General features: G+C 42.9%; 23 protein-coding genes across 30 annotated transcripts; 11 read left to right on the top strand and 12 right to left on the bottom strand.

Moving 5' to 3' along the window:
• Positions 1 to 46,963: 46,963 nt before the first annotated feature.
• On the bottom strand, positions 46,964 to 47,634 carry LOC131284745 (uncharacterized). Its single transcript, XM_058313606.1, has 3 exons — positions 47,335 to 47,634; positions 47,128 to 47,272; positions 46,964 to 47,064 (listed from the first exon to the last, which is right to left on the bottom strand). Exons 1-3 carry the CDS (start codon positions 47,632 to 47,634, stop codon positions 46,964 to 46,966), a joined length of 546 nt encoding a protein of 181 aa, XP_058169589.1.
• A 74,559-nt stretch (positions 47,635 to 122,193) lies between these two features.
• LOC131286787 (nucleolin) lies at positions 122,194 to 123,857 on the top strand. The gene is made up of 3 exons (XM_058315786.1): positions 122,194 to 122,462; positions 122,524 to 122,625; positions 122,781 to 123,857. The coding sequence occupies exons 2-3, from the start codon at positions 122,580 to 122,582 to the stop codon at positions 123,614 to 123,616; spliced, it is 882 nt and encodes a 293-aa protein (XP_058171769.1). The 5' UTR covers positions 122,194 to 122,462; positions 122,524 to 122,579; the 3' UTR covers positions 123,617 to 123,857.
• A 1,084-nt stretch (positions 123,858 to 124,941) lies between these two features.
• On the bottom strand, positions 124,942 to 127,549 carry LOC131284744 (exonuclease 1). Its single transcript, XM_058313605.1, has 2 exons — positions 125,048 to 127,549; positions 124,942 to 124,968 (listed from the first exon to the last, which is right to left on the bottom strand). The coding sequence occupies exons 1-2, from the start codon at positions 127,535 to 127,537 to the stop codon at positions 124,942 to 124,944; spliced, it is 2,517 nt and encodes an 838-aa protein (XP_058169588.1). The 5' UTR covers positions 127,538 to 127,549.
• A 387-nt stretch (positions 127,550 to 127,936) lies between these two features.
• LOC131287011 (G patch domain-containing protein 4) lies at positions 127,937 to 129,755 on the bottom strand. Its single transcript, XM_058316025.1, has 3 exons — positions 129,710 to 129,755; positions 129,199 to 129,637; positions 127,937 to 129,127 (listed from the first exon to the last, which is right to left on the bottom strand). Exons 1-3 carry the CDS (start codon positions 129,753 to 129,755, stop codon positions 128,173 to 128,175), a joined length of 1,440 nt encoding a protein of 479 aa, XP_058172008.1. The 3' UTR covers positions 127,937 to 128,172.
• Positions 129,756 to 130,471: 716 nt separating this feature from the next.
• Positions 130,472 to 134,388, bottom strand: LOC131286591 (acyl-CoA-binding domain-containing protein 5). The gene is made up of 4 exons (XM_058315569.1): positions 134,048 to 134,388; positions 132,652 to 132,763; positions 132,395 to 132,476; positions 130,472 to 132,326 (listed from the first exon to the last, which is right to left on the bottom strand). Exons 1-4 carry the CDS (start codon positions 134,106 to 134,108, stop codon positions 131,460 to 131,462), a joined length of 1,122 nt encoding a protein of 373 aa, XP_058171552.1. The 5' UTR covers positions 134,109 to 134,388; the 3' UTR covers positions 130,472 to 131,459.
• Positions 134,389 to 135,770: 1,382 nt separating this feature from the next.
• LOC131287122 (actin-related protein 5) lies at positions 135,771 to 137,753 on the bottom strand. The gene has a single exon (XM_058316141.1). The coding sequence runs from the start codon at positions 137,751 to 137,753 to the stop codon at positions 135,789 to 135,791; it is 1,965 nt and encodes a 654-aa protein (XP_058172124.1). The 3' UTR covers positions 135,771 to 135,788.
• Positions 137,754 to 138,168: 415 nt separating this feature from the next.
• On the top strand, positions 138,169 to 141,248 carry LOC131286234 (sorting nexin-6). 2 transcript variants are annotated; one of them, XM_058315162.1, is made up of 7 exons: positions 138,169 to 138,534; positions 138,680 to 138,823; positions 138,923 to 139,660; positions 139,836 to 140,018; positions 140,592 to 140,609; positions 140,720 to 140,829; positions 140,898 to 141,248. In XM_058315162.1, exons 1-7 carry the CDS (start codon positions 138,529 to 138,531, stop codon positions 140,989 to 140,991), a joined length of 1,293 nt encoding a protein of 430 aa, XP_058171145.1. In that variant the 5' UTR covers positions 138,169 to 138,528; the 3' UTR covers positions 140,992 to 141,248. The 2 variants fall into 2 exon arrangements, with proteins under 2 accessions (XP_058171145.1, XP_058171144.1); XM_058315161.1 differs by lacking the exon at positions 140,592 to 140,609.
• A 1,712-nt stretch (positions 141,249 to 142,960) lies between these two features.
• LOC131283987 (adiponectin receptor protein) lies at positions 142,961 to 146,469 on the bottom strand. The gene is made up of 5 exons (XM_058312837.1): positions 146,320 to 146,469; positions 143,944 to 144,711; positions 143,685 to 143,872; positions 143,410 to 143,603; positions 142,961 to 143,340 (listed from the first exon to the last, which is right to left on the bottom strand). Exons 2-5 carry the CDS (start codon positions 144,693 to 144,695, stop codon positions 143,200 to 143,202), a joined length of 1,275 nt encoding a protein of 424 aa, XP_058168820.1. The 5' UTR covers positions 144,696 to 144,711; positions 146,320 to 146,469; the 3' UTR covers positions 142,961 to 143,199.
• A 935-nt stretch (positions 146,470 to 147,404) lies between these two features.
• On the top strand, positions 147,405 to 151,666 carry LOC131288260 (leucine-rich repeat protein soc-2 homolog). 2 transcript variants are annotated; one of them, XM_058317379.1, is made up of 2 exons: positions 147,405 to 147,544; positions 149,201 to 151,666. In XM_058317379.1, exon 2 carries the CDS (start codon positions 149,447 to 149,449, stop codon positions 151,202 to 151,204), a length of 1,758 nt encoding a protein of 585 aa, XP_058173362.1. In that variant the 5' UTR covers positions 147,405 to 147,544; positions 149,201 to 149,446; the 3' UTR covers positions 151,205 to 151,666. The 2 variants fall into 2 exon arrangements, with proteins under 2 accessions (XP_058173362.1, XP_058173361.1); XM_058317378.1 differs by lacking the exon at positions 147,405 to 147,544 and adding an exon at positions 148,069 to 148,192.
• Positions 151,667 to 152,908: 1,242 nt separating this feature from the next.
• On the bottom strand, positions 152,909 to 154,399 carry LOC131288261 (CDGSH iron-sulfur domain-containing protein 2 homolog). 3 transcript variants are annotated; one of them, XM_058317381.1, is made up of 4 exons: positions 154,254 to 154,396; positions 154,050 to 154,172; positions 153,330 to 153,541; positions 152,909 to 153,228 (listed from the first exon to the last, which is right to left on the bottom strand). In XM_058317381.1, exons 2-4 carry the CDS (start codon positions 154,144 to 154,146, stop codon positions 153,139 to 153,141), a joined length of 399 nt encoding a protein of 132 aa, XP_058173364.1. In that variant the 5' UTR covers positions 154,147 to 154,172; positions 154,254 to 154,396; the 3' UTR covers positions 152,909 to 153,138. The 3 variants fall into 3 exon arrangements, with proteins under 3 accessions (XP_058173364.1, XP_058173365.1, XP_058173363.1); XM_058317382.1 differs by having other exon boundaries at positions 154,278 to 154,389; XM_058317380.1 differs by having other exon boundaries at positions 154,050 to 154,399.
• Positions 154,400 to 160,401: 6,002 nt separating this feature from the next.
• Positions 160,402 to 172,450, bottom strand: LOC131288952 (lethal(2) giant larvae protein). Of its 3 annotated transcripts, none has more exons than XM_058318136.1 (8): positions 171,768 to 172,450; positions 163,057 to 164,902; positions 162,466 to 162,959; positions 161,631 to 162,106; positions 161,405 to 161,546; positions 161,059 to 161,359; positions 160,875 to 160,983; positions 160,402 to 160,658 (listed from the first exon to the last, which is right to left on the bottom strand). In XM_058318136.1, exons 1-8 carry the CDS (start codon positions 171,849 to 171,851, stop codon positions 160,415 to 160,417), a joined length of 3,696 nt encoding a protein of 1,231 aa, XP_058174119.1. In that variant the 5' UTR covers positions 171,852 to 172,450; the 3' UTR covers positions 160,402 to 160,414. The 3 variants fall into 3 exon arrangements, with proteins under 3 accessions (XP_058174119.1, XP_058174118.1, XP_058174116.1); XM_058318135.1 differs by adding an exon at positions 170,198 to 170,201 and having other exon boundaries at positions 161,059 to 161,546; positions 171,796 to 172,450; XM_058318133.1 differs by having other exon boundaries at positions 161,059 to 161,546.
• Positions 172,451 to 178,877: 6,427 nt separating this feature from the next.
• On the top strand, positions 178,878 to 180,567 carry LOC131289227 (elongin-B). Its single transcript, XM_058318439.1, has 3 exons — positions 178,878 to 178,982; positions 179,138 to 179,426; positions 179,846 to 180,567. Exons 2-3 carry the CDS (start codon positions 179,424 to 179,426, stop codon positions 180,191 to 180,193), a joined length of 351 nt encoding a protein of 116 aa, XP_058174422.1. The 5' UTR covers positions 178,878 to 178,982; positions 179,138 to 179,423; the 3' UTR covers positions 180,194 to 180,567.
• A 128-nt stretch (positions 180,568 to 180,695) lies between these two features.
• LOC131289226 (esterase AGAP003155) lies at positions 180,696 to 181,796 on the bottom strand. The gene is made up of 2 exons (XM_058318437.1): positions 181,190 to 181,796; positions 180,696 to 181,087 (listed from the first exon to the last, which is right to left on the bottom strand). The coding sequence occupies exons 1-2, from the start codon at positions 181,716 to 181,718 to the stop codon at positions 180,840 to 180,842; spliced, it is 777 nt and encodes a 258-aa protein (XP_058174420.1). The 5' UTR covers positions 181,719 to 181,796; the 3' UTR covers positions 180,696 to 180,839.
• A 150-nt stretch (positions 181,797 to 181,946) lies between these two features.
• On the top strand, positions 181,947 to 185,255 carry LOC131284743 (isoleucine--tRNA ligase, mitochondrial). Its single transcript, XM_058313604.1, has 4 exons — positions 181,947 to 182,126; positions 182,200 to 184,498; positions 184,570 to 185,002; positions 185,132 to 185,255. Exons 1-4 carry the CDS (start codon positions 181,947 to 181,949, stop codon positions 185,139 to 185,141), a joined length of 2,922 nt encoding a protein of 973 aa, XP_058169587.1. The 3' UTR covers positions 185,142 to 185,255.
• Positions 185,070 to 187,969, bottom strand: LOC131289225 (DNA polymerase iota). The gene is made up of 2 exons (XM_058318436.1): positions 186,085 to 187,969; positions 185,070 to 186,048 (listed from the first exon to the last, which is right to left on the bottom strand). The coding sequence occupies exons 1-2, from the start codon at positions 187,953 to 187,955 to the stop codon at positions 185,706 to 185,708; spliced, it is 2,214 nt and encodes a 737-aa protein (XP_058174419.1). The 5' UTR covers positions 187,956 to 187,969; the 3' UTR covers positions 185,070 to 185,705.
• Positions 187,970 to 191,232: 3,263 nt separating this feature from the next.
• LOC131288971 (nucleolysin TIAR) lies at positions 191,233 to 193,828 on the top strand. Its single transcript, XM_058318155.1, has 4 exons — positions 191,233 to 191,903; positions 191,977 to 192,524; positions 192,596 to 192,686; positions 193,656 to 193,828. Exons 1-4 carry the CDS (start codon positions 191,351 to 191,353, stop codon positions 193,826 to 193,828), a joined length of 1,365 nt encoding a protein of 454 aa, XP_058174138.1. The 5' UTR covers positions 191,233 to 191,350.
• Positions 193,829 to 193,903: 75 nt separating this feature from the next.
• LOC131284742 (uncharacterized protein DDB_G0271670-like) lies at positions 193,904 to 195,577 on the top strand. The gene has a single exon (XM_058313603.1). It carries the CDS (start codon positions 193,904 to 193,906, stop codon positions 195,575 to 195,577), a length of 1,674 nt encoding a protein of 557 aa, XP_058169586.1.
• A 7,138-nt stretch (positions 195,578 to 202,715) lies between these two features.
• Positions 202,716 to 225,035, bottom strand: LOC131288956 (spastin). Its single transcript, XM_058318140.1, has 6 exons — positions 224,294 to 225,035; positions 208,773 to 208,943; positions 207,807 to 208,403; positions 204,729 to 204,976; positions 203,675 to 204,551; positions 202,716 to 203,596 (listed from the first exon to the last, which is right to left on the bottom strand). The coding sequence occupies exons 1-6, from the start codon at positions 225,033 to 225,035 to the stop codon at positions 203,433 to 203,435; spliced, it is 2,799 nt and encodes a 932-aa protein (XP_058174123.1). The 3' UTR covers positions 202,716 to 203,432.
• Positions 225,036 to 227,404: 2,369 nt separating this feature from the next.
• On the top strand, positions 227,405 to 228,407 carry LOC131287923 (ribosomal RNA processing protein 36 homolog). 2 transcript variants are annotated; one of them, XM_058317018.1, is made up of 3 exons: positions 227,449 to 227,527; positions 227,612 to 227,631; positions 227,697 to 228,407. In XM_058317018.1, the coding sequence occupies exons 1-3, from the start codon at positions 227,449 to 227,451 to the stop codon at positions 228,405 to 228,407; spliced, it is 810 nt and encodes a 269-aa protein (XP_058173001.1). The 2 variants fall into 2 exon arrangements, with proteins under 2 accessions (XP_058173000.1, XP_058173001.1); XM_058317017.1 differs by lacking the exon at positions 227,612 to 227,631 and having other exon boundaries at positions 227,405 to 227,551; positions 227,695 to 228,407.
• Positions 228,408 to 228,452: 45 nt separating this feature from the next.
• LOC131287932 (large ribosomal subunit protein uL11m) lies at positions 228,453 to 229,195 on the bottom strand. Its single transcript, XM_058317027.1, has 2 exons — positions 229,110 to 229,195; positions 228,453 to 229,048 (listed from the first exon to the last, which is right to left on the bottom strand). The coding sequence occupies exon 2, from the start codon at positions 229,041 to 229,043 to the stop codon at positions 228,453 to 228,455; it is 591 nt and encodes a 196-aa protein (XP_058173010.1). The 5' UTR covers positions 229,044 to 229,048; positions 229,110 to 229,195.
• Positions 229,196 to 246,525: 17,330 nt separating this feature from the next.
• LOC131287354 (sodium-independent sulfate anion transporter) lies at positions 246,526 to 249,237 on the top strand (the record flags this gene model as incomplete). Its single annotated transcript, XM_058316396.1, has 8 exons — positions 246,526 to 246,700; positions 246,788 to 246,926; positions 247,023 to 247,131; positions 247,225 to 247,638; positions 247,721 to 248,075; positions 248,163 to 248,465; positions 248,547 to 248,692; positions 248,763 to 249,237. Coding segments are annotated over 8 exons (1,998 nt in total), but the record flags the coding sequence as incomplete, so codon positions are not given.
• Positions 249,238 to 250,512: 1,275 nt separating this feature from the next.
• LOC131287921 (60S ribosome subunit biogenesis protein NIP7 homolog) lies at positions 250,513 to 251,163 on the top strand. Its single transcript, XM_058317015.1, has 2 exons — positions 250,513 to 250,568; positions 250,639 to 251,163. Exons 1-2 carry the CDS (start codon positions 250,513 to 250,515, stop codon positions 251,123 to 251,125), a joined length of 543 nt encoding a protein of 180 aa, XP_058172998.1. The 3' UTR covers positions 251,126 to 251,163.
• Positions 251,164 to 251,367: 204 nt separating this feature from the next.
• On the top strand, positions 251,368 to 255,968 carry LOC131286920 (peroxisomal carnitine O-octanoyltransferase). The gene is made up of 3 exons (XM_058315931.1): positions 251,368 to 252,021; positions 254,181 to 255,107; positions 255,170 to 255,968. The coding sequence occupies exons 1-3, from the start codon at positions 251,770 to 251,772 to the stop codon at positions 255,848 to 255,850; spliced, it is 1,860 nt and encodes a 619-aa protein (XP_058171914.1). The 5' UTR covers positions 251,368 to 251,769; the 3' UTR covers positions 255,851 to 255,968.
• Positions 255,969 to 258,631: the final 2,663 nt, after the last annotated feature.

The raw sequence follows: 258,631 nt of genomic DNA, 5'->3' as shown, positions 1-258,631 counted from the left end.
TTGGATGAAAAACTAAAATCTATTATCGAATGTTGGACGGAACGTTTTCAATGTTTAGGATTCATTATCAACCACGGATATCCTAAACAAAGATTTTCAAATATTACTGATATTCTAGTATTAATATGAACCAAAACTGGTAAAAAAGTCCTTTTCACTGAAACGATTATTTGATGAGTCTTAGCTCAAATGTTACAGGCTGATGAAAATATTATTTATGTTTATAAATATGTTTTTCGAAACAAGAGAGCTATTCTGCACTATTTTTGCACTTAATAACTATTGTGCACTTTCTTATCTTTCCAAATTTCCTTCTACTTATATAAATATCAACTATATAAGAATTGAAGCAACGAGCCTACGAGTTCTTCAAACCTACTGAATGATTCGAACCATGTGGAAAAGATTTAATTCGTCAAAACATGCTTAAAAAGTAAAAAATCTCATTGGTGAATTGATTACTTTAAAAAAATATATAATACATAACGAATAACATTTTATTTTTGTTGAACAGGATGAAAAGTCCCAAAGCCATGACTTTTATTTATTTAAGTTTATACTAAAACCCTAATAAACTTTTCTTTTACCTTACCTTACCGAACTGACCTTTGAAAAAACAACAAATTTTCGCATTCAAATCCTTTTTCTTGTTACCCGAAAAAGATTCTGCAAGTTCATAAATAAAAACTGATGTCATGATCCTGAAACGTGATAAGGGTTATATTGTAGTGCAAAATTGAATTGTCTTTAGTTCGAATTCAAACTGATTCTTTGTATTTGAACTTTCGAAAGACTAATCTATTTTCTCGATATTCGCTTGATTTTCTATCTCTTTAAAATAATGGAAAAATCTAGAATATTCTCTTAACCTGTATACATGATGCGAACGTAATCCGCTTGGTGTATCTCAGTTTCAACCTATTAAACCTTCACGATAGGATTTCTTTCCCCCAACTCCCACCCGGGAGGAACCACTCGTATCACATTATTATTATATAAACACGAAATTAAACTTTCAGCCACATGCGAGTGCAAAACCATACAATTATCAAAAGTGTGTCGTCACGTTGATTTCAGGCCGAGGGGTCGGCAGGAGGGAAGCAAAGGGAAAAGGCTTCACTAGCTTGCAAACACACGGCGGGAACTACATTATAAAACACACAACTTTATTAACATGCAACAGGTTGACGGAGCCGACAGCCGATGGAGCTCTACCGTACTTTGGGGCCATTCAAAAGTTGGCTACCGAATGTGCGGGTCCGCGGGAACGGAAGGGCGACGGGAATCTGCCGCCGTGCCTGGATGCGGGAGGATGGAATGCAAGCGTTCTAGGAGCTTTTATCGTGACGCTGCCGGGGTTTTTCCGAGGGCAACCGTTTCCGGTGGAGCGGCGGTATTTGGGGGCGAATTTATTTGGAACAGTTTATCTTACGCTAACCGGAGCAGGTCGGGAGTATTCGGATGCTTTGGGAGGCAGTCAACACTGGTGCACTACGGGCAAGTAGTGTGTAGCTACATGGAAATGAATTATATTGTATAGCCTTTTACTAAATTTAGACGTTTGATTTCGTAGAATAGTTCGTTGCAAAGGAAATAACAAACAATTCATCGTCGCATGTTTTAACATGTTTAATAAAAAATATTGTCCACCAAACAATCTTACCCACTGTGCGGTAGCACTAGTCCAAATATGCAAAGTTTCCTGCACGACAATCCCCCTGACAGTCGATCCTCGACTCGAGAGCTGTTGGGGAAGCAACACTTCAACGAAAAACACTGGCCGGACGATTTCGGGGGAGGCAAAAGGCGAGCGCTCACGTGTTGCATTGGCTTTTGCAAAAGCACACCGCAGGGATCCGATCCTCACGTGTAAAATGCCGAAAATTTACACGTTACCCAAACCGAGACCGAGCGTTCGTAGTACGGTTTGTTTTGGGGGCAGAGAAGTTAAACGATTTGAGACCGAGCTTATGGAGTGCACCCGGCTTTTCCCGGGAGGGTTTAACGGGAACGGAACGCCAAATTTAACGAGGATGCAAAGAACGTTAGTTTACATAACACCCAACCGGGTGGGGAGGGAGGATGGGGTTCGGAACCCGAGGGTTTGTAGAGATTTTAGATTTCCAACAATCAGGACATTCCCCCGCTCGCCAAAGAGAAGGCCACCCGGCGAGTCTTCTAATGGCAGACTGGTAGGGCTTTTAAATTCATATTAATTTTCGATCCAAATGCGACCCCCGCACCCAAATGGGGCCGATCAAGCCGAGATATAGCCCCATACCCTGGGCAATGGCAAGCGAAAAGTCAAACGACACCTGTGGCTCTCCTGGCTGTATCGGGTTTTCGGAATCGTTTTTGCCAACGTGAAGTGAAACGTAATTCGTACGCCAAACTGACTGCACTGAGAGTCGTACGGGATGATTCGCGCACAGGATGGTTCGAATCTTGCCCTCGGAACGCATCGTTTGGGAATGCATCCAGCATGCACGTCGTTCGGAACGGAAAGGATCCCGAAAAGGATTTCCACCCGCTCCATGATGGGATGGGTTCGCCGCATCCAAACGGGGTTGGCTTTCCGAAAATGAATGAATTGATGGTGAGCTGGCGTGCTGGGTGGGTGGTTTGAACACATACACACACGGACATCCAATGTCCTAGCGACCGTTCGGCAACGTTGACGCCGGGACTTCCGACGAACGATGCTACCAGCAACAGATTGCATAATTAGCAATTTAGCCAACCCCTTTGGTGAAGCTGCTTCACCTTTCTTCCGTTCCGTCCGACGGAACCGAACCGTCGCGGCTGGCTGTCTTTAATTGGTCCAGCACCAGCTCCCGTGGAATCCGAAATTCCAACCTCGGAAATGGCATCAGCAGGACGACGATTATTTTCGGGCCGTGGTAGCTTAATCCAATAATCGCCCCGGCAATACAAATAGGTCGCTAGAGCTGTCAGAATCGACAGGACGCATCGCGTTCCGATCGGTTCCACGAGCGAACTCGACCGAAGTGACGTGGTTTTTCCACACCACACCAACGGCAACTCGTTAATGGTGACGCACCGGTTAAGCGCTCAATCAACAGTTGTTAATGAACGTCTCCTGGTACCTGTTGCCAAGTCCTGAAAACTCCAACCAAAGGCCGTTCGCAAAATGGTGATGTACAGTATTGCGATTAGTCTCACTGTTCGGCAGCAAAGCTCGAGTGAGTATGTTGCATTAGAGGACTAATTAAGGGTACCGGCATTGGGACTTCCCCACAGGACGCGAATTCCGACAGCAAATGGTTGGCAATTAAAATGAATGCTGTATGTCACTTTCGGGTGACTCTCTTTCTCTCCGCAAAGTGCAGCTGTCGGCTAAGCTGTAATGTGATTTGATTGAATTATAACACGCTCTCCCGGACGTGTACGATATTTGTGGACACATTGCACTCATCTATTCGAGGCCTACATTTTTATCAAACAACAGCATAGTGAGCAAGAATGCTGACAGACCTTGGTGGGTGCACGTGCGCAAAAACTGCAACAGTAGAACTATCTGCCAAAGTACAGAACTGCGTTTGCTTGTCTCAAAAAGGCGCTTACCTTGTCCAGTTTGGATAGCTGGACAGATGCATATGTTTGCGCACCGCAAATAATGTCAAACAAGCCACAAAGATAAGCACCCCGCGTATCTAAATAAGGGAATGAACTATCAAAACCGACCATTTCCGTCAAAGTTCTGCCGGGCACGTTTTGGGGTCGGGGTGACCCGTGTTTGCTGATAGTTCGGCGACGAGCTTTCGCATGCCATAAAGTAAGGTCTATCTGGTTCAGTCGAATGTTGTTGCTTGGACTGTCAAAAGATACTATAATTTCATTGTATTGTCTTGTGGAACTAAAGTATCTACACTTAGTAATGATTTTATTTATTTGACAAGCATTACAGGTTTAACATAACTTATTCACATCTTGCTGTTAAAGCCAGCAATATATGTACCGTCTTACTGCAAATATTTGGATAAATTAGCTCAATTAGTTAGTAATAAGTTAACCCAAATTAAAGGCGAGAAAGCTTTAGTTCTTGAAAACTATAGATTTGTCTTTCAAAACACGACCAGTATGGTATTTCGTTTGATTTCTTTTTTTTTATAATTTAGATAATCCTGTTGTAATACCACCTTCCAGTATATAGTTACTTAGAACTTGTTTTATTTAGATTTTATGTTGAAGGCCCGATGTGCGCTACCTCTTCCTTATTTGCGCTCATGTATTCTATTCAAAGTATGTATTCAATTTTTTAACTTCTCGTTGAAAAACATGAGCATATAACGTTCCAATTTCATATGATCAAAGATGTTTATGTCTTTGAAACTTCCATTACTTTATTGTGTGTATGAAAAACGGTTATCTCGTAGGCGTTTACTCCTGGTTTCCGGAAAGTACGTCATTCTTTATACCATTTTTTCTGCACGAAAAATTATTCGTTACGGAATTCTCGGAAGCCATGCGATTTCAACAAAAACCAAACTTTTGCTAAACACGCTTATTGCTGTCGAATAAGTTTTCAATTCGTACCAGGCAAAAACAAGTGGCACGTGGGAAAACCGGCACGTGTATTGTGCCAGCTAAGAAAAGGTTCACCTTTAACGCTGTTGTTTTCTTCAAGACGCCCTTTATCCAGCGCTACCGCAAGCGACTGCTGCATGCGCCTGATCTTCGGCTCTCCCCGACGGTGCCGGTCCCCGTCCCCAAGCGCCTTTGCTCGCAACAGGTGTGTCCGGCGGTGATGTTGTCGGCGAGCCACACACTGGCTTATCTCGGTCACATACCGAGCGTTTTGGATGTTTGGAGCGGACGGCTTCGCCGACGACGGAGTGGCATGCGGAGTTGGTCGCGTTTGCGTCGGTGGACGATGTTTACGGTTGCAGTCACGGAGCACGTCGCGGGCTATCTGTGCGACTGCCCCGAGGAGTTTGTGAGAAAACAGGTGTTTTTGCCCCCCCATCCGCGCTACCGTCTCGTGCAGTATGGGTGGACAAGCAATCAGACCCCACCCTGCCTACAATCAATGTTGTACGTAGCATGGAACCATCAGTAGGAAATGGCTCTTCGTGAGTCCGGCACGTGTTGGATTCGTTTCTTTTTTCTTGCGACGAATTGGCTGATTCTTTGTCAGCCAGTGGGTCAAAGTACAAATGCATTCAAATCGCTTAGGTTAGTTTGATATTTATACATTGAATCACCAACATTATTGTTTCAAAATACAATCATGCATGTTCTCAAATACAGAAATGGGGCAGTCAAGCGAATCACTTCATTGTTACCCAAAACTATGACAAACTCGAGAACTCATGATTTTTAAAAAATATTTCTAAATCTGATCTTGTGATTATTTATTACTACCAGAAATGAAACTTGAACATAGAGTCTAGTAGGTTATGTTCTCATACATAAAACAACGGTATTGAAGTTAAGTAAAAATCGAATGTCGTATCTTTGAAATGATACGAATCGTTAATCGAACAAGAGTATGAAAAAGGTAAAATAACCCATGGAGAAGAGCCGCATTGAACTTCCAAAACGGGTAAGAAGTACTAAAGCCGCTTATATCAACGACTTCTGCGAATGGTTCCAGAGAAAGAAGAAAATTAGTAAACCTGCCAACGTATAGAATTTGTACAGCCCAAAAAATGTTTGTAAACTGAGCTAGAAAAAAATAAGAGGCATGTCATTAAATGATTTCGATGACTAAATTTTCAAGCATATCCTTTGGCTACTCTAGTCCTCTTTATGTAATCTTGCTCTCCACATTTATGATAACAAAAAATGATCAAATTATAAAAACGCCAAACCATTTAAAACTCAACACAAAATCCAAACAATTTGAACAAACTTTTACCTTCAAAAACTGTAAAACATTTCCAACGACAAACACGAACCGTAACGGATCGTTTCCGTCCCCTTTTCGAGACGGATTTTCTTTTCATCATTTCGTTTCTTTTGGGTTCCGCCGGTCCAGTCGGGCATGGTCGATTCATTCATCAGAACGAATTAAGGGTTCTCCTTCCGGTCGATTGCCCCATCCCATACCGAGGCCGCTTGCCTGACGTCAAAAAACATGCCAATCCGTTTCAAATTATAGCATCGATTTCGTCTAGGATGGCGGTTAGGAACGACCAGCAACAACGGCCCACAAGTGTCGGCCACTCGATTGGCCACCGGAGGTCGATAATAAGAGTGCCGGACGAAACGGAGTGCATGAAAAAAGGCCTACACAAACACACAAACACGCACCCGCTACTGGAACGGGTTTCTCGAGCAAAAACTCTAATCATACACACTGACCACGGTCAACTCGACCATCGTCTGTCGCTGGCCGGGGGAGGAAACGACGGCCGACTAACTGAATCCGGTGCTCATCCCTCCGTCGTACAGTTAGCCGGGCGATGGACGCGATACTCCGATGAATGAATCGAACGGACCCAACCACAACCGACGATGATGGACGAGCCGCACGCGAGACGGAGAACAAAAACGAGAACTTCGGACTACGCCGAGTCCTTCCAGTTTGTGCGTATGGAGATGATTGAAATTGGATTGAAATTAAGTGGCAATGGGAGACTGCATACCCCACGGTTTGCTGCACGGAGCGCACGGCCGCGTGTTGTTCGGTTCAGGTAACACGCTGCAAGACCGACTAAGAACCGATTGATTCCGGTGATCGGGTTATCAAGGACGGCGAAAAGCAGCAGGGGATGAAGAAAGAAAAGCAATTGAATGGAGGCAAGTAAAAAAAAGGAACACTGAAGACGTTCAATGAATGAGATAACGAAGGTGCCCACCCCACCCTGTTCGCGATCGACACGCACTCCTGTGAGCCTTCATCCAGTTTGGAAAATTCTAACCGTTGTTCTTAACGACGCTCCATAACGGGAGAAGATCCTGAAAGAGATGACCACGGACGCAAAGATGCGAACCTACGGGCTACCTACCCCCCCCCCCCCAACGAAGGAGGAGACTTGTTTTTCTTTTGTCTGGACGCCTGCTCCTACATCATTTCTTTGCTCCTCCTCCTCCTCGCCCGTTTCGCTGGAATTAATGCCAACGCTCCGGCCAACGTCTTCTGCAGCCCTTCGCCTATGATTATCGATTCCAGCGGCGGTAATAGTGATTTCATTTACATGAGCTAACTACATCCTGTCGTTAATACAGGTGAGGTTGATTGTACCCTAATAACAAGTCCATGTCCCTACCACGGCCGCGCGTGTGCGTTTGCCTTCCCGGTAGAACGGAGTATGAATTATTTCGGTGATTGATGCCAGGAACTACCGACCGGGGAAAAGGCCGGGGGCAAAAATGGCCGCTATGTTTTCCTCGCAGTGTATTCCACGCCGAAAGAGTTGTTAGATCAATGGCAAACTGAAAGTTGGCGCACATGCGTGTCGTTTTTAAGAATAACATTTGAATATGAACAATTTATTTGGGTACTAAACAACTTTAACAATAAACCGACATGGCATTTGATAACGCTTTAATTACTTCAAACCAATTTTTGATAACCAGATATTCTTATTGTTGAAGATATTCTTATTGTTCTTTTCAAATTATCACGAAAAAAATTCAACAAATTACCTTGGAGTAGTTAGATGCCTTTGAATTGAGTCCAGAAACACACTTTAGTTTTTTAAAATAGATCTAAAACCGAAACTGATTAATGGGTTGGCGATTATCGTCTTACGAAGCGCGATTATGTTCATTTTACGTAATCCCAAACGAACCTATTAAAAACCTCTATCCCTTAATCGTTTATTTTCTTTATATTTTTATTGACAAGTTTGACAAGTTTTATTAACAATCTATGTTTATTTCTGACCTTTTCTTAATATTTTTTTCATATAAATCGTTATAATACAAAAAAAATAAATATCTTGTATTGTTTCAAGACGCAAAGTACTCCTTAATAAAAGCGTATTATTATTTTTTATTAATTCTGGCTCAAACTGAAACATGATTTACTATTCATAAAATTGTTTTTTGTTTCTTATTGAGAACGAAACTTAACATGAACAATCATACCATATTTTTCAATGAAAAAAACTGCGACTTCAGATATTATTTAATGATTTAATGAACATGAATACATTTAATGAATATGTATAGACATTTTCCGTAACTGATGATTTTTTACAGTTATCAGTAATATTTCGTAAATGTATAAATATGTACTTGGAGGGAAGTGAAAACCTTATTTAAGGGGAACTTGAAGACCAAACTCAAGATGCAATTCACGCTTCAAATTATGTAGGGTTTGAAACGAAAACACTGTATGGTTTAAAATGACCGTATTTTATGTCATTAATCGGAAAATAAAAAAGCTACCCCACTCAAAAGAAACGTACGCCATTAACGACCAACTCCAATGCTTCTAAGCCTTTTGAAAGGCAATCCGTGTACTACCAGGCACGGTGAACGATTTGAACAGCAAAAGCCATTAGCCCTCCGAATCGGAGCCATCTTAAGCTGTAAAGACTTCTCACGATCGAAATATCATGAAGGTCACCACCACCACCACCACCACCACCGACCCACCACCGACATAAATCGCGTCATTCCGCGATCGTACATAATTCGTGCGCAATCTCCGAACGCGATCGGCCTCCCCGAACGCTGGGACAAGTGTATGCTAATTTATTGGTCACCTTATGGATCGCGGTGCCGTTCCTAACGTCGCTGCCAACACCGGGTCCACCGTTTTGTCTATTTGCCCACCCTTCCCCACTACGCCCCCAGGTTTCCTTCCACTCCCAACCTAAGCGGGCCAGTGCGGGAAACGAATTCATTCTTTCCACTGACAGCAACCTCAACTCGCCCGTCGGTGCCATCCGCTCCTTCCCATACCCATACGTAGCTGTTCAAAGCTCGAGCTCGAGGCTTGTGACGCTGTAGATCGACAGAAAAATTGCGAAAAACTGGTGGAAAACATGCCAGATCAACGGTACGGTCAGGGGGACTGAGGAGATCGGGTGAGGATCGTGCGGATGGCAGGGAAGCCATGCAAAGGCGCACGCTCTGGAGGGTTCGGGGCTGCAGATGGTAGATAAAAGAGCGCAATTTAATAATAGATATATTGTATATCGATCAAATTATACACAATCGCCTTCGGAGCGGCAGCTGCTCGATGCTGGTGACTTCGATGCGCGTCCGCTGCTTCTCCCTCTTCGTTCCAATACCTTCGCAACGATGTTATCTCTGGCGTCTTCGACAACTGCAACATTAGGCTACCAGTTGAGCGTAACGCATGCGAAAGTGGGCGCTCTTTAGTCGCTAAAGTTAATGACAAATTCAACAACAATCTAGTCCTCAATAGAAGTATTTTCTAAAATCGTAATACCAGTCGATGATAGTATATGTTTCCAAATAAAATAGATGTAAGAACTTTAAGTGACTTGAACATATATGACCCTTTAAGTTTATTTAAAAAACCAACTACTGAATTTACTACCTGATTCGTTAGGTGACCGTTAGTTTTATTCTGAAAAATTCAAGAAACCAATCCTTGCGCATATTATGTCCATGCAAGAGCGAGTGCATGTCTCACCGTGTTTGACCTTGACTACGATATAAAAGCCCTCCAGTAAGGGGTAAAGGGCTGCCAGCGAACTGAAGACCGGAGAACAAACCGACAGTTTCAATCCGATTCGGTTAAGACCAGTTTTCCTCCCGCAGCCCACGCCTCATTTCCTCTCCCGGGGAACGAACGTGATCATAGGAGCAGGCAACGATTAAACCATCCAATCCTTCCCCCCCATTCCGTCCAGCGAGTTCGGTGCAGGCGGGGGTTGGAAAAACGCGAATCTAGCGCAGGAGAGAAACAAAACACACATACAAGTGCAGCTCTGGCCGGCGGGAAGCTGGTAACAGTTCGGTAGCAGTTTGGCTCCAGAAATGCCTGGAAGCTGCAGCTAGAATGCAAGTGTCTTGCTGCAAGTGGCCGAAGTCTGCAGCCCGAATGGGGTCGGCGGATGGGGGAGGAGTAAGTGGGGCGCCCTCGCCCATTAATGATGAAAGATGGTATCAACGTGCCGACGACCGCCATCAGCGTCGCCGGCAAAATGTACGATGATCGAAAGAGACGCTCCGTTATCCGGCGTCGTCGTCGTCGGTTTGGCGACCTGGCGAGAGAAGAGTGCTCGAGACCGCCTTTCGGGATCCTCGGATCCATTCAACCGACAGAAGCGACAGAAGCAGGCGACGGAAATTAGTCCCGATAGGTGTCGTACGCGATCGATGACTTCTGCCCGCCCCCTTCGCCTTCAGGCGCGCTCGCTATGCTTTTCGTTTTCCCATTTTCCCCATTTTCGTCCACGATAGACTCCTTCGTGGCAGATGTCTTAATCGAGTGCAAGATACTGGAGCCGGGCTTTCGAGCGGGAGATCTATAAACTGTTTTGTGTAAACAATGTATCTCTTAACATTATAGTCTTTTCTTTATCACTACATTTCCTAGAATACATACTTTAACATTCTTAGAAAACATTAGTTCATGAACTCTATAAAGTATGTGAAGTCTGTAAGACATACTTAAAGCTTAATATCTGGATTGTTACCAATCCAACGAAGCAACATTTTAGCTGTATTTTACACAAGTTGAGACTAATAAAAATAATATCTATTAAAATCAATCAATTTACTGTAGATGTGTGAATTCTGAGGTCATAGCCATAAGCCTAATTAGTTTCTCATAATAAATAGGTATGGTATGTTAACGATAAACATAAATTCAAAATTAGCCATAAAATTAGGAAATATAAAGGTTAACCATCCTTTCCAGTTGCAAAATAAATATTCTGAAACATGCTTTACAATATCGAGCTTTATTGAAAAAGTATTTTTCTAAATTCTTTTGTTATCGACATTTTGATAACCATTTGGTTACAAGCATCCACGCATATTATCTACGTTATATATTTTTCTCTTTTCAGTAATTTTGACGAAACCAAATTTATGCACGTACCAGATCGTGAATTGAAGCTTCATTTTTCTTTTAGGAGTGTTTTAGGTCTGGCAGTGCGATTGTTGAGAACCGTATCTGTCAATATCAACAACATTTTGCTGTTTTTTGCAATAAATTTGGAAGACAAGGCCACACACTTTTCTCTTTTCTGGCCATTTTCTTTATGAGGTTGCTAGTACCATTCCTCTCATACGTATACATCCGATCATGACATTTTACACATTTTTATCTCCTTCAACACTCAAGTAAAATCTCTGTATTTATTCAAAAAGTCCAGGCATCGTTTATGCTCAAATAAATTATTTCGACTACAACATGTTTCCAAAAACAAAAACGCTTTACATAAAAAAACTAAATGCTGCCAAAAAAAAGTTGAAACGATGATGCCATGCTTCATCTTATTTTGTATCTTAACCGTTTATGTCGTTGACATCCTGAATGAGATAGCACGATGGTGGGTTGGATAGTGCCATCGAGCAAAGTGCTGAAGAGACCTCAATGAGTGTACGTACACAAACACATAGCTAGTATCTGTCATCGTTTGGGTAAAAACAAGAAAACGAGAATAAAAATCTCCCATCACTCCAGAAGGGAAAAGGGATCTGGAAGAACAACACATTTTCGCTATGGCCCGGGTCCACTCCGGTCAACTTAGCTCGGAGTCCTCGGAGAGCTTCAGTCCGAAACTGGCAGTCAAGCTTTGCAAGTATAGGTGTAAGTATGTGTGTGTATGCGATTGTTGTGTGAGCGTATTTGTGCACCCTAATGCACCGAAGGATGGGAAGAATTGTGAAAGACAAAAGAATACGAGCATAAGACGAGTCCGACGTACTACTGGCACGTACACTACACTCGAGCTACTCAAACCGAGACAGATTTCCGGTCGGACCAAACGTATATTCATGGTGGAATGGTTGGCAGACGGGTTGGTGTTGCTAAAATAAATAATTCGCCCGTTTTTAATTGGAAAAAGTCACTTCTCCAAAGGGGATCTCATTTTTTTTTTCTTCATTCGCTTTTTGGGTTTTTCTGCAGGTTTCCCATTCTACTAGCGCCCTTTCGGTCAGATGCTTCGGAAGGGTTTCCACCAAATCTGGCGAACGAGCTGTCAGGAGGCATTTGCATTTAACCGGATAGGGAAAAAAGAAGATAAAAGATGAAATCATAGTGCTCAGGAGAAAAGAGAAAAAGAACAGTTTTTTCCGGTGTTGACTATTCCATCGTTTCCTGATATTCAATTAGAGCTTTCAGCGAAGTGTAAATTAAAGTGACATTTTTCTGCACTACTAAATTAAGACCATTTGACTAAGTGGTCACTGATTTCCCACGAGGTAACACTCAGAAACATAAAATAAATTGCATTGAACAAGTTTTTTTTCAGTCTACTGTTTATGGTATCTATAAAAACACACTCATCATTTTCTACTTAATTTATGCTTTTCACAAGAACACGGATATGAATAGTTTATATTTTTTCTGAAAACAATATCTACTGAGTTCAATTTGATAATAATTGGTTTGTTACTGACATAATGTGGTTCATTTTGTTTGCTCAGTTTCCTCAGATTTGTTTAGTTTGCTCTGTTTAATAAATTAACTTCACATGACACTATTCTTAGCTTCGTTGTGTTTTACGCACGATTCGTTAAAAAGCACTTTCCATTGGTTGGTTTAGTTTTAAGCAGCACTTCTCGGACGAAGTTATACTTCATAGTCATTACAAATAAACCTAAACGCAATATTTCTCGATAAATATAATATTTTTTAGATTTTATGAATTAATTTATTCAAAAAAAAAACATAAATTAGGAATCTTGTTAATGACAAACTTTGAGTTTCCATGTAACACCAGTAGAAATAAACCCAAATCTTATTCGAGTCCATCGAGCCTCGAAAGAATGAATAAAATTGCCGTATGTGAACCATGTGAAGCCCCGGATAACCCTTCCACCCGGAGTTGACCTAAATAACCAGCCATGGCTAGCCGTGCCACGTACGCGACACATATCGCGTCGTAATTCGCGTAGAAAATTCGTACCATAAAGCTTCTAAGCCCTTGTTGACTGATAGTTGATACGAGCGCAAAAATCGCGCACTATTCGTGGACCGCTTGCAACTTTGGTCGCCCCTGTCCCTTGCCGACCATTATGTGTGTGTATGTGTGCATGTGTGTGTGGTCCCGCGCCGGGCACCGAAACTAAACCCCAACAATAACACTGATAATTGCAAACATTGACGCAATCTGCCTGCACAAACGGTTGGCCACTTTCTTCTGCGCCGGAGCAATCGGCCCTCGGGAAGATAAGATTATAGTTGCAGTTGCCTTATTGCACTGAAATGGCGCGAGTGAAAATATGTAATCAAATAAAATATGTGCCCTGACTGGCTGACTGACAGTCGGCTCGCCCTTACACGACCCCGACACGTCCCCGCTCCCACGGGTTCTCTGTTTGTTTTAGAGCTCGACGATTTGATCTAAATTTTGTTGTTTAAATGTTCCAGCCACTTCCGGCACTTGCGGCGACCGATAAAAACGGCCTGATTGTTGCCAATTGGTGAGAATGCACGCATGCATACACACAGTGCATTTCGGTATGCAATGGATGCGAAGTTTTTGATGTATTTGGCTAGTTTGAAAACCAGACTTAACAAATGTATGCTGAATTATCGAAAAAATAAAATTAAAATGGACATCATCACTTTTGTTTGATGCATGTGGAAAATTTCAAGCAGATTAAATGATTTCATGGTGATGATGAATAGCATAAAATTGAAAAGCGTTAATTTGGTGATCAAACTGATTGTACTGGCTGGTAGCAACAAGTGTTCAAGCACAATTTGACTTTTCATTTAGTTACCAACTGAAGGCATTTTGCTTCGAGGCGCAATATGCAGGCAGTAAATTCGCCGTTCAGTAAGTACTATCAAAATATTTACACAAAACCCCCTGAAGTGCATTCTTCGCAGTGGAAAAATACCAAAAACTACCCGTCAACAAACGCCATCAGCACAAAACAACAAAAAAAACCCACTATCTCTCCGAAACCACGTCAACCGGAGCGGAATCTAAGTCACGTTGCACACTGCAACGTGCTGTTCCAAAAACGAACCAAAAAGACGCCGTTGCATCAGTGCAGCACGCACACTGGCGCGATTCCTTCGCCGCACAAAACTAGTGCCACCAGCCAGTGCACCGATGCACCATCGTCCAATCGGGCCCGCCTTGTACGTGTGCCTAATAAGTGAAGCCCCCACCGCCTCGCGCCACCCATGGACGCCGCCGCTGCACCGAACTGCACCGAAAACAACCGAATCGCGGCCAACACCACCAGCATGCAGCGAACGAGTGATGCACATCTGAAGCCGCGGGGACGTGGCAAGGGCGTGCTTTGTGACAAAGATATCGCACTAAGTACTAGCTTAGCAGAAGGAAACGCACGGGTACAACGAAAAAAGAACAAGTAACACGCGAATCAAATTAAATCAAACCCGACGCGCAAACGGACGGCGAGTCCGGGTGGAACTTTCGGAGAAGTGTCCGATGAGTCATTGAAAAAGCTGCACCGCTGCGCTGCTTCACGCGGAAGTGGAAGCACGATCGGAACGCATGTCATTGAAGTGACATCTGAATTTCGTCCCACTGCTGGAAAGCCCCAAACGGAGTGCATCTAAATACCGAAAAGTCAACATCTCGTCGTGCGGTTAGATAGTGAATTGCGCATTCGATTTGCGGTAGTCTCGCATGGCCTTGCCACCAATTGTCGTCATTGAAACTGAAACTGATTAGAAATCCAAATAAATTTGCCCATCACACCATACCGGATGTTTGTTTTCCGAGCAGCTTTTTTGTTATAAGTTTTAGTTTCATGCTTTCTAGTCAAGTTAGACTGATATTATTAATACAAACGAACCTTTAAATTGTTTTACGTAGCAAGACGTCTGAAATAACAATTATTCGATCCCCAAAATGAGGTATGTGCCAATCTAGTTGGCTTAGAGATGTTTTGAAATTCTTAACAACGGCATCTGATCCTCGCCTGATAAATTAATAACATTTAAGTGAATTTTCCAATGAACGAATTATGAGTTTTTGGATGTGTTCCTTCGTGATCTATGTTTATCTATTTGAAAGCCGTTTATTGCTTTTTGACTGGAAAATGCAAATTAAAGAAAGGTTTAATTAAAGGTACCTTTTATGCCTCTCGTTTTGCACAAGTTGTAATTAACAGCAACGCTGAAACGAACAAAATGTGATAAAACAATGAACTCTACTATTTGTGCAAGAAAATCTATCAAAGAACAACAAAGTATAAGCTATGAATCTACTGCACCGTAGCATAATCTTCTTACTCTATGAAAATAACTTACTTATACAATATACTTTCAAAATCTAAAAGAAACGTCAAGACTTTTTCCTTTTCCTTCATTATCGATCACAATATAATATATTTACAATGCCGTATGCATATATCAACCCTAGTGTGTAGAGGTCATTGAATGTAAACAAATTCGCCATAGATAGTGCATTGTTGTTACTATCACTTCTTCTTACTACTTCTAAGACAGGCTTCATAACTCTTAGTGTAAATTTCTTAGAAAAAGAATAGAATCTTGTTCGCGAATGATTCTCATGATTGAATTCACATTACACCTTTCTACAATCGCAATCGTAATTGTTTTTACGGTTACGTTCCATTTTATTTGCATGCAACACGGTTGACCTCCATGGCATGGCCTTACATCATAAACCTAGGCCTTCCTACTTTTATGCGTTTTTGAAAACGCAAACGAAACATTTTATACTGAACAAAACTGTAAGCCGGCTCTACTCATTTTAGCAGCACAAATGATTTGTTTACAGTATCGTGAGGATCATTATTGTGATGATCATTAAATATGATATTTATTTCTCAGTTTATCAGGATGCACCAAAGAAAAAAATCAAATGTTAGGCTTTCAGAATAATAATCTAATTCCAACTGAACGTTGATTACCAGGCATTGATTTGTAAAACTTTATTAGAAATAAAAAACAACTTTATTAGAAAATTAGTGCGCGTGTGCGCTTGCTTACGCGAGTTCGACAAAAACAGACCTCAAAAGCTCGCTGCCCAGGTATCGAGTATGATTTGCGAATGTTCGGTAGAAAAACAAACCAGTTTCCTCTCGCCCAACCATTCCAGCTAAGCTCCGGGGCGAAACCAGCTAGAACAAATGTCAGAGAAGATCATTAACATTCAAGGTACGAATCTCACGTGTGCATATCAAGTTTTCAACTGATTGCCCACCGAAAAAAGAGCGGCAAAAAACGGCAAGACAACATCACCACCACCACCACCAACGCCGCTGGCCTCCACCCTGAGCAAAAACACTCACACACACCTAACACAATAAAACAAAACCGGCCTGCAAACCAATCTGGCCGAATGGGGCTGCTCCCCGGCGCACCGTCAGGGTAAATTAAATGTTGCCACCGTGCACCGACCGAGATGCACCGCACCCTGCATCGGATGCAGCACATGCATCCCGCTCCCGCCGCAAATGAGCGGCATTTGTTCAATCCTAATTCGTGCCCCGGCCGCACCGAGCGGCGACACTGGTGGCAGGGAAAGGTGCATCCATGCACCTTTTTTTTGACGATACGTATGCGGTCTGATTATTTTCTATTCTATCGACACCATCACCATCGGGCTGTGGGCCTTCACCACGGTCTGCCTTTCCCTTCCGACGAGCGCGCGATTAGTTGGTTCTAGCTTTTATTCTCGTTTTGATTGGCCCCAAACGCGGCATTCGGCATGAGCTATGCTGCTGCGAGTTATGTTGGGTGCAGGTGGAGGCTGTTGCTTTTGTCTAGTTTTATGCATCCTAATTTTCGCACTTTCTTCCCCGTTCTATTCCGCTCCAAACGTGGAACGTGAAAACGAAGCTTGCGTGCCATAACGCCGCTTTGTGCGGCCGGTCGCATGTTGCGTTATGAAAGAAAAAACGCTCCGACACGCGGCATTGCGTACGCTGCATTGTAGTGTTATTGTTTACTGTTATTGTTTTACTTTTCCTTATTTACAATTTGTAATCTCCATTCTCAAACGAAAGGCAAACATGAAACGCAAATCGAGTTCATCCTTGCCTACTCGCGAACAATGTCAATCGGGTTGGAATGGCAATGATTAGTTTGCGTACTACTGTGCAAGAATTTTGTAACACGGATGATGAGATAAGAGCTGGTAACTTTTTACAATTCTACGTATTAAATGATTTCAGATTTTTAAATTCAGATTTTTAAATCACATTTCAAATCTCAAGCTCTATTATGAATGCTAAATACTTTCACAACTAAAACAATACGAGAACAAACTGAAATTTTTCGATTTCTCTTTATATAGCCCTTAAAAATACATTTACTATTAGAAATTTACAAATCGACGGTTGCTAGCCAAACACATCACTGTAAAAATAAAAATAGGGTAAAGTTTTACAGTAAACCCTCTTACAGTTCTTTTTAATTAAGATACAGGTTGAAGATCGGAATGGCAATGTTATGCTATCTGTTATCTTTTATTTTCTGATGAATAAACCTTATTGGGTAAACTTATTATTAAAAAGATAACCAGTTAAAAGAACAAACTCAAGCTGAAACAAGTCACAAAACTTTGCAACTAGAATCTTTCAGAATCTCTGTTGTATTTTGTTTTCAAATGCATCACCATCTGCTCAAGTGATAATCACCACCTTCGAGTAATAACAGAGTACAGGTTTACAGTTTCATGAAACTAGGGCCCAATGATCACATGCAAGTATGTTTTTAGACAAATTTTAACGTATTTTGCATACCGACAATGATTAACGTTTGAGGCAATTGAAAATACGGACCATGGAAAACATTAAGATGTCGTTCATCAAATAAAGTTGTGATAAATCTAAAATCTTAAGCAAAGCGAGGGAAGTTTTTGACTGCTAGAAAGTAAAAGTTATTATGTAGCTATGACTATTGAAATGAAATAATCATTCGTGTGTTAAATATGAAAAGATAAATAAAGAATTTTTATTAATGAAAATATAATAGTAAATCTCAACTAAAAACTAATACTTTGAACATTATACCAGAAAAGAGTCTATTTTTCGAGAATCAAACAGAATCGTTACCATGGATGGACACATACCAAACCGCACAGTGTAAAGCACTATTCCTGATTACAGATTTTCAGCATTCCGGTTTTCCCCCGCTCCAGCACAACAAACTGCCCCAGCCGAGCTATTATTTTGTGCAAATTGATCGCAGATATGTTTCCCCCATCAATCCTAGCTGCCGGCGATGCCCATGTGCACCCCACCAACCTTTCCCACCTACCCGATCGTTTCCTTCGTTCTTCACGTTCTTCTTCTTCTTCTTGTCCATCTACACATAATCTGCCTCACGATCGCCACTTGACTCGTGGTACGTGCGCGTACGTGTTTGTGCAACTGAACTATTAACGAAAAAATGCCTACCAACTAACGCGACCGCAGCTGTCGAGGGAACCAGGAGAAAAGGAGATAGGGGGAAGGAGGAAGCATTGCCTTGGACCGATGCCTTCACGACGTTTTGGAGCCTCGCGATAACGGGATCCGCGAAAGTACACGCTCGCCAACGGCTTGTGATTGAGATGATCGTGGCGCCGATGATGAAATTGCTGACGAGCTGGTTTGACCGGAGTGAGAGGAAGCCATCAAAGCCACTTCAAAGCACCACATCTTGGCCCTTTTGTTGGCGCAAGCGTTGATTTCACCAGTCTTTGTCAAACGGTACATTGGGAAGATTTAACGCGACGGGTTAGCGGCGCAATAGATTTTGGCTGTTCACTATTCCACAATTGCTTGCAAATTAACCAAACATTAGTAAGCTTTACATTACATGAAATAATATCTCATATTCTCTTTTTGCATAGAATACGTTAATTTCTTTATTTCCGACATTCTTTGAACCAACTTTCATAAGGTAATTGAGGATTATTAGATTTCAAATATAGAACGAAATATTTGACAAATTCACATATTTTCATCATATATGATAATAGAACTTTATGTAAGTCCCTAACCCCAACTTCAGAAAACCATAACAAAAACGCTGTCTGAAATTCCAATAAAAACAAATGAAAACGGAGAAAAAGTGTCAAAAACGGATGAAACTGTCTGTCATAATCATATCCTCTTGTTCCCATTTTCCTTTCGGAGATATATTGAGTGACAAAAACTATCCTCGCATAAGAACTCTTTCATCTAGCGAGCTTTTCTTTTCCATTTTTGTGAGAAAGCAACGGGCGACGTGTTTTTTTGTGAACAGTGGATCAGAAAACTTTTCAGCTCCTTAGGGATGCAAATGCACGGAATGCGGTGAGACCGACAGAGAAAAAAATGGTCACGAAGCACCGGTTATACACCAACAGACGAGAACGGATAAAGAATTTTTTCATCACTTCACCCCACCCCCTACAACTCCCACCCCACCGCACAACGTCACTCACCCTTTTTTTGCCGTCAACCAGATGAAGGTGCAAATGGGAATTTATCCAATCGATGGACGAAGCGAAGAAGCAGGACCCTTCGTGTGCGGAGGACTTTTTGGGAGTGGTGCTGGAAAATGGCGGGTAGACGAAAACAAATTGAAAATTAAAATGCACCACCACTAGCGGAGTCGGAACCGCACCGGCACGATGCTCCTAGTGTGCACCGGGGAAATGAGAGAAATGAAGAATATCGCCAACGAAAGAACTCACTCCGGGGCTGCGACTCCCCGGACTTGCAGAAAGTGGTCCTTGAGCCAACGGGGAATTGAAGAACGGCGACGCTGGCAGCGGAAAGAGGGAGGAAAATTCCTGAATCCCGAAAAAAATCCCGCTCAAAGAATGGCAAAAATATCATGCGACGGCGGAAATATTTCGACGAAAAAACAAGATTACTTTTCGTCCACCATTCTTTTCTCCTGCAACTCTGTCCAGCTTTCAGCACTTTCCCGACACCCACGGCTTGGTGGAGACGGCGAGAGAATGGAGGGAAATTTTCGCTGGAAAATGGGCACAGACGTGACGAGGGAAAGTAAACCCGTGAACGGGAGGGAAAATTCGGGTTTGCAAATGGTAAAAAAAAGCGCCGAAGACAGCAATGAGGAAGTCTTTGTTCTAATGGGTTTTGTTTCGATGATGGCTCAGGTTGATGGTTTGGGGGTTTTTTGTTCATGCTCTACACTATTCCTCTTACGCTGTTTCGTTTCATCAGGACAACGCTTTTTGCAAACACAAGCGTTGCTTCCCGGGGAGCGCTCACGGAAGAAAGGAAAAAATTAAGTGAACTTTGTAAAATTCGATCGATAACGGCGTCTGGAGAAGTAATGAAAAATATCGATCATGGTTCAAATTTCGGTTCAGCCAATCGGAAGGATCCTGTGATGATTGATGGTTTCTTCAAAAACAGTCTCTTCTCAACAGTCGTTGATGCTTAAATATAGAATAAGTTTAGAGAAAAACTACTCACGGTTTGAATATAATGAGGGTTATCGAGAAATTGTAAGTGACAAATACTGTATTTCAAACATAAAAGTTCAGCACCATAAAGTGCAACATGCATTAAAAGCAGTAAAGTATAAAATAAATTTCAGAGAATAACTTCAAAATTCATCTTCATTATGTCATGTTGCTTATCGCTTTTTATAGCAAATTGAATAGGAAACATTGAAAATCAAATGTAATAATGATTTCCTGTTAAATACCTTTTATTATCTTCCAACGGGAATTTTGAATTTCTTTTCGTTTTTTTGTGAAAACTTACATATCTGGTCCTAAAAATGGCACAAATGTAAATTTTACTCTTCATTGTCCATTTAACAAGACCATTTTCAATACATTTTTTTCATAGTTCTGTTGAAATTCAATCCCGTTTAGTAGACACCCAAATGCATCGCGCATTTCGATCGAATTGCAAATTTCCTGCGTCTTTCAGATTCAGCTGACTTTTTCGGCCGATACTTAACGGCCTGCCAAAGACGTCAGCATTGCATTATCAGACAATCGAAACCACGCTCAGGAATGTAACTGGGACAAGCAGATGCAGAGGCCGGCTGAAGAGGTGTACAGCGAAACACTTAAACCTAAGCGCCAAATGTGTCGCATGTTTGACACAAAATCCACCGAAACAGTGGACAAACATGGCTCAATGGCGAAGCGCATGTAGTTGGAAAGAACACACCAGAGCAGGATGCATTTCAGCGATGTTTGCTCTTGCGTTTTTTTCAGACGACCAAGAAACAAAAAAGGTACAGTATTTTGCTGCTGCTCCGTGCCAAAGTTGTGCTCGCCAGTCAACCAAAAAGGAGGCAAAAAAAAAAACAAATGCATGATGTGGCCGCAAACATTCCCAGCCCCATCGTCTAGCCACTGCACTACGTGAAACCAGGGACAACCCAAAAGGTGTTCCAAACTCGTGTGAATTATTCATCAATTTTTGGCGCTACTCGTCGTGTCCGCCGATGGTCGCATTAGTTTCGTTCGTTCGTTTTAAGTGGTGTGTGTGTCTCCCTTCTCAATGCCCGGGTTATTTCATTCTTTCTTTTCGGGTCCCAGTCAGCAAAGCGCGGTTGCATATGTGAATTTCATTGCAGGATAATATGCATGCGATGGTATCGATTTTTTCGTGCCCTTCGTGAAACACGCACGCCGCTGACTATATTTATGTCATGAAGAATTCAGACAGTTCTTTGTAAAGTAAGAACTTCAAACTATTTTTCCATACATGGCACGTTCACTGAATAATAATTATCGATCGATAAGAAAATTAAAAATGTTTTAAAACATGTTAAGAAACATTTTTATAGCAAACACCAGGCGTCCCCATTGCATTACCAAAAAGTAATAAACGCATCACGATCAGTAAAAATGTAACTGTTTCACAAAGTAAATCAATTTTTTACAATGAATTAAAAATCGGCCTCGGCTACTTCTTTGTTCTCCCTCTTTGATCTCCCTCGGCTACTTATTTGTTTGAGTGAAGATCCCCAAAAAAAGAGATCTTTCCACCCTCAAATCATAAGTATAGGTGTATGGGAAGAAAACTGTGCATACATCTTAACCCGAGGTGACCGAAACCGAACTGGCTTCCGACTCGATTCCTCTATCGCATTATTTATCTAGCTTTCTCTCACTTCTCATTTCATCTCTCAAGTACCAATCAAATTCAGACTGGCCTCTAGTACGAGAACTGATTTAAATCCCGGAACACCACCAGCAGAAGGTGACGTAGCTCGAGGGTGCGATGTATCTTTTTTTTTTATTACAACTATTTTACCACCCTTTCGTCAACCTCACCGCACAAACGCAATCATTCTCCGAACGTGTGAAGGGGATGGACACCGAGTCTGAAAAATTTTAACCCGCCGGAGGAAGAGTTTCCGGCTACAACGCGGCTGGACTCCTCCGGATTTTATCATCCAACGGAAAAGGGAAAAAATCGAGCCCTACCCTCGTTCCGATAAGCGCACACAGACACCGAGGCTACCGAAATATTACTGGCAAGGCAACTCGCGCAAAAGACACCCACGAGATGCACCGCGAGAGGAAATTAATTCTTTCTTTTCGCCGTGTCGTTTTTGCTTCATTTTAGATTGCGTTCTTTTCTCCTCCCTCCTCCCCCACGGTTCATACCTCGACCTCTGTTGGCTTTTTCTTCCCATAGCGCTTCCGGTCATCGCGCTAGAGATTAGGGCGCTCCTGTTCGGTTTTCTCTTTTTTGTTATCATATTTTCAACGCACACGCAAAAAAAACCGACCCGATAGTGTCCCCGCCGCTGCTCATCACCATGAGGGAGCCCGCAAATAGCAGCGGAACGAAAATGGAAAACAGCATTAAAGTGGAGGCTAAATGAAAAAGGAAAAAACACCAACTTCCAAAGAAACGACCATTACGTTGCATCTTGCCAAGCCGGTTTTTGCTTCGTTCCCGCCACCGCGTTCCTAGATCGAGTGACCATTACAGTGGAGAACCGCTGGGGTGCAGAACGGATCGGGTGGAGCGACGGGGAGGAAAATGAAAAGTGTTCTCCGAGGCAAAAAAAATAACCACTCGCAAGATGAGACGAGAATTTTTAATATAATTTAAGTTCATTTTTTCACGCCCTCGCCTTGCACCCGGTTCCTGTCTACCATTCCACCTTCCCAATCCCCTCCACTACTTCACCCATCCACCCGCACGGGCCACTACTTTCCACAAAGTTTGTGCACTGTAGCGCTCCTTTCTCAACGGATGCGCCTCGTTCGCTTCCTTCGCGTGCAATTTGGGGTGTTGTTTCATTTTTATTTCCTGTTTTCGATAAAATCCTTCGGAGTTTTTATTCCCTTTTATTTTTTATTGCGTTTAGTTTTTCTTTTTATAAATCATAAAGAATGTTTCTCTGTTCAACCTGCGCCATCCAACCTTCAAACTGGTGCAACTATCAGTTTGCTTTTATCTCTTCTTCCTCGGTTGCCTTTTACTCCTGTTCCCTGTTTTTCATACTTCTCCATTCCCACCCGCTTCACCCACCACATCTCGGGATGATTTTTATATTTTGACGTTGTTTGCATCGTTTTTCATAATTTTAATTTTTCATCTCCACCTCCGACCGGCCCACGGTTTTGTCTTTCTTATAAAAAGTGCATTTTTTTTGTACATGATGTCTTCCCATTCGTCACCTCATTCCTCCGAATGCGAACATCGTCCGACAGCACCATCCATCCCATTATTATCCTCCCGAGGAAGTTAAAAGTACAAAAATGGAATCCATTAGGATTAACGGAAGGTTGCATTTTTTTTTTTTTTTTTGTAGTTTACGTGTCATTCACGTTACTAGTCGTGAAGGGGTACCTTAATTAAATCACTCTAAGATACTGAACTCTAAGGCTTATGCTGAGTATAAAATGTAGGTGTCCAGTAGTGGTCATATAATTTATTGGATATGTAATAAGAGTAAATAATAATGAGACAAAAAAAATAAAAATAAGATGTTTTCCTCAACTAATTGTCGAATCATGCATATTTGATAAATTAAAATAAAATGGTTCTTAACTGCACGATACAAATGTCCGGATTTATATCCAGTGTACTTCAAAATTTTGGAGTTCTAAATTATTATCGCAGAACACAAGCATTGACCCCTTCGACCATTTACGAGTGTCGATTGCAAAATGTGATACGAAAATTGGTAAAAGCAAAATAAAGTATTTAAAAACATGGATCAGTTAAAGCTTTTGTATCATTACACTAGATTCTGTTCCCGATTCTCGAAGGCTTCGAGCACAAAGAATTTAAAAGAGTAGCTTACGAAATCAATGCCATTTTTTCTATAAAATTATTATGACCTCTTGACAGCTCTTTTAATCATCTTTGTATGTTCCGCCAAATCTAACTGATAAGATCCACCACGTTGCATTGAAACAACTGCAAGTCCAGCGGAATGCCCAAATAAGCTTTGAGAAGACAAAAGAACATATAATTAGTATGCATGCACATAAAATAAAAATCATTTTTTGAGCGTGTCATCGATAGTGTAATTCAAAAAGGGTCTGAAATGTTAATTAGATCCGTTTGAATTGAAATTAAAGTACCCCAAGTAGCTTTAAGTGATTATATTCACGCCAACTACCGGAAAAGCGACCCAAACCCAATTCAAAAAGGATCGGTAAAAAACATTCAAGCGGTTGTCGTTTGTTGTTTACATGTTATACTCCACAACATTTGCTTCCCTGCACGGATGTGGTAAACTGATTACTCACTGGCACTCTGTAGCATAATGCGAGCCACGCCGCTCTTATTTACCAGCAAAGGCTGTCAAAAAAAGGGCACCAAACGATACGAAGAAAGTACTCAAATTTCAGCCCACTGGAACGTAATGAAGCGGGGTGGTTTGTGTGGGTTTTTGTTTATCCCGTAACGAGGATAAAATACCGATAGTAATAACATTTACGCCACTCAAAGTGAGCTGCTCATCAGCCGAGCCGCACAACACGTTCGCTTCGTCGCGCTGCCGAAAGGTTGGTGAGGAAATTTCGGCACCGAAGCCAAGGGGAAAACTCGAACGGAAACGGGCACAAAAACGTGCTCATCGGACTTCCAGCGGGGTGGTAACGAAGCGATTAACTCCGATTTGGCTCGAACGTTAATACTGCTGATCCATTGATTACCGATAATAAAATTAAGCTTTTTCTCCGATCATCATTTTCCACCGGTCCCGCATCCCTGCAACGGGTGCGCTCTAGTTACATCCCTAGCCGATGGGTGGGCCGTGCGGGTTGGACCGCGCGAAGCGGGAAAAACTGCAGCACAGAGCAACGGGTAGAGCCTAGCCTTGCAGTGTTGGGGGAGAAATTCAATTACCCCGACTTGACCCCCGGCACGGACCACGACTGCAATTAAGCTGTTTGTGTTGGATCATTGGTTTTTGATAGCAACAATTTGGACGAAAATTTCACCATTTTCTATTACGGCACAAACGGCCAATGAAACGGGACTGATTTATGGGAATTGATATCGGTCGACAATTACAATATGCGTTTTCCTTTTGACATTTATGCATTGTACTTTTTGTGCAACTTGATGTAAAATTTAATTTTCTCGATTTTTTTAAAAATCGAGAATTCAATTTTCTAATCAAATCAGTAGATTATCACTAACGAGAAAGTAAACATTGAGATATTCTAAACCGATTTGACAATTTGAAATATGTCCAACTTTGAATAAACATTTCACGTTCAACTGAATGCGTGAGACCGAACCAAATATATGCCAAAAGTTTACTAAACATTTGCCCCAGTCCACCTGCTAAGTTTATAGATGCAAGGTTGATTAAGTTCTGTCCATTAAATTACGAGAAGTTCTGTTGCATACGGTTTAGTATGTACACTAGAAAATTCTGTTATTATCACAATGTTATTGATGAAATTTGTGTAAAACGAAAGTAATTCCACAATGAGCTCTCGGACTAGTGGTTTTTCAGGCGTGAAGAAACTGCTTCGAATATGGCTACAGTAAAAAACTATAATGTGATTTCCGATTATATAGCATCTCATTTTACAAAAATAAATTTGCTGCAAAAGTTCTAAGTAAGCATTATTCTCCTATATTTTGCTTTCCACCAGATATCATCGTAATAAACGAACCCAGTAGTATAAAAACTCGTTTAAGTTAGAGGTGGCAAATGTTTAGCATCGTTTGGGATATACAAATGTATTTTCTTTGGTCTCACGAATTCAGTTAAACGTCAATTATTTACTTACGGTTGGCGGTTGTTTAGAGGACAGTGACAGTTGTTTAGGTCGAAAACGGTGTAATTGTTCAAGAGAATGAGTTATCTTAAGCCCTGTATTTAGAATCTCGTGTTCGTGTTTAGTGTTCTGGTACCTTCTTGAAATAATTATTTTCTGAATGTATTGTTTGAATGTCATATAACGAATATATGCTACGATTGTTAATCTTTTTCCACATATTTAAAATTTGACTAATTTCCAACTGTCACCATTAAATGAAACATTTCAATAAAACGGGTTGTCATTTCCGGATTCTCAGCTAAACAATGGACCGCAAGGAACGGGTTGTTTGATAGGAGCATCGCGAAAGAACGGAACTATCGATGAATAATCATCGATGGCCGCTTTCGAGATAACCTTCAGTGATGCGCTGCCGATCGACGAATACGCATCAGTTGAGGTTCGCGATAAAAATAATCCATTTTGCGATTAATCTTTCTGCGACAACCCGAAGCCCGAACTGACGCAACCGAGCGACTCGTGCGCAACCGATTGACCGAGGCGGCTAGCAAAGTGCAAACTGTGCCCGAAGAAGCAGGAAGAAAAACTTGAATGGAAAAAACGCCACCACTTCCCTCAGCCTCCCGGCCCAGCTCCACGAAGCCACCACGGAACACGGTGCGCGCCAAAAAACCGGTTCGGTGCCTTTTTGCTCTTTCTTCGTTTTTTTTTTATTTCGAGATCAAGTGCACAACCGTCTCACAGCCGTCATTTTGTTACATGGTCTACCTTCAATTGCACCCCAACCAAGTACCCCGACCTGCCCCCCATGTTCACCCGCACCGACCAGAAATCCAGTAGTCGCTCGAAAATTCCCATCGTGCGTCACAGCCTCACCATTCCTCCCCGTTCTCAAATACGAGTTCCCCTAACCACCGCGACCACGACCAAATAACGAGCGATCGACTAATTGCCATCGACTCGAAAAACTAGTCCCCAACCCCTCGAACCCCCCCGCCCGCCGGTGTCACCCTTCACCCCTGTACTTTAATGTCTTACAACGGGGCGTTCTCTATTATTTCCCTCCGGTTTGGTTCCCCCACGAGCCCTGTCGTTTCAGTTTGTCTTTCCCGGGCTCTGGAAAGTTCCTAAAAATCCCCATTCGAAACCCAAAGGGCCCGTTTGGCGGCAAAGACAACGACGACGACGACAACGGCGACGACGACTTTAGGGACTCAACAGCAACAACGAGAGCCGCAGTTTTGGAGTATTCGTCTATGGGCCAGTGATAATCCAATCGCCACACTCCCCACCGTTGGCCTCCATGGACGTACAGCGAACCCTCTGTGACCCTTCTGACATGCCCTGGAGTGCACCTCCACCGGCTCGCTGACCACTTCACGGTCGGCTCGCGCTGCACCGACGATGCATGACATGAGCGACTTGCAATCGATGCATGCACACTTTGTGTGTGTGAGAGAGTGTGTGTCTATGTCTATGCCACCGAGGGGGTTGGGGATATTTTGTGTGCCACGAGTATGGAAAGAAAAATAACAACTCTAATGTTTGATTTTTGATAACAAACGAACCGAACGAACGAATGCACCGAGGCCAGCACGAACCTCAAACACTCCGGTGGATGGGGGGGGGATGGTAGAGGGGAGGGTCAGGAGAGTGCTATGTCCACGGTGGTGCTGGAAAGGATCAGCAAATTATTCTCCCGCCCCCCCCCTATGACCCACCGGCCAGGGGCTCCTAGCATTCGTTAGTTTGTCCCAAATAGGATAACGTACGGGGGGAATCGAGAGGAGGCTTTGCGGGTAGTAGGAGGGGGGGTCGTGAAACATCAACAAAGAAAACTGTACATCAACAACTACACGATGCCACTCGAAAAGCGATAGGGGAGAAGAGTTTGGACTAGCAACAAATAAATTTCAACAAAAACAAAATTATAAAAACCAACCCCTCCTGGGGGTGGGTAGGGTTTGAGTTCCGGTGGTGCTGCAGGAGAACTATTTTTACATCGTCAAACGTTACCATCGGGCAGGGTTTGGTCGAACCATCACCAAACCTCGACAAAACCACGCCATATTTGTGTGTGACAATCGATGTCCAGTTTTGCTGCCCATTTTCTGATGGAAAAGGATGTCGACCTAGGGCGAAGGGGAGGGAGTGCCGGATAGGATAGGTACGTGAAACGGGGACAGGGAAGGTGGATTTGGTGTAACGTGTGCATGAAATGGGAGGTGGTGCGGCGGATTGATGCTAGGAAGAGCAGGAGGTTTCGACGATCGAAAGAACCCGATTGTATAAGCGCCTACAAGGAAGGCGCACCAACACCACCACCAACTTCCGAACCGAACTATCGCGCAACCGGTTTTTTGTAGCCGTTTTTTTCCACCCTCACTATCCCGCTCACACCCTCTCCCGCTTCATCTCTTCCGTTCCGTTCTTTCTCCTTCCGTGCATGCTCTTTCGGTTGAGGTTCGGACGCTTTGCCTATCGTCACCATCGAGCAGAACCGTCCAAGGTCTGTCTTTGCCCAAGGCCTGGTCAAAGGGTGTGTAAATGACAGTGAAAAAACAACCCGTTGAGGACCCCGCCGGTGGCGAAGGGTGGGAGGTAGCGGATCGTGACTGACGGAGTTGCGGGTTTGCGGGGAAACCGACCGAACTGAAAGGGGTTTTTCGGTTATTCGAAAATATGGCGGCAAACATACCCTATCCGGAATAACGACTTCTATGAAGCTTCTCTTGATAGTTCAAGTATGGAAATTCGATCATCATTCATCGGTAAGATAGTTAATGCATAAAATTGCAATAAATAATTTAATAAAAACATAAACAAGTGTTGTCACCGGTTGTCCCTTTGGATGTTCATCACCACCTAACGTGAACACATGAGGACCTTTAAGTTTCTGGTAATCTGGCATATGGTACGATTGTTTACACCGGGTAGGTCCAGAAGTTCATATCATTCCAACGGTCAGAATGTAAAGTGAAGGATTTTATTAGTCAACGTCCAACTATTGCCATCCTCAGCTTTGCAATTCGGAATGGTGGTTGGCTGTAATGATTTGTGCACGCCGCAATGTCACCCCTAATGCCGATGATCATTGCTGTTGTAAGCACTAAAAACTCCTCTCAAAATGCATTTGAAAAACGTCATCCAAGCGCAGCACGAATTGATTTGTAATGAATCGGCGGTATTTATTGCGCCCGCGCGGAATCCAACTCACCCTTTACCCTTACCACTCAATAGGTCAATCGGCAAAATCGACACCTCTCGGGTGGTAGCTGGCTCTGGACCGCAAGAGCGATTTAACTTCACATCGTTCGACGGCAAGCGTTTGAGGGCAGCCGCAAAGGGAGAGAACTGTTAAAGGTGCGCTCAAGGCTAACCGCATTAATCGGTAGTCGTGTACAGCAGCGGTTTACTTCTTGTTGTAAGGCGCGATAAAACGAATCAATTCGGTGTTCGTACGTAGGACAGCTCACACGTTGAGCCATTGATTCAATTACAACTTTTGTTTCTGCAAACCGTCAGCAAGTGTGGTTCACTATTTTTTCTAAGAATTTAAAAGTCGACATTCAGTGAACAAACCATGTCGTGAACAGGATATTTTTCATTTTTATCTACTTCTTATGTGATATTCAAATTCCAACCATCGTCCATCTTTGATCAAGGTTTGAAAAAAGTTTGATCCCAGATAGATAGATGTTGACTGACTTATTTTTTCAACGCCACGGAATACCTGGTCCGAATGGGCATCCTAATTTAGTTTAAAAATATAAAAAAAATTAAATACTTAGTTTGCAGTAATAGTCGACCTTCCGCAAATGTATAAATATATTATGTTACTAAATTAGAGACAAATAAGATATATTAAAATTGGAGTTTGATATTTGAGATTCCCATTCATGGACCTGAATGTCTGTTTATTTAGATTTTGATATTAATAAATCTTTGAAGCAAAAATACGTTGCACCCCAAAGATTCATGAAGTTTGAAGAACAAATTCATGAAAAATAAGAAAACTGAAAAATACGAAATTTCCCTTTTTCCGCTCGCACGATCCATGTAATGAAAGATCAATTTTTATTTTGGGATTCGAATTCTCAAAGATTCATGACTCAATCGGAACGAATCTTGTATGAAAGATTCATATGAATAATGTATTCCCTCAAAAGGTTGATATGGATCAACATTAAATAAAATTGATCATTAAAAGCACAACGCACTTTAAAGTAAACTGTAGAAATGAGTTCTCATGTATCTGCTGTTCGAGTTGTCCAAAGTAGTTCAATATTTATAATCTAAATTTTCGAAATAATTCAAAATATACTAACAAACAATCCATTAAACGGGGCAAAATTGATAGTTGAAATCGTCAACTTTAAAGAAATCCTAAAGTAATCGCGGGTGAGTAATAACAATTCACAGACTTAACTAGAAGTGCATTTTACTTTCGATTTAATTAAATCAAATTACATCAGCAAGCATTCTCCCTCCCGTCTCTCGCTTATTCAAAAAGTACAACTTTGTGGCTAGCTCCGTTCCCACGATAGATAGTCCCATTGTGCATCTAGCGCACACGCTTGGCCATTTTGACTCGAAGCACGAAAAGCTCAAGTTCGATCGGATACGCACCGCTCTCCCTTCCGCCGAAAAATTAGCCGGCAACAAAAATGGACGCTGTCTAATCGCCGCCGCCATCATCATCGTCATCATAATCATGCCTTATGCTTTCGGTTCCATTTTCGTCGATTTGCCGCAAGCGCCGGAACGGGACGGCACGCTTATTAGATAGTTTTTCGGTTGAATTCGGCCAGGGTAATGTGTGCGCGAGTGTGGGTGCAGTGGTGCCCTCGAGCAAACAACAAACAACACCAACAACGCCTAACGATGACGACGCACCATCGTGCGTTGGTTGGTTGGTTGGTTGGGGCTCGCATTTTAGAACGTTTTTTGTACTTTTTTTTCGCTCGCCGCTTTTCGGAACTAGCCCGTAAGCCACGCCCCACGAAAACTAACCTAACGATGGACCTCTCGCATCGTCGTCGTCGTTGTCGGCAGTCAAGGAGCGTTCCGTGGAGTGGCCTCTTTTCGGTCGGCAAGCTTTTTTGCGTTTTAACGCTCTCTGCCCGTGCGCGATCGCCTCCTGCGGTCTCTACGATGTTGGCTTTTCGGACACCTTTCATTTTACCGTTTGTTGTTTTTTTTTGTTTTGTTCGCGGTGCGTTTTTATTATAATTCTTTCCTTCCGAGTCATTAGGACTCGCGCCATTCCGGTGGGTTGGGCTTGCGTGGTTTAATGTGGGCGAGCCACAAAGCCCACCTATAGGCGCCAAGGAAAAAGAGGCCCCAGCTGTTCGGATCGAGGATGAAATCAAATGACTCCTCGGGAGGCTGGATTGGAGATTGGAAGATTGGTAAAAAAGAGGAAGAACGAGAAAATTCTTACCTTTAGTGAACCCGTCGAAAGTCACGCACGCCGACCTGGCTTCCTTGGACCGGACGCAGCTGTTCGCCTCACACGCCCCGGTACGGTGCGAAGGACACCTGTTCGCCAAACGCCAAAGATCATCACCGATAAAGGCCACCCATGCGGCTTGCAGCTCGCGGATGCTGCCCTGGTGTTGGTCCGGTTTTTGTTCCGCTGGCGCGGGCTTTTCCGAGCGACCGTCTTTTGCGGTGTGCGTCTTATGAAACGGTGTGGTTCGGCCAGAGCATCACGGCTACTAACACAGCAGTGCACTGCGTCGTTGTGCAGCTGCACCGGAGCACACCCTTCGGCACCGCCGACACTGGAACCGGGTGGGTTTGGAGGGTGACGTTCGCGCCTGCCATTGGCGCCGGGCCGAGGTCAAGGGAGCGCAAGGCGTCCACCCGTCAACGCACTTCGAACACGCACGCCTAGCACATACACTGCACACCGCTCGACGTATGAAAATTCACCAAAGGCACCAAAAACACTCGAAATTCACCTTCGAAACAACTTCGATCATCGTTTCCCTTCCAGCTATCGAATGTACTTCAATTAAACAGTTTGGGACTCAACTGGCAGTCATAACAAAATTAACACAACATAACCTCAATTCTCCTGCGGTGGAGATGTGCCGCCTTTAAGCTCGACCGCAGTCACTATTTAACACTTTTTTTTTCTCCTCGCCTCCCTTTCTCGCACACTCCAGGCAGCTATGTGGGGTTCTCTTTTCACTAGTTTGATCATGGCACACTACGCACGCACACTACACACGCAATGATCAGCAAGCGGCGGTAAAGATCTGCGAAAACACTTGACAATAGGCGAATATACGATGTGAGCGAATGGGGGACACTCGGAAGATGCTCTGCACTAAAAACAGGCAAGGAAGAAAAGAAAAACAAAATTAAATGAAACAACACAAAGCCTTCCTTCAAGGAGAGATCCACCAGCTCCGCCATCAGTCCTCCCGCTTAGAGTCTATTTCTTAGATTTAGGTCAGTGTTGGTGTACACTGGTCGAATAGATCGCCACTCACAAAGCTAGTCTATATGTGAGTGTGTGTGTGTGTATTTGTATGTGAATAAGGATGGATGGAAGCATCTCCAAGGACCGTCCCCAAAGGCAAAGGAATGGAGGATGTGGTAGTCTCGAAGAAAACCAGTAACTTTAGAAAAAACAACGGAAACGGATCCGGAAACGGAAAACAAAACAAACAATACAGCCAAAGACACACACACATCACAAAAACCGTGAGCACACTGCACCGGCCGGATGAGATGAGGTAACAATACAACCAACAAACGGGGCGCGCACACATGCGCGCAGGGCACACACATACCGACACGGGGCACGACCGAACAACAGGTTGGTGGAGTTGGAATCGGCCAAAGCGGACACGAACGTACGCCGTCTGTGACAATATATCGACTGTCAACCGGTACGGGCAAGCGAATGCAGCACACTAATCGAACCACGATTGCACCAAACTGCACGCAGGACTTTGGTGGTTAAGATGGAGCTTTTCTTGTTTCTTGGACCACTCGTTTTTCGTTTTGCTTTTGCTGTTTTTTGGCCTGTTTCCACCTTCGCACCCGACTGTGACCTTCTACGGGGAACTATTTTTGCTTAAAACACATGCCTTGTGTAAATTTGTTATCGTTGTAATGTAAATTTGGTATCGTTGGAGGAAATGGTCCATTTTCTTAGTTTATTATGTCACTACCATCTCTTCAGCTTCACGGAATTGTACGGTTGCCTTCGATATTTCTCTCCCTCTCTCTCTCCTCTTCACTTATATTCCCATTCGTTGTCCCTCTTGCACACACTCACACACATTCACGCTCACGCACACACACGGGCGGATGTTGCTTAGGGAACATTCTATTGCTTTCTTTGTGATCGATCGTTTCTTTGTGCGGCGGGTGAAAGTGAGACGGAGCACGGTGTGCGAAAGAGGCCGAAAGAGCGGAAGAGCGGCCGAGTGGTAATCTTCATCCCCGACGGAGGAAGTGCTGGGCAGGGGGGGCAGGACAACGGGGAGCACGAGGTGCGAAATCGACCTGGCAGCACCAAACGACCGAAGACGACGCACCGAAACGGCAACAAAATTGGCGGCGCGCACGACAAAACGAAACTCACTCTCACTGCACTTCTCGGCGTTTCGGAAACTTCGCCACAACTGTTTTAGTGCAGGCTGCGGCAGCTTCGTACAACCGAAACAACAACCTTTTCCACCAGCCCCGAGCCCCTGCCTTCACCGCTGCAGCGCGCTCTCCGCCGTGGCGTGTACACGCCACCGGTCACGGTCACCCCTTCCGGCGCTTCCTCACCCCGCGCTCGGGGGAGGGGGTGGGGTAAAGGGTGGACACTTCACCGAGTCGCGGGCTAGTGAGACGGCTTCTTTTTCCTCCCCAGAAAGCGAGAAAAAAAACACACAAAAACCACACACAAAGATACCGACGACAACAAACACTACCTCCTCACATCGGTGCACTAACGACTCGGGAGTCGAACACGCAGAAAAGAGACAGAAAAGCGAGATAAAGAGAGAGAAAGGGAACAAAGATCTCCAACACATGCACAAGACTGCAACTGCATTTGGCCCGGTAGCGCTAGCTCACAGCGAGCACTTCCGAGAAGCAGAAGTGCATCCGCTGGCGGCCCCATTTCGGAACGAGATGAACAACCGGCCCTGAGATGGGGACGCCTGGTCGCGCGAAAGAGCCCACCGTCTGTGACCGACCGGAGCGGTTCCGGAGCGGAGCTTTCTCGCTGAGTGCCGGTCCTGCGGCGCTGAGTGCCAACGAAGCACTACGACAACGGGGTGTCCGATATTGGTTTGCTTTGCGGTGCGGCGGCTCCAAACGGACGGACCTACTGTGCGAGCGATAGTGCCACACACTATATACTTCTCCACGCAGCTGTGCGGCCGCTACTGATGCACCGAGCGCAAGCTGCCACAACAACGCGCGGGACCCCAAACTTTGGCCACCCTTCGGTGTGTGTGTGTGTGTGTGTTGGGACATGCACACGCCCGCACGCAAAACCGGCGGGCCGCCATATGGCAACCGCTGCAACCTTCAAACTCGAAGCAGAACGATGGTTGTTGTCGTCGTTGTCGTCTCCTTGATAGTCATCAAACCCTTTGAAAGAACGGAAGGGAAGGTGTGGGAGGATGGAGGGTGTGCCACTTGAAGGGTTTCCACCCCGGAGGCCACGTGTGGATTACTCAGTGCCCGTCCTGCCGGTTGCTGCCAGTGACCGAGAAGAACACTGACGTCACGTGGTCGCACTACAGTAGAGGTTGCTATGAGTCCCAGTAGCCATTTTCCATCTTCACTCATTACTTGTGGATTTTTTTTCCGGCACGATTCGACAATTCGCTTGTACAATTTAAAATTTGGCGGAATACATAAGCTCTTTTTCGGCCACCCCTAACATTCGACGAGCGACGAACTGACCAAGTCAACAATCGTACGCGTTTCCTACGGGGACGCACACACGCGCATTTGCGGCGGCTACGATCACTGTTGAACAATACTCGCGATCACGTTGAGATCGCGTCGAGAAAACTCACCCGCGTGAGAAAGAGTTCCGTGTGGCGCGAGTGCGATAATTTCCCCACGCTCACCGAACGCATCCGTGTGGGCCGCTTCGGTGGGAAATGGGGGGAACAGGGTGGAGATGAGCACGCACACACACAGCATTACAGTCCTGGCGGCCGTTTGGGGCCGCTCACATCAGAACCGGCGCGCTGATCTGTCGAGAGGAGCGTCTACACGTGCAAGGGCGCAAAGCATCCCGCCGAATACACACACATACACATACACGAGCCCCAACTGGGGAGCCTTTCGGTGACTACGATGATCTCCCTCTAACGGCGTCGTTCTGTTTGTTTGTTTTTTTTTCTTTGTTGATTTCTTGTTCGGAAAAATGCTAGTGAGTGCTCGGAAAGTGCGGTACCCGCGGCTGGAGGATTGAATCCGGAAGACAATGGGGTTTGAGGCAGCGATGATTTGAATGCGTCCCGGCAGATCTGCTAGCTGGCGGCCCCAAAACCGGCTTTCAGTTTCGATTGGCACGTAATCGGCACGAATGCCGAAAGCGATTCTCAAATGGCAAATTGTACCTTTTATTATATGTAAGTACTCAGAAAAATAAAAATAAAAATTTCAACATTAATACTTAACTTAAAAAATCGGCTGTTGACTCCATCATTCTTAACACAACTCAAAACATAACATCATTTGGAAAATAACCTAATGAAACATTAGAAATTGCAATTATGTTTGACGAATGATTTGTGATATTTGATTATAGTCGAACGAATAGTCGAAATTTTAAAAAACAACAAATCATTATTTTGGATCGGAAGTCTTTTATTGCGCTAGAAATTAGTTGCACTGTTGTTGAAATGTTACTTAATTGATTGTTTTGACTTAAACAGTAAAATTTAGCATTGCGATGAAACAAATTTTTGGGGAAAGTGTGGCAAAACGACTCAGAACAAGATTGCCCGCATAAAAATGGAAAGTGTTGACACAAAATGTTGCAAACAAACTGGCATACACCAAGCACCTTATTATGTTACATAACGAATACTGAAAAGAATTAAATTCATAATTGTTACATTGTGGTTTGTAGAATTGTAGAAACAAAAATGAAAACATTCTCACCCGGGGGCAAGATGATCCGGTTTATGTGACGCAGCATACACTGCTGTAAATGTTAGGCAAAACACTCAATTGTTACTCAATATGGCACTGTCCTAACTAAATTAACTCAAGAGATACTCAAAAAAAAATCTCATCAGGATATAATAATAATAAAAAATAAATAACTCAAATAAAATACTTATTAACGGACGAGTGTTCTGCCTTTCTGGGCCCTTTTGGTACATAATTTGAAATTACGTGCTTTCTTTGAAGTGCTTTCAACCATTGTCATTTTGATAATAATTTAAGATTTTTTATATCGTTTTAATATTTTTGAGCAGTAGAAGAGGAGCTGGAAAATAAATCTGTGAAATAAATTAGGGTATTTTCCGAAAAAGATCATCGAAAAAATATTTTGCATAAGGAAACCGCATCCCGTCAACCCGACGACAGCAAGTTTGGATTAACGATGGTTTTCACTACCTTTTGCCTTATGCCAAATAGATACATAAACAGACTTGCATTACTTTTATGATGGTTATCTTTTGTAACCCAGTAGAAAGGTACGTAACTCAAGAAAAAGTGTTGAGTTAAAGCTCCTTCTAAATGCTATTGTAAGCAATTGTTAGTGTATTCGTACTTTAAATTAAACAAACCAATTAAGAAAGACATATCACTATGTTTACATTGAAACACATACAAGGACAGAAAATGCTTCATGCATTGAATTACATCTTCGTCGAGTGCTTAATCAATTCCAAATGCACCGATTTGAATCAGTTCCGGGAAATAAAAACGGCCGTTTTGCATCTAGTTAGAATAACGTATTTTATTTATTGATTGTTGGTTGGCTGGTTGGCACAGGAAAATCCTAGGATATTCCCACAACCGGCAGTATGTATTAAGTACCACTAATTTATATTGATGCCGTTCAAAGATAGCTAGCGACGGGTTTCGACAGGTTGTTTATTTCATTTACTCAAGATAGGTGACTCAAAGCTGCTCAAGCAGAACCGGGCAGACGGTTCAGGAGACATGAACACACCAACAGCAACACACCCGCCCAAAAGTCCTTGGATGAAGTGCGGAAGTGATGCTACTCCCGCGTAAACTAGCAAGTGACTTATCAACAGTGGCTTTCAGTCACATCCTGACCGTTGAAGGGAGTTCATAATTCATGGACTTTAGCCCAATCGCCGGACTGTTGGTTGTTTTCTTTCGTTCCTGTCGACTCATTAAACCAGTTTTTAAAGGTCTTAAGATTCTCAGAATAATTAATCGGAGATACGATTCGTGTTGCGATCGACGTTCGTGAGAAGATCTGATCGGTTCACCTCTAACTTTATGAGTCACACCAAACAACGAGCAAGTAAATCGATGTCACATCACAAGTACCATTAAACAACATTTGACAAATCTAATCTTTCCAACAGCACCTCTCAGTGTCTCGGACGTCCCGTTTCGTCCCTCTCCCCGGTATGGGAGGACTTTCTCGACAGATTGAACTTCGTCTTCAAAACCCCCTTGGGGAGGGGGGTAATGTGGCGCATAGACACAGCGAACCAATATTGCGTGCAGACCGGGCACTTCGTTTCGTTCCCTGCCATTTCTGCATCCCACTTCCCCTCCCGTCCCCAGACACTGGCGCCGCGCAACAGCACGATCTTCGACGTTGCCGAGTGTCGTCTTTTATTTTGTCGATTGCTGGTGAAAATATTAAACATCGCTCAGCTTCCTCGACGTCGCGGACAGTCGCCGCCAGCAAGGGGTTGACCGGCCTCGAAGTGAGGATCACTAAACAGACACACACAGACATATAGGAAACCATAGACGGCGCTCGGTGCGGGAAGTTAAACAACTCAAAAAATGATATTATAATGGAAAAAACAACAGCACACACATACAGAGAGCGCCTCGACGAACCGAACCGAAACGAGCAAGTCGAAGGAACGGAGGTTGTCCGAACAACTGGGCAGATAATAGGAAAGCGCGGCTCCGCGAGGGGCTGCACACGAAAAAAGACAGTGGAGGGGACAAAGTGAGCGCGATGCACTCGGAAAGGGGCGATTGAGGGAGCGGGAATGGTGGGAAGGGGAGGGACGGTACTCATTCAACTGCATCTCAAGGTCTCGGGTCGCCGCAGCACGATGCAGTTGCAGCAATTGCAGCCACCACTCGTGGCCAAGGGGAAAGGGGGTAAGAGGCTGAGTGGAAGGGGACTGCATTTCGGTGCAGCGACGGCAGACATTCGCACTGCCGGAACTGCAGCGACTACAACAAAAACGGCAACCACTAAAAATTCGCCATCCTCCAGCCATCCGGGATGGAGTCGGAGATGGTGCGAGAGTGTGTGTGAGAGAGAGAGAGAGAGAGAGCGCGCAAAATATTCGGGTCTATTCAGGTTTGGTGTGCAATTTATAAAACTTGCGGCTGCTCCTACGGAGCTAGGTAAAGGCGAAGGGTGAGCCGGAGGGAGACGCGAGGGAATGCACGCGAGCGAGATGCAATTGTTGGGCTATTTTTCTTTTTCACTCTTTTTTTGTTTTTTATTTCGCTCAATTTTCCATCTATGCTCATTCCCCACTCGCGAGCCGATGCACCGAGCGTCGTTGGACAGTTTTTCGTCCCCTTTTCGGACAATGCGTCTGCTTTCGGAGCGTGTGTTCGGTTGGAACTTGCATATTCGGGCAGTGTGAAAGCGGAGGGACGGAAGGGACAAGATTGGGCACTGGAGCGGGCGAGACGGCGGGCACTTGAAGGATAGGATCGTTGCATTGCACTTCGGTAACCCTGAGAAAGCGGTTTGGCCGCGACAGCACCAACAACAACAAAAACAACACACTGCGAACCCAACAACGCGCTCTGCTGCACGTGTCTGTGTGTGTATGATTCGATGTAGAATAAAAGGGTTTTTTTTTTTGGTTCGAGCATAGCGTGAGCGTTGAACGAACCTAAATTGAACCGACGATCTCGATCGTATTCGGTAACTTTGTGCTGGTTCAGGTTGATTAGTACAAGACATATTAAACAATATCTTAGGAGGCAGTGTGTCCAGGACCACATGCGAAACAAAACCTTGTGTGAAACATCTCGAAGCCTCGCATACTTAAATTTCATCTGTTAGGTATCAATAATGGAAAATCATCTTCTTACAAAGCCATGCCAAAACATCTATACAAAAACATGCAAGATAAAAACGTTTTTTCTGTATTCAAGTCCACTAAGTTGGTCCGAGTTCTGTTACTAAAAAGCAATACTCAAGTTAGAATAAATAACATAGTAAATTGAACGACGAAATAGAAATTTAACATTTTGATCACATCTTCGTTTTTGATTAATTAAAAACGGAAATTTCAAGAAAAGATACATTTTCTTCGTTTCCATGATATCGGCGATCACTATAACTTTACATTTACGAGGCTCAATAGATTTGGAGACTTATAACTTTAGGACCAACAATGCATATTGTGCCCCTTTCTAGACATTTGCTCGTATAATCGTTTTTGAATAACGTACATTTTATTTGAAATTTAGAACATGTCCTCGTAAAGAGAAGGGTTTAGGTGTGTTGCGGCACACCTTTAATTTACCCTTAATTTACAGCATTTTTAACAATAATTTAGAATAATACATAAGTTGTGAACTGACCTATTGACTATTCAGGTTAAGTTGCGCTTAATCGTGCACTATTCTGTTTTGTTCGTCTAAGACAGGTAGGATTTGGTTAGTTCAAGATTTCATTCTAATTTGCCCATTTCTGCGTAGAGAGTTTTTCTAGTTCCAGTTAAAATTTTTCCCCACAAAAATATAGCTTGAAAACGGCGAAAGCTTAGTTCAAACACACAATTATTTACATAATTGGTTATAAAACAAAACATTTAACGAGAAAAAAAGTGAAGTCGAATCGATTAACTTTAAAATCAATATCCACAGCTATAAGTGAATGATTTAATTCAGAAATAAAAATACAAATATAATACTATTACTAAATGAACAAGAAAGCTTGGGAGATTTGCTGTTTAATCTTGTATAATATTGTTATCCTTTTGATTCAGATTATAGTGTGAGCAAATTAACCAACTGCTTGAAACCCCGAACTTTGAAGGGTACCATACTTATAATATGGCTAATAAATTTTAATGTTGGAATTATTTTTAATATTTTGCAACAAAGTTACTTGTTTAATAAAATGAGTTTGGAAATCTACTTTTATATGAAAGTAAATGAAGAATGTTAAAATGTGAGAATGATCCAACTTATCTGAATTGCACGAAAGATGCCGTATGTTTTGGATAAAAATTTGAGAATGATGGTTAAAAAGATAAAACAAAAAAATTCTTGTCAATTTAGTTCATAGAAAAGGATATTCGTTGAAAATCTTTCTCTTGAAAAGTTATTGATGGTTTCGAATGAAATAAGGCTTTGAAATCAGGCTTTTGCCAATGAACACTTTTCAATGAAATAACCATAAGGAATATAGCATTTTAATTCAAATTGGATTTCTTTTGAAAATTGTGTGGTTTAACAAAAATTGAAATTTTATTTATTTTTAAATAAAAAATTGTATAGTGCATGTATCGCATGTTTTTAAGCATCAACTTAGAGCTGGCTAGGCCGTCTCTGGTTTTGAGTTTAAAATGGTTTTAAAATATCACAGTTTTTGGAATTAAATGATGTAAACATGGGGCATTAATACAAATCACTAGGTTTCCTTCTAAATGTCCTAGCCTATTGTTTTAGTAAAATTCAATCTACAATATTGTTGGACTTATAAGTAACTGGCAAATTAATCTTCGTTTGAAAATAAATTATTTGATTAGCTTTCTTTGATACCTAAATTAACTTACATCGATAATTTGTTTTTCTAAACCGATTACACCCTGGCTCCCAGCTTTTGGGACGATGAACATAAATTACTATGCTTCCACCTCAATGAGTACCCAGTTCTCGTGCATGGGTGAATGTACATTTTCAGATATTATACATCCTCCGATGAACAGCTCTTCGCCCCCATTCCCACGATGCCGAGGGACGTGTTATCAAAGCACTGCTCAACCACAACACTCCTAATCGCTGTGCAAACATCGATTATCCGCACCTTCAAACACACTCCACGCGCTTCCCTCGGATATCCTAGGCCCTCTCCTCCCCATCATCCGAAGCTTATCGTGGAACCCAAATCGCTCGCTTCATTTGCACCGTTTAATGCAATTAGGTGCATACCCGACCCAGCTCGATAGCTGGGACGATAACCGATCGCTTCCCAAAACCGAAACGACACCTAAAAATAACCCCGACCCGAGCCCGGCTCCTTTTCCATCCGCTCTCGACGGAACCCGCGCGTGCTTGCGTATGCTGTGCGACGTGCATGTGTGTGTCAGCTGGCCGAGTGGATCCTTCCGAGCAGCAAGCTTTCCCAGTCTTGTATCGAACCACGGCACGGCACATTTGATTACACTTCAAACCAGAACCTCGCCCCGGCGGCAGCATCATCCGATGCATGGATGCTTCACACGGATGCATGCTCGAAATTTTCCTACCACCAGCCCTTCCTTCGCCTGCACTCGCATCTCAACCACCCCCGAGGACCTGCCTACATCCTCGGGGCGCTCGAACCATGCGGATGCGAGACGTTTTCCGCACGCTCGTACCTGTCGAATCTTTTCCTGCGGAAAAGCAAGAAAACGCCTCGCGTCGACCTTGCAGTTCCCCGGGTGTGGTGGCCGCCACCGGCAAACCGTCCCGAACCGTTTCACTGGACCGAAAACAAGTATACACACGTAATTTTCTGTCACTTTTTTCCGATTATGCTCCTTTTATCTTGCGCACCGAGCATCGGCGGCATCATCGCCGTTGTCGCAGACGTTATCGTCATAATCACCGTTCCTCGTCGACTTTGGCACTGACGGCCCAAAGGACCGCAGAAGGATTTCTCACAGCACAGTGTGGCTAACGATATTCGGCCGTTCTCGTAGATATTATCGCACACATTTATTATACCAATTACTAAAATTTTTATGTTGCATTGTCAACTAGTAACAGCTGACTATAAAAATGATACCCATGGCAGTCAACGAGTAAACGGAAACAACATCGTGTACATTCTTCTCGTTTGAATTTTCAGTGGTTGATATGAAGGTGTTCTTCAAACTATAACAAAGTTTGTTTGTTTTATCATCCAGCCAATGGCCATTAACCGTTTTATATTCCGTTTTGCTTCTTTGGTTTCCATGCCGTGTAGGTTTACAATAATACATTCAGTGCTTCAATTGGAAGATTTTTTTGATTGAGCAAAGTAGTCTGAAGCAGAAAACCTGTACCACTTGTTTATGAGTCCATGTTCGGATCTTCTGTCATACAAAATGCATTGAATCATATGAGTAAAGAACAAAGCACGCTACTATAAACCAGCTTCGAACGGTATTAGTCATTATATATTTAGACTTTTTAGACGAAACAAAAAACCCGTAAAGCCACTTTGAATACTCGACAGCTAGCTTACACATTTGTGTGGGTTTGCGGATCATGTATATAAAATAACTTAACAAGCATATTAAAAAGGTCATGGAAAACCACTTGCTTTTTACCGGTTAAAATATACTATGTGAAAATCACAGCAGGAAAAAGATTTATTGCAAGTTAATGCGATTCTCGGAGACATCACTGTCATCACCAATCACAAACACGTACATTTGGAGCTACAGCATGTCAAAAAGGACTCCGATCTGAAAGACGAGCAAACCTCTTGCGAGCCAAACGCAGGATGGGTACGACATCAGGTCACCGTGTGGTGTAACACCAACATGCTGTTCGCATGCACGATTCGATACAACGCGTTCGGGCTCCGATCATCAAAGCAGAATCGAGTGTTTGAATCGCTGCACGGATGCTGGAGCCAGAAAAAAGGGGTTCGAGTGTCGTGCAAGAAGCTTTTCACACTATTTCACGGTGTACGGTTAGAGTTTATCGTACGTGGCGATACTTCCGCAGATAGTTCGCATTAATTGTATTACGTTGCCCTAATTGAAGGCGCTCGTTATGGGCTGCCTTTGGCGAGAAACTAAATGAGAACGTAAACTCTGATAGATGCCTGGGATTATTACAGCAAGAATGTACATTGAGAGGGTCCTTGTCACAAACTGTGGCTTCTCAGATGAGGACTTTACACACATGAAAAATTAATGATAAAACTTACCAACATGCTATTCATATCGCAAATAATTAAACCGCTTCTTCGACATGCTACCACAATGAGCGTCTGGCACAAAGCCGTCGTGGACTGGTTAGCGTCATTTTTTTTCTTTCTATATTTTTTTCTAAAGGGCAGACGAATTTCCCCAACTGCGCCGGCAGCGACGATAATTAGTTCACGCCACTGGCATCGACCACCACGGACCGGATGGATTACTATCTTTGGCAATTAAAGCACGATAAACGCGACCCGAGAAGATGGCACGGCAGGCCAGAACGAACCGAACCGGGCGTCCGAGAAAACGTGCGGAAGGGACGCGAGCTGGGCAAAAAAAAAGTTGAATTCCCGTTTTCGCAAACGAGCCGCAGGCCAAAGATGTGGCGCGTTCTCGTCTTGTCCAAATGCAGCCTGCCCTTCCCGGCACACGGCGGTTCGCGGGTCGTGGAACCGAAATCCGGTTGATGACAAAGTCACCAAATGGCACATCAGAAATGGTACCTCCTTCCCCCCCATCGAGTCCCCTCCCGCCGTGTGTATGTGTGTGTGTGTGCATGTGTGCGACCGCTCGAGTGCCCACATGGAAGAAATCATCCATCAGAACGGATGGAAGAAATTAATATATGGAAAATGCGGCGACGGCGATGCAAAAAAAATAGTCAAACTCACACCACTCCACAGAACCCTTGGGGGAACGTCCCGGGGGGCTGGGGTACTGGGGAAGGTAGGGCAGGCAGGAGCAAGGGGAAGGCGAGAAGAGGGCCATCAAATGGACGAAAGCAGCCACCAAAGTGCATCGTACGGACGCCCCGACGACGAAGACGCTGGACTTTTGGGGAACAGAGCAGCAGCAGCAGCAATAAACGAAGAAAACTGTACGCGGACGCAAAGAAACGGCGCAAAATATTGCAACAGAGCAAAAAAACCACACACACACACACATTCGTAAGGAACTCCCCTCCGTTGTTCGTCAAGGCAGCGCAGCAACTGCAGTTGCCTCCAGCGCTAACGAATTATGCCTTGTGCTAGGTTAGTTTTGTTTGGTGTTTTATTCGCCTTCACACTCTCCTTCGCTCTTGCCGCTCTGGCCGTGCCGCTCGCATATATTTCAGTCTTACGTTTTCTTTTTCTCCCGTTTTTTTTTTTTTGGTTTCTAATACTGCCCTTTTACACACTTTGGCTTTCAGATGTTTTCCACTTCCCTGCCTAGAGTGGCTTCCCGCCGTTGCACAGTTTGCCGTTCATTGTCGGATTTTGAAGTTTTTTGCCAACATCCACCGAACTGCTCGAAGAGATGCCGGCACCGAGATGGGGGTTTATTTTTTGGTCCAGTTTTGCACCACTACGGACGTTTACACTGTCTTCAAAATGGTTTACCACCATTTTGTAGAGTGCCATTTTTCGCATCAACATGTACAGTGCTCGAAACGGAAGTGAAGTAGTGAAAGGAAAACAATAAGGGAAGTTTCATAAAAATTACTGAAAACGGTAAGTCCAAATATGTTGTGAGCATTGAAGTATTTCGAGGACAAAACAAGGTTGCGCACATGTTACGAAAAATGGAAAGAATTTTTTATCTTTATCGTTAAATTGTTACCAGCATAAGTTCTTAGATTTATATTTTTAGTTTCTAGAACGCAATACGTTAAATACTTAAAGCACAATCGCAATCGAAACAAAAGTGTCAGAAGTATGGTTTTTTAAATGCCTGCAAAACACAAACAAAAGCACCAAACTAAGAACAACCCTTCGCTCGAGTGGATCGCAAACACGCATACAACCACGTAACGCTTGTTGGGATGGTTTATTTTTATTTTTTGCGTAGAACCAACATCACCCCAAACATCCACTTTCGACCACCCTTCACCCCGTTCCCCCGACATTGCACCGATCGCGATCGCTCCGCGATCAAATACGAACACGATGGCGTCGGAGATGATGATGCTGATGATGATGATGATGATGATGAAGATGATGGTAATTCGCAAAAAAATGCATATGATTGCACATTGGTGTGCGTGTTCCGGCACGAAGTCGAGCGCGCCGCGCATCGCGTTCTTGTGCGTTCGTTTTTGAGTTTCCCTTTTTTTTTCGCCGCATTTTTCGTGGACGCGCGGATACGCCTCTGTGTGCATTCTAATAATTCGCTTCCTTTCCCCGTTGCGCCGTTGTTCTTCTCCTTCAGCTTCCCATCTGCGCGCCGCATCCAATTAGTTTTCGACCCCATGTGCTCTATAGGGTTTTTCGCTTCATGGCCTGCTACTTTCCAGAATGTTTGTGCCGTTGTGTTTTTGTTATTTTTTCGAACGATCGTTTTCGTACGTTTCGTTTCGGCCGCATATTCTGCTCATATTCGCGTTTCGGCGAAACGGTTCTATCGGTTATCTTTGTTTCGTTTTGCATTTCCCCTTGAGTGCTAGCGCGTGTGGGTGCCCGGGTTGGCGGAGAGTGGAAGGGGTTCACTGCAAGCGAAGGGGATGTTTTTATTTTTCATATCACCCCTTGCATCCTACCCTCCCTTCCCCATTTGCCAACCCCATTCCAAATGCGTTTCAATGCCGCCATCGGAGGCATCGCCATTTGTGTTCGGTTTTACGCACACGACGCCAGCTTTCTGGTTTGGTATGGTCGCGCATTCAGCCCGCATCATCATGCAGATCGTTCCCGAAATGAATGCGCAATTTTTCAGCGCCGAATGCATTGACTGCAGACATTGACCCCGCGCGCCGATCTGGCCGGGTTTGGGTTGTTGGTGTAGGTCGGGGACACAATCGCAACGTTTCGGAGGCACGATGGGGATCGTGCGTTTACATGCGGCTGCTCTTCACTTTGAACCGGTTTTTTTCGTGAGTCAGAAATTCTGTTGGAAATGTGTTTTATATTGATTGAACTTAGGTGAAACGTAACAAAATATTTAGAAACAAGTATATACTAAATAATTCTGACGATAAAGTCAATAAAGGTTAAACTATAAATTGGTTATTATTTAAAATAAAAATAGATTACAAACGAACCAAACCAATCAAATTCTTCAAGTATACCAAAAACCAACAAACAAATAACAAGCGTGTATCAATTAAATCTGAAAAATCCCGCATGCAAAAGCATGAATTATTCGATATAATTTTCCAGTTATTTACAAACCTAATTAAATTTAGCTTCATGAAGAATCATTCATCACCACAAATTTTATCTTATCCGTTTTTAACACATCATGGTTCAGTTTCCAATAAGTAATGTTGAGTTGATGAACAGTTGACCTTCTTGATTGATTATTACTATCAATTGATTATACAATCGCAATCGCATTTCTAATCATCATCAATTAAGGGAACACACTATATTAAATTTTCAACAAATTAACCGTAACCTGCAATCTCATGCGACATCTTCAGACGTTCGTTCGAGTCCTTCGACTTGTAGTTTGGATTTGAAATGGTTGAACCGCTGCATAAACTCCAAGTAGAATCCAAACGGATGCAAAAAGTTTCACTGGAAAACGAAACAACAGGTTTGGGTGTTTACATAATAGAACGAACCGTGGCGTGTACTTACCGGAAAATATAACTATAATCCAGTAGATCCAGATACTTTTCGAGCCCACTTCCATGATGGCGAAGATTTTCGAGAAAACAATCACGAAAAAACATTCTTCTAGGAAACCGTACACCGCAAAGACAACGACCAGGGTCGCATTGTTCTGCAATAGCAGGATTGCATTATGCTACCCAAATACTTCCCTCCAGCAAAGTAAAAACTCACCTTGTATATTCCAAGCACCAAAAGGAATCCTGGTGTCATCTTGATGATGGTCGTTATCACATGGTAAGGCCAAAAGACATCCAGATGGGCGTAGAAACTGCAGGCCTTTTGGGTCAACTCCTCGTCGAACTGCATCCGGGCTGTTACACCGCCTGGCCCTTGCGATGTCGATCCGGTTTCGCATCGCAACTTCATCAGCTTCAGCAGCTCAATCGTTTCAGCCGTGTAGTACACCGCACTGACCATCCAGAGAAAACCGAGAAAGTATCCAGACACCCGGTAGCAATTGCGACTGCACATCTTGCCTGTTGACGCGTCGATTCTTCTGGTTTCTAGATTTAATTGTTTGTATACCGGCGCTAAGCAACCAATTCAAGCTACAGCTTGGATCTGTGTGAACTAAGATTTTTACAATCAATGAAAAATAGAAACGCATTTTACTCTTATAAAACGGAAATCAATTACTTTTTATTAAATCATCAATCATCTTTATATCATAAATTGCATTTTATCAAAAGGTATTTTTATGGACTTCTTGTCATGTATGTAAAACAGAGACAATATCCGGATTATAACAAAAACTTGGTATTGCGCACTTTTCAAAATATTCAACTATTAGTGACACTCAAAATAAGAATAGAATGTTTTTAGTTATAAGTGAGAATGTTATAAGAATAGAATTGGATAAAGGTCTTTGGAAGTGCATACTTCACAATGTAACAGTCGGTGAAAAACTTAAACTCAATTAAAAAGAAAAAGTTTTGTTTCGAAAATCGTCACTAATCGTGATTACAGTGTTTCAAGCTTTAAAGCAACAACCAGTTCATAACACAATCTTGAAACATCTCGTCAAGAGATGTAACCAAACTCTTAGTAGCTGCCATCCTGTGAAGGAAAAACTCTACACATGTAAATATTCTTTATATAATAAAGCTTCAATTTCCTTTAAAAAAAAAAAAAAAAAAAAATCGTGATTACGGTACGATTCTGCCGAATATTCACTTCAATCCTACCTTGATGGATAAAGTCGAGAAAAAACACACACATACTCAACAAAGGGTTGAAAAGGCTCATCTGTCAATTATTGCACGCCGAAGCGTCTGGTGAAACAAATTCATTACAAATTCAGGAAACGTTGGTTACGTATTGTAAATTCCAAATAATGGAAATATCGACGTAAATAAATATTTAAAATTAACGTAATTTTGCACGATAATAAACTCCAACACGAATAAGCTCAATACGAATTAGTGCTCTATGCTAAAATGTTCAATCATGGAATTGTTCTATTTAAGCATTTGAAATACCAACTATCTTCTCTAGCCGACTGAAAAAACACTGCAAATAAAAGTATTGCATTGCAAAATAGGTATGTTCTCTGATTATATTTCAATCACCTCCAAGGAAGCCATGAAATGTTTTGCGTACGTCAAACGTTGGCATCGAGACTGATTCATCTCCGGAAATGTTCGTGAATGTGAAGAAAGAATGGTTCAAGAAACATTCGCGTAAAACCACTCTGCCACGATGGGTGTGTGTAAAAATTGGCCTGCGGTTCGTGAAAATTGAAAGCGAAAGCTATTTTCGTCCACATTCATTTCGGTGTAGCATGTGTTCGTACTTGAGTGGAAGAACATATTGGAGGCATTATAAAAAAAATTCCCTCAACTATCCTGACCCTGCTCAAGGTTGTCGTTCGTGGCTTTGCGATTGAAGATCACGTTCTGTTTTTACTCAAATATTAAATCTTCTTTAATTTTGTCTTTGTGGTGTTTTTGACAGGGTTTCCATTTTGTAAAAAATGGGTAATTTATATCGGTAGGATGCTATTAAAATTTGTTTGTTTTCCTTATATATTAACCCTTCCGCTGCCACATCTTCACTTAAAATATCATGGACAGACAGGACAACTCCACTGCTTGTCCGTGTTTCTCCATCACGCAATCACGCACACCGAAACGCATCGGAAGGGACACGAGAAAATGATCAATTTCGATCGCAGTTTCGCTTCCACCCCGGAGCTCATATTTCATGTTTATCTTTATTTTGTGCAAATCAACTGCGAAAAAAGCAACTGCGGCAGGGCAACTCCCTGAAGGAGTCCCTTCGCCACCCGATCCCCTGCGCCGCCATTCACCTTCTTGGTGGAGTTCCGATTTTCCATACCTCCCTTTTCGTGAAGCCCCACCCCTCCCTCCATATCTTTCCTCACCATCTGTCACTGGCCCCATATCATTGTCAACCGGGCTGCGGCTGACGTTATTATTATTTTTCCCCCCCATCGTAGGGCATGCCTTTTGCCGTAAATGGCAATGACAGCGCTCAAGGTTAGCTCACTTGAAAACTCGGTGTGTGTGTGTGTGTGTGTGTGTTTGTATCTGTGGATTTTGTTGTGCTCTTTTCTTATTTTGTCTCTTTTGCCATCGGCCATGTTGGTTTTATTTTGTGTTTTCCTCTCCGTCCCGCCCTTCCTGGCGCACGCAAGAGGGAAACTTTACGAGCCGTTCGAAAGGAGAAATGGCACGCACCGACAACCGGTGCGTGTTGTGTAACGCTGCTGTACAGCCTCGCGGGGTGCGAAAGGTTCCCGGCACCGGGTCAATCCCGAATATGGTTGACCCCAATTCGGAGTCCTTAATTTCACCCTCGCTCCCCATGTCCCTTCACCAGGTCACTGGATGACATTTGGCGACGGCGATGGCCGAACCGAACCGAACCGTGGTGAAATACAAAAGGCACGAAATATATTCATGGATTGCGCAAGCAATGGCCGCACGAAGCTGGATGCGAAAAGATCAGCCACATTAAAGGATAAGATCGCGCACTATGTGGAACATTGTTTTCCTGTGTTATATGGAGCTAATTCAATAAAATTCATTTTACAATGCGTTTAATCAATTTTCCTTGGCCACTATGAACGATACTATAAATTTTCCTGGGTAATGGGTTACGTTAGACAAAAAGCGATTTCATTACAAACAAACCGAACACGAACCAAAACAGGCGGACAGAAGAATCACTCAATCGAACACTGGAAGCAAATTGGCCAGCAAAAAAAGATGAAACCTTCGGCCACAGAACGGCAAGCCCTCGAGCGCCATGGAGCATCGGAAACCCTTGCAGTGTCCCATCCAAATGTCAATCGCCCCGTAATTTAAGCTCATTACATCTTCCCCGCCGCCCCGTGCAGCCCTTTTCCGTCCGCTTGGCGACGAGGTTGACGACTGGTGGCAATTTCAGGCTTTCCACCCCGGCCATGCTCGCCCGCTTTTCCGTTATTTTCCACATCGCCGGCGACTCACCATTGCGGACGGGTCGGCAAAGCGGAGCGACAAATGATGACGACCTAACGTAGCCGAAAACCATCATCAAAAACTGCATCGAGTCGTGCCCACAGTGTGTCGCTGGTAGATGGCTATCGAAGCTCTGATAGTCGGAAGGTGGGAGGGGGAGAGGAGGGGAAGAGGACTTCCCATGGCTGCCAGTTGGAACCAGTTGTACACCGCTAACATAACCTAACCCAACGCTGGTGGCGTTGTGGTAGTGAGGCTGTTGGTTGGAAACAAAATGTTACAATAAAACGCTATCAACGCAGCTCTTCATGCAAATTGTTGACAAAGATGCTGCTATCCATGTGGATTATTGTGTTTTTATTGTTGATTGTGTAACATTGGTAAATTCATTGAAAGTTTTTAAATTTTCTCCAGAGTTTGCATTGTCTATAATAATAGAAAGTAAGAACAATAAAGTATATTCAAAATAAGAATCATCAATTCTGTTCATATTTAACTTGAAACCATTAGCTCAGCAAATAAATGTAGTGGAATGTAATCTTAAATACGTTTTCCCATAAAAAGGCATTTCAGCGTTTTCTCATGACTTTCTTAATTTTACATTTACCATTGAGTTCCTCTGACGTTTAGTAGAAAAAGACATCCAGTTTATGCCGATAGTAAACTAAACTTTTCTACGTTTTTGTATACCTACATTAGCCAACCATAGTTCTTCATCGTTCATGACCTGGTAAATGACGCCATTGAACGGATTGTCACATAGAAAGGCGAAAAGGAGCTTTTCAGGGCACCGTTTTTGTTCCCTTTTGTTTTTGGCCCTTTTTTCAGTTAAGCTAATTGGTTTTAAAGCACACAAAGGGAGGACACGGGCAGGGAGCGATGGGAGATGTAATAGTTTTGTGGCGTCAAGACAAGAGCACAAAGCCAGCAACACTGGTCGCGTATGCCGCCCAATCGTGGGGGCGGTTTGTGTTTGTGTGGGGAGGAGGGGGGATGAAACGGGACTGGGGGGTAGCCTATTTTCCAAACAGGATTTGACGTCGAAAATACAGCGACCCGCGTGCACCTTCCTGCCCCGCCGCTTCACGACGAACCCAACGTTTCCACGAGGGCGGTCGGGAAGTAAAACTGTACGAAAAATGCACCGAAACGGTACACCATCTGCCTACGTGCCCGGCTTAGGCGCTGTTGCGCCATGTTTCGACGTTCCGGAAAGCGGATGTGCAGTGAGACGGTCGGAGTGGGCGAACAGTGAGCGATGTTGGAAGCATATGAGGATACGGAACACTCCCACTAAGCAAAAATGTAGAAAAAAAAAACACAAATAGCTTAAAAGCTACCAACTGTGCACTTAAGGACTAGCGATTTCATTCAGAACATTACCCGATTTAATGGCAGATTTTTGTTTTTTGCGATTCGGCCGCCCATTTTACTAAAATAACCTGCTATGTTCTTGTCTTTTGCTGCCTTGCTCGTAAATTCGTAAGAGCACTCCCTTGGGAACCCGGTACATTCTTTGAAATTTCAAAGTTTTTAGGCCACTTCGATTAAAGTAATTGCTACAGAATCGTCTCCATTCAAGGTTTCAATTGCTACATCGTATATTATGCGATAAGATAGAGAAACCTTCCTTTTGTAGTACTTATTTTCAACAATGCTCATAGAACACCCCTCCAAACTTATGCAAATCATGATAAATCAACAAAATAGACCAATTTTTCTCTAAATATTAGGTTTTGTAATAACAAAAATTGGAACCGTTAGAACAAATTAACCATTACAAACGTCGTTAGATTGCAAAAAATTGTTTTTTTCCCAATTTTTGATAAACATAAGAGCTATCCGTTTTTCAGAAAGTATCCCCTGTAGTGTGTTTCTCTTGTTGTTTTGAGTTAAAATTCGTTTATTTTGTACTTTTCTACTGAACTTAAACAATATAAACAACATAGAAAAAACATAGTATTGGTTGAATATGTACTGAAGATGGTTTTACGGATGTCAATACTTAATAAATACAGACAAAAATAGCAAACCGATATAACTGAATATTGTTTTGCTAGTCATAACCTCAGGCTTAAACTAAACATTGACAGTCGCACGCAATACGAACACAAATGTCTCGAAAAACAAACTCCACATTTGCATTAAAGCCTTTACGCCTTTCGGAAAGTGTTAAACGAGAAATGAGAGATAATTTCTCGCGACTGACGGATGTGCTTAAGGCGAAACAAGAAACAACAACCAACCACCCATGTACTCCATTTCACAGCTAAAGGACATAAAATGAATCGTTAAGGTGGACGAAAAGAGTTTACTACACCGGTTCTGTGTCACTGTTCCGTTTTGGCTGCGCTTAAAATATCTGGCTCGTTAATGCTGACCATGGTAAATACAGCATTGGCTCTCATATAGAGGCATTTTTATCAGACGAATCAGGACGAATATGAAACATGTACCTGCGATGTACAAAGAAACTCCCAAAACACTCGACATTAAAAATGAGTCAAAAAGAAATGTTCTCAATAGACAACCCCAGGCAGGAAACATATGTTACACACATTTACAGCAATTTCTTAAACTAAAACTATGGTAAAGCCTTTCGACAGAGACCAAATTTTTCGTCGAATCAATGAATGTGCAAGGTGCAAAGTCAATTTGAAATCACCTTAGAAGGTGTACGACCAATAACAAAAAACCCGATGACCATCGGACGTGGCCCTTAGCATTTGAGCTAAGCCCTCCATATATTTTTCAATGACCTTCTGCTCCGCTCCGCTTCGACTCGCGAAACCCGCAAAACCCGCGGCAGTTGGAGGGAGAGTCCACGAAACTCACCAACTGTGTACGATTTAGCTGTAATTCAGTTCATAATCAACCCCCTTCTACCGAAAACAAAAATGTTCAAACCAACCCACACTCATACACAAGAACACAGCAACGTTAAGATCAAGGAATCACGATGCAACCGGAGTGGTGGCGGAACTTGTAAAGGGCGGTGCGGGGGTAGCGGAATAAGAAGCAGAAATCGAACCGAAACGCGAAACTCGGCAAAGAAGCGGCCATATTCCATCCATTTTGGGTCAAGTTCGCGTTGGAACGTGGAATGGCAACGTGTCGAGCGGTGCAGCGGCGGAGGGAGCGATTGGGGGCGATGGGTGGAGATACCACGGTGCAAGTGCAGCACGATGCAGTTCGGGTGCAGCAGGGTGGGCTGGTGAAGGCGATGAAAATGGTAAAATGAAGAAAAAGGAGAAACAGCACGTAAATCGGAGTCAGTAGTAACGATCGGGTTTCCGATTTCATTGTGGTAGTTTCCATCCGCGTACGGAAGCGAGCCAGCAAGCAGCCGGTGACGAAGACGTTCACAAAGACGAAGCCACGGCCAGCAAAAATCAATCAAGGATTTAATTTCTTTTCGTCCATTTCCCGCCCGCAGAGCGCACTGGAATGATGAACGCCAAGGTTGACGCCGTTTGGAGGGAGTTTACAACAAAAGTTCAGACGCGTAGTTTCAGATTCAATTGCTAAATTACTTTACAACATGAACAACCTTTTACAAGAAGTATACTTTCCTGTTTTGGCAATGCCAAAACGCAATTTATATGTTGCGGAGCTTCGATGAGTTGCATTGCTTTTCTACTTTAATTTCCGCAGTCCCTTACAACCAGGTCACTCATAAAATCCAAACGACGCCCGTGTTCGTTTTGTAGCGTCATTTTACAGTTTAAAGTCATAATCAATTAATCATCGTCACGAAACGCCCAACCATACATGCTTTCCTTGGCCAATAATACTTGTTTCTCCTTTCAGAAAGAGTTTATATTGGAATTTCGACACCTTCATGAGCTTTATGAGGCCTCTTAAAATTGAACAACGCAGCGTGCAACGTCGACAAAAAAGGATGCTGATGTTAAGCCCAACCATGGAGATGTTACCCACATTGTTCTCGAGGCGTTTCTTGAACAAAATGAAAACCTGCTCGTGTCTGTAATGTTTTCATACCAAAAAGCAGCACGGTGAGGTAGAGTGAAAGAAAAGCGTGCGAGTGCAACGAAATGCATCGCGCCGGACGCATCGTCGAGCGTCGTCACTTTCGTCGTCAGCATTGGCGTCATCGTCATCGTGTGACGTTGGTGTCCTCGGTCGTTGTTTTCACCCGAGGAAACTGAAGGAACTTAAAATTCTACCATAAAAAGCATCTTGCTCGCTAGCATCGGTTTCGCATCGCCTCTCGAGACGAAACGAAGCGAAAAACCAGCGACACAAACGTAACGAAAGCGAAAAACTTTGGGCTACAATATATAGAAATGTTTAAAAACTACAGCCCCTGGGAGGGAATGACCCTGCAAACCGACAGTCTCAAGCCAAAAGCCAGTGCGAACGCGCAGAGACAGACGCCGAACGAAGAACTCATAAATAAAAATTAACTTTTTCTGCAAGCAACAACACAGAAAAAAAAATCAACAAACCGACATCACCGAGAACCGGCGCGGTTTCTGAAGATCTGCAGTCACATGGCGGCGAACTCACACCAACACATGCACGCACGAGCGCGGCCCCAGCCAGCCCCGCTTATCGCTGCGTCGGTCCCCAAATCGCCCAGAAATGCAAGATGCAACAGAGTACAACGGCATCGAGCATGACCAAGGCCAAGCTATTTTTTCGGATGTCTGGTCAGGCGCTGGCTTTTGGCGAAGCGAAACTGGTGCGCAAAGAAGATTACCGAAGCAACCATTGCCCGGCTCCCGGCTTCCCCCTTCACTTCCTCTCCCTAACCCCTCCTTGCAATACTTCCATCTCGTTTTCGCTCCGGCTATGACGAACGCGTAGCATCGAGTATCGCTCCCCCATGTGCGTTTAACACTGGAGCACAACATATTTGCACATTTGGCGCGGCATGGTTACAGAAAGGTTCGTTTCAGTCTCGGAAAGCAAGGGTTAACGCAAGGGGGGAGGCACTTTTGGCGTTCGTCAATGTTGAACCGTAGATTGGGGAGCTGCTGGAGCCGGGCAGAAGATACCGCGAGCTTGTGGTAGAAGAACCGAGCGTCATGCTGTTACATTGCGATTCCTTCCAAGCGCTGGTGGCATGCGATAATCAACGATTCGGTTGACTGCACAGTGGGCTTATGTCTCATAAAGTATGGACAAATTTTAGATAGAAATGCTGGTAATGATCGCTATGAATGTTCCATAATGTTGGCCTCAAACTGCAAATTGTACAAACATATTGACACTTTGATGTTTTCGAATATAATTTTAAATGTGTTGAAAACAGAATTGAAATAAGCGAAACACTTCAAATTCGATATAGTTTTTTCCACTAATTAAACAGTTCATCAAGCAATAGTCCACGTAAAATCCTGTTTCGTAATGTTGATTAAAATATTATCTCGAAAGTAGGTGTTGTCTCTAAAACACAAAGTTTGGAAATACTAGTAGCTCACCAGTTTCTAACGCATCTGAGTTTGTCTTTAATTCATCAGCTTTTGTCTTTCGCCAAAAACATGAAAATAAAAAGGGTACTTGTGGATTTTTCCTAGATACATAACTACATAACATTTATGTGTTTATGAAAATAAAATTATGTTGTGCCTATTACCATGAATTTTTACCAATTGTCTGAGTACAGTTTTGTTTGCACATTTTAAAATCCCCACAGAAACGGTGAATTTGGAAATATAAAACCATTTCCATTGTTGCTGATCGTCAGAAGCGGATCAATCCGTTCGGGGGCCCCAAGCGGTTGGATAAACGGGGCCCTCCAGACATTTCCATTGCTCTAAGTGTTTCTATACTTATGGCCAAAATTGGACTTATTTTTTACAACAGATAGCAATCCTTTATACATATTTTTAGCAATCCTTTATACACGTAAAGGACGCATATTTGCTTATTTTATGAAATCAGACATTAGATCTTCATTATCTGAAAATAATCACTCTGAATTAAATTTTTATTTTTTTAATTTAAAGGGTTTTTAAATCGCTCTCAAATTATCAAATCTTTTTATCAATTTTAACAGCGATGACGAATACATTTTAAATTATTTTTTTGCTGATGGACCGTAAATTGAGAGCATTTGAAGTCAAACGGACATTATTAGATGAGAAAGAAGATTCATGAAAACATATTCTGGCAAGGTTTTATATGAAAATTAACAATGGTTAAGCAATATCAAAATACATCTGTACTAACTTTGATCAAGTATGTGTACCGCTGCGAGAATAAATAAAATTGGTAGTTACTTTTGCGGTCTGGGGTTTTCATCACGGGGCCCCCTTAAGCTCGGGGCCCCCCGCGGCCGCTCAGTCCGCTCATAGGTAGATCCGCCTCTGCTGATCGTCACTTTTTGGATGTTTTCAATCGCTACCGTATATTCAAAACAGATTTTGGTATGTACCAAACATTGAATTTGTTAATGATTTTACCTCATATCCTTGTGTTGAATAGCTTTATAAAATAAATTATAGTACATACATTAATCTTCATAGTTTGCTAGGGACCAGATTGAAATCAGAAGACAAAACTAGATGAACACAAAACAGAAGCTATTTAGTTAGAGGCACACTCAGATACGACTGTGAACGACTGTAAACCAAATGTTCCACCTTTTAAAGTCTATTTTTCAAATTTTAAAGCATTTAAAAATCAATTCTTCAATAGCTGCTTCTTGAATACTTAACAAACAACAAATATACTGTTTCATTTATCGATAAACGGCATTAACAATTTATGTATGCTAATTCGAATGGATTCCATGAACAATAGATATGCTTCCGCCACGTAGGGAAAAAATTGACAAGCTTTTTTATCGTGCGTTTAACTTAACTACTCACTAGTTAAATTTTGTCCATCAAAATACTGAACTCAACGAGGTGGGGTATCGCAATGCATATGGTACTCTTTTTGATGGTTGTAAATGATATTTTTATATCCGCAGGGCTGCAAGGGCTACGATTTTTAACGCTTCCGAGGTCGCGATTAACGACTACACCCTACGAAATGAGGAACTGCGTAGAATGGCAAAGTTCGCGCTTCAAGGGTGATGTTCTTGGTGTTTTTTTGGTTACATATTATTCGTTTTTCACTTTCGATTCCGTACGTACATATTTATCAGATACATGTACCACGAAACAACCATAATTATCTAGACAGCATGCATACATACCATGCATATTGTAGGTCATACGTACAAAATGAAATATGTTTTTAAATCACTTCGAATAACAATATTTAGAGGTAAACATCAAATGTCAAAAAACAATCCAAGTCACGAAATAAACTTCAAGAGTTGCTCGCTATTTCATATTGTTGGAGTAAATATGGCTGTACTTCTATTATGCGATCGTTGCCATCCATGCATGGATGGACCATGGCCATGGTCAGTTCTTTAAACAAACTTTATAACCACAGCCACCGTAAGGTATCCCTAGCGAAGGACACTGAACTTGAAAACAGATGAAGATTCTTCCCGAGGGCGCCATTTAGCCTACGCTTGAATTTGTAATTAAATTAAGCCTGACAGACGTTGCTCGCAGCATCCGAAACCGTTCGTAATCCGAGACGCCTTGACCGGCCCATCGAGGACATCGCGCTCGATGACGCTGCCACCAAGGCAAACGACCCAACCTCTTCGGCCGGCGAATGGCGAATTGCGGCAATTTCATCGAAATCGTCCGATTGCTTGTCGTCTGTCATCGATGCCGATCGTGGGCAGAATATCGTCCTCCGGTCACTAATTTTGGCGTGGGTGCATCCGACCATGGCTCGTTAACACCCGGAGGTGAGGTTCAGAAAATTTCGCGCCCAAGCTTGTCCGGCTTGCAATGACGGACCACCTCGGACGTTCGTTTTAAGGGCGTTCGATTATTCGCGAATTACTGCTAGCTTGGTAAATAACTACTTGTACCCTTAGTGATTTTTAGATGCAGAAGTATTTCCCCATGTTCATTTGTGTAATTCCAATTTCATTTCATTTTGATATGAGGTCCAACCGGCCATCGAGTAATATAATTTCAACAGCGTAGCGCAAACACACCCTTTTCAGAACTCCATCCTGCCCTTCGCACGGACGAACGAGCACATAATTCGTTATCATCGTACAGTTTTGAGGAACTTTGTCCACGAACCCACAACATCCACATGAGCGCGAATGGGAGCGAATACGTCTTAAGCGATAACGGTGGGAGCCGGCCATGCACTCTTTAACACAGGCCTGCATGTGTCGGTCGGGCTGGTTATAGCGAAAAGTGCATTCGTCAAAACTTCCGTCCAGAGTGGAGTGCAGTATTCGGCACGACACGAGCTGCCCCCCTCCCATCCTCCCACCCTTTTCACACTCTCTGCAACTAATGTTATCGCCATACAGGCGAGAAATGGTAGTGCATTGGTTTGTGCCTAGGCCACTATCGCACTATCTGTCTGCCACTATGTTGTTTTGCGAGTAGCAACTTTGGTGGGACGAAAATGTTTAGAAACCCTTCTGCTAGCGAAAGGCAAGACAAACGCTGAATAAAATTAGATGACAACCATGACACAGATGGAATTTGTTAATATACGATCAACAACATGATTACTAAATATGAAGTGTTTATTAGAACAAGTTTTCAAAAACGTCTTCAAGCTTTGCAACTATTTTACTCGAGCAAGAGAAATACTCTATAACTTTCCGAAAAGAGCTTGATTTGTGTATTCCAAATACTAATAGAGTAAGAGCTCCTATAGTGGTGCTAGTGCCAATAGTGATTGTAGTGGAATAATATCCTAGCTCTACGAAGAAATAACTATTTTTCTGCTCGTATGAAGTGTTCTTTGATCTTCTACGGAGTTTTACAAAAATAAACCATTTAACTCCGTTATATAACCTAAAATTCATTTATTTTCCAAACAAGTTGTACTAATATGCTAATATGAAAAATTATAAAAATTTACTACGGAGTATAAATCACTATGTCTATGAGTTTTTTTTTCTGGTGTAGGGCGATAATAGATGCTTTTCAGAAGAATAATGGTGTTTCGATCATAATTTGTAAAAATATGTAAAATATTGTGTTCTTGACAATTTCAAATTGCATACATTTTTCGAGTTGTTGCATGACTGAATGCCCCACTTTTGGTACCATTACCCTATTCTAGATGAAAAAACTTCAAAAAAGTTGATTTGCATTTTTCTTAATTTGAAAATCGGTTGCCAAAAGTGACTTCATCTTCAAAATATAATGGGTAAAACTATGATCAACGTAAACATTCCCATAATATTTTCTCACATTCTTTATACTGCAACAATTATGAAAAATCAGCAAGCAATACGCAATGTGCTTGCAACCCTTCGTTAAATCCCAAATCTGTGAAAGACCTTGAAGAAGCACCATCATTTTTTACGCCAACGAATGGATTGTACAATTTGTTCCTTCTTTCTGTTGCCGTCCGTCTGCGGTGGTGCGATTCCTACGCCAAAACCCTGCGAGTCAGCTCCTACAAGCGAAACCACCCGACTGCAATTGCCTTTTCCGGGTGATTATTTGTGTCTGTATGCAATTTTTGTCGGCTTGCTCTCTTTCGGCACCGTGGTTGCATTTTTCATCCCCCATTCCCGGTGCATCGTTCCAAGTATATTTTTGTACGGCCCGTGTTTTTCCTGTTTTTTTCCCGGCTCCACCAAACCTCGATGGTTAATTCACTTTTCAAGGTCTTTCCCAGGCGGTACCATCGGACGATTTACGTCGGTCCTGCGTTTTGTTGCTTCTCTCCAGCACCGGAAAACGATCCTGCCACGCTCACTGGCGGACATAATTCTGCTTGTTCCAAGTGACTAAATGGTAGGTTGGCTGCATATTGCTGCTGGTCGTATTTAAACTCCACGCCAGAATGTGACAGAAGAGACAATACAATAACAACACATGGACATTGAAAGTGAAAGTGTTCGGTACATCATGGAATTGAGGGTATGTAAATACTATATGCTGACTGTTTGTTAGAAATGAATGCTTTCCTGAATTGTTAGAATTATTAAGTTCCAAAATAGTTCAAGAAAACAATTGATTCCATTTTTCATGGGCAAGTAATTGGCACATACAAATTTTAAAATATAGTTCTGCATCTTATTACTTACAATGCTAGACGTTTTCAGCGGCTAGTAGTTGATCGTTTTTAATAATGTTTTATGGTAGCGACATTTTGGATGAAAAATTGCTTTAAGGATAAAATAATGTTAAAATAAATTTAAGAAATTTAAAAATATTCAACTAGCTTGTGGTCTCTTTGATATTTGATAACAATTTTTTTTAAATCGAATTAACGAGGTATTGCAGCATCTTTAATTATTTCGCTGGGCCACTTTTTATTTCTTATGGCCGCATGTAGCTTCTGAATCAATCTAATCTGCTTTTCTTTGGAGTGTACTCATCCCGAAGGATGCCCATTGGATTTTCTATTGGATTTAGATCGGAACTTCATGCAGGCTAATCCAACATTTCGCTCGGGATGCCAATCATTCGATACTTTGTTGACATGGATCGCGGCGTTATCTAGTGCAAAAAAATCTATTAAATAATCTGTCTATTTGTAACCAACAGTTTCATTCAAAATCATGCATATTCATTAATAACGCACCATAGATAATATACTAGCTATCATTTTTAAGATGAATTACTAGAGATATTTCTTTCAATCAATAACTCATGCATGTATAGGTATCGGATTGACTAAATTGTTCCTACATTCCACGTAGCATCCCGTTTTTAATGAGACACTCATGATTTCAATTCGTTCAAGTATTTGGTTGGAACTCATCATTCATATCTAAAATAATGATTCCTGCTTTAATCGCACAGCCTCCCGACAGCTTCCGAACGTTTGACTGATGAGACGTAAAATTTCACATATACTTAAGAAGATATGACACGGTATAAAGAATGACGCATTCTGAACGGGGTTCTGTACCTCGGAGGCTCCATCCAGCGAAAAGCCTAGATGGACAGAAAACGAAACACACGTAGACAGTCTCGCTGAACGGGCGCGTAATGATGGTCCACGCCGACGCGGGATAGATGAGGATAATCATCGCTGCTGACAAGGCGCAAGTGATAGCGAGACTTCCTGGGTCGAGGAGGCGAACCCTTCGCAGTTGGGTAGGATGCGCTGATACTTCCTTCCGGTTGAATGGTTGTCAGTCCCACTTTGAACCGACTGGGAAAATGAGACCCGCACACGAGACAACGATGTTGCCACCGACAATGACGAGGCAGGCGTTGAGTTGGTTCCAATATTTTTGCACTCGACAAGTAATCGTTGAAACCACAAACCGATATCCTCTGCCCCTCCTGCCTTGATGGAAGCTGCGAAACCCTCCGAAAAGCGCGTGAAAAGATATAAATATTTATTGTTCTACAAAACACGCTGTGTACGGTCTTCATGGCATCGTGTTGTATTTCCCCGGTGCTCCTAATCTGTCATACGCACGTCGCCCCAAATCCTTACCCGGTGCCTTGAAATTAAAATCACAATCATACCACGGAAAGAAACTGCAATACTGCAAAATCTGCCAACCGTGTCAAAATGAGGTGTATACACGCAAAACAATAAACGGTCGGAAATGAAATCTTCGTTCACTTGCGCACACGTTTGCGGTTTGCGAGCAGCGACTTCATCTTCCAGGGTTTAGTCAGCCCGACTTTATTGGGGATGTAAATTTATGCACACGCTGCAAGAGTATTAACAACGAAGCCTTTCCTTCCCAGGGTTACGGTTTTCGAACACCGATCGGGGGCATTATGCGATAATCCTCGACCGGTGGTTTAATACAATCTAAAAAAACATACATTAAAACCATGGCAAACGTTCTTCTACTGGCCTTATCTAGTGCGGAGGATCCATATGCACACGTGTCTGGCCATCTAAGATATCTTACTCGAACACCCCGATTCCCAGTAATCGAACTGTTAATCATGGCAAATTGACTCTCCTTCTGGATGCAGCAGCGACGTTCCCCCACCAGCCCTGCCTGCACCCGGGAACCTTCGGTGGCCACGCCGTCCATTTTCATCGGTGACAAATGTGACCAACTAACCGCGGCAGAAAACGAACCCCGCCATGCGCTCATGCGATCGGCGAGCGCAACAAATTGAATCTATGTTTTTTATTATCCATAAAAGGTGGCGATATCTGTCCCCGTGCATACCTGGTTCGAGCATTCTCTGCACTTCCCGCCCTCCCCCCCTCCCCCTAGAGCTCTCTCTCTCTCTCTTTATCACGTGCTTTGGCCACGGCACTCCGAGCACACCGAGTCGCACGATTCCGTACACCGGAATGTCGAACGCGTGCACGACGCACAGTGCGCAAAAGATAATCCATCCCGGCTGGCACAAGATGCATCCAACGCCACGCACAGCAACTTGTCTCGGTGGCCATTTTTAGCGCAGTGTTCCGGGGAAATGGGGCGGGCAAGAAGGAGCTGCGCGCTGCTTTTAGGCTGCAAATGCCGTTAAATCGCTGCTGCGCGAACTTGCACCTAGCCACTGATGGTTGTTGATTGATTGGAAAATGATTGGCTAACCGAGGCTAGTCAAGTTCCGGAGTTGTTGAGAAGGAACAAGTAAAAAAGCACAAATGGAAAAACAAAGCGATCGTCTGGACCAGGCACATTCTGTAAGGAAGTAAATCTACTTTCTTAAGATAAACCCGATAAAAATGGTTAAATATACTATACCACCTGTGGAACGAACCGCCACGAGTTACGTGTAGTATTAAATTAGCTTAATAATTATTTACTTTGACAACGATGTATTCAAGACTTCCTTGCTAATGACTTTATCCTTGGCTTGAATCCCAAAAACTATATTACAGTATTTATTTTACAAATTATGATCAAGCGGTCAATTTAAAAAAATTTGGATTTGAAAATTGTAGTTATACTATTTATTGTATATTTGAAAACCAAAATATTCATCATAAACACAACAATTTAATCATTCATATCAAACATTCATTCAAAACCAACAATTAACAAACCAACATTGTAAAATTTACAGTATAGCTCAATCTGTAAGGGATAGAATATTTTTTTACAGCATTGGCTAGTTATTCCAAACGCTTTCTATAAACCTTGTAACGGCGCAGCTGAATGTAATGGGCAGAGTGCCAGGATCGCTTTTGCCAGCGAAACTCACTGGCAAAAGAATATGAAAAGGTGGCACCAATAAAAAGGGAATGAAATTAGCGAATAAAAGAACTATTTTTTTTAGTTTTTCTTTGAAGAAACTCACAACTACATCCTTGTGTTTTAATTCAATTTCTCACTCAAGTTGCAACTTGCAATTCTTAACCTCATATTTTTTATTTTATCATAAAAATCATTAAAACGGAAAGGCATAAATATTATTTATAATTTGATGCTCCTATTATTACGTTGTTAATAACAGTCTGCACAAACGCAACTTTACGGAAAAAATGACGAATGTTATTGTCGAATATACTTTGTGAACACGTATGCGAGTTGCTACATCCACTTACTACTTAATTCAACTTCAATCATGTGTTAATGGAAGCTTGCAACAAACAACTTGCACTATGAGTTCATAATGTTACATTCATAAACTCTGTTTCTATTGTTTTGGTTACTTTTCATGAGTGAATTTAATTTTTAATCGTAACCTTAATAACCTTTGGGTAAGGGACGCCATGAAAATTAAGCGATTGGATTGGTTCATAGAACGATTTCTAACTCTTCAAATCCCCCTAGTCTAAACAATGTTTTCCTGGAATGCTCTATGCTTCATCAGGTAGTGTTACCCTATCGAAAACCTACCGAACTCGAGCGAAAGGTAAATTGAATTTGTGATCTAATTTTAGACACACTCGCCCCAGTTGCAGGCAAGTTAGTGGCCGGTCAATCATACTGATCGACTCTTCCCGGGCAAAAGCCCACCCAATCAACTCGTGGGAAACTCTCACAGGAAAGCCAGCTAGTTTCCTCCAGTTGACCATAGCGGTGGGGCAAAGGCGATTCTGCTTCGGCCTGTTGATATCGAGACGTCGAAACGTCTTCCGACCCCACGCTTCAGTTCATCAGTTTTCTATTCGACAACGTGTGACCTATGGCGTTCGTCAAGATAAGCCCTGGCGATTCCCCCGCTGCTCGCACGTTCGTCCAATTACATGCAACCCGGAACTTTGTTAAAACCACCGCACAACCTATTTAACTGTTTGTAGGTGCGAGTTTAAGACAGCCGTATTTTCAGCCGGAACGTCTCCGCTAAGCACGTCACTGGTGGAATAACCGAATTAACGGTCGGTACACGGTTATTAATTTAGCAACCGTTGCAAGATGAAAGGATTCCCCGGTAGGACTAATCTAATTATTGCACTTAGCTTTCGCTTCCATTTACAAATCGAAGTTATATTTGATACAGTTCGGAGGCATCCTTTCTTTAGCAGTAAAAAACAGAACCCTCCCCAAGATACAGACCGGAACTGAACCCCTTGCTTCCGAGAAGTCAAACGCGTCGGGTAAATATGCTTGGAATGGCAACTTCGCTGATGGATTATTGCACATATTAATGAAGGAGAGCCTTACAGGAAGTCATTAAAAAGTCAATTCTCTCTCAACTTTTCCATGCGGTCTGAAAATGAAATGATGAAATGAATTACAATTAAACCGGTAACTTAGGTGAAAGCGAAAGATCTCAAATGCTCTATTCTTCCGTTCCATTGTTTACCTACACATCGAACGAAGCTTGTTGCATTTTGCTAATTATTTAAACGTGCAATAAAATTATGATCCAGTAGTTTATTTTATAATTCCTCAGTTCTATTATTTATCATAATTGTGTAAGCATTTTTAAATGAAAATAAATAAGTATAACAAAGTATGAACATACATATAACTGAATATTGTATTGTTTTGGTATTATTTATAGCATAGATTTGGAAAAATACAAGAATTTTAGAAGAAGATTAGGTAACTTTTTAACATATATTTTAGACATCAACTTTTACTGTAAAATGAAACCAAGTCGATCTAAATTCGTATGCAAAAGTTGTACAATTAACTTGCAGAAACAAATTGAAACTATTTTCGAGCCCATATGCCTGATGGACGTTTATAGGAAAAAACGAATACAAAACTCTCATACAACTCAACTTTTACCTTCATCATTTGATCGGAATATGCAAATATGCTTCACAAAACAAAACAATTTATTGTTTGTGTTATAACCCTCACTAGTGTAACAACCATCGAGCAGTGTTCCCGCAAGCAATGTATGTGTAAAATATCAGTGAACCTTGCTGAAATAGTAGGTCAGTTGCAGTGAGTTTTAAAATTATAGTTTCCAACCAAGCACTCGATACGAAAAATCGATTATTCTAGCAAAGTGCACTTTTAAAAGTGTACTAAATACACGCCCCTCCGACCCTGGGTGCTAAAAGACGCAAACCCACAGCAACGCACCGGAACGAGCGGGCACTATTTGCTTTCGCTATTGTCGCTGAAACCGGTGAAATGATCCCCGGGAGACCCCCGCCGGCCAAGCTAGGTCGGGGAAAAAAACCTCTTTAAAAATATACTAATCCTATCCCCGGGAACACAGGAACATACCGTCAACTCAACGGGATCGAAATGCACCCAATACGAGATGGATGGATGGATGAATGGATGCAGACAGGGGAGGCAGGAGCCTCTGGTGGCCCGACGGCCCGCCCGAAGGTAGCGGAAGTAAACAGGTTTATGTATAAAAATCATCATCAGCAAACGATGCGTTCGATGGTTAGAGGGCGTAAGCAAAGCAGCAAAATAAAAATCCATACCGGTGCCAAGGCAGTGGGCGGGAAAGGCAGGTGGGCTTCCGTCAACGGCTGAACGAAAGAAACCCCACGATGGAAGGCGAAGCGGACCGCGTGCGTGCGTAGAACAAGTGAGAGGCGAGGCGCATAGAACGTATGCGTATCATCTGGTGAATGTGCGAAGGCACAATGAAAGGATAAGCGTAATACGTTGGACAAATATATGGGTGTCATCCAGCTCCTAACTTGTCCAACTTTAATTCGTAAACAAGAATAGCGATTTTAGAAATTTAAGGTCGTTGGTAATTACTATAATTCAGCCAGACTTTGATGCTGAACTGTAAGAGTTGAAGACATGGGAATATTGTAAGCATTTGTCGTTGATATAATTCTGGAATCACCCAAACTTTGAGCATTGTGACATTAAAATCAATGTTGCCAATACCCACCGTGCGTACGGCGTGTAATCGCTAGTGAGCGTAGGAACAATCCTGAACTCTTGCGGAAGAATATCCTCGAAGCCGTCCATGGTTTGAAGACTGAATTCGCCACTATCCACCCAGTGGTCCGCTATCCGGTGCATTTGCTAGTTAGTTCGTTCGGTTGTTAGGATCCTGCGATGCTTCCTGCATGCACTTCTTCGAACTGCCCCCTATTCTGGCCTTATCCGTCGCCTACCATGTACGCACGTTGGGTGGATTTATGCCGGGGATAAATTATGGATCAATTATTTTAATTGAAGATGAGAGAAAAATAAATCCCCGCTCATGCACGGTGCACGCCAGCTCCACCGAGCGTCCGCGAGGGGTTTTACCTGGATTCACGCATTCGTGAGCCAGTGCGGGAAACCATTTTTGAAGTCCTTTACCCCCTCTCCCCCTTTTGGTCCCCTTGAAAGATCCTTTTTCGCACAGGCATTCATCATCGCCATCAGATGTTATGAACTTTTTCTCTTTCACCGGAGCAACATGTACGACCACTTTTTCCCCGTACATCGTATGAAATTTTATTTCACGTTCGTTAGCCCCGATAAGTATCGCTACCATTCAGAACCGTTCGGAAACTTTGGGACTCACCAGTTCCACAAACCATCAGGAGTGCCTGCCATATGCGTTGGCGGCGAAACATATTTTACACCAATCACCGACCGCTTGCAAATGAAAACTACGTGGTTCGATAAACCTATAACCCGGGATCTTTGGGGAGCCCCCCCAAAAGGCCTACCACTCGTTTCTGCTTGCCTCTAAATGACCATACCTTTCTATGTATTAGCGCAGGCTTTTCAGTGGATCGAAATCGGTCTCGGAAGCGAAGTTTGCCGGATGGGATGAATGCGTGCATCCACTCCCGGAAGTTTCCCGAGCAGCGCTTCCGAATGAAAGTGGATTCGTCAGGTTTTTAAATTCTAAAAATTGATGGATACCTCTCGTACGGTTTTGCCCGATCGGAATCGGAATCCTGCACTTCATCCGCCAACGCAGAGGGCGTTGGTCTTTTGAATTGTTATGCTGCAACGCGGCGTGCTTCAGGCGTGCTGGACAGTGCGTGTTTTTCCATGCGTTTCCGTTCGGCGTATAAATCTTTCTATAGAAATTGGTTCGATTGAAAGGATTGCGGCTCGATGAGTGGTGCTCTTTGTTTAAGTTTTCTTTTTTTTTAGTTTTTTCCAGCTCCATTCATCTATCGGTCGCTGAAATTCTTTTGAATGTTTCATTTCCCAAATGAAAAAGCCTCCCAGAGACAACCATTGCATAGCGGACATCCTGGATGGATCCGGGTGGATCATGTTCGAGCTAATCTATGGTAGAGTGATGATAACACCGTGAAGGTAAAAGCAAAAACAACTCACATGCGTAACCCACAGGCATGTTGCTTCATGTAAGTTCCATAGCGTAAAGTGATGGTTTATTGAATATTGTTTTTTACTGGTCAATTGCCATCTAAATGCCATTAAATAGATTGAAGATTTTTAAAAACAAAACAATTTTAAGTTATTTAAAGAGAATTATTCCATATAATCATGTCTCCAAAACAGTGCACACCTAGTATTCTATAGCAATACATAAATATTGAATGTGACAATTACGCTAATGATAGAATAGGCATCCTTAGTCGTGGGATCTTTTAAAAAAATATAAAGAATATAACACTACAAGCATTCAGGATAACCGAATGTTGTAAATCAATCCTTCAAATAACAGAAACATTGTATTTCAAGGCTTTTTTTCTATACACTGCGTACTGCTTTGAAAATAACGATTGTAATAGAGACGTCAATCGCTATGCAAATCCGCCCAGTCCATTTTCTTTCATTCACTATTCGAAACATAGTCTTCAAATTTGTTTATTTACATTTTTATTTCACCTACGTTCAGAATACAATGCATATGTACATAAACAACATAACCCTACAAGAGCAACATGACAGGCAGAAACTCATGAAACAATCGGAAAAATCATTCAAAGTGCAATTGACGAAATTAAATTGTAGAATGAAAAAATGTCATGTCCGAATAAATGGAAAGTTAGTGTTGAATCTCCAATAAACTAAGACGACTTTTCTTTCTTACATTAAAGCCTTAGGCTTTCATACTTATATGATCTTCTCAGTCTTTTCTTACATCCCTACTTTATGGATGTGTTTTTTTAACATCTTAGATTTGAAATCCGATGTTAGGAAACCTTGCGCTAGCTGCAAGGGAATACAGCAAAAAGAAAGGAGCGACGAAAAAATATCCACTCAAGCTCATTAATCATTCGCTTCGCTTCCAGATCAAATCAACGAACTACGGCCGGGAGCAGCACTACGCATAGTTGCAGTTGCAGCAGATTAGCACCCTGCACCAAGTGCTGAGGTTCGTCAAGGGTCGGCTGGTGAAATTGAAATGAATACGAAAAAAACACAACGAATCACGACAGCAAAGCAAACCGGATGATAGGAAATCATAACGGGGCCGGCACCGGGGCGGAAGAAATCAAATTTAGACGAGAAAAAACGTATCGGCCAGGAAGTCGGGCCAAGAAAGCCGGGAAAAGCAACGCAAAATCCGTAGCGATGAAATTGGTGCCTTCCACCAAACAACTCCAGGCCGCTGGCTAGCGTATTCTGCGCGTACATGCATTGCTATTATAAGGAAATTAAGCCAGCACTTGGCACCGGCCAGGGTGCCTCGTTGCCCAGCCGTCTTCAATTAAAGCCCACGGCGGGCGGCTTCACCGTCCGAACCAGCGTGGCCGGATGATAATTTGTAACACTTTGTACACACAGCGTACCGGACCGGATGCCGGGTTCCCGAGCACACCCGTTTGCCCTTCAGCAGCTCGGTTTTCTTTGGCTAGGACGCGTACACAAAAAAACACCTGAACAGCCCCATCGTTACCGGGCCCTACAGACGAAACTGTTTGGAGAAGCTGCTCAAACGCTACCAATCTGTCAACATGGCGCCCATGAGCGAACGTTTGCAGTTGTCCGCATTTGCGCAACCGCATCACAGTTCTGGGCCACTACTAATCTTGCATCGATAATCGCCCTTTCGTAAGGGGGCACACAGGCGGCCCCTCCTCTTCCATGGCTTTTCCTTTCCGCCTAAGCTCGATGGGATTTCAATTGTTGCTATGAAATCTATATTACTACATCCACGAAAGGACAAACTCGTGTGGGTCAATATTGACCCGTTTGACATATTTCATCGAGAACACTGGTGCGCCAGCGTGCAGCACTCCACGTGAGGGGAGATTGGTTTTCCTACAGGGCCCCCCTCCCCCCCCCCCCCCCCCCCCCCCTCCCACCCATGTTCACGCAAGTTGTGAAAATTTAGTTTTCCTAAGAACACATTCAACCTGGAAGGTAATATTTTTCAGCCATTGACATATCGGATAGTCCGATACATTAAAGTGCAGTAATGTTTTTTTTTATTTCCTTCGCTTTTGATTTCCTTGTGGTGGTGTACCTTACAGATAATGGAACCGTGTTCTAGGTGTAATAATGTTTTCTGAAATCGCCCTCAATATTTTGGAACATTCCATACAGTTGACCTTTACTTGAAGGTTTTCCAAAAAGCTGTTAAATAAAAATGCTTAAGAGATGTTTATGGTTATTCACTTGAACATTACTTTTACTTAAGCAACGAAACTTTCCATTACATGTTTTCATTTTCATTGATATAAAGAAATCAATTACTTGCAAGAAACTTAATGTGGTTTGAAGAAAAATGAAATTAGCTTTACTTGTGAAACTTGCCATACAATATACGTAGTATGAATTATTGATTGTTGGAGACATTTCGAACCCGTGAGTCCACACTCTCAGTAACCTCTGCATCTGTCAAAGGAAAAAGAAAACACATAAAATTAGAGAGTTAGAAAACACATAAAATAGGTGGAAAGCGGAAAAACGTTTCTTTGCAACGCTCTGTAACAAGCAGCACGAAATGAAGAGTAATTTTTTTATTGACTTCACCTCGTAATTACTAAGTATCCTTTAGATTTTCTACGCCACCAGAGATTGTTTGTAACATGCTTTATGCTTCTACTTTAATTCCATTTGCTATTGAAATACGTTGAAATGGTCTTTCTCCGCATTGCATTTGAAAGTGCCATCATTGATATTAAACTTTAAATCTGTTAACATATCAATCCTATTCTATTTTAAAATTTGTACCTTTTTATCCAGATTTATGTATTGTATTCAAAACTTTAGTTTTCTTTAAGTAAAAACCTTGGCATTTAATATTAGTGGTGAACTTTCTTATGGGTCTTATGTTCATACCAACCCAAATCTCTAGTTTAATATTATTAACTCTATTAGCTCCTGAAACACAAACGCATGCAATAAAGGTCAACGAACTTGAGTTGGAGGAAAAAGTTCAGGGGAAAACCAAGGAAAACATATCCTACCGGTAAACATTTCTCTATGTGTGTCGCTATGTATACGCATGAATAGTACGACTGTCTCTCGCTCTCTCTCTCTCTCTCTCTCTCTCTCCTTCTCCCCCACTCCAGCCCAAGTTCCATTGAGCGTTAGTAACAATAACAGTCGATTGGTTCGAGTAAGTCCACCCGGCTTCCATCAATCCTGGCACCCATCGGAAGCACGTGGCCATCCTCCAGTTGGGGCCACCTTCAGCGAAGTCGGGCGATTCTGCGTTCCGCCGATTCCCGGGTCGAGCCGCGGGACCGAGCATGACAATACCGAGGACAAGATGCCCACAGATTCTAGCATCGATCGCATTACAATGGGAGGACGAGATAGGAAGGGCCGGACTCCATCCCGAGCTGAGCGTTTCCCAGCATCAGCGATAGGCACTTTAAAAACCAATTTAAGCAGCGATAATGATTTCATTCCGCTCGAAGGCATCCTCCCTTTTGATGCAAGTATCCAATTTAAAAACATAATCATTCTTTGGTTTTTTTTCTTCACCCCTATCGTTACAGCATAGCATGCGTCCTAAGCGCTGGTGAAAGGGAAGCCCTTAGAAGAATGCTCCATGCTCACAGTATGGGTTGAAACGATGGTTGATGCTGCATGTCGAACTCACTTTATCAACCTGTATAATTTGAGATCAACGAAAGTACTAAAATTGAGTTTTTATAGAAAATAACTTCTTATAATAATATTTTTCAACTAACATAAATTCATAATTATCCCTATTTAACTAGTAATTCATACTTTTTACACATCACTGTACATCTCCGTAAAACAATTTAAAAAAAATTAAAGTTTTTTTTATGATATTCATACATAACATACGTGCAGTCTTCTGCAGTTTTCCCGTACCGGCACATCGTTGAGTTCCGGCGAAATTTTCATCCCTCCTCAACGCATGGAAAATGCCTTCAGCATCCTTCGCCGTTGCAACTTTCACCCTTCTGATCGCTCAACTGCCCTGCAAACAGAAAATTGTTTTTCTATTCCACCCCGTGCGTTCTGGTCTACATTGGCTTCTGTATTTTTCTCGCCACCCTTTCCCAACCCTTTGTGGGACAGAACGCGAGAGCTTAAAGACGAGATTCCGACGAAGAATGGTCGGTAAATGTTCGAATAAAACCAAAGGGAAATCGGTGCAACGGGTGGCTGAAACACCGGAAAGCGATAGGGATGCGTGCGGAGTCATAGAGTCACCTCAAAGGGCCTGGAATAGGAAAGCTAGTTTCCAAGCGTGTAGGAACGGTGGAGCATGTTCGTCTCGGGGACGCTCGGCCCATATGAACCATGTGCCATTAATGACCGTCCTGTCAAATCATCCTTCCACGCTATCATTTGAATTTTATTTTTTCCAACATCCCACCACCATCCCAGTCGCCTTTCTTCCGCCTCACCGTAACGCACATATCAATGGCTCTCTGTAGGCAACACATTCGTCCCCCACCTCGGGGGCTCCCGCAAACACCCGGAGTTTCCGAAACGCATCCCCGTTACCGGATCAAGTGAACGCCGCATTTACTGCACATGGCCTGGATCCTTTTATCAATTCCTGCCGAGGACATCATCGTTTGGGCGCGTTTGTGTACGCGTACGGTCATGTGTGCTCCTATTGTATGGGTTTTGTTTACGCTAGAACTACAAACAATTCCCTACGATCCTTCGGCCCCGTTCGGGTGGGGATCAGTTCGTACGCTGCTGGAGACAGGGTGCACTCGAAACGCTAAGGACTGAAGACGCAATGAAGCGACGAGTGAATGAAATTCGAAACAGGAAGCAGCAAAGGGCAAACGAACTTTTGTTTCCTCTTTTTATTTGAATGGTTTTTCAGCTTATCGAGTTTTTTTTCGGTTAAGCGACGTGATTGAGGGAATTTTTTCTTATATTTATATAGTTTACATTTACACTTATTACAAAGGCAAATACAATACATGGTAATACATTTCATGAACGTTGTGTGGAAAACCATTTATTAACATAATAAGCTAGCCTAGAATTTAGAATTTAAAAAAAGTTTTACACCAACGACTACTACAAAATCATACATCTATCTTATATATGAAAAATGGAAAATATAAAAAAAATGTAAATTAAACTAAACAACAAAACTACTCAATGCACTCAAAACAAAGCTTATTCACTTTAAAATAATTATACTCACGACGATATCGTTATATTCCAAACAAATCAAGAAAAAAAACATAGCACTCAATAGAACGCCTTACGAACTCGTTACATCAAATTTATCTTCCCGTATTCTTAAGAAAATCTATCATTTCTACTGATAGAAATTTCTTTTGTTGGCTTGCATTTTTGCCTACTAAAACTAACAGACAGCTCCCGTATGCGTGCGTCATCCATAGTCCAAATACTTTCTGTTCGAGGTGCACGCCTGTATCTTTTTTTTCGCCCAACGTTCATTTCCGAGAGAAAGACAAAAATACAGAAACATACATGAATGCAACTTTCAAGTGCACTACAGACGACACACTTTGACAGTTGGGTATTCTGTCCTACGTCTTTGTCTGAAATGGGCCCCTTTTGTTCGTCTCTGATTTGCGTATCATTGCAATTGTCATTAGTTCTTCTATTTCACCATCGAGTGCTTGATATCTTTAGTGAGGTGTACTTTTCGCACAAAAATGTTGTTGCATTTCCATTTATTAAAATAGCAAATTAAAACAAAAACAAAAATTTAAATCATTCCACGTTATTTTGACAGTAGGAGAAATCGCATTTTGTAAATAGAATTGCTTTGAATTGAATTGAAGAATTGCTTTACAAGATTAGTATATTAGTATATTAGTATACTAATGATTGATTTATAGTTTTAAAATAAACAATTTAAATGCACCAACATCCCTACCACAGTATAAAAACGACTATATTGTTTCCCTGTCATAATCAAAACTAACAAATTTAAGTGAATTTCTCTCCACTCGACATTTACGTTTATGCGCTTGGATGCCGAACTTCGATATTTTTAAAACCACGCACGTTCTGCTTGCCATTAATTATAAGTTTCAACAAAAGCCCTCACATACCAGCGAAAACGTATCTAACTAGAAAGGAAAGGTTTTTTGTTTGTAACATTTCGTTCAGGAATATGTTTGTTTGACGCTGCTACCGCAAGTGTCGACTGAATTGGATGTAGTTCAGCTTGCGACGAGAAGGAGCAACAAAAAATCCCACATCCATTGACGAACACAAGTGCAAACGGCAGTTCGCTACAGCGTGATTCCATCTATGCAACCCGAATGTCGGCCCTCGGGTCGTCCAAACTTCAAGAGTGCGCTTTCTGCGAATGTCAATTATGTGGCCCCGAGCGACGAGTAATTTCATGGCGCAATAGTAACGATTTGCCAAACAATCGGCTGTCAGCGCGTGCCTCCCCGCAGGGGCAGCAGGGGAGAGAGGGCGCCAACAGCCCCGGTGCACGGCCCGTCACCTGCAGTATCGAATGCAGCTTGCACGAACTGTGCACTCCAACAAGTGCACCCGTGCTGCAACACACCGAGGCCCACCGAAGATTTAGAGGTGGGACATTTTTTTTAACGTTTTGTTTTATTTTGCGGTTGCATTTCTCGCTCTCGCTTAGATCTTTTTTGTTTGTAGATCCACATCTACCACACTCACTGTCCTGCTCTGCTGCAGGCGCATTCTATCGTTTGGATGCATTTACACTGCCTGCAAACTCCGGCATCGAGCGGCAAACCGTTCTCTCGAACGAGCGCTGGCGATATTTGATTCGACACAAACGTTCGTCGTTTGTCGGATCAAGGTCTAAGATCAATGCTTATTTGTCTTGTTTCGGATTTTTCCTCTCCCCCAACGACATTCGGCCCTCTCGGACTGCAACAACTTCTTGCCCTGCTGCACCACCACCGCCACCTAATGCTTTTAACTAACCCCCGGGCGCATCGCATTGAACTTCGCGCCGCGTTTGGGCCAAAGCACAACAACAACGACGACCCGACTTCGGATCAACTTTTTGTGAACCCCTGGGTGTTTCACCCCGTCCCCTAAACCCCCTTCGGCCGTTCGAATTAAATTATTCTATTTTTCTCTAGCCGTCTCTCCACCTCTACCCGCGTATCTAGCACCCGCACTCTTTCGGCCAATATCGAGTCAGCTCGAAGCTGGTCGCCATTTTAAGAATAAGCTTTAGTCAAAGATGGCCGACCACGGGGTCTGGCCTTGGAAGTTTGACTAGCGGGAGGGCTTAATTTCGATTAGCCGTTCCATCTTGCTGGCTCGCGCACACAAACACACACACACACACATATATACACAAATACCACCGCCGATGGACAGATTTGATCGGCCCGTTAGTGGGGATCTCTATCAACGTTTGACATATGGGCTAATGACAGGCGCGACCTCGGACGCGACCACCCCCCCAAAACCCACCCCTTGGTGCTAGTGCGGTGGTCACGGTAGGAAAAGGAACTCCATGAACCGCCGCCATCGCATGACCCTCGCTCGGTGCGGGAAGCGCCGGCTCAGCGGCGTCTCGCGTCTCGAAGTGATAAATTATCATCGCTATTGGCTATGGCCGAGACAACGGCAGTGCGATCGTTAGAAAACACTCAAAATGGGCTACCCGGAGGCGGCTAAAAAGGCATCGCAGTCATTGCAGTTAATTTCGATTCGACGCGAGCCGTGGCCTTCGGTTTGCGAATCAAGATGCTTTTGCTGCGACGGGTAGCTTGCTTTGCTTTTATCGCGTAACCGACACGTCGGATGCAGTAAAAATAGAAGATCAATCTTGAATACATTTTTTTCACACGAATTGTTCCTTTTTGTGTAAGAAAATAAATCCTTCGAATATGATGCCTGCAATAGGATGCTATTATTGCCTAGGGAGAATATTCATTTTGGTATGATGGATGTTGCGGTACTGCTGACGGAGGGAGAATACTATAACGCCGTATAAGTATAAACAAGCCCTGACTATTCACTATTTTTAAAATCATCATTCGTTTAAAATCATTCGTTTAGAAAATTAACGTTTCTATTAAGTTATAATATCTGCCAGCAGGTATAATACTTAATCATTATTTATATATTTACAATATATCTAATAGAATAAAAAATAAATAAAGAAAAACGCTTAGAATAATGTTTGAAGTCGTGGTGGGAAATAAAAATGATAAATTCTACATAAGTTCAATTCAAAATAAGTTAAATACCAGATTTCTTTCCAGGAAGCTCGGCTTACTCACAGAGGGATGGTTCTTATGACAACACATTTTGTTTTTAGTTCGTTCTTTAGAAACAAATATCATTTCGTTTTATAATATGGACGTTAAAATATGGACTTTTTAACAAATATTTTAAGCAGACGACTGTAAAAGCCTTAAAATACGACAAACTTACCAAATTTGATTTATTATGATCATAAAAAATAATATCAAACCACTTTACTTTACTTTAATTTACTCTGAGTTGGAAAAGCAGGCATGTTTATAATCCTTTGAGGTAACTATTTGTTTGCCTTAAAAATCAACTTATTTCTCGTATACGTTTTTGAGGATATCCGACATTGTGATTCGCATATTTAATGAAATGAGGAATTGCGAAACCAGAAGACCGTATGACCCAAAAAGCAAGATGGCTTTGGCATTAAAAACGAGCGAAAGGAATTGTATCTTTTTAAATCATTTTGTAAACACACTTCTATCAACAAAAAGAAGGGCACCAGAACAAACTGCACCCTTCGTTCTTGATTCTGATCGGTAAAAGGTTAAACGCAATCATGCTGACCGCACGAAAGGCGAAGCGAAATCTTTTCAAACAGAATCGACAAACACAGAAATTAAAATTCTACCGATGAATAATACAACACCTGCGCCACATTTTTTCTGCCTCGGGGTCGAACGTGTCGCCACAGCTCCGACGATTAGCTGTCAATCAAATTCCTTCAGAATGGTGTGCAATGAAATCCACAACATATCATGGCATCAATGGAGAAAAATGGCTCCGCACGGTCAAACCCTGACTGTGACAGTGCACATTGTGACCGGGCGGAAACATGCCAGCCAACAATACGGTTCTATTTCTAATTCATTTGTGCCAGTGTTTACAGTGCCATGATAACGCCTCCCAGTGTCACTCGCGTTCATTACACATTGCAATATTGAAAAAAAGAAAACTAACGACACACAGCATACTTCAAGGAAAACAGCGTATACATTTATGAAGTCGGATGAATCTATCAAATGGCCGATAGCTGGTGAGCCTCTAACTATCGATGTCGATGGCATTAGAAGTCCATTCACTTGTAGCACGAAAAGACACAAGCAAAGAATTTCACACAAAAAGGGTACATAAATACAATTTATTATTAGTCGCCAATTATAATGGCAAGAATAAGGAAAACTTTGCCTACATGAAAGAACAAACCTAAAGGTTATAAAATATTACCGTTCGTTATTCAGTATACCACTAACACCATTAACAGATCGGAAAAGGTTCTCAGCAACCTTCTAAGAGCAACGAAAGAAGCTTTTGCATTCACGGTCACCTAGAAATCGCTGTTTATTGAACAAATGCAACTCACACAAGATGCGAACTGGCCATAAACTTTCGGTTTCAACCAATCGAAACCTCGCTTCGGCCGCTGAGTAATCTTAAGATCCCTACCATGGGCCACGTAGCCCGACGCGTTACGATCATTTAGCAACCTTAACTTTTTCACTGCCTACCTTCCTGCTCCTAGGCCTTCGTTCGTTCGATTCAATTCCACGATTTGAGCATGATTTATACCATCGAAGCGATTAGAATTTTAGATTTCCCACCACGTCAGCTTCCATCCTCTGCCTTCCGTACGCGACGCTGGATAATGGCGAGTATTAGCTTAACGCTGCGCCTGGCCATTGCCGCTGATTTATGGTAACCTTGTCGTGGGAGCCGTTTTTACACTACCCGCTTGTGGCGAGCTTTTTGTTTCGAGCCCTCGTGTCCAGTGCGGTCGGGTTTGAATTGGCCAACAGGAAACCTAGAGGAGAGGATAGAAAAAATAAAACATACGAACAAATCTAAACAGCAAGCACCGACCACAGCACAACTTAAGAGTGAGATTCCTTTTTGTCATCGCAGTAATAGAAATAGCCTCGTTGGCACGCGTCGCGATTGCAACCGTTGACATGCAACACGATTCACATTATAATTCTAGCAAAACACTTGGTCAATGAATTTTGATGTTTGTTGGTAAATATTTTAAGTCGTAGACTTTTCAAAAATGTTTGAAAATTATTTCATATTCTAAATTTGAATATTACAAGCATTTGTCGTTTTCCACAATTGTCATAATTTCAATGTTTGGCTAGGCATGACCAAAAACGGCCGTTACACCGAAGAAAAGGAGAAACTTAAAAACAAGGAATCTCTCATGAGCACCGGTGTTTTAAGTTTCAACATAGGATTAAATCGATGTGTTAATGAATCACAGCTACTGAAAGAAACCAATTTATTCTTTTATATTTTAAATGTGGAAACACTTCATTGATTGCCGAGCATATAATATAATTGTACAATATTGTATACTTTTCACAAATTGTAAACCACAAGAGTAGGGTATTTATTTACATAGCGTGATATTAGTTTTGAATAAATAGGACAAAACTTTCTGAATTTTATCGTTTCAATCATAAGACGTGGCTAGACTCTTTTAAAATACAAAAAAAAATCATCCGAAACTATATTTTTAAATTGTTCTAGAGCCATCAAACAAAAGACCCGCTTGTATTTCATTTTCGCTTGTATTTTAAAGATATTTCATTACTCCTAGAAATCATCACTCAATCGATAAAGATCAGTCAGTTCCTGTAATGCATTAAATTGAATAAGGCTCACTGATGACTTGAATTGCTTTTAAAGGTTACAAAAAAGCTACACGCCACTTTTTAGAGGCGATAAACTTTAAGTGAATTTATCTGGCGTTACCTTAGAGATTCATCACATCGGACTTACGCCAAACAGTATGGAAAGCACCGAGCCCGTGTAATGCAAATAAATTACTGACCTTCATGACTCCCGAGCGGCTCGACCTGCGGATGATTCTGCCCATTCTGGAGGAAGCGTTTCACGTTAATGAATGCAGAGACAATTTCAAAACCATTATGAATCATCAAGCATCGCTCGGATTCGATTCGTAGCTGATGTCGACTCAACCCCAACGAAGCAAATGATGACGAAGGCGAGAAGGATCCAAGGGCATAGGCGATTGAAAATTAAATGATCAACCTATTGCACGGATGCCGTATCATTATCACTGGGCATCAAACGGTTGGCGAACAAAAGTCGCTGCTGTTAGATATCAGAGGGTTCTCAGGGCCCTAAGCAGCTATAAGATGAGGTCCATAAAACATACACTGCGTAACTTTTTCACCACTTAAATGATAAAAATAAATATAGCTTAATAAACGCAAAAATACAATTTCAGCTAAGATTAAACGACGATTCACTTCAATTATATTCACCAAAACCATTTTTATGTGGGTTTTCTCGTGGAAAATCACAAATTTTTTGAATAGCTGATTGGACATAAATCTATACAAAATTATTAAATTTTTTGCTCATGGATATGTTTTTCTTAGATAACATTTCGGCTATTTAAATTGCAGGTTCAATATGTTTTGGATTATTCTAATGTTTGGAAATATGCAAGAGATTTCATTTGCTCATTCATATACTTCCATAATCCTCAAACCATTCTAAGAGTTTCCTCCTTTGATAAATTGTCAAAAATGATATCTCTATCATATACATCACGAAAAGATTCTATAATTGATACATACATTTATGCGCGTTATTAGAGGTGAAAACTGTTGTTTTTGTAAATAAAACTAAACGATTTTAATATCAATCTTTCTCTTGTGACAAATTAGCCTCAATTTTTATCATAAATGCCATTCTCAGATGCTGCATTCTAACTTCGCAAATTCATTCGAAAGTAAATCCGAAAAGATATCAAGTGTTTTCCTGGATTCAAGCCAGCAAAGATTCCTGGAAAGCCTAAGCAGTTGCATAGTTGGCTTACCCTATGATCCGTCTCTGGTCAAGAGATCTATTCACATCATGTTATCCGTAAGATCTCGAAGTCCCTGGAGGATATTAAGGTATGTACAGAGATTTTCTTATGAATTTAATCGTTGCTTGGAATTGGAAGGGTTATTGAAAAATGAATCGCAGAACTGGGTAACAGAAGCCCAACAAACCAGAGTAAAATTGAGACATCAGCTTTTAAGACACCACACGAACGCGAGCTTACGAGCGAGTTTAGTCCCGTGACGGTTGTCGCGTCCCGCGCACACTGATAATTATGTAAATTTGATGGATGTTTCGCTGGCTGCCGTGCGACGCGACGGGCTGCGAGGTCGAAAGGCATCGATGTTAACAGCGCAACGACCACAATCGAGGCGACCCAGTCTGGCCAGATTCCGCGTCGCGAATCGGAAGAGTTTATCAACCCTTCGCGCGGCCAGCCTGGGGTCGCAGCTTCTCGCTTACGTCGCGCCCTTTTCGGCTGCCCTTAGTCCTCCGCCCCGTGAGAGACCATGTATGTTATCACCGCATATTTAGCTTGCACCGTGCAACAGCTACACCACAGCGATGATACACATAATTACTTTTTTTTTCTTCACCCGCCCTAGCGTCAAAAACAATATATCCAAACGGGACGATCCGCGTTCCGCGCACCGTTTCGTTCGCGGGCCTCATTCCCCCCGTCGCTCTCTGGACGACCGGGCGCTTTTGTGACTGGCTTTCCCACCTTTACATTTGCCGCTCCACGCCCTCCGAACATCCTTCCAACCGCTCCTCCCCAAAGGCCACCCTTAGGCACAAGAATCAGAAGCCCTCCCCGCCCAGGCCAGGCCGATTTCCGGAGCTGCACAATTTTAACGGGACCGTCGCGATTTTTCTCTTCAATTAAATTCCTCGGCCTATCTCGGGCCCTAGCGCTGCGTCTCGGCGATCAGAACCGCGAATTGTTTCGCGAAACAAACAGCAACTAAACAACATCTCCCCCTTTTCCATGTCCGACCGTCCGCCACCGCCTAGGTGAGGAGTACACGGTGTTCCTGCGTTCAACTTAGAATTGATTAAATTGCACACAAGCATAATGAGACTACGCATGATGTTCATTTGGCGTCCATGCTGGCGCTGCTGCCAGTTCTTGTGTTACACACTCGTCCGGAACATGTTAGCTTCAGTATTCTATGCCATCGGTGCTTCCCCCCCCAAACCTTCCATCCACCGTCGTCGGGGCGTTTTAAGCTTTTGGGAAAAACTTTGCGCTTGTTGCTCGAGTTCAAGAATGCTTTTTGAATCATAGGTTTCTTCCACCACTCCGGTGCGTACCCCTCCACGCCCCTTGCAAACAACAATAATTCTCAGCCCATTCGGCAGTGTTTGCATTCCGGCGGTTGTTGCAGTTTCGCGAGATTAACCGCGGTTCGGTAGCAACCAGCTCCAACCCCTTCCGGCCACAAATTGTGCAACAAAACAAAAATAGGGGTAGGAATTAAAAAAAAAAAAGCCTCCCAACGCATCCATCACCGCACTCTCTCACAATTATGACGCCGGGCACCCTGGTTCCGGTTGCCCGCTTCCGTTGTTAAACATTTCTATTCTTTAATGGTTGTTTGCCTCTTTCAACTATTTATATTTATTTATATGCTCAGCGTACCAGGGGGCCCTCGCCCCCATCGGCACCCGATGTTCAACTGCACTTTGGATCATTTCGCGAGTATTTGCCAGAATTTCCCCCGGCTGGTCCCTTGCGCACCCCTCCATGGTGGGGCATCTATTAATGCTTCCAGCTCAGTGGGTTTTTATTTTCATGTAGGAAGCAGCGCCCGGTTTTTCAAGCTTTTCTTTGTAGCATACCCCCTGCGGCGTACGGCCGTGGAATATCAAAGTCGGTTCGTGATTAATGTTCGGCGTGAAATGGGCGTTAAAATTAAGGTCTTATTATGAATTCACCCCTGCTCGGTGTGGTTCCGAATGCAAAGAAAAAAAACCATATACATTAGCTATTCAAGGGAGAGATAAACTATCCGATCGGGAAGCTAAGGTGGTTGGTTTAAAACAAAAAAAAAATACACAAAATGAAAAAAACCGTTGGATCTAATGTCTAGAACAATTCAGTTGCATTGATAAAAAAGCGATCGTTATGCAAAACCGAAGAGCGAATGATGAGCACAGAGTATATTATTCTGCATTCCTCAAAGTTTTCAACTTTTTATGGCAAATTCTTACTTCAGTGATGCAATTGAACCTCATACGTCGCATAGCGAGCGTGTTGTTGAAGAGAATCACAACTTTTCATACCTTTAAATCTATTTCACCAGTTTGAAGTACAATCTAGAACAAAACAAATTATTGAAAAAATATAGTTTAATTTTAAAATCACCGACAGCTTGTTTTGAGATATTATGATCACAATTAAAGCACAGTTCTTTATTTGTCCTTTCGCCAGAGTTTGAAGAGATATCTACGCCGATGTTCATACCATCTATTTAAAGCCTCGTTCGAATATGAAAAAAGATCAATTGTAGCCATCGACATTGCAAAAATATATATCAAAAAGTGCTTTAAAACCTCCCGATGATGATCGGTTTGCACCATCTACATCCTGGTCAATAGAATATAAACAGTTTTATATTTGATAGCCCTATAATTTTCCAATCAATTTTAAAGCATTCACATTTCTTGTACAGATAGAAGAAAGTTAAAAAACTTAAAACTAATCTCCTTATGAGCTTTCAATTCCTTTCTTACAAATTTCTAGTACATAAGTGAAATGCTATAAGAAATATGTTGAACTTGGAAATCGGGTTTTGTAACTTAATTTCCACCAAATTTTAACGGATCGTTCCAATTGTGTTTGTATTTATCATCACATCCTAGAACATACATTCACACATTCAATTCAAATTAACGCTGTGTTGAAAACCGAACCTCATTAAACTGTCTAACGACGCCTTGCTCTGTCCATCTGCAAGCTCGCTCCATGCCAACCGATGATGGTATCGCTGAAATGAGCACATCTCAATGAGCTGCCATCTCTTTCTGTACACTCAATATGCAATCTCAATCTTTTTTCATTTCTCATTTCTTTTAAAGCAAATCAAGCGACATTCGTCATGTGCCAAATAAATAGCGACAACGAAAAAGAAACGAACAAATACAAAGCTCCATGCACGGAACGCCTCGCATGATAAATATATCATCACATACCGGACGGCTCAACACACTCGCCCTCCGTTAGAGCTCTTGTGCATCCTGGCCGCAGCATATAAGCCAGATCATATTTTACGCTTCAAATTTTCTTTTGCCCACCAAGACGAGCCCACTGAAAGCCCATTCTCTCGCGATCCTTATTATGTACTATCAATGGCGGTGGCGGACCGCGCCGTAAAAATTGTAATTAGAAAATTATAATTTTCTTTCTCACTTCTCTCCGCCATCCGCCGCTCGGTACTTGACCAGCCTTGCATCTTGGCCCAAAATGTATGCCCCTCAAAAGGGTACGCTTTTTGGCCCCGTTGCCGACTCTCGGCGTCATACATCATTACACATATGGTGTGTATACGCTGCAGCTTTCTGCAAGCCGCTCGTTGGCTCGATTCTAACCGCGAAATACTTGAACAAGCTGGGAACGGGGGCGGTTTTAATTTTAATGAGGAATTTGCGCCATTAATTTGCACCTGGAGGAGTTTTGCTTTTCATTTGGGAACTGGATGGCTTAAGCAAATATTCTTAATGAGGTTATGCATATAGGTGATGTATGGCATACGCAAAGCAGAACGTAAACCCGATGTGCCATAGTTTAATTTCTTATTGATTGAATCAATAGTTGGTAAATAAACAGAGCAAATAGCTAAATGGGTTGGCAATATTTCAGATAGAAGGTTCCCAAGTAACATTTCCAAGACCTATTAGACTTCAACAAGTTTTATCAATGTTTTAACATGGGTGTACCAAGTCCAATTGGTTTTATAGAGGTTTCTCAGCAGGCAAAATAGTTTTAATAATTTTGACATCCTTAAAACCTTTTGAGGATAGCTATAAAACCGCTCATTAAGTCTAAAATCTTAGTAGACTTGAAGAGTCTGTAAATACGCTGTTAAGTCCTTCTTAAAACCTTCTCTTAAACCCAATCAGTGATTTTTGGTCTAGAAAAGGTTTTAAGGGATGGTTTTGACAACGTTCTGTAGAGTGGGCCCTCTTACACTTAAAACGGGTTTATGAAAGTTTTATCACAGCCTTTAAGATATTTTACTCTTAAGATGAGACTTAATGATGAGAATGAACAACATCGTTAGAACCATGATAAAACTTAAAATGTTACTTGGGTTCTCTTTGCTTTGATTTTTAGATTCATGAACCCTAAAGATTTTCAATTGTTTTAATAACTAATTAGTGGAGCCCAAAAAATCACTAAAGCGAAAAGGGTTAATCCTCTTTGTTTTGGTCGATCGACCCACTATCACAAACCAATCATGAAGATTCTTTAAATATTCGTCAAACATGCTTTAAGATTTAAATCCTATAAGATTCATCGATCAATTTGAATGAATCTTCTGTGGGAGAATCTCGGCAAAAATTTCATAAGTCACAACTCTAATCTGGACTGGTTTTGTATGTTGTTTGGTGAACAACATCTAAATTTTTGAGTAGTTAAAATAAACAAGTAAAGGTGCATGTATCACATATCAAGTAAGAATGAATAAATCATGTTTTCAGCCGAAAATGGGATTGAACAATTATCAAAATCATCAACGAATGAATAAATAAACAATTGTCTAGAAAATATTTATAGATATAAAAATAACTCTTTAAATAAATCGTGGCTCTAATATCCGACCTCGCGGCACCTAGCAAGAAACATGATCCGCTGCCTCCGCTTTACCCTTAACGAACACGACGCCTCTCCGACACAGGAAGGCTAAAAATAATAAAAAAGGAAGACTTGCTAATACTTTCGCGGGACGTTTGCCTAGCGGGGGTTTTTCGGCCCTACAGTGCGTACGGCATCGCACTATGGAGCGAAAAGAGCAAATTGTCGGGATAAAATTCAGAATCAAATGTTTTGCAATTTTTTCATTGTAATATCGTGTAATACTATTATATTACACGAAATTATGATGTTTCTGGACAATCCCGCCAGGTGGCGCTGCAAAAACAACATATTTTTGGATTTTTCTATGGGTGCATTATTTTTTCAATCTTTTTTTATATTAACTGAAAGATTTTATTTAGTTTGATATCAAACAAACTAAATTTACAAAAAAATTTCATTCCAAATATTGTTATCTGGAAAATAATTGATATTTAAAGCATCTAACGTGGACATAACTTCTGAACTATTCTGAGCTTGTACCATCATATTCTTGGTTTTGAATTGGCAAGGGTCTGTTACTATTTGAGGAGCTGTAATCTACGAAGAATGTTTTTAAATATGAAAGTCTTATTTAAATTTAATTTTTTTTAAATTTAAATAAAAGAATGCTCTCATAAAAATGTCTTTAATATTGAATTCTCGTTACATTTTACGGACGTGTTCTCTTCTATCCCTTCTGTATATTTTATTTCCACCTTCTGCTGCTTCCTATCCTAAGGATCCCAATGGACCTTGATCATTTACAGTTGATGGCTATTAAAATATTTCGAATCCTTTCTATAAGTTCTGTTTCTATTTGCAAAATATCGCTCAATTTTTCTATGTTTGAAAAAACCCGACGACAGACATTTCCCGTCGTACTATTTCCACCCATTCACCTTGGTTCATCTACTTTAACACCAAATTCCTTGTACATCTTTTCCAATACAATGTTTTTTGACTATTGTACATGTTTTTATAATTTTTAGTAACCTTCCGTTTTTTAAATTCAATTCTGTACGAAATGTGAAGCAAGCATTCGAAAAATCTCATCCAACATAAGATAAATTCTCAGGATTTGGAATCCATTTTATAAGTGCTCTACACTGCTCATTTCTGTTAGTTTTGCTCCATACATACAACATGTTTGCGTATCCATAGCGTCGGTTAAATATGCAAAAAAATTTCCATCAATTCAACTCATGTAAAATGAATAATTTACCGTCACATAACTTGTTTCATTTAGCTGGATTGTATAAGGAACTAACCTGGTTATTTGGCTTTTGATTTCATACTATACTATTTGTATAACTTTTTCTCTTCAATCTTTCGCAAACTTGATCACAATTGGCCTGCAGAACCAACACTTTGGGGCATCAAGTTTATCCAGATGATATCTGAATTGTCACTAATGAACGAAAGACGGATAGGAGTTAATGCTGATACTAGCTAATCACTGTCTCATGCAGTATTTTCTCAGGAACCATGAAACAGTTGATTGTAAATGCTGTGTTCACTAGATCCGTCAATGCCCCACGAGCGCAATAATACGACGCTTAGTGAATCACACAAAGAAGATGAAAGGTGCCGCAAGATTTCTGCTTTTTGCATTTCAATTATTCTACACGCAGTGTGATTCACCAAGGGTACAAACAGAACAAAATTTTAGTGTAGGGTACATTATTAATAGGAATTTTGGGTATAAAAAGATGGGTTTGTGAACTGTAGAACAAGAAAAAGCGACCTAATGCATTCAAAGCAAACCAAACCTAATTTCATTCTTTGCCAGTGACTTGGCTTGTCTTTCCCCTTTTACGTGATGTTCAACCACTACCCTGCTTCACATTTTTACAATACGATCATCGACCTATATTTCATTGAATGAGAATTTCATATATTTATTACCACACATGATGCTGCATTATGGCATGATGGAGACGCCTAGTAGGTGATAAACTATAAGCTTCACATATAAAGTACAGAATAACGTAAAGATGCGCGCGTATGCGCAAAAAAAACTATCATTTATTGTTACAAAACATTCTAGGCTATAAGTGGGTATGCATCATATTACAATCTTTCACAATCCTTAGCGATGGCGTAAGGTTAAAAACAGAAAATTGAAAAATTTTCCAGGAGTTTTGCGAAACAATCCTTAATATTTTGTGACATTCAATTTCAATTTCCTTAAACTGTCAACCATTTTAAAGCATGATAATAAACCTTTCCAAAACTGTGCTTGAAATCCGATTCCGGCCATTATTATAGGAGTTACAGACCTTCAAAGTTGATGGATTTTTTTCAATTTTTCACGCAATATTTTCACAAATCTTGACTTTGACGGGCTGTTTCTCAGAACCTGGAAGAACTGATGCTCTAGTTTTTGGGTCATTTCTTAGTTTCATCTTGTAGTTTAAGAAAACATATCTCATTTTTCTGAAATCCAAAAATGAATTTTTGATTTTTATCCCGGCTTCGCTCCATCGTGCATCGGTCGCGTCCTGTGTGTGAGTGAAGTGCGGCGCGGTTCCAAAGTGCGTCCCATCACTCAAACCCAACAACCCCAAACCATGGCAGCTCGACGCCGTAAGGACTGCGATCGGATGGACTGCAGGGATGGCGCGCTGCAGCAGCTCCACGGCGGCGAGTTCCTCGCGTAGACCAATTCGGAACGAACGTCTGTGGGGAGAAGAAACAGGCAAAAAGGAAAGAAAGAGTCGCCGAGAGAAAGAGAGAGAGAGAGAGGGAGCACGAAGAAACACTCGGTAGCAAATGGTGGTTGCCGTCGTGATAATGGCAACGCAAGGAGTAGCGTCTGGCTGAGTACGCCCGGCAGGAGTGGCCGTTCGGAAACCGGAAAGAGGGTCAACGAACCTGTCTCAATTTTTATTTTGTTAGGATAGGTTCGGGGTTTAGTAGCCGGTCGGGCAGCAGCACCAGAAGGCGACATCGGCGTCCGCCCGGGCAAGCGAACAGGAAGGACAGACACACGATAACCATGCGCTTGTGTGGGGTGTTTATTTTTCGTTACCGCCATTTACCGTCTGCCATGCGACCAACGCCAACGATGTGCCACCCGAATATCGTTAACTAACGGCAAACGACCGAACGTTCATTGTGGCGTTTTAACGCGACATTATGGCACTTGCCAACTGCACTATCCTTGCTCCGGAGGAAACTGGTTCACTATTTGCTTTAATAAACAAATTTAAATAGTGACCAAGCTGAACTTATTCCTATAAAAAACTGCTTTCAGATAATTAAAAAAAAGAAAATTATATACCCCATCATATCAGATATAAACCTATCATATCAGAGTAAGTCTAATGAAAAATTGTAAATTCATATTAAAAAACCTTCTGAAATCACATAAAAAATTAAATGGACAAGTTTCAGTTAATTCAATCAAGCTTTGGTTCCGGTCCTCAAGCTTTGGTTATTGACAAAAAACGGTGCAAGTGAAAATTAGCATCCATGTAATTTGACACGTTAACTAAAGCGATATGTCAACTCTTACTTAAAGAATGCTTCTTTTTTTTTAGAATTATATGTGGGGCCATGAGGTTTCTTTATATTTTCCACAATTTCACGATATTAGAAATCATTTGTTCAGAATGGCACGTATTAATCGAAACCAACCTTAAGAAATTATGGATATTGATTTCATAAATAACAGTCAACAAGTAAAAAAAATAACGCTTAGCTATGAATATGCAATAAAAACACAAAAGCAATTACAAATAGGAACAACAACAAATCAATAGGAACGGTAAATAGCACCGTTTATATTAAAAACACAAATTGGGAACCCGAAGTTTAGAAGACAAAGCCGGAAAGATTTTTATGTAACTCTTTTCCATTCAAACTTTTTATAATTTTATTTTCATTTTCAGAGACTACTTTTAATTTTGTATCCTTTCATACTTTTATTTTTAATAAAAACAATATTCGTTAGTGCTTTTCGAACGTCACAATGACTTTTATTAAACATAGCTTTTATTCTACTAGCTCTACTAGAATACATGCGACACCAACCTTCCCTGGTTAATGTTTGATAATGATAGTTCGTATCAAACCAGTTACAACGCACTTACTCACATGTTTAATTCACATCTCTCATCTTCTCTTGGGTTATCGAAATATGTTGAAGTCTCTTAATTCCATAGCTCCTTAAATTTAACTCATCACTGATTGCTCCGTCAATACTACAATCTTCAAGCAATGTCTTCGTTATCCAGTGTCTCCGGAATGGATCAGAAGCCAGATGCGTCCCTACCAGGCGGCGAGTGCAGTGACCTGAAGATGGGAAAATAGCGACCAACATCGACACGCCACTCCCAATCCGAGCACCACGTAAGAATACTGCAACTCCGAAAGTTGCTGCCGGGCGGCTGTAGACCCAATTGGTGGCATTCCGAATCCCTCTCCTCCATCCGCACGGCACGCTTACCCCGGTTGGAGTCTGTTGCCCAGAACCGGCCACCTGTTGTTTCGTGCCAGCCTTTGGCCACCGGCGAAAAGGCTGCCAATCACGCCAATTGCTCCAAATAACACACCCCACCGTTCATGGTCACGGTCACCGGAAGGATGGGACGGCTCGGGGGGAGGGCACCGAACCGATCGGATCGGATCTCGAGCTCTGCTCTCCGCGCCCGCTCGCCGCTCCAATCGATCCATCTCGCTTTGGGCCGCACTCTCGTGCCGATGCCACGCGAAACGACACGCCGATTCAAGGAATACTAATGAATAAAAATACCGTATGCGTGCGTATGTGGCCGCGCCGTATGTGTCTCAAATTAAAACCCGTACCTTTGCGCACGCCCCAAACTGCCACCACGCGAACCATCATTTCCACCGTTCCATCATCATCGCAATCATCATCGATTCTGGTCGATATCGCGTCTAAGGAAAAAACCGTATCGCAAAAGCGAGACGCACAACGGAACACTTCATCCTCCCTCCCCTCCCTCACCCCCTAGCTCTCTTCCCACCCAGCTGAACCGCTTCCCAGTAGCGCGCGTCGTCCGTGTTCTTAATTAAACTGCCACCCTGCACGGTTGGGGGAAACAGTGACGGCGGAGGCGACGGACCCCGGCGGACGACGAAACAGGCGAAAAAAGTAGTAATTTTATCCCCCGGTTGGCCAATTATTTTTAAGTATTCTACCATTAATAGTTGCCCTCGCTCGATCGACCGCTCGGAGCTACTTTGATGACGACAACGTCGACGACGGCGACGACGACGAAAAGCGATGGGCCGAACCGGAATGCGCAGGGAAGGCAAAATGGCTACATTTTTGCGCGTTCCTGACATCCCGTTTCCGCGGATGGGCTCCTCGGGAGCTCGCACGCTGCTGCCATTTTCTTGGCAGTTTTTTTTTTAATTTTTTGCTGTTGTTTTGCTTCATCCGCAAAACGCGTCTTGCACCCTTTGGCCAGTAGTCCATCATCGCGGGGGGATTTGCCCCGGTCGCACTCTCAATTTGGTGCATGACGCTTGACGGCTTCGAGCATGGCCATTTCAGCAGCCCACTATCCTTGGCCACCCCTTCTCCGAGCCACCCCACTCCTCCCGGAGGGAGGGAAAGGGAAACAAATTACAATGCAAAAATGAGCACTAAACTATTTATTAACAGAACACGGGGCAGCTCGCGATCGCAACGCATCGATCGATCGGTGGAATCGGAAGGATCGTCGGTTCGGTCGGTTAAGTCCCTACAAAAGTCCACGGTGGCACGTTCACGCAGCACCATTTCACCGAACGACGAAGACGAGCGCGAAGACGAACGAGGCCAGACGAAATCGACTATGCAAGCAGTTTCAGCCCTTCAGCGATGCGTTCCAGCAGGAAGTGACCGTGAGCCGGCCGCCTTCTGCTTCTGATTTCATTCATGTCGACCCACGCCGATGCCAGCCATCGTCTCCCGTCCTCCATGTCGGGGTCCCGATCGATGCCACGAGTCCTGCCGTACACGCCCTGTTCGAACGCGTTCGACAATGTCGTTATTTGTTAAGGAAATGGGCGATTATTGAATTATAACGAAAAATTAAATATTTATCATCCCATCGGAGCCGATGGGATGCCCGATCGATCGAATTTACTTTGTCCCTTGCTCTCCTCCCGCTCAATCGATGCGTCGTTCTTTTTCGTTCGCATATTATCGTACATTATCTTTCCCGGGCGTCCACATTCTCGGATGTCATTGGCGTTCGTTTTGATTTGTTGTTCATTTGTTTATGAAACTTAGGAGGTTGTCTAAACATAATATTTTGCTCTAAACTGTTCAAAGATTACCTAATACAAGAATTAAAACTGGTTCCTCGTTTTTGCCATTCAAAAACAAATGTTATTGATTTTTTAATGGAAAACTATGGAATACCAGTACGTAAAATAACAACCCAATGATAATCCATTAGTTTCCATCGTCGTAAAAATCCTTACACTCAGACTTATATGCTCGATGGTCAAGAGATTAACAGGTGTACTACTGTACGTGACCTTGGTGCCATACTTGACGCTAGTTTGACATTTCGTGAGCACTATGAGCATATTATTAGTAAGGCTAACAAATCGTTAGGCTTCCTTGGTGGACTAGCGGCCCTTTGCCTGATTACCAGACTCGTTGCTTGCTTCTCGGTCTGCAACCCCTTGAACATAGGAGAGGTGTGGCTCAAGCCATGTTTTTGTTCAAATTGCTGACTGGTGAAATTGATGCACCATATATTTTGAGTCAATGTCCTGTTCGTGTTCCTGTTTATTCTATGCGTAATAATGAGTTCCTATATGTGAATCCTACTACAACGAGGTACGCTGAAAATGCTGCGATACTCACAATGTGTCGTTCTGTGAATAAGTTTAGCAATATAATAGATTTTAACCGAACCTCTGTTACTGTTAAGGAATCACTTGTTCAATATTGGCATACTAATTAGTTATAAATGTTAACTGAAGATTGTTTTGTAAACTATTTGTTAAAACTGACGATTCATTGGCGAGCTCGGTGGATGGACCAAGTGGAGCAGAACCTGCGAGACATCGGATGCGACCGGGGTTGGAGGGCTGCATCCATGGACCGAGCAACCTGGAAAGCGATTGGTGACCAGGCCATGTCAGCACGACGTGCTCAACTGCGAGCGGGCCAGTGAAGAAGAAGAAGAAGACGATTCATTGGGGTAATTCACCTGTTGAATCTTGAATAAAGAATCTAATAATAATAATAATAATAATAATAATAATAATAATTTACAAAATTGTATAATGTAACTTGTTGTTTTTCTGTTTCATTTTCTATCCTCACAAATTTGGTTTTCTCAGTTTTTGTTTTCTTTAAAATGTTGGCCTACAAGATTTAAATTTACAGTTACAACGAAAACTCACCTTTAGCAAGCACTTGGCATTAACCTGGAGTTGAAAATGGCCATACATTAGGCCTTTTTTTTTAAAACGTTTCTTTTTCCATAGAACATAACATCTTTTCCACAAAAGCAAACATTTGTTTTGATGCTTCATAGCCTTTCAAGTGTAGTTACATGTATTCCTTGGGAATAATAATTTGCTGACAAATACTGATTATAAAATTTAATCTATTCAAAAGCTGTATTAAATTCATCGAAATCTAATTTTCATTCAATACTTTGAAGTAGCTTTGGGTAACTAAATACTCTGTTTCTTCATAACCATCTGTCAAGTTAAACTCTTCCTTTCCCAATTTCCGTTCTTCATTCCTCTACTCCTGCTTTGCTCTAATTATGTCTTCTTTTTGCATCCTGTTAAACAGCATCCTTGTTGGACCCCGCATGTCCCTTGTGTATATCCTTTTTTAGGGTTTAATTCTTAATTCTATTTTTTCCATTTTATAAATTTTATGTTTTGTTTAGCCTTTATGTGCCCGTTAAGGGCTTACGAGACTTGTTTCCCTGTTGTACGTGGATAGTCATTCCTCTCGTACCGGGGAGGGTCCGGTCTCGGTTGGGATTCGAACCCACGCCGTCGAGGTGGTGAGCCCCGGCGCTCATGGGCCGATTTTCTAACCGGCGCTACCACTCGGCTGTCGCGGACCCCCAAATAAAACCTGACCCCCGATAAAAATAATAATTAATGAATATTACAAACCCAAGTAACATTTCCAAGACCTATTAGACTTTAACAAGTTTTATCAACGTTTTGACATGGGTGTACCAAGTCCAATTGGTTTTATAGAGGTTTCTCAGCAGTCAAAATAGTTTTAATAATTTTGACATCCTTAAAACCTTTTGAGGATAGCTATAAAACCGCTCATTAAGTCTAAAATCTTAGTAGACTTGAATAGTCTGTAAATACGCTGTTAAGTCCTTCTTAAAACCTTCTCTTAAAACCAATCAGTGAGTTTTGGTCTAGAAAAGGTTTTAAGGGATGGTTTTGACAACGTTCTGTAGAGTGGGCCCTCTTACACTTAAAACGGGTTTATGAAGGTTTTATCACAGCCTTTAAAATATTTTACTCTTAAGATGAGACTTAATGATGAGCATGAACAACATTTTTAGAACCATGATAAAACTTAAAATGTTACTTGGAAAAGCTTTCAAAGATACTTTAGGCCAGTCAGATTGAAAGATATTCTTATTGTAATCTTTTCTAAAGTCGCAGTCACGCTAAATTGGGTTACTCCACTCACGACTTGCGTAGTCTAAACACATCTTGAGGACACATCGATTGTCTATTAAGTTTAATGAAATGCCCAGTTCAGAAGATGCTTAGAGTGTATAAGAGGAGATTCTGTTAAAGCACACTCCGGCTGGACCTTTTAAAGCTCGGTACATACGGTATCGAGTGCCCGATCTTTGGCCGATCGATACAACGAGCGTCCAAGCGTTCTACTTACGACGGAGTAGACGCACCATGCGTACCACCCCATTCGCCGTGGGAGTAAGAAAGTGAGCCGCGACCCACACACCCACCTCCGCTAAGTAGTAGCGGACCGCCACGATTGTGCACCACTTTCCCGAGATTCACCCTCCGCTGCTCGCACGGTCGACAGCAGCATAAATCACTCTCGATTTCATTCCGACCGGCCAGCGCCCGGCACGCAGGAAGGCCACGGCGGCTGGCGATGGCGCTGGCAATGAAGTCGTATTTATTATAACCCATTAATGTGTTACGTGACACACGGGCAAGACGTCAACGGCGCGCGCTGGCTGCTTCCCTGCCGATGGCACCGGATGCATCCCAATATGGGCGCGGTTACGATTGCTCCGAGGATTGCCGCGCTGCTCGTCTATTACAGTGCGCGTGCCTATGTGTTGGTTGTGTGCATGTATGCGCATCCGTCCGCTACTGAGCTGCAACAGTGCAGTGGCAGCGTTGACAGTTGAATCATACCGGGCGGACCTACTGACCAACTGCAGTCGGCGTCACTCGTCACCCGACCGGCCCCCTCTTCCGCATCACCCCTTGCCACCTTGGCCAGGTCCGGACCGTCACTCATTCAACTTCGACACATTTTACGACCGTCGACGCCACCCGGGGTGCAGTTTCCCGAGGGAGGCTCATGTTCTACGGGGCGTTTTCCAAGATGGCACCGGGCCAAAGGAATACCGAAGGCGAGCGTTCGCGAAGCTTAAAACTCATTACGTCACTCCGGTGTAAGTGTTTTCTGCCAGTGAAAGTGATTACTACCTGACTGGAGTCGATGTATCAACGTCTCTTTTAAATCCTGTTATATTTTCACGGCACTAATAGCAAACTTTCCAGAAAGAAATTATTTCCACAAATAAGTGTTACGAGTGTACAACATAAACCTTTTCGCCACAACTTCAAGATAAATGTCACTTATGAGCCGCCGGCCACTCGTTCAACTTTTATGATTTTCCCGCTGCACAACAAACCGGCACATTCAATCAATTTTACCAACCACTGTATGCACAGAGCCCCGCCTCTCCCCGCTCCCTCTCGGGCCCCTTCGGCGTTCGACTATAAACGTCACGAACCGACCACCAGTCGGTCGAGCGGAAATTTATTGATCCCTTATGCTGCACGTCCGCGTGCCTTCAAGCCCCGAAAGCTCCCACAGGTGTCTCTATTTACCATAATGCACTTAGGTGCATCGGCGATAACCCTCCGACGGCTTTCTGAGCTCGAGTTCCGGGCTCGTATCTACTCGCGTTTTGCCAACGTATTTTTGCCATTATCTAAATTGCACCTTTTACCGGGTAGTGTTGAATTATTCACCGCCGTACATATTTTTGATCAAATTTAAAAACGCACCCCGCACGATGTGGTTGAAATGGGTTTGGTTTTCACTAGAATTACTGTAGCTTGTCAAACATCGTTTCCAACTGTTAGCTTAAGACATACCCAACAGAAAATAAATTAGATATTTTTTATTGATATTTTGTTGTCCACAACGTTTGATACGATATATGTTTGTTCATCACGACAAACAACTTAAAAATCATGTCGCTCAGTATCTTGGGCCACTTAGATTTCTAGTTTGGACACATTTTTTAATCGTATTGTATAATATTTTAATAGTAGTTCTTACCTAGCGCGTTGTTCAATGTTTCTAGTCCTTCGTATTGAAATGGCAGTAGTACTATACTACTTTACCTTTTCAATCACCTTATGCGTACACCCTTATGCCCCAAGTCACACACTTTCGTGCACACGATTCTTCCAACAAAGTCTATTAGCGTGCGACCGTTGATTGATTTATCGTACAACTATACACCGCTAGATTCGTCGTTTTGTTCCATCATGAGCCATTTCTTGCACTTTCACTGATGTACGACTTTTCATTCTCCAATGTAGGACATGCTGCTCGTGAGGAAACTGTCCGATGCGCTTAAAATTTTGGCGTGAGAAATCCAACATTCACACGGTTCGGACAGCATTAGCTTAAAATATTATAGCAAATTGCGTGCTTATGGGCGATTTCACGATTGACGGTTGTGGGAGTTCCACCTTTGCATACACTTCCGCAAATTACCATTATTACTTTGGGTGACGGGTGACAAATCTTTTCTTGTCATATCACCATTGTATAATGAAAACAGTTTTCTTCACTCAGTTAAGTTGTTCTTTAAGTCCTTCTTCCAAGACTAATAAACCAACTTTTACTGAAAATGGTTACTTACATAAGTTTTCCAAACACCTTTACTTGAACTGAATAATCATTTTGACAGATTGAAGTTTGCATTTTGTACACCCAAAGATAATTTCTATCATCATTCTGAATACTTTCTCTAGTCTAGTAAATTTTTTGATAATCCAACAAATCATACGATCAATTCTATTTATAGTTGTATTACGGAAGAACAATAATAAATGATGGCTCTGTACCACAACCAAATACAAACGTATATACATTTCAATCTATCATCCTTCCGATCCATACTGTTATTTATTTAGCTCTTTTACCTTCAAAAAACCAGTTTTTAAAGCTGCGTGTACTTATCGTAGAGATACAAGATAAGAAAACTAACTGCATCTTAAAGGAATTCATTTCTGTTGTATCCTAGCTAAGTTCCGCACTAGGCGAAGGATAGGTTTCCTAGAAGAACGTTGCACTTGTTGGAGGTTCCATCTTGGAGATTCAGATATAAAAAACACATAAAAATGCCATTATGACTAGACTGAGGAAAAAACCATGCATGATGGATATCCTTGGAACTAGTTTGTCGGCAAATTGAATACTCCCGTGCACGCTTCGGCGACCAACGAGTGCGACGGGAGGAACTACGTGCTACTAATTTTTTTCCCCCTCTTGTGCAGTGAAATTGCGTCGACTCGCTCTCCGACCGTCGCCAAATGCAACGTGGAATGTAAAATTGAATAGAGCAGAAGGAAAAATTTATTAAAATTGCGATGATACACGACTTGTAATTATTCAAAGCATCTACCACATCCTAGCGCAGCCGACAGGGTGGTATCCTCGGTAATGCACTCAGCTGCGCCAGCAATGAGGATATTAGTGAATTTTTCAATGTAACATCCACAACCAACACCACCACCACCACTACCACCACCAAGGAATGCCACGCGGTTCGCTAATAATTCGTGCCACGTTTCCGTGGGCCGATTGGATGGCGCGATTCCTCAATTGAGTTAATGAACGTCACTCCGAAAGGACGTCCAGTCCGCGGAAATACGTCCTGTCTTTCATTTATTTTTAACTTCTTCCAACCCTACCGCCGTGTTTACCCTGTCCGTGGTCTTTTTTTCTCTCTCTCTCTCTCTCTACCTATCCTTTTTTTTGTATCCCCTTTCTATGCCAGCAGTTTTCCATTTCGTTAGTGCGACAGCTTTGTCCCTTCTTTTTTGTCACTTGTTAGTTAGCGTCCCCGAGTCAGGTGTGCACAAAATGGATAGGAAAGGATTAGCAACAGTGCAACGTACGGGCGGTGCCGGAAACCAGCGCTTCGTTACGACAGCAACGACAAAAATAGGGAACAATAAAAGTGAGCTACAATAGAAAAATAAGCTACGGTGCGACGAGCAAACGACAAACTCAAAGTGACATTCGTTAGTGTACGGTTGTCCAGCACAACGTTAGAGTGCAACGATTGTTTTCAAACGGTTTGTTTGCGAAATTCACACCCGCTCGATCGAATTTTTATCCGTTCCCGGGCTGGGTTTCCGCGGTCCTTGTTTTCCGGTCTGTTTGTCGGTGTGGGGGTGAACAGTGGGGAGGGGTGGCAAAAAACCCAAGCTAACAATCGTAAAACATCGGGACAAAACTAACGACGAAATGTGCTACATTGCAAATCACTTCGCACCAACAGTTCAACGGTGTAAATGTGGAAAACAACTGAACGAAATTGGTATGGTAAAATAAAATTCAACTGCTGAGGAAAGTTCAATCATTGCTTTTTTACCACCACTGAGCTCATCATAATTGGAACTTCTGCAAGGTTAAACGTTGAATAAGCTATTTCGATGTCAGTATACATTTAAATGTGTAAAAATAAACATCATGAAATGATCAAAAAGATAACCAAGCTCAAAAGTACTTTTCAAAAAGATTCTTCGAAATGAAAATGCATGATTATGATACACTTTTCATGGACTTTCCGGGCAGAGTGGAACGAATAACAGCACAAGACACTTTTTCCACGTACCGCGCTCATCCGAGTTAAGCCGATCGTGTAACATACGGACGCATCCCTCAGTGCGAAGGCCCCGACACTGGAATGGAAAAATGGCACATGCAACACGTTTGTTTGCCAGCCGGCAAATATTTGCCATTGCCTTGCAATATACTTTTTCTCGCGCCTCAACTCGGGCGGAGTTTTAGACGGAAAAGATGTCCAGCAGTTCGGGACAGCGTTCGGAATCGCTGGACTAAGTTTAGCCACCGGACGGCTCTATATTTCCCTCCCCTTCCCGAAAGGGTCCCCGCGCGTGGTGAAGGGTCCGTTTTGCGAAAGGAAAATATGAACTGAACTTGCCAATCCACCCATCCCCATTCCACCCTCCCTCTGGCTTCGGTGAAATCGATTCGAATGAAATGAAGTTCTTTGTTTTCTGCAGCCACAACTTTCTGATCCTCAATTTTCGTAACCATCCCCCCCCCCCCCCTCTAGTCTCTCCCTTCCGGGCGGCCCTTTGTTGATGCAGTCTTTGTTTTTCCGCCCGGGACGTCGTTCAAATTGACAGCAAAATGATGACAGCCCCCGAAAGACTGACCCAGTTAGCTGAGTGGCCAAGTTTGACAGATGGAAAAGTTCAGCCACATCCGTCGCACGGGTTTCCCGCGCCGCTCGGTTGTTCGGTTGCATTTCGCCCGTTCGTTCGTTCGTTCACCAAACTGCGATTGAATGTTTCCTCGCACCAAATATCGACCCGTTTCCCGTTGCGCAAATCAATCGCCCGTTGTTCGCACCCCCAATGGGTTTGATTCCTGCTCAATTTTCCCACTTAAGCGCAGCGAAACGGCCGAAACACGGGCGACAACATTGCAATCGACGATGGGATGCGACCGAACGGGAACACGAGCGCAGATCTCGGTATCGAATGATGTTTGCTGCATTTTGACCCTGACGGCAAACAAAGCGAACAAAAAAAAACATAAGCAAAGGAAAGCATAAACCAGATGAAAGACGCTGCCCCACGCCACGTACAAAGCATCGACTCCGTTTATCGTCCGCTCGGTGGCCGCCCCCCCTGTCACGCTGTCGGTTCCAATCCAATCCCATTCAATCCCGGGGCCCAAATCCATATCCGCGTGATTTCGCGCGAGACACAGACACAATATTGAATTTCGCAAATTGCAAACAATCGCGCCTTTGATTGATTGCAGACGAGCAACGTTACTTGCCGGCGTGGTTTTTTCCCCGATTCCGAACGACGAGCGCGGTTTCGATTGCATTGGATTGAGATAAAAATTTATAAATTGTATAAATCATAAATTCCTTTCCCTCTCCACCCATACTTGCAAACTTCACATGCACTTACATCCCCCCCGTCACCCCATTTCTTCTCCAGGGGCAAACCTCCGGCAAGATTTGTCACCGCGCGAGGATGAAGCAAGAAAACGGCAACGAACACATCTTATACCGTCTGCCACCCGAAAGCCGCCCTCTTCACGCGAGATGGATCATTTTTCCTTCCCTTTTTTCCTTTTTGTCTGTCTTTATTGTTGCCTCTTTTTCTTGCCACCCAGGCGCGCCATACTTTGTGCCGCGGAACGCTTGCCATGTGAACGCATAGACGACCAAATCGTCATCCAATTCGAGAGCGGAGCACGTTTTATGACCGACTTTTCCCATCACCGGGTACACCCGCCCGGCTTCTCCACTCCTCGGAAATCCTCGAGAATCTCAACCGTTTTTTTTTTATCATACCGTTCTTTTTCTTGTTCGTTTCGCTAACGGGGCTGCGCGTCGGTCGAGGAAATGGCAAACATATGTAGACAAACTTCGTTTCCCACTGCACGCCGGGGAGGACGCGTTTGATGATAAAAACGTGGCTCGGACGGTTTTAACCGGAAGCGGGAAACGACCCAAAACGAAACCATATGTCATAAATCCTTCAGTGGGAGCGTTGGCTAAAGTGATCACCCAGGCAAGCTCGCCGATGTGCATTGTTTGTTGCAGTGGAAAAGTTTGCTGCTATCATAACAGTAATATTTGGTTTTGTTCCAGCATAGAATAACAGGTTTTTGTATAGATAAATTTTCATAATTTATAATTTATCATAAGTTCAACAAAACAGTACCATTCGACCCTTAGTAAAGAATGTTATCAGATACTGTGATACTGTACTGTACACGTTGTACTGTAATAGAAGCACTATTCATTTTTTTATAAAGGTTAATTTAAGATGAAAACAGTCTTCTTGTGTTTTAATAGATTCTTCGATAGTGGGCACCTTCCGTCCGGTGCCTTCTGGGAAGTAATACCAGTTCTAGTGTATTTAACTAAACATTTCGTTTTTTGTATATTTTTTTTTCTTGAGAACAATCCAACTAAATCAGCTAAAGTATCAATTAAATTTAAAAAAGTATCAATAACAATTCTGAAACGTCGATGAACTGATAATAAAAAATGATACGCACAAAGATCATAATCACAACAGAGAAAAAAGAATGTAATTTTTGAAGAATGTCAATTGTTTGGTACCAATTTGTCTGATGACAAGTTTCAATTTTTTTACGGAAGAAATTAATTTAAGGTTTTCTTTGTTGTTTCTTGGGATGAAGGAGTTGTCATAACAAAGAATCTAAGACGCTTAGAACGAGTGGAAGCATTCAGTAATTAACACAAGCTAGATCATCGAGTTTCCAACTAACAATGATAAAAACTTGAAAATTAAAAATTGACAAAGAATCTCATACAAATTCTTTAAAATTCAATATAAAATAGTTAACAAAACTTGTTGTTGTCAAAATGAGTCAAACATACTATGGAGGGAGATGTTTTTCACGAGAACATGCAATAAAACTTTCCCGATGTTTAAACGAAGAAAAAAATACTGGCTTGAAACATTAGGCTCACCAAGTATGGTCGAACTGTTACCGTTAGGATCCAATCATTTAAAAATGATTTCATTGCTTCGAGAAAAGCAACGTGTTTGTAATCGACAAAATCGGTTAAAATACATCAACCAATCAACAATCACATCAATCGGCTGCTCCCTTTCCCGTCCATCAATACGTGCGGACGTTTTCTTTTCATCCACTTGGTGGCATCGAAATGCCATAGGCGTACCATAAACTAACAATTCATGAAGAAAAAGCACAGTCATCTGTCGAACATAACCTCGTTAATCAATTCACGTCGTTCACGTCGACGCGCTGCGAGTGCGATTTCGTGCTGCCGCAAATGTTACTGACCTACCCCAATGCGAAACGCATTTTGATAGCCAACACAGATGTTTCGCGATGCTGCGGCCCATCTCGAACCATGCCTCCAAATCCCCACCTCCCCCCTCCTCTCGGCCTTAAGTGCCAAGCAGCACAATCATCGACATCATCATCATCATCATCATGAGTTGCAGCGGGTCCATCTTCAGCATCGGCAACGATGGGATCATCACCATTAGTACAATCATGGCCATTCTTTACCACTTTCCATCCGTTGGGGACCGGGCGCTGGGGCACAAACAGATTCGGTTCTCCTTTGGGCGTGCAGTTATGCTGGTCGTTTACCCCGTCCGGTGGCGAAAGGAAGAGAAAGGCATAAGAAGGTTGGCCTGCTTCTTAAAATTCACTTCAAAGCACTCACAAAAACGGTTCTGCGAGGCTTACGTTCTGACTACATCGATGCTTTCCGGACGTTCGTTCCGTTCGTCGCTCATGCCGAGACAATGATGCCCTTTCTTTCGAACCTCACCAGACCATTCCGGCCGGCTTTTGGAAAAATTAGCACAAGCACAAATACGCTTCCAAACATAAGGAAAACGTGCCATGTCCAGCTGGGTCTGCCAACTGAAATAAATGACTTCGGTGTGACCGTCTGCCACCGAAACTAAGCACAAGACGACGGCAGACCTTCTTGGCCAGGAAGTCAAGTCAGGGAAGATGCGAATGCAAACCAAAAAGTTAAACAGAAACGCAGCCACGGGACGCTATCGGGTGAAGTGAGAAAAGAAAGAAACCAAACACAAATTAAACAAACCGCTTCAGAATGCTCCGTAACTTCGTCTCACGGACGTGCGAAAGTGGGTGTCAAACCTATCGCACATCTTTGCGTAAAGCTTTGTTTAGCAACAGGTTGATCTCACGCATCGACAATTTTAGAGTTACCTCTGACATAATTTCGAGTTATTTTTCCTACAAAAATGGGAATGATCTTATATTATATTCCTATCACAAGAACTGTTTTGAATATGGTAAATAAAGTATGAAACAAGTATGAATTATTTTCTAGACTCTGATATAAAAAAAAATTAATTGAAACATATTTTAAACCGTTCACCATTTAGTTAGAAATATCCAACATATTAAATAATAGCATACAGGTTGAACCTGTTCCAGTTGTCAATACATGTATTGATTATTAAAAAATCCATTCAAAAATATATAAATAATATAATCATAAACAAGATTAAAATTCAGAAAAAGAAGACACAATGTTATTTTACGAAAGACTATATCTCATGATGATCAAAATCCTTCATGATGAGTTTTTTGCGATACTTGAATGTAATGGTTCTTCGAAATTGCGTGCCCAAAGATGTTCGACACTGACCTGACTCAATAAAATTTAGATTAAGTCATAATTTATGTTTATTACGTCTGGCTTTCCTTTGCCAAGCAAGCGAGGTCTGGGAACGCTCAGACGCGTTTTATGAAAATTGATCGATCATTTATTGCTTTCGGGTTCCCTGCCGAGCGCGATGTGGCCACAGCCTCCGAACGCTGCAGGTTGATTGATCTTTACTTTATTACAATTTTTCGCTTCATTTTTTCATCTTTTTACTGGTCTGGCCGGGCTGCTGGTTTGCATCTCTCAGCGCCACGACACCCCCTACCATCCTTTCGCGGTCTTAGTTTTTCAACTTCCTGTATTCAACTTTGTGCGCCCAATCACTCACGGTTGCCGGTTCGTTTCGGCGCAGATACCGAAACCAAAAAAGCCACCGCAAAGGGTCGAATGGTGAGGATGGGGAAGAGCCATCGCACGAGATTGAAAAATATCGTCGCTTCAGCGAACCGAGCAACCGGAAGTGGAAGGGCAAAACCGGCTCCCAGCGGCCGACTTGAGCAACGGGGACGGGTCGCTGGCGTCCTGCCATCTCACCCGCAGGCAAAATGCTCCTGATAAGCAACCCTCTTGCTGCTGCATTTAGTTGACAACGTTTAATCATAATCTGAAGCGAACTGAACAAGGAGGAACCATGTCAGCGTGGAAAGCTGCTCCAAAGGGTAAACTCAGAACAAAATTGGATGCTTCCTTCGGAGGGCTTTCACGCATGCTAGAACGCTTCGATGGGCATCATAAGAAATTTGCATCACTCTTGTCTTGCTATCTTGAGCTTGATGTCCAACCAGTCGGGTGAGGTTGCTATGCAAATTAGTCATTTGATGGTTTCTTAAATATGTGTTTTCAATAAACAGTACCGAAAAAAATTATATAGTTAAGTTCGGCTGTTTTTTCCATTCCAAAGGATTGTTTCCAAGAGTTGCTATAATTGACTTGTTTCAAATCATGATACCTTTGCTTCGATGGTGAATAAGTTCATAAGTTTAATTCATTTTATTAACTTTTCAAATAATTTTGCTTTGTAAAACTGGTTGAGCTATTTTTTGGTTGATGCGGATGGTGAAGAGTAATGGAGTATTGCTGTGATAAAAATCAATTTTTGTTTTTATTTTTTAACATTTATCTGAAATATAGATTTTTTATATATTTTATTTTCCTAGAGAGATTTTCCTAATACACAGTTTTTTAGATATAACATTCAATGTTCTACGACGGTTAGAGGCAAGAGAAGTATGATTAAAGTTTTGACAATATTTCATGCAATCTTAATGATGGTGGTGACTTAAAACCTTTTTTAATCATAATAGCCTCGATGTTTATAATATTCAGTTTGGTTTACACTTCTTTTTAATTATGTTATGAACACTTATCGATTGCAACTTTGCCTACCACGCACCGAATGCCTCAGCAGTCGAAAGTCCTTCTGGTCAACAACTTTGACACCGACCGATGGCGTCAATAATGGCTGTGGAAGAAGTAAAAGTTTTTCATTTAATTAACACTCCCCCCACCAGCCCAGACCGCCCCTGGGCCGCGTCCTTCCGACGTCGATCGGTTCGGGAACTTTGTTTACGTTGGCCGCAGAAGTAAAAACGGACGAATGTTTAAAAAACTAACTGAAGATTAAAACAACATGGCGTAGTACGTAATCGATGCAGCTTTTCCTCACTCTCTCCACCCAGCTCCAGCGTCGCCGCAGCGGCCGGATTCCGGTCCGTGCCCTGACCCGCGCAAGGTTGGGGCGCTGCGAAATAAACAAGAAAAGCAACCGAAACCGAAAAAAAGCCATACAAGCGCGGAGGACCGAGGAGTTGCGCGCGGTCCAGAGCCGGAGATCCGCACACTGACCTACCTCAAGGTCTCGCCAGCTTTTGGCCATCGATCATGATAAATCATCATTCTCGCGCCCGGAACCCCAAGCCCGACGTGCCGTTGTTATCGGCTGCGTTGTGTGTGCATGTGTGTTGGCCGTGTATGTGTGTGAGTGCATCGAAGAGTTACTTCAAAGTGCAAGACAGCAGCTGCAGCAGCAAGTTCGAAAAAGCGATCTGCCCCGAGGGAGGGAAATTGCGCCAAACTACGTCGCCGGTTGTTCGGTTCTTTTTTTCTTCCGAAGCATTTCTTCAGAAAATAAGAAGATTTCCGGCAGTGAAGATCGATGTTGTGATACGCGCGGAACGGGGACAGCGACGACGGCGACGATTGAGCCAAGCATCGTCAATGGCATCACATAGTCATCAACCAACATGGCATATCGCGTTCTTGCCTCGCACACACCAAGCGCACGCAGCCCCTGACACACCGCCGCACACACTCACGTGCACGTTGTGTAAACAACATGCCGACCCGGCTTCGACCCAGGAAGGGGTGGCAAAATGGCGTCGGCGGTGGTGGCTGCGGGCGAGTGGATTTGGTCAACGACCTGTTCGGTTTGGTTGGGTTCGGTTTTGTGGTTTGTCCATTAGGGCAGCGTGCTTGCAACTGGCTGAGTAAAGAGTGGGGTGGGGCAGGGAGGAAGCGAACGGGGTGGAAAAGTGGGAATGGCAACGGGATGGCGTGAGCAACGGAGGGAGGGGGGAAGCGAAATGGCGCGATGGCGACCAGCCAACACGATGACAAAGACGATGATGACGACGATGACGAGGACGAAAATCGGTGTCCAAAGAACGAAAACGATCCGCTCCCTCCCAATGCCTCCCGGTTTTTACACCCTTTCTCCCTCCTCTCTCTTTTTCTGCCTCACACACACACACACTAATGATGTTTTCGCAGTCGGCTCCCCTTTTCGTTTCGTTCGCCAGCACTTCATCTTTGGCCGTACGATCGAAATGGAACCTCGAAAGTTAACCAAGGAAGACGATCCCAAACGGAACGACTGCTCGGGGACGAATGGCTGGCAGGGAAAGGGGAAGCAGAAACAGGGTAAATGTCCATCCGTCAAGTCTAAATACGGACCCGCCCCATCGAACCGTCTCTCCCCTCGCCCCCCGCGGATCAGAATGACGTCGCATCATCGACGCATCATGGTTTCGAATTGGTTCGAATCGGTTTGGCTGCATTTCGAACCGTTACTGACCACGGTCAAGCCTTTGAACTGAATCGCCCGAGCTAATATGGGCTCGGTTTGGTATCGCGTGAAGTTCACCAACACCACCACCACATATCAGGAACCCATCCATCGCCGACCACCACCCATCCCGCCGAACAATCTCCTGTGGGGCCGGTTTTGTGGCCTGAAATAATCGGACGGTTTCGAAACTGACCCTTCTAACGAAAACAACAAACATCGGGAGCGAAACGCCTAAAAAAACATACGGTCAGACGATGGAAATGGAATCGATTGCATGTTAAGTTGGCCACACCTCGAAAAGTCTTTATGGTTTTTGTTTCAGCCATTCTTACCTCAACCTAGTTGATTCCCGCTGCGCTGCTATTTACTAGCGGTTTGGTGAGTTGTTTTTACCTTTATTCAAAACATTGCCAAAAGGTGCCCTAACAAAGTCCTAACAAATGGTATGGTTGGTTGGTGGAACGTGGGTTTTGGTTATACAACGAAAATAGACGCTTCTTACGCCATTATACTTAACGAAGAAATCATTTTCAATTTACGATCTACTATTAATAAAATTTAAGTATACGAAATTCGCTCAAAGGAAGAAACAAGGCATATCCTCCAAATTATTATCATTCTATTTCGTACAATCATGCATTATAGTTGCGTTTTTATTTGAATTTGTGGAATGTTTCTTGCTTACAATTGATAAATTGTTCTAATTATATAGAGCATCTTTTCGTTTTCCTTTTTTTAGGTTAGAACACACTTCATTTCAATATTAAATATTTAAAATAAGTTTTGAGTTTATTACCATTTCATTTGCAAATTAGAAAATGTTCGATTACATTACCCCTTTTGAATAGGAATTTGTTTCATGTTTGTTAGCAGCTGGGTTTTTACACCATTAAATTTAAGATTTTCATTTTAAGTTGTTATTTTTTCATTTTTCTGTCTAACAAATAATTTGTCGTACATTTCAGTCGTAAATTATCAAAATGAGTACCCAAAACCTTACGTAGGAAACATAACAGATTTTGAAAAGGTTTATTGTAACGACACCTTCGAGTTCATCGAATGTTTGATTTTGTTTCTCTTTTAAGAATTTCGTAATCCAAGACTCGATTAACACGGATAGGTCGACGAGGATTGCAATCCATCTGCAACCGTTAACCGTTGGCTATAAAATCTCACCACGAAGCACCAATCGACCATAAAGAAAGAACAACCCACAGGTGGTATGGCCGACTGAACCATTCTGGTTCCTTTCCAAGAGGCAGCCAATCATGGCAAAATATGTGCCCAATACCACCGGGTCCTACTTTCCCACAAATGATTTAGAAATAATCTGGCACGCGGTCAACCTCTCAATCGTCCGGGAAAGGAGTGGAATTTACCTGGCTTGCGAAAAGTATGTGACCTTCGGCGATGCCGAATGGCCAGCTCCGGCCTCGATGTCGACCGCTTTTGGCCACGTTGGCTTCCAGGCCAGGTTGACCGGGTGAAATGGGGCAAAAATGTACGAAAAATCGCTGAAAACCGTTCACTTCCAGCGGGGACCGCAATTGAATAGTTTTCATCCTGGGTCGGGGGAATGCCACTGAGTGGAATGGGAAAGGAAATAGCAGCGGTTTGGGAGCCAAAGAAGCGAAAACCATTCCGGGTTGCATTTGGTGCTATTTATCGCACAACCCGCCTGACCTCATCAAAGGAACCGGTCCGAAGAATGTATTGCCCCGATGGTGCTGCACTGAGTTCGTGGAACTGTAAGACCCGTAACAGGTTTAAAGTTTTTTACTAAAAATCTGTATAAAACAAGGTAAAATTTTCAATTAAGACATCTGTAGGATTATTTTTAATTTGAAAGCTAAATTTAAATCCACATTGATAAGATAAATCAATATGTAAAACTTATCAAATAACTATAACTCTAGATGTTACACATTTTGGAAATGCTACCCTCCGTTCTTAAGTCGACTTATTTTATCTCCATCAAAAACCCTTTTCCTTCGGCGAGCGTCCCATTTCGAAAGTTGTTTGTCTTCACGCTTCTTGCTGGCTGTGCGAAACCCTTTACCAAACCCGCGTGCCATCGTCTAACTGTGCGTCCGTTTTCCTCATCAACACCACCATTGGGCGGCCATTTTGCTGGAACCATCCCGCTGGCTGCCCATCAGCCTCGTCATAACTTTGGCATAAGCTTCGAAAATAATCACGGCACGGAGATGAAGCCGCCGATTGGCCGACGAACCACGGGGAAGGACGGTGGTAGGAAGGGACCCAAAGGTAATCAGAAACTTCAGAACCAGCTCCAAAACGGAAACGAGATCATGTGTAGGAGAAAGATGGATGGAGACAAATAGTGACGGCAAGGGGTGAGGACGATGAGTAGAGAGAAAAAAAACGAAAAATGCAACGCAACTGGCATCTCTTGTTGATGATCGGACACGATGGAGGTGTCCCATCTTGTAGCGCAGGACGCGGAGGACGAGGGGCCGCTGGGAGCTACAAGACGCAGGAGTCAGGAACGTCAGATTCTTCAAGTGTGCAGTACGCGAAAAAACAAACTGTCCGGCAGGCGATGGGCGAAAAACTGGGCATCCTGGACTGGCTGGCTGGCGTTGCAGTGACCGACTGGGATGCAGCGACGGGGTGGGGGAGAGAGTGGAACGGAGCGAGCACTGCAGATTGATGTCAATGTCCAGCAATTATTCCCTTTGTACACACTTCATCCGACAGATCTCGTGGGACCGGGGTGGATCTCCGTACCGTCGAGGCGAAGGGTAAAGGGCCGGCCAAGAATGGAAAAGAAAGAGGAACAGAGAGGGAACGATGAAATGGAAGCACAGGCCACAAGCCGGGGAGCTGTGGGGGACTGCGGGTGGATCAGTCAAAAGAGGCGAAATTGAAGACTCCGAATTGTTGGGCGAGAAGTTGGAAGACGAGGGTTGAGTGGTGTGCGCGGGATGGGAAAAATATGAGAGGAACCTGGCTTCAAAAGCAGCCACCATCACAGCATAAAGAAGTGCGTGATGGGGGGCATACGACACTAACGCGCAAAAGATTGACAAATCCTGGTGGCCTGCATAAATAAGAAGATGCTGAACATTAGAAAAAACTGCCGACTAGAGAAGTTTCTTATACAAAAGTAAGACTTAAGAAATTGTAAATTGTAAATTGTAAATTGTAAATTGTAAATTGTAAATTGTAAATTGTAAATTGTAAATTGTAAATTGTAAATTGTAAATTGTAAATTGTAAATTGTAAATTGTAAATTGTAAATTGTAAATTGTAAATTGTAAATTGTAAATTGTAAATTGTAAATTGTAAATTGTAAATTGTAAATTGTAAATTGTAAATTGTAAATTGTAAATTGTAAATTGTAAATTGTAAATTGTAAATTGTAAATTGTAAATTGTAAATTGTAAATTGTAAATTGTAAATTGTAAATTGTAAATTGTAAATTGTAAATTGTAAATTGTAAATTGTAAATTGTAAATTGTAAATTGTAAATTGTAAATTGTAAATTGTAAATTGTAAATTGTAAATTGTAAATTGTAAATTGTAAATTGCAAAATGTAAATTGTAAATTGTAAATTGTAAATTGTAAATTGTAAATTGTAAATTGTAAATTGTAAATTGTAAATTGTAAATTGTAAATTGTAAATTGTAAATTGTAAATTGTAAATTGTAAATTGTAAATTGTAAATTGTAAATTGTAAATTGTAAATTGTAAATTGTAAATTGTAAATTGTAAATTGTAAATTGTAAATTGTAAATTGTAAATTGTAAATTGTAAATTGTAAATTGTAAATTGTCAATTGTTAATTGTAAATTGTAAATTGTAAATTGTCGACATTTGCTTTATTTCGTCCAGAACTGTTGGGTAACGCTTTCCAGTGATATTGTCCCGTTCACAGATGTTTACAGCGTGATTCCAACGGAGGATGCTGGAGATGCGAACAAGAGGAAACGGAGAATAAAAAAAAACGCGGGAGTACATACTTGGAAGAAAAGAACGGAGATGGAATTGAGCTGAAACGAAAGACCGACTCATCGGAAAACGCCGCCACCCGCTGGTGGGGTGGCAGGAGGTTGGTGGCCAGCGGGTGGGAGAGGTGAAGGGGAGACTGACTAGTGGAAGCGACAAAAAGGAACGAATCAGCCGGCTGTGTCGGGGCATCGGCACATTGGCCAAAGATTCGCGACCAGCTATCTATCAAGTTCACATGTTATAAATTATTTTATTACTTTTGAGTGAAAACTGATTCCAATCCTTCGTACTTGCCGGGGCCGTCCGACGCCGTTCTGACCACCTTCCTTTAGCGTCCACCCCGGCCCCTTCCCGATGACACATACCACACTCGGGGAGGACCGCGGGGCCGCGAAGAGAACTCGTCAATCACGTGAAAAGGCATCTGGCTTCTTCGCTCTTCTGCACTGCGCATCGATTGTGCTGTTGTATTTTTTGTCTGTGTGTGTGTGTATATATTTTTTTTTCCACCTGGAACCCCCGCGCCTTAACCTTCGTCTGTCAGTTTTGCAGTTATTTTTGCAAAGATTTTCTGCTTTTTCCAACGATAGCAAATTTTTAAACCTTCCTCTGTTTTCTCTGCCATTTCCATTCCCTACGGACTTTCATCCTGATGTCACGTCTCTCTCCTTTCCCCCCCCCCCCCCCCCCCCTTCCACGCTGGCTCTCGCAAGAAGCGGCAAACTTTTCGAGGGACACAATGGTACGGTTGATTTAATGTTGCATCCGTCAATGAGGGTGAGAATGAGGATCGGCTCGGTTCTCGGGTACGTTGAAGAAGGACGGAAGAACCGTGCTGCTGCTTTCGGGATGGAGCATTTGGCGAGGAATTTGCCCATTTCAGCCACAAACCATTTGGTCATCGTCCCCACCCCATGCCCCCCTCTTTATCACCCTTCCACTCCCTTCCAGGGTACGTCCAGACGCACAAAACGCAATGTATGCGATGTGCATTCGGTGCATCCACGCACAAACCGAACCCCGACGGAGGCTATAGCTGCTACGGTAGATGGTGATGATGATAGTGATGATGGCGCTGATTATTGTTATTATTATTATTACTACTACATCGCCTTCTGCCACTGCTACCCCCGCACCGTCACTACCTTCTTGGCGTCCTTCTTGGTCATCGAGCGGCGTTCGCCGTACGCCGTATGGAGAAACTAATGGTCCGAAGGCGTTTGGTGCACCGCTTTGGGTCTTTAATTTTTCGAAAGCTGTGTGCGATCGCCGGATTCTAGGCGCTTTGAGGTCCGGCACCGTGGAAAGCTTTCGGAAGAAACGTTAATGGAAAAGTAACGGTAAGCATGTTCGATCGCATCCAGCATGGTTGGCACAATTGATTAATTAGTGTGCAGGCGTGCCGAATTCATTGGGATTGGATTCTTGGAGCACACATGTATGTGTTTGAGCATGTTAACGTAATGACTTGTGATAACAATAAACTCTTTTTCGAACCACCATTTTTGTTTTCACACATACCATTTGCAGTTGTCCGATAAACACTCGGTTCACAAATGCTACCAGCCGTACATCAACGAAATTCACGACCAAGGACAAACGTGGTACGTGAGGAGAAGATTTAAGAAAACTGACCAACAGTAACAAAAGAAGGCCCAGGCCGACGTGCCGGCCCGCTTGCCATAAATAGACCAGTTTCGAGCGAAGTAAGATGAAAAAGAACCGGCAAGTGTGGAGTGGATGTGAAAAAGGGCCCCCGTACAGAGCCAGCATCGGCGCTTGAGAACGGAAAGCCGACAGACAGATGGAAGATTTAATCGTTTTCGCGGATCGGTTCATTGCACTGCCGTAATCTTTTTGGTATGTCGTATTTTTCCTGCTTCGCTTGGCCGCTGTGGCCGGTGGGTTTTGGTTCTTTAATTATTGTTAATTTTCATTGGAGCTATCTTTGTAAAAATGATTCTACGCAACGAAGGAAGGTGGTACCGTTCAAAATATGTTTGGTTCAGTATACTAGTATATCAAAACATACCTAAAAATAATTATTTCGTCAGTTTTTCAACGTCTCCATGATCAGTTAGATTGTTTAGTTTTTTTTATACATTTCTGTACAAACATCTTATTCTTTCTAAAAGAGGTATCTTTAATTTTCGATTACTTCGTTTTAAATTTGAAGTTTACAAATTTATTTAATTTTTTATTGTTCTATATCCTTTGCCCACACATTGTGCGTCTTTTTCTAGACCTACGACAAGCTATGTTTAAAGAAATATAAAAATTTAAAACAGTTCAACGATTTTAATCATCGTAATATTTTCAGTGAAATTTAAAAGAAAAACATTGAAGGAAAATCCGTTGAAACTACGATATTGATGGGCAGCAAAACAAACAGTCATTATCGGCACACTTCAGACGCCGTGAAACAAAGCGATGCAGTTCGCAACCTTAACCTTGCCCAACGCACAACCCGGTAACCGATCCACGATCTCCTGATGCGGTCACGATAGGCCGCACAGAATCTTCCCCGGAGGTGAACCGATCGGGGCAGGAAAAACGGTGCAAACCAGTTCGCACAAGGGCAATTCTCGCCAATTTTGCGGTGAAATTAAAAAAAATTGCGATACCCACACACAGACACACAAACGCACGCGCACCAAATCGGAAGAAAACAAGTTTGTTTCTCTCCGCCTCGTACCCAAACCTGAGATTCCTCGGCGTGACGTTTTGCCCTTCACCGTACACAAAAAGGCAAACAAAAAAGTTGCATTTCGCCAAATCCGAACCACGCGGAGCAGGAAGAGGGTCGGGACGGGAAACAATAAAAAAAAAACGACGAACGGCACGGACGAAAATAAAACCGACATTGCGGCGAACCCAACCCTTTGCCATGGGCTGGAGAAGTCGAAAACATGCATCCGATGCAACGACGCAGTGCAACGCCAAACGCATCGCAAACGAATGCACGCGGGACACGGAAAAGCGGAAAACGAAGCGAACGAATTCGAAAGAACCGGCCGAAGAACGATGAAAAGAAAAACAACAACAACAACAACATCAACAGCAACAATAAAATATACACACTCAAAACCGGGAACACGAAAAAAAAAATTATGCCCCGTCGAACATCCGACCCCCCGGGGGCCCAAACGGGCCCCCCTTTACGGACTCCCTTCCTGTTCCGCTCGCGGTTCGAACACTACATCCTTTTCGCGAACCTGGTGTCTTGGGCTGGTGGGCCGAGAAAATGGCCGCACGGGAACGGCGGAGGAGGCGAAATGAATGATGATCTCGATGGAGGGAACGGGCGGGAAGAATCGGCACCAGCTAGAGAAGGTGCGGTCGGGAGAGTTTTGCTTTTCGTTTCGGAATTGGTTTTAAATTACCAACGCTCATCTTATCGTGGGGTTGATAGTGACGAGGAAATCCGAAAGCGAGTGGGGTGAGTAGTGGAGTAAGGGGCAGCCACAAAAAAGGCAACACGAGAACAGATCGACCAGCACTGGGTGGCAAGAGAGGGAAAGAAAAATTTATTTATATTACCAAAGTGCATTTTACGCACACCACACGCTGGACGTGCACCGCGAAAAAGTTAATCTAAACGAAACGCGATGATTTTATAACTAAAATGACTCACTGGTAAATTGACGAAACATACCATGTACTAGGTAGTCGAAATTTATTCCGATTTTGCTATGATTTGATCAATTTTCTAGTTATTTTTGGTCGATGTTTTTGTGCTCTGTTATTTTGTTTCATTTCAAATACCTGATTGTACACTTCGTTTCATTTTCAAAACCTTTTTCAAAATTACAAAATCTACTCTGTAAACTACTCTAAATTATAGCTTATACAATATCATAGTAAATTTTGCATTTAGGTTTTCTTTTGCAAACACATTTTCTGCTAACGGCTTTTGAGAAGTTGAGTTGCTCAACTGCAAAATTGGAAAAAGTTTTTTCTCTACTTTCACAAGACAAAACATCCAAAATTAATCATAAATAACATTTTATTCTTGGAGAAGATCCACCATCAGATACTTTCGTTTACTCCTTAAATTTGTTTCATATAAACGTAAATAGAAAAATAACTGAAATAATAAACAAAACAAATGTACCTCACGCAAAAAGCAACCGAAAGGAAAAGAGAATGAAAATGATGAACACTCTTCACGAGTGCATTCCACTCCTTCCATTCCCAGCACAAAGCGGGCCAAGTGGCCTAAAACTGGTTTGGCGATGAATCTTCTTTGGAGGGACGGTGGACCGCCCGAAAAAATAACAAAACGCTCCTGCCTCGGCATTACCATCCCCAGCACCTCTCCCTTGGGAGGAGGCTGAGGCACAGGCACAAAACGGCTGCCCATAAGCTCCCATAGGGAGGCTGCATTTTCACATATACTCGCCGGCTGATGTTGATGATGATGATGATGACGATGGTGATGGTGACGATGCAGCTGACGAAGATGACGTCGGACATTTGGCCAAAGCCACAAGCCAAAACATCTTAAGCTAGGTTATGGCCAGCGGCGGCTTCGCAGAAACTGGTATTGACGGTGTTTCGAGATCTGCTATTTGCGTGATTTGTTTGGCTTATGGCCGGTCGTACCACAGGTTTACTGTCTCTTCTTTTTCATTTGAACACTTACAGCTACTCTTGGGGGTGTTCTATTGACACTTAGCCACACCCAAGTTAACGTTTTAAACAAACGTCTAAGAAGTACATCGTGTACCCTGGTGATGATTAAGGCAATGTCAAATATTGTTTTAGTCTTTTTTTTTTGTATGTGTATTATAGTTTGTAATAAAATATAACGTAGTTTTAAAAATATATTCAAAAAGGAAAGAAAATCTATTCTTTATTTAAATTGACGCAAAGATCAAAACTTATAGAATTATACAAACCTAATGGAACTAATTGATCTAAAGTTTATATTCATTCCATGAAGTTAACTTATCACTTTTTCTGAAGATGGCGATTAATGTTTCTAGGATGTACAAACCCAAGCGGTAAAAGTATCAGGTGCATGTATTTGACAAAGTTCCATTGCAAAGAAATAGTGAAATCATAAACTATAGATAAAACCATCCCACCAAAAGAGAGTGAACCGAACCGAATGGAACGAAACCGAACGGAACTGAACCTGATTCCATCAAATTACGTGATAGTATTTCGTAATAATTAAAATAGCACGAACGCAAACCAGAACTACTGGCCGTTCGCTTGGTGGTTCGCTTTTCCCATTCCCGCCAACTCCCCCGTCATACGGCAAGCAGCTCGGAAGCTCTGGACCGCCCGAGCACGCGGAGGAAACCTGACAACGGATGGCATGGGGCTGGGCTGCCAGCGGTTGTGTGAGGTTGCGAATTAAAATACGAGAAGCATAGCTTCTGGTTTCAGGATCCCGCCAGCTCGCGCAAGTGTATTGTATCGCCGCAAACTAAACCGCGCCAAACCGAGCACTTACCCGGGGGAGAGGGAAAAAAAGTAAACAGAACGATCTGGCAAAAAAGCAAACAGCCAAGTGCCCGCCATCTATGCCGGATTGGAAAAAGGGAGCCAGTAAAAGAGACAGAGAAAGAGAATAAACTTTGGAACAAGTAACAACGAAAAAACGGACAGAAACACGAACATCCACTGCTGCTGCCGGTCTGCACCGAAAGATGACAGCGGAGAAAATGGCTTAAAAAACATAAGACGTGAGTTGGGCGAAGAACTAGGGGGCCGCAGCCACTGGCAATGGCGAATTTAAGAAAAAAAAGCACACACACAGCATAGCGACATAGTAGGAAAAAGATGAACGAAACGAACAGTTGCCAACGGCCAGGGTCCGGAATTCATTATATAAAATTACACCAGTTTTAAACTGCACCACGAGGAGCTTCAGGGGATCAGCCTACAATGCTTGTGGACGGAAGAAGAAAAAAAAACTTACCATCGGCAAAAAACAACGGCGTATAGATCAACCTAAATAATGGCGTCGAATACGCTGGCACACACAAAAAAAGTAGGCAAGACTGATTCAGAGATAAAAAAGAAAAAAGACAAACCCGACGCACCCAAGGCGGTCGACAGGAAGTTGGATGTGGATCGGGAGCAAAACAAGTTGCAAGTTTGTGATGGCCAAAGTCATCGTGGAAAGTACAGTAAAATTGAAAAACGTCAAGTTTCATTCAAAATGTATGATCGTTAGTTGATCGTAGATGTAAGGGGTAGAAATTGAACAATAATAATTCAATGTACAAATGTATTTGTTTAAATCTTTCATTTAAGAAATTATTCGATCGTGTGTTAATTTACTTCAGTTTCAGTCTTCAAAGGATTAAGTTATGGAAGCTCAAAAACCAAAATTCTACAAGATTCCCATACAAATTGTATCGGGAATGCTGGGTGAGTGCTTCGAGTATTATGTAATTCAGTATTTTTTAAGTTATTTTTGGGTGATTGAAGTGATCTGAGTGATTGAAGTAACTTAGTTTCAATTTTTAAAGTTCTTTGTCTTAGAGAACCCCAGTAGCTGATTTTTAATCACAAAAATCCATCGATTCCCACATAAAATATATTTAGGACTGAATATCAATGTAATGTAAATGGCTAAAAATATTTTTTTTAATTATGTAAAGAGTTGTCAAACCCCCTATAAATTATTTCAAAGAGATTTATCATCTTTTTCCCCTTGACATACGTCTTACTCAACGATAACGATTGTTTTCCTACGAGACTTGTTCATAAAGAACTTACGGTCGTACGATTTCCAAAGTAAACTTGTTTATTTTTTCACTTCTAAGCAGTTCTTCGCGATTAGCTAACGGGGAATAGGGATAAACTATTATTTTCACTTTATTTTCTCGTTTATCTCCTGCATTGGTTAGAAGCGACGTGTTTGGGATAGAAGTTTTTTCACGATGGCATACCGATAATAATAGTGATTTAGTAAAGTGCTACCAGAGTTCGCTGCTCCTAGATAATCATCCAGCAGCAGTAGAAGATCGCATCGCGCAGGAGAACAACCAAATTGTCAAACAACCAAACCAAAGCATCAGTCCGGTAGCATCAAAACCTGTGGCCATGTTGCGTAGATGCTAGAAATGGCGCGATCGCGGGTTTAAAGCGGAAAACGATAAAGCGGAGGCAGCAAACGAGAAAACAACAAAAGGCGTACCAAATGATGATTGACGGTTGCTCGCGGCACCAATTCGCCACCAAAATGCTGCTACCACATCCGACCGGCCACAGCGCCCGTGGCCCGTGATCAATCTAACGCAAGTCGTTAAGGTTTTCCCGGTGCCCGGTTTTTTGTTTAGCGTTCTTCTCGCTCATTTGTGTTTCCTTGTGTTTGAACCCACCAGTACCGATGCCCTCGAACGACACCTGCGCCAACGATGGCGTCTGTTCGCTGGAAGGCTCCCTCCGGTAGCACCACACCGGGTCGTCGCCATCTTGAAACGAAATGAACCGAAATCGGTCCCCGCGCTGCTACGCCAACGAAGCGATCGGTAGCAATCAACGAAAACGAGACCAACAGTGAAAAAAAATCTTGGAAACCTGATTCTTGACGATGGTCCATTATTTTTACGTCCACCTTTTTCTCTCCGTCTCCCCGTATCAACCGTTCCACTACCGTCGTTCTATTTACACTTCCTTCCTTCCCGCCTCCATGTTCCGTGCGCTTCGCCATGACCAACCGGACGTTGTGGCGATTTGTTTCTGTGGACCAGCGGTTCCCACCCGTTCGGACATTCGTCCCGGCAGACCTTCGCCGTACACTATCATTTAGACCGGACACTTTCCCACCCATCCACCCCACGGACGACATCACCTTGGTATGCCACTGAGCAACGTGATCAGTTCGGCCATGCTAGCTGTTGTGTTTTTGGCCATTTTGATTTCTCTTCTAATGCGGCTGAGCGTGTTTGCTTGGCTAATGGTGGCGGCGCTCAATTGTGGCTCTTCTGTTTACGGGCAAAATGACCAAGGTGTTCCCTTTTTTGATCTTTTAAGTGTAAACCTAAGTTTTAAACTTGATAATTAGTTTTGTTGCGTATGAGTAAAATTAATATTTTTTCAAGATAAGTTTAATACATTCTAAAACATTCCAATATGACTCAATGTGTTTTGTAAGAAATAGAATTTTAAAATATTAAAATTAAACTTAAATTTCCTCTAACCTTTTCATGCTTTTGATCTTACAACACTAATTTGATGTAGAGCAGTGAAAAGAGTTTCAAAATATGTTCATTTCAATTCAACTTCAAAATATCTTCATTCGAAGTAGTACCCTTCTGATTCTACACATTTCTCCCATCTCTTAGACAAATTGTGGCACCTTTCCAAAAATACTTCGTATATTGTTTTATTTCCTTTATTCCAATAGATGATTGTATGTGAAAATTTCTCCCACTCAACTTACCAGACATTTTAAAGCGTCAGTCAAGTTAAATAACATTTGTTAACCATCTCACACTCAATTTATGCTAATTCACATATCAAAATATATTACTAGCATAATTTAATACTAAGCTGCTCAGGTTCAATTCGATGAGGGAGTACAAACAGATTCAGTGCTTTTATGCATTAATTTCTTATTTTTAACCTTCTTATCCCTTCACACCAACCGATGCTTGACATCAACTGCCAAGTGACCTAGTCTCCCTTCTAAATAACAACCTCTCCGGTTTGTTCAACTGCATGGCCACCATACGCATCCGGTCCGAAACAAAAAAGCAGCATTAGAAAAACTAACCCCCAACGGGGTTTTTCTTACTTGTTTGATTAGTCATTCGATAATATTTTCGATCAACTCTGCGCTCCTTTATAATTACAGTTTCCGCTCATACTCACCTCTTGGGGACTGGGTCTGCCAAAGGCAAAACCTCATACCTACATCCAAAAACACAAAAAAAAACGATATAAAAACACCACCATTCGACACTTGCAACCACCGCACGACGAAGGCGTGCAGATCGTAGCACATTTCCTGTGCGTTTGGCCGAAGCCTTAATTTAAGCAATCAATTGCCAACCGTTGAAAGAAATTAATTCGCCTCGATTCACCTGCACTCCACCTTATCTTCGCGGTACAGCCAGGTTAAGGCTGCTAAATCGGTGGCCGCACAAACATATCATGTCTTGGAGCAGTCGGTCTCGTCATGGCAATGATGAAGAAAGAAGCTGACCGATTGGAAGAGCTGCAACAAATAGTCCCCGCCAAACAACGAACCAGCTCACATGCCGACGTCTCCGGCAAAACCGAGCGAAAAACGTTGAAGAAAGTGGAGAGAAGGAACAACAAAAAAACTGCCCAAAGTCTAGTAATGTGCCCCACTGCAACCGTTGACAAGTCCCCCGGACGCTGGTTGCAAGCTGCAATTGCTCCTGGCTTCTGCACCTGGCTGGCCTGACCTACACCGCGGAGTGCAATTGCTATCGTGTTGCGGTAGGCGCGACAGGAAACGATCCATCCGACCGATCGAGCGAACGGAAGCAGAAAAAGTGAAGAACTTCGGGACCCCGTGCGCCCGTGAGCCAACAGCCTGTTACCGCCGTGTTCGAGTGTTTTCCTCTCTCGAAGCATGGATATAGCTGGCGGCATTCACCTAAATCATTTCAAACGGGATCCTATTATTTAAAGAAAAGGTTTTCATTTGAATCAGTCTTGTGCAGCGATTCCTGGGGAGGACTCTAAATGAGTCCAATTTGCAGAACAGCGCAACTAATCTTAACCAATGGCTTTTGGTGTTTTCAGCAAACTACCGTAGCCACCATAAACAGTAAATTTGCTGTAGTGCTACGATCTGCTCGCCTTATTAATTTACTTCACAATATATTGTTCAGAATATTTCGAATAATATTCTACGACACAAACCATATATCATTCTAATCCTCTGATCTCTCCTGAGGCGAATGTAGCCGAAAGGCTCAAAGCCTCTATAAAAACAAATCAATATCATTCTAATACAGTTATTCTATGTTTATTTTGAACTCGTTTTATCACTTGTTATCATGATGTGCAAAAATTTTATTGAATCCTTCGCGAAAGGACATATTTGCAAGAAATTTCATGGTAATGTCGTAGTTTGAAGATGAAATGATGGTGAGAAGGTACTTAAAGATGGTATAATGTGTAGCCTAATTTTTGAAGTTATATAAACCTGCATTAACAACCACGGGTCGATATAAATTTTATCAAAACATTATAGACATTTGAGCTTTGTAGTTTTCAATGAATATTAAGTATACTAAGCACATAAATTTTTTTCATTTCATGAAGATGGCATTGGCTTTTAGCATGGGATATGATACAGTTTCACTGACTAACTTCTAAAATAGATTTTGTAAATTTTTCTCACATTATTGGAAGACTTAATTAGATTGAATTCCTAACGGCAGATCAAATAAGAGCAGCATGTAGCTAACACTTCAGCTTACACATTTTTCTTTTTGTAATCTACTTTTTCAATATTTTTTTTTAATTTCATAAATATGAGCAAAATAGTCTGTGAAATATTTTTATCCTTTTATTTTGTTCCACTTGAGACGATCTTGACGATGCCGAATCGATTCATTTTTTTTTTTTTTTTTTTTTTGTTGTAGAATACACATAACATGTTTCTTGTTTCGTGTTTCCAGCAACTTTTGCATAATTTTTCCAAACCAAATTATTGACCTATATGGTATATGACCCGTAATTTGTAATAAACGCACGTTTGAAAAAAGAAGGTTAGTTTTTATAAAATTTTGAGAATTTTAATTCAATTATAACAGAAATTACGAAACATTAAGCTAAGCTAATTAAGCCTCCCATTAAACTCGATACCATAGGGAGTTCTTCAAACAATATACCGTGTACGAGATTTTTTATTTCAGTTTGGCTGTATTTTTGGCAGTATAAGCAAGTAATCTTAATATTTCTCTGGACGACTAGTGTTTTTTACTGTGGTTAGAATCATTAAACTATCTTTTATTTATTGTTTAATATAAATACACTCACCTGGGTCCTTGAAAATTCCTACAACGGATTAATACTACTCGTTCGGGCACTCCTTAGTCATATGCATAGTATGTGACCTGTTCTAGCCCATGATCTATGCGTTTTCTTTCTTATTAGATCTGTAAAAAGCATTATTCTATCGTTGACTGGCAGCTAAGACATCTCGTTTTCCCGTGGAAGGACTTGTTGAAATAAGAAACCAAAAAATAGTCGTTCACCCAATTACGCTAGCACTCAACATCGAATGCTCACCTGTTGCTATGCATTCGTATAGGAGTCGTACTGCTCATTATACTTCTATTAGTAGAAGGGTCTACAATGCAAAGTAAGGCAGCTTCCATGCACCATGCACCGCTGGATTATCGTGCCACGGTGGTGGTAAAGAATGCCACCTTCAAGGTCCCCTCCGGATGCCAAAGAACCATGTTGGCCCAATTCTGGCGTTCACTAATGATCGTTTGCGGTACAGGCAAGCATGGATTAAATTCAATACAAGCAATACTGACCCTTTTTCTTGCTCAAAGCACTAAACTAGCCATCCATAATCGTCAATTTGCTTCATGAAAGCAAGAGCATTCACATGTATCGAATATTTACGTTCATATACTTTGTTTAAAGAAACGGGACGGGGTTACATACATTCGATAATTTTTTCTTCGCAAATTTTTCTTGAAACATTTTTTTATGTTTATCGTGTATTACTCTAAGTGTGTAACACTCTAAGCTGAAATAAATAACATAACAAAGTACCGTTAACTAGTATCACTTTTCAACACTCCATAAAAATCTATGCAAAGTTGAGAAAAATCAAATGTTATTCGGTTCTGCAGACAATAAAAACCCAATAACTGCCATACAAACTTCATATCCCAAGTTACCTACTGTTAAGCTTCACAAGGCCAAGGAAAGGCACATTTTCAGGATACTCTTTTGAAGTTTCACTTGCAAGCCAAGGTTTCTGGAATGAAGCATTAATACCGAGGTTACCTGCAAGTAGCAATACATGCTCCAAGAGGTTGGACCGTATTCGATTTATTGTTTCTTCTACGATTTTATAGGTATTGCTGTGGAACTATTAATTTTAACCTTCTACAATTTGAATAAGTACCCTTGTAAGCGAACGCTGATCATATTGATTCAACCATTCACACTTTCCTATGATGTTTGTCCAGGTGCGAAAGATTTTAAAGGTTTTACGCTGTCAAACTGCTTTTCATAAACCAACCTGAACAAGCATAGCTGCATAAAGAAAGAACCTTGTTGCAGCGTCGTTTAGCATCGCCGGTCAAACATCGAATTCATGCTGTTTTTCTACAAGAATATTACATTCGTTCACGGGACAGATCGGTCGACTTTTCCCAGTTTCACAAAGTTATATACAACCGCAATCCTAGTCGTTGCACCCGAGTAAAATAGATAAAGTAGCTCGGTGTGTATAAGGCACACGAGGTTAGTCATTGCGGGCTCCATTTTGCCTAAAATCAGTAGTTTTGATCTGCGTGCTTGTTCCTGCATCCTGCGAACGATGTAAGTGTCTAAACCGGTATGAAACATAATCTTTATGGTAATAAATCTGTCCGCATTCCAGTTTCTGTCAGTCAGTTGTTTAACCAGCTTGGAACATACGAATCAAATCGCCCAAAAATGTCTAAGAATCCGACGAAAGCAGAGCTTAAAGCCGAAATTCAATGTAAGTCATGTTTCGCCCAATGTACACTTGTAATCTAAGGCTTAAATTTAACGTGTTTCGTGCGGGTACAAACACTTGTGCATAGAAACGAAGCGAAAGTGTGTGAATCATCGTAATGTTATAAATCTTTACTTTTCATAAAACACGCTCCATAGCAATTCTGAAGGATGCCAATTTGGAAGAGACGGCTGCCAAGAAGGTGCGACTGCAGCTGGAGGAAAACCTAAAGTGTGATCTTTCAAACCGCAAGAAGGAAGTGGACGACTTGGTGATGGAGTACGTTAACTCACAAGCTTCTTCCGGCGAGGAGGAAGATGAGGACGACAACTACCGTGGTAAGGGAAAGACGAAGGGTGGCCGTAAGGCGAAAAAAAACAGTGACTACGAAGAAGACGAGGAAGAAGAGGAAGATGACGAAAATGACGATGATGAGGACTATTCCGAGGAGGAAAAACCGAAGGGCCGTAAGAGTGGCGGAAAACGTGGCACCCCGGCCAAGCGTGGTCCGACACCGAAGAAGAAGAAACGCACCGCTGTCAGTGAGGACGAGTCGGATGGCAGTGAGGACGATGAGGAGGAGGGCAGTGACGAGGATTACAAGCCACAGAAAGGTGCCAAGGGGGCTAAAGGCGGTAAGGCGGGTGGAAAGAAGCGTAAGAACGATTCCGATTCCGACTCGGATGAGGATTGGAAGCAAGCGTCGCCAGCCAAGGGCAAGAAAGGGGCCGGTGGAGCAAAGAAGGGCAAGGCGTCCGGGTACACCCGACCGTACACTCTGTCGGCCGATCTGGCCGCACTTTGTGGTGCGGAGTCACTGCCTCGGCACGAGGTGGTGAAGAAGATATGGGCCATCATTAAGGAGCGTAATTTGTACGATCCCAAAAACAAACAGTTTGCCATCTGCGATGCGGATCTGCAGAAAGTGATTGGGGTCAAACGGTTCCGTACCTTCGGTATGCTCAAATATCTTAAGCCACATTTTATAAACTAGACTAGACTAAAGTGTAGTGATGATGAGAACAGGGCAAAAGAAATTCTGACTCAAAGGTTTCTGCTCCAAATCCGTAACAGAAAAGACACTAAAGTCTTTAGTTCTCCACGCTAAACTGAATAATTACAAGCTCCGCTAATTAAACACAATTATTACAAATGCCGTTTTAATTGTTGAAGATCCTAATATGGTTCCCGCGCGCTGGCAGGGTGCTAAAAAATATTTTAAAGATTCTTTCAAACTCGTTTATTTTCGTAGTTTGTATATTTCCAACCGAAAATTATAATCTAGTATTGCCGGCAAATGTATCGGCGTGAATAGTCGTTCACTGCAATTCTATAAAAAAAACAACCATCTATCACACTCTCGAGTGTGACTCACAAATGCGTTCCTGATTTGCTTTTCATAACATAATACGAATAATTAAACTCATAAACATATTCGTATTTACAGCCAACGCGGAAAAGAAACTGATGCAATATCGGAGAAATAGACAAACTTTAATTTTAGTTGTTCAGTGAAGGACATCAATCCGACACTCGGGACCCAGCCACCATACCGAACGATGGGCGAACTACTGCAGAGCCTCTTTTATTTTGTGATTTTATACTTCTTTCGTGCGATTATTTTATGAAATATGCGTGTTTAATGTGCGATCCAAACGTAGGAGGTTCCAAACAGCCAATGCAAAGGTTGAAAATCTATAAGACGGTAATTTGTGTGTGTGAGTGTGGTCAGGAGTAACGTTTGGCTTACTCCGAATATCTTTCGATTACCGATAAAACAGGGTCAAGATATACAAAAGGAGCCAACAACGCGATTGTAGCACGAGCTCCTCCTTTGAAGTTGGCCCTGCGTATAGGAAAGTGAAACATTAAATAATTCTCTATTCGTAAGAAATGTCCGTTTTGATGGTAGTGAAAGAAGGAAAAATTTAACGGAAACTCATTGCGCTCTAGATGTAATTCCGTTCCGATCGACGAAACTCATTCTGATTTACAAGAAAAATTACAAACTATCCAAGAACCGCGCACCGCAGCAAAAGTCCACCAATTGTAAGCGAAAACACAAAACAAAAATAAAGTCAACTAGAAACCATATTTTCTCTCGGAAGCAACACGGAATCGAGCGCTTTACAAGAAAGAAACAAAAACAAATTTTATTATCAAAACGGAATCCACGATAACTTCGTAATTCATATACTGGGAAATGGGCTTATGTTCTATAATTGGAGTCTTATCGTGTGAACGAACAACAAACACTAAATCATAAATGCATTCGCTACAGTCAACAATAGTTGCAGTCAAAAATGGCCGCAATGGCGGCTACTGATTTCCCAGTTGCATTGAAGACTAAAATAACAAAAAAAGGAAATTATTATTTCGATTATGTTTCCGTCGGCGTTTACATCCAAGCAACCATCTAATTTACCTTTTTCTGAAAGCCAAACATTGAAAGTCTACTCTGCGTTAAACCTCCATTATCACCTTTGGAAGACTGTTTTCGAGTGGTCGATAGTCCCGGGCGTCTGCAGGAAGCTTTTGATTTCACGTTCTTTACGCCAACCGCAGCCGATTTCATAGTTTCCGGTTCCTTGGGCTTACGACTCGCTGACGGGTTTGGTTGCGTCAATTCCTCTTTCTGTCCCATATCAATAGCATCAACATCGTCGTTGTCGTCAATTACAATGGCCAGTTCTTCGGGATCATTCTCGATACAGTTAACTTCACCAATTTTCTTCCCATGATGCCGCTCAAATAATGCCAACCGTACAGAACCTCTAACCCTGGGACTTGTGCACTCGCTTTCTGGCTCAAACATACTGGTTCCATCGTTTTCCTTCTGTGAAGAGCTTAACCCGTCACTGCTGTTGGGTTCTTCCATAGGATTGTCATCCTCCGCTCGATCCTTCTCGCCCATGGCAATGCCACTGTCAAACCGATCCAATTGGGACCGTTTATCGTCGGTGCAAGCAAGGTGCGGATTCGTGCCCTTTTCCGGTGTTCGTTCTCCCCGGTTCGACCGTTGAGCTTCTGGCGATTGCAGGTACAGTGCGGTGGCTTCCAACATTTGGCTTCGCTTACTTTTAATCGCTTTCACGATAGCCGTCGGAGATTCATGCAGTGCTCCGCTATCGGTGCCGGTTTTGTACGATTCTGGATTTTCCGCATTCGTCGTAGATTTAAGAGTGCTTGCCATTTGTACCTTTGTTTGTTGTGTGCAGAAAAATCTACTTATCACCTTCTGTCCACCGTTGTTGGAACCGCCAGTGGTGGCCGTTGTGTTGGCACGGGTGAACCGACTCAGCCGGCTGGTTGTGGTGGTGGCCGCTATTGAGCCTTGCCGTTGCTGAGAATAATCGATCCGTTTCACTGGGCTGATGTTCTGCAGCAATGATCGATTTTCTGGCGTAATCTTTGTGGGCGACAGTAAATCGGCGTTAGGTGAATTGCGACACGTAACGGACCCACCACTGGTGGTGGCCATTACGAATGGGTTCCGGTTTCGTTTGGGTGTTGTCGGTTGTTGCTCGAGCAAAGCCATCGTTTCCAACGCGTTCACGTCTTCGTACTCGATCGCGACGGAAGATAAAATGGATGACTGTGCCGTTTGGGTATAACAAAGCCGTTTTAGTGGTGGTTCGTTGCTTTGGATGCCATATGCCTGCAGCACATCGCATATTGTGTCCTTCGTACCCTGCTCTTCGAAATATGCATTTGGAGGTGGCCGTTTAACAAACGTCGTCATTGAGGCAGTCTTTTGTTTCGAAGAGCATTGTCTCACCATCTGTTTCTCTTCTACTAAAGCTTTGTAATTTTTCTTCCAAATGCTTGGATAGCGACGCTTCCTCGCCGGCTCACCGTCAACTTCATCCGCTGCATCCGGATGCCAATCGTCCATTTGTCGGAGGGAAAAGGGATCCAAATTTCCTAAAGCCAGATTAAAGGCCGTGTTTTCGTCTAAAAATTCACCCGCATTGCAGCAGTATGCCTCCGGAGTACCTTCTTCGTCCGGGTCCAGCAGTCGCGTCTGTCTTCTCTGCACTGGATCGTACACAACCATATGTTTGAAGGTAGCATCCGCCTTCAGAAATTCATCCTTATATGCTTCAGACACGGAAAGCTGCCGCATGTTGAGGTAGGAAGGTATCTTTGCCAACGCTCTCCGGATGTCGGGATCTTCCGTCTTCAACACAAAGCGGCACGCCTTAGCTAGGCCAATTCCGGGCAAGGAGTCGAGGTAGTCACATCCGGACAGAATGCACATGTAACGAAACTTGGCAAACTGGAAGCGTTCCTCGCGGCAACCCATTGCTAGGTGCAATTTCGACGCGTCCACCATTCGGCAGTTACCCGTCAAGTCCAGCTTGAACAGGATCCGATTGCAGCCGAACAGCACCAGATCGGAATCTTCTGTGATGACATATTGTGCGATGTCGGCGCGATTCAGAAATGCAAGCTGCGCGTCTGCCTCGTACGGCGCCACAATGCAATCGACATTCCACCGGCGGCACTCCTGTATTAACTGTAACGCCATATCGGGCGTAATATCAATGCACCGCCTCAGGTAACTGCGTGCTTCCTCGGTACGTCCGAGACGCAACAACTCTGCGCCTCTTTTACGTGCATTTTCTCTGCTTTCGCGACGTTTGGATTCCGTTGCAGCTTTGGCCGGCAAATGACGGCCATCGAACACCAGGATTGGTTTGATGTTGTACGATAGGAGAAGTTGAACGTACTTGAGGCAGTACTGAATGTGTAGATCGGTTGTTTCACCCCTGGCAAGCCGCTCCGCACAGCCGAAAGCGCCACGATGTAGCCAGCAGTAGCTATCGATAGCCACGCACTTGCCACGGAGATCACGTAAATGGTAGGTACTGCTGGCCTTTTCCAGAAACGGCAACAATCCCGTAATTCCCATCTTTACTCCGCGTCGGAGTTAACTGTTTTGTTTATTTGTTATCTGGGGATTGTTATTTCCCGCCAAGCAATTAGAAACGTCACACAAAAGGCTGCGTACGTTTGAATGTAAACAAAATCGCAAACCTAGCAGGCTGCGTAAAATGAACATACAAATTTCAAATGTTTCGTTATTTTGTTAGGAGCCTTTAACGAAAGAATTTCGCCACTGTTGGCTAAACAAAAATCATTTCGGATCGTAATGGAAGTCTGAAACATAGTGACCCTACAAGTGATGCTAGTCTCACTTTAACACGTTGCTGCAAAGAAGTAAATATACTTTAAATACTAAACATTTAGATCGCAAAAATACTGATTCCTTTCTTAACTTTATTGCCTCGCAAAAACAGTATGCCATCGGTATTCTGACTCGTGATCATGATTTTGCTTTCAACCTTAACATTTCCAGGAAAAAGTAATATACAACAAACGACATAGCGGCGTTTGAATACGGAACGCCAACCTCCACACTTGCTCCAATGTACGCTTAATAGTACGGCACTTAAAACATTCTAATCAGAAACAAGGCCTTCTACGCTTCTATCCCTTTTTCAGGATTTCGGAAGCTATTGCTTTCTGTTCACATGCGTGCTGATTCTACAATTTCTTCGATAAACTATCCGCCAGCCGAGCCACCTGGCGGTGCTTTTTCTTACTCTTCTTCTTCTTCACGTTCACCCGATGCGTACCAACGCGTTTGACCTCGTTCTGGTGCCGTTCTTTTAGTCCCTGCGCAAGAGCTAGACAATCGTCCTCGGTTGGTTCGATTATGTTAATCTTTGGCACGTTGGCTCGCATCTTTCTCCAGTACCGATCTTGCTCTTCGTTGACCCTTTTTACCACATCTTCCTCGTCTTCCGAACCATCACTGGAGCCCGAGCGCATCAGACTAGCCGGTTTAGCAGGAACCTTCTCCTTCGGTACCTCGTGCGAGACGAGAGATTTCAGTAAACGATTGTTTCTCTTCAAATCGGGCCGATAGTCCTTTCTGTACTTCGCCGCCGGGTCTTTCATTGCTATATCATCCTCGTCGTTTACATCGCTACCGGTTGTTATAGCTCGCTTAAGCTTCTTTTTGTTTTTCCTACCCTTTTTCTTGATTGTTAGCGAACTGTGGTCCAGTTTGCGTATTTTCTCACTCAGCTGATCTAACTCATCATCCAATGATGGCGGAGGCTTAACTTCTTCTTCTATACCATCCTCCTCGGGCAAGATTGAGAACATTGTGGCAACACAATTTGCCAGATCGTTGTCAGTCTGCTTGAGCACCTTTGTTTTCTTCCGGTTCTTCGCCACAACGTAATCCGCATGGTGCACCATATCTTTCACCTCATCATCGCCTGTACCCACCGAGGCTTTTTCGAACCACTTTTGATCGTTGCGTTTCTGTTTCTTAGACCTTTTTCGACCATTACGAGAATGCTGCACCTGCCAGTCATTAGTCTTCATCACAGTCTCAAACTTTTCGTGCTCCAGTTTCTGCAGGAGCTTATTGTTCTGTTCATCAATCCGTGCTAATTTTCCATTTAGCGTTAAACCATGACGCGCCCCTCTGAAACGAAATGTTCCAATGATTGTTGATGTCTTTAACTTGTTTACATAGTGTAGACTAATTGAACTCACTTGTGCGCGGTTCGTCCTCCGCAGGCCGCAAACAGCTGCTCATCCGTAAGCGTTTGGGTTGCTTTAAACTCAATATCTTCCATGTTGATACGATCCGCCACCTCTTGTTCTCCCCCAGTTGCACCTAACATGGAAGCCTTAAGGAATGTGCTGCCATATTTTGTCCCATCTTTTCCGGCCTGTTCCTTCAGCTTCTTCACAGAATAGCTCTTTGTAGATATTTCGACTGCGTCTGCCTGCCGAACGCTAATCTGGCTTCCCTGGGCATGATTGCCTCCTGATTGAACTTGAACATTGCTTGCTGCATCGTTATAAACACGCTCCCACCAATTGTCTGTAAGATCTTTGGCTGGAGCGGCACCTAAGCCTGAGGTGTTGAATTTCAGCGAAGCTTTGATCGGGGCAGTGATTCCGTCAGTATTTTTGCCAAGACCATCACCTACAATAAACACATTCATGAATGAACTTGATTCTGTTAAACGCTGTATTGGAGTCTCACTGTTGTAATTACCTTCTTTCCAACCGTATTTTTGCAGAATATTCTTGGCGAAATCCATTCTGCTACACAAAGCACGTTGCTACTATCCCAAGGATACTCAAATCCAAGCACATGTTTGTTTTAAACACACTGACAGTTGACAGGTGGAAAGTGATGAGAAATGTCAAACAGACGAGCGCTGTGTGAGCGGGTCATTGTTTTTCTCACGATCGGTTTTTACTGTTCCTCTATAATTGTAATTGTTTGCCTAATCAATTAAATTAAGCTCTGGATAATCTATCACATACGTTGTTCTATAATTATTTTAATATCAGGGTTTGAAACAGAATAACATTTTTGTTGCAATGAGCCATTTTGGGTAAAAAAAGAAAGATAAGATGACGAGAGGTTCGACTCCACTTACTTCATCTCACCTACATACCATCTCTCACTATGTGAAAAAGAGTCATGGTGAGGTACTTTTAAAAAAATATTTGTATGTCCATGCGAATTAGGGTGTTGATCATATCCCTACGTTTGTATATCCACGCTTCTAGGAGTAGAACACAAACTTTACAAACAACTTACACAAACAACTTCTTTGAACAAAACACTTTCTTTTTAGCAGATGATGCTTCGAACTGAATACACATAACAGTGTTGAGAATCAATTCAAGCATAATGCTCGTCCTTTCATTTCATGTTTTCTCAAACTCAATTTAAAAGACGTTATACCAAACACAAATTCTTCAATTTCATCATATAAGCACGTGTTTTTATTGAATTTCTCGCTGAGAGCCATAAGAACTTACGTGTATTTGTTTAAATTTCACTATCAATGCTTGTTCTGGCTGTTGCAAAAAGCCTATACACCACCGCCTATAATGAACCCCGAAACAGGTATCGTCCTAGGAATATTATATTATTGTTACAGTACCCTTTACATTACCCATCGGCCTAACCGTTTCGTTTTTGTTCGTTAAAATAAGAGTTTATTTCCTTAGTCATTATTCGATGAATATATGATTGAACCCATAATTTAAGAATTAAAAAAACCCAAAAATATCATGTACACAATTTCTTAGGGAGAAACTATGGGTGCTTAATGTTTAGAAAATATATAAGAGCGAAATATGCATATGAACCGCACCAAAAACAATGTTTTAAATATAAGTGGTTTTACCAACGAATTGTTACGTTGGACTACAAGTTTAATCATCAAGCAATTAACAACACATAAACATAAAAAAAAACACAACAATAAATTGCACTTGTCCTCACATTCTCTGGTTAAAAACTATTCAAATATTTGCATTGAGTTACTTAAATCATCATCTGCGCGATTGAAAAAGGAACAGTTGAAGTTTCTACTGTACAAACAAGTATAGTAAAGGTACACGTGGGTCTGATAGTAGTAAGGAATGGGTTTGGTTTGTCTGGTTTTTTAAATATTTTAGCAATGTTGCACCGCGAAGTATTGGTTAAGTTTGTAGCATGTTTTGTGTTAACTAATTGCTGGGGCACCGAAATGGATGTGAAAAGTGGACTTATCAATAAACAATTCAGTGCTATACTTTGCAATGACAATGTTACGTCCGAACAATGTCCTTCATTGTTCAAATAGTAGAGCCCATCTCAAATCGAAAGTCTCATAGTAATGCGCGGCGAACATGCCCTGTCACAACACTTGTTATTTTTCCTATTTGCCCAGCAATTCGGTTGCATGCGTGTATTGAAATTCCCATGCATTTTACGCAAATAAAGAGCTCTTGCTTCTTTCTACTTATGGTTTTTTTCTCTGCGCCCAACTGGTAATCCGATTAATTACTAGGGGCCAAAGTATGATAAATGCCACCATCGCCGGTGAAACCTCAGCGAAAGGCCACCAGGCAGGATGGGCAGCCCGGCGGTGTGATGAGTACCGATCGGCGGAAGCACTAAGTTTAGCAAACTGCTGTTGCTGTTGATCGCGCAATGCGGTCATCGATTGTTCGATCATGCTGACTCGACTGTTCACCTGTTGCACGCTGGCATTAAGCCGTTCGATTGTACGAGTTATCTGCGCGGCTACCTCTGCATTTATTTGCCCATTAGAACCGTTTTGGAACATTCCAACACCACCGTTAGCCAGTGACACACCGCCCCCGGCTGCACTTGTCGTTCCATTTTGATACAAACGAGCATGATTAACAGCTTCGATAGGACGGAACGAGTTGGCCGTTTCGCTCTCGAAATCGTCATCGTACGTGTCGATGTACTCATCATCACTAAGTTCCGATGGCCCAGAACTGGCTCCATTACTAATTGTAACCAAATTCACGCCAATTTCCACCGGATGGTGCGTATGATTTGACTGGCTGTGTTGGCTGTGACTGTGATATCCATTGATAGCTGTAGGCTTATGCACATGACCGTTGACCATTGGAACCGTATGAGCGGGCATCATGGGTGGCGGAGACGGCGTGGCTGGCGATAAACGTCCCGGACTGGCTTCGCGTGATGCAAATGGCGAGTTTGGTCGCGATCGCACCTTTTTTATCGCCTCTGGTGCAACCATTTCCAGATCACTGATATTAACATTATCCAGGTCGCTCATACTGTACTCCATGAAGTTAGCCACATTATCAGTGTAGGACATTGTTTCGACAATCTGAAATAAACGGAAACAAACAATTATTTACCAGATCATGCAAGCAATGCTGCGTCGCTAAAACGTACCTTTTTCAACTCGTCAACATATCTTTGCATCGCCACCTCCTTCGGCATGTCGCCCAGTCGGTTCCACGCATCCCATTTGGCACTAGAAATAAATAAAACACATAAAATCGTTGGACAGGGTTTTTCGGCGACTTTCGTCAGAGGTGGATTTTATCACCATAAAATGTCTTTTCATTTTTAGATATTACATTATACTCCACATAATGTACCAAATTTTGTCTTACAAGACTGTTCAATAATATGCAACGCCTACTTACCGATTAATAACGTCCCAAAACCCGGGTCTACGCTCGCAACATTTTCCTTTCGTAGCCTGCTTGAAGTACGAATAGAAACGTAGTAGCATATCATTGCTCGGTTGATAAGGTCCTACGGTGATGTACACAAACAGCCAGGTTACAAAGAAGGAAGAAAAAACAAAATGTAAATAAATCCCCTGGCACAGGTTTTAAAAATACGATTATGGGAGATATTTTCCATAACGAAGGCTGTAAGCCCCAAATAAGGTATAAAGGTAACATTATAATTACACTATGTACGATGCGCTTTTCAACCTATGCTGGTTTTATTACTTCTTGAATCTCAAATGAGTGCTGTCCACGTGTCTAATGCTTCTTGTTGTCATAGTTCACTTTTTACAGCCTTTTTTTAATTTTGATTCGCTCGACCTTGTCGCTCGAAGAGTTGTGATGATGGAAGTTGGGGCAAATGCTTGATGACGCTAGACGGGGTTTACCAAAGGTTTCTCTACCACTCCAGGGAGACAAAAGTCTACATTGCGTTGAATGTTTTGCAAGTTGCAAGTCACTTGGCTTTGCGCCACTTGTGCTTTGAGGCCCCTTGAAGGTTATAACTGAATACTGTGTTAATGCGATTTTGGACTGCTGAAGACTAGTCTTTTTGTTATTCCAACCATGAACGAGGCAGCAAGGTTTTTCCCACCACCAAACGCTTTTTTACATTTCAGATTTTAATTTGTACTTTTCTTTTTTGCATTGCAAATATTACGATTGGTGCAATTGCAATTGTATCATTGCACCATGGGCCCAACTTTTCTTTTTCTGTTTCCCATATTGGTAGCATGTACATTCCACCCCTCGCATAGCGCCGATAAGGGTAGATTATTCCAAATGAAACAGTAACTGATATCACTACACAATACTTTCAACTGATATCGAAAGATACCCGTCCATGTAAACGTGATACCTGTTTTGCGACGAATTTAAACTTTGTTTGATATATTTTGTTTCTGAAACATCCGTGAAGGCATGATGCAGATGGCAGCACAATTAAATGTGGCCAAAGTAAGTCTAATTTCATTTTTTCAAATTCAAATATTTATTTAATATTCGTATTTGTTAATAAACTATAAATGGATTGTATTTAACACGAAGCTCATCCATTGTAAACAGACATCAACAAAAATCAACAGACGATATAAATAGAAATAAAATGTTGGGTTTCTTCGTGTGTTTTCGTAAATTAAATGTGTTTCATTAAGTAAAACATGAAACTTTAATTGTTATCGTTGTAACAATTTAAACTTTGCTTGTTGTTCAACGGATTGTTATTGAATACTCGCGATTGTTTATCAGTAGAAGATAAGGATTTCACCTTGCTCCTGTTGTTTGCAGAAACTGTGTATGCACTTACCATTTTTCGGCAGCCCCCGGATAACATTGACCGCCGCATTGAAACGGTCCTCGATCGACATTTTGAAGGCGATTATCTAAATCCTTCCCCGGTGCTGAACAGATATGTGCGAGGTATTGCGTTTGGTTTCAGCTCCAGTTTACAGCCGGTCGTAGGGCACGCATTGGAGCGGTTTTTTTCTACGATGAAATACAGCGGACTCCGTAAAATAGCCTATTATTATTGAACGGGGCAGAGTCCACGCGGTGTTGGCAGGGGTTCAACGGTAAAGTTACGTAAACGAAGATATACGCGGATACGCCTGGATCAGTATGTAGGACCAGTTTTCTCTAATAGTAACAAAAACTAAAACATCGGAACCATCGCGCACGGACTGGTTACAAAACTTCAGAACAATTTCCAATCGGTAACACCGCTTATCTCCAATCGTGAGTTCCCCGTTGGTAACAAATATCCTACAACTTTATTTAATATTTTTATTTTGACCAGGAACGATGCACCTATGTCCACTGTTGTAATTCATTGACATTTCTATTTTGTCTTCCCCTTCTCTTCTGTTCCGCTTCCATACGCCACTAAAAAGTTATACGCAACGTCTTAACCCCCAACGTTTCCACAATCCCTTGGAACACACTTTAATTCATTTTACACGAAGACTGTGGTCCCAAGAGCACCTCAGCCTGATTTTTCCATCGAATTGATGAATCAAACTGCACCTTTTTCAAGCGAATTGCACAACCGTATTGCGTAGAAATATTGTCACCATCTACACAAAGAAATAAACTTTTGCTCTGCACTTTGGCCGATGCTTTCTTGTCACCAAACACAAACATATAATTGTGCACTGAATCGAACGAAACATAGTCCGTTCAAACACGCCATCGAAAAAAGTCCATAAAAACAGTACACACAATTGCAGGGAAACGTACCACTATGGAACTTTGTTAAATGCACTTCGTGGATATCATTAAACAAAGATGTTTTAACCGGCTACTTTGTTACGAAAAACTGCACCACAATACACATAATGAACGAACGGTAAGGTAGTGTTTCAATCACCTTTTAGCACATTCGTAACGATTGTGATGGCTCTCGGGTTAATTGCCATGTCTGATCCCCACAACAGAACCTACGCACCTCTTCCAAACAACCAGGCCATTCGACCGTCAATCTGCGAATGAATGCGATGATAGTTCCTTACTAAGGTGTATAAATTAGAAGGTGAAGTCGTCCAGTGTAAAATGACATAACACTTCTGTGGTATCCATATGAGTTTGGGGGGGGGGGGTATCGGAAAAGGGGGCTTTTGACATAACTGTTCTCAAATATGGCACCCTTTCCAAAGCGACATAAAGTCACCTTCTATATTTGTACACCTTGGTTCCTTACTACGCATTTCAACGATTCCGGAATCAATCGCAATCCGGTCCGAACCTAGCTAAACGAGATGGGTTCAAACAGCTGTTTGTTTAGATAAACTTGAAAAATATTCTTCATATGTACAAAGCCTTGCTCTAACAAATCTCTATCAAATACGGGAGACTGTGCCTAAATTTACTCTGCAATAATGAAGGAATTTATAAAGATTCCAACAGTACGAACCTAGTTTCCTACGATCAGCAGGGCCGACGAAAAAATGAAAACATTTGTCATCTCTATCAAATCGTATTCGTAAATTCGTTGAGTAAAAATTATTGTTATCATTTTCTAAACATATTTATTGATCTATCCACTAACATCCCTAATTAAGGAGCTCGTCAGCAGACACTTTCGGTGTTGGAAAATAAACATTACTATTAAAATGCTCTTTCAGGTATTCCCCGCCACACTCTTCATAGACGGCACGTGTTATCAATGATTGGCGAAACGTTTCCGTAAGACAAAATTTTCTAGCCCCGTTCCACCCGTCCAGCAGTGGATCGTTTGCAATTTCAATTTCGAATCTCGACTCGAATGGCAGTATTTCACGCATTTCTCTCGCAAGTCGTTCCTTCAAGCCCTTGATTTTCGCACACCCTCCCGTAATAAATATATTTTCCACTAAGCTGCTTCTTTGTGCCGCCGGAAACAGTTTTAGCACGAAATCGATCGTTTCCGATAGGCCAGCTTCACAGCTTCCAATTATGCTTGGTTGAAAGAGAATCTCGGGGGCACGAATACGTTCCACTCCTACATGCAGTTGGTACAATTCTGCTGCGCTACCCGACATCAGCAGCAAAGGATCCTCGTACGTGGCATCGTATTGTTTCAGGATGATTTCACATTCCAGAAGACGTTCGTTTTCATTCTCATTGTCACTGTCTTCATCACGACTGATTTGCTTGTACACATCCCAATCTTCATCGCGCATGCCGAAATCATCGCTTCCCTTTTCCTTCCGCGCTAGGTGGGAAATTATGCGCATCCGTTCTTGGGCTGCGGCTGTACGCCGTTTGGCCAAATCCTGTTTGCGTTGGCGTCTAGCTTGTCGCTTTTCGAGAATCGCTTCCCGCTTGCGACGAGTTTCTTGAACCCATTCTCCAATGGTCATATTCGGTGGAGGCTGTAGCAGCTTGTCCGTATCTGTGGGTGGAAGAGAATTTCCCGCGATGGGCGTATTTATTTTGATGCGTGTTTTATCAATTCGCGAATTAACTGTTGTTATCATCCGTTTCAATTCGCCGGCATCCTTGAGACTGTGTTCAGCAAGAGCGTCCCGTATGTCGTCACCATCTTCGGCGGATTCTTCCAACTGCTGCAATTGAATCAGCAGCTCTTCGTCTTGAGCTAAACGTTCCTCACGACGCCTTGCGTTGATCTCTGCTAGTCGTCTCGAAAGCTCCTTTTTCTTTTCGACTTTTTGCTCAGTGGACATTGTTGGAGCTGTTGCTGTCTGATTATAGGGCAGTTGAATTTTCTTTACATTTTTCTCGTAATAGTCCAGGGTTGCCCAATCCTTTAGAGATTCCATATAATCATAGGCAAATTCGCCATATTTATGCAGTAGTACTTCCGACCGGCTCAACGTAATAGCATTTAGGTGGATGGTGTATTTTAGTTGTAAACAACGATGCAGGAACGCTATCATATTTGAACCACCGATATTCAGTCGCCGTACGTTCTCCACTACTATACGACCATCAACGATTGGAACGACGTGCGTCGTATGGTAGCCAGTGGCAATGATGAGCCCATTTTTCACTCGCTGATTAGAATAGTTACTTAAAAGACAATCAACACCATAACATAAACCCGGTATCTCATAGCACTCGAACAGCAATTCCGACATCAAACTCCGGCAGTAGTTGGGGTTAAACAGGCACTCTGTGATCATGATCCTGTGCGGTATCGAATCCTTCGTATTGATACCCATCTTTGTGAATATGTAATCGAATATTTGTTCCTGCACATTGTAATGCGTAACGACATTACGGTCGAACTGCGTGCGCAATTGCATCCGCATAGCCTCGATGTTCACAATATCGTTGCCGATTTGCGTCACGGGGACGGCAATAGCATCCAGATCCTTTTTGTTCCGGTCCTTCCTTGGTTTTGCAAGCAGATTGCGGAACGTTAAGGCCGGTCTGTCTGCAAGCATCCACCCGGCCCGGCAGTTGTACGATCCATTATCGATAACAATTACCGCCTCGCGTCCACCGGATGGCCCAGGATACGGTTGAACCACGTCAGGTATGGTCTTCAGATCTTCGATCGGCGAAATATCCATTGTGATTTCACGAAATTCCTTGCAGCCGGTTTACTGTAAACACTAGAATGTTGTTTGTTGTTCTGATGGACTGTCAAGACTGTGGACTGTTTGACATTTTTCAGTTCCGTAACAAACCCTGTAACTGCATTGCATTGCATTGAATGCAAAAATATGCAGAAATGCTTCATAAAATTAAAGTCTTGTGTAAATAGCGGCTATACAATGTTAAATTGTTGACCCAAGAAGATTTGGTTGCATACATTTGTTCAAAACAATTTATTTGATTTCATTATTTTCAATCGGGCATTCGTAGCCATAGGTAACGTTTGGATCCAAAGTTGTAAACTGCAATGAAAGCAACAGCAAACACGCACGCACACTGATATAAAACGTACACTTTATCGGTTCATGGAAAGTTGAAGTTTACAATATTGTGCTGACGAAGTGCAATCGTGCTCATCGAAAGATAACTGAGCAGTTTAGACTATTTCGCTGTGAAAAGCCGCGATTGCCTGCACATTTGCAAGACATGGTAGTGTGAAAGAGGGTGTAGCATTCTTTTCTGTTGATTTTTTCGAACAATCATCGTATCCCGTCGGTTCCCTGCATATTGTCGAAAGTCGCAGGATTCTTCTAATTAGTTATACATTAGTCATTGAGCTCATTGTTGGGGAAGCAGCCGAGTGTCGTAGCTGTGAAACTACAGTCTTGAATCTACAGTCGGGAAACAGTGGCCCTGAACGTCCATTGAAGCTAGTAAAGAAACCATCGAACCTATCTCACTCGAATAAAGATGATGGTAAGCATACGTCCATAGTAACGGCAGTGCTTCCTGTTTTTTTTTTACTGTGGGATGTAGCCCTGTCCATGACCAATATGATAACGACATGATGCATGTGGGCGGCATACTGTACGCCTGTATTATACGTGTTGATTCATTGCAGGATGGAATGGAAGAAAACGGCTCCCCGAGGCAAACGGCTAGCCCAATTACTGCCGCTCCCGAACCAATTCAATCCCGGCAAGGTTCTGTAGAAGGAGGCCCCACCGGTGGATCAACCACTACATTGCCTGAAAACTCTCTGCTAGTGAGTCATATGAAATTTTCTTTGTTTCTTTGTTTTTTTTTTCAAAAGATTGGCACCAAAAAACTAACCATAATGTCGATATTGTTGTTGATTTCCTAGGTTGATATTTCCGATGCACTGAGTGAGAAAGAGCGTGTGAAGTTCACTGTCCATACGCGTACAAATCTTCCCGGGTTTGAGAAAAGCGATTTTCTAGTCGTCCGACAGCACGAAGAATTCGTCTGGCTGCACGATCGCTTCGAAGAGAATGAAGAATATGCGGGCTACATCATACCACCGTGTCCACCGCGGCCCGACTTTGATGCGTCGCGTGAGAAGCTTCAGAGGCTCGGCGAGGGCGAGGGCAACATGACCAAGGAGGAATTTAAAAAGATGAAACAAGAGCTCGAGGCCGAGTATTTGGCCACCTTTAAAAAAACGGTTGCAATGCACGAGGTGTTCCTAACTCGTCTTGCCTCTCACCCGGTGTTCCGGGAAGATTCGCACCTGAAGGTGTTTCTCGTGTACGATCAAGATCTGTGCGCAAAGATGAAGAAAAAGATCGATATTTTCGGCGGGTTGGTAAAGAGCATTGGCAAGACGACCGATGAAATCTATCTCGGTGCGACGGTGAAGGATGTGAATGACTTCTTCGAACATGAGTTACAATTTTTGGGCGAATACCACGGCCATTTAAAGGAAGCTGCGATACGCACCGAAAAAATGACCAACAAACATAAGGATGTTGCCGATTCGCATGTGCGTATCTCGAGTCAGCTGCTCGGCCTGTCCACCGCCGAGCACGGTTCGATGGAGAAGTTTTTGGCCAAAACGGCGGACATTTTCGAGAAAATAAGAGTGAGTATTAGCGCAGAGTATAGTGTAAGAGGTAGTGTAAATCCTAAACAAACTTATTTTGCAGTTATAACTCTTTCTTGAGTAGTTTAAATATGCTTGCCTTACCTTATGTTTACCGAAACTCTTTTGATTATAAATCCAAAATAATCACCTAACATATGGTCTGGCATTACAGAACATGGAAGGACGCGTAGCCAGTGATCAGGATCTCAAGCTTGGAGATACGCTACGGTACTACCAACGGGACAGTAATGCAGCGAAGGCGCTACTCATACGCCGATTGCGCTGCCTGACTGCGTACGAAGCGGCTAATCGGAACCTAGAGAAGGCGCGAGCAAAGAACAAGGATGTCCATGCGGTAGGTCTGGGGTCGGCAAAATCCGGTCTGCCAGCTAATTTTAACCGGCCCGTAAGAAAATTATAGTGCACACAACACACAAGAACAAAACACATTTCAATTATTGTCTGATTTGTTCGCGATTCCAAAATTATTTTTTCCTAAAAATTTACGTTGAAACCTATTGAACTATTGAACCGTGGTATTCAATAGAAGGCGGCTTTCTCGTCCATTTATATTAGACCTTTTCCCATTTCTACTACTGATCGTTCCAAGTTGTGTTCGACTATAATCCAACGGCAAAATGACATGTTTACATGTTAACCATGCTGTCGAAGATTGCATTACAATTACAAAAATAATTCTCACAATATCAAAGACATCCAAGGTAGGCCGTTCTATTTGTTCACTTTAATTCTGTTACACCGGTAAATCTTTTACTTAGGCTGTCGGGTTAGATTTATAGGACGTCATCGTACTGTTATCGTGGTTTCTGCCGGAACATGCCTTACCTGTAACCGTTTGTGACTTTCTATTTGTCTGTACTTTCTTTCTCTCTTTCTTTTTATGCTTCCTACATTGTTGGCCGTATAGCCGTTGGAAGTGCAGGAGGTGGGAATGGTTTTATTCTTAGCCCAGTTTCGCATGCATAGATGATTGCTCGTGTCCCGAATGATATCCAAACTGTATATGCTAAGAGAATGTTGTTTTTTTGGTTTTAGGCGGAAAGTGCTCAGGCACAAGCATGTGAAAAGTTTGAATCCATGTCGGCCCGTGGTAAGGAGGAACTGGTCAGCTTTAGACTACGCCGCGTTGCTGCCTTTAAGAAGAGGTAAGAACTACATCATTCCATTAATCTTTTTTGCTTATAAATATTTGCTGTGAACTGTTTTATTAAAGCTTGACCGAACTGGCTGAATTAGAGATCAAACACGCGAAAGCGCAGTATGATTTTCTCCGCCAATCACTGCTTTCCCTCCAAGAGTTGGTGTAAATCTATGCTGAGCGGGAAAATCAAATAGAAAGGAGTAACAATACAAATGAACCGTTGCCGTCTGTGTGGAACAATATTTCTATTATATTGCCCGGCGAACCGTCGAAAAACGAATATCCGTGCTGCATTTGCCTGCGGCTGGGAAGGATCTAAATCGAATTAGAGCAACAAGTAGATCCGTTCGTATCAAACGGCCTCTGGAAAAGGTAGCAAATTGGAGGGGAAAACGAGCATGTAATATAAACATCATCGTTTGCAGACCACGTTAGAAGTTATTACCATAAATTACGTTGATACATTCTGCTGTTGGCTGTTTAGATAAGAACAAAGTAAAAAAAAACGTTGGTGCGAAGTATTTTTATAATATATTTGCTCTTGATTTGTTATTTTGCTCTCTATTAGTTTTTTTTTGAGTTTTTGATTTCCTCTTATATTATAAGCATACTAAACCACATTTATTCGAATTATATAAATGATGATGAACTCTGCATTGCTATTCATTTATCTTCCATCCTACATTAAATGTGACAAAAAAACAACAAAAACATATACATGTATATTATACATAATCATGAAATTAGTAAAAATGAAATCGAAATGTTTGTAGATTTTTTTTTCTAATGAGAAGAAAACTATAGCAAAGAGCGACTAATTATAACCAAACGAAATAATGCGAACGTATCCCGCGGTAATGTTAGAGAAATACGTTTGAGCATTTTATATTTACCGCCCTTCTCAAACAGCGGAGCAGGATCTTCTTGTTTTAGTTTTTTTTAAACTACGAGCAACGTGGGAATAGGACAACTTATCGCGCAGAAATATTACGGAAAACGGATGCTGTAGCATGGATCTAGGAATAGTTCGTATAAGTCGCAATTTGTATGAAATATTGATTGATGATATAAATAAATGAAAGAAAAAATAAATCATACATATTTTACCGTCTGTGCACAGTGATGACAATTCTCAGGCCTTCGGAGTTCATTTTAATGAGAGAACGCATGTTTAATTTTTTTGGGTCACATTAATTGTAACTTTCCCATAGCTCGTACAGTTTATTGTGTCACCAATCAGTGTGTTGTTATAATTGCTTGTAGCTTAACTTAACGGATAAACATCTACGTCACGATCGTCCTCCATGTATTTTACCATTTGCCTTTATGTGTTAGCCTAGAACTGTGCCTAGACAACTGGGGACAATGTAGTGTGCTCCAATAAAAACCTATTCCCCCATTTGCTGCGTCGATTGGTTAGTAAGGTGAACGGAAACGTAAGCCAGTATAATTCGAACCTTTATCTTCCTCTCTGCATGTCACGTGGTTCTTTCTTGGTGGACGTCCTGTTTCATCGTTTTGCAAATTTATGTTACTGTAAAGCATTTTGTGTAATGTGTTTTTTGATAATTATATTTTCTTCTTTTTACCCATTTTTTCCCGTACATTTTTCTAAGTAGTATGTATGTTTGTATAAAATAAACCCAGAAAGATTTTTTATGTGCCATCATAATGGTCACTGCTTGATTCAACCCCTTACTCTACCGGTTCTCAGGTGAATATTGTTCAGGTATGCAGCAATACTCATAATATTGGAAACGATTAATACGCACACGAGCGGAGTTACCACTAATTAACCGTCCGTCTCGGTTTCGGGATGAGCCAGACGCATTTGGGGTGATACAAAAATAATGATGTGATACAATTTTCCTTCATTATGCCTGTTTCACGTGGTAATGGTAGTTTTGTTGCAATAGACGAAACTACCAATGCGCACAAGTTTTATCGTTTTCTTTTTTTTGGTTAAGAATAGTCTATATTTTGGTTTTAAACTACCTGCTATGGGATTCTTCCGGGGTGATGTTCGATTCGCTGGCGGAGAGCATAGTAGTTATAATAATGGATGATTTTTTCCGAAAACACAACCTGCTGCCAAAATTATGTGTTGATCAAAAAGCTTAATTTTCAACCAATTTCAACACATGAAAATTGTAAACAACACATAAAAAGAATTTGTAAAAATGAAACAAAATTTTACAATAAATAAAGCAACAAAAATGTTCTTGCGTTATAGCTACGCCTGCCTTTGCTGTAATATTGCCTTTCTCGTATCTTCCTTTAGCGAAAGGGGTAAAAAGTGTCCAACAACAGCTTGGCATCTACTACGAGGGGCACTTAACAGCACACCTAAAACACGCATAGGGCTTGATATCTTTTAGAAGCTGATGGCCGGGTGCTGATGAGGAATGTCACATTCACCAACCGTTACCCGGTACATGGCCATCTCGCTGATGCCATGGTAATGTACGAACGCCGCAACAAGTACGAGCACGTGGAAGATCTGATGTGATTGAAACTGATTGCAGAAACAAACGGTTTAGATATGAGTATTTAAGATTACATTATCGATATTAGCATTACTCACCCAAATGTCGCACTTGCCGGGGAACCACCGTTCAGGAACGCGCAGGGCGTAGAAGAGAGCCCCAAGAATGTACAGTAATCCCATCAAAATCAACCATCCCAAGCTAGCTTGCGAAATTTTGCTAAACCAGCCCTCCATCAGCACGTAGTGGATTGCAGGAATGATACCGGACAGACCGAAGCTCATGAAGACACCTGCAAATGAAACCCAATGTGAGTCATCCGTTCATCGATGTTTTTTTTTCAAAAGGTAGAAACGGCTGGGTCAGCACTTACCGGCGCGTAGCGGTCTAAGATTCGGCTGCGAAAATTTGTCCCACAGCGACGTGATGATGGAGGTGATTCCGAGGACGATAACGACGGTTAGGTAGATAAGCTTGTGCTTGTAGTGACAGTAGAATCCATAGTAAAGCCAAGGAACGAATGAACCCATGATAAGCAAAGCGATACCGCAATAATCGAGCCTATAAAAAAAACCAAGGTCATAATCAATGGATCCCACCACTGTTTTCACACATGTTGGTTCGGCTCTTACTTTGAAAACAATTTTCCAACCATTTCCGAGTGGCAGCAAAGCGTATGGAACGCAAACGAAAATCCTAAGCAGATTATTGCTCCGATGAAGAACGTTAGGAAGATGAGTTTCTCCTGGAGCTGGATCTCGAATGCTGGCCGCGTCAGGAAGTAAGCAGCCACGCCAATAAACATCACACACCCGAGCAGATGCGTCCAGATGTTGCCGGTTTCCGTGTGTATGCGGAAAATCGACTTGAAACAAGCGCTGAACGAGGGTAACGGTGGCCGGTGTCCTTTGTGCAGGAAATCGTTATCCTGTAGCCAGGCCGGTAGATTCTTAAAATGACACACCTTCCAGGAGGCTTCCCAAACCTTGCGCACGAACTCTTCCGCCTGCTCGGCCGCATTGTGAGCTAACGCGCCCAGATCGATTTCATCGGACAACACGCCCGCCTTGAGTACTTCGGTCATTTCTGCCTCCAGTAGCTGATTATCCTCGGGGGTCGAGGGCAGCGGGCAACCGACACCGTCGTCTTCCTCCTCTTCCAAGTCGTCATCGTCATCCAGAAGATCGATATCCTCGGAAGCGAGCGAATCTTCCTCAGGGACCCAGACGCGACGCTTTCTTATGCTAAAGTCGGCTCCCATCATGTTGCTGAACAGTTCATCGCCGGTCGCTGCGTTAAGGGCACTTTTGCACCCGCTACCGGAAGCCGTCTGTGGCTGTATTCCTTCATCGGTATTGTCCATTTCGTAGCGCAAAGAGGACATTATGTACTGTTCTATTCTGGAATGGGATGGTAGAAAAATATATTTATATTGTCCATTTGAAAGTCATCATACACGATCGGTTCAGTTTTCATTAGTTATGCTGTAATCAATTTCCCTATTTGTTATTCGCGCTTTTAGCACTAAATGTTGTTACCAGATTCTTATGTTCCGCTCAAATTCACCAACAAACTCTTACAATAAACCAAGTCAAAAACGATAAGAGTTGCGTTAAATGTAAGATCTAAACTGCGCCGTGAACGAACCATAGACTTCGAGATGTGATAGTACTCGTGCTAAACCATTGATGCTTTGTATGCCAGTAATTGACTTGATGACATCCGAGACAAAGTGATATCGAAACGATCGTAACGGAACAGTAGGTAGTAATTCAAGAACCACACGCGCATTGCTTTTTATTGCGATCTTTCTAAGCAGTAGGATTTAAATGACGCAAATAAAATTCTTTTTTTTTTTCTTGCTGCCACAGAATGGTAAACACATTCTGGAACAAAGATGGTAAAGATTGAGAATTTATCTTTAAGTTTTATTCATTTTGTTCGTCAAATTTGATACTGATAAAATATCATTAATATTGGCAATACTAATAATTTATCTATGAGACACATTAAAGGAGTGCCAACTCGACTGCCTTGAACGCCATCACGCGCAACTAGAGTGATTTCCTTATCGAAACATATAGCACTGTGTGGTTGGACACAAAACTAACATTGAATTACACATACATCTAATAAAAAAACATTGTTAAATTCGTAAAATTGCAACTATGTGTGCAAGGCACTGCATTGCTTATGCATCGATTTATGTTTCCTTTCGTTTCACAATATTCACCGCACAACATTACTAATCACAATTTTTCTATGATCGCAGAAAAAATCAATAACCTTCGTCACTAGCTTTCGAACCCGCCACGCCAAGCACTACAGGATTCACACAACTGTTTAGCAGAGTGGATGGAATCTGATGGAAAAAGTGCTTTCAAATGAATCCACTTTTCCACTCGATAATTACTGGTTGGATTAGGAAAAAGTAACACTTCCTTGTGTTAACTTTCAATACAACGTGAGATCATGTGATTGCACAACCATTTGCTTCCTTGTAAACCAATAACTTCAGAATCTAGAGTATTTTTACGACGGATCTCGGTTCGTAAATTTCAAGCAATTTACTACGAATTTAAGTTGTAGCCCTTTTCGCTGCATTACAGTATGATTTTTATGTTTTTTGGTCACTGTCGTATGGATATGTGCAGCAGCAGCAGCAGCACCAGCAGACCAGAGGCAATATGTTTCCAAACCTTAATGACACGAACAAAGTACAAACGATGTGCGACGGGTTACGAAACTACACTGTATGATGCACTAATTGCAGGTCAAATGAGAAACCCTTTTCAATTGGCTAGATTTCCGACATGCAGAATAAGTCCCTATGCATAACACTACGCTGTATCGATTTGATCGGTCCATGCCACTATGGCGACCACATTATTTATCAGAAAAACGTATATAGTTCACGCACTTTTGTTCCAGTTTTTACTGTCTTCAGTTGTTTTTCTTAATCAGATGTTCGCAGTTGTTGTAACATGGAAATTGGGACGTTTAATTACCGAAATTTTAGGTATCGTACGAAGTTCCGCTGCGATAGGTATTACAAAGAACTACCCCTACGTCCCTTCAAGTTGGGTCTACGGAGGGGCCAAGGGATGTACAATCGCGAACGATTTCACCTCAATCTCGAGTTGATATGTACGCCACGAGCTCCACAAACTTTATGAGAAAATCGACCGTCCTTCGGTGACGGAGTACGATCCAGTCCAATCTGTCAAACTCGGATTTGGCAGGGCATTTGACAGAAACATACAAACGGCTAGTGCTTCAAGATTTTACGAAAAATAGTTTTGCTATCATTTGAACTAGGACCCTACATGTTGCATGCATGAAATTGTTATATTTTTTATTTTTTTAAGCAAGATTAATTAGGTGCCATAATTTATACCTCCTCAAAGCAAATAGCGCGAACTAGCGAACGTAACCGTCACATTGACAGAATTCCTTCAGTCAGAATGCACGATTCCCAAATTGTTCAGTAAGTTTTTCAGCAGGTGAAATCACAGTCGTAAATATTAATCAGTATATGAGTCATTTAGGCCTAAATTCGTAGGACAATTATTTCACAAGAGGATGTTTCGATCAACCGCTGTGCGCTGATAAGGATGGATAAAACTGATATCATTTGTAATCACGTGATTAATAGTAGAAAACTGGAACATGATTAGTAGTTTAATTTACGCTTTTGAATTTGTGATCAATCGAGTCCAGTGAGTGTTGCAGATAATGTTATTAGGTGTTTTCTTTAGAAAAATCAAGTTTTTCGATTTGTTTCTCCGGAAGTCCATTGAATGTCCCATAGTGCGGTAGCAGGTACATCCGAGTTATCCAAGTATGTTTTGAAGCGATGACAGCTTACTCGAGACCCGCAAACGGCATAACCAAGAGGTAGAAAAAGGCCTTCGCTACGGAACGCGACTGCAAATATTCTGCTTCGCCGTACGTGAATGAATTGAATTTTTCATAACAGACGCTCTTCAGTATCGGCAGTAACGTACTACTTAGTGGAAGGCGTATATCAGTAGATTCCCATTACTGCAGTGGTCCACCGTGTGCCGACATTACCAACGTACTGTGTTTCGGTACTGATTCGCCGAAAAGTTTTCGTTCTGTGTCGTGGAGTACCAACAGTTTGTTAATTTGCGTTTTGATTCGATACTTGTTATCAGCTATTGTCGAATGCACAGAGTACACCGAAGCAACCTAAATCAACAGCAGTACGTGGTAAGTTCTCTGCTTTGCTGCTCTTGCAGGTAACTGTGTTTTACCTTCAAAATTTGGTGTTAACTTGTGAATGATACATGATAGAATGATTGTGTTCAACAAAGCCCTCTTTCTACCCGTTAGTAACAACGATGCGTGATGTGTACATGCTTTTTCAAACGCTGTAAATTGACTTTTTTGGGCAAAGTGTAAATTCATTATCACTAAATGGAAGCTTTTAATATCGCTCGGTTATTTTTGGTGTTTTGAAAAAAAAATGCTAGTCAGAAAAAACCCTTTGCGGAACATAAAAATCCTACCAACAAGCCAATATCGAATTGGTTATCCATGTGTGGCAAAAGTCCAATGTCACTTACACTGCCGCGAATATACTAGCATAGTATATGCTCCCTTTTACTTGGCACTGTTGACAAATATCTGCGAGCAGGAGAACAGTGACGAGAGTAATTGATTGTAAAGAGAATAATCAGCCGCCGAAAAAAAGGCCGTTCGAGAAACGCATTGTGTTGTCTAGACTCCTAGAGGTGAACCTTTCAAGAGACAGGCACGTAAAGGATCAGCCAGCATCGGCGCAATCTGCCTTAGAATTTTTCGCAAGTGTTACTAGTGCTACGGTCGTGCTGCGCCCGTCGTATCCGGACGGATAAAGTAAGATTTCGAATGAATAGTAACATCCTGTGGAAAGGATCATTTTACACCGCGTAAAGTGAGCTTCATGCTAGTGCAGTGTGGATGTGGGATGAAGTACAACATCCGTGGAACAAGTTGCTTTCTTAGGTTTCCCTGTGGCATTTTGTGGTCGCCAAAAAAAAAACAGATAAATGTATCAAATATCACCGTTTGCCCACCGTTCGCATAACCAATGAAATCATACCATCACGGGTGGCCTTGATTGTTGGTGTACTGCGTTTTTTTTAACGAAAAGAACTATGAGTAATGAGGAAGCAAGTAGGCGCTAGGGCAGGTTGTGGTGATTCAGTTTTCGTGTGTTTTTGCGTGTGATTCTCTCCGCTTTTTTCTGGGCCTATCAGTTTTCAACGACAGGTGCTATGGATGGATTGCGAACATCGTGTTGCGTGCACGACCGGATCTGCCTGGTTGTTCACGGTGTCCTTGTATGAGCTGCTCGTCGCGTACACACTCCCAGGGGGTCGTCCTTTTTGTTGCACCCTGCCAATGTCAGTTTACCAATTCTCTGCTTCCTTTCTCTCGTACTCTCTTTCCCCATTTCTCTCACTTTCTTTGCGTCTTTTTGCTTTTGCTAGGTCCATTTTGTGTCCTCTTCTGTCTGTAGTGTGACCCACTCTTAAGCATCCTTCGAGAAGGCAAACTGTCCCTTCGCTCACATCTCGGTCGCGCTAGCATAGCCAGAAAAACGGTTCAAATCTTTGATTTTCTCTCCTGATTTCTAATCAGCCTCTCCCCTGCATACATATGTATTCTCAAATTTCCATCATTCACAAGACAGTTACAAGAAATCATCAAGGTTTTTCTCGAGTGTGGGATACCACAGTGACGGAAGGACTTACAGTTAGTAGCCCTTAACTTTTAAAATTAGCCTCACAGGGATGGTTTTATAGATAGGCTTTAAGCTCACAGTTAGATGATATTAAAAATCATGTTGAATTACAAATAAATTTGTTCTTCTTTCCGCAGGATCGCTGTAGATTACAAGGAAACCAGTGTTGCTGTAGCGCGTGACCATTCATTGAACCATTAAAACCGACCCAGCGTTCGAAAGAGTTGCGGATCCTAGGAGTGTGTGACATCGGTGAAAACAAACCATCGTCAGGAGATACGGGGAACGGCCGGAGTCGGTAAAAGGCAGCACGCAGTCCTTTGACAACCCAGAACCCGGTGCAGGAAACATATTGTATTGATCTGGTTGGTGGAACGCGCGGCATGAATTTAGGTAGTTCCGGTGGAGGCGGTACCGGTACCTCAGGGAACACGTCGTCTGGTAGTGGTGGAGGAGGACCGGTAGGTGGCATCTCGATTGCCGGTGGCAGTGCCGGTGGTAGTAGCTCAAACACCGGTAGTGGTTACGGAAGCGGGGGAGGCTCCGGTAGCGAGATGCCTGCGGAAATAATACGCCCTAAGGTTGTGACGGTGAAACACCCGGAATCGAATAAACCGAAACCGACCACTAAGAAGGGTAAAGGAATACAGGCGGATGTGGACGTTATAAAGGAATTTCAGCGCTGCAAAGAGGAGAACATTCAGCGGCTCGATTTGAGCAAATCGTCCATAACGGTCATACCGGCTTCGGTAAAGGATTGCACAAGCCTGGTGGAGTTTTATCTGTATGGGAATAAGATTTCATCGCTGCCGCCAGAAATCGGTTGCTTGTCAAACCTTAAAACGTTGGCATTGAACGAAAATTCGCTCACGTCCCTGCCGGACTCGCTGCAGAATTTGAAGCAGTTGAAGGTGCTCGATCTGCGACACAATAAGTTGTCGGATATCCCCGATGTCATCTATAAACTGCACACCCTGACTACGCTCTACCTACGCTTCAATCGCATCCGCGTGGTGGGGGATAATCTAAAGAATCTGGCCAACCTGACGATGCTGAGTCTGCGGGAGAACAAAATCCACGAGCTCCCGGCAGCTATCGGTCATCTGGTGAACCTGACGACACTGGACCTCTCGCACAACCACCTGAAGCATCTGCCCGAGGAGATCGGACAGTGTGTAAATTTGACCGCACTCGATCTGCAGCACAATGACCTGCTGGACATTCCCGAATCAATAGGAAATTTGTCCAACTTGATGCGGCTTGGCTTGCGGTACAATCAGCTTACGTCCATACCGGTGTCACTGAAAAACTGTACCCACATGGACGAGTTTAATGTGGAGGGCAATGGGATTCGACAGCTGCCGGATGGATTGCTAGCCAGTTTGAGTAACCTAACCACCATCACGCTATCCAGGAATGCATTCCACAGCTACCCGTCTGGTGGCCCGGCGCAGTTTACCAACGTTACCAGCATTAACCTGGAGCACAACCAAATCGATAAGATTCAATACGGCATATTCTCCCGTGCCAAGGGGCTTACCAAACTGAATATGAAGGAAAATGCGCTGACATCGCTCCCGCTCGACATTGGCACGTGGACGCAGATGGTCGAGCTGAACTTTGGAACGAACTCGCTGACCAAGCTCCCGGACGACATCCACTGCCTGCAGAATCTGGAGATACTGATCCTGTCGAACAATCTGCTGAAACGGATACCGAACACGATTGGCAATCTGAAAAAGTTGCGTGTCTTGGATCTGGAGGAAAATCGTCTCGAGTCGCTTCCGTCCGAGATCGGGCTATTGCACGATCTGCAGAAGTTGATCCTTCAGTCGAACCAGCTCAGTTCGCTACCCCGCACCATCGGCCACCTATCCAACCTGACGTACCTGTCGGTCGGAGAAAACAACCTTCAGTTCCTACCGGAGGAAATTGGAACGTTGGAAAACCTGGAATCGCTCTACATCAACGACAATGCCTCGCTGATCAAGCTTCCGTACGAGCTGGCACTCTGTCAGAATCTGGCGATTATGAGCATTGAAAACTGTCCCCTGTCGGCGCTTCCACCGGAGGTGGTCAGTGGCGGCCCTAGCCTCGTTATACAGTACCTTAAGCTACACTCACCCTATCGGCAGATGTGATTTGCTGGCGCGGAACGAACGGGTCGAACATTCTCCCGCTGGCGAACGAACGAACACTTGGGTGTCGCTTTTCTGCACGAGTTTTTCTCCGTCATAGCCAGCTATGTTTGGGTTTCTTCCGAGCTCGTTAAACCCCTCGAACGTTCGCTGCAGTTTGAGGTGATTAATTTTAGTAAGTTATAAAACGAAATCCCTTCGCAAACGAAACAAACGAAAACCGAAAAACAAATCATAAATCAATCTGCTGCCACAAGATATCTTAAATTCTGTTCAAAAGTCCACAAGCGCGAACGAACATCATCAAAACAACATCCACAGGATCAGTGGTGTGAAAGTGCAATGGTAGAAGAGATACTCGAAAAAAAAAAACAAATTGAATCAATGTGATTAAAATAAAGCTTTAATATTATTGCTTATTAAACAAACATAAAACGACCGCATGGACGTCATATTAGCGTAAACGTGCATATAAATGAAAGTAATTAAAAATCCGCACGACGAATTATCAAATATTGAAAACAAAAACAGTATAATGAAAGCAGAAAAGAAAGCCAGTGGTAGAAGGTTCTTCATCTTCACATCGGTGCGAACGTCCGTTGGACTTGTGTTCCACTAAACTAGAGTTGTGAATTGTTTTTTTTTTGACGAATGGGACGTTTTCTTCTTGATCATCTTCGACCAACGCTTTATGTATCAAGTGCAACAGTCGCCAACGAGTGGATTGTGCATTTCCGTAACCGTTAGAGAGGTTGGCAAAAACGTCGGTGACAATAGTTGTAATCCGTGATCGTATATATTAGTGTGGCAGTTTGGTTTCGTTCCCATCCGTTTGCGCCAAACGAGCAGTGTACTATTGGAACACTAACGACCTAGAGCAGTGTAGCTTTGAATTTATTGATAATATCAAACCAGTGTTCCAGTCCGTTGGTGTATGTGAACGAAGGTGATAATCCGCAGGAGATGGATTTGTACCGAATCGGGGCCACTAAGGTTCAACAAATCTTCAAGCCGCTTTTGGAATTGGTGAGTAACCTGATTTTATTAGCAAAATCGCAGAAACGTTGTAAAATCAATATCGCTCATTTTTCTCGATCTCAAGTACTATCGGTTTTACTCTTAAAGGCTTTATTTGTCACCAAGCTGAATTAGTGTCGATGTCGATTTGACTCAGCAGCAGATGGGTTTTTGTGCCCTCTTATTGTGTTTGAAAACATAATATCAGACTTGTTTTAACTACGAATCCCAAAAAGCACTTTTCATGTGTTGTTCTTTTTTCCAGTTGATTCTTTCCAATCTTAGCTTTTAAAGCGCTGGATCAAAATAAAGTCACTATAACTATTTTATTTCATTCTAGTGCTTCACCTAGTAATTTCCTGTAAAATATGAATTAATATATGAACGATGAACTCCGAGCCAAATGCAGGCAGGCAAAGCAGTATGAAATAATTTTGATTGCAGGAGTGAAACTTCAGTACAACTATAAAATAATTATACATTTAGAGATTTTATTTAACCTAGTTTTTTCATCCTTTCCTAAGAACAAAGCTTGGAATGCAAAAAAAATGCAACGACACTAAGAAATTGTGATTGATTTCGAAACATATTTTATTGCTGGAGAGGTGAATAGGCATGTTGAAAAGAAATTGTTGTTAGTTCATTATATCGCACCTTTTCGGAGTTTTGCTGCTGTAATGCTGCTTTTTTTTTCTTTGCTTTGAAGTAAGCGAACCGAGTCTTATTTAAGTTGCAAAGGATTTTATCAAATGAAGTATATATGTGATGAACAAAACTTTGTGACAGTAGAGAAATGCAAATCCCTTTTTGTATAGCAGGCATACGAGAACGCGTATTGTATTATTCTAATGGTTGTGGTAGCTTTTTAGGGTGTTTTAGTTCGGCTAGGCCTAATCACTGGAACGGGTTGGCTGCAACGCTTAGTTCTTCTTTCGCTGCACCACAACTGGTCCCAGATTATCACCGCACTCCTTGTTGTGTGCTCCATGCGATCCGTCACAGTAGGGCCACTAGGAAAAAATAAAGAAAACAAAATAAACAGCGTAGTGTTAAAAGCCGGACGAGGAGATAACTTGCATGATCATCGCTCCACGACGATGCCTCAACTTACGTTCTTGGATTTCCAGCATCGGCAGAAGGCTGCCTTCTCAGCAATATCCTCGATATCGACCATATCAACAACCTTTGCCTCTTCCAGACGAATTTTGTTGTTTGCCCGTGTAGAAGTCTTAGGACGTGCATGAGGACAAAAGGCCATGTAGGACATGTACACCACGCCAGCAACGGCCGCCGTTGGTGGCACTAGCGAAAGCCAATCTTTGACTAGAAGAGAGATAATCAACAAAAAAAAGGTAGTCGGGATATAAAAGTAGAACCAGATAAGAAATCTTGCATGCAAACATGGATAGAGAAGATTAAAGGGGTACACTATGTATGAAAAATACAAGCCGGCGAACCTTTGCTTTGGGGTAGTGTGGCAGAGGTCGATAATTATTCCCGTTTGTCACACCGTGAGCTTGGCATTCGTCTTACATAACTTCTTTGGACGAAGTCTATGGAGTTCAATGCGTGGTGAATAGCCCAAGCCGGCTATTGCCGAATAGTCAGCAGTAAATGGAAGAGGAAATCGGACGGCAGTACGAAAAGACATGCTTCAAAGATGGAGCCTTTCGGTTCCCCCCATCTTTGCGCTTACTCATACACCTTTAAGCATTTGCTTGGTGCTGATGATGATGGAACAATTTCCGCATGACCGGGCAAATAACTGTCTTCGTGGTGTTTTCCTTGTAAGCCGAAATGGGAGTAATAATAAAGCAATTGAACTACTTACATCCTAGCCGGAACCATCCACCGAAGCTATCCGGAATGGGCAATCCAGACAGGTAGTTCGGCAGGGTTGTTTTTACCAATCCCGACAGTAGCTGCATTATGATGGAAAGTTGGTTCTTTCAACCTAATGGATGCAAGTGATTGCAAAACTTATACAACTTGATGAAGCTGCACAATTTTATATCAATGTTAAATGTTTCAAGACCTTTATGAAACGAAGGGCACTGACACTTATTATAAACTTGAGCAAGGCAAACTAGATCGAGCAACTGTCTGAGCTATGTTGTTTCGCTACACAACGATCAGCGACGACAAGTGCGATCCGGGACGGGATTGCAAAACGACTGTGAAATACGGTCGTCATGCCTTCGGTCGACGTCAAAGTGAATAAAAAAGCTAGGTGGGCTCATGTCAACCTTGCTTGTTGTGCTCTGTCAGTTTGTCTAGTTCACCCCATGGTCGGTTGTAAATACCGCGGCTGTGCGAATGCTGTTTGAAATTTCCGTTACAAAATTGTATTTTAGTCAATTTCTATTCCCAAATGGCAATAAGGAATGCTATGTTTTTTACATTTAATACTATGATATAATATTAATATGATATATATTAATATTGCCTGTATGCCTTGGTCGTGCTAAAGTAGTAAGCAACAGTGTTTCGAAAACATTTGCAAACCCATTATCCGGTTTGCGAACCGTTTCGAAAAAGATCGTGCATGATTTATTTGAACGTCGAGAAAAGCACACGTGATTATTAATATATTTTCATTTATATTTCTTTATTTCAGATTGCTTGCGGCATTTGAATGCCGAAATATGGACTACACGGATAACAGTGACTACTTCCGAGATCCTGCATTGCTACAAATCTATGTTATCAATTGCTCTCCATTAATAGTGGTCAACATTACTAAGCACTCTAGCTGCAAGGACAAGGTTATTAAGCAAACGATTGAAGTAGAGAACATGTGTCTTTGTGTCATTGATCTCGTTCAAACGTTTCCATGATAAAAACGGTGTTCTGCTAACAAATTTCCCTTTGGAAAAGTACTTTTTCTTTACTATTTCGGTAATGCATAACGGAAACCATGATATACGTAATCCTTCCTCTTGTTTTTTCATATTGATTTGGATTTGTCTAAGTTTGTTATTTATGTGACGTATAAAACAGAAAACGAATTTTATGAACACTTTAAGTACTATGAGGAACCAAATTTTACATTTAAAAACGGACTGCAACGAATTTATAGCTTTTAGGCAAAGGCTTCGAGGAAACGAAGTATTAAAGTGGAAATAATTGAATAAAAATGTTTAGACATGGTTCCTCGTTGAGACAAAAAAAAACAACAAACAAGAATGTTCGATTAGTCGTACGAAAATTGTGAACAAGATCGCGTTTTATGGATGATTTAAAGTTTTAAAACTATTGATGTTAGCATATAAAAACCAAGTTTTTTGCATTCTGTTTTTCCCGTTACATTCTCTGTCTAGTCAAAATTTATCGAATTTTCTTACTCGGTATTCATTTTTTTTAACGTATGCTGTAAGTAGACGTACAGAATTGAAGCAAGACGTAGCTTCAAATTATGAACTGTGCTTTCTTATGGTCAGAAAGAAAACACAGCTCACTAACCTGAACTTTCCTATTTTCCTCCCGCAACAAAAGAGGAGGGAAATAACTAATAGAAGAAAACCCAGCTGAAGCGTAAATGGCCTAAATACTAAATATAGGGAAACATCTAAATACAAATACTAGTAGCAAACCACACTAACAGTTAACTAGCAGAAAATGCTGTAACTGTAATGATCATGAAATGAAGAAAACACACTACCCGATCGTGTTGCAGGGTAAAATCGTCAGCTTACTTCGTGCATTGTTGAAATAACAATGCACTAACAAAATAAAACAGAAGTAGCAAGAAGTTTTTCACGTTGAAAGTTGACTAATGCGAATGACAACTATCACCTAGAATAGCGAATCAATGACAAGGTTAAAACTCAAATTTCAATTACTGAAAACATATAAGTTGTAATTATTGTTCGACGTTGAACCAGAGAACTATTCGAAAGGAACAACTTATTCTATGCATTCATACTATTGTAAAGCCACATTCGTATTTCTGTATAGTCGAAGTCCTATTGTTCTTTGGCGATGTATACTATTAGTTGGCGCAAGGGTTTGCCTGAACTATATTTTATGATTTCAATTATGTTTTTATTGTACATCACATCCCAGAATGTGCTCGAACTTTTCTTATTTAATTATCACAAAATTGAAATGGAATGTGAAAAAGGCTTGCAAACGTAATCATCTTATAAACGATAGCTAGTGCCATACAGAAGCAACACAAAATTACAATGAAATGCTCAGTAGATTTCAACAACTTTCCACTACTCCGTCGAATGTTGATTGGGTCGCTTGATGTGTCCACTTTTTCTTCAAGGTAGAATGTTTAGCACACACTGAAAACGAACACTAAGAGAGCATGCGTTATAAAACCAAATCCAAAAGCGTTACAAAACGAACAACAACTACAAAGTAAATACAATCCAAAAAAAATAGAAGAAATGAAATATAACTATATACATATATATTTTAACATTAATAAATATTTAGGACAGTAGTTACGAACGAACGAAGTACGATAGACTCAACACGAAAAACATAAGATACATTTTGAGAGCTAGAAGGTGAAAATAGTAAATTGTGAAAACAATTCAACCTGAGCTATGGGCGGAAATATATATGAATTTATATGTTAAATCAGATACAATGTCAACCATAACATGAATCAAGTATACAGAGGATGTATCTTATATGGAACATGGGAGTAAGGAAATGAAGTATAAAATAATGCAGGAAAACATGAAACCAACATGTAACGTAATATGCGCACAAATATAGTATTCAAGACAATTTCAGTTCAATCAGTTTAAGAACGTACATATATGGTAAAGTAGGGGGAATATATTATAATACAAAGGAAGAACTGTTGTGTACTGCACACATATTTGAATAATACCGGCAGGCAAAGCGAATAAGATATTTAAGAGCAGTTCAACTTTGTTCATAAGTATTTGCCGAATTCGGGATAAAAGCATCGATGTCAGTGACGAAGCGGAAAAGGAAAGTTCTTTAAAACGGAACATTATTAGAAAAGTATATAATAAAGCTAAGCATCAGAACTATATGTATTATTCGACGACATAGGGGATAGATATGATAAAAAAAGAAAATAAGTACAGCGAAAAAACTGGTTGCGAATTTGAAATGTATTGAACTGTTTAGCCATATGAAATTCGGCCGAGGCCAAGCGCTGATTCGATAGCATTTCGTGATTTAACTACATTTAAAAACTAAAGCAAGAGAATGGGATATAAATCAAGCGCATCGTGCATAAAAGAAAAGCTCAGTGAGTGAGGGTATGAAAGCTGCTTGTTGGTTATTCCGTGGTTTTTCTTCTTTTTGTTTTAGACGATTAACACTAATTATACCAGCACGTTGACGCAAATGCGGTCTTTGATTTGTATTGACTCCATAATGGAATGCAGTATAAAAAAAAGGGTTTATTATGGGGCACGTACTGTACGTTTGGCACAAATGTACCTTTCACATTATGTTTGAAGTATGGAACTATGTTCAATAAATAAAAAATGGCAAAGGCGCACTTTGTCTGCTTTGGTATGCACTTTTCCCGGTATAGTTAATGTTATGTTATGCCAACAGTGAGAAATGCAGTGCGTGTTCAAATGGAAACGTACCAACGCATAATTGTCGTGCTAATTTTACTTCTTGGTAATTTGTCTCAAAATCCCAATCATATGAAGATAGTCAGTCCCATTGAGATTACTTGAATTAAATCGAACTACATCAGAAAATGTTATGTTCTTCGAATGTTTTATTACAATTTTTCCAACATTGCTTGAACAGCTCATTTGTTTAAACTTGAGACTTTAAACTTCAATAAAGAAAGGTTTCTCGTTCAAGTGTGCCAAAATAAAATAATTTAGTAGAACATCTTTGAACGAGTGGAAACATTCAGTTTGTTCAAATGTTTATTTCCGTTATCTAACAGGCCCTGTATAAGCCAGATTTTTTTAACTTTCATTGGAAAAAATGACAAAATATGTTGAAAATCTAGAGAAAATATGTTTGATTGATACCGAAAACAAAGTGTGAAAAATCGATCGATTTAGTAGAAAATTTGCGCTCATAAGCAGTGTTCCATCATCGAAAAAAAACCTATGAGGAGAAGCTTTGTTGAAAGGGATTTATTTTTTTAGGATTGTTTTAGTAGTAGCCCAGGGACGGAATGTTGAAAAAAAAACAATTATAAATTCAGAATGGAATGATTACAAAGTTAATGGAACTGTAAAGAAGGAAAACATCGTTTGACGAGATATTTCATAAATAAATGTTTATACATGTAATGAAAACCGAACACGGACTATTTAATTTAAAATTTATCGAAAGAAAACTGATAACTGCACGACACTTCAGGATGTGAATTAACCTTGCTATGCGTTTTTCTTTCACTGTATCTATAGAGATAGAGCTGATGATGGGCCCCATTTCAACATAGAGTAGGACATGAAAGTATCCGTACAGTCACCAATTTCAACTTTAAGCTTGCGTATCTCAGCGACAACGTGAGCTAGGATAACAATTTAACCGGCATATCGTAGATAAACTAATATTCTGCAAAATTAGTGATTAACATTTCGAAAAAGTTTCATGAAGTCACTTTGTTCGATTCCCGCCAACACGCAGGTCATACATTTTAAGGTCAACGATTTATATTCCGCTTTCCTGTATGCACCATTAGAGCAATTTTCCTCCTTATTGCACTCTTGTGCTTTGAATCGGTAGTAACTGCGTTCAAGTGCGAAAAAATATGTTAACTTCCCGGGAGACGACTTTAAATCAGCCGTTCTTCAATTTCATACAATTTTGTTTTCGCAAAATGCTGGTTAGTGCCAATTTTCTGTGATACCAGTGCAGTTATTTCGAATCGATGTTTGGCTAGAAACGTGTTTCGGATGTGCGATGATGAATTGACAAAATCAAGCAACGCAATGGTCTTATGCGGTAGTTTGTAATAGATTAAATAGACATGTATAATTTCGTTGGAAAACATACTCTGCTCTGCTTATAAAATAGAAAAAGGTATATAAATCAATTTTTTATATTGTTCATATAGCGAAATAAAAAAAGTCAACTCATCTGTGACGATCCACTCCGTGTGTCCGATCGGTCGATGTCGGTTTAGAATAGTTTTCATGTCTGTTTGCTTCTGCCAACAGGGCAACTGCCAGTGCGACGGTTGTAAAAATCCGTCTTTTTTGCGTCGTACAGCAACGGTGATCTGAGCGCACGCAGTAAGTAGTAATAAGTGACGACTTATTGCTAACATGGTTAAGACATGTTCTTCCTTACGACTACAGTTAAGAAATCTATCATTCACTTTCGTCTTACTAAGGCCATAGTTTTTGTCTGCTTCCGTTCAATGACATTCTATATGCTTCTTGTTTTGCCACATACATCTCTAGCGGAATTACTGGATGCTTTTGAAAATAACGATCGATGGACATAGTTTGTCCGTAAAATAAAACTTTCATACTTTCCTTTCTTCCTTCCTTTTTTGTGATAATAATAATTATTCCTGTTGTTTAGCGTATATCTCCAAAAAATTCATCTCGATCGGTGGAAAGAAGATACGCAACGTAATGCGAAGCATCATCAGAATAATAAAAATATCTTAACATCCTAATTAAGCATATAATAAAACATAACGCCGAGGCCCTAATTTCGTTACGATTTTTCAACCAAAAACTAAGCAACGTTGAAATCAACGGCACGAAACATTTCCAGCTTCTTTCTGGTGTAAAATGAAATGGGATATGATACTATGCGATTTTCTTTTCTATTCCCGAACTAATATTCTTCAGTGCACAATGCGTGGAAAGGCAACGATGGTGACATCTGAGGGGGGGGGGGGGGGGGCATATAAGGGTTTCTTTAACATTTAATTTCTTTCTCGTTGCCATTTCTACACTACCGCGATATCCTGTACTGTATGCATTAAGAAGTCACTTATGTCTAATACTTGTCTCGTTTCGTTACTCGTAAAGTGTTCTCTTGCTACCTAAACAGCCGCCGCAAAATACTATTATATATGTTCCTTAGTACTGAAAAACCGCCACACATCTCCCATCTGCCGTTCTCTAGGACTCGCGTGCCATGTTTGGCACACCAATGTCCCTCCTCCGGGTGACAATGAATAGGGCATTCGGTTTGGCGAAAACTTTTTTTCATTCATTGATCTCCCTTCGGCTCGTTAAAACAAAAATCGTTTTCGAAGATTTGTTAAAACTGACTCTCTTTCCGGAGCACGGTTATAAGTGGTGGTGCCGTAGACGGAAGTGGCGGTGGAATCGAATCGCTTCCGTTCGTACCGTTGGTGGCAGATGCCGCGGTGGTTGTCGTCGTCGTCGTAGAAGAGGTTCGGTTCGTTTCCTTGGTCTCACCGTTTGTAACGTTCGTGCCATGTCTTACGGTTGTGATGATCGATTTTATAATAGCCGAGTTGGATGATTTTTCCGTAGAGTCGCTAAAATGGATTTGAGGATATAGAATAGTTAAGCCCGGTAGAATAGTTTAATAGAATAGTGGTGAAGGGGCACACAATATTTGTAGTGTATATTCAAGCTATATTTAATTGTTCATCTTCTTTTGTTTGGCTGAATCTCTTTTTTTTTCGATCACAATTTAAAAAAACTCAAATTCTTGTTGCATCAATTTCCTTAAACAGATAACAATAACTTACCCAATGCCTTTCAGGTCCTTGATGTTCGAAGAGTTAAGGCTCAAAATGTCGCTATTCTTAGCCGTTGCGGACATTTGGCTCGTATGGGTGCTCAATACTGACAGGCGACCTATTAAAGACAGCCATTATTTTCCATTCACCCACAACGAGCAAGCTAACCAACGCAATTCGTGCATGAACTTACCAACAACTTCTTCGGTGGTCGTGGAACAGAGTGTCGTCGTGGTCGAGTTGAGGTGATCACGCACGGAGTCGATCGTGATGTCCCCAATCGAGCTGGTGATCGTCTCGTTCGCCTTGTTCGGCGACGCATCGTCTCCGCTGCCAACACCATTGCTCAGCCTCGGGTTGGAAGTACCGTTCGTCAGCACCGTCGCACTGCCCGTACTGGCAGCCCTTTCGGCGTTGGACGCGGTGGTAGTGAGTGTGGGCTTTTCGGCGGCCACCTCCCGCTCCGAGGAAGCGTCTTGTTGGTTCTCATTGTCCTGTTCTCGATCGTCGTCTTCTTCCTCGCCGGTCGCATCATCAACCGGTGTTGACCAATCCTCCACCTCGATCATTCCGTTCGGGGATACAATTTTCGTGGCCGATAAGCTGATTCGCTGCACCTCTGAGGACGACATCATGTACAGAGCCTCACCGTGGGCCGTGAAACAAAGGGATGAAATGCCGCTGGAAACAATAAAAAAGAAGAGTGTAGGTTTTTTGGACATCTGTCTACACCTTCCCTTAAGGTACTAGCGCAACACTCCTTACTTTATATCTTCTCGGCGAACCGCAGCGGAGTTCAGCTGTCGACGCAGTTCCGGAACGGTCAACACCAAGCAGTCACCCAGGTTGGTCAAGCAAAGAAGACTGATTTCACAGTGGTTCGTCACATCCGAACCTCCTCCGCTGGCTGCATTGGGCGCATTCGGTTCACCGGTCGTTGCGGTAGCATTGTTATCTGCGGTTGAAGGCTCTGCGGCTGGCGGGGCGGATGGCGATTGCGGTGCCAGTTTGGTGCTTGCCTTCGGGGGGCTGGAATGTGCCAGACTGGACGTCGGAACGGTGCACATGAATGTGGCGAAAGCGATACGCCGGACACGCGCACCTTCGTGAGCAGTTAGCTTGTATTTGTTCAAAGGTTTCAGTTGCGGTAGTGAGAACACTTTGAACTGCTCTTCGGAGGCAATCAGCACGCGGTGCGGCGCTGGTCCCGGTACATTCTGGAACTCTAGTGGAACACCATTCTGAAAAGAAAACAATGTTGTTTTGTGAAACATTAAAAAGTGTACAGGAACAGATTAAAGAGGATAGAAGAAATTATCGTTAATTTGACATTTTTTTGGTTATGCTACAGAAACAAATTGTTCATCAATCGGTCACGCTTTAACTTTTTTCTTTAACTCAAATCTTTGCAAACGAACATGTATGAACACATATTTTCAATAAATCTGAACATCTTTGATGAACAAGTAACAGTGCGAGTAACCATGCCGGACTACAACAGGCATCTTGGATCACCTACTAAATGCTACTCGAAAACCAATGTGAACTGCGCTCAGTGAGCACACAAACGTTTGATGGTATCTTAACCGATGTTACTTACGCTATCAACAACCGCAATGCCAATGATGGGAGCCCGATGTTTCATCTGGATTTCTTTTGCAAGCTTCCCGGTGACCGGTGGCCCCTGCGGAACGACGGCCGGTCCCGTCTCATCGGTTCCGTCTTCCGCCGCAGCTGGAGCAGGTGCCGCCGGCTTCGGTGGCAAATGTAGCACGAACACCGACACACAGCTCGAGTTTGTACCGGCCCACAGGGTCGGAATGTACACGTTCTGGTTGGTGATGAACGTTTGGGCAAAGGTCAGGCAACGGACCATCGAACCCATTCCGTCGTCGACTGGCCGCGCTTCGATCTGGCGTTCGACTGGACGTGTTTCAGCTGCCGATTGTTGCTGCTGAGCACCAGCACCACCACCTCCGGCGGAATTCGGGTTGCCACGGGTGGAGCGTCCCTTGCGCAGTCGACGGAACGATTCGCGAAGTGTTTTTTTGAACGATTTTCGGCGGGACAGCGTTTCCCCGGCACCGGTGAGATCTTACGGGTTGAAAGGAAAAGAAAGAAATGGGAAGATCAACCTTTGCACAACGAACGCAATAGAACGAAGTAGACAGCATGTGTTTCATTATCTTACCATTCGGATTGAGGGTGCACTTGTGCAATACCGGGGTCTGATTCTGATAATCAAACAGCACGAGACCGTGGGCCGTGCCTGCAGCAACCAACGACCATTTGCTCTGCATCGCGATGCAAGTAACGGCGGCCGGTGGCAATACCTGCAGCACGCCCATGAAGTTTACTCCCTCGATGACGGGTGCGTTTTCCTCGAGCAGCTGGCGCTTCACCTTCAGTTGATCGTGTCCCTTCCAGACGAATCCATCACGATCACTCACCAGGTTCATTGTGGTCACTTTCAATGGTGCTGGAGTTTCGTCGCCTGACGAGTCGGACGAGTCGAAGTTTGCCATCACCACGTTGCCCGCCGTACCGGCAATTATCAGTGTGCCCGTCTGGGGGCACAGCTGCACCTTCTTTACGGCTAGGCGCGGGTCGTCCGAATAGGGATCGAACTGTCCCGCCTTACGGAACGGCGGCTCACCATCGTCCAGCTGCTCCGTGGAGCCATTGAGGGCGCTATCAAAGTCGTCACTGTTGTTGAACAGTGGAGCCGTCTTGACGTGCAACAGCGGTGTCAGACAGACGTCGGAACAGTCCCAGAACTTTACTGACCCATCCTCGTGTCCGGTTATGAGCACGTCTCGTTCAACCGACCCACGTTCGTCGTCATCCTTCGGTTCGTTGGGCAGGATACCACCGGTGATCGGCCACGGGTTGCTGCTGTACTCGGCCATCTGATACTCACCGGCTTGCTTGATTTTGGCGTACACATCGGCCGACACCTGCGACACAAGGTGATTACAGGTGACAGCAGACGCGTGCAGCGAGTGCAAGTAGGGTGCGTTGATCTGCGGAAGTGTCTCATCGGTGAGATCGTACGCAACAAGCTCTTCTTCGAGCAAGACCACCAGTACTTCTGCCTGCTCCGGCCGGGCATCATTGAAAGTAACAAAAAAGTCGATCACCTTCGAGGTAAAGTCAAACGCCACCTTTGTGCCATCCTTGCAGTGCACCGACACGCACTGGTGTTCGCCGTAGGCTGAACGAGGCATACCGCCAGAAAAGACGACCAGCTCGCAGCGACCACGGTGGGCACGGATCAGCCGATCGATCGCTTTACACGGGTCCGGACCGTACGGGACGTACTTCTGGTTCTCGGGCGGAATCGGGCTATCCAGATCCCACGTTGCGTACGATCCGTCCGCATGGTACCAGGTGAACTGCGTGCTATCCTGGCCAATGAACAACCCCACACTCTGGCCGTGGCCGGGCGAGATGAACGACTGCTTTACGCTGGCAGACTCCAGATCCCACAGCACCGCAAGGCCACGGTTGTACGCAATCATCAAATGGTTGTGGTTGTTCGGCAACTGCTTCACCGACTCGATCGCACCCGGGTTCAGCCGGTAGGACGTCGGCAGCTGCTCCAGCACCACATCGTGGTAGATGACCGACTCCTTTACGACGAAGTTGCGCACATCGAACTGGTACACGTTGCCACCCTCCGTACCGATCCATACCGTGTCCTTCATGTACGAGCAGCACAGGGAAGAGATTTTCTTCAGCTTCCCATCGAACGCCAGGCTCTTGATGGCCACCAGTAGCGTGCCAGCTGGCTCCCACAGCACCAGCTGGTTCGATGCGGTCAACGAGAGCAGACGGCCGGTACCCGGGATCCATTCGAGCATTTGCACGATCAGATCGGACGGATTGTTGCCCGTCGACGTATGCTGACCGTAGAACTCGACACCGGGTCGGCCGAAAACTTTGATGACGCCACTGTTTGTGCCGATGGCCATCAGCTTGCTCTTCGGGTCGTACGCCACGGCGGATGGTTTGTGTGGGAAGCCATGTTGGGCCGTCTGCAAAGACATGAAGAACCGAGATAAACTATCAATAATACTACGGTAAAACAACGACTATATAAATGCTATATCAGACCGACATGTTTCTACTCGATTTATCTATCGAAAACAGGTATAAATACAAAAGATGTTGTAAAAACTTCGGAATAAAATTATAAATTGTGTATGTTGCAACCTAGGGTATTCCTTCCATATTCCATGCTCCAAATAGTAAATTATGGGTCCCAATATATGATAACCTAGTGGAGATCCCATTTAATAAATTCATCATCAATCCATCATACTGAATTCTTGGTTTTTCGTCAAGCAAATGACAGTAACATGACTTTATTTCCTTCATCATCACATGTCGTACCGGGCTTAACGGGGCACTGCAATGTTTGGCACACCACGTAAAGCTGTTATCTTCGATCGAACTACATCCTCCACATTCGCACCAAATCGATAAAAGTTAATGAACTCATGAATCATCTTAGAACAAAAAAATAGTCTAAATTTACGAACCCTTGAGATGTCTGCCTCAATCACTACACACTACCCATATGGAACCAGCGTGTGTTTGAGGAGCTAACAGGATGATATCACTGTTCGCGCGGAACCTTCATAACTGCGATCGATGCTTGTGTGATATTGGTTTGTTTTTTGTGCATCTTGTTGCGCTACCCCAACTCTAGGCATGTACAGAAAACCATCATTATACGAACATTGATATGATATACGACCGTGAGGAGCTACAAATAATTTGTTTCGCTTTTAGATTATTTTTAAACTCAACCCTAATGGCAATAGCTTTACATGCGTACATTGCCTGATATCTAGGTAAATTGTCCATAGTTTAGCCTTAGCCTTTGTTTATAAAAATAATTGCGTCGAGTGGTGGAAACCCCTGAAGTTGTTGCTTTATCAGTATAGCTATTCCTACACCTTCATGGACATATAAGCGGCCGCAACGACCGCACGAAATGTTGGTTTTGGTGGTTTCCCTTTTTGCCCTTTATCAGCACCGTCAGGGTCAGAAATCATAGCCCCGGCCATGGTGGGTTGTGGTGTGGCAGTGAGGCAAAGGCTATGAGCAAGGCACACAAAACCGGCATATAGCAATTCCATACACACCAGGAAAAAAAAGGGTGCAGGTTTATCACTGTGCAAACAAGGAGAACAGGTGAATCGAATGATAACGGGTCGAATCTGATATCAGTCAGACCGGGTGGGGAACACAACCTGCCCGGTACACTTCAAGCCGGATCGATGATTAAGCCCGGAGTGCTGGAGGAAACCAAAGCTAAACAAAGGGAGGGAAAAAAGGAAACAATCCTACAGACGGTAAGGGGTTGTAGAGTTGTCGCCGCTGATAAGCATACGGATATGTTGCAATCGTTCTTTTTCGCAGTCTGAATCGGGAAGGAAAAGCGTTATAGGAGACTCAGAGACAAGAACAAATTGTAAACAGCCATTTAAAAACGTGAAACTTGAAAAGTAATTTAGCATCCAAACATTTATTTTATTTTCAACTAGGAATATGCTTAAGATTTTCTTGCTGGGCAGGGTGAAGACCGGCACAACGACGATCGACACCCTTGATAGGACGATCATGCTTTTGTCGTTTTTAGAAGTTTTTTTTTCGACACCGACAACGATAAGGCAAACGGTGTTACCTGTTATCTTAAGTAAATACCCTTGAGTTGGAAAAGCGAGGTTGAGCATGATATCATCAAACAACGCCCATTCACACACATGCAGACCTTTTTTTTTGTAAAAATAAATGTTATCTCTCCCTGAAGAGGTGATTTAAAGGAATAATTGTCGTTCCTGGACGGGGTGGTTCCGTAGGGTTGCCAACATTGAAACTGAAACCTGCGTCTAGGAAACCGTGGTGTATGATTTTGCTTTTATTTTGACCCGTTGTCCCCTGCTTGAAATGATTCCTTTCTTTGCCCTTAAAGTGTTTCCGTTATCGATCAGTGCCTATCACGATTTGCGCCACACCAAACCAAACAACGTTTGCAAGCGTCGGGGGCAAGGGCAGCGCCGATGAGGCTAGCAAAGATAGACCCGGTTTTCACCTCGGTTTTTCGCAGTCGCCCCCAGTTGCTGGTCAAGGTGTGGCCAAGCGATGCATAATATGTCTAGCTCGGCTAGAAAGACGTTCCTTCTCCTGAGCGTGATTGGAGTTACCTTAACGGTACTTTCCGCCTTGTGGGGTTGTTGAAAGTCGCAGCACCGACGAGGCCATGTAGCTTTATTTTCCATTCCTTCAAACCATTTTCGATCCATCTTCTCGCAACAGCAGCAACACCAATCCTGCACTAGAGTTCTACCAGGCGGCGCACACACGGGTGGCAATCGTGACATTCAATGGCTTAATGCCGCAATTATGACGGTGGATCGTTTCTGTGTTCCATGATCCTGTACCGGAGGAGACTTACCCCGTGTTGCCTCGGCTACGCTTTGTTAAGTTTCCGCTTTTCTAACATCCATGCAAGCTGGGGCAGTGTTACTAAACCCTTGGTTCACGAAATGCAGCAATTTAGTTGAACATTAGTATTTTATAAATACAAAATAATAATTATAATATATTACATACATTTAAAAAAGAGTCTCGAAGGTTCCGGATAGCCTGATGTTCTAACGCCAAGGACGAAATGTTCAAATAGAAAGCTAATCTTATTTTACAACAATCAAAAACAATACCTCTGATATCTCGGACTTGCTTAAGATTAAATTTACAAATTTTTCGGTCATTATGTTTCATTCTGAAGGTTTCAACATGGTACATACAACATATTGGACTAGGAATTTTTTCAAAGTCATTACTATATTCAGTTTAAAACCGCAATAACAAGCTATGATTGAATATAAACCAAAAAGTTAGCAAAATAATGTTTAAACATATTCCATTAATTTGAAAAGATAATGTTTTCACAAAAAAAATCGTAAAGAAAACGGAATTCCCTCTTTTTGAGTAAGTACTGAGATATTGGATTATATTTTTATATTTGAAAAAATATTTTCAAGCTTTCTTGGGAACACGCCACATTCCAGCTCCATAAACTGGTGTCTTTATCTCTTTCTGGGTCATATTGCGTTGACTTACAAGCACCGCAGTATTTTTACTGAGGAAGAGTGTCATATAAAACGTTGACGAACACTGAATGTAAAGAGTCCGTGCCATTGCTTGATGGGCTCCCTCGGTGCCCTCATTGGCGTCGTTCTGATGACCTTTCTTCTACTCGCGCTATAAAAGCAGAACTTATCTAACGATCTTCGTAGGAAAAGCTCAGTGTTTTGCTTTTGCTCGTTTTCCGCTTGCGCCACTAGACTCTACCTTCGTGCCTCCGCGACTTGCCCCCTTGACATCCAAAGACGATCCGTAGTAATTTAGCTAGCGTTTAAAGCGTTGTAGCACTTCCTTCTCTCCCATTCGCGGGGTGGGGACGCAAAATAGTTTCTCCGTGGTGAAGCCATGACGACACGCGGGAAGACACACGAAGTGAAAAGTACAAAATCAACCGTTAGTCTATGCTGCCTTCAGGTTCAATGTATTTCGAGCACGTTGGATCGGGAGGCGCGCCAACACGTTTCCGCGCGGGCCATCGTCGTTTCGTTCCGGCCGACAGTTACAGAACTCGGGGATACGCCGCTTGAAACATGGAACGATTGAACGGAGAAAGCAAGTCGACGGTTCGGAAAGTCTGTGGTGCTTACGTTTTCGAGAAGCTCTGATTTGCCGCAATCCCGCTGCTCCGTAAAGGCAAAGATCGACACACAATCGACGCCGGGGATGACCGGGTACGTGGGCTTGGCGTGTGGGATGGATGCACACCAAAAAAGAAACCGGCCTACGTAAATCGAACCCGGTGGATGCACAGGCGCAAGGGGGTGGGGGGGGTGTGGGTGTGATCGGGCCGCAAAAAGGGAAGGTTTTTTTTTCGCGGCCATATTTTATATGGCTTACCTTCCCCCTTGGCAGTACACTTTGGTCCAGTGCAGTTCAAGAAGTAAGTTGAGGCGTCAGATGTGTTTAAATTATTGCACCCAGTGTGATGGGTTAACAAGTGTACCCCTTGTTGGCCTTTTTACAAGAAATGGTATTAAACGCTGCCGTTTGTCTACGTGAAAAAAGCGCCACACAACCGCTTGGGAGAACAATTAGATTTATAGGCAGCTATTTGTGGTTGCTTGTGATGGATATTCAGTCGTTTAAATTAGCCAGTTAATTTTATTGTATGTTAAATAATTACATAACTGCCTAATTTTAAACACAAATGAAATATTGTACACAAAATTCCACAATTTTGTTTGACATACATTACTTTTGAACTTCATTAAAAAAAAATATGCGTGTGTAAGATTGTGGGCATTTTTTTCTCACCTATGGTTTGCAATGCAATTATCATAATAGTTATGCATACGAAGATCTAAAATACCGCCGAATCGGCGTTCCTCTCCACGCCAGTCATGCTCATACCTCCGATTATTTTCCGCAAACAACAATCGAGTGTCACTGATGGTGCAACACATACCCAAGGCTGCGAAAGGTTTGTCCCCGCTGACACGCTAGCAGACAACGAAGCCACCAATACCCTCCTGTAGATTAGCGTTATCATGAGAGACACCCTGGCCAAGACTTATCTATTAGTCACCGAGAGGGGGGGCGCAAACTTCGTTCGAGGTGTCCCACAAAAGTGCAACAGGTTAAAACGGCATGCGAAAGGCATTAAAATAGGCGTACAATGCATGCACGCCACGAGTTGTACACGTGTGATGTATTGTGGCTAGGACACACATTTGCCTTCTTCATCATTTCCACTTTGGCATCGGCTTATTCCTCATTCAAGCGCTCAGATAAAGGTCCCTTCCTAATGGAAAACAATACAAATTCACATCATTTGCTGCCAAGTACACGTTTCGAGGTGTACGCACTAATTAAAGCCATTTTTGCGTATTAAAAAGCATGTTTTCATAGCGTTTTCACTATCTTTAGATCAATTTTCATCGGTGGTTCGCGCCGTGTATAATAGCGCGCGTCAATGAGTGTTGTATGCGTTTTTCAAACGGTTATTGTTGTTCTTGCACCCCGGGCCCATGCTTCCATATTAGGACAGGAAGTGAGCAAGTAGGGAGGGGAAGGGAGTGGCATGATGAGATAACAGCCCGGTGCGTAAGTCTTCTATACAAGGCCCGGCCACCCTCCGTTCCGTGAATGCAGGATTTCGCACTGGAATGCGTTGCATGTGTGTCTGTGACGCATTGGGTACGATCATGTGCAACGTGCACCTCTCCATGGTGGACGATGCTGTCCTACGCAACTGGTCATCTCCGGAGCCAGGTCACTGGTGAGAAGCACGACGGCGACGATCAGACCAAAATCATTCTCCCATGTTGACTCACCAAGCACGTGGCAGCAAGTAAGGGTGGTGGTTTCAGGTGAATCAACCGATTTTATTATATCTCGCCATACATGCGGCAGATATCGGTGATCCAAAATCTACACTTGCTGGACGATATTTACCGTTAAAAAATATAAAAAAGGATTAATTATACCCACATACAATGCGTGGGAAAAAAGACGATATGTGGGAAAGATGTTGATACAAGGTTGCTTTACGAACTAAAAAGTACGAGTCAAGTGCAACGTCTCTGGTACTGCCTTTTATTACACATAGAGCAACAGCTTTGTACGAAATAGGATAAGCTTAGGCAAAATGTAAACCCAATTTGCATAGTTCATTCCTCTAAAATCTTTCTGACACCATACACTAGCACAATAAAAAACGTTTGAGTTTAAAACATACAGATTATAAGAAACTAGAAACATCAACAAAGGTTGCTTTAAAGTATTTTTAAAAGTTAAATAAGTGCGAAAAATGTGTCACTCATTTTGCTTCACAAATAAATTTTATGCACCTCTAGCAGCATTAATAAATATCACTAAGTGTAGGTTTGACAATATTGCTCCCATTAAAAACATTTATTTACATTATCTGGAATTGTTGTTTGAATAACTAAAATGAGCATTTATTTTTGGTAGAAACAGGAAATTAAAAAAAACAAGTTGACATAGGGCAAACAAATGTATAAATCTATTGTTTTCTCACGGTATTTGGATTAGTTTGCTCATGTTGGAAAACAAAAAAAAAACTAGAATAGAATTTTATTCCTAAATTTCAAAGAGATTTTCATTGGAGAAGTTAACTTTTTCCTGCGATCACGATACAGTATAGAAATGTTCTTTTATCATAAAGAACTCCATTGTAACGTCTTTTACGCTCCTAAAATGTACGCTGTAATAGTAGAAAAGACCATCCACTCAGCTTTTCCTTGTAGTCTTCTACGATTACGTTTTTCTGCGCGTGCAATATTTTGTTTAAACTAACGTCATAACGTCACTATAGTACGTAACAAGTATTTTTTATCGTTTTTTTTTTTGTCATTTCCTCACCAGTTGCATTTCATTCAACTCTACGTGACGTTCTGGTGAGGCACGCGCGAGGTCAAACCATTTTCCCAGTTAATGTTTAAACCCAAGCCAAGCCAAAACGAAACACACCCGCTCCCCGCTCTTTGCCTTACCGACGGACATTGTGTAGTTATTGTTTTAATGTAAACTTTACTAGAAAAGGGTTCACTTCGGCAAAGCGGCTAGTGAATGGACCATACTAAAACCTACCCCCGGTCGCTTCCGAGCAGTTGCGCCCCTAGGCTACGTTGGTAGGTGAAAACATTCAAAATAAAAAAATAAAACTCGACGTACGTCAACGGCAAAGAAAAGAACTACAACCACCGAAGCCGTTGCCTCCGTAGCTCCCCAACCCCCCCGTCGTTAGGTCGTACAAAATCTCAGAACAGAATCTAAACTTACCCGACGAAATGCAAACAGCTCCTTCTGCAGCTTCTGCCGCTCCGTCGAAGGTTGTTGGCCTTTTCCACGTATAAACTTCAGCATTGTTCTTCCGTCGGCAGGGCGGGGGAGTGAAAGAAGCACTAGCGCTTGGGGCGGGAGGCTGGCTTAGATGTTACCTTTCGCTCAAAACGAAATGCCCGAGGGCCGTCTTCTTCGGTGTCTTCTCCACAAGCCGATCTTTGATGATTTTCTCTTCGACGACTCTAGCGAACCAGCGGCCAGGCCAGCTAGTAGAAACAGCCACACAGCGCTTTTCTATTTCCTTTCAACTTTCGACTCTATCCCCTCCTTCCCGGGCGCTTTCTTCTTTATGGGAGTTGGCTGGCGCGGATCGCGTTCTCGCTATTTATTTCCAACGAACCGTGCTATGAAAAGTGGTTTGGGTTTATCTCAGGTGTGAGTTTCTTCCAGCTCGATACGAAGTGGCGAAGTTCTGCATGGGGATGCCAACGGTTGGTATCAAGCGCTGTATGTTGCGCAAGCGGAAGCTCTGGCCATCGTCTTTTTGCCAGCCACACACTGTTCGCTTGCGGGCACAATCCTGGGAAAATGATTGCGGATTGAAGACAGATTCCTTGGGACGTGCTGGCTAATCTTCTCGTTCCGCGGATCACGAATCAATTTGCTGGCAGTAATTTGGAGCTGAAGCCTTCTGTTTGCTCTTTGCTTCGATCCAACGTAACCATCAAAGTTTTGGCGTGGTGTTGATTTTTTCTTTACTATTTTCCTGGGTAAAAGCTCGAAAAAAGCTCGATCGTCTGAAGGCACGCGGTGGAGAATTTTGTTATTTCGTTGATGATCCGTTTGTTTTGTTTGTACGTTCCACTGGACTGTGAACCCGTAGATGGTATCTGAAATAAACGAAGCAGTAGGAAACATGTTAGTATGTAGCATTGTATTTATTTAGGAGCGTTTCTTCAAGCGAATAACATATCACACTTTTCCATAATCAATCTTATTCCAAACCACGGAGGTTCTGATAATATACGATTGATCGATGTACAGATTTTATATGTCATATGAATTTGAGGTGAATTTAATTGATTGATTATGACGACTATTTCACTTTTTTATCGTTTGGCCTAAAAAAGAAAAATAACGATGTGCAATGTGCACATGCAGCTTTCTCTAGCACAACATCCGTTTGTGTGTAACCTTGTTGCTTGCAAAATAAACAATCGTGTGAAACCGGTGAGAAAGAGACCGGAAACCAGTAAAAAAAAAGCTACACCGAGAAAACATTGCATAACAAATAGTGGCGGAAAACACACAAGACTCCAGTGTGTCGCATCTGGGTGAGGAATTCACTTTTCAAACTTAATGGACGCAGTCGACGAAATTTGTGTAAAAGTTAAGATTCAATACAACACTTCTAGACAACTAAAATAGATTGAATTGACTCGAAACCAAGCCTCATGTATGGTTTGTAAAGGACAATTTCTATTGCATATATTTAAAACAACGATATTGTTTGAAAATACAAATTTGGTTAGCAGAAGGACCAAAGTTGCGGTGGTTCAAATATTATACTATACTATCCGATTTGGGCCGAAGTGCGACGATGACAGATGAAGTTTAAAAAAATCTTTAGTGAAGCAGTTCAATTTTTGCTAAAAAATATATGCATTCAACGTAATATATATGCAGATTGTATAGAGTTAACCAAAAAGACTAGGTTGTGTAACGTTTATAAGAAAAAGCTGTACCGTACAAGAAAATTGTCATTTTTACACAAAAGAGGACGTCAGTCCAAACTATGAAATAATTATAAACAACTGTTGACGACATCAGCCTGAACTGTGAAATAATTCCGTAATTATGATCTTAAGAAAAGTTATGTTCAATGCCGCCAAACATTTCGGTTAAGACAGTATAATTTTACTATATTCCGAGCAGAGATCACCAGCGGAGCTGGTTCTCGAAAAAAATAGAAAACTGAAATTTTAATTTTCGAAGCAATGTGTAAAGAGTGCTGTTTATGCATCACATTCTTTTTTAAAATTAAATTAACTCCGTTAACTGTACCTTAAAACACTGCAGGTTTTTTCCATTTTTAATCCAAAATCAACGCCCTATCATATTTCAGCTAGTTTTACGAAGAAATCAAGATCCGTCCAAACCGGTTAGGCTGTACAAACCGATCGACGATCAGTTTTCTCTACGAGCCAGAGACCACCTCTTTTCTTCCTCCCACCCTCCCCCGTCGCAGAACTGATGATCTGATATACAATTGCGGTACATAATTTGTTTAGAAAATAAACACTTCCTTTGGCGGTGCCAGCGCTCTGGCGGGAAAAGGCGAGAAGGAAGGATACAGCTACATGTGCCGGGACGACGAAACGCCGAATGCTCTTAACGCACACAGCGATGCAGCCACCCCACCCCCTCTCTAACGACTGGATTTGTGTTTTTCCTATTTTTAAAGTGCTCCTCTTTCTAGGGGCAGTCCAGGGGGTGTGTGTTGTGGTGCGCAACGTGCCGGGTGAGGCGATCATATTTCTTTCGATTGCTCTCAAGATCGGGTGATACGAGAGACGTTCCACCGAATGTTGATTCTTGCGTGTGTCATAGGTTTGCGGGAGGCTGCGAGAGGAAGGAGGCGGAACGAGGTTGTGGGTTGGTGAACTTGAAAAATGGAATATGTATGTGATTCCAAACATCGCAAACACTGCCCCAGCATCATATGATGATGATGCCATTTGGAGTTAACGGCAGAACATTGGGATCGCGTACCGATTTTGGTCGGTGCAGCTTCGTTGTTGCTTGGGATGTTGCTCTAACTTTACGAAAAGCATTTTCCTGACTCACGAACCAGCAGGTGGAGGCGCGGGTGGTGATCAGGAATTAGCATCGTTAGCCGAGTTGAAAGAGGCGGCCGAGACGAGGGGGCGTGAGCTGGCGGTGCGAACGGAAAGTCACCCTCATCACACACACCGGGTATAAAGAAAGGTATGACATCATCGGCGACGCAGCACCGACAGAGTCCCATCAACATCATCAAGAAAGTGTACGAGATGTGGCCGGGACGGACGAGAGGAGCAGGTGGAAAGCGACGCGCGGAGAGAAAATAATAAAATGGAAGGTGGTGCTCGATCGATGCACGCAGCGGACGGAGGCAATGCCGGGTGTTAGGAACGTGGCGTACGTGGTTCTGGTGGGCGGATACCCAAAGGTGACAGTTAGGCGGAACCTGAGCATATATCATCGTGCGGCAATCATTAAAGCTGCCGAAGACGACTAAAAAACAGAACAAGACTCGCGCGCGCGTTATCAAACACCAATTGCGAAGATGTCGTGCAGTTTACCTATTTCATTAGATGTTCACAGTTTTTTTTTTGACTGAAATAGGAATCACGATGGGCACGATGGAGCGATCTGTGAGTTTTTCACACAAGCACCACAATGAATTCCCACATGAAATACACTCTTGTTACGAGCGGTAGTTTGCCAAGCCTAATTTAATAAACATAAAATCAGTGCAGGGTCATTAGGAGACAAGGGGAGAAGGAGGTAGAAAAGGAGAAACCAAATAAACTCCGATACATTTGGCCCCAATCCCTATCTGGGGACTACATCAAGAGAAACAGGAAACCGTCATTCCGCAATCCACCCCTATAGTAAGCCTCCCGTGGGGTTTGGCCTGGACTGAACCCGGCTGAATCAAATCCATAAAAGTGCACATAGCCCAAACCTTTCTGCCTCCTCTACCTTTCCACACTGCCGACGACGTTACCACCGCGGTGCCCGGTGGTGCACATGATTCTGCACGGGGAAAAGGTCCTGGGAGCGGCATTTTACGGGCATTCATCAATACTACTGCACTTTTGCATTGCTTAAGCTTCTTTTTGGGGTTTTCCCTTGCTTCCGGCCTTTGGGTGCAATCCGACCGGTCTGCTCAAAATTAAACTCACACAGGCCCAGATGGTATCCTTTTAAAAATGGCTTGCCTATGCTGGTCAACCTTCTACCTGTTTGAAGGGACAGGTATATTTTTACCGTTCCAAACAAACAACAGTTGGTATAGGGCATTTGACGGAAGAAACTGATGGCCTGAACGAAGATCGTATTTTTTGGAGATCTTTCATGTTATCAAAGACACGTGGAACATAGTGATATGTTATCACTTAAATAAAATTATCTAATGTTGTGTAATATAAAAAATTATATTATACCAAAACTACCGAGAATGCATCGATCGGTAAAGTCAAGGCAAATTCATTTGTTGAAATTATAAAACGTTTGAACATTTACAAAACGGACATCCGAGAAATGGAAGACGTAGCTGCAATGTAAAACTTACAGCTCCAAACTAGATTTTCGGGATGTTTAAAAGGGTGACTTTAAAGTCACCACCAAGTTAAATATTCTCGTACAGCAAAATTCGAGTCTCTATTTAAGGGCCGATAAGTTGCCTTTCTCTCCTATGTTTTAGGATCCGATGTTGTTGTTATCTTATCACGAATATGAGGTGGGGTTCCTGCTCAAGCGTTGATATCGCAACTAAAAGTATTTCTGTGCGGACAAACCAACCGATTGCACTTGGGTGAAACGAGTTTACTCAATGTTCATTTTGAAATTGTAGATTTTTTTACAATTAGGTTCAGGTCAGAAAATACGATGGGAGAATCTTGGATAGGTTTGATGTTTTTGTCCAATTTCCGTTCGCTCTCCTACGATCATTGCCGTAAGATCAAATAATCAAATATACAATAATTTGATTAAAAAACAAATTCGTAAATCAATCAAATTGACTGAACAAGCTGAAATTTGTGTTAAGTTCCAAATATGTTTGCAGCTTGGAACGATTTTGTAAAATAAATGTCTTGTTTGTTTTGTTTGTTTAGAAAAGGTTAATCCCCCATATGGAAGTTTGGTCAACTTTTTATGAATCACCGGGTAATGTTCTTGCAATATATAGGATTTTTAAGCAACAGGTGTTCCTGCGGATGTTTTCGTGGCACTTACCTGCACTTAGGCTTCCTCCTTTCTGCTGGCTTCGAAAACAAGTACCAACTGTTTGTCACTATTGAAAAAGTCTTAATTTAACGGAAAAAATATCGCCTGGGAAATAAAAAAAACATATCACAAATCAATCTAACCGCGATGCACTTTTGAAACGTTCACAGTAAAAGATTGACTTCGAGTATAATACATGCTCATTTGCTTCTGTATGTTGGTCACAAGAAATGCTAATGCTCGCTGCAGCTTTATGTGTTTGATGTGTTTCCTTTCCAGTCACGGTTCATAGTTTCCGGTGAGGTAAGTTCTAGGGGTTCCGTGGCGATGCAAAATAAAAAAAACAATGGGCACACACTAGTAAAGAAAACTATAAACACTCGACAACATCCGCCCGACACGGAAACCGGGAAAGCATCGAAAATATGTAGCTTCTTTTATATGCAACAGTACACACAGATGCACGGAACGCACTGGCCGTTGCTGAGGGTTTACCGAACCCGAACGTGCACGCAAAAGCAGCGCACTTCCCGCATCGCAGCAAACGCTAGAAAATCATCCGACGCGCCCGGTTTTTCACGAGTATCTTTGATCGTTTTCTTTAGCTACCACCATGATGATGTGTCGAAGAAGATCAACACCGACCCCACCCCAAGCGCGCATTAGCGTACGGTTGTAGCGGGACAGGGCGGGATAGTGATATAATCGGGCCGCCGCATTAGTCAGTCACCAAACGCCGGAAATGGACACAAACTGCATGATGCCGTAAAGCAATTCTGCCAAACGATGTACGCGAAGTTTTTTAATTCACCGAAATGCAATGAACAACATAAGACTGTTGCTTTTTTATTCCTGGTTAAACAGAGTGGACACTTAGCACACGCGCATGGACATCAGCTTAAGCTTAGGGGCAGCTTCCGCACGTCGGAAGGTAATAAAACAAATCAAGATTTCGTCCTGAGTCACTTTACCACTTTACCGGAGAGAAGTGCTTGGGTTGTTTCGAAGTTTTACACACAGCACAGACCGGTTGGCAAGTTGTTGTCTCAAAAACATTCCATCGCATCACAAATGTTACCTGGCTTCATGACTTCTCTTTGATTCTGTTCTGAATGCTGCTTTTTTAAATGCGGATGCGCAGGAAGTTCCTAAACTATCAAGTTGATCGACAGGATCAAATTAAAAAAAAACTTAAAGCTAAAAGCTATCATGCACAAAAAACTGCTTGCAAAACAACCGCGAGTAAAGCTACCCGCGTTACAAAGAATACAAGCACTACGGCAATTAAACTTTTTACTTCCACTACACTCGAGAGTTCGACACGGTGCACGGTGATTTTGCACAATGCATGGTATTACCAGATGCGGAGGTATATTTGCTCAGAAGCAACTTCCACGAGAACTCGCGTCCGTACTTGGTACCGTCACGTAGAACTATGAAAGTGATGTCGAGCTCGAAGTGCTTGGTACCGTCACGTAGAACCAAGATGAACACACGCTTTATTATTTAGTATCTAAGTATCTTGAGAAAGACAAACATATTTTCCTTATGACCAAGGTTAGTTGAACAAGCTTTAAATTTTAAATTACGATTGAAATTGGCAACTTTTTAAGCTTTAGGCTGATTTAGAAAATAGACCTTTTAAATAAAAGGACTTTTTAATAACTTTGTACAACGATCTACCATCACAAGGGGTTTTGGAAAGTTTGAACCAGGTCGAATTCGTTTATACTTCTGGGTAGGCAATTCTAAAAAAACTTTAACTTATTTGACGCTCACATTGACCCAGTTAGTGACTCATGGCGATGACATTACAGGTCTAAGTTTGTATTCGGAAAGGACATTGAAGCCAAGGTGTATAAATATAGAAGGTGACTTTATGTCGCTTTGGAAGGGGTGCCATATTTGAGAAGACTTATGTCAAAAACCCAATCGTTTTCCGATACCCCCCCACAAAACCAATATGAATACCCCAGAAGTGTTATGTCAAGTCATGAAATGTCATTTTACACTGGACGACTTCACCTTCTAATTTATACACCTTGCATTGAAGCGGTAAATCAAGGACAAGCTTGCCTGTGCGTCATAAGTGTTGATCATTTTCACCGGGCATGAAAGCCATTTTCGGTTCACTTCACTGTCAAAAGTGGAAGGACCAAGAAAGAGTAGAAAGAAAAATAAAAGAAACCAGTCAGACGGTCACAATCGGAGTGACAGGTAAATTATATCTATTTTCCTAGGATTTCAAAGCCGGGATTCCTCCGTTTTTCAGCCTGTACCGCTTTCTTTGCGTTGCAACGATACGAAACGTTATCACCATTGAGTTTGTTCGCATACTAACGAGCGGCCGTTCACGTGCCATTCTGTTTTAGGATCGATTATTTTTCTTTTATTTGGGCGCTAATCAGCATCGGCAGGAGGAGCGGCAGTAGCCAGCGGTGGTGCCCCCCCAGTACGGAACCGATTAAACGGAAGTAGCTTGTGTGTAACATAAGCCTCTCGAAGTAGTTAAAAAACTGCAAACCCTTGGTTTGCAAGATCCGTCGGATTGTACGATTACCTGAGTGAAGATTGGTGCATCCAAGGACACGACGTGTGGCGGAAAGAGAGCGAGATAGAAAGTAAAACAACAGCAAGTACTGAAAGTACATTGACAAAATGGTAAGTGTCATAGAAACGTCTGATTTTAATTTTGATTATTCACGCTTGGGACAAAGAGGTTATTCGCTGCAAGAGCTCGCCGGTACGCAAATTCAATTCAAACGGGTCGAGATGACTACCCGTTCCCGGACCGATGCTGATAAGATCGCGTAAGCGGTTGCACGCACGTTGAAGCCTTACCATAATCGCGCACGATACGTTAAAGTGTAAAGGGGCAATCTGGTGAACTTTGGACGATACGTTCGTCATCATTTTTAAGGGAGCTCATAGCACACATGTCGGTGCCAAAACACCAGCATGCTCTATGCTTAGCCCTATCACCTTTCCGTTATCGAGAGAAACTTGGAAGCTGGATTATCAATAAGAAAGGAGCGGTGAAACGTAAACTTGTACTAACATACGCTTCATCACTTTTACAGGATGTTTTCATGATGATCCGGCGGAAGAAGACGACAATTTTCACGGATGCCAAAGAGACGACGCCGGTGTACGAGCTGAAGAAAATGATCGAAGGAATACTCAAAGTGCCTCCCCGAGACCAGCGGCTATACAATAGAGACATGCTCATGGACGACGATAAAACCCTGCAAGACTGTGGGATAACAGTAGTCACGGCGAAAGCGCAATGTCCCGCACAGCTCGGATTGGCAATACGGGAAAATGGTGATTTTGAATCGCTTGAACTGACCCCCTACTCTCTACCGCCGGATCTACCAGATGTGATGAAAAATCAGGACACCGCAAATGGCCAAGATCAGCTCGCCTAGGTGGACAATGTTAGAGATTGGGATACATTTTTTCGTTTACCATTAATTTCTCACTCTCTAGTTTTGCCTCACCTACTAACTCAGATGCGAGTTTTGCTATAAACCTTCAACCCCCGCTATTGAAACCACAAATATTTGTTATAGTTTTAACAGAACATCCTTACATAGTGGTCGCACTAAACCATGTATGTGGCATCTAAATCTTTTTCCTGATTTAACAACATGCGATAAGCATTATTCTTGTTTACCCACGGCATCAGGTCACAGTGAATGTCCTAAGAATAATTTCCCATTTCGCGTCCCCAAACATGATTCAAACCTCTGCAAGAGAGAGGGTGTGTAATCAAAGGAATGCAGCTTTGTTAATCAATTAGCGATCCGTTATCCGATTCGTTATTGTGTTCGAGCGCATTTAGTCCTTGAAAATGCGTTTTGGTTTCAAAGATTAAGTAGGACATATTTAGTATCAATTTATTCCCGCTTTCGGAGTGACTGCCACATCAACACAGGGTTATCTTGCTTTCCTTTCTTTGGGTAATTTTATTCGTACGGTTTTGAGTAATTAAATTATGGAAATGAAATGAAGCTCGGGAGAATTCTATGAAACTTACGGAACACACGCGTTTAGCTCTGTTTGAGATGTTTATTAGTCTGAGTCCGAATCACTGCCCGCTAATTGTTGGTCCATTTCTGGAGTCACTTCGTCGGCAACGTGAAAGCTATTTTCCTCCGTGGCGTTTTGCAATTCTTTCGCTTCTAGATGATTCTGAAGTTGGTCACGAAAGAAATCAACGTACATTTGTTTCATGGATGCTTGTGCAGGAAAGTAATGTCCACCGGGATGCGTTACAATTTCCGGCTCGAGAAAGGTTTCCGAAAGAGCGACACTCATATCTAAAAAAAAATAAAATAATTTAATTAGTACGTTGAAAGGTACGGCTACGGGTAAGAACATGATAACCATTCATCATGGTCTGCTTAAAATTGATATCCTACCCTTGGTAATGATTTCATCCGTTTCCCCGAAAATATGCAGCGATGGAATCTGCACCTTATTTTCATAGTAATTCAAGTGCACTAAACTTCCTGACCGGAAACCAGACGCGAGCACTGCGAATTGTGGCTTAATGGTGGTCATCCCTCGAGCACTTAGATCACACAGTAATCCGGCAAAACAGGCCCCTTGAGAGAATCCTAGTAACCCATGGCAACCTTCCGCTTCCCACGTTTTCTCCAGCAGCTTTAAACTTTCTTCAAATCCGTATGCGGGGCCACCTTCATTGGTGCCTTTAAACGTCCGATCTTCCTTATTAAACCACCAACTGCGTTGACTTGGATCAGGGTCGGTTCCAGCTTCAAGCGGTGGTGCCGGATGGGGCGCCGAAGCAAACACAAATTCTGCGTACTTGCTAACAAACTTTCGAAAAGAACCCAGCTTCCCTTTAAACGAATCCGCATTCTGGCGGTAGCCGTGCAGTGCAAGGATTTTTAGCTTCGTTTCGACGTTCTCGGTTGATTTGGACATTGTTATTTATACTAGGCCCAGTATTCGCGTCGGCTCAGCTGTGCGGTCGATTCTCCGCTGAAAATTCTTGACGGTGATGTTGTTATTCTAACCTTACTTTGCTGTTTCTTGACAATTTTCTTCCGAGCACACCAATACACACCAAATGACGTTAGAAAATCAAAACAAACCTGCAATCCGGCAAATGCATTCCTATCGTCGGTGCAGGAGCATCACACAGTTCACAAAATGTTACAAAGCAGACACGGTTGGGTAATCGGTTCCCGCTTTACAGTAAGATGTTTTGCTGCAAAAAGTGCGCCCATAAATGAATCCAGCTACACAGGTACAATAAACCTTCCGAAAACCAAGTTTCCCGCGCGACTAAACGTGGAAAAACGTAACCAAATTGAAGAACAACTTCGGAAGGTAGGTTGTCACGCAAAGGATTTCGAGGAATAGGTTACCAGCTTGATTAATTCAAGTTTCATTCGTATTTTAGAACTGCTTTAGCCAACTGTACGCTTGGAATCGCAGTAATTTACCAGAGAAGAATGAGTTTATCCTGCACGATGGACCTCCGTACGCAAACGGGGACTTACATATGGGCCACGCGGTTAACAAAATCTTGAAGGATCTTATTTTGAAGCATAAAATCATCAGTGGTACACGTGTGCACTATGTTCCGGGATGGGATTGTCACGGGCTGCCCATAGAGTTGAAAGCGCTGGAAGCATTCAACAAGAAGAAAAAGCATGGCTCAATTGAAGCCCGTACAACGGCAGGAGACATTCGAAATACTGCCAGAAAGTTTGCTTTGGAAACAATAACGAAGCAGAAAAATGAGTTCGAATCTTGGGGAATAACAGGTTCGTGGAACGACACAGCTAATGGCTTCTATCGTACCCTCGATCCAGGCTACATTCGTGCACAGCTTAGATTGTTTTACGAGTTGTACGAGCGTAAACTGATATACCGTGATCTGAAGCCTGTCTATTGGTCACCATCGTCACAATCGGCTCTCGCCGAGGCCGAGCTCGAATATGATGAAGCACACCGTAGTCCTTCGTTGTATATGAAATTTCAACTCGCTAATTGCAACAAAGGCTGCGAAGCAATTGAACAGATACAAGAGCAAGGTACCGATGTACACGCAGTGATATGGACAACTACTCCTTGGACTTTACCAGCAAACCAGGCCATCTGCTACAATCCCAGTTTAGAGTATTGTCTTGTGCGTGCATCGACCGGTGATGTTTTACTCATCGGAAAAGAGCTAGTCAATTACCTGTCTCAGGAGCTAACCCTTTCCTTTGATGTCCTCCAAACCATTCCGGCCGTTCAGCTGCGGGGCTTAAAGTACCATCATCCTTTGAATCGAACGGAACTTTTACCATTTCTGCCCGGGGCGCACGTGAAAGCCGAGAAAGGAACGGGTCTGGTTCACACAGCTCCGGCCCACGGACCGGAAGATTTTCTTGTATGTTTGGAGCAACAAATGGCGGTAAAGAATCTAATAGATGATAAAGGCTGCTACAATAAACGTGCCCCTAGCTTTCTTGTCGGCAAATATGCGCTCACTGAGGGCAACCTGTTGATTACTGACGAGGTAAAACATGCCACACTGAAGTTAAGCACCATAGAACATTCGTATCCTATCGACTGGCGAACAAAGCAACCGGTGATGTTGCGCGCTAGCGATCAGTGGTTTATCGATACCAACAGTCTGAAGCACTCGTCGCTGGAGGCAGTTAAAGAGGTGAACATATTCCCTCGTACATCGGCCGATGTGAGTAAGAAGGTGCTTGAGGGACAGCTACGGAAACGTCCGTACTGGTGTATATCGCGGCAGCGTGCGTGGGGTGTACCGATTCCAGTGCTTTACAATACCACATCGAAGCAACCGATTGCACATCCGTTATTGCTTAAGGCGATCGAGGAGCGTCTGATGAAGGAATCATCGATTGATTTTTGGTGGACCGTACCAGTGGAAGAACTTGTACCCAAAGAAATGCTTCAAGAGATCAACACTACACATGATCAATTGGAAAAGGGCCACGACATACTGGATATATGGTTCGATTCCGGTACCTCCTGGCTGACGGTACTGGGGAAAGAACGTGTTGCAGATTTGTATCTCGAAGGTGTCGACCAGTTTACCGGTTGGTTTCAGTCCTCATTGCTCACCAGTATCGCTGCTCGGGACCGGGCACCGTATAAGGCAATTTTCGTGCACGGATTTGCGGTCGATGAAAATGGTTTGAAAATGTCCAAGTCCCTGGGAAACGTAATTTCTCCCAAAAACATTGTGGATCGTTACGGTTGTGATACGCTACGTTGGTGGGTTTGTGCCCACGCCATTCAAAACACCTCCATACCCGTAAGCCACAAGCTACTAGAATCGTCGGCAGAAGGTGTACAGAAATTGCGTGGAATATTTAAATTCCTGCTCGGTGTGCTCAACGCAAATAGAGCCTTCTGCGAAAAGGAACCAATCATTCGCGAGGATATTTTGTGCCATGTTGATCGATACTTCCTTCGACAGCTAGCCGAGTTTCATCGGTCCATTTTCCAAATGTACGAGACGTACCAGCACAATCGGGCTTCTGCTGCTATTCTTAACTTTTGCCTCTCGACACTTTCGGGTTTGTATCTGCATGTAGTGAAAGATCGACTGTACTGTGGGTCCAAGGCAGAACACGAAAATGTAGTGGCAATACTTGCCCAAACGTACAGAGTGCTTTCGAAAACTCTGTGGCCAATCATTCCCTTCTTAGTGGAAGAAAGTTGGACATTTTATGGTACGTCTGAAATGTTTTGCTGATATTTTTACTTAAAGATGTTAACATTTATGATGCTCTCTTTACAACAGGCAAGGATTCTTTCTTCCAATCTTCCCAACCACCGACACCATCGGAACCATTGGAACCATGCAATTCTACTAAAGCCATCGAAAGTGCCCTCGAATTGCGCCATAGCACTTATCAAAAGGCACAACTGAATGTTAACACATGGTTACTGGAGCTAGTGGTAGAGTGCAGCGCCGCCGATCTGTCCTTCCTGTCACAGTTGCATCCAAAACTGAACATACCAGAGAGCTCCTCAGAGCTATGCGAACTACTACAAGTAGGTTCCATACTTCTCCGAGAAGGCGCCACCGATACAAACGGGCGGTTCGCCATAGCGGTTACTAAATCGGAGAAACCTCTATGCCGACGATGCCGAAGGTACTCAATGGTCACCGAGAATCCGACGTCATCCGATATTTGTCCCCGGTGTGAAATTGTGTTAAATCAGCGAGGAAGGTAAAATATAGATGAATATATACTGTTTCGGTTTGAAACTATTGTTACAACGAAAGTATTTTGGTTTACATCGTTTTGTTTTATTTAACAAGATATTTTTCTCTTTTCCTTAATTTCTCACTTTCGCAGGCGGGAATGATTGTTTTTAAAAGGTTGATACACAACAACACACTTTAGTAGTGCAAGTTTATACAATAATGAAGCTGTTCCTTTATGGTTTTATGTACAGAGTAATGGAAAATGAATTTCGCAGTACAGAATTAGAGACATAAATGTTCAACAAAAAAACAAACAAGTAAAAACAATTGTTCACTTTTGATCGCCTCTTTACCTATGTGCTACGCGTAAATCCAACTCCATTGAGCCGAAGAAGGACAAGAACTTGAAAGTTCGTAAACATAACTCAACGAAACAAAAAAATGAATCTATCTTATCAAAACAACCAAAAAGTAAAATGAACAATTATCAACCTCACATTTACCGAACAAAAAGGGTTCCGAATAAACTAATTCGCGATTTTTTTCTAACTTGATGTCGACGATGTTAAGTGTGGTAAAACAATTTAGAGAAGAGAGAGCGCAACGCACTGTTCGAACCCTAGTTTACGCGATGTGAATAATGCCTTCCTGCTACCGGGGTTACACCTCGGATTCGTGAATCCCGCCCACTCCCAGGGAACCACAGTTAAAATGAGATAACGATGCTACGTGTTTTTAACGAAGTAGCGATGTAACGTGTTTTTTGTGTTGCCCTTTCCAGTTGTGGTAGCGCTTGGAGAAGTATTACTGCTACTGTTGCTGGTGTTACCGGTGCCGCCGCTTGTGGCACTAGCGGTTGGTACAACATTTACAGCTCCTAAACTTCCACTGCTGAGGATTCCGACGGTTCCACTTGTGCTCGTACTACTACTTCCGATTGCCCTTCGCCAGTTACTGAGTAGCTCTTGCTGCACATCCTCCGGTAAGGCGTCGAATACTTCCGGATCCACGTTCGGAGGGAGAAGATTCGTGCTTTTGTTGTGAACGGTATTGTGTTGGGGTTGGTCCCTTAAAGAACTACAGCTAAAAGAAGCATTATTTAACGCATGAGAATCGCGATTGTTCGTGTCACTGATAGCTTCGGAATTAGGTTTTACTGCGGAAGCGGAGGTTGCCACGAGACGATCTGTGTCCCTCGGGACGCCACTATCGGTGGACGTGGAAGCCAGATGGTTTCGAAAGAAGGATCCTTTACTAGCGCTGTGCAGAGCTCCAGTAACGTCCATTGGCGTGGCCGCTGTCGAACAGCAAGGAGTAGATGTCGGAGAATCTTGATCGTACTCTTTGGAATTTAACCGTAAATCAGCTACCCGCAACTTGCTGAGTGTCGTCTCGTCCTCATTGTTCCCGAGGTGCCGATGTTCTGCTGCTCCGAGACTGCGACGGGCAAGGAAAATCATTCGGCGGGACTTTTTCGGCGAAGGTTCCGCATCCGACTCCGAACCCGACAGCGAAGCGATCGATCCCGCATCGGACGAACAGCACGGTTCGCAGTCCATCGCGGAAAGGGAGGATTTGTTCGAGCACAGGCTGACATCGCTGAGCGTGATCGATTCGTTGCTCAGGTTGGTGATCGATTGCACCTCGATGTCGGACTTTTTGATCAAAAAGTTTGCTATCGATTTGCTACCGAGGCGCCGTTCTTGGAACTTGAAGAACGACAGCCCAAGCAGGGTGATATTGAACGGCTGCCGCAAGTCGACCATGCGCTCGAACACCTTCATCACGACGGCAAGCATCTTTTCCTGTGCCCCATCGGTCAGCACAAGCCGCCCGTTCGCGTGGCGGAACATGGACGGTAGCAGTTTATCTTGCTTCGATTCCCGATGTGTGGTCCGTTTAGCCATATCAAATTTTCGTACCGTTACCTTGATAGCAACCGGGATTCTTCCATCGTCAGCAATATTTTTGACCAGTCGCACCAGAAGGTGGCGAAACTTTTCTTCGGCATCAGCACGGACGGATATGGAAGGGCAGGAATCTTCAAGGCCAACGGATTTCGGTTTGCCCGTCTGTCTCACTGGCGTCTCATCTCTCCCGAAGGCAAGCTGCTTTAGCCGTACGGCCTGCTCTTGGCCGAGATGCTTTGCGAGCTTATCTAGATTGACTTGTTGCAGGTCCGTGACGGTACTGATGCCACAGCAGTCCGCCAGCGTTTGGGCTGTTTTCTCCCCGATGCCCGTCAAGCTTTTCACGCAACCAAGCGATGCGACGAAAGTGCTGCCGTACGTGGGCAAAAGGACGGTTTGTTTGTTCTGCTTGTTGACTGCCCCAACCAGCTTGGCCAGCAGTTTATTGTGCGCGATCCCAGCACAACATTTGAGACCTAACTCGCTGAATATGGAGTCGCGTATTTCCTTTGCTAGGTGCGTTGCCAGTATAAGTCTTTTGTCACAGCCACAACAGCAACATCGACGGAAGAGATCACGGTCCGTTGCCGCCTCGATGGACGCGTCCGACTGGGGCGCAGGATGTATCAGTCCCTCGACATGGTCCAGCTTTGTCCGGTCTCCAGACGCTTCCAGCAGCTCTATCCTCTCACTGACGAGCTCTGTCACGTCGAGGTAGTTTTCGTCCAATCCGAGCTTCTCGACGTGCGGCGTAAAACGATGCATTATTTCATTGATGCGCACCGACATCTCCTTGTACTTGGTTATATCTTCTCCGTTGATCAGTACAAGTCCGGGGCACACCGCTAGTGCTTCCTTAACAGGTTGGAGTTTTTTGACACCGTATTGGCGCGCAATGTAGTTCGAGGTTACCACGCAGAAACGTTGCTTTACCGCGAACGGTTTATCCTTGAGCGTTGGATTGAGAACTTCTTCGACCTGGGCGTAGTAGTAATCCATATCGATATGAATGATAGCTCGCGGGTGGACCTGCTCGTCATCATCCGTTTCCTGTGATCCGTCCATATCGAATTCAGCACGCCTGGAGTGCCACTCAGCAAACCAGTGATCTATTACAATTTAATTTTATAGTTTGCGGTGATAAAGCTAGAGCGGCAGATTGTAATCCAGCAGATCTGGCGGATCTTTGGAGATTACGCTCGACGTAAGCACCTAGCGCCATACGCATCGACGTGGAGCAACGACCGTTTGCGTCGTAGGACGCTGGGACGGCCTAGTGTGGATGATCTGGGGGATGCTCCCGAGATCAGCATCAAAACATCGGTATCCACCACAGCTAAATAGCGTGTTTTTGTGCAGCAGCAGTAGGTGGTGCAGGTTTGCGGTGGTTACGGTGCTTTGATTTGTACCGTTTGTTTACTGTACGGCAAACGTAACGTAGCACCCGCTGGTTTTCGATAGCTTTCTCGCTTACGCGCGCAACAAACAGTTCTTGGACTCACTCACTCTCGACTGACATTACTCTTCGTTTTTCCGTTTTTATATGCGTACTGTTTTCGTTTTAGTGTTGGTTCGTTGTTTTCGAGAAAGCTATTCACTTTCGCGTTGCGAGATGCAGCAAACTTTCTTCTTTTAATCCGGGAATTCTGCTCAATTGCAATGGAAAAAGATGGGGCCACTTTGTTCGAATCGCAGATAAACTTTTCCGATAGGTATAGAAACAAACCACAATGCTTTGATGGAATCCAATGGCTACGGAGGTGAATTATTTTCTAGCATTCTCTTGTTTTTCACATTTATTGTATGACTTTTGTGATCCCACGTAAACCATGAACAGCATTTAGTGGTGTAAACTGATGGAGCAAATGTTTAACATATGTGCCATTTTTTATCGAAATCAGGAGCATCAACACAACACATCGTTCCGATGACTAACACGGTCGATTATCAACTGACCTGTTCTAACTTTCATACTGCGAATGAGCTGTGTTTATACCTGCAGCATTCACTTCTGCTTGCTATACGCCGATGGCAAATCTGCGTAGCTTCTCACGGAGCTCCAAAGAATCGTGGCTCAGTCAACAATACATAAAGGTAAAAAAAGGGTTTCAGTTGCTTTGTGGAATAGGAAACCGGGCATATTCCGATTGGTAATATTGAGGGAATTTCCTCTGCTGATCGGTTTCTTATCTCAAACTTCACATACCAATGAAGGCTACCAAAACTGTGTCAACGAAATTAGTATGTGTGTACGAATTTGGCGATCGTATTTTAAAGTTCGGTAAATCGGCGCGAATGGTAATAAGTCAGATATTTACAAGATATTGGAAGAACAAACATGTGCAATCATGAATAAAAGGGCTCACGAAGAGGATTTACCATACCATTAATTAAAGAATGCAATCTGCCTCAGAAGACCAGCTGATGGAGTCAGTCTCACCCCTGTGAAAATTCTAACTATGTTCCCGTTAACTCCAAATATAGGTTTTAGAAAGGCATTTGAAGAAAATATTTGCCATTAGACGAGAGCAAATTTTAATCTAAACCTACTTATGTAAAACAGTTTGAACATTACTTACCTAGTGGGTGCTAAAATTGTAACGAATATGTGTCGGTGTGATATGTACAAACCTTGGGTTGAGAAATGTCGGAGCTATTACGGAGAGGTTTTTTCGCCGGGTACGAACATTGTTGCCAACATAGCGGAAAGAGAACGCTGGTTTTTTTTAAGATGAACTAAACTAGCAAAGAAAAGGTAAAAAGAAGGAAGCTCAGGAGAAAACGGACGGCAGCGAATACTCCGGTTAAAGTGAATCCTTCATTTTATCTGCCGTGCGAGAAGTTGTGTATTTTGTCACGGATTTCCAGATAAACTATCGCCGACGAGGTACACAACGAAAGTGTACGACACACGGTAGATTTACCGAAACTGGTGGTCGGTACCAAGTTAATGTTCGGTGGTTGGTACGTGTTTGTTCTTTTCCGACATTGATGTAGCAAAAGAAAGGAAGAAAGAAAGAAGGTGAAAACGATGGTGGTTGGCCAATAGAAATGGCAGTAGCACAACACAGTAACGATAAACGCAAGAGTTTAGTCGCAGCTTATTTTTCCGTAAGAGGTCAGACGAGCTTCTGAGTAAAAGTACGGTATTTCGTACGCTAAGTTTTTTTTTGCCATGATTGCTTTCTAATAGTAGAAATTAAATAAAGCACACAGTATCATCTATGGTGCTTTAGGTTAAATTGTTCCGTTACCGAGCTGGTTCTAAAATCACTCAATTTGATCAGATTGTGCATTGTTAAAAACATTAAACATTGAAATTGACTTAAATCAAATATCCAGTGTCTGGTGTATGAAAAGCAGGAACCTCTACGGAAGGTAAAAACTTCAACTGCATGCACTCGGAAAAGGAGAGGAAATCGGTGCAAGCGAGACAAAAGAGTGCGAACGACGAATGAGAGCGAATCGCGGTTGTGTGTTTGTGTGAATTTACGTGTGTTTTCAGTGTGTTTAATGAGGTGATGATGGTACAGTTTTGATCGAGCTATAGCAGAAAAATATCCTTTTCTTTCCATTTTTTTAGAATTTAGCATCTTGTGGTAGTGGCACTCAGTGGTAATAGAAAGTGAAATCAAAGAAGAAGAAGCATAGAACACTGCCCGAATGAAAGTTCTGGGCTTCGCTCACACATATCTTTGTTGAAAGCAGTGGAATTTTGCGAGAGTAGCCGCCAGGTGCCGTCAGACGATAAACTAACGATTTAGACGATTAGTGTGCATACGCGTGCGTGTGCGTACTGTATGTGACACTACGAATTAAAGGGTTTGCAAAAAGAAACAGACATTAGAACGTCGCACGAAACCCTTGCATTGTGCATTGTGCAAAGCAAAGCGCGGGTAGAAAAAGTAAAAAATAACCACCATTGGAACGACGACCGGCAGCGAGCGGCAAATCAGCTACGGAGCGTGCGGCGGATAGAGAGAAAAAATAATAAAAAGGAAGACACCGTGTCGTTAAAAAAAACATAGCGCAAATAACAACGCCAGAAAGGACTGCGTACAGTAGAGCGAGAGCCGAATAGACAAAGAGCAAGCGCGCGAAAGAAACAGGTGTTGAGTGTCGTTTCGTTTTGGAGCGAAGAGAGAACACATCTCTCGCATCGCTAAAGAGGGAGATCTAGGAGCCATTGTCGCCGTACAGCAGCCGCCAACCAACCAACCGGGCAACCAACAGAAATCGTAGCGAAACCTACGCGCGCAATAGGACTGGGGAGTAGCTGGTACTGTGTAGAGGAGCGTTTGCGACACTACGTTGACAGTGGTTTTGCAGAAGAATCGTATCGAATAAGGGTGCAGATTGGAGTCCACAGGAGGCGGCGAATCGTGTGCGATTGGTAGATATCTAATCTAATCCAACATCTAGTAGGCTGTGTTTATTGAATCGTCCAGAAAAGAATCAAAATGACAGACGAATCCTACCCCAAGACGCTGTACGTCGGCAGCCTCGACCCATCTGTCACGGAGGAGCTCCTGTGCACACTCTTCAGTCAGATGGGCGTCGTGAAGAGTTGCAAGATAATCCGGGAGGCTACCAACGATCCGTACGCGTTCATTGAGTATGCGAACCATCAGTCGGCCCAAACGGCGTTGGCGGCAATGAACAAGCGTATGTTTCTAAAGAAGGAAATAAAGGTCAATTGGGCGACGAGCCCCGGAAATCAGCCGAAGACGGACACCAGCCAGCATCATCACATCTTCGTTGGTGACTTGAGCCCGGAAATCGAGACCGAAACGTTGCGCGAAGCGTTTGCACCGTTCGGTGAAATTTCCAACTGCCGTATTGTGCGAGATCCGCAGACGCTCAAATCGAGGGGTTACGCGTTTGTGTCATTCGTAAAGAAGGCCGAGGCCGAAAATGCAATCGCAATGATGAATGGTCAATGGCTAGGTTCGCGCTCGATCAGGACGAACTGGTCCACCAGGAAACCACCGGCACCCAGGGAAAATGCCAAGGGTAAGTGAGCGAGCAATAGTCCGCCAAGGTGCATTATTCCCTTTAATTCAATTGTGTTTTTCCTTTTTTGTAGGCATTAAGAGCGGAAAGCCTCCAGCATTTGAAGACATCTACAACAACACGAGTCCCACCAATACGACGGTTTATTGCGGTGGGTTCCCGCAGAACACCATCACCGAAGATCTAATTCAGAAGCACTTCGCCCAGTTCGGGCACATACTTGACACGCGGGTTTTCAAAGACAAGGGCTATGCGTTTATTCGGTTCGCCAGCAAAGAATCGGCCGCCCGTGCCATCGAGGGTACACACAACAGCGAAGTCCAGGGATACCCGGTCAAATGCTATTGGGGCAAAGAGAACGGCGGGGAGGTTAACAGCAACGGCATCAATCCGGCCGCTTCGGCACTTGTGGCGGCTGCAGCCGCCTCCGGCATGATGAGCATGAATGGCATGGTCGTACAGCAGAACGCCCTGCAACAGAATGCAGCTGCTGCTGCCGCTGCTGCTGTCGCTCAGCAACACAGTGGAAATCCGCAAATGACACAGGCTTCAGCGGCTGCCGCTGCGGCCGGTGCACAGTATCCTTATTCCACCGCCTACAGTCATATGTACTGGATTCCGGTAGGTTTACGGTGTTTGTGGAAAATTGTGTCTTTTCACAATAATACTATCTTTAAATGCATACATTGCAGGGTGGTTATCCGCAGATACAACAGGGATATGTTCAACAAGGATATTACGCCTACCCAACGGCTTACGCAGCAGCTAGCCCACAACAAACAGGTACTTTGAATCAAATTATTCATAGAGTAGTGTATAAGCTTCAGTCTATTTCGATTTCCACAACAAATTGTACTGAGGTTGCAATACTACCTGTACCAGCAGGTCATACTAATACTTGTCTTTGGAAAAAGTAGGGAGAATTTTAAAACAAACTATTTTTCTTTTCCCAAAAATCGCCCAAAATCTGTTAAAACTTTTTGTTGGCATTTGCCTCGCTAAATTGCTTCCATCACATATTAATATATGTGTGTAGCTTTTGTTTTTGCGAATAAAGTAAGGTTAGTTACGGCTTGCGAAGAATATTTTCACAAAACACGATTTTTGATTATCCAACTGCTGGGTAGATGAAAAATATGACCAATTAAAGAGGGTTAGTGCACAAATGTTTAAAATATGAGTTGAGTCAAACAAAAAGAACTTGAGATTTATTTCGATATTACGTTATGATCTTTATCTGTGGCGTAGTGAACGTCTTGCCGCGGTAATGCCTGCTCATTTAAAGGCCACTAGTTTTTTATATATATTTTTTAGTCAGTAGAAGGGAAGTTAGCATTTTCGTACAGATAGGGGTCCGATTCTGGGTGGATTTGAACGTACGTCTCCAAAAATTCAGCTATTTGGCTGTTTTCTAATCGACCTTTCCCGTACAGCTATTGCGCTACCCGCAGTTTATGGTATTTTTAATAGTTGAAACTGAAAACATAAATGACACTTTTCTTACACACTCTCTAATCTATTTCAACGTCGTTTAGCTATTGGTTTGTTCAGGAGCAATCAAGCTCAGATTTAGGGTTATGAAGACAAGATCTCTTCAAGATTTATAGATTTGTTACCTCTATTTAGTTAACATCACTTCATGTTAAGTTTTGGATAAACGACTGTTTGCATTACGAATGTGTCATGTGAAATATGTATTCAAACGACCAAATTATGATGTTTGTTCGAATCTTTTTCGCACTTTTTCCGTAGGTTATCGCATGATGCAACCAAACATGGCTGCAACTGGCTGGGGTATGCAGACAGTGCCCACAGTGGCAACGAATGGTGCTGCTGCAGCGAACATGGCAGCGGCAGCGGCAGCAGCGGCCTCCTCACAGCAGCCAATGATGTATGCAACCATGCCCCAGTTCCAAACGCAATGAGAACTATTGAAAAATTATTCAACCAGCAACAGCAACAAAATCAATATTTTCAACACATGCAGCAAACCCAACAACATGCAAAACAATAACAATATAAGCAACAGTAATACAGCAAATTTTAACAGCAGTCTCATGAACATCGGCACACCTTCTACTCCCGCAATTGCAAGCAATAGTAGCAAACCACATTTCGGTTTGATGTCAAACCCTCCTCCACCCTCTTCAGGATCGTTATCATCAGCATCGATGGGCAACCTTGCCTCCACGCCTGTCGCTGCCGCCAATGCATCGACGAACAGTGCGGGATCGATGCTACTTGCCAACAATAATCATGGCTCGAACCCGACGACGGTTGCGGCTGCGGTTGCAGCTGCTGCTGTAGCGGCAAAGATGAACGGTAACGCTATCCACCAGCAACATCGACTGTCGGCGGCAACACCCGTGCCATCGTCGCCCTCTCTAATAACATGCCACCCAAACGGCATCGGTGGTGGAAGTACTGTCCTTTTGAGTGGCGGGTGTGCCGGTGCTTCCAGCAATAACCAGTCCGCTGTGTACCAATCACATTCGCCTTTGTCGCAACTATCAGCAGCGAAAGCTATTGCTGCAGCGGTAGCAGCCGCAGCAGCAACGGTTGCCCAGCAACAACAGACTCATTATCGCCAGCAGCAGTTACATCCACTGTCGACATCGCTAACAGCAACTTCGCCGCAGTTGGCATTGCCATCGAAGAGTTCGTCAATTTACATTAAACATAAGAGTATCCCTATCGGAGATGATAATCATTCTTCTGGGTCTATGCGAACATTGACTGGTTCCTCACAAAAGCAATCATCAGTTACGAGCAATACCCCGAACGTGGCTTTGGGCACCGGCACCGGTACCAGTGTCAGCAGCGGCACCATTCCATCGATCTTGGGATCGTTTACCGGGGGAGAATGCAACGATACTGTACGGACGCTAGTGGCGACAGTGGGGGCGACAAGTATGATCGCCACACTAGCGTCGCCTGTGCCGTCGAAAATGCTGCTCACAACGTCGTCCTCTGGTAGTCATAGTAATATAAGCATCGGTAGTACTGTTAATCATGTCCACCGGTTTATTACCGGTGGTCTGTCTCCGTCCTCATCGTCTTCAACGGCGACTGGTGTTGGTACTTTTACTCCGTCGTCGTCGTCGTCGTCGACGGTTGTAAACCCGATGGACAGCCACACGCAAAGCAATGCATTCAATATCAGCAACAAAAGCGGTAGTCAAAACGTCGAGCTTTCCAGCACGAGTCCGGAAGTTGGTGCTTCAAATAATATTGCAAAAGGTGAACCATACGAGGTGCAGAAAGATCTATCATCGGCATTGGATGTCAATGCTTTATACAATGAAGGAGCCATGGTGCAGAGTGGATCAGCATCAGAGGAATACGTTGAAAATAGCATAAGCTGTAGCATTAATAATATTCATCGGAAGTGTAACACTCTCAAGCACAAGGTGACCGACAATGACGACGACGGCGGTGACGAACCGGCAACAAAAAGGCGAGTACCGGGAGGGGTATGTGAAGCGAACGACTATTCCAACGCGAATATGACTGAAACGGGCGAACTTATGAGTGAAGCGAACGGCAACGAATCGGGCGGAATCGATGGAAAGGATGCTGCCATTATCAGAACGTTTGCCGCGAATGGGATTGCCGCTGGTGGACAAAGTCCACGTTCAACAACACCGCTGGAAAGGTGCAAGATTCCTCTTTGAACGAGCGATTGAGTCGGGAGTGTTTTTGTAAGGTTTGTACAACGCCAAGTAGGGCACATTATTCCGGCGCACTGTACTAGGTAGAATGCTAACAAATGAGAGGTGTGAGATACACTACAATTTACCTGTTCTCTCCATCCGGAAGGGATTCATTTTTCTAACATTGATCAAAGCGCGTTTGAAGCGGTAAAGCGAGGCGCCTTCCAAGCAAACGGATTAATTTGACGATGGTTCACCATAACAAAAAAGTGAATCATTATATGATCATGGGAAACCGCATCAAACCAAGCCAAACATATGTTTTTCGGACTTATCAAACATATGTTCTTCTGACTTATCATTAATATCGCCTCATTTTGACCCATCACTCAAGCGGCATCTCCTTTTTCTGGCCTTCATCTGGTAACCGAATTTTGAACGCCCCGTAGGAGTAACGAAATTGTGTGCGAAACATTCGAAGAAAACCTGTTTTGAAGACATCGTTCTCGGCGAACTTGTGGCAGGAAGTGTACATACTATTACTCAAAAGGATACCAACAGCCACTGCAGAAGAATGTTTCCTGTGCGCAGTCTTCATCGGTCATCGGCCAAATTTGCATAACTTTAAAAAAAAACAAAAAAAAAGGACAAACACACCTCTCAGGGTTCGCAATACGTCTCTTCCTTACGTGCAAATTTTGTTTGATGCGCTACCCGAAGCGTTAATAAATATCCCTTGCTAAAAGGGATGGAAGAGCTGACCGGCGGTAGCACAACATAGTACAGAAAAGGATAAAAGGTTACCAAAAAGGACGGTCGACGCACCCGCCTAACGGGTAAACAGCAGTTCCTTGAGGGGTTAATTTTTATAGAAGGGTCTAAAACAGGACGCGCGAGCAAATGTTCCTTTACATCCTCCGGGCGCACCAGAAGGGAACAAAGCGTTAAAAAAAGAAACGAACATAACGGTAAATGGTGAGAGAGGGGGAAGATGTTTCTGCTCCCTTTGCTGTCAGTATAAAACTGGTTGAATGTTGATCAAGAGCATACAAAAAATGAACAGTAAACGCGACGAAATTAAATCATGTTCCGATGGCAGAGAAACGCACGCAGTACGGTACAGACGCAGACAAAAAGGATAGAATGAGTTCATGAGCCAGCACGAAACATCTAGCGGGCGTATCTTTAAACTCTTTTCTAGTATAACGAGAATGCAGCGCTGTGAAATAGAAAGACAGATTTTTTGAGCCATGCATATTTCACTTTTTAAGCTCATCTAGTTGACATTGAAGAATGTCACGAAGGCTTCCAATGTGTCTACGATATTTATCAACTCAGGGTAATTTTCTTTGGTTTTTTTGTTACACAACGGTCTTAATTTGGAGAAAAATATTGCACTGCTCTGTTGTGTTATTTTGGCTTTGCCCGGAATCGCAGATAAAGTTCCTATGTCCATTTTAATTTTATTTAATGCTTGGAAGCTTAATTTTATGATGCAGGACTGCTGTGGTTTGCTGCTGTTGCTGCTGCTGCTGCTGTTGTTGTCGATACTTTTCCTTTCCCAAATTCCTGGGCAGAACTGAGGGACAATGTAAAAATATGAAACAATAAAAAGAAACAAGAAACAGATTTTTTTCGTTAAATAAAACCTACTTTAGGTGGTCTGATGTGTGAAAAAAAACACAAACACACAATACCATTACCCATCTACTATACTATATCCTGAAGAAACAGATACATCCCATGAAAACTACAAATAGAAACGAGTTTTTTAAGGATCTAACCTGCGAACGTCGACTTTACCATAAAACCCACGAAATCATGCACGCACGAGCGTGCCGTGACAGCATAAAAACGATAGCAAAATAGCTGATAGTTGAAGTTGTGGTGGGTTGAGTTTTTAGATTCTCTTTTGCCTAAATGGAACGAAATGAATTTACTGTAGGAAAACGACAAAAAAACACACACACAATTGAGCATTTTGCGTCTGACACTGCACCGCCCAAGGGAACCGGCTGAGATAGAGAGTTGCAAGATGCATTAGAAATTATGTATATTTATTGTCGGGGAGCAGCGCGCGCAATATTCACGACGATCGATGCACAGTGTCCGTCGCCTGCCAGTGCTGTTGCTGCTGTCGCTGCGACCCTTGAAAGTTTATTAGTCAACGGAATGAAAACGGACGCGGAAGGTGACAAAGTAAAACAAAACGATAGATGACTGAAGCACAATGTGGCGGTGTGTGTCGCATAGGGTTGGGGGTAAAAGACGTTGTGAAAAAGGGTGCAAGCAAAACAAGGATATATTTATTATACTACGTAACGCACATCTAAGAACGCACTTGTGTCTCGTAAAGGCTGTACGGTCGAGGAAAAACGAAATGGGATGGTGACGATCATGTGAGAGTGGAACGGAAAAGTGTCACCGTAAGTTATTACTAAATGATAATCATGATAGAGAGCAAGACGACAGGAAGAGATACAAACTAAACAAAAACTAAGAAGAAAGTCGATCGCGTTAAATCGACAAAATTCGGGTGTTATCCTACCGCTCTTCTCTCTACTCTGAGTAACATTTCCAAACCGTCTTGGAAAGGGCCGTTTTGATGTGAGCTTTACTACCGTATTCTGTTCGTCTTGCCGTCAGAAAAAAAACAACAACTACCTGTCGGTGCGCACAACTATCGGACGGCGGTGTGGCACCTTCTTACATGCAGGACGAAGCCGAATTAGTAACCAACGGAAAGCGACGCGTGTGCACATCTCAGGAAAGGAACGAATCGAAAAGCGATGAAGAAATTAGTTTTTTTGTTTGATTGTTTTTTTTTGTTTTTATCATTCTTAAGCTGCTTTCTTGTTTTGTTTTTCTACCGTGTCCCGGTACGATGGAAGGTAGGAAGCGGTTGTACACTAATGTGTCCCGGTCACGGATAAAGACGATCTTTTGGCGGGTGTTGTGTGGTCCTGGTAAAGAAGATAATGATCGTATGATCGAATGAATGGATGGATGGATAGATGGATGGATGGAAGGATGAAAGATGAATGGATGGATGGAAGCGTGAGTGGTGCTGTCGGGCGCAACAACAACAACAACAAGAAAAGACCACCCCACCATACTACCGAGTCGTAGGGGAATTGGAGTGGGTCTTTTGAAAGACTCATGTAGGAATAAGGGTTAAGCTACAAGAGAAACATGAAATAAAATAAAGTAAACGAATAAGCATCTTAGACGAATGAGGTTGAATTAATCGAAATGAAAACTCAATTTATGAAAGAGAAACAAAGGACATATACCGATGCAACAAATGAAATTCGCTGGATGGTGGATAAATAAAACAACAAAAATATTAGGCCAGAGAAAGTCATGTTCTCTATCTTCCATTAACGCGCATGAGGTGTGTTGGCAGACAAAAAAGAGGGATGAAGGATAAATCGTAGATTACTGCTGCTGGGTGACCAAGTTTGCAGCAGTAGTCAAAATCCAGTGTACAAGACGTAGTTGTTAAGGAAATAAGGGGATGTTGTTTAAAATATTGAAAACAAAAATTGAGTTAGAGGAATGTGGAGTAAAGCAGCCGCTTTGTAGAAAGGATGTTCTCCTGCATCATTCGAGATGGACGAAGTAAAAGTAAAATTTACTATTTACCCACAAACACTACAGCCTTTTGTGGCAGCAAATGGGGGAAAAGGATGGAACTTAATCATTATGCAATGTTTCCGTTCTGACATGTTTTTCCGATGAGCTTTTGCAGGGTTCTTCCATGTTTTATGTCTTTTAGGAATGAGTGTTTGAACCTCGGTTGTTCTGTCATTGGGAAACAGTAAACTTTTGTTCGACCGCAAGGATCGCTAACCCCTGGAGAGTCCAAATAAAATGGGCCCTGGTTTGTGGTGAACGGGGCGCGAGGATATGATGCTAAGTAATCGAATGGTGAAGCGGTTTGGCGATGCTTATACATATATACACGTAAAGAACGTCGTACGATGTGTCAGGTAAGTTAGTGAAATAAGATACTATCCGTTAAGCACTACCCTCTCTAGTGTGTAAGACATAAAAAAAAGAAAAAAAAGATAAGGGTTGAGGAGCGGTTAGCAGTGGGTGCGGGGAGAAGATAGCGTTTAAGTAACCAATTATTTAAGGAAACTAGATACGGTACGGTAAAGCTAGGTAAGAAAGGTGGAAAGCTGCGCAAAATATAGTGGTTAAGCAAAGAAATGAGTAACACGGCGTTGTCGAACGCCAACACAACACACAATGTGCAAAGCAACTACACGAAACCCCTTCACCAGACACAACACAAAGCAACGACATTGAGGAATGAGAATGAGTGAACTATAGGTAAAACTAAGTGTAAGTAAAACTAGCGCGAATAAGCATTAAATTAAGCGTAAATGAACGGGGGTTTGTGGATAAAATACTGCAAACAAGCGGTTATGAAGAACGCGTAAAGGGTTTGGCAAACGAAAGTATAAAAGACATACAAAGTAAAGATCGGTCTGAAAAAGGAGGAGGAGGAGGAGGAGGAGGTGGTGGTGGTGAAAAGTCCTGCACACATGCGTGATTGATGAGGTAATGATATAATGGTAATTAATATTATATTTTAGACACTAAGAACAAGAAGATGGAAACAAAAATTGCTGAAAACAAATGAGAACTCCATGAGGAAGGGACAAGCATCAAGTTGGAGCGGGATTGAGTCTTAAATAGCACAAGGAAACAGATATGCTCGCTGAATCGATTGCCTCTCCTGTTTACATCGCTTTGAGGAAACATTCTTCCATTGTTCAACGAAACGATGCTAACGCAGTCAAAGTAAGATAGATTGAGTATGTGTGTGCGTGTGTGTGTGTGAATGTATGCGAAAAAGAGAAAGAAAAGAAGAGGACGGGGCAGGCGAGGGATGTAAGAAAAAAAAAAGAATGTATAAGGGCTGAAATAGAATAGCTTGCAAACGTCCCTGTAAACAATTTCCTCACAACGCCATTTTCGTGATGGAAGGAAAAAAGCAACAGGGGCAACAAGCAGGCAGGAAAGGGGAGCTATGTAAGTGGGAAAGGATAGGAAAGAGAAAGTAAAAAGGGACGAAGGGAAAGAAAAAAGAGAAATGTGTGATATACAAAAAAGAAAAATCGAAAAACTTAACAAAAAAAAAGGAAAGAAGATCGAAGATGAATCAATTATAGTTATTTTAAAAAAGTAATGAGATGAAAGCAACAAAGTGAAGGAAAATAATAAACGTGGAAAGACGAGCAAACAGATTGAGGAAGAAAATGGATGAAAAAAATGAAACAGTTTGCATCTTTATTTCCCAACGGTGGTTGGTGAGGCATTTGAAAGAACATGTTCGGGTTTCATTTTAAGGTTGTTTGTAGGTATGACTTTATTTCATCTGCATTTCTTACGTTACCAGCTATAGAAAGAGTTGTTCTTTGTTTTATCTCCTTCGGTTTCCACATTAGCAGCTGTGTTGCGGAGGATCGCGTTGATTCAACCCACTCTTCTCGTTACGGTTAGTACTGTAGTATCAAACAGAATAGTGAACGTACCGATTGCTCCTATGTATATGCAAAACAAAATTATTCGCATTATTTAAAGTACTTATTTGATAAACATCGCTACATTGGGGTCGTTTTCGATTGTTTTCCGTACCGATCGATAATGTTGACTACTGTAGTAAGCGTGTCCCGACTGTGCGCATACAATTTTCGTATGATGCTAAGGGGATTGCAGATAAAATAACACCTACTTTGATCATTCGCAACTTGTGTTGCTTTTCGGATGGAATGTACTGATTGTTTTCGCAAGCTAAAGACGAAAAACAATCCTACCTGGTTACCGTACAATTGTTTTCTATTCTAACGACAACTAGCACAGGAATCGAGAAGCTTTGCATAAAGGAGGAAAATATTTATCCTTTCATGTTATTCAAGTTGGCTTTGTCGGTGGAAATAAATGTGAGAAAACGGTTAGCTATCGAGTGACGGCAGATTAATTGTGAAGAGGCTTTTAGATTTCTATCGGAAGCTACTATAGAGTTACGGAACGAAGAAACGTAAATTATATTTGCTAGCTAACTTTTTCGCTATTTTGGTTTGGTGTTTTTTACAATCTCTCTTTATTTTGCTCCGATCGTTGAAGTTCTTGAAAACTGCTTGTTTGCTTTGGAGTGTTTACATTGGGGTCATAATGCTACGGTTAAAAACCTCGCCTTCCTTCTAGCTGGGTGTGATTTTTGTGAATCACTTGCTAATATCGACAATTGTGTGATTGATTGAGGCATTTGCTTTGGCGTATGATCCTTTAATGCATTATTTTTCCCGCCTTTCTCGATTTGAAAATGGTTTATGTTGTTGATGAAGTATGGTGTTATGAGCGATGAGACAGTGAATCTACGGTTACTTTGATTTGCTGGTATGGTTCATTTTTGTTTTGATTTGATAGAACAAGCAAGCTGTTCTGTAGCAAGGCAACTGTTTTATGTTTTGTGTTTTGTTAAAAAGACAAATCAAACCTTAAAGGATGTACTTTCCCGTAGTTTAATGGAGCAATGAAATATTGCAAATTTGTCGTTGCCAACTACGTTGGGCAATTACGACACGTTGTAGAAAACTATAAGCATTAAAAAGCGTAAGGCGCCTGTTAGAATCTCAAGCTTCTGTACCGTTACTTCTGCTAGTTTGTACGGGGTTTGCAAGCCCAAGGAAAGCAATTTCGATGTGCTTAGCTAATTATTCAGATCATTCCAATGTTCCAAAGACTGTGCAATCACAATGCGATTGTAGTCAATGCCTTTTCAAAACGTTCAATCTTTTCAAGTTTTTCGTTTATTTTGCACCCCGCAAGAAACTTCCCACAAAAGCAGCCTGTTTTCATCCTTTCTCGATTTGTTTTCTTCCTGTAGGTGTGTGTAAAGACCATTAAAATGTGCCTTAAAACAAGGCTTGGCCTGCGCACTGGAGGCTGATGCATTTATCGGTGACTGTAGTATAGTCTTTTATTGAATTTTCCTCGCTTCTGATTCACTTCATTACAATTCCTAAGCAGCTGGTTATCTTCACTGGTGGCATATCTCGTTCCAATCCGGGGTGTATTTTCTTCAATCGTGCAAATGCGGTGTTCATTTGGAATATTGCGCGATTCCGGCCCTACGAGCTGCCGTTCGAATTCAGTTTATATACATTACAGCGGGTGGTGCGAAAGGCTTCGTTTCCAGTTCTGAAAGTTTGATGGGCGCTTTTTTATCGGTCGAGATTTGTCCACAAATTCCGCTAATATTAATGGCGTTAGTCAAAAAATCATCCTCGCTCTCGTTGCATTTATCTAACCGACGTTTATCCTTTCGAAAAATATTAGAGAAAAGAACAAACAATAACTTGGCGCAAAGCATCTGGTGTAGATGTAGTTATAACAAATCTATAGGCAAGCAAAAATAACATTTACATTACACACGTAACCTAATAGTCTTGTTTTATGTTCAATCTTCTCAATTTCACAACCAAACCGAAATGGTACCGAGGTGCGCGTTCGCGCCGAAGATGTTTGGAACTGTTCCCAGTTCCGACGAGCTTCAATCGAAACGAATAGAATGAAAGTGCGAGTGAATGATTTGTTAGCACCATTGCGCGTTCTTGAGTCCTAGCAACGAATACATATGTTATTTATTATGCTCGGTGGAGTTCGGAACAACCTCTGCGGGGGTCCATTTCCACCGGCCAACGGCGTAAGTTGACTTAAGGTTGCTGTATGCAGCACCCATCTTCGGTCGATCCCCGGGCCAGCGGTTAATTGCGGGTTTTTTTCTCCCCAATTTCACGTTAAAAGCCATTTTGTGCGTCAACGAAGTATCTTCGATGTGTCCTCCGATTCGTCGTCGCCCTTACAGCGTAACGTCGCCAAAGTCCTGCAGCCACTTTTCGTACGCAGCCAGACTGTGCGGCGCCACCGAACGCCGGATGCGTTTGAGGGAGCTGTGGAAATCGCTTTCGCGAATGCTTCGCAGCTTGGTCGGGTCCATGTTTTTCACCTCCTCGACATTTAGTTCTGCAAAGGGAAGAGATTTATTTGATTTTGGTCGAGCTTTCGTTTGCGACGTGACGCAGACCACCGAAAGCGACTTACCTCGAATTGGTTCGAGTGCTGCATCCCGGGCCAGCGCAGTCAAATCGGAACCCGAGTAACCCTCGGTGAGCAGCGCGAGGCGCTTCAGATCGGCATCACCGAGAGGAGCGCCTTGTTTCTGGAGGAGTCGTCGCAGCAGTAACTCTCGCGTGTCCTGATCCGGCAGGGTCACGTAAACGCGCTTCGGAAACCGACGGAGGGCCGCCTCGTCGAGCTCCTGTGGTCGATTGGTGGCAGCCATTACGACAATTCGATCCGCCTCCGAGTTTGCCGGTAGGCCATCGAATTGTACGAGAAATTCGGTCTTCAGCCGGCGGGTGGCCTCGTGCTCGTTGCTACTACGCTCAGACAGCACCGAATCGACCTCGTCGATGAAAATGATCGAGGGTTGCAGTTCGCGGGCCACGGCAAACAATGCCCGCACCAGTTTCTCTCCGTCCCCCACGTACTTGCTCGTGAGCGACGCGGCCGATATGCTGAAGAAGGTGGCCGAACACTCGGTCGCGACGGCCCGGGCGAGCAGCGTCTTGCCGTTGCCGGGCGGACCGAACAGTAGCAGACCCTTGGCGGGCGTACGCAGGCCAGTGAATAGCTCCGGGCGCACCGAAGGCAAGATGACCATCTCCTGGAGAGCCTGTTTCGCCACCTCCTGGCCAGCAATGTCCTGCCATTCGACCTTTGCACCGCCCTCGACGATCTCGTCCATGATGATCTGCACCAGCTTCGGTTCCACGCCCTTCACGACAATTTGTGGCTGCTGTTGCTGCTGCTGCTGCTGCTGCTGTCCGCCGAGGGGAGTTTTCGACCGTGCTGGTGGTGGGGTATTTTTGCTGCCATAACCGTTGCTAGCTTTCCGGACTGGCGAGCTGCCAGGAATCTGTAAAATGTGGAAAACAAACCAACGAACGGGATAGCATTAGGGAGGAAATGCCAGACGACAAAAAGAGACACATTAATCCTCAGTGTCTGGAGGGAGTTCCAGTCTGCAATCGATTCCCGACGGCAGGACATCCTTTTTCGACCACCCCGGAGAAGGCAGGTTGCAAATACTCACCGAAAACTGTCGTCGAATGGCGGGTGGTGTTGCCGCCGGTTTTGGCACAATCTTTGGCATCCCACCACCGCCTCCACCTATCCCATTGGCACCGTAGCCACTGCCGTTCGATAGGCCGCCGGTGATGCCGGTTCCACCGGTCGGGGTCGTCCGGGTGCCGCCCATGCTGCGCGGGAGGGTTTGCGATTTATTCATCACCCCCAGGTTGCCGGGGCGCTTGTAGCCAACTGTTAATTTCCGGCCGGATGCTGCCCGACGGTAGAAAGGATGTGAAGGAGAAAGAGAAAAAAACGCACCATGGTTAACGATGTGATAACGACGGTTCGTACCACGGGAAGGGAGGATTTGTACGAGTGTGTGAAGTGCCCGAGGAAAGGTATGAAATATTAAAATTGTCCCCAACGACCGGCGAAATCGTACCGTAGCTCGATGGTTTGATTTCCGAGCTATGCTGAAAATATGGGGTGTCAAATCAAATGATTTCAACCGGAAACCGGAAACCGGAAAGTCTCAACCGGTTGATCTGTGGTGTAAATAGTTAGGTGGATAGGATGCATTTTAAAACTAATTAATAGAATAATATCATTGCAGGTTATGATCGACAAAAATAATACTAAATCAATTTAAAAAAAGACTAAAAGACTACATCCATGCATGCACTTTATCTTTCGCTCCTTACACTTTCTGAAGATATTTTTTAAGCGATGTGTAAAGCACAAAATCAACAAAAAGAAAGAAAAAACAACTACTATACTACAAATCTAAGGGGAGGCGTCTATTTGAACCACTTTTACTATCCATTCAAGAGAAGTAGTCTACAGCTAGCGAGGAAAAAAAGAAGCATGGAAGCCATAAACAATCGAAGGAACAACCGGAAACATAATCACAAGGGACACCTCGCCGACCGACCCTGGATGTCTGCGGTATGGTGGGGGCATTGTTATTGAGGTCGGGTTGAATGCACGAATTACCGGCGGCGAAGAAAATTAAAGGTGTCGAAAGAATGTTGTCAACGTCGTGCTTAACAAGGACTTAAATTGGGAAGTTCATGGTGGGTCGAATAAACGAAACGCTTCTATGAGAGTAATTTAGGGTAAATAGTTTTTTTCAGCAGGAAAAACAGAGCCATAACGGTGAACACTATTTCTACCCCTAAATGTTCTAGTGGGTAGCGTTAAAACTTTTAACTCTTTTCCGTATTTAATATTGTTATGCTCTTATCCTTTTGCATATGTGTATAATAAATTGAACTAAAAAACTGAGATTGTCTGGTCTTCATGAAATAAATTTGGCTGCAATCCAGATAACTTAGAAAAACATTATTTTTCCTTCATCTTGTAACTAACTGAACACTTGTGATTGTAAATTGCATAATCCATGACCGACCATGGAGAACATGAGAACCTTTCGGATGTCTACCAGCTCAAATAAAATCATTTATAGCGGGAAGAGTGGCGAGATGCCCTGGTGGGGTGAAATGCACCGGCATGTTTTTAGCTGAATTAAGGCATTCAAAAATATTAGTTAATAGAATATGTTCATATGCATATCTAATACGTCGTATGTACAATAGAAGGCTCTAACTAAGACTTAACAGAGTAAACAGGATAAAGCAAAATTTGCTTGAAGTCACACAAGATTTCCTCACAATAGTTTAAGTTATAGAAATTGTTAAAATAAAAAATTGCAATCAAGCAGACATCTATTAAGTATAATCAGAATTGGTTTCATAAATTTTACATTCTGGCGTAAACCGTACATTGTTCCAGTTAAATTATCAATGGTAAAAAGTGATGTTACGTTTTAATAACAATCTAAGATTTTTTTTTTTTCATTTAGGTATTATTAGTTTTTGGTAGTAGAAGACAGGGTAAGGAATCGATCTGTGTGGATTTGGATTTGCACTTATGTTTTCCTCTTGTTAGACCATTTTGCCTCACATTACCTTACTTCACTCATTAATGTTTACACAACGAGATAAATAGAGGATTGTCCTGCACGAGGAGACAGACTATCCATGTACGCAAAGGGAAAAGTTTAGAAAGGCCTTAAGACAAGAATCCTTATTGTCCGAATATTTCAAAGATGATAGCAATTTTTTGTTCGAAATGAAAACTAAAACTACGTCCAAAATCACATTCCAAATTTTTCTGATACACTAGTTCAGTTTCAGAATGTTGTGATGTGGATTCTTCTTTGAATATTTTTATGATTTGTAAACAACTGCTGTTTAGGACAATTGTTGGTTCCCCTTTGGAGCTAAGAGTTTTTGAATCCACTCTTCTATTTCTCCGCTAGGTATAAGAAAGCTCTCAAACATTGGATTATGATACCAAAGCAATATTTTCAACTATTAAACAGTAGGTATTTAAGGAATTGAGCTTTTAGTCACTGATCCAACAAAATCCGAACATAAATTTCATAATATTCCACGTCATATGTCTTTTGGAATTTCGTTTTTTACCTTGTATTACAAAGATGGGTATATTTGTTAATCCAATCTTGGTTTATCCATAAAAAATAATCGAACTCTGCTTCATATATTCTATCCGGTTCTACAGTAAATTCATGTTTCAATGGCACTATACAACCAAAATAAAAACCCGCTAGTCCTTTCTGTGCTTTAACCATGCTTTAAACATGGCGTTAGACTGTAATGCGAAGGTAAAGAAAAAGGGTGTTTGTAAAAGACACAGAAATTAGCATGCACACTTTTTTATGACTAATTGGACGGGGAGTAAAAGCCATCCCAGGGCTGTGCTTAATGATAAACAATCATAAAGAAGCGAAGGAAACTTTGAGAAGCTAAACGAAAGCGTGGGGTAGTTGCGTTGTTTTTTGTTGTTGTTGCTGCTTTCATAGTATTCCTCCCATCAGCCTGTTGATAATAAGACCCATGCGACCATGCTCGCTTGGGTTCTCGCTGTCTGTTTGATCCACCAGCTATTAAATCGACCGTGTCTTAGCGATGAGATTTTCAGTCGTTATCGTTATCCTTTCTTGTACGAAAGCTTCCATAAAAACCTCCTTCGTATCCGCAGCGGTCGCAGCGAGGAAACCCATCGGGCACGGGCTTACCTTCATTGTGGGTTTGTTTAATGGCCAATGTTTGCGGAGTTGTGCCGCCGTTCGTCCTCGTCGTCATCGTCGTCGTTGTCGCCGGGATGGTGGTGGACCCGCCACCACCACCGCTACGGGACGGTGTTGTGGTGGTGCAATTTTCATTAAATGATATTATCCGGTTCTCGGAATTGTACTGCTTCGATTTGGGCTCCCGATAGGGGCTGTCACTGGCGGTCGCTGGTGAGCTCGCGACCGGCGACCTCAGATTGGACGGGATAAACATGGGCAGTTTAAATTTCGCCGCGCCGCCCGTGCTGTCGGCTGTGTTTCGCAGCGATTGCAGCTGCCTTGCTGCCGGGGAGGACGACGACGACGAGGACGACGAAGACGTGGAGTTTGGGGTGGAGGAGCCATGAACGACGGATGTCGACGGGCTGTGGTGATGAGGACGATGATGTTGATGATGGACGGCACTGGTTGCGGTGGTGGTATCACCCAAGTCACTACTGAGTGTGAACGTGTTCTGACGCTGGAGGGAAGTGTGTTTGCGTTTTGCTACCTCACTAGCTTCGAGTTCGACCAATTCAAGCCTTTGGGCTTCCAACATGCACTCTGGTGGGAGAGGGAATTGAAAAAATAAAGACAAATAACTAAGGACAACTAATAAATAATGCTGATCGGGATAGGCTACTACAAACAAATGTAATGTTAACAACAAAACCAACAAATACATAAGCGTCCATTAAAAGCAGGAGAAGCAATGCAAAGCAACTCTAAAATGCGTTCAACAAATACTGCTGAAGGAAGGTTGTACGCGCGATAAATGTGAATCACCTACGAATCGATTCAACGATCTTCTACCTCGTGCCCGCTTATGTGTCCCGCTAACCAAACCATCATACACATACGCTAACGTCAACAACAGCACACTGGCTGCTCCTTTTGCGGAGTGGCAACCATTATCCTTCCGCTCATACGTACCGAGAAAGTGCAGCCGATCACGTGCCATGGAAAGGTTGGTTTGCATTTTATCGTGCAAACGTTGCGCTCGTTCCCACACTTCCCCACGGCCACCCCAGCACTCCACGGCGATGCCCCGCTCCAGCTCCAGGATGCCCTTCCGGTAGAGTTCGATGGCCAGCTCTTTCTGATCTGCAAGTGTAGGAAACGGAACGATTGAATGGGGGAATTGCATTATTTAACTGTCTGTAGAGGCAACTTTCAACACGTGTTCGATGTGTTTTGTGATTATTTCTAATCTTTTCAACGTCCCTAACCCGGAGCCACTTTCTGGCTTTCTATGGTACGTTAAAGGGCATGCGGTCCAGAATAATTTAGTTGGCCATGTCTAAGTAGGTTATATTTCTCTGCTTTGTTCATTGTTTGGGGCTGATGTAAAAAGTTAGCTTGGACACATGGATCTAATTTCGAAATATACATGATAAATGTTTTAAATAAAGCGAATAAACCTATAATAAACGGAAGTCAAAAGTAAATTACAACGACAAAGCATTATTTTTGCAATATACTTTGTTCATCAAGGTTGTGATCAACATGATCATATTTGTTCTAACCTAATCATACAAAATCGGCAAAATGTCGGGATTGATGATAGATGAATGGAGAAAAATATTGTATTTGTCGAAAAGACTGAAAATTTGGGTAATAATATAAAACAAAAAAGTAAAAGATGGATGCAACAGAATTGTTGTGCACTAGATTCAAAATATGCATCCATAAGGACGTTTAATGTCTAAAACCATCATGGTAAATCATGTGACTTTGTAATTAATCTGCAAATACATAACAATTTCTTCAAACCTAAATAATTTACATTATCTTATCATTCCGGTGGTTAAACCAAACCAAAACCACAGACACTTTAAGAAGCCAAAATAACTGGTTGCAGGCTTAATCATCATACCGCACGTCGCGCAATCAGCCTTTAACTCATAATCTACAAAGGTTCTTGTTATCTCAACTCGTCTTGTGTCAGTATTTAGATATAAATAGCACCGAATAAAGCCAATCTAATGCCAGAAATCGTTGAAGTGTGTTGTTGGTCGTACGACTTTGTACGAACGTTCCGTAGGAAAACCATGTACTCAAGAGCATGGTTTGTGATCTTGATCTATAGTTTAGTGAACGTCTCCCAAGTTGCTTCAAATGCGGCAAAGGAATGCGCAACTAATGCCACCGAGCAGCAAGCCTCTGGAAACTGGATAGGGTTGATGATGGCCAAATTGGACTACCTTCAAGCCCAGCTTCAAAAAAAGCAGCACGCGATCGAGCTTGGACTCAAGGAGCGTGATGAAGAGTTTGCGGAAAAGATGGCGAAGCTTGCGACTATTTTCAACAACGCTGATCATAACCTGGCGGTACTACAAGAGCTATCTCAGCAAATCCTGACGCGACTGGCCGCCTGTGCCAACCATGAGCAGATGCGCAAGGAAATCTCTCAATTCGACGCAGAGGCAGATCCTTCCAAGGGTGGACAACTTTTGGTCACTTCACCGGCTTCGAATAGCTGTCAGCCTTCGAAAGGACCGTTCCGATCGTGTATGGAGGCACCGGCGAAGGCATCCGCAGTGTATCCGATCAAACCAAGCGACCAGGACGATGATCCACCGTTCGAGGCGTTTTGTGAGCAGACCAGTTTCGGAGGCGGATGGCTGGTGATTCAGTCGCGCTTCGATGGATCGTTGGAGTTCTACCGAAACTGGACGGAATACCGGAACGGTTTTGGGAGTCCCTACCAGGAGCACTGGTTGGGCTTGGAGCGACTCCACCGGCTTACATCTCGGCGGCCCGTCGAGCTGCTGATAGAGATCAAGGACTTCCAAGGGGCGTACCGGTTCGCCCGATACAAGGAGTTCGAAGTAGGTAACGAAACGGAACTGTACGCGCTGAAGAAGATTGGAGCTTTCTCGGGCACTGCGGGCGATTCACTCGGACCGCACATTGGAAGCAAATTTACGACCAAAGACCGAGACAATGATTTGTATGGCACCAACTGTGCGGTGGAAAGTGAAGGAGCTTGGTGGTACAACAGTTGCCACTATGCAAACTTAAATGGAAAATACTTAGTAAAGGAGGGCCTCAAAGCAATGTGTTGGTATCATTCCAAAAATAAATGGGAAGGACTGGCATACTCCAGGATGATGATTCGAGAGCGCTAAGGTCGATGCTATCTTTTTTATCATTTTTTTGCGTTATTAACTAAATAAACAAGTAACTTTGTTACAATAAACTCAACTCATGTGTTTATAAAAATAACGTTTGCATTATTTAAATAAAAAGACCCACATTTTCGTTGGCGATAAGAAAAAACTCAATCAAGCTAATTGATTGAAGTAAATTTTATTGTAAAGTTACATCACTTTAGTAGTACGATGGCCAGTAAGCTCGGCTCGATCTACATATCTGTATAACAATGTCCATCTTTTCTAAGTTTGTCTTAACTATAAGGCCAGTTGATGCGACCAAAATGATTTTTAACCAACCAAACAGTCCAAACAGTCAAAAATCAAATCAGCTGAGTTCGGCGGAGAGAAAACGTCTCACAACATCAAACGAGTACGTTCTGCGATAAAGCTGGTTGTTCCAACATATAATCAAACGTAGTTGGTGTAATGTTTTGGCCACTGCGGATTCAGTTTGAATGATAAAGTTGTCAAACTTGTTCCGCATTTAAAAGAAATGCTATTCTTTATTTTGCTTTCAATAGAAAGTTACTACCGCTTTCTGGTTTTGCATGAAAAGTCGTTAAAATTTGCCTATTTTTTTCAATTCAAACGTTACTTCGTATCGTAAGAATCAACTACGTGGGGGGACCCAAAAGTAACGGGAATCGGGTTGTAGGGAGACGAGGGGGAAAAGGGGATCGGGTTCAATATTTTATTTTAAAAGCTTAACATGTTCTTGATCAGTATGCAAAGTTTAGTTTCTGTAAGTGCATCCGCTAGTTTTTGAGAATTTTTTCAGTGTAACGGTTTTAGTGTTTTCGGCGATTTTGTGAGATGACCAAGTGAAACTGAGGTCAACCTCGTTCTGAGCTCCCCACAGCTTCAAAAGCGGACGAAAATGTTTCAAAAATCAACAACCTTGTTCAGAATGTGTTCCTCCAGGATGGAAAAATCGGTATCATGCCATTTTCGGTCAAAAACTGCCTCACGGACAGCGCTTTGTGGGCAGGTGCGTTGTCGTGGTCTCAGTTTCGTGGAAGAACCAGTCTCGCCACGGATCCGTCGTTTTCTTCCAGCTGTTTTCCCTCAACATTTTCAAATCTGCCTGGTGGATTTTTTTAGTTTATCCTCCATCCTGGATAAACAAATGCTGAACAAGATTGTTGATTTCTGAAACATTTTCGTCCGCTTTTGAAGCTCAGAACGAGGTTGACCTCAGTTTCACTTGGTCATCTCACAAAATCGCCGAAAACACTAAAACCGTTACACTGAAAAAATTCTCAAAGACTAGCGGATGCACTTACAGAAACTAAACTTTGCATACTGATCAAGAACATGTTAAGCTTTTAAAATAAAATATTGAACCCGATCCCCTTTTCCCCCTCGTCTCCCTACAACCCGATTCCCGTTACTTTTGGGTCCGCCCACGTATTATGGAAAACTCCCAAATTTATTACCTAATTAAATCAACCACTTGTTGCTGAATTGATATTAAACCATCCTCGAGTTGGTCGTTTTTGCACAACTCGTCGCCTTTTAACGAGTTATTTGTCCATCTTTTATGTTTTAAATTATTTTGTCGCACAGGAGTTAAGTCTACAATCTTGTCGTATTTTCTATTTCCCCATGACCTTTCCATTTCCCACTTCGTTCAGATATTTAAGCTCAGTAGCAGAAATTTACGCTTCTTAAGCCTTAAAACTTGTAGTCAAGCTACTGGTGCTGCCGTTCCCGACGTGTGAATCGTTGAGATGCATCATGTTTTTATTGAAAAATCATTAAATTTGCATCACACAGCTATGCCATAGCAAGGCAAATGCAAGATGGATGCGGCTGCTGCTGGTGCTGCTTTTGTCGGCTCGCTTTTGGCAGTGCCGTGAGCGGAGAAAGTTCTCAGGATAAACCATTTTTTGGCATCGAATCGACTGCATCTCGTGTGGAGACGACGGTAGTATTGGTTTACCATATTCGTTTACCGCAGCAGCGAACCACCGGTGGCGATGGGATGCATTTCATTATCGCACCGGGATTGAATGGCGACGATGCGGCTTAAATGGATAAATCATACCTTGTTTGCAACAAATTTACAAACAAACGAACGAACCGTTCCAGCTGAACAACTTGCTCGGTCGGTGATGCTGCACGAAACGTTGGTACACCGTCTGTGGCGATGGGTAGAACATGAAATTCAATCTTTTGTATAGCAAATGGGGGCTATGTTTCAATTTGAATACGTTTAGCAAACTGAAACCGAAATGATAATTGCCGAATTTAAATATATGCATTAGATGCTGATGGATTCTATTTGTCAGAATTTTCCTACATATTAAGGAGAACAGGTTTCTGAATATCGTGAAAGAATTTGTGCTATAATAAATTAACAAGAGCCCACGGTATTTTTCTTTCAGTGAGATTTAAAAAAAAGGAAAGAGATTGTAAGAGATGAACTTTTTAAACGAAATAAAAGAAAAAAAGTTATGCATCTTAATTGTTACCTCCTTTTATTCGCTCTATATCAATTATTACTATGTTTTGTTGTTGCTCGTAATCAAAATCATCGAAAAAACTGCTGCTGCTTTGATACCATTCCAATTTGTTTTAGATGTTTTTGAAATTTAAAATATATTTGTCCAAAGCCCTTTAGAATACATATTCCTAATTCGGTTAAACAATGGTTTATACGCTTGTTCGTATTGTGACAATAACGTTATCAAGGGAAAATATAACTCTATCAGATTATGAAAAATACCATGAGCTCCGTAGAAAGTTACCGAAAGGCAAACTGGTACACGTCGGAAAGACGTCTATTATGACGATGAAATTATTTCCTACATGAGCTCCAGTTAATTCGAGCTAAGTATGTTAAACACATCCTTTCCATACGACGCTGTTACACGGTGGCGTTACTCAAAGGATGTTCCAAGGACATAGAACAAAGTGATTCATCGTTTCTCGCCGGGCGAAGAAGTCACTCATATCTTGCGCACGTATTACTTTCAAGTGTTGTGTCATGCTTTCTTTCCTGGCTTGCTTCTTTTCGTTGGCGGATTATGAGCCTGAGTCGTGAGTAGCATTTTCTTCAGCATCGTACCTCCGAGCAAGTAACCTGCGATGAACGTTGTCACCGGATGATGGCCGTCGTGTGATGTTGATGCGAAACATACCGTCTCCAGCGGCATGTGGAAGCATCGTCGAGTAGGAGAGCTGTCGACATGTTTCTGTGTGCTGTTTTCACACCATTCAAATATGCAGCAGCATCCCCCCTGGACAAGGATAGACACGGTTACGTGTCGTGTACCACCGGGGAGCTTTAAAGCTCACCGTCGTTCTAATACCATCGGGGATCTGTTCGGGGTTGTCCATTTTAAAGGGCAAAGCAAAAAGGACATCGATGTCGTCTGGAGGGAATCACAACATAAAAGCATTACAAAGGAGGAAAAAATAAATTGCCACACTTCTTTGCAGCATACATACATTTGCAAGAGGGCGTCTGTTCTGGCCCAGTCTGATGGGTATCCTTTGTGCAGCATAACGAAGGAACGATGGCTCGCACAAAGGCATCGTGTGGTGTTGTTACGAAGCATCCGTCCGTCAGTCCGTTGCGCTTATTGTAAAAGCATATTTCGCCTTTGCCTCCAAGCCACAAAGAATTCCGGTGGAAAGTTTCCCCGTTCGTTTGTTCGGTTCGAGGGAAGCACGCTATGTTGAAAGTTGTTCAACCACCCACCGCACCGGAGTATACCGCATGGAGATCAAACGGACTAGAGGAAAGTACCAGCTTGTAGGCGTGTGAAGCAGGCTCTTGTTGAGAAGGAATTGCCAACACTGAATTCAAAGTAAGCGGGACGATCGGTGCACCTTTCCGTGGGTTACGTGGGCCGGGACGGGAAAGGAAGAACCTTTTAGCATTGCAATGTAACTCCACGTTCGTCGTCTTCTCGAGCGTGCGGGGAAAGAGAAATGAAGCAAACGTGAGATTTTTCATTGCCTGTTCGGTATCGAAAATAAATAGAATAACCGGCCGCCCTTAAATACGAAGAAGGGTCACACTGTTGGATCGAACATTTATCGATTGACCAGGCCTGGGGGGTGGAAATGTTTAGCGAAAGGCACAAACCAACCGTAACCGGCGGTAGCGCCATTTTTAAGGAGATTTCATTTTCTCAAAACCAGGCGTGGGTTGTTTGAAACGCATTGAAAGCCATTTACCAGCATCAAGTGCTTCCGTTTTCAAGCTAAACGCCCACGTTCTCCCGAGGCTTTCTGATCAATTGGTTTCGCATATTAACTCATCAAACGGAATTTCATCTTCCCCAAAAACTCACGCAAAACTCATCCCCCCCATTGCAGAGGCCTCCCTTTCCGCACCCGTCTCGTTGTCACGACAGCAGCATCATCATCATCATGCGCAAGAGGGGTTGCTTGCGTAATGTTAGCAATCAAATATTACACCTCCACGTTGCTGACCAGCTCCCCAGCACTTTGGGGACCGGTGGCGGTGGTGGTGGTGGTGATGGTGGTTCTGTTTACTTGAATTCCGATCCATTAGCTTGGCTGCCGCTTGGTTGGCTGGAGTTTGAAGAATACGGTGTGGCGAGAACTGTCGTCCCAGCGTTAAGCTTATGTTGGAGGAGTTGGTGGAATTATGCGCAGAATCGAAAATATGTTACCCACAGGACGAGGGAACTGGGTGTGAGAGTGTTTGTGCCCGCTGGACGCGGAGGTGAATGGACTTCCCCAACGGGAACGTGACGTGATGTATTTGTCGAGGGTGAAATATTACACACGGAAAAATATATGGTACCTTAAATGGAAAATAATAATATAATAGTTATAATTTTTGTTTTCAAACAAATTTGTCACGAAAGGATGTAGTTTATAGATCGAATAGCTTGAAACAAAAATGTGTTCTCGACCCATTATGGAACCTATCTCAATATGGAAACTTGCTTAAGTCTGTGAGTCACGCTGTCGGTTGCGATTCTCTAAACTGAGAGCGCTCAAATGGAAACAGTCTTGCACAAACATGTTCTAACAGGTTTGGTTCTGTTGAGGCCATCAAGAGGAACACTAGGTTGCCCAACAAACCACCAATCGATGAACATATGGCTACCCAACAAAAACATGAGTAAATACAGGGGTCGGCAAATTTCACCCTATGTCATATGACTTTATAAAACTTTCTATTCCTTTTGTTTTTCATTACACAAAAAGTTAGTTTATTCATTTACACATTTGCTTTATCTACTATAAGTCAGAGAAATAGACTCACAAACTGGCGTACACCCGGAATGTTAATCCCAATGGTTTGAAGTTTTCCTTCATTCCAGCCCACACCCTGGAAAAGTTTGCCGACCCCTCCGGTAAAGGATACAGACGATCGACCATGGTCGTTTGCCTCCCACAACATACGGCCTACCGGCTTCAAACACACCATTTACACCTGTTTCGCCTTTAAGGTTCTCCCATCCGCCCAACGTACGGGAGTTTATTGAGCGCAATCAAGCGTATCTCTCCAGCTTATCTTGTGGTTACCAGTGAGATTGCATGGTTTATAAATAAACTCCGGACAGGCGAATGCAGAGGACCCCCGTAAAGGACATGACTGTGCTTTTCATCTGATAAGTGTGAATTAGTGAAATGACCATGCGGCAAGCAGCAGGATATGGAATGTGCGTAGGGAGAATTGTTTTTGATTAGCATTTTTTAATTGGTTTTCACCAGCGCTAATGAGAAACGAGGGAAAATATCATAAAATGAAGGGGTTCTCCTTTCGTTGGGAAGGACCAACGAAAAGTACGTATACCATGCAAAATCCTATTTTTAAACGACTTTTGCAAATGTTGGTACTGTAATTAAAAGCGGCTGAGATTCCTTATTTAGATAGATCTTTACATATTGATTAGTTTAGCTATGTTCCTTGAAACTGGAAAAGTTTAACTTGGAAGGACGGCAACCACAAATATCTGCATTCTTTGATATAGATTACATCGATCAACTTGTATAAAACGTCTGTTTTATATCACATGAAAGTTGTATCGGTTAGCTCAATGTGATTTTGATTTTTAATTAATTCTCACAGCATTTTCAAACGAAATACTATTTTGTCTTCATATTATTCCTATTTTTATATCATTCTAAATGTTATCTTTTACGATGAAAAAATAATACAAAAATTTTAATATATTCAATACGTTATTATAACACATTAAATTGGTATTTTTTGAATCAAACTTTCTTACATATTTCGTAGATGTAAAACAGCTCATTGTTATCCTTTAAAAATTTAACCCATTGACAATTTTTTTTCTTTATTCAGTCGTCTTTTAAATACGACTTCATATGACCGTGAAAAACTACACCGTGTTTGCAGAAAATTGCGGCATTCCAAACATATGCGTGTGCATTTTAAACGTAATTCTCTTGTCCTTTGTTGGTAGACGACGTGGAAAAAATAGAATCCTTGTCTGACACGCACCTTTCCTATGGCATGCTGCTTTGTTTAGTAAGTTCCATAGCATTGATCGCCAATATGCTTACCTTTTGCAGAGCCCGTAGTGTCTGCAGACCCCATTGGTTGCACTTGATCCCAATATCAAGCGTAACCTTGTTGCAAAGATGATGGCGGGCGGCAGGAGAATTAGGTCGAGCAGCAGGGTGGCCAGGGTGGTGTTGGACAGGGTTCGAGACTTTGAAAATTATAGTTCCGTGGAACACGCAGCAAATATTCGTGCCGTGTGAGCATGTTCAATCCGTCATTATTCCGTACCGGGACGTACGTGTACGTTGCACTGAGGGCAGGGAAGAGCTGGAGGTTCAATTTCCCAGACCTATTAAAGTCGTCGCGACAGGTTACGTTACCTTCACACCCACGGTCTGTTCTTTCCGTCAAATGTCGGGGCTAGAATTTTTCTCTCCAACCTTCAACAGTTTCGATGTCCAAAACAGGTGCAGCAGTGGTTTCCATTCGAGAATGTCGAAAAGACCCGTACCTCAATATTGACTTGGAACTATTTTAATACGTCTTCCACTGCAGTGCCTTGTAATCGTACCGTGGAGAATCGTGCCAGGATTAACTTATAGAAAAACGTATGTAAGATGGTTGTTACAAAAAGCACATGTACACAAGCCGAACAAATAGAAAGTGCTAGGAAAATGTGGCTTCGTCCGCAAGCTCCATTGTTTGGAGCTTGGGGATGAAAAAAGGATGATGTTTCCGCTTTCTTTGTCTGAGTGTGAAGCAATCCTTCTGGTGCAGAGCATTTTTATGCTTTCTTTCAAACAAAACTTGTTCCAAGACGTCTCGGGCAGCACCCTCAAGCATAAAGGAAAGGTGGCCGTCTACCATTCGTTTGCAGGAATTGATTAAACTTACAAGACGTAACTCTGGTGATATTCTTTATGACCAGAGGGTTGGGGGTGTGCTTCGACCGAGGCAAGATAAAATGTTCATATCCTCACAGAAAGAGGTGGAGGCAAAACGGGGCATAATTTACGATGTTTGGCTGGGTAACGTTGGTAAAGGTAGATAACCAACGAAACCATCAAACGATCGTGCTTTCATGTTACGTAAAATTACAATTTCAATCATAACAGAGGGACAAACAAATCAAGAAGATTATTTTAAAAAGCTCATTTATAAATAATTTACTATTTTGATGGGACATTTTGTAACCGATCATACTGCTTTGTTAAATTTTTTTTTAAAAGGTGTGTCAGTTTTGTAGAAACAGAAAAAAATCACCAAACTTTTCTGATTATATTGCCAACAACGGTATAGAACTTAAGTGTATTCGTTCCTTTCTTTTGTTTGTTACGTGTGGAAATAAACTTGAGGCATAAATGAAATAATTTGTTGTGAATCAATTATGTTGGTGTATGTAAGTAGCGAAATCAAATAGTTTGAATGATTTTGTAGTGATTTATAGCCTTAAGGGAATCATGATATTCGTTAAAAACTCTTAAAGAATCCAGCATTTTGGTACAACCTGTTTAGGAAATATGAATTTCGTAGCTTCTATATTGCGAGGTGGCAAGGTTAATCTTTTAGGACACTCCGCAAAAGATCAAAACTCATTTAATACTACGACAAATAACGCTGTTGTATATATTTTGTCTTAGCGCTAGGATTTGATTTTAGTACAACCACTATTGGTACTAGCACCACTACGGGTGCACTTATCCTAATAGGATTTTTTTCCAAAATCGACGAAGAAAATAAATACAAAATCAAACCAAATCAGCGCTTTTCCTGAAACCATCCCATTCATTTGGTATATTTTACGGTTCAACGTTACAGGCCTGCAAGGGAACAAGTTGAACACACAAACGCCCTTGTCCGTGAACCCTTCAGTCCTACGACAGCAGTGCGGACAAACGCGAATTACGGTTAATCCGTTTATTAGTGACCAACATTTTGCTTGCCTTCCTGGCCTGTCCACCAACCACCAGAGCAGTCAGTCTTCGACGGGTACGGGTCGTCGTTATGTTTACGAGTGTTTCCTTTTTCTGCTTTGTTTCGCCAACCCTCTGGTCACACATTTTTGTGCTCATATAAAGTCCCGACCGTTTCGTTCGGCGTAAAGGAGGCAGAGAAAAGCAGGAAGCTTTTGACGAATAAAAATGAGAATCCTTTCCAGCACACCGATTGCCCGGGAGGGATCCTCGGGTGGGGGAGGGGGTTGGCTCTGGAGCAGAAGTATATCGATTGTAACCGGCTGGGACGACCGGACCACATGGAGCCCACGACCCATCGACGTAATGGCATTTGGGTTAGAAAGCGTCATCATCGTCGTCGTGCGAAATGTGTGAATATGTGTGTGTCTGTCTGTCCACCGGTGGTTCACTTTTCAGTCCGTGTCGGTCCGTACGCCGAGGGTCGCAACTTCACCCGAGTTTCGCACAATTCGTTTAGCACGTAGTTTCCGGCGAGTGTGACAAAAATGGAGCCGCAGAATGTCCGGAAACGGTAGGGCATATAAATGGCGCCTGAAGCCGTGGGGTGTCCAGCACCCCACAAGCCCTGCTGCGAATCGGCTCCACCACAGCCTCTGGGTAGCCTTTTCAATTGGGTTTGCTGCAACATGCTTAACCGAAACTGTGCCACTTGGTGGTCGACGGAATGTGCTGGGGAAGATCGGAGGAGAAGAACGAACGTAAATCCGATTTGAAAATTCGATCAACGCATTCGATCTGTACCGGAACGTGATTCATTAGCACTTCCCATGTGCGCTCCGGTTCGTCCGATTGGCCGTTCAGTCGAGCGATGCTGGAATCGAGCGCATATCGGATGGCCAACTGGCGATGATCGTCTGTTCGTTGGTAACGTTGGCCCACAATGTGTTACTTCCGTAAGTTGCACAAAGTACTAGGGTGGTGAGCACTGAAGTGGCCGGCCTTTGGCACCTCGGAGGGTACGCTGGAGCATAATAATTAACGTCGCTAGTCGTCCGTATCGATCGTGCATGCTTTTGAATGCAAACTAGAGAACAAGGGAAGCCTTTGAATAGGCAACCAGGTGGGGCATTGGCATATTTTATTTACCTACAAACTACGGATTACATCGTTAATCGTCCTCTTTTCTCTCGACTCTATTAATGTTTGAATGGCATTTTTCACATCTAATTTGTTCTAAACTGTATTTTTTAGTTTTTAACTAATTAATTATGTTGCTAACCTTTTGCTCAGCCCAGCAGATGCTACCAACTCCTCTGACCGGCCCTAGAGGAGCCCAACCGAACTCAATTGTTAACCTGTTCACAGACATGCCATTTTAAGATAATGAATGACAAAATGTTGTTTTTTTAATACACTAAAACCATACACAAAAACATAAGAAGAAAAAAACATTCCGTAAATGGAAAAAAATCACTAATTGATGGTCTATACCAGGGGCTTCTTGAAAGAGGTCAGATGATTTAAAAGAGCCCACAACAGTGGGCCATATACCTCAAACGATGTATTGATTTTTCGAAAGATTCATTAAACGCCTTTTAAACGAAGCGTCAATTTTCTAATCCGGAAAGTAATATAAACATTAGAAAAAATATAATAAAGTTTACATTTGACCATTTATTTTGATACCTAGCTTTGGTTCGTGTACGTTTTCAACATATTGTTTGTTTGTTATTCAATGTCTTTTCATATCCTTCAAATTAATCATGTTCTCAGATTATTTTACTAAAGCAATGAGTTGAATAATGTGAACCATATTTTGGTGTGTCAAAAATATAGTTATCACAGTAAAGAAAATATGTTACATTTTGGGTAATTCGAGAAAAGCCAATAGTGAAACTGCGATTGAAAAGTCTTTATAAAACTATACGGCAAACGTCTGGTATTGGACAGCTCGTTCAAAGTTTTCAAAGATCGTGCCGCAAAACAAGTGTAATATTGTGATAAAATTCAACAAGAGCTGAGATAAGATTTTATTATAGGCCAGAGAAAATACCTGGCATGTCGCCGACCCCTGATCTATACCAATCTAAAAAAAACTTATCAACAATTATTTGATTTTTGAATCAAGAATTTATGAATACTTCACTCCATTGATATTTTTTGATGGCGCACCCCTTCTTCACCCTAGCAAAGCAGTAGGGCAGCATGGGGACATAACCTAATTTTTTGGGCATTGCAAAATTTCATACCAAATTATACAAAGAATATATTTTTATGAAATTTAACTTTTTTTCACGAATTAATAAATAAACTTCTGGATTATTGTCTTTTCATACTCTTTTGTTTGTTTAAAATTGTTTTTGCAGTTCCCGTTGGAATAGTTGTCTGATTTCCTAGTTCGCGCATAGGAAAAACGGCCACGACTACAAAGGGTTTATAATGTCGATCCACAATGGAACGTTCATTGGTTTTTTACTTTTTACTTACTTAACAGTGGTTACTAACTTAGTCAATGTCTATAAATATTTTGGAAATTCCCTTCTCAAAGGATACGCAGCTAAATAAAACGTACAAAAACCTGTCGACATGCAGTCTGCCGGGAAACACTGAATTTTTAATAACTTCGCGTCTGGATCCATCGATTTTTAACTGTGTGTTGTGTCTTGCGTCCTATGAAACTATCCTAGCCATACCTTTGCTTCGACAGTGTTGGGATAGGACCGGGTCCGTGCACCAGGGTCTCCCGTAATTGGTTTCGGTGACTTTGACATGCTTTCTCCCGCATCATTAAACTCGACACATTGTGAGCATACACATGTTTCCAACCCCATTGCGTGCGAACGAAATAGTCATATGAAATAGTGATATGAAGGACGTGTGAAGTGTCCCCGATTGCGTTCTTTCGCCTCACGGACACTTTGGCCAAGGATGCAGTGGTTATAAGAAAGTTTCTAATGGGCTCCGGGTGCTTGATCGCCGGGAGGGTTGCAAATTTAAGGACGCATAAATGAAGGCAACCGTCTCCTGGATGAGTCATCATCGTTCGTAACTGGCCACTTCTTACTCGGTCGGTCCGGTGGCAGACAGGCGTCAGTGTGTGGTTGAATGCTAACGAGTGAATGACCTCCGGCCGGCGGGTCGATGTGGTGGCAAGTTTTGGTAAACCCCCAAGCCCTCCTCTCGACCGGTAAAGAGGCAGTTCACCTTGAGTGGTAGCCACACTTTTATGCAAACGTGCCCATTTATCACCTTCGCAGCGAACCTGGCAAAAACATGCTCCGAAGTCGAAAGGTCTCTAGTTTTATAGAGGGACAAGACGTACGGCTTCGTGCCGTGCAGCAGATGGCAGGCAGTTTCGTGAGCAGGCGAATAATAACCATGCTCCGAGGTGAAATTAAGACATTCAATTACTTTACAGCTCGTTTCCAGCTGACAATGATGGAAGTAAAAGTTCAACACCGTCCCTAATGTAGCCCCGGCTTCAAAACCAGGGCAATGTTGTTGCCAGACTGTATGTACTTTTGCACTTTAATCAGCGCACAAAAGTGCAATACCAACTCCACACAAGCCATTGGGGCGGGGCCTGGTGAAGGGACATTTCCCAGGGACTACGTGTCTTGCAAGTGGAATTGAAAAACCTTCCTGCATCGTTTAATCCCGTCGGCTTCGCACACCGCTTGCCGGAACGCCAGACGACAAAAGGCAACTTTCCCCACACAATGGCGGAAGGGGGAACGGTGGAAGGGGAAAAGTTTGAAAAGCGTTAGCGTTCCCGTCTTTACTGGCGCCCGGCACGAACGCTGGGGGGAAAATAAGATTAATCACATCGTTTCGGCAGCGATGGAGGAAATCCCCATGTATTTCGGTATGAACCGGGACGGGAAAACTAGTTCCACCATTTCAGTTTTTTTTCATTCGCGTCCACAGAGGGACCGAAACAAGGACACAAGTAAGCATATACCGAATTGGCACTGACGAATCGAGTGACATTTTGTAGTGCAATAATAAAAATAAATTGTTCCACATTGACATTGGCTCCTCAGGATAAAAACTCTTCTGTTCTGCCGGGTGGACCATAGATGGAAGTATACTGCTGTGATGTTCAACATGATTTTTTTGTTTGTATTTCTTCTGTACACTCCATAAATGTCAGTATTTCAGTCAGACAGTTGCACACTCTTAGGACATTTGGTAAGTGAAATTAGCCCGGACGTAAAGAACTTGCTACAAGTTCCAGCGTTTTTGAACGTATTCAATGAACCCTTATTCGTTTTACGTATTGAAGAAAAAGTATATGAATAGATAAATTAATGTATTTGATGAAAAATGCATATATGTGCAACAGCATGCAATCCCCGGATCGGCTCAGTGAGATTTCAACCAATGCTGCAGACCTATACAAAATTTTGAGTGAATAAGTACCCAATAGATTATTTATCTACGGATAGTAGTATTTTCTTGAGATGTGGATAAGCACTTTGAATTACTTTCGTACTGCGAAATTAAACTCATATTGGCTGATGTTTTACTTCAAACAATGTCTAGAATATACTAAATTTGTTTTTTAGTATTAAAAAATAATGTAAAACATAACATCAATTGCCGAACATGTTATTGCTATTTGTTATGTTTAGCTATGCGTTATAGTCATTGCATTTAGCATAAGCTTTGCCAAACAAACAATAGAATTGTGAAAAATTCGTTGATTGAATTGTATTAAGTTAACAATGCCTGTTGAAGTTGAAAATGTTCAAAATAATATTTTAAAAATTAGTGGTATTAGTGATGAATATTACTCTAGAAATATACGAGAAACAACTTAATTCATATCACTTTTGAATTACTCTGATAAAATCGAATCCCATCATAGATTTCATATTCATTGTATGAATTGCATAATCTTAAGAAGTGTTTAATTACCTTCATTGTCTTCATCAATTTTCAGTGCCTTCGAAATGTACTCAAACGCACGTCGGTGGTGGTGCTTCTGCTTGGCCAATAAGGGATCGCCAGGGCCGACCTGGCTTCCGCTCGCCGAACGTTGGATGGACATTTCGCGGCCTTCACTGTTGACTAGGATGCCACTGTGTGAGCACTGCAAAGGATGCGCTTGCTGCTGCTGCTGTTGCTGAGCGTCGCCCAAGCTGCTGGGATGCTGCTGCTCCTGCTGCAGATACTGCTGCTGTTGCTGCAGCTGTTGCGGCTGATGCGTAGCGGGCGATGCGTGGATACTGTGGTTGCTATGACGATGGTGATGGTGGTGATGATGATGGTGACCGTGGTCGGTGTTAATCACAATTTCGAGCCCGCACTCTTTCTTCACCGGTTTGTATACGACTTTCGTGGTAAAGTTGTACACGTAACGAAAGATAATAAACAACTGATACAGCAGCGAACGCAGAACGTTGAACACAAAGATAACGGGGAACGAAATAATGTAAAGGTTCTGCTTATGCACCGATCCGTCACATCGTTTGGTGGCCGTGCTGTTGCCTGCGCCGCCAGTACCACTTCCGCTGCTACCCCCGCTGCCACTTCCGCTGTCCAGGTTGCCGGTCTCGCCGTCGTCGCTGGCGTCGTGTTGTTTGCTGATGCTGCCGGTTCGGGCCTTCTTGCTAGGCGATTTGCCAGTTGTGGTTAGCGTGTATTTGTTGCGAACCATCGGTCACACCAGCACGTCGGCTGTGAGCCTCTAGGTTATTTTGGTTGCTTCAGCCGAACCGGGTGCGCACCTTCTCGCTACCTCTGAAGAGATGCCTCGTCAATCTTCGATCACAGGATAGGCTCACCGAGGACCATCTGCAGCATCCAATCCTATTGGACACCCAATGGTTGGTGCTGAATCATTCGATTGATGCTTCAAACAACACAACAATGGTCACAATTTTCTCTACAAGAAACAAAGATCAACACGCCACGTATAGGAGAATCCTAGCAGAATTGAACAATTGAGTTAACAGTAGCCGTTCTAAGCTCACTACGATGATTTTTCACGATTCACATAATACATTACTCGAAACAAACGTACGCACGCTCCGCACGCAGAAAACACGTACGCGCTGAAGGATGCTTCAAAAGAATAACGACGGACAGCGGGACTACCATGAAGAAACTTTCTTTCTACACATTCTTCACAGGGACTACCAGTTGCCGTGAGGACATACTGTGAATTCACTACTCATAATCCCCTTGAGATGCTCTGTGTGCAAACACAGCAACCGAGTAGTGGCTGCAGGAAGGACAACGCCAGCACACACCACACGGAAGGGGTATTCTATTCCACTGCACTACGAAACCGACGGAAACAAAGACTGGGCTTCTGCTTCCGAAGGCTACCGTTGCTACACAATGACTCCTGCTCCCTGCGCATTGCACTTGCAGACGCAGGAAGAAACAGATAAATCTATACCACAAGGGCACACAATGGGAACCGATGCACTACAAGAAAAATGTGTTTATAGTCGGAAGAAGTGTACGCTCCCGTCCGTACAAACAACATGCAACTTCTGAACTAGTGATGAGAAGAAGGAATAGCTTCTTATGATCCGATCTGCTCTCTTGATTATATGATCTGATCTGATCCGAAAATATGAGAGCAAATGCTCCATTATGATCCTAGTGACGCCATTACCCGTAGCGCTATGGCGATGTGTTCTGATCTGATCCAATACGCTCTTTGCCGGCAGACCTATGGCGATGTGATCTGATCTGCTCCATTATGATCCTAGTGACGCCATTACCCGTAGCGCTATGGCGATGTGTTCTGATCTGATCCAATACGCTCTTTGCCGGCAGACCTATGGCGATGTGATCTGATCTGCTCCATTATGATCCTAGTGACGCCATTACCCGTAGCGCTATGGCGATGTGTTCTGATCTGATCCAATACGCTCTTTGCCGGCAGACCTATGGCGATGTGATCTGATCTGCTCCATTATGATCCTAGTGACGCCATTACCCGTAGCGGTATGGCGATGTGTTCTGATCTGATCCAATATGCTCTTTACCTGTAGACCTATGGCAATGTGATCTGATCTGCTCCATTATGATCCTAGTGACGCCATTACCCGTAGCGGCATGGCATTGGAGTACGATTATGCTCTTCTGATCTGATCCGATCTTTGACTGAGAGCAAATGATCTAATCTGCTCCTGAAATTTTGGAGTTTTCTCATCACTATTCTGAACGAAAAACACTACTGTCTAGTGTTGGCAGAATCGTGATTCGGAAGACCCGAAGATTAGATCCCTACGCGGATTCCAAAGATTCGAATGCAATTTGACGGCCATTTCACCGATTCTTTCGATTTGATTCTATTGGGATTTAGATTGGTTGGTATTTTCAAATGAAATAAAAATTTATTAATAAGTTTTTTCAACCGATTTGTAAATGTTACCCCATAAATTAAGGGATGAGCAACCGGAACAGTATGCTAAGGTGCACTTTTGCCTTTTCGGTAAAACCACAAATGAAGCCCTCGGGGGTCCGCGACAGCCGAGCGGTAGCGTCGGTTAGAAAATCGGCCCATGAGTGCCGGGGCTCACCACCTCGACGGCGATCCACGTACAACAGGGAAACAAGTCTCGTAAGCCCTTAACGGGCAGGCATGACCAAGAGGTCGTTACGCCAAGAAGAAGAAGAAGCCCTCCAAGCCAAAATCACTGTTGTGGCTAAACCATTTGTAAGCGGATGTACCTAAAAGTATGTAATGGGTGATAAAAATGCTGGTGTGTGAACCGTATGTATTGAATGTCTCGTTAAATTAAAGACTATGGTTATACTGGATAGGATGTACAATATGCAAATAAACTGCCACTTTCAACAAATCGCGTATATCGAGTATAGCGTACTGTGGGGATCTACTGTACGTGGGCGATCTGTCAAATATTGAATTGCTGCTAAATTGCTGCAAGTACATGACAGCGACAAAAAAATTTGAATTTTTGTCAGGCGGGTCGTGTTGTGCTGACAAACGTCAAATTATCACGCATGGCGAATGTTTACAAATACACAACATCAGAAACTACGCGTACTGGTCTTGATTTCAGAGTCACATTGTATAAAATAGGATAGCCATGGATTCAACGGAAGACAACAGTGAAAATGAGAATTCCTCAAACGCAGAACAGGAAGAATCTTCATCAGAGGAGGAAACCTACAACGATTCTGAAGAAAATGACGAAGATGGGGACGGCGAAAATAATTCGTCACAAGAGGAGTCTGACAATGAGTTAGGAGATAATGAAGATGGAGATGTGGTAAGTAGAAAGTCGCATTCTGACTGGCAATTGTGAACAATGTTTTGATTGCTTGCTTTTTGTAGCCCAAACTAGCAGAGGCGGAGTTTAAAGAAATACCATTTGAAGATTTACTTCAATTGCAAAGGAGACTGGGATCCAGAATGTACAATGAAGCAATTTTCGGCACATCCAGAGAAAGGAAGGTAAAGGGAGGATCATCGAATCCTGCCAAGAAGCTGAAAAGTGGAAATAAATCATCAAGTAGTAGTGAGTCGGACGATGACAGCGGTCCAGAAGAAGTGACCTCGAAGCGAAAAGTTCCGGCTCTTGGGATGGCTAAGAACAAACACTTAACGAAAGAAGGGCCCAGAGATCCCCGCTTCGACTCCAAACATGGTTATTTTAGCGGTCGCCAATTTAGGAAAAATTATAGCTTCATAAACGAGCTGCGACAGAAGGAATTGAAGAAATTGAAAAACAGTCTGGAAAATGCAACCGATCCCGAGGAGGCCGACAAGATCAAGTTTGTTATTCAACGAACGCACAATCAAATTCACGAATATAAGAAGCAAAAAGCGTTGGACGAAGGAAGGATGCTTGAAAAACAACAGGCTCGCCAGGCCATCCAAGAAGGAAAGCGTCCGTTTTACGAACGTAAAAGTACGAAGCAGGCCAAGGCGTTGGTTGACCAGTACGACAAACTTAAAGAGACCGGCAAACTTGCGAAGCATATCGATAAACGAAGAAAGAAGGTTACTGGTAAAGATAGGAAAAAGTTGGATTTCTCTACGTAGTGCCTTTGTTTTATATTTTGCAATTGGGTTCAATAAATGGCTATTCTAACCAACACGTAACATACGAGCTTCACGTTTCTCTTGCAATTCTTTACGCTGCTCCTCGACAATCTGTCTTCGCGTTTCCAAAAACTGCTGATAATCTACGGGATCTAGTTCATTCACTATTTCGATTCCACAGGTACGGGCCACACCAACCAACGCTTTACACATATGTTCTAATGAAAGCAGTGCATTTGGTGGATCTTGCAGCTTAATTTGAGCAATTTCGTATAAATGCTTTCGTGTGATTTTTCCTGCAACCTCTTTACCGGGGTTCATTGCGCCACGCTGTATTCCGGCAGCTTGTTTTAGCAAGAATGTAGCGGGAGGGGAGTGAATAGTAAGCTCGTACGCCCGGTCGGACGTTACAGCCACGCGGCATGGCAAAGGAATGCCTTCTTTCATATCTTTCGTTCTTTCGTTGAAGTCTTTGCAGAATGCTGCTATGTTGATACCACGTTGTCCCAACATAGGTCCTAGCGGGGGACCGGCAACCGCCATACCGGCGGGGATGTTTGTGCGTAACTTGCTTGTGTGATTGATTTTGTCGAAGGTTTTCTTCATTGTTTTTAATCGTCCGGCGGCTTTGGACATTGTGACTAAAACGATGAAGAGTGTGTTAATATTTGCGAAATGAATTGATTGAAATCTTGCGCTTACTTGTGGTATTCTATGGAAGATTTACAATAAATTGTAACGAGCAAACACTTTCAATGTTGTGAATGAATTGTCAGTGTTGTGTAATTTATCAACTAGAGATGGAATAGCGGAGTTGGATCGTTTGGGGATTATCAGCAAGTTTTACAAAAAATTCAACTCCACATGCTCATGGAGCAGCGATAGTGCGAAGAAACCCCACACTGAGGTCTTGAATTCGAATTTTGAGACTGACACCTTGCGGTAAAATACCCCACATGCTGCATTCATGAGGATTTATGTTACATTTGAATCAGACCCCGGAAAATTTAGGAAAGAAAATTGACCCAAGAAAGCACGTCTTGGGGTAATGTTTATTTTTTTAAATTTTAATTGAACCTGGGCCCTGGCCGAGAGGACTGACTATTCCTGACTAGAAAAGAAAAGAGTCCAGTATGGTGTTATAATGTATATAATGCGCAAAAATGACAGAAGACGAACCTTAGAAACTTTGACAAACAACTTCATCACAGAGCCCAATTTCTACTGTTTAGGTATAGACTGTAGATCTGTAGACTACTCTCCATAGTCTGTAAGAAAATACAGGTGTACTTGTCAGTGTAAACGATGTAATAGAAATAAAAATTGTTTGTAGTTAAGAGCTCGGTTGAAATAAAAGGATTTGCTCCCGGAGCTTCAATTCCCACCGCTAGTATCAACCGAATGGATCTTTAAATGTGTATATACTGTAAAGTTGTCTTGGGTGCTTTAGAAAATTTCAAACTTGATTCAAACTAATCAAGAACATAAACCATGCCATAATCATTGCATACCTTAAGGCTGGTTGATGCGGGTAAATTTTCAAATTGGGCTCATTTTAAAAAATACGCTATTGAACCACAGCTTTGATTTTGTGTACTATTTTGCATTACATCAACTCATTTCGGAAACAAACGGGATTAAAAAAATAGAATAGTGGAACTAATTCATCAATTTGAAAATACTTTGCCTCGATCAAGAAAGGTAGAAATGTGAATAATTTTAAAAATCTTCTTGGTAGCCTGATTAAACTGCTGTATAATATTTTGCTGATAAAGTTTACCAGCTTGTGAAAAAAAATCCCTAAATATAAAAAAACAATCTACTGTACTTTAAATTAATCTGAATTCACGAGCATACATGCTCCATAATAAGGAAACCCGCTTTGAAGGGTGAATAATACAAGATGATAATAAGATGGGATGATTTTCATAACACGTCGGAGGGCAATTTGGCAGATTTTTCAATAGCTTCTAAGCACTTCCGATGGCGTATTAGTACCCGCGGAATGTAAACTACATCATATATCCGGAAGAGCGGGAATTAATGCGTTCACTACCGCATTATACTTTCTCGGTTAGCACTGATTCAATAAACTGGTTGCAATTAAACACCTTTCAAGTTCTGACTCGAGCTAATCAGTTGCGGTTGGACACATGAAATCATTTCGCTGCCGTTTGAAAGGGTTGTTGCCTTTCGACTTAGCTAAACGTATGTTGTAAGATTAGATTGGACATGTTTGGCAATATTCGATAAGACTGCGAAGTCATCTCTAATAGAAATAGAGGTGAGTGCAGTTAGTGCAACGAAAGGTAAAGAACCTGATTTGATGCCCACCTCGTGCGTTCGTTTCAGTACAGTTCGTTAGAAGCTGCCCTGGCACGTGTTAAATGTCATCATGTGCCATAGCGGGGGGTTTTTTTTGCCCACGCTCTTGATTTAATGTGCGTTCTTTATTCACGTAGGTACTGGATAGAAGTATCGTACGCGTATGATCTGCAACACGTGGCCTCTCGCAAATGTGTCAACATACTCACTCGCAATTGCTTTTAGGTGTTCAATTTTCGACGCAGGATAATTCACTGTGAATTTTTGCGATGTAACGTGAAATCTTGCTGACCCATCGCTCTTCATAAGACACAACCAATTTCGGCAGCTCATTCGAAGCTTCGAAATGGGCTCGGGTTTCTTGCACGCGTAATCAAAGAACGTTTGCTGATCGTATGCGGAAGTGTGGCACACTTATGCTCGAATTCATGCTGATTGCAATGGAAAGCGCGTGTCCTGAGAGGTATTTGTTTATGTGGCAATTGGTTTCGAATATCCACGCGTGTGAACAGTTTAAGTTGACGTAAAATTTGTTTATAAGCAATTTATGCATAACAAACCTTTGGGCTAACTTTCATCGGTGGTAGGAAAAAACAGAAACTTCGCAAGATAATTGAACGAAGTCAATGTTAATGCAAAGTCATATATGTTAAGTATTAAAAAAAATATAGGAATGACCAGTCACGCGATGTTTCGGCAATTATCCAGAGCTTTAGACATAGCCGACAATATTATGTTTTCATGTTTTTCTGTTTCTTTTTGTGGCTATCACGATAATCTGCTGTTTCATTTGGATATCAAAATTATTCAAATCGTTCATGATTACGGTTATTCAAAAATATTTTAATAAAAAATATAATTGCGAGACCTTGGAAGGGTTTGAAGATTTCATTATCACGTTGATTCTCACCCGGTTCATCTTCTCCAATCCTCTTTGAGTCTAATGTACAGAGTCATGTTTTCTGATAAAGGAAACCTTTTAAGGCATGTTTTACGTGCTCCATACCTCTCCATTCACCGCTAGCCGTGAAACAAAGAAACAGCGAGTTTGACACTTTCTTCTCGCTGAGGACGTGAAGTACTGAGAGTTCCAACCGTCTTTGCTATCTAGCGTCCAATATGTTACAACATGCACCATTTTCCACAACGCCGCCTTTAAAAAAAATGCTTAAACAGAGCACAAGCACGATTAAAATCGCATTTGAAGATTTAATGGAATACTAAAAGAAATATACATTAGCTGAATTTTTACTGCTGTTTACTCCACAAAAAACCTGGAAGTGCAAACAAATAGTCAAGCGTATTAAAGTTATATGATAACGCTGTCACATTTGTTCTGAATATAAAAGAGATGTTATTCTTGAAAAAAATGTTTCTATTAGACCATTTTTTAATGTAGATATTACTTGATTAGTGCTGGAGAATGTGCAAACATTTTCTACTGATATTTCATCTCCTGCATCCCGCAAAAAGTTCAAGCGCCTGAAGCCGCGCGATAAACGACGTTTGAATAAAGCCACCTAATTTCACTGCCAACCGTGCGAAGGCACCAAGGGTGACTCAGTGCGTGCGCTTAGTGCAGTTGCGCGTAGTAAACGCGTTTGGTGATCGACGCCTCCGTACCTACGTACCATCGCCCAGGCTCGCTGGTGGTAGTGCAAGGCCGGAAAATTCATAGACGAAAACGCGCCGCTGCCTGCACTAGACGATCGGTCGCGTCGGGCGCACACCGCTCAGTTGTTTATAAGATCGCGACAGAGCAGCACACGCGAGGTGCTTTCACACGCGGGCCATCGACGGTGTTGGCTTACTGAGAGCAGTGTAGAAACAGAAAGGTGCCTTGCAAAACCTTCCCGGCTCGGGGTGCGAATTGTTTGGAGGTGTTGTTTTTTATTTGTGTTGTGGACCGCGCTAGTAGCTGGGACGGACCCAGGGGAAAGAAAAAAAGAGTGTGTGCCTGGTCCGGAAAGATAGGGCAAGAATTTGGTGAAGAAGCAAAAACCCGCTTCGTAAGCAAGATACTTTAGCCCTCCGAGTGGTGGAACGGTGGTGCGTACTTGACGGAACGGCGACATCTAGAGGCTTGGAACATCCGCGCAGGCTTCGTGTTTGCCCAGCAACGTAACCCAGTGCGAGTGAGTGTATGAATATATCCACACAAGCCCGAGCGTACGCAAGGCATGTGTGTACGATCATCGCTTCCATCATCATAATAACATCATCTAAATCGATTCGATTAGTTTAACGACGTGTAATCTGTCTTGCTTCAGCTTTTCTTGTCCTTCACCCGTGATATGGTGGTTGTTTTTCTTAGCTACATCGATGAAATTAAAAGTGAAATGACGACCTGGCGCGTGTCTTCCCGAACCGTTATCAGTTGTGCAGGCAAATCGGGTCTCGTTTGGTTTTTTTTTCGTCTACGTACCGTTTACCACCACGGTTGGTGTTCGATGGCACGTTTCTTGGTTTGTTTTTGATTTGCCAAAACGATGTTTGCTACATTGCAGTGTTTCCTTTTATGGGCTCCGATCGCGCTAAGCCATGCGCGGGCGTAATGGAATTCGGCGTCAGCTGGCAGCAAAGGCTTTGCTAACGTACGATCGAAATGAAAATACGACCATTGCATTCGTTGCGTGCCTTATAAAATCATCGTTCCGCCTGACGTACTTACGTTCGCGCGGGGTTGGTTAGTGACGAAAAAGCTTAGTACACACGTGCACCGCCACACCGTGTTACCCGGGATTCTCACATCAGCAGCGCGCCAGGAAATGTTCCTCCACCACGGAGTGCCACTTGGTGTAGGTGTGCTTGTTTTTCGGCCGGCCCCGGGGATTTGCAACGTTAAGGAACGCTTCCGTGGGCGGCCCAGGTTGAAAAGGAGTCGATCGCGCGCTTTGGAGTGATCGTACGATGAGCCATTGTTGTAACGCGTATGGGATGTGTCACATGTTCGACGCGCCGTTCCACAAGACGGGGATGTCATCGAGGAGAGAGAGCAACAAAAAAACCCACCTTGGGTTTGCAAAATTTATTGTACACGTTAACCCCGACCCGTCGACGACCGGTTTGGGTATGGGTACCGATTTTGAACAGCGAACGTATGGAAATAGATAAATTTGTGTTCGTTTCAAAAAACGTCGTTTCAGCAAAAATTTTCACAATCAAAAACACCCACCTAAACGCCAAATGGTTCGCGCAAGCCATAAATCGAATTGAATATCCTACCGGTTTTTCAACCGACCATACCATCAAAGTGCTTTATTCGAGTATAGCAGTAATTTGAAGAAATTAAAAAAAAACTCACGTTTGCTCAACAATAAACCGCCAACCGGCCATGAACTGGTCAAAATTGTAACCGAAAGGATTGTGCGCAAATGTAAATAAAGCCGAACGAAACGCGGTTACCGGGCCATTAGGATTGTAGAATTATTGTACAGGTTTTTTCGGTTGTTTTTGGGCATCCAAACGGCTTTCGATTTATGTTTCCCGTTACCATCGCCTTTGATTCTGGTCATAGGTGATCGACTGGCCTTCAATTCTCTTCGATGTACTTTTCTATGTAGCCACAAAGAAAATAAATAAGAGCTGTGTCACATGAATAAGTGTTTGGATTATGACACATAGTATTTTTGTTGTTGTAATATAATAATTCGAGATAAAAAAAATTACATCTAAACGCGTCCGTTCAAATTGTACTACGGAATGTTAATGTGTGTTACTCAGTTTTTTCCTTTCTCCCATGTTGTAACATAGCGAACAATTCATGTCGCGTACACGTGACATCTATTTCAATACAAGCCGGAAATTTTACGTTAAGAAAACACATGCCATTGCCGCGCGCGCTCGCGGTTGCGATTAGCATCTCCTGTTTAAACCCAGCTCTGGAACAAACCCGTTTCTTGTGTCTCGTTGCTTCGAAGCGCGACTGGAAGCGCCGCTATAAATCATTATCAATGAGGAGGGATTCCCTCAGCAAAAGGGAAAATCACGGGAAGCACGGGTTGTTAATCAAACCAATTCAAAATGCGGCTGCTTAAACTGATTAGCAATGATTTCGAGCCGGTTCATTGCGAAATCAAGAAATCATGCTCGTACCAGACGGGATGGTGTAACGAACTACATGGGAAGGGGGATGGTGGTGGTGAGATGTTTGGATGATTGCTGGTTTTACAAACGTCCGAAGTACTTAATGTTTGCCCTGTCATGATACAAGCGATCGTGGATCGTCGATCATGCAGTTCCATGTGCACAGTATACCATCAGAAATTAAATTCTATCGCTTGATATTGTTTTTATATTGTTTGTGTGGAGCTTTAGTGCACCAAATTTGGTGCCCGCGTTTCTTTATCGGTTTGATTGATGAGTATGTAAAGGTGATCTCGTCGAAGGCACCTTGGAAGGCGGAGGTTGTTTGCAAATAAGAAAACGTTACCTGTTAGCCAATTACAAAGTGCCACCGTCATTTAAGCTCAGCTACCGTGTTCTCACGGACAGCCATTTCTCGGGAATGTGCTTGGAAGTGCAAACATCTGTTCCCGCTCATTCTTCGCTGGGCACGCGAGATAAACAATAGAATTGAATAATTACCCAGACGTAAAACGGTCTAGCATCGATCATTTACCAGCGGCCGTGAACATGCTCGCCGAGCTTCTGGTGTCTTGCGGCCTTTACGGAGGAGGAAAGAAACGGTTGGAAAAATCACTCCCTCGTTTCGACAGGCCAAATGCAACCGTTTTGTCGATCGATTCGTCAGAAAGATGTCTACGAGAGTGGCGACGACGAACCTGCTTCTCGCGTACACAGTAATGCGCGTTTGACCTTCGGCACGGTTTGACGCGCACTGCAATTACTTTCTCAAACTTCCCTCGGTTCGGGTGTGTGTCCCGGTGGGTGGGGGTTGTGGCTGGGGCGAGCTGAGGTCTACACGAGGGCAACCCCGCGGGGGGCGAGCCATTCGGAAGGTCGGCGTAAAGGGCTGGCCGGGTGAAGCTGGGCCGGCGGATGAGGCCAGTAATGAATCGTTTCACTGCCACATGTTGCCGAATGGGCCGCTCGAGGGCTGTTGCAACATTGCAACCGGTTGAATGGCATCGTTGGAGGCATTGCCCAACTGGCGTACGAGTGTTTACGCGGGGGTCTAAAGCGTTCGTCTCCTCCCCAGAAGGAGTAAGCTCAAAAGGACGCCAATCCGCGCTAGAAATATGTAAAAGCCTGCCGGCGAAGTCAAGCCGTGTGTCCTTTTACTTTACAAGACCGGATATCGGACAAAGAAAGGCTTCGACTGGATGTGACACTCACAGACGAAAGGAGAAAAGATTGAGTGGAGGTCAACGGAAAAAAAGTAGGGAAAAGAAACCATGGTTCAGCTGCAGCTGATTCCACACTCAGCACAATGTACGCACTCTACACTCGACACACTACAGTTCAGGGATTCTTAAAGTATAGGAAGTGGTTATTCAAATGTTGTCAGCAATATGTACGTATCATTTTTAAAACTGATGTTAGTTTAAGTGATTGATGGACATGAAAAGATAAACCATTCATATGTGCTAGTCATCCTTCAATTTCGGAGATAGCATCTAGTACATATAATCAAATTCATGGAAGACTGATATGGTGTATCACAGCCACATTGGTTTGGAAACAATTTGTGGTAAATAACATTTGTGTGAGAGCAACAAACGTAACTATACATTTGAACATCGTTTTTGCTGGCTTTAGGTAACAAAAAAGCTTGTAACCTTTTTCTGACCATGGGTTCTTATAAACACAGTCATTCTTTTTTGCATGAAAATGCAATTTTGTTGTTCAGAACCTCCACGCGGTAAAGATGCATAGCCAGAGATGCACAGAAGATTTCTACTGTACATTTAATCATTATTTAGGTAACATGAAAGTGGTTGTGATGGTGATTTCAATAAAATTATTTTTCAGTTTCAATTAAAATGTTCACTAAATTTTTTATGAAACCTTTTCCAGGTGTAATTTTTTACTGTCTACCCCTTCGCGCGTCTTGACCTAAAACTGGGCTTGAGAAACCCTGCCCCATCGTTTTTATCCCCCAACGGGCGCGCGAAGGATCTCCCATCACGTGCTCACGTTTCGCTCACGCCGGCTTTTAACGATCGCGTACGGTTCGTTGACCATCGTCATGGTGATGCTGTGAAATGCGGCTCGCTGGCGGACACGCCGAAGAGAATGTGAAGTTGATGAGCCGTTTATGGCTACGCAAATTTTCTCCCCGCCGGCACGCGGTGGCCACATGGTGGTGGAGGGTAAAAGTGGCGGTTCCGTTGTAAAGTTATTCATTGCGGTAGGACGAAGATGTGTACGTGTGAGTGGGTGATTCCTTTTCTTTTTTTGCAGACACTTTCTTAGCAAAAACCCCCAATCAACCAGTTTCTACCGGTTGTTACTTGATCGCAAGGGGAAGAAAACGAAGTAAACAACGAATCCGATCGGATCATCGATTTCGAAGAATAACAATCCCTCGCCAAAGTGTGGCGTGGTCTGCTTCTGGAAAAGGTTATACTCTTGCAGGAGATGTGCGTAAAAGAACGAACAGGATTGGCTGATGATCTGTACAACCGATCTTGCGCCATCCGACCGAAGTCACGTGGAGCAAAATGAGTGAAGGTGTCGCGTGTTCGACGACGTGTGTGCATCAATCGATCTCTCTTGCACGAGGGCAACATGCGCACATGGGATGTGTCCAATGGCTGTGTCAAGGCGCTTGGGGAACCGATCGAACCGGTTCGTACACCCTTTCGGTTCACACGAATTGCAGAGAATCGGGCTCCCTTCTCGAAGTCGACCGATCTTGGGATGCCTTTGGTTTGTCATTAGAATCCCGCTCGGTACCGGGAACTAATGAGTGTGGCTTTGGGTGTGCGGTCGGTGTGGCTTGTTTAATCCGAAGCTTGATTGACCATAGAAAACCACTGCAGCGAAACGTGCGAGCGGTTGTGCCGGTACCGCGTACCGGGAAGCTCCTGCACAAACAGGTTTTCCACATCCGTGGTCATTGAGGTGGAAAATAAAAGTTAAAATATCCCGGCGTACCGGTGTTTCGTGGGTATTCCCTGCAAACTGGTTTTGTTTCGCCTGTGTGTAGCAATAAAAAAAAAACCACACACGCAATTGACTAAAACCGTCGCAAGCTTCTCTATGACAGTGACCCTGATAGTTTGTTGTGTCGGTTTCGTCAGCGACGTTTCAACAACAGCCAATATGGCGATCTAGATTCTTCGACACCAGATACGATCCCGGCTGAAACCAGGCTGTGCAAACAAATCGATTTCATGCCCCACCACCCGGTCGGCCACTGTAGTCCCGCTGTGTATATCATCTGGGCTTCTGGTCGTTGTCGGAACCAGCGGAATGTGAGCTAATAGTTTGGGAATGCGTTTGAAAATAATAATGATCGCATTTTGTCGTACTTTGTCGCTGTGTCAATGATGATTTGCTTCTGTTCTATCTTCTTGTGGCATTGTTTATTATATTACTATTCATGATTCATGTAGAAGGAATTCATAATTTGCTTGTAATTGATGTTGTTTGCTGGTCATTCCCGGGGGTTGGTGTACGATCGTTCCTGCCTTCCCGAGTTGAGCGCGACGTCTATCCGCGATGTCGACGGAGATAGATACGCTTCGGAAACAACTTAAAATGCAATTGTTTTATGCCTGTTTAACATCTGAAATGGGTTACTGGTCGAGAAGATATTTTCGAATAGTTTACCATCTTTTTATTTGGATCATTGCTCAACCGTAATGTTCATGATTAGGGTATATACAAAACGTATGACATATCATGGTATTAAATATTGTTGAAAATATGTTTTAGATATTGTTTTTATGTACTTAAGTTTGAGTTTACAAAGGTTTACCAATTACAGAACCAAAATAATAGAAGTTGAAAATAAAATACGATTAATATTCAAAATTCACAATGAACCTGGGAATGTTGGTCTGAATCGAAATGAGCAAGAAAATATTCCATTAGTATTTCTTATTTGCCAGTTTCTTATTTACAAAAATTTTTATAAAAAAGTTTTGGCGGGCCGAACTTTGCCGAGTCCTGGTCCATAGAACCGATTTAAAAAAAAGATATTTAAACAAAAACATAAATCGATTCTAATACAAAATGTATGACATACCTGGATATGTTCGACATATATAAATATATGGCTAAATGTAAACAAGGGTATATATTGGTACATAAAAGTTGTGTAATTAAAAAAAAAAACAAATCTTTTCCACACATTTTTCTCTAATTATCCTCGTGTAGGAAATTACTTTTTCCATGAAACCAAGGGCTTTCCAGGAAAGGAAAAATGGATTTTTAAAGTTACAAAACATTCCTGGGTTAGCGCTCATAAATATTAGGGTTGAACTAATGATATCCCATCAGTTTGTTAGCAGGTGAGGTGCAGTCGAGCAAACATGTGAGTCATATAATGAAGCGTTGACATTGCCACATTTTGCATTGCGATCGATTTAAAAAAAAAATGCCCATCAGATATTCTTACGAAAATGTTGGGTGAATACACCGCGATCACGGTTTAACACGTTTCAAACGGTGAAGGCATTTTGACTAGGTTATTAGTATCGACGAATTACTAGTTTATTTTCAATCGCCAAGCCCGTTAACTAGTGATACAATGCAATTAATTACCGTTACCGTGCACTTGGCCTAGCGCAGCACCGTCCAGTAGCGATAAAACAGCAGCATCCGGAAGGAAGTGAACGGAGCCGGTATTCGATGGAGGGAAAAGTGAGCGGAACTGGGGTTGGACACTAATGAGGAATGAAAAAAAAAAATACCACAACACTTTCAGCAATTATAGCCACTAAACTGTGTGGGCTTTACACGTGTTCCACCCACTCACTGCAATATCAGCAGGCAAGCATCGGCTCTAATCGGGCTCGTGGTCACCCACCGTGGGAGACAGTTTTTAATGAACCATCCGAATGGGACATGGAAGGGTTTTTTTTGTCGTTGTAACTCTCTTGTCATTGAGACAAACGAAGGATACATCGGAACGTCATCGGCGGGTTGTTTATTTTTACTCTGATGACTCCCTAAAGTGCTGGTTCAAACTAGTACGTACTGGCCTTTTGCAGAACGCACAAGTTCTGTTCTTGGACGTTTGGGGCCGTTGGGGTGCGTTGTCTTCAAACCAGTTCCTCGCGCGGACCATGGTCAGGTTCAGTGGCTTAAGTTGCAACGGACCTTTCCGAAGAGCGGCCGATGATTGGACATCGTATGCCTCCTTGCATTCCTAATATGTACCCACCCTGTATCGGTCTCACTGTCTCACCGGGTGCGACTAACTTTGTTAGCAGCTTTTTGGTCGCACAATCGTGTCATCTAGTGGCCACCGACCAGCGCGATGGTTAAAAACAACTTTAACTTGTGCAGCTTTTGCAAACTGCGTCCGCCAATTATGCGCACACGGAGGACCCTAATCGGTTCGGTGGCTTAAAATAACTTCGCCTGTCAGCTGCCATTTGCTGGAGGCCCCGGCACCGGTGCTAGTGACCAGTCTGGTGTTGTATAAGCTTTGGATGACAAGATGGCGTGGAGCGCACCACGGGTTACATGATCGGATAGCCATGATCGGTGTAATAAGCAAGATCAAGTTGGTCCAACATGGACACGAGCGGACCCATTTCCTTACGATCTCACTTGGAGTGTTTTGCAAATTAAAAAAAGGGGGGAAAATGGGTCGAATGCAAGATGAAAAAATTTAATTTTCACTGGGCAATTGCGGATGACGTGAGCAATACGATTGGTTTTTCTGAGATCCAACATGGGCATGCAATTATATCTGATTAATTAGAGGTAATTCAACGGAGTATTCTTTATACCAACAGTCACTTTAAATCTGGCGGATAGCCAATGTCATTTGAGCTCTATTCCATAGGGCACTTTGGTTCTCCAAGTGGTCACTGAATTTTTGGTTTGATGCTTTAAACTAGAGAACATCTGTGAAGTGGATATGCCAACCTTGGATCCTTGTGTGCGGATTATAAAGTTCTTGGACCGATCCTCCCGAGCGGTAGAACCTGAAGATGGTTCAATTCTTACCTATGTTCTCGGCTCACCGTTCGAAGTGTTGCACTTTGTGCAAACTCGTTACGTTACGTTATGGTTAACCTTTTCTGCGATTACAAAGGTCGAAGTGGAACCGCGGAAAACATCAATTGGCATTCGAGAAAAAACCGACGCAGAGATGGCGCGGCGCCAGAGGCTGCGAGGAATGCAAAGCGAACAACGAACGCATCCGTTGCACCGTTGTCTGCTGTTGCGTATGGCCACGTTGCTGTTGTTATTCCATTTTCCATTCTTGGCTGTGCGCAAATCCCGTGCTACGCGTGCCGTAGCCTTCGCGTGACCATTGGCTTCGGCGTAGATGCGCCACGGACCGGTAAGGTCCAGCGGTGGTGGCAACATTCCGTACTGGTCGGGCTGGTGGTTTTGGCCTGGGCCATGGCTCATCATGTTCAGCGATCGTCCTCGTTGCTATAATCGCCTTACTTCCGTCATCGTCGCATCGTAACTGGCAAAATCGATCATCATTAATCGATTCCGCTCATCCTCGAAACGAGTCGTCCTGTGGTGGATCTTAACGCCTTAAAACGGAACTAAAGAAAAAAAAAAGTACGAACACAGTAGAGAGTAGAATCGAAAAACAAAACATCCGCATCCGATGCAAATCGGAACTCCAGGAAGATCCTTGAGCGAGAGTGTTCGCGTTACTGATCGTTTTTGGGGGCTACGAATACCAGTTTTGGGACTTGTTTTCCATTCGTTTGGGCCTTGCGATCGAAAGTTAGGTTAGGTTAGGTCAACCGCTCCGCGGACCGAGAACCCGTTAGGTTTTATGGTGATATATTTAAAAAACCAACCACACTCGGCTCTTAAGTTCAACGGTATCGGGATTAGTACAATGACTTTTGAGTGTCACCGTGCGTCACCAGCCAAGGATGTCCAGTTTGTGTGCTTTATGGCAGCTTAATTCGCGTGGCCAAATGTTTATAGACTTGTTTTGTTTTGTTTGCCGAGGGGGGGTTTTAGTATACACGGGCGGGTTTCCGAGGAAAATTCCATTACCGCCCGGATAATGGATTCGATTAGTTGAAGTGCGGTCAGAGCAACACCCACGTGTGACATATTAACATTTCACGAATTCCGTCGACTCTTTATTTATCTTTACCCATTAACTGCCCCCTCCCCGTAGGGGAGTTAACACGATACGGAAGATAGCCTTGCCCTAGAACTGGTTGCAGGGTGGGTGAAACAATATGTCCAGTGAGTTTCAATCATAAATAATCAATTTTATCTCACAAAGCCCTCGGTGACTCGATGGTCGTGCCGGGCGACTTTTGGGAGTGGTTTCCCGGACGTTCTCACCCTTGACAGCTATGGGGGCTTTGCAGGACTAAGCTGTGGTGTGCAGGGACTCGGGAACGGTGTGTAGACATTAGTTCCCACGTGAACCGAGGAAGCCCTTCGCGGAACGAGGAGAAGCCGGCGTTGGGCAACTAGTCAACCAGTCAGTCTGCCCGGGAGATATGCAAATAGGTTCTTTCGACACCAGCTCCAGCCCCAGACAAGACGCGTGTATTGTTACAGCAGGCGGCGGACGCGGTCACAATTGTGCACCGGCTATTGATTTATGGGGGGGCGATCGTGGGGCGGTTATCTGCGACGACTCCAGCGCCCGCACACGCCAGATCCGGTCACGACCGGTGACTGAGTGATGGAAGCGTGTCCGGTTGGTGCATTGATTTGCATAAAATGTGTATCAAATGGCCGCGTGCACGCGACGACAAATGTGAACTTTTCACACTCGATCAATGAGCGACGCCAACTAGGGACCGATTAAGGACCAGCTTTTTCCCAAAACGGAAACCGAAGCCGCTGCCCTTTTGCGTGGGGCGTTCCGGAACTCAGGGAGGAAGCTTCTCTGGTAGAGCACCGGCGTTGGATGTTGTGTCCATTGTAAACCCGCGAACACCCGCGGTAAACCGGTTTTTCGGTGAAGGGTCATTGAAAAGAGGAAAGAAAAAAAACGCACACACCCGTACGCACACTCACGGGACGCATCGCGTGACTCCGTTACGATTAAACGGTCGAATGCCGTCGGTTGGAACTAGAAAAATCTGGATCTTTCTGACGCACTTCGGGCCTGGTGGTGATTTTCGTGATCGTCCGGCAAAAGGGGTGGTGGTGAGAAAGCGTACGCGTAAGTTAACAACAAAAAAAAAACAAAAAAGAAAACCCCCGACAAATCCGGTCGCCTCTTTTCTCTGTCAGTCAGAAAAAGCGCGTACATGGCCACCGAACGCTGTCGATAATGGGAAAAAGATGGTAATTTTGTATCGGTGGGCGTCGGGGTTTATCCCGAACAAAAATGGGCTGGTTTTAATAAAATGGCTACCATGGGGAAGCGTTCCAAGGCCACCGGCCGACAGCAAACGGGCAAATAAAAAGAAAAACAGATCTTTTTACCGTCCACTTCTGTTTTGCTCTTGCTTGCTACGCAAAAGAGGAGCAAAAAAGAAGACAAAAAAACACTTCTTTGTTTGTTTTGCGGCACAGAATCTGCGGTCCACGCTCGTTTCGTCGGTTGGATAAATAAAAAAAAATATTGCCGTCGTTAGCTCGCACGTGTTACATTATGTTATCCGTCTCACGCAAGCAATGGAGCCGCCTGGTGGGGAGTAAAATGTGCGTTTTGTTTTTCCGACTTTGGCTTGATGTAACAAACAAGAATGCCATCGCGTCACTACCACTGTCGGAGGTAGAGTGAGAAATAACTAATTATGCCCTCTCTATCACGCCTTCGAGCGTTTGGGGATTTTGCTAGGCAAAATAGCAAAAACCACCCCAACAAACAGGTTAGCATCCAGTTTGTTGGCATTTCCGACAACATTGCCAAACCGCGCCGGCGAGATTAGCCTGAATGATAGCCCAAGGTCAGACATCGGCTGGGCACAACAAAATTCGATCAGTTTTGATCCATATCAGTCGCCGATAGCCTCGCGATCGCATGCCGATTTGCCGGGAGCCTTTTTGTTACGCAACTTTATCATGCTGGTAAACAATCGGGAAAATAATGCTCGGGTGTGCATGGGAAAATTCGCAGCTCGGTTGGTCAATTCAATTAGCAGTCACGATTATTCACCGGTGGGCCGCACTTTCACACAATCGGCAATCGAACACGGTTTATAGAATTTTCTATCGAGGCAGATAAAGTGTTTATCACTTCACATCTGATGAAACAATCGAGCCGGGTGTAGCTGGTGGTTTTCCACCTAGCAGATCGCGAACATTCCATCGTGTTTATTGACCATAAGGTAGTTGATGCTCGCTGATTAGTTTCTGATCTTCTTTCAATTAAAACCGTTGTAGTTGCTATGGCAAACCTTAGACATAACCGCTTTGCCAATCGTACTTATCGGGGTACAATTGGGCTGTAATTTAAATCCTATCGTGAATAAAGAAAAACTGGAATAGAATTATAGTTAATCTCAAACCCTTCAATTGACTAAAGTTGTTTTACCACTGAGTACAATTTTCAGTAAAGCAAAAAAAGATTTTTTTACGATTTTGTTTATAAATTTCTTGTAGAATGCTTTAATAAAACTTGGTTGCTTGGTTTTTTGATAATTCTGTTCTGATTTTCTACATAGAACCTACACGTTTATTAAAACAATCTTAGCTCATTTGTTTTTTTAAACCTCGAACTCTATTTCTTATATTTCTGTATGGATAAATTTAATTGCTTTACATACATTTATACATTTGAAGTGGATATATTTCTGATTTGCCTTCAGAGTTATTAAAAAGTTATGTAAACGATGTTTTAAACTTAAAAACCATCTAATGTTTATATAGAAACTTAAATATAAATAAAGAAAAATCTTTACGACGTGTGTGTGTCTCAAACAGGAATTTAAAATCTTACATTACCTAGTAAAAACCATCCCAATCCAGCGCGGGCCGGTTCTAGGTAAGGGACAGCGGAAGAAGAAGTTTATCGCACATTGGTCTTTATAATGGCTTGAAATCCCCGAACTTTTACTTGTCGCTTGCAACCTGAAGCAGGCCCTTCCCTTTGCTCATTCACATTGGCGCTGCTGCGTGGTGTTTGTGAGAGGCACGGCATGATTCAACGGGATTTTAAAAATTGCAACCAACGGACTTAAGCCGCCGTACGTGGGATCGCCGGGCTCACAACAGTTTCCACCGTCGGTGCGCAAAGGTTGTTTCGCGGGCGACTAGAAACGTGCAGGTCGGAAGGTAGCTAATTTTCCGGGAAATTTGATCGTCCGTGTGATCGGAACATCGCATCCGATTCGTTCTATTCCACTTGTAATTCAGCCAATTAAAAGGCATTATTCTAACCGGGTGGCCAAATTGCCAATCCCTGGTGGTGTCGTTATCCCTCATAATCCAGTGCTATCCGATTGTGCGTCATAGGTGTGTTTCAGTGTGGAGGGTGGGAAATATAGAAGACGACGCGAAAGCCTGCAGCTCATGACCGCAAACGTGTTGTTAACGTGTTAGCATGGTTAACGGTAGGTAGCTAAGTGAGGCTAACAATGTAGGCAGATGTGTCTACTTTGAAATTAGTGGAGTAAACTGTGCGTGACATTGTCGAGAGTTGTTCGCTAGGCTTAGTGTGACATTTCGGTGGATCAAACCAAAGCGAAACGGCAGGCGGGGTGTTTGTTTGCTATTTCCTTCGTCGTCTCATTGATATTTTAGCGTCATCTAATTTTGATATCTTCACTAGAAAATCTGCAAGCTTAACCGTCTGTGTCGAAAAATGTCCCGTCAGGTGTATTTTTATTTGATTAAATATTTAAGGGAGAATAGGACAATATGCACCGGCACAGCAGAGTAACTCGGTAATTTTCCTTTTGAATTATAAAGTTTACACAAGTCAAATTTTTTTTTTAATATTTTTTTTCAATTATGAACTTTGCTTAGAAAGGCATAACTAAGATGTAAAATGCATTGTGCTTTGAGAAATATGTAGAACACACTTGTCAATACGAATCAAAATGCTTATGTTTGCAAAACTTATACAATTTAACACAAGACTAACTAAGTGATCTCAAAGTTCGCCAAACTATTTAGTTGCGATATATCAACCGGAAATTATTCTAAAACATTTCTACCAATAAAATAAATAGATTTCTTATGATAAAAATATATTTTCAAATTTGAATTCGTTTGTGGTAGATATCATGATGGAGAACAGCTGTTTATAAGTTACAAAAAAATACAGAAAAAAATGATCATGCTTGCATTACACCATTGATTTGTATCTGCCCGGGAAATCGTGATCCTCTTATTCTGTGTGTGTCCTTGTTTTCCTATGACGCACAATCAGCACTTGTCAGATGCGCAATTTTCAAACCGGTGGCGTTTGCCGGTGTTAACGAGTTCAACAAAATTTACAATCGGCAAAAAACTAACTTTTTTGTAAATTTATAACCCCAACAAGTGGTGGACAGGGAAGGGGTTTGTTGTATGTCTCGAAAAAACAAAAAGAAACAACCCATTGGACAAAATCGGCAATCAAAACAAGCCGAAGCGGATTTGTCCAACGAATTATGGGTCTCACCAGGAAAGCGGAGCCACCGACGTCGTACCTTCGTCATATAAAACCTGACCCATTACTAACCGGTCGCTTCATTCGTCTGTCGGTTGCCGTTCAAGCACAAGCCCCACATGCTGATTCGCACATTCGATCTGGTGTTTCGTGCTATTTACAGGTGACAGCGATCCCAACTGCCGGCTGGTGAGAATGAAGACCCAAATCCACACGATCAGCGTCCCGAGCGACGGATCGTACGACAATGAGGCGTTGAGCTGCTCCACGCTGGATATATCGACGCACAATGGAGAACCACACGGTGGTTTACGAGGATCGAACGAATTTATCTGTAAGTATCGAGAAGCGGGAAGAATCGAGGAGTTCAAGACGAGTTGAATGTGGAATGATATCGTTGAATATTGTGTATTTCCTCTAGTGTCAGATAGTGGACAGAAAATCAATTCGGATGATGATCAGGCAGGCCAGCTCCACCTGTGGCTTCAGAGGAAGGCGAAAAGTGCGTTCTCCGAGAAGATGATTAAAAAACGATTGCCAATTCTACGGTGGCTTCCGCAGTAAGTTAATCCGACTAGTTTGTGCGGATGTTGGGGTTCACCCAGGGCTAGTGTGGAATTAAGACGAACCCTTGTTCTTTGGCTCTTCCCCACCAGATACAACTCCACGGACGCAATCGGGGATTTAGTGGCGGGAATTACCGTCGGTCTCACGGTTATACCACAAGCTCTTGCCTATTCCGGTATCGCTGGACTTCCCGCCGCGGTTAGTATGGCGCTCGTTGCTTGACACGCACCTTTTACTAACCTGTTGTTTCCCTCTTTTTAATTCTCCCCCTTTCCCCCTCCCCCCCATCAGTACGGACTCTACGGGTCGTTCCTGGGCTGCATCGTGTACATTGTGTTCGGTAGCTGCAAAGATGTCCCGATGGGACCGACCGCCATCGCGTCGCTGCTCACGTTCCAAACGGCGGGCGGCAGCGTCGGTAGAGCGATACTGCTCTGCTTTCTGTCCGGCCTGGTCGAACTAATGATGGGCATACTTGGGCTAGGGTTTTTGGTCGATTTCGTGTCCGGTCCCGTCTCGTCGGGTTTTACGTCGGCCGTTTCGCTGATCATCGTTACCTCGCAGGTAAAGGACGTGCTCGGAATTTCCGCCTCGGGCTCGACGTTCCTCGAGATTTGGGGAAGCATTTTCAAGGACATTCACAATGTGCAAGTGTGGGACACTTTCCTCGGAATTACCTGCATCGCGGTACTGCTGATTATGAGGGTAAGTATCCGTTTTTAAAATTGTCTGTGTTTTGAAAATATCCTAATTTGTTACCACATACATTTTTAAAAAATGTTCGTAGATTATTGCTGGCCTCAAAGTTGGCCCGGCGGATGATGAGTTGAAATCCAAAAACCATCGCATTATTAACAAGATAATGTGGCTTGTTGGTACCTCGAGAAATGCGATCCTGGTAGTTGTTTGTGGCGCCATCGGGTATTCGTTCCAAGCGTCGGCCGCGGTTCCGTTCAAGCTGATCGGATACATTCCACCCGGTATGCCATCGTTCAAGGCACCACCCTTTTCGCTGACCGCCAACGAAACACTCAGTGGCCGCGAGGAGTCGTTTTCGGATATGGTGTCTAGTTTAGGGTCGGGCTTAATAGTGGTCCCATTGATAGCGCTAATGGAAAACATTGCTATCTGCAAGGCTTTCTGTAAGTATTTAGGGCATTTTCGGGGATGATTTTGACCGTGCGTGCGGTGTAATAAAATGTCTTTTACAAATTGAATTTAAATTTTAGCCAATGGAAAACCGGTGGACGCGACGCAGGAACTGATTGCTATCGGTCTCGCCAACATTGCCAACTCCTTCGTGCAGGGCTTCCCAGGTACCGGCTCGCTGAGCCGGAGTGCTGTCAACAATGCTTCCGGCGTGCGAACGCCAATGGGAAACATCTACACCATGGCACTGGTGGTGCTATCGTTGCTCTTCTTCACTCCATACTTTTCGTACATTCCGAGGGCGTCACTGGCGGCCGTAATCATTGCTGCGGTTGTGTTCATGGTGGAGGTGAAAGTGGTGAAGCCGATGTGGAGAAGTAAAAGTAAGGAGAATACCGAAAATAATGTTAAAGCAAATTGGATACAGTTTAGAAAAATGTTCTCTTTTTTCCCTCCCATTTCAGAAAGCGATTTGATACCCGGACTCGGGACGTTTATTGCCTGCTTGGTACTTCCGCTGGAAGCGGGTATTTTGTTCGGCGTGGGGCTTAATGTGGTATTCATTCTTTATCACGCTGCCCGACCAAAGATTTCCGTTGAGCGGCTCACGGTAAGTGTGACATCAAGTCCATGCAATGATTGAAATCTGTACAATGTGTCCCTCATTTGTCACTTCGCAGAGCCCTGGAGGAACGGAATATTTGATCATTACGCCCGATCGTTGTTTGATCTTCCCGTCGGTCGACTATGTCCGCAACCTGGTGACGAAACAATCCATCCGCCAGTCACTACCGGTAGTCATCGACTGTTCGCACGTGTACGGGGCCGATTTTACGGCAGCTACCGTAATCGATAGTATAACGCAAGATTTTGCGAAACGTGATCAACCATTGTTCTTCTACAATCTCAAGCCGAGCGTTTGCGCAACTTTCGAAGGTTTATCGCCGGCCGATTTTGTCGTATACTACCGCGAGGAACATCTGGACGATTTGCTGAAACAGCGTGCTTTTAAACCAAAGGAAGTGATTAGTGCCTAATGCCGTGTGTCATGGTATTGGGGAAAGCGCACGAAACGATATATTGAGCATCCCGACTTATGAACAACTACAGCGAACAGTATTAATGAAATCGAACGGATACCAGATCAGTGCCAGAACAATGGACCTCGGTTGGGTAGTATTAATGCCAACATTTCCTACTGTACATTCCCTTGAGTAACGAACATGGGGGGATCCCATTTAATTTTGGATGCAAAAATAATCGCTCTATTCTGCGTCAGATTAAATAAGAAAATAAATTATTGTCAATAGCTGGTTCTAAGACCATGCACATAAAAGAAAAAAAAGTTGATTGACAAACAAACTTAACATAAAAGTTGCTGTATAGTTAAAACATGGTTGATACTAAATCGTTACCACCATAAGGTTATTATTTAACATTTACTCTTGTGCTTGCGAAAGATGAAGCTTGATCGAATTATTTAAGGACGCACATGTTGTAGTTACGATAAGCTCGGCGATCGTCAGTCGGCGAAGATATTGCCAACCATTTTAAATGTACGCATTGTAGGCAATGCAAACTTAAGATACTGAATGGTATACTTGTTATATTTTATGATAAGATAAATAATAAAAACACAGAAAAATGCAAATCATGGTGTATTTTGAATTTAATATTGCTCATAAAAATATTATTAAATCATCCACCCCGAACCACGTTAGAAATCATGGACTTACGATTCCTAGGGTACGCTCTCCGGAATAAAGAACGACGGAAAAATGAACGACAATATACCGTTTAACATGTCCCAGTAACTCTCGTAGCAAAACGATCTAGAAATGTTGTGGTAGTAATAAACAACAGCTTAACGAAAGAAACCGAACATTTAAAATTGTTGTTTATGTGTGCTTTGTTCTAGCAACCTTGGTTTTTGGTAACTTTACAATGTAGTGATGAAAGTTGTGCCCGGAATTCGTTTGAACCAATCCGGATCCAACTTGTTGAATAATCCAAAAATAGAATGATACTATGAATTTCTTTCTGCCTAAAGTTATCCTTTTGAAATTGAAAAGTACAAATTACACAACACATATTTTCAGAAACGCTGAACAGAAGAAAAGAGAACGGTGGCTCATTTGGCGGGCCAACTCCCAGTGTCATATATATTCGTATTAAACGCGTGACAGAAATATTCTATAAGAAATGTACATTCAAGATACACTTTAAGGAGCTTACTGCTTTAACAGTTCCGGAGCGTTTAGCGATGGGATTCCAGTATCAGATCCGGTTCCCACTTCCCAACACTACACACATTGAGGATTGTAAACTGTCAAATATCGTTTCAAAACAACGTGTGTCGCGTGCTGCTAGTAATTGCCGGGTTAGTTCATATTTTACCCGATAAATATTGCTTCCAAACTCCATTGAACCATGAAACGCCTAACAGAAGAGCAAACGAAGGTTTTGTTTGAAAAACTTTCCAAGTAGTAAGTAGTATCTAGTGGAAAGATCGGTTCGTAGAAACTCAGGCATTGGAACACATGTTTATACTTCCAGCATTGGCACGAACGTAAAGTTGCTGATTGACCGATCGGATGGGACCTACTGTTTCCGTGAGAATAAATCCCGAGTGTACTATATGCCAGAAAAAATCCTAAAGCTGGCGCAAACAGTCCCAAGAGAAAACTTGGTTTCGGTCGGTACATGCTTCGGAAAGTTCACGAAAGGCAACAAGTTTATCCTACACATTACGGCGCTCGTGTACCTGGCACCATACGCACCGTACAAACTCTGGCTAAAGACATCTGCCGAGCAACAGTTCCTGTACGGTAATCATGTGGCGAAATCGGGCCTCGGTCGTATCACGGAAAACACACCCGTCTACCAGGGCGTGATAGTGATGTCCATGAACGATGTTCCGCTTGGCTTCGGTGTGACGGCGAAATCTACAAACGACTGCAAGGTGGCCGATCCGCTGGTAACGGTCTGTTTTCATCAGGCAGACATAGGTGAATACATTCGTTCGGAGGATACGTTAATTTGAGATGGTTGAATGAAAATATATTTTTAAACTGCTACCTAGCTTGTGTGTTTCATTTATTTACGTTATGTGCATCGGCAAGGTCTACGAAACGTGGTAATGCAGTCGGCCCACGATAAATGTCAGTTTGACAGAACGGATTGTTTTGGTTGAATTTTCGATATTTTTTTATATGAACAAAACAAATTCTGTAGGGGGGGACCTCCTAGAGCCGGTTAATCAGGTATTACTGCGGACCAGCGTAAAGTAACATTCAGTTGGGTAAACAGTGTACCGTGTATTTTCGAACGTATCGACGAACAATTCACGTTAAGCAGTCGTTCACAAACTCGTTCTTGTATTTTACAAGTCATTCAATTCGTTACTGTGGTGAAGTATTTGTTTTGTGTCAATTCATTCCTCTTGGACCGTTTCAAAGTCCAAACGCATCCCTTTGTTTGTGTTCGGTAGCGGAGTTTTACCACGAGCTTCGTTGAGTCGCGATTACGCGGGGCGCTGGAAATTGTCCGGTGTAAAAGTGGAACGGCCATCTAGTCTTGCGTAGAGGTCGTTGCTCTACGTACGTAAACATCGAGCCAAGTGAGCGGTTGCGTGAAATCGAGTGAAAGAAATCAAGCTTTATTGGCAAGGCGTAGTGTTTCGGAGCAATGAATCGTGAAAGTATCTACTTCCTTCCGGAGGGAAGCACGGAGAGCACCTTTTGCTACGATGAGGATCGTCCCCGGCTGCCCCTGCCAAAGCTAGACCACACCCTGAAGCGATACCTGGAGTCGTTGAAACCGTTCGGGTCGGCGGAAGAGTTGGAAAACTCCAAAAAGATCATCGAGACGTTCCGTAAAGGTGTCGGGGCGAAGCTCCAGGCGATTCTCGAGGCGAAGGCCGCGAAGGAAAAAAATTGGGTAAGTGTGTATTATCATCCCCACGGGTCGCGGTCAGGGTCCACTGGTTTAGTGCTATCTCTTCCAGCGAGGCGTGTGTAATATTTTTTGGCATATTTAATCAAGCAAAGATAATGATAAAACACGGTTTAGTTGTGTGTGCGCCACTGTCCCCGCGGCGGGTAAAGTTCAGTCGGTATCACCGGATACCGCCTCCATCTTTCCCGTCACCGCGTGCCGATGGCCATCCGTATGGGCGAGCAAGCGATCAATCCAAAAGGCGGCAGCGTGTCGGCCTTGCTGCATGAGGTTGTTTCGATGATTTTGCAGCTGAAGCCTGAGGGTAGGCGATGGCAGGAACCGTGGTCCATACAGCATGCTGCGTAATATTTCTCTTCGCAGGTCCAAGGGAATCTCGTACGGGATACCGCTGTCTGCACCGGCCGAATTGGTGAGGTTGTCGATGCCATTCGACCCCTCCTTGTCCTGCAGCATCGTTTTGAAGGCGTCCTTCAGGGCGGCCTGTACTTGCACTTGAAGATTCACGTCAAACTGGTCGAGAAACTGCGCGATGTTACTTTGCGATGGGAGAGACTTCTCCAATGTACGCCGGCAATCTTCCGGCAGGCCGTCGTTATTCGGTGCGGTGACATCGTATCTGGCCAGACAGTACACAATGATATCCTCCGGACCATGGTCGGCGGAAGCGAACCCGACCAATAGCGTCACAACCAGAGACACGAATATCGTTTCTTTCGTCATGTGCACGTTTGAACTAAATGGGTCAACTAAAAATGAAAACAAACTTCTCCACCATTAGTTCGACATCGAGCAACCCTGCTCGGTAGTGCTTTTGGGACCATGTCCTGCTGATAAGATGTTAGATAACAATCAACACCTGTCGTATGATATGAATTCCGCTAGAGATGGTTCGTGTTTTGCACTGTTTGTCTCTTTGACTGCGGAAAAACCAACATATGATGCTTGTTCTTGTCAGGTGGGAAAACAAAGCAGCAACGTTTGTTGTGTTCCAGGATGATTCACTTCCGGAAATGACGGTCCAAAAGATACTGATGGTGACAAGTAAATTTATTTAATGGAACTGTTTGCTCTGCAAGATAGGAATCCCAGTTTTTAGTATAAAAAGCGTCTTAGTTGGCTGTGAAAGAACAGTGAAGATCCACACGAAGTGAATAGAACAATGAAAGGACTAGCGATCGTCGTACTTGCCCTGGTGGCTGTTGGAGTGTCGGCGCGCCCCCCGAATGCGGAGGTGCTCGAAAAAATTCAATCGCAGCTAGCGATGCTGCCGGCAGATATCCGTGAGGAACTGGAAACCGCCATCCGCAACCGTGAAAAGCCCTCGCCGGCGTTCTTCGAGAAGGTGCGTCAGCAGTTGCTCACCCAGGTGCAGGAGAACCAGCGCTTCCGGGAGTTCGTGGAGCAGAAGTACAATCAATTCCTTGGCCTCCTCACGCCGGAGCTACGCGACGAGGTGGACAGTATGGTGCGAGAGTGGATTGTAAATGGTGGTGAGCCGCAAGCCACCGAGGAGCTGGAGGAAAAAATGAAGCAACACTTCGAGCAGCTGAAGCAGGCTCACTATGAGTCGTTCCTGTCTAAACTGAGCCCGGGACTGCGCGAGCAGGTCCAGGCTGCCCTAAGCCAGGCACAGCACGGTCGTCCACATTTCGATCGTGAGCTGGTCGATTCTATCCGTCAACACTTCCAGCGTGTTCCTCAGCCGCTGTAAGATTGGAGTCTTAATCAGCCAGTGACATTAAAATCGTGAAAGATTAGCAAAATAAAAATCAAGTTAATAATAATTTGAAACGACGTAAAAATTCAGTGAAAGAACTTAATGAAGCATATGGGAGCGCCAAAAAAAAGGTGCAAATCCACGTTTTTATACATTGAACAAAATTGGGTACTTTGTTTAAAACAAAATCATACTATTCCGGAGTACAATTTTATTCAACATGATTTTGATCATCATTGAAGAATTTCATCGGCATTGTTTGTTAAAGATTCATATTTAAGAAATTTCATTTCATTTTATATACCGCGCTGCTTCAACATGATGACTATAATATGGGATTTTTAAAGGTGTTAATCATACACTTCAATGTGTCATCTATCGTAACGAATTGAAATAGAATGCAACATTCTTATCATTTCAGGTGGATAAATGGTGGGAAGACTATGCGTACTGCACCTTGCGGATGCCACTGATTCCATACTGCGTGATGGTGCAACCGCTGCTATTGAACACCGTTGGACTCGAGACGGTTCCGGAAAACTTCCTCAAGGGTCCCGCCACTTGCATGCATCACAACATGGTATTTTGGAAGTTGTTGCGCACGGAACGTCTGCGCCCTATCGCCAGCGTGGACAAAAAGACCGTTTTCTCGGCCGAACAGTACCGCCGGCTGTACAATACCGTGCGCACACCCGGCCTCGAGATGGACAAGGTGGAGTGTCACTTTCGGACGGAGCGGGAAGGCCCGTGTCCGTCGCACATTATCGTGCTGTACGGTGGCCGTATCTTCAAAGTGCCCGGATTGGACGGCAACGGTGATCCGCTAAGCCCGCAGGATTTTCTTTTCAGCCTGCAGCAAATTCAGCTGAAAGTGGAAGGAGAAAGTGTGCAGCATGCGGGATTACCGGTTCTGACGAACGACGATCGGACCACGTGGGCAAAGAACCGACAGCACCTGGTGGAACTTTCGTCCCGCAACCGGGAGTTGCTGTTGGAGGTGGAAAGTGCCGTCGCGTTGATGATCTTGGACACACATAGCCCGCAAGATTTGTCCGACTTGGCCCAGCTGGCACTAACCGGTGACGTCCGTTCGAAATGGGCGGACAAAAGCTGCGGTACGATCGCGTTCCAAAACGGTCAAATGGGTTGCTATGGTGAGCACTGTTGCTACGATGGGTCGATTTCGATTTCCATCAGCCTGTACGTGATGATGAGCATCGCGGAGGAAGGTGTACCGGATTGGAGCGTACCAGCCAAGAATCTTCATTTCCCGGAGGAACTGGTGTTCGATTTGGATGATACTCTGCGCGAAGAAATTGTTCGAATGGAGAAAGTTTCCGACGAAATGGTAATTATTTTGTAGTCTGGAGGAATCAACTGGTTGATCATTTGAATTTTCTTCTTTTGCAGAAAAATAGCGTCATAGTTTCGATGGATCAGTTCCAAGATTACGGGAAAGCGTTTATGAAACAGCACAAAATCCACCCGGATGCATACGTGCAAACTGCACTGCTGCTTACCTACTACCGGCTGCATGGGACGTTTGCCCCGACGTACGAAACGGCCATGATGCGGCAGTACTACAAGGGACGCACCGAAACGTGTCGCTCCTGTAGCATCGAGACTGTCAATTTTATCGAAGCGATGCAAGATTCCAACCAAAGTTCAGCGAGCAAAGCGAAACTATTCAAGCTGGCTGCTAATCGCCAGATGGAACTGATGAACGAGGCACGCCGAGGAAACGGAATCGATCGTCATCTGTTTGGGCTCTGGTGCGTAGCATTCGACAACGGGATACCCACGCCGGAACTGTACGACGATCCGCTATACAGCAAGAGTGGTGGCGGAGGAAACTTTATACTGTCGACCAGTACGCTCGGTTACACGATCAATTGTGGATTCGTGGCCCCGATGTGCATGGACGGATACGGTTGTTTCTACACCATGCTCGAGGACAGCATTTGGGCCATTTTTTCGGCCTATCGTGAAAGCACCGTCACCAGCGGTCACAAATTTCAGCAAACATTCCACCAGGTCATGCTGGACCTGAAAAGTCTGCTGGAGCAGAGCGAGGGACACAACAAGCTTTAAGAAATTGTATTCTTTTATTTCTAAAAACGATTCTTTGGGTTGGGGTTGGACAGTCAGCACAAAACGACGACCAAGGTAGAGGGCTAATTACGTTTTAATAATCGGAACAAATTTTACTAAAGGCTATTGTAAACGAATAAAACAAAATGTTTATTTTTTATGCTTTATGCACTTGTTATATATAAAAAAATACCTATCGTTTATACGTCTTTTAGTTTTGTACTTCGTTTGAAACGTATATCACACGGGGTGCGTCTGGGTTATGAAAAACGTGTTTAAATTTATCGTTTTACAGCAGGTGTTTAAAAGTGTGGCATCAGTGTGAATCTAAAATCATATATAGATGATTTCTAAAAAGCTTATGAGTTTTTAACATTTACCTGGCTAAAAGATATAAATACATCAATGAAATTGTATTTGTATTTGTATTTATATGTAAGGGCTATTTGATATGGAGCAAAGCTGAAGCAAAGTTTTGAAAAATGAGATTACATTATTGAACAATAATTTTCTTGTGTGATAACATTCCTCATGGAAACATTGTGTGGTGTGGTGCGTGAAAAAAACAGTTTTATCAACATTTAACACCATTTTTAATAAGTTGCTTTGCAGATAAAATCTAAAGCGTATTAATTTATTATAAATCGTTTTTTTTCTTTTAACATTTATGAAATTATATTATTCTGCTATCCTAGTACTATTCTGAATTGTTATATGATTTCTGATCAACAAAAATTAAATTTTTACTATCTTCCTATGACAGATTGTCAATAAACTTTTTTTTTGGTTTTTTCGTTATAGGCCTGCCGTCGAATAATTAGGAGTATGCTGTACATCCAAGAGGTAAATTTACATTTTGTTAATATTATTTGCAATTTTGCTCGAATGGTACGCGTCGACAAGGAACTCCGATCTTGGAACTCATGGATGCACATCGTTTAACTCATTCAATTTCGATTGAACTGCTTTTGAATGTATTTGCTATGCGTTACAAAACACATAAAGAGGAGCACTACAGGCACGATAGATTACTAATGGTGTTTATTTTTACTCATCCATCTAATTTTTGCATGACATTTGAACCCATTAGAAGATAAAATTCATGCCAGCAAAATTAATTAATTAATTTTTGATTATCGCTTTCACGGTGGGATTAGTAACTTGTTTGCGTACGGTTCGTTTTTATACACGTTTTACGAATGGTTCAACGATATTTAATATGAATCTGCTGTGATGTCCCGATACGAAGCAATCGTTAACATTCAGGCCACCAAGATGATGCCGAATGTAATTAACGAGAGCATATCACCAATCAACTGCCAGCCAAAATGTCCTGGTTGAAGCCATGCGGTTAATTAGTGGGGATTGTGGTTAGTGATTTGACACCATAAATGCACACGGTAGGTGTCTTTTAAATTGAGGTAAAATGTTCGGTACTGTTTTGTGTCTGTGTGTCATTCTCCGTATACAACTTGGCCTTATTAAAAACGTTTTTGGAGATTAATTCAATTGGTCTTTCTCGGTTGGTAGCGCTACAAGTACAGTTTAGCTATCACCGATGGATCCAAAGTTCACCGCACTAATTTAAGAAGAAATCGCAAACTGTGTCCTTGTGCAGCTGATGCCTTAGTGACAGAATGGCCACACATTGTCATGCGACATGCATTGAATTCGGACTTGTTCTCATAAAGTAATCGATCGGTGACATAACAATGGTCTTCAGGGAAGGTACCTTTGGCGGGGATGCACGTGATCCTTCAGTCGGATGATTCACCACGAGCTGCACGGTACAGTTTGTAGATAAGACATTATGCTAATTGCGTTTAGCGACAGGAAGAAGATGATTCAATTAAGACACCGTGTTCGATTGGCGCCCGATATTTGGCCATGGGAAGATAAGAAACCTGGATGGGTATAAAAGACATCTGGCTAGACCAGTCCAGAAGTTAGTCAGAGACTACATTCGTAGGACATTCAAGATGAAGGCACATACGGTTCTGCTTCTCCTCGTCGCCAGCAGCTGCTGCTTGGCCTCACCGGTTCCACGATCGGTGCAGACACGTCGTGAAATCCCGGAGGAGACCCTCGATCTGATCTACGACTCGTTCGTGACCGTCTTCCGTACCGTGCAGGCAACTTATCCGCCCGAGCTGCTGCAACAGATCGCCAAGGAACTGCTGGCTACTGGTGGACATTTTGATTTCACCGGGGAGCTGAGCGAGCAGTTGAACGAAAAGACTGTCGAACTGCGTGCGAATCTGAAGTATGCGCTGGAGGACATTGCATTGTCCGCCGCCGGGCTTGATCCGTCCGACGAGGTGATCGTTGGTAAGGTTCACGACTATCTGGACTACGCTGTCGATGTGCTGATCAACGCGGTCCCGATGGATGTTGTCGAGGCCCTGGTGGTGGAGGTGCTGGCGAAGGAGGGCTCGTTCGATTTTACCCCCGAGCTGGAGGCAGCACTGGCGGGGGCACTGGCCGACGCTAAGGTGCAGCTGCGTCAGATCGTTGACTACGAGTTCGAATTGTTCGAGGACCTGATCGAGTTGGATGATGAGATGCGGGCTTTGATCGACCAGATCATCGACTACATGGCTGACGAAACCTACCAGGCGATTCCATGGAAGCTGCTGGAAGACATCGTGTACGAGGTGATCGAGAACGAGGGCACGATCGACCTGTCCGATGCTCTGAACGAGCGCATCGAGGAGACGCTCGAGTCCCTGCGACAGAGGCTGCGCGAAGTGTTGGAAACACTGGAATCCTTCTTCCCCGCGT

This window comes from Anopheles ziemanni, chromosome 3 (genome assembly GCF_943734765.1).
Source record: "Anopheles ziemanni chromosome 3, idAnoZiCoDA_A2_x.2, whole genome shotgun sequence".
Classification (NCBI taxonomy): Eukaryota; Metazoa; Arthropoda; class Insecta; order Diptera; family Culicidae; genus Anopheles; species Anopheles ziemanni.
The sequence above is the reverse complement of the archived record's forward strand: the minus strand, read 5'-3'. Positions and strand labels throughout refer to the sequence as shown.

Bases quoted from the DNA above. Each gene is read 5' to 3' on its own strand.
- LOC131283987 (XM_058312837.1), bottom strand. From the start codon at position 144,695: ATGTCCTCTTTGCGCTACGAAATGGACAATACCGATGAAGGAATACAG. The intron at 143,873-143,943 runs GTAAGAGCCGAA...TTTTTTTTATAG, and splicing joins GTTGGAAAATTGTTTTCAAA to GCTCGATTATTGCGGTATCG. The intron at 143,341-143,409 runs GTGAGTAATGCT...TTCTGCAATCAG, and splicing joins CCGGCAAGTGCGACATTTGG to TTTCAATCACATCAGATCTT.
- LOC131287921 (XM_058317015.1), top strand. From the start codon at position 250,513: ATGAAACGCCTAACAGAAGAGCAAACGAAGGTTTTGTTTGAAAAACTT. The intron at 250,569-250,638 runs GTAAGTAGTATC...TTATACTTCCAG, and splicing joins TTTGAAAAACTTTCCAAGTA to CATTGGCACGAACGTAAAGT.
- LOC131286234 (XM_058315162.1), top strand. The intron at 138,824-138,922 runs GTGAGTCATATG...TTGATTTCCTAG, and splicing joins TGCCTGAAAACTCTCTGCTA to GTTGATATTTCCGATGCACT. The intron at 140,830-140,897 runs GTAAGAACTACA...GTTTTATTAAAG, and splicing joins GTTGCTGCCTTTAAGAAGAG to CTTGACCGAACTGGCTGAAT.
- LOC131287011 (XM_058316025.1), bottom strand. From the start codon at position 129,755: ATGGATTTCGCCAAGAATATTCTGCAAAAATACGGTTGGAAAGAAG. The intron at 129,638-129,709 runs GTAATTACAACA...TGTTTATTGTAG, and splicing joins AAAATACGGTTGGAAAGAAG to GTGATGGTCTTGGCAAAAAT. The intron at 129,128-129,198 runs GTGAGTTCAATT...ATTTCGTTTCAG, and splicing joins GGAGGACGAACCGCGCACAA to AGGGGCGCGTCATGGTTTAA.
- LOC131286787 (XM_058315786.1), top strand. From the start codon at position 122,580: ATGTCTAAGAATCCGACGAAAGCAGAGCTTAAAGCCGAAATTCAAT. The intron at 122,626-122,780 runs GTAAGTCATGTT...CACGCTCCATAG, and splicing joins GCTTAAAGCCGAAATTCAAT to CAATTCTGAAGGATGCCAAT.
- LOC131288956 (XM_058318140.1), bottom strand. From the start codon at position 225,035: ATGGTTCGCAACAAATACACGCTAACCACAACTGGCAAATCGCCTAGC. The intron at 208,944-224,293 runs GTAATTAAACAC...CTACACTTGCAG, and splicing joins AATTGATGAAGACAATGAAG to ATCAGAAAGAGCTGGCCATC. The intron at 208,404-208,772 runs GTACGTATGAGC...CTCTCCCACCAG, and splicing joins TGATCGGCTGCACTTTCTCG to AGTGCATGTTGGAAGCCCAA.
- LOC131287923 (XM_058317017.1), top strand. From the start codon at position 227,449: ATGGATTCAACGGAAGACAACAGTGAAAATGAGAATTCCTCAAACGCA. The intron at 227,552-227,694 runs ACGAAGATGGGG...CTTGCTTTTTGT, and splicing joins CAACGATTCTGAAGAAAATG to AGCCCAAACTAGCAGAGGCG.
- LOC131289225 (XM_058318436.1), bottom strand. From the start codon at position 187,955: ATGGACGGATCACAGGAAACGGATGATGACGAGCAGGTCCACCCGCGA. The intron at 186,049-186,084 runs GTTAAATAATGC...TAGTTCTTTAAG, and splicing joins AACAATCGCGATTCTCATGC to GGACCAACCCCAACACAATA.
- LOC131284744 (XM_058313605.1), bottom strand. From the start codon at position 127,537: ATGGGAATTACGGGATTGTTGCCGTTTCTGGAAAAGGCCAGCAGTACC. The intron at 124,969-125,047 runs GTAAATTAGATG...TTGTTATTTTAG, and splicing joins TGTTTGGCTTTCAGAAAAAG to TCTTCAATGCAACTGGGAAA.
- LOC131287122 (XM_058316141.1), bottom strand. From the start codon at position 137,753: ATGGATATTTCGCCGATCGAAGATCTGAAGACCATACCTGACGTGGTT.
- LOC131287932 (XM_058317027.1), bottom strand. From the start codon at position 229,043: ATGTCCAAAGCCGCCGGACGATTAAAAACAATGAAGAAAACCTTCGAC.
- LOC131288261 (XM_058317380.1), bottom strand. From the start codon at position 154,146: ATGCAGCTACTGTCGGGATTGGTAAAAACAACCCTGCCGAACTACCTG. The intron at 153,542-154,049 runs GTAAGTAGTTCA...TCTCTCTTCTAG, and splicing joins TGGATGGTTCCGGCTAGGAT to TCAAAGATTGGCTTTCGCTA. The intron at 153,229-153,329 runs GTAAGTTGAGGC...ATTTTTTCCTAG, and splicing joins GATGCTGGAAATCCAAGAAC to TGGCCCTACTGTGACGGATC.
- LOC131289226 (XM_058318437.1), bottom strand. From the start codon at position 181,718: ATGTCCAAATCAACCGAGAACGTCGAAACGAAGCTAAAAATCCTTGCA. The intron at 181,088-181,189 runs GTAGGATATCAA...ATTTTTTTTTAG, and splicing joins GGATGAAATCATTACCAAGG to ATATGAGTGTCGCTCTTTCG.
- LOC131284745 (XM_058313606.1), bottom strand. From the start codon at position 47,634: ATGTGCAGTCGCAATTGCTACCGGGTGTCTGGATACTTTCTCGGTTTT. The intron at 47,273-47,334 runs GTGAGTTTTTAC...CTGCTATTGCAG, and splicing joins TGGTGCTTGGAATATACAAG to AACAATGCGACCCTGGTCGT. The intron at 47,065-47,127 runs GTAAGTACACGC...TTCGTTTTCCAG, and splicing joins GATTATAGTTATATTTTCCG to TGAAACTTTTTGCATCCGTT.
- LOC131284743 (XM_058313604.1), top strand. From the start codon at position 181,947: ATGTTACAAAGCAGACACGGTTGGGTAATCGGTTCCCGCTTTACAGTA. The intron at 182,127-182,199 runs GTAGGTTGTCAC...TTCGTATTTTAG, and splicing joins TTGAAGAACAACTTCGGAAG to AACTGCTTTAGCCAACTGTA. The intron at 184,499-184,569 runs GTACGTCTGAAA...TCTTTACAACAG, and splicing joins AGAAAGTTGGACATTTTATG to GCAAGGATTCTTTCTTCCAA.
- LOC131288952 (XM_058318133.1), bottom strand. From the start codon at position 171,851: ATGCTGAAGTTTATACGTGGAAAAGGCCAACAACCTTCGACGGAGCGG. The intron at 162,960-163,056 runs GTAAGATAATGA...TCAACCCGTAAG, and splicing joins GTGCACCCTCAATCCGAATG to ATCTCACCGGTGCCGGGGAA. The intron at 161,547-161,630 runs GTAAGGAGTGTT...TATTGTTTCCAG, and splicing joins GTTCGCCGAGAAGATATAAA to CGGCATTTCATCCCTTTGTT.
- LOC131286591 (XM_058315569.1), bottom strand. From the start codon at position 134,108: ATGTCGATCGAGGACCGTTTCAATGCGGCGGTCAATGTTATCCGGGGG. The intron at 132,477-132,651 runs GTAAGTAGGCGT...ATTTATTTCTAG, and splicing joins TTTTGGGACGTTATTAATCG to TGCCAAATGGGATGCGTGGA. The intron at 132,327-132,394 runs GTACGTTTTAGC...CGTTTATTTCAG, and splicing joins ATGTTGACGAGTTGAAAAAG to ATTGTCGAAACAATGTCCTA.
- LOC131284742 (XM_058313603.1), top strand. From the start codon at position 193,904: ATGCAAAACAATAACAATATAAGCAACAGTAATACAGCAAATTTTAAC.
- LOC131288971 (XM_058318155.1), top strand. From the start codon at position 191,351: ATGACAGACGAATCCTACCCCAAGACGCTGTACGTCGGCAGCCTCGAC. The intron at 191,904-191,976 runs GTAAGTGAGCGA...CCTTTTTTGTAG, and splicing joins ACCCAGGGAAAATGCCAAGG to GCATTAAGAGCGGAAAGCCT. The intron at 192,687-193,655 runs GTACTTTGAATC...CTTTTTCCGTAG, and splicing joins AGCTAGCCCACAACAAACAG to GTTATCGCATGATGCAACCA.
- LOC131286920 (XM_058315931.1), top strand. From the start codon at position 251,770: ATGAATCGTGAAAGTATCTACTTCCTTCCGGAGGGAAGCACGGAGAGC. The intron at 252,022-254,180 runs GTAAGTGTGTAT...TTATCATTTCAG, and splicing joins CCGCGAAGGAAAAAAATTGG to GTGGATAAATGGTGGGAAGA. The intron at 255,108-255,169 runs GTAATTATTTTG...CTTCTTTTGCAG, and splicing joins AGAAAGTTTCCGACGAAATG to AAAAATAGCGTCATAGTTTC.
- LOC131288260 (XM_058317379.1), top strand. From the start codon at position 149,447: ATGAATTTAGGTAGTTCCGGTGGAGGCGGTACCGGTACCTCAGGGAAC.